This window comes from Lepidochelys kempii, chromosome 1, assembly GCF_965140285.1.
Source record: "Lepidochelys kempii isolate rLepKem1 chromosome 1, rLepKem1.hap1, whole genome shotgun sequence".
NCBI classification, from domain to species: domain Eukaryota; kingdom Metazoa; phylum Chordata; order Testudines; family Cheloniidae; genus Lepidochelys; species Lepidochelys kempii.
Window position 1 is genome coordinate 58,133,220 of NC_136380.1, and position 271,935 is coordinate 58,405,154.

Genomic DNA, 271,935 nt, shown 5'->3' on the forward strand with positions numbered 1-271,935 from the left:
AAACAAAACAAATAGTTCAGAGAAACAATGTGAATTATAGTACTAGGAAAAAGTTGGTTTGGGTGGGGCAGCGTTGGAAATGAATAGATTGTCCTCTAAAGGAAACTGCTTTCAAGTTTTAGTCAATAGTGTAGTTTTTTCTATTGCTGTAAAACAAGAAAGAGTTGTAATTGAACTTAACCCTGGTCTACATTACAAAATTACTTCAGTATAACAGCATCACTTAGGGGTATGAATAATCCACACCCCTAAGCAACATAGTTACACTGGCCTAAGCGCCAGTGTAGACAGCACTATGTTAGCAGGAAGAGCTCTCCCGCCGACATGGCTGCTGCCTCTTGTGGAGGTGGAATTACTAACCTGACAGAAGAGCTTTCTCCCATCAGCTCAGAGAGTCTTCATCAGAAGCACAACAGCACCGCAGCTGAGCCTCTGTACATTTGTAGTGCAGACCTGCCCTGAGCTTCCATTTTATTTAGATCAGTTGTGGCTTTGTCTTAATTTTATTCCATATAGGACAGATGTGCACCCCATTAACAGTTTGGGTCTTTCTTCCCACTCTAGTGGCTGTTCTGCACAGAAAGTTTTAGTGCGTTTCTGCCAAAAATGTGCAAGTTCTTTAGCTAAAGCAATAGAGGTTTATGCTTTTAGAGCTCGTGGGTCCTGGGTTCAAGCCCTACTGACAACCCACCTCTGCGTTTTGTGATCCTCCTATGGATCCATGGGGAAAACCAGTCAGTCTTTGGGGAAGAGGGGTAATTGGCTTGTCTTTCCTGCCACCTGAATAAAGGCAGCCAGTCAGAGCTGCCACATCTTTAGTTTTATTTGCTTTTGGGGGGGCAGCTAGCTTCTAGATTAACAGAATAGATTTTAGTTTTGCATCTAAGATAAAGGCAAAAAGTTCAGGAGAGTTGGTAGTTTTTTAAAGAGACATTTATTACAGGCATGAGCTTTTTTGTTTTGTATTTGTTTTCAAACTTTTTAGCACTAATTGGATGACTGACATAGTGAACATCAATGTAAATGGGGTAGGATATTAGGCTAAAATAGAGGAAATTAGTTAAGAATTACTTGGCCAAGTTAGATGTTTTCAAATCAGCAGGACCTGATGAAATAAATCCTAGAATATTTAAGGAACTGGCTGAAGAGATCTCTGAGCCATTAGTGATTATCTCTGAAAACTCATGGAGGACAGGAGAGATCCCAGAGGACTGGATAAGGACAAATATATCTATCTATTAAAAAAAGGGAATAAGGACAATGCAAGGAATTAGACCAGTCAGCTTAACTGGGGCCTATACTAGTGTAATACTATTGCACAAAAAGTGAACATCATTCTGGGCTGTGTTAGCAGGACAGTTGTAAGCAAGACATAAGTAGCAATTCTTCCACTCTATTCAGCACTGATAAGGCCTCTGGTGCAGTTTTGTGTCCAATTCTTGGCACTACACTTCGAGAAAGATGTGGACAAATTGGAGGAAAGTCCAGAGGAGAGCAACAAAAAATGATTTATGGTCTAGAAAATATAATTTATGAGAAGATTTGAAAAAAACCCTTGGGTTTGTTTAGTCTGGAGAAGAGGAAACTGAGGGGTGACCTAATAGTCTTCAAGTACATGAAAAGTGGTTATAAAGAGGAGGGTGATAAATTCTCCTACAGTCCTGGCTCTGTGTGTCCCTTAAGCAAAATTTATGCCAGTATCATCTTGCTTAAGGCATTGCCATTCATGATAATTCACGTAGGTTGCTGGGAGCTGACTCAGTTCAACACATTCCACTTGCTTGCAGTATTGTACCTTGGGATTCTCTATTCTCCTAAAGAATCTCTAATCTACTAGACCACTGAACAGAAACTGAGCATTAGGATTAGCTATAGAAATGGTAGATGATGCATCATAGACAAAGGAAATGCAAGGACTGTGCAAGATTATCACTAGCTCAAACTAATCTGATCCCATTTCATTGTTCCTTCCTAGCACTTCTGATTGCAAAAAACAATGAATACATTAACATGAAATTGAGCAAAAGGATATTAAGATTAGAATTGTAATACTCCTGTTGGAACAATTTGAGTTTGTTCTCTATAGTCTGAATTGCATCTGTTTGGCTGATAGGGACTCCCTACTCCCATATCCAGTGGATTCTCACCATGCTTTCAAACTTCACTACTTCACTTGATGTAAAGAGCCACAAAGGAGTGTCTTAAAAGTGAATGTAATAACCCCTTTCACGCCATGATCTCAGAAGTGCTTTACAACCCATGAACTACTCTATGTATTACAGCATAAGGGAAGTAAACTAAAAATTATTATTTTTCAGATAGGAAAACTGAGGCACAATGAGGTTTAGTGACTTGTCAACTGCCCAGTCAAAAAGAGAGGAGGCTAGGTTATCTGTGATGTGCTGTAATCACTTGGAAATGCCCCTGCTTAGCCTGTAAAAGAAACAGGAGAAAAGGTGGGTTTCTACACTGAAGTGATGAGACCAAAATTCTGAACTGAAAGGAAACTCTAACCATGAAAGTCAATGTTTGTATGAGGGGTGATTTCAGTTCAATTATTGTGCCCAGGTTTAGGCACCAATAGATGTTTGAGGGTGAAGCGTTGGCAAAGAAGACTTCTCAACCAAATTTTGTATATACTTTGATTAGCTGAAGCTCTCATTAACTTCCTCTTTTCCCTGTGAGGTCAGAGCCCATCTTACTGCCATTGAAGTGTTGCCATCATCTTCAATGGGAGCAGAAACTGCTGAAGCACTAGAAAACCTCTACTCAAGCCAGATGCCACATCACTTGGGATGCCTCCTCTGATCTGTACATGAACACAGAACAAATACATTCTTCTTTGAGGACGTGCTTATGTCCATTCCAATATAGGTGTGTGCTTGCCCCAAGCACGACCACCGGAAAGTTTTCCCCTCACTAGTATCCATTGGGTTGGCTCTGGTGTCCCCTTGAGTGATGCACTCATAGCACTGGTATAAAAGACCCTGCTGACCCCTCAGTTCCTTCTTATCACCCAAGACGGTCACTGGAACTATGACTCGTTCTTGCTGTTGCAAGTACTCCTCAGTCAACTTTTCTCTACTCTTAGCCCTGGTCTACACTAGGAGTTGAGGTCGAATTTAGCAGCGTTAAATCGATTTAACCCTGCACCTGTCCACATGACAAAGCTCTTTTTTTCGACTTAAAGGGCTCTTAAAATTGATTTCCTTACTCCACCCCCGACAAGGGGATTAGCGCTTAAGTTGGCCTTGCCGGGTCGAATTTGGGGTACTGTGGATGCAATTAGATAGTATTGGCCTCCGGGAGCTATCCCAGAGTGCTCTATTGTGACCACTCTGGACAGCACTCTCAACTCAGCTGCACTGGCCCCTGGTTAAAAGAGCACCCAGGACTACGTCGATGATGGCTACCAGTCATACTGCACTGTCTGCTGCCAAAAGGCAATAAACTGCTGCTGTGTAGCAATGCAGTAACAAGTCTGCCAGCACTGAGGAGACATACGGTGACAGTGAGCTGAGCAGGCTTCATGCTTGCCGTGATATGGTGTCTGCACAGGTAACTCAAGAAAAAAGGCGCAAAACGATTGTCTGCCTTTGCTTTCACGGAGGGAGGAAGGGAACGGGGGCCTGACGATATGTACCCAGAACCACCCATGACAATGTTTTAGCTCCATGAAGCACTGGGATTTCTACCCAGAATTCAAATGGGTGGCAGAGACTGCTGGAACTGTGGGATAGCCACCCACAGTGCAACACTCCAGAAGTCGACGGTTGCCTCGGTACTGTGGACGCACTCCGCCGACTACATGCACTTAGAGCATTTGTGTGGGGACACACACAATCAACTGTATAAAAACGCTTTCTACAAAACCGACTTCTATAAATTTGACCTAATTTTGTAGTGTAGACATACCCTTATTGTATGTACAGTAACTCCTCACTTAAAGTCATCCCGGTTAATGTTGTTTCATTGTTATGTTGCTGATCAATTAGGGAACATGCTTGTTTAAAGTTGCACAATGCTCCCTTATAACGTTTGGCAGCCACCTGCTCTGTCCACTGCTTGCAGGAAGAGAAGCCCGATGGAGCTAGCAGGTGGGGGCTTGGAACCAGGGTGGACCGGCAGCCCCCCTATCAGCTCGCCTAAGTTCCCTGTGCCGCAGCCACTCAGCAGGCTATCGACTGCCGGCAGTTCAGCTGTCCCTTCCCCCACTGCCATGTGCTGCTCCTGCCCTCTGCCTTGGAGCTGCTCCCCGAGCCTCCTGTTTGCTGGGGGGTGGAGGTGGGGGGGGGGAGAAAAGGGGGGCTAATGTCAGGGTGTCCCCCACCCCCCTGCTCCTGAACCCCACTCCCACCATCTCTATAGAGCAGGGGGGACATGACAGGGCTCAGGACAGAGGGAGCTTGCTGGCAGCAGCTGCTGTCTCAATTTGCTGGCCTACTTAAAAAGGCAATGTACTTAGAGTGGCGTCAGCGTACATAAAGGGGCAATGTGCAGCGCTCTCTCACGTACACAGGGTGTGTGTCTCTGTCGTGCTGTCTCCCTTCCCTCCATTTGTGCTGCCTTGTACAGTGTAGTGTGAGGCTACATTAACACAATGAGTTAACCCTTGAGGGCTCAGTGGAGTGCTAGTTCATGATTTAGCAGTAAGGCATTCCCTGGGAAATACCCCACCCTCTGACTTCACCACCTCAACCAAGCTTCACAATCCTTGTTGTGTACAGTATTAAATTGTTTGTTTAAAACTTATACTGTCTCTGTGTGTGTGTGTGTGTGTGTATATACATATATATATAATCTCTATCTTTTGTCTGGTGAAAAAAATTTCCCTGGAACCTAACCCCCTTGCCCCATTTACATTAATTCTTATGGGGAAATTGGATTCACTTAACATTGTTTTGCTTAAAGTCGCATTTTTCAGGAACATAACTACAATGTTAAGTGAGGCGTTACTGTAGTTGACTGTATTTAGTAATTAAGTTTCTGTTAAGTTAACGGGGTTCCTAAATAACTAAATGGGGTTAACCTCCAACACAAAGGCATTCCTCACTCTGTGGGTTTCGAGCTTTGGGAATCTTGTCACAAGCCTGTGCATGATCCCCATTCCAGCTGTCTCAAGTATCTGGGGGATCATGTGTAGGAGTGGTGCAAGATCTGTAGGGACCTTAAGCCCTGCACCAAGAAGGATAGAGATGCTAGACTCTGCTCTAGTCTCCTGGAGGCAGCACGCCAACCTCCATCAGAGCCAGGCCACTTCAGGATGCCTGGTGCCATTTCCCATCTCTGGCCCCAAGGTGAGATGCTCCAACCACACCTACAGAACCTCAGTACAGTCAGTCATCCCCAGTGCTAAAGAAGGATGTGCAGGTGACAGAGTTTAGGCACCATTCACCATTGCCAATGCCTAAGAAGAAGCAAAGGAAGATCTACAGAAGCTGATCCCTGTCCCGCCAACTGGTGTAGAGAAACACTGCCAGGGTGTGACCCGTGTCCGGCCACCCTGTGACACTGACAACCCATGCCGCACCATTGACCAGTCCCAGAACAGGAACTATTGAGTCCAGTGCTGATAGACTCTCCGTCATGAGGGAGGCACCAGGCCCTACAACTCTGCCAGTACTTTCAATGCCAGAGGCATTTGCAGCAGCGAGGGATTTGCGCTACTGGGGTCAATGTCTTTGGTCATACAGGAGCTGTCAGTAGCGGTACTGATGGAAAAGACTTCTGCAGGCACAAGGCCTCAGATAGTTTGGTGGTGTAGCAGCTAATGAACGGAAAAGGCAGGGCCAACAGGGACGGACACCTAAGACCAAGGATGCAAAAAAGTTAGACCTCTTTGGGAGGAAGGTCTATTTGACGGGGTCTCCAGCTCAGGATCGCCAATCAGCAGGCACTCCTGAGCAGGTACAGTTTCAACTCCTGGGACTCTATGCTGAAATTTAAGGAGTTGCTGCCTCAGGAGTCAAGATGAGAGTTTGCAGCTCTCGTAGAGGAAGTCAGGTCTGTGGCAAAGGCGTCACTGCAGGCAGCCCTGGATGCGGTGGATTCTGCAGTCTAATCCATGGCTTTGGCTGTGGCTATGCAGAGAAGCTTGGGCTTGCCACATGAGATCCAACAAACTTTGCAGGACCTGCCGTTTGAGGGGATGTCGCTCTTTTCTGATCAGACAGACGCCAAACTTCACAGTTTAAAGGGCCACAGTGAAGTCCTTGGGCCTTCATACACCAGCCCCAATGAGGAAGGCACTCTAGGCCACAATAGACAGCTTGCTTCTTCCCCCGCCTGTTCTACAGGACTATAGCAGGAGGAGGAGAAGGGGCTAGAGGAGGAAGCCTCCCCTCATAACCTTCATTTGTATGTGTGCCTGCACCCCCAGACACTTGGCAAGGTCAAAGCAGGCTTTTTGATGGGAAGTCCAGGGATGATGTACCAGGACAGTTTAAGGATCCAAATTCCCCATTTTTTATAGACCGGTTATCCCACTTCTATGGGCGTGGGCCTGTATTGCCTTGGACCAGTGGGTGCTACGCACAATAGCACTAGGATACATCCTTCAGTTTTGTTGTTCCCTCTCTTTCTCACACCTCTTCAGGGACTCTTTTCATGAGCAACTTCTAGCCCAAGAAGTGCAATTGCTCCTAAGGATGGGAGCAGTGGAAGAGGTTCTGCCATTGTTAAGGGATATTTCCTAATCCGGAAAGCCAACAGTGGTCTGAGACCGATTCTGGACCTGTGAAACCTCAACAAATTCATGAAGAAACTGAAGTTCTGCATGGTCTCCTTGGTCTCTATCATTCCATCCTTGGATCCTGGGGACTGGTACACTGCCCTTGACTTAAAGGATGTCTGTTTCCACATTGCTATCTTTCAGGGACACAAAAGGTTCCTCAGATTTGTCATGAACCATTTGTACTATCAATTTACGGTGCTCCCATTCAGTCTCTCGGCGGCCCCTCAGGTGTTCACAAAATGTAATGTGAACCATTCCAGCCTTCCTGAGGAGACAAGGGGTTCAGATATCCGTACCTCGGCGACTGGCTGATCAAAGGTTAGTCCAGACTTCAGGTAGAGGCAAATGTGAGACTAATACAGTCAACCTTCCAAAACTTCCAACCCCACATAGCAGGCAGGTGTGAGTCCTTACAGACAACACAACAGCCATGTTCTATATCAGCAGATAGGGTGCAGCACGCTCCTCTCACCTGTGCCATGAGGTACTTCGCTTATGGAAATTTTACATAGCCCACACAATTCACCTTGATGCCTCCTATCTGCCGGGTTTTCAGAACAAATTAGCAGATCATCTTAGCAAGGATTTCTCCAACCACCACAAGTGGTCCAGCTGCCCAGAGATCCTACAAGTAATTTTCCCAAATATATCTATTTGTAACAAGGCGAAACAGGAAGTGTCTCCAATTCTACCCTTTCCTGGGCCACAGTCTAGGATCACTGACAGATGCCTTCCTCTTGCTTTGGACGGGTCATCTATTCTATGCATACCCACTGATTTATCTCATACACAAGTTCTTGCCAAGGATCAGATGGGACAGAGCGCAAGTCATCCTGATAGCCCCAGCCTGACCACACAAGCACTGGTTCACAATGCTCTTGAACCTGTCAGTAGAAACATCAATCCGACTACCTCAGGTTCCAGACCTGATATCCCAGGACCATGGTTGCCTCTGTCACCTGAACCTTGAGTCCCTTCATCTCATGGCCTGGAAGCTCCTTGGCTGAACCCCTCTGAGCTAGCATGCTCCAATTCTAGTTCAAGAAGTTCTTTTAGGGAGCAGAAAGCTGTCCATTAGAGCTATATATGTGGAAAGTGGAAAAGGTTCTTGATCTGGCCAGCGCAGAAAGGTGTCTCACCCACACAGTCATCAGTGCCATTCATTCTGGACTACTTGCTACACCTGAAGCAGCAGGGAATATCGGTGTCACCTATTAGGGTCCACCTGGCTGTAGCTTCAGCTTTTCACCCATGGGTGAATGGCCAGTCCATCTTTGCAAACTCTATCTGCAGTCAGTTTCTCAAGGGACTTGACAGGCTGTACCCCCAGGTACGTCAACCAATTCCGCCCTGGGATCTCAAGCTGCCATTGTCAAGGCTCCTGGGTTCCCATTTCAATCCATTGGCAACATGTTCTCTGCTCTACATGTCCTGGAAGGTGGCCTTCCTGGTGGCCATTAATTCAGCCAGAAGGGTCTCAGAGAATTAAGGCCCTTACTTCAGAATCTCCATACATGGTATTCTTCAAGGACAAGGTCCAGCTACATCTTCACCCAGCCTTCCTCCCAAAGGTGGTTTCACGATTCCATAGTAACCAAGACATATTCCTTCCGGTCTTCTATCCAAAACTGCATGCCAACAAACGAGCAGAGGCATCACTCATTAGATGTCAGACGTGCACTGGCCTTCTACGTAGAACTAAATCATTTTGGAAAACGACTCAACTTTTTGTGGTTGTTGCAGACAGATGAAGGGTCTTCCAGTCTCAGCCCACAGAATTTCATTGTAGATCACGTCCTGTATCTGCACATGCTACAACCTGCCGAAGGTTCCTGCTCCAGCCTTGATGGCACACTCCACACCGGCACAAACATCTTCAGCAGCATTCATGGCACAGGTCCCTGTTCAGGACATCTGTAAAGCAGCAGTGTGCTCTTCAGTCCACACTTTCGCGTTTCACTACACCGTCATTCAACAGGCTAGAGACGATATTGGGTTTTGCAGAGCAGTGCTACAATCTGCTTGTCAGTGAACTCTGAACCCTCCAGCTACATCTGCTTGGGAGTTACGTACATGGGAATGGACATGAGCAAGCACTCGAAGAAGAAAAAATGGTTACTAACCTTCCATAACAGTTGTTCTTCGAGATGTGTTGCTCATGTCCATTCCAAACCCCCTCTCCCCTCATCCCTCTGTCAGAGTTAGCTGGCAAGAAGGAACTGAGGGACTGGCAGGCCCTATATACTGGTGTTATGAGAGCATGACTCCAGTGGGCACCAGAGCTGACCTGACGGATACTACTGAGGGAAAAACTTTCCGGCAGTGGTGCTCAGGTTGAGCACATACCTACACTGGAATGGAAAGGAGCAACACATCTTGAGAACAACAATTACCGAAGGTTAGTAACCATTTTTTCTGCCAGTGTTATGAGTCAGTTCCTTTGTATATTACAGCCAGAAACTGGGCTCCAGAATCTCAGCTTTCCTTTAAAGTGCGTCTGTCTGTCTGTCTTATTCTGGCCTTATGGTTGTCCAGTACTCCTACCAGAAAGGAGATTCTGAGCTTGGGTGCCTGGACAATATTGCAGGAGCCAAGGCCTGGGGAACAGGTAGGCCTACCTGGAGAGCATACACACTGAAAAACCTGTTCTTAAAAAAAATCACATATTTACACCTGACTATTCAAGTACGAGCTAGTTGTTTGTGCCAATAAGGAATATTTGATGGTGGTAGAATATTAGGAAGAGACAGGTATTAGTAACGGGTGATTCGATCATTAGAAACATAGATAGCTGAGTTTGCAATGAGCGGGAGAACTGCATGGTGACTTGCCTGCCTGGTGCAAAGGTTGTGGATCTCTCCAGGCATCTAGATAGACTTATCTGAAGTACTGGGGAGAAGCCAGTGGTTGTGGTACATGTAGGTACCAATGACATAAGGAAAAGTAGAAGAGAGGTCCTGGAGGCCAAATTTAGGCTGCTAGGTAAGAGATTGAAGTCCAGCACCTCTATGGTGGCATTCTCTGAAATGCTTCCAGTTCCACGCGCAGGGCCAGTTAGACAGGCAGAACTACAGGGTCTCAAGACGTGGATGAGACGATGCTGTAGAGAGGAGGGGTTTAGATTTATTAGGAACTGGGGAAACTTTTGGGAAAGGGGGAGCCTATACAGGAAGGATGGGCTCCACCTAAACCAAAATGACACGTAAAATTAAAAAGGTCGTAGAGCAGTTTTTAAACTAAGGACTGGAGGAAAGCTGACAAGTGCAGAGGAGCATGTGGTTCGGACAGAGACACCCCTTAGGGGAGGATCTATTAATGGAGATTCTGTATGTCCTAGTAAAGAGGAGAGGATGGAAGATGATAAAATACAGGTAGGATCTGATGAGAAACAGTCAAATGAAAAAAGTCCCATTCAATTAAATCATGTAATGGCAGACAGCTAAAAAGTGACACATTTTTAAAGTGCTTATATGTCATGTCCATGCTAGAAGTCTACATAATAAGATGGGTGTACTAGAGTGCCTCATATTAAATGAGGATATTGATATAATAGGCATAACAGAAACTTGGTGGAATAAGGATAATCAATGGGACACAGTAATACCAGGGTACAAAATATACTGGAAGGACAGAACAGGTCGTGCTCGTGGGGGAGTGGCACTATATGTGAAAGAAAGTGTAGAATCAAATGAAGTAAAAATCTTAAATGAATCAAACTGTACCATAGAATCTCTATGGGTAGTAATTCCATGCTCTAATAATAAAAATATAGCAGTGGGGATATATTACTGACCAGCATGGTAATAGTGACTGTGAAATGATCAGGGAGATTAGAGAGGCTATTAAAATGAAAAACTCTAATAATAATAATATAATCATTAATGGGGGATTTCAACTATCCCTATATTGACTGGGAGATAGGAAGGAAGGATGGCCTGGTATGGTATTGCCACCCTTCCTTCTATTCTGCTGCCTGCAGAACTGGGCCCACAGTCAACAGCTGCCACTCTCCAGCCGCCCATCTTTGAAGGCAGCAGCGCAGAAGTCAGGGTGGCAAGGCGTGGTATTGTCACCCTTACTTCTGCACTGCTGCTGGCTGGGCACTGCCTTCAGAGCTGGCCACCTGGTCAACAGCTGTCGCTCTCCAGCAGCCCAGCTCTGAAGGCAACTCCCTTTTGGGTCAGGACCCCCAATTTGAGAAATCCTGGCCTCTCCCGTGAAATCTGTGTAGTATAGGGTAAAAACACACAAAGGCCAGATTTCAAGGGGGGAGACCAGATTTCACAGTCGGTGAGATGTTTTTCACGGCTGTGAATATGGTAGGGCCCTAGGTATAAATAGCAGTGTAGATAGCGAGGCACAGCTTAGGTGAGTAGAGTGCCCTACACACCTGAACCTTAGGGTATAAACCCTACATGGCTCTCTCTGCCCAGCAGTGCTTCCCCCATCTACAGTGTTACTTTTAGCAGTATAGTGTCTTGCTACTGGAGCCATTCCCACTGCAGCAAAAGGCTCCGGCAGCGGGGTAATTAATTAAGCCTTTGAAAGGCCGCCATTAATCATTGTTCATGGGTTTTCTGCCACCCAAATGGTATTCCTGACCAAAGTTAATAAAGCCAAGCCTTGCCTTGCTGCATACGGACACATGAGGGACACTCAGGGAGAGGCTGAACATACAAGCTGACCCCGTGATAGGGACTGGAAAAGCAAGTCCTAGGGACAGCACAAGGGTGGCTGCTATCTGGACAGCAACTATCACTGACAGGCAGACAGACCAGAATGGTCAGAAATAGGGGTTGTAAAAGTCACATTCCCCCACTCTAAGCTGGGAACAATTTTATTGAGGATATTGATATTCAGCTAAGCGTAAATCTAGATGTTAAGCAAACAGTTTCTTTTGTTTTAATACTACTTTTTAAAATCTTGGCTTTGTTAAAATTTGTTTGTATGGGTAATTTCAGAGGTGTCTCCAAAGAAAATAAAACCCAGGAACCTCTAAGGAGAGGCACTGAAAAGCAGAGTTTCTGGACCATACCATACCGTCTCCTGTGGCCCTCTCTCCTCCACCTGGGTTAAGAGGCCTAGACAAGGCATCCTGTCCCTGTGGACTGAGTTGCTGTTAGGCTGTGGTGAGTGAACACAAGTGGGGAAACTGAGAAGACAAGAGTTGGCCGGGGTGAGAGTCACACTGGATAAAATTCTGTTTTCCACAGTTGCTAAGGAGCCTAAGTTTTCCTGAAGTTCAATAGCCTTATACTCTTAACCACTTGGGCAATTTTGAAAATATTGCTCAGTATCATTACCCAAGTTCTTGCTACTGTGCGTATATCTATACTGGAGCTGGATGTGTCATTTCTAGCTCATGCAAATTTATATGTGCTAGCATTGCCCTAGCTAGCTGCAGCAGCACAGGGAAACTCCTGGAAACAATCCCACCCAAGACCCGGGGTACCTAGGTGATGAGCCTGCCTGCTGCCAGTGTCGCCACGGCTACACTGCTATTTTTTAGCTAATTTGATCAAAGCTAGTGTGCATGTCTGCTCGAGCTGGCAATTACACCTCCAGTGTTGACATAACCGTCGGATATAGATTTGAAAGCCGACCACTGCAACAGGAGAGCAAGACTGCCATTTCTAAAGAAACTTAAGGGCATTAGGTGCCCAACCCACATTTGAAAATTAATGGGATTTGGGATCCCACTCATTAGGAATCTTTGAAAACCCCACCCTAAATTCAAACCTAGCACAAGTAAAATTAGAACTATGAACATGCACAGGGTGTTATGTACATTTGCCTGACATACTAATATTCTAGCGCTTCTCTGTCTAGCAGCTTTTCCACAGAAGGGAGAGATGAAAGACTTGTTGGAATGCTGGTAACTTGCTTTTGTCCTTGGAGGTAACATTTTCAAATATATCCACCTAAATACACTAAATCTATCAATCCTTCAATTCAGGACTCCTGTAGCATATTTTGGCTGTCTACAGGCAACCAGTAGAGCTATGCAATGGAACTATTAATTTACACTAATGACAGAGTGCATTATTAACTTTGTAAAGTAGTAAGTGAAGTGTAAAATGCACTAAAATATACTTAGTTTCTTAAGTGTAGTTTAATTTCATTTATTTCATAGTACAGCTACAAAGGTTCTTTAGGGTATTTAAGAATAATTAAATCTTCATATGAATCTCCTATTGTACTGTCTCTTCCGTTAGAGCTGAGCTATGAAGTATGATGAAACCAGGGGTTTTGTGAGAATCAGCAAGGCTGTGGATTAGCAGTGAGAACCTACAAGGCTGTACCGTATACAACAGTATTTTGGTGCATAAACTGATTTTGTCACTAGTTTTCTTCAATATACAACTTTCTTTACAAAAACATTTTATTGTCAAGTTTTTCATTAACTTGCAATTTTGTAACTAAATGTACTGCTTTTCTGTATTCAAACAATTTTAATATAATAAGACAAAATAACACATGGAAGCCATAAATGTTCTTACTGCAGTATTTGACTCCCTAACTATTTTACACAGAATGATTTTTCAGAGGATGATCACCAGCCAGCCTCAGGTGTTTTGCAAGCAACTAATGGGCACCACCTCTCACCATTGCAGTTAAAACAGAACTACTTAAACATTAACACACCGTAAACTGAGAAAACTTAATTTAAAAAAAAAGTCTGCTTCTTTGAACTCAGAAGGCTTCTTCAAGTGCAAGTCTTGTTAAATTCCTCTTTGGAAAGCCTTAACAATTTTTAATAATGATTTTGTCTGCTATGATAAGCAGACATTGAATCACAGACACATCACGTGATAGGGGGCTGCCGCAACTGAAGTGATTTTAAAAAGTGGCTTGTGGAGTATTTTTAAAAAAGCTTGTATGGAAGGTATTTAAATTTAAGTGTTTATCACTCCTTGAGCCACAGTAAAAATTAAAAAGGAAAAGGACAAATGAAGTTATTGCAAAAGTGAGGTATAAAATAGTAGTAAAACACCCAATTGTTTTTCTGTGCGCCCCTATCTTTGAAAGTCACTTTTATACACTGACCAGATGCAGTTTCTGTCAGTAGAAAATCTTTAATATGGAAGTTGATATCAAGAGAAGTATTAGTTATTCAGACACTGAACTAGATGCACTAGCTATATTTTCCTGGAAAGGAATTACTTTTAAATCTTGCAGGAGCTCAATCTGAGTATCCAGTCTTTTCCGGGTTTCCAGAAGCTCCTGAAGTTTTTCCTCTGTTCCTATAATAAGGAAAAAAAAATATTTTTTTTCACAGTAAAGAACATAAATATATGCACATTCAAATTAGTAAAGCCACAGGTATCACTCTATTGCTAGAGTAAGAGTTGTGACTTCACATTAAACCCCCATACCTTTCTCAACTAAAATTTTTTAGGCTAACTACTACTATGCTTGGTCTCTACTAAAAGGTGAAATTTTACTTCATTTGAGCAAAATTAGTTTAAGCACTGGAGTTCTAGAAGGGGGGGGAAGAATACTTTGTGCATATGTTCCATCAGAAATTATTCTGTCCTATCTGAAATTATAATAACATACTGAGAGACTTAAATCAAGCCAGGTTTAAAAATATTGTGTTTTTTAGGTTTTGAACATTTCAAGTTGCTAACACTGTACATGAGAATAATTGTTCTATTTTCAGGATCCATTTGTTAGGGACTCAACTGCTGAGGTCATACATGCCATCTTTAAATATGTTAAATGCTTAAAACAGCTTCCTTTAAAACTTGGATTGTTTTGTAGATCTGAGGTTTTAAAAAACTGACAGGTTTGAAGAAAGTCAGTTCAGTAACTTTGAATGTTTGAAGTTAGCAAATATATCTGTACCACACAGTACAACTGACACCTCTATTGTATAAAGGCCAATGCATCATTAAAAATACACTTTTTTCAAAGGCACATGTACAAGGTGAAAAGTACAATTGCAAATTCAACTTTTAAAATGTCTGGAATTTAACTTCATTTTTCACGTGACACTGCTGTTATGTTATCTTTTGCATTTACATTTCCTTGACTTTAAAAGGGAAGCAAATAGAGCAATTAAATCACAGTGCACTCAGATTCATATTGATCTTTATTGGTAATAAATGAGTCAAGACTGCATAGTCTTTCATGCATGTAAGGAAATTGTTAAAGAATGAGTCTCTAATGGAAGTGCCCTGCATTAATAATGAACAGAAAAGATCTTATGGAACATGCAAAGTGCCATGGTTAAGTGTTCACAACCTTGAAGTTACTGACCAGATTTTGTTCAGAACTTGAATTGGTTCCCCCCACCCCATCAATGAGATCTACAAAAAGATAAACTTGAAGTTCCTAGCTTCAACCAAGTCACTTATGTCACACACAATAATTTCAATTTTAAGAGAGAGGTAGAGTGTTTTCTTATGCTTTCATACCTCAGAAATGGGGAAGTTATTTAGCTCAATTGGGGAAAAAATGCTTACAGCAGCTGGTTTTGAATGACTGTCTGACCAATTAGTTATGGGTAAAGATACCTGGTTAATTTAAAAGTCCTAAACACTTTTTTTTTTTTAAAGGCACAACATTTGTATTTATATTCAGTGGTAGCCTAATATATATGACACTTCCAGTTTCCATTTACCTCAGTGGGATTTATAGATACTCAGCCCTTCTGCAAATCAGGCCATCAGATTATTTAAGAGCGACTTGGCTGCTGCCCTAGGTCCCAGCTATGACTGAAAAATACTCCTTTTTGTGCAGTCAGATTTAGCTTGTATATTCTCATGACTTCCATGCTGTTTCAGAATGCCATACAGTCAACACTGAAGGAAGAGCGGGGAAAGGGCCAAATTTTCAGAGCAGCCTTCATTTGGATGCACATGCTCCAGCTCTAATTTCCAAAGCATCTATCATCTTGTTATCAAAGCACACTGGTATCCATGCTCAGAAAAGTTTTCAGGTAGGCATTTGCAAAGTTGTGCATGCACAGAGACTGAGCAGAGACTTCTTTGAAAAATTTGGCCCAAAATACGCAATAGTGTATTTTCTCCCTTCTCCTTGATATGCTGTTTTCAAAACTGGTTGTTCCTGTAAACGCATTAACAAATACAGAGCAGAAGGGGAGCATAGTTCTTCCAATACACTTCAGCCACCTTCTCAACTATCTTCCTCTTAATTTCCCCCATTTTCATTCCTTTCCCTCTGCTTTTTAGATATCTTTCAAAGCATCTTATTGTTAGCACGACTTCTAAATAAGTACCATTTAAAGTGGGTGGAGCTCCCTGAATTACCTATTACTATCAGGGAAGGAGAAGGGCCTGTTTAAACTGTCAGCCTGAAAGACATGACTTCCGTCTAAAACGATTGGCTGAGTGGGGGCCTTGGAGACATATAGGAGGAGAAACAATGCATTGGGAAATCCTGTGATATCAGGCAGAGGCAGGGTCCACTGATCAAGAAGTCATATGAGGTTCTTGATACTCAAATAGTTAAAACCAGAGAAAACCCTCTTGTCCTGCTTCAAATCAGACAGACAAACCTGTGCAATATTATGTTTCTAAGGATAGTGATGCCAATGATTTCACCTGGGTGTTTATACAGCATTAAGAAAGCTTTGATTTTAAACTGATACTATACCATAATCATCATAGGAATAACCTTAATTCTAATAACTATTTCTTTGGGGGAGGGTTACTTTATATAGTAGCATATATATTTACATACCTGAATGAACATTTGTAAGTATATTTTCAAACAGGCTACAGTCAAAAAGTGATATTACTGTTTCCTCGTATTCTAGGGGTTGGAAAAAAAAAGTTGATTTACTGTTTCATGTTAACACAGAACTTAAAAATTGCACATGGTAACTACCAATCTGTAAACTTCACCAGTTGTTTTAGTTATGAGGCTTTTAAGATCAGAAAGCTAGAATGCTGGGAAAAATACTAATCTCCCTTCTGCTATTTTATACCAAGGAAGAAGTGTCAATTTCACAATTTTGCTTCCCTAATTTCCTATGGAAAATAAGATATAAATGGGATTCTCATTACATTTAACCTACAGTCTGCACCCCATTTAAATAGGAGCTGTTTGTCTGGTAACCAAGTTCATGTAAATGTATTTAATAAGTTTTAAAATCTAGTTTATTGCAATACCTCTGGGACCATGTGCCAGATGATAGAAGTGGCTGGATGCCAATTTAATTGCTATTTGCAAATCACATGACATGAAAGTGCCCAGTCGAAGAGGCTAATAAATTGTTTACATTTCTAAATGCATGACGTGACTTTGTAGCATCCTTAAATAGTGTTTATTAACATAATATATTTAAATTAAGCTTTAGTGCCAGGTTTTCCATCAGTAAAACACAGATAATGCTTACACACCTCACATGGATGTTCAGAGGATTACTTACTTCATGTTTATAAGGTGCTGTGAGATTCTAAAAATGTGAATAAGTATTTTTTTTATTACTTCTGGCAACTTTTGCTATGCAAAAACTTCTCTTATGAGGGAGATTTAGTTAATTGGGTTATTTCTCTTTCCTTAACGGTGTCGACTACATTAATATTGTTCATTCCCAAAGGATATATCAGTAGACTATTTTGAAAACTGAGAAGGCTAATCCCACAGAGGGAAATTTGAAATTCTCTTTAATGTTGCTTTGTCCATAAGTTTATTAAGGTGAGTTGACTGCTTCAAGAGCAGTGTTTTGTACAAGTACTGTAGCTATATCAGAACCTCCAATATATTTTAAATTAATGTTAATCTAAATAATCTATTACAAGACTTAATGCATTCATATGCAATTTTTTTCATATACTGTAACTATCTTTAACAGAGATTGCTCATCCCTCTGTGATGAAATAAAACACAACCCCAGTCCAGATAAAATCTTCACAACCCTTCAAACACCCTTTTCTTAAAATGCTTGGTACAGCTTGCAGTGTCCCTGGGATCTGGCAGACTAAGCTATGTGTGTATCTTGGGGGAAGGAGCTTGTTTAACAAATTCCAGACTTGAGGCGCTTTCACAGAGAACGACTTGTTGGCAGCTCCTTGCCCCCATGCCACTAACACCCTACTGAAGTAGTATAGCAGAGGAAGCTAACCAAACCGTTTAGGGCTCTAAAACGGTGAACATGATCCTGAGTTAAAGGTACCAAGAATTAAATAAAAAGAACAGGAGGACTTGTGGCACCTTCGAGACTAACAAATTTATTAGAGCATAAGCTTTCGTGGGCTACAGGCCACTTCATCACATGCATAGACTGGAACATATAGTAAGAAGAGATTTTATATATATATATACACACACAGAGAAGGTGGAAGTTCCCATACAAACTGTAAGAGGCTAATTAATTAAGAAGAATTAAATGGCTGAGCTCAGCATCTGTCCAAAGCACAGTTCCTATGTGTTCACAGTACCTGTTTCTGAAGTGTTGTCATCCATCAGTTTTTCCTTTGCAAGGTGAAGTGTGTCTAGCATTTCTTTAAATATACCATCCAGAAGTCCAGCCTGCTTGCACTTCCTAAGAAAGTCTATTCTTGCTGTTAAAATATAGAACACACACTTTTACTGAAATTGTGTCTCAGCACAGTTACTGTAGTTCATTGTATCTCAAAGCCCTCTACCCTAATTGTAGCAGCTCCTATTCGCCCTCTCCTGGATGCAACTGAACATGGCTAAACTAATGGCTATTCAAGCAGATTCTCTTGCTGTTCTAATTCTACCTCCTCAACCCTTTCAGACGAGGCACGAAAGAGTCAAAAGCCAATAGGCGCAGTGCCAGGAATAAAACCCTCTCAATTCCAGGCAGGCAAAGTGTGTCACCACAATCCTTCATTAGATTCATATTCCTCCATGCATCTCTCAGTCTGGTAAATCAGATAGCTTTCACTACACCCTCTCTCAGTGCTGCTGCATGGCTTGATCAGGAAGGGGGAGAAACAGTTCTAATAAGGAACACTTTGAACAGGATTTGGCTGAAGAGTAGCATCCATTCTTGAACATGGATCTTCCAAATGACACAGCAATTAACTTGCCTTATTGCCGGTCCACTTTATATGGCAACTTTGCGGCTGTTGGAAAACTAGGAAAATATATGTACCCGTTTTTTAACTAGTCTGTCTCAGGACTGTCATTAATTATGCTAAAATAAATGGGCTGTTTGAAAGGAGGGACATGTGTACACTTTGTATCAAAGTGTGAACGCCCTTTGTTTTGAAAAAAAGATAAATTGTCTTTATTTGAAGGGTTTGAGTAAAGATCTCAGAAGAACGTATAACAAATCCCATTATTAAAGCATGGGTCCTCAATTAAAAGAGCTGCTGAGCACACATGGGCAACTTTGGGGAACACACCAAAACCAAAAAATTACTATTTGCTCTGTGTTTGTTTCTTTCGCAGGACATTTTCATGAAAGCAGGCTGTTTTACAGGATTAGTTGCGCCTGCAGTTTTTTTTCCCCACTTCATGATCTTAAGTTTTGACATCAGTTACTTATTGTGAAGAGGATTATGAGGATGCAGGTCTAAGGATTAAGACTTCAGGTGAAGAATAAATTACAGGAGCAAGTGTCAGAGTTAAAAAACTAATTTATATATAATTTTGTTATTGGTGGGAGAGTGAGAGAATGAAAGTACAGTTCTGCTTATACCAGATATCCTATAATATACAAATAAAATGTTCCAGCATTTTCTATGAGGGTCTTTTGCTCGTTGAAGTACAGTTGTAGCTGTAACACAGAGTAGTATCATTTTTAAAAAAAATACATGGTAATGTATTTCAAGCACACTGAATTTAGCCACCATACACAGCAGGTAAATGCCACTTTTGCCTCTTTAATACAAACTCTCTCATTATTTGGAAGAGTAATCCCAATGGGTAATTACAACAATGCTTTTTGTGCAGTATAAGACATTGGAAAGGAATGCTATCTACTAAGCAGGCTGCTCGACAACTTGCTTTACTATAAAAAATGCAATTACAACAGCTAAATCTAAATAAAACACACACATTACAATGCATTTTATAATAACTGCATGGTGGCCTAAAACATTTGAGGGGCTGGTTACCAACCAGCAGTAACTGGAAACATCTTTGAATAGTTTTTGTACTGAAATGGGCTTGACATCTTCTCACCTGTACTTTTAACTGGCTACTGGCCTCGTCTCCTCATCTTGCTAGCCACAACTAAGGGGATGTTCATAAATTAGGTAACACATTTTGGTGACTTTCAAGACCCCCCTACCCCTTTGTAACACTCTAACAAATGAAGAATTAAGCATCTAACATCCCCCCCCCATGTGTTATATAACTTATGAACAGCCCCTACAATGGTTACCTCAACTTCTGGCCCCACTAACCCATGTCACACCAGCCTTCTCAATAACTCTGCCGCCTATTCCTCCTTGCCCTTTGAAGGAGGCTAATGTTAGTTTTCCAGCTAAGAGTAATTTTCCTTTTTAAATGTAATCTCATTTCACAGCTGGAGGGACGGGAGGGGGCAGAAGCTGAGGCATCCATGTTTGCTGTGGGCCTATGGCTGAGGAGTTCTGAGACCAGCAGCCATTCAGGGTCAAGGGATTATATAACCACTGGGGAATAATTGACTCTTCTTGGATATATTAATGGCCCTCAGCCAAAGCAGTGGGATTTGCTTCCTGCACAATTATTTTGCAATCACGCAGCTGTTCTGCAAATTGGAACCCCGCTCCCTTTCCAGCGTGCAGAGAATTGGCTAACTGAGGAAAAAAAGGAAACGTATAGTTGTGAGTCAGCTGCTAGGTGGTGACCTGACCTCAGACTGGCCATTTCAGTACAATTTATTATCGCATCGTCATCATAATATTAATTATTTGTCAAACCTTTGTGTTTGTTATGTTTTTTCCTTAAAAGTCGTAAACTATTTTCTGCTGCTGTCTCTTCCGTGCTCTGTTGAAAACAAAACGAAACACTGTACCAACTGCTTAGAGGAAAGAAAAAAACGATTTCTACATTTACTAAGGCTATGTCTACACTACCGGCCTTGCAGTGGCGCAGCTGCGCCGCTGTAAGGTCGTCTCTGTAGCTGCTCTACGCCGGCGGGCGAGCACGTGCCCAAAACCACCCCCAACAAGCAGCGGCAGCCATGCTGGCAGGAGCACCTCCACACCGGCACTTTTGTTGGTGAAACTTACGTTGGTCAGAGGTGGTTTTTTTTTTTTCCACACCCCTGGCCGACAAAAGGTTTGCCAACAAAAGTGCTAGTGTACACAAAGCCTGAGAGAGAAAAACGGCCAGTATTAAAATGGTTATACCCAGTTTTTCCAAAGTCATTTATTCTGTTTGTTTACAGTCAATTAAAAAGTAAACAACTAAAGAAGGACAACAAAAATAATCTGACTAAAAAAAAAAACCCTCTAAATTGAACACCACCCTTTTCTATTTTTAGTGTTCTGTTCTCTGTGAATAACCAAAATAAACCCATACCGATAGGATCTGTAAGTGAATTTATAACGTGCAGTGCTGGTATAATAGAGGTACCATTCTAACATTTAATCCACAAATCCATAGAAGTGGATAAGGTGTTAGAAAGGCATGAAGCTGTTGGAAAAAAATTTACACTTTGGACTATTCCAGATGATGGAGGTGTTTCTGGTTAGTCCTGTGACAAGTTAGTTACGCTGAATTAACTAAATGCATATGGAGCCCTTCTGCGCCTTATCTCCTGTCTGCATTCATTTCTGAAGTACTGTAACACGGGGGAACTGCGGAAGCAGCACTGCATGCATACTGGGCCAAATTCATCCTTGGAGTAATTCCACTGTTTCGTAGTCCAGAGTCCCCTTCATTTCTGAGTGGCTGGACTGCTGCCCTCCTCTGTGCAGCTCATGGCGGTGGATAAAAGTCTTGGTGCGGCGTGCATTGGCCATGCCCCCTCCATTCCTGCTTGCCGCCATATTGTCTGCCTCCACGGCAGTTTGTGGATGGTGCTTCTATTGCTCCTGCCTATTTTCTTCTTTCCAGGGTTCTGTTTGGTTATTTTTAGGGCAGTGGTGAGCACTGTTCTCCCTCTCTAGCCTTTCCCTCCTCCCTGGGCCTGTTCACAGTTGGGTGACATAACCCACCCTGAGCCTCCTCTGTGGTACCTCCCTGCTGGCTCCTTTGCTCCTCTCAGGCATGGTAAAGCAGCCTAAAAAGCACCAAATAAAATCTAAATGATGCTCCATCTGTGAGGCAGCCTTCCTGGGCTTGGCCAATGATGAGTTGTACCCAGCCTTCTGTTCCTAAGTCCATCAAGTCCCCGGGTTATGAGTCAGACAGGTATGCAGGGTACCCCATGCACCGGAGCAGCTGAAATGCCAGTGTGGGGAAAATGGAGCAGGAATCTCTGGGCAGAGCAATGAGAGGCTCTAAAGACGAGGAGGACCCCAGCCAGCCAATTCAGGGGTGAGTCCCAAGGGGCCCCTGAAAACCAGAGAGGAGATTTGTGGGGCCACAAATTCTGCCCCCCCTGCTCACAATTCTTAAAGTGGGTCCTGAGTGCCCAGGGAAAAGAAGCAGGGCTCATAAACAGCAATCCTCTTTCCTAATTCAACTCGTAGGGCTCTGGCATTGTATCCTCTCCTCCCCTCCTTAGGGGAATCGGACCCATCGTGGGAGGACTCAAAGAGAGTTCTCTTGAGAGGGCTTCAGCCCCTTAGGAAGGCTAGCCACAAAAGGATTAGCAAAAGCCTCAAAGAGCTCATATGCTCTCAAAGTGTGCAAAAAAAGTTAAGAAATCAAAGAAAGGAAAAGAGAGGAAGAAAAAGCACAAAAGATCCAGGAGTTACAAACCCTGACTCATCTTCCTCCTTCGCTGAGGATGGTGAATTGTTGGACTCTGACACCAAATGGGACCAGGGAAAGCAAAGATTCCCGCCCCACCCCCCTGCAAAATTTGAGCCCATATGCAGCAAAGTTGTCTCCATTATTCAGATTCAACCCAAACAGACTCCCACAAGTAAGCCTCAGAATACATTTCTCCCCTCAAAATCATTCCTGGAGCTGCAATTCCCCTACACTCCTCCTTTGAGGAAGTGATCAGGGAAGAATGGGATAAGCCCAATGAGGGCATTCACATTAACAAAAATGACCTTGGGTTCTGTACGATTCAGGAACCAAAGACCCTATTCAGAAATACCAAAGGTTGACCCCTCTGTAGCATCCCAAGTAAGAGATATGGTTACCCCCTCAGAAGGGGAGTCTGATCGTAAGAACCCCACAGATAGAAAGATGGAGGCCACTCTCAAAAAAAGTCTTTGAGGCCTCCTCAGCCCCCTCAAGGCTTCCCTACCAGCCACCTGCCTTGCAAGGACATCTCTTTCCTGGTTGGAAGATCTCAGGACCTTTAAGCGTAGAGATCACCCTGACTTTGGCTCTATTTTAAAGAGTTTTCCCAGCAACAGCATTCGTAGATGACGCCTCTATGGATGCAGTGAGATTCTCAGCCAGAGCCATGCTCGGTAACCAGTTGCCACCTATGGCTCTGACCCTGGAAGGTGGATACCCGCTCAAAGCCACGTTTCTATAACCAGCCAAGTTTACAGACTTCCTTCTTTTTTGGGAAAAGCTAGATGAAGTAGTGGCAGACAGCATAGCAAAATCCAAACAGTCTCTTCTGATGCCACATAATGGCTTCAGGAGAGAGTACAGACTGGCCCTCAGACAGAGGTGCTCCTTTTAGCCTTCATCCTCAAAGAAATACCAACAAAGGGAAAGCAGGTTCTCCAAAGGTAAGCCACAGAACCGAGGTTTGAGGTGAAAGTTCAGAAGGAATCCCACCCCTCCCAAAGCTGCTTTATGGTAAAAACTGCATAGGCCTCTGCCCAGAGCTGAAACTAGGGGGTAGAATTTCCCATTTCCTGGAGGAATGGGTTGTATCAATCACAGACAAGTGAGTTAGGGATACACCCTCGAGCTATGGGCTCTACCTCATCTCTTCCCCATCCAGTCCCCCAACTCCAACAACCCTAGAAAGCACAGTCTGATCCAGAATGAGATATCTCATCTTTTAGATATGGGCATGATAGAGAGCATCCCCTCAGAAGAAAGATTCTCAGGGTTCTATTATTCCATCTTCATTGTTCGACAGCGCACAGGGGCAATCCAAGCCATTCTCAACCTCCAAAGGCTCAACAAGTGGATGAAGAAAATGAAGTTTTGGATGGAGACCCTGGCCTCTACTGTGTCATCCCTGTTCCAGAGAGATCTTCTGACTTCAGTGGATCTGGTGGATGCATACCTCCATATTCCTATCAGACTGTGCCACCACAGATTTCTAAGGTTTGCTTACGGCAGGTAGCATTATCAATACTGGCCATTCCCGTTCGGCCTGTCTTCGACCCCCAGGGTCCTTACAAAGATGGTGGTGGCAATTGTAGTCAGACTCAAGTCACAGAGTGTCTACACGTATCCTCTCCTGGACCACATCTTTAGCAAAGCTCCATCCCTGGCAACAGAGCCACATCCCTGATGCTGAATCCCCTGCAAGTACACGGCTTTGTTATCAATGTCAAGAAAAGCTCCTTGACTCTGTCCACCAAAATAAGTCACCTGGGAACGTACATAGAGATTTTAATAACAAAGATCTACCCATCACTAGAAACAGTGCTTTCCACATTGTTCTGGAGCTGCAAGAGGCCCACCAGAGCACTGGGTCTTCAACTGTGAGGCCTCCTAGTGTCATGCACAGAGGTCACTACATGGGAACAATCACACAGCAGGCACCTTCATAGCTTCATCTTAAAGATGTGCGCCCATTCCCCAGAACACTGGAAGGATCAAGTAAAGATCCTGACGCTGGTGCTCAGCTCCTGAAAACTGTGGTCAGCCCAGGGCAATGTCCGCAAAGGTATGCCCATACCCCTTCCAGATCTTCTGGTCCTCACAGCTGACACCAGCCTGGAGTGCTGGGAAGCACACCTTGGAACCCAAACAGCTCAAGGCATCTGGAGCCTGGAGGAAAGAATAAACCTGGTGGATCTAAGAGTAGTAGTAGACTACACAAGAAGATCAGACTCCCTATTCATATCTTCCCATCCGAAATGGGAAGAGCTTCCAATTCAGCCATTGCTAGATGGATTATGCTATGCATTTTGGAGGCTAAAAAGGCATCAGAATTCCGGTCTTGGAAGGGATCAGGGCACACTTCATGAGATTTCTGCGTGGGCAGAAAGAGAAAATACATCCACACTGGCTATTTGCGAGGCAGCCACCTGCTCAACAGCTACTACCTTTATCAAGCCCTATCAGCTGGCCATCCTGACATCTGCAGAGGCTTTCTTTGGCAGGAAGGTTCTGCCAGCAGTGGCCCAGAAATTTAATCCTTTCCGCAAATCTGATGAACAAGGAGGGATACCTTTCTTTCCTTTCTTCTTTCTGACCTTTTCTAGAACCCTCCTGACATCTGTTCACTGCTTGCTGCTTCTCAGACATCCAGAATTGTGGGCTGAAGAGCGGAAAATGTCTTATTGATCCTTCCATTTCTGCGAGCAGTGTCTTTCACAATTCTACCCACCCTGAATGGCTTATGAGCCAAAAGATCAGATGCTGAGTGGGACAGCTTTGGAATAACTCATTTGCCAGCAAGTATGAGCAGAGGGAGTGTGACCAAAGCACATGGTTCCAAAACTTTGATCTGTCTCTGATAGCTACAGAGGAAGGGAGCAGCCCAGGCATCCAGAATTGTGGGAGACTTGCTAGCAGAAGGCAAATTATGGGTAAGGAATTTTCCAGTTTAAGTGGATTTACGGACAGAGATTAATTTGTCCCAGTAGGCTTATCTACCAATCAAAGTAGTACTTGGAAAGCTGTGGATTCTCCCTCTTTTGGTCTGCCTTTAACCTCAAGATCTTGGGGGTTATAGCAACTATTCGTCTGCTGAGGAAAGCTTGATATGGCTTCCTCTGGAAACTGTTAGTAACTCTCCTCCTGTCTGCTAGAGGGGATGTCACCATGCACAGAGCATCCTGCTCTCTAGACGGCCGCCTGCTGCTCTTCGGCTGAGAGCCAGAAGAGGGAGCTATGACTTTGTCCTGAACGCTGCTGATCTGTGTGGCAGCTGCACTGCAGCCAATGAGAGTCCTGTGCCAGCACCGGATTCTTCATGTTTAGCATGTATCAAGACATGAGTCTGCACGGCCTGTCCCTTTAAATATCTTCACAACCTTCGGCGCCACTCGGCGTGCTGGGCGCTCCCTTTAGCCTTTTTTTTTTACCCATAGTCCATCTATAGGTATATTGGTAGTGCACTCAGGTGGAATCTTGGCCCCCCTGAAGTCAATAGGAGTTCTGATGTGGACTTTAATGGAGCCAGAATATCACCTTGAGAGTCTAAATAAACTGGAGTTAGAAGTCTGCTTCACAAGAGGTACAAAAAACGCAGGCATGTTTTGGCCTATGGCCTTCATGAGAGTCCAGAAGCAGTCTTAAGTCCAAGACTGTGAGAGAACCTTCATGTTAAGACTTAAAATCTGCACATATAGTTGTAGTTTCTCAAATGAAGCAGTGCTAGTTGAAATCAATGTGACTTATTACAAATAAAGAGATGTAACTGCGCCCGATGCTGCCATGGTGGTAATGCACTATTCGGCCACGCAAGACCTCTGTGTTTAAGGAAAAATCACTTTTCCCCTATGCCTCAGAATCCTAATGCTCTGGTATGGCCAACTGTCATATCAGCTGATGGTGTGATGGCATCTCGTGTGTTCTCGTGCGTCCTGGTACTTTACAGAAGAAATACAACTCAGGAGAAAAAAAACTTTCTGTATAAGTCAAGATCACAGTCACGGGGCCAAAATCACCCTTGGTTTAAGTGGCCACGATTCCAGTGCAGTTGCACCAGATGACACTGGGAGCCTGTGAATGTGAAATGTATTGCTTCAATGGAATGATAAGACTGAAGTAAGGAATGAGAAGCCGCTGCATAGGAAATGCGGCTGCTCCTGTGCACAAAGCACAAGTCGTTGCCTGACTTCCCATTTTTGGAATATGCTAACACAATCTCTTGCAGAAGTCTAGCTAAACTTGTAACAGCACAAAGTGGACTCCTCCATGTCTTTAGATACAGTGGTGGTTTGGGTTTCAAATAAAACTACTTGGATTCAAATTACCCTTTTTTCCGTGAAGGTGGAAGATTTCATTCCATGCCTGTTCCTCTTATTGTCTGCATCTAGAAATCAAGAGACAATTCTGTAATAATGTAAAATTCTTAGACAAAAGATAGGTCATTTCACACTTAATTTTGGGATCTCTATTTCTGAGGACTATAAAGGCAGACACTTTGGATAATAGTCACAGTATATTTTAGCTTCCCTGACTTTCTGACATTTCAGCTGGATATACATTATTTCCATGAAATCTAAAATATTGCCTAATCACTAGAGCTGCCTTAAAAGACATGTAAATCATTGTACATTTCCTCTAGGATTTCCTTCCTCCTAATTTGATTATAAAGTAAACGTCAGTCTTTTAACTCTGCATTGCAGAGTGAATTACCCCTCCCAAGCTAGGGTTTACAGAAGGAAGTAAAAGGTTTATTTAAAAAAAAAAAAAGAAAAACTTCAAATAAGAGTCATTATAAATAGTTCAGAAAGCAGTGTTAATCTACAAATGAACCCATGTTTATTTTAATACAACTCATGACTAGAACTACTTTGTGCATGTAAATTTACTCTGAGATATTTAGCATATACCAGCTCATATACAGTGGTCTTTCAAACTTTAACCAAGCAACCTCCTGAAAAACTCAGGAAAAAAATCCTATACAGAAACCAATTTACTTGTGTGTCAGATTTTTGTTTTTGTTTGTTTGTAAAGTGTTTAATAACGTTTACATAAAAACAGGATCTTTGGACTAGAAAGTTCACCTGCTCCCACTTTGTATTTGCTGCCAAAATGTGTCAGACTTTCTTAGATATCATGCTCGCTCCCATGGAAGTGATTCCACCATCGAAAACAGAGAATAGTGATTTCTGGCAAGGAATAAGCAGCAAGAACAGGTGAAGTATTGAGAAACAAAGATCCTGTTTTCATGTAAATGTCCCTAGTAACTAAAAAAGGCAAAACAAACAAACCCACGAACTGGAAAGAGAAATGAAAAAGAGGCTATACAGTCCCTCTTTATTTTTAGAATCAATTGTCTCCTGTGTGGTGAAATGTGTGAAGGTATTACTGGTATACACCATTCTTTTGGGAGGAACTAATCAGTCCATTCTTGATACAGTAGGGCCAAATCTTCAAACTTGAGAGCCTAAAGTTAGGTGACCAAATTATTATTTTATATTATATATATATTATATTATTAAGTGACCAAATTTTCATTGGTGCTGAGCACCCACAGCTTCCATTGACTCAAAAGGAGTTGTGGGCACTCAGAACTGTTTTTAAAAATAATTGTATCATTTATTTAGGCACTTAACTTTAGTCACCCAAGTTTGAAAATGTTCTTTCATGCAGGTAAAGTATTGTTCACTAAGAGTGCTCCACTGTCTAAGAGTGCCTCATTGACCGGTAGCCTAACCATCCTGTGGTATGATCCCATCAGATCTCACAAATTAAGCAAGGTTAGTACTTGTTGAGTATTCATTTGGGTTTAGAACGCAATATAAAAGCACCCATGGCATCAATTAAAAACACATTTCATAAAACCAAATGTACACAAATCAGCGGAGACACCCCCAACTAAAAAACAAAAGCACTTCCCCTTTCCCAGAAACATGACTCACTGCATTCTCCAAATGAAAATAGATAGACTTTCAGCATTCTTTGCAGGTCAATTGCTCCAAACCATCTAAGACCAATGTGAAGGAAGAAATATGTTTCAAAGACTCCCTCATGGACAACACTCCACCTCCGTCCCCTTTTAAATTGAGGGCCTCCAGCTTAAGCACCTCTGCTGATATCAGTTGCAGCAGTATTGCATTGGGAAAGAGGCTGTTCTCAGGCAAACAAATGATACAATTGCACTTTTTTGACCCGAGCGGCTAGTAAAATTTTGGGGCCCTGAGGATGTTCCCATTGGAAATAGAAATTGATGGAGTTTGGTATTGTCTTTGATGCAATCTTGTTTAACTGCAAGGAATGTACAAAATCCTTCTCTAAATGCAGGAGGAACCAAGAAAAAAAAAAAGGAGCAGTTCCTTAGGGTTGGTCTACACTCTATGAAGTTAACTTGACCTGAGTCATCTTGCATCAACCTGTTTGTGCATGTGTCTACACTCAAATTTGTGTCCTACCAACATAAGTGCCCCCTTACGGGGATGCAGTAACACCATCTCCACAAACAGCACTGAGTCATGGTTGACCTACTGTGGTCAATGCAGTGCAAGTGTAGACACCACGTAACCTATGTCCACCCTTAACAGCCCTCCAGCAGCTGTCCCACAATGCCTGACACTGACCACTCTGGTCACAGTTGTGAACTCCACTCTCCAGGGCTCACGGAGACCAGAAGTCACTACCCCCTTTAAGACCCTACGTATTTTTTAAATGACTTTTCTTTATTGCCCAGCTTGGTGAGCACACCTTGCAGCTCTTCTTTGTTGTGTGCAGCTGCTCAACTGACCGCGCCGGCTACATGCTCCACATGTGCTCCTGCCTGGAGTAGACAGGAGGTATTGGCTCTCTTGGGCCCATGGGAAGACGAGGCTGTGCAGCCACAGCAATGGAGCAATTGTAAAATATAGACCTCTATGAGCAGATTGCGCGGGGGATGCTGGTGAAGGGGTACGACAGGGCTCAGCAGCAGTGCTGGGTGAAAGGGAAGGATCTGTGGCAGGCATACCAGAAGGCCAGGGAGGCCAACAGTAAATCTGGTGCTGAGCTGCCTTTTTAACGAGTTGTATGCCATATTTGGCAGAGACACCCCCACCCCAGAGCACTTTGGATACCTCCAAGGAGCCCCAGACACAGACCCCTGCTGTGTTTCCCCAGCAAGGAGGATGGGGGACATGCAACCTGGGGGTCCAGCTATGCCACAAGAGAGGATCTTTCTGAGGCTCCACTGCAGTCTAGTCAATCCCAGCAGCTGAGCCCGATGTCGGGGAAGGAACCTCAGGTAAGTATGTGAACGCGTGTCCCAATGCAATGTTCAAATGGGCAGATGCTACCGGACCCCAGCGTAGCAGGACACAGGTATTGACTTTTCAGTAATTTACTTACACTAGAAGAGGTAGCAGTACAACAAACAAGGTAGAGTTGTTATGTGCTTTTCCTTCCCCTGCAGACTTAGTGGGGGGAGGGCGGGAGCATATACAGAGCAGTTTGTGTGTGTACACAGGGATGTCCCTTGAATCCTGCTGAGAGGTCGCAATGAAACTTTCAAGGAAGAACTCTGCAATCCTCTCCCAAAGGCTTCTAGGGATAACTGCCTTATTTCTTCCTCCATAGTAGGACTCTTCCCCATGCCACTCCATAATGACTCTGGCAGGCACCATTGCAGTAAACAGGGCTAGCAGTGTATGGGCCTGGATAGCTTAGGGACACCAGCAGCAGCTGTGCTCTCGGTGTCTTTGTTGCCCTCAGGAGCGAGATATCAGCGAGAATCACCACTGCCTATGGAAAGTAGCATCAGTGCTCGGTGCCATTACCCTGCATCATACTCATAGAAATATGGTCTGAAATTTTATTGTTTCATGCAAGAGAACGATTCCTTCCTCACTGCCAGTCCTGCCCTCACTGGGCGACACAGCACCATCGCTCAGGCTGGAGGGCAGTGCTGTGCAGAGGCGCACTAAGGGTGAAGCGTCAATAAGCATGTCTTGTTCAAAACTTCAGCGGAGCAAGGGAAGAGAGTTCTGAAACTTAACTTTCACTTCCCATTGTGACTCTAAATACAATACCTCTGGGTGTTTCATCTGTAACTGCTGCTGCTGTGGCCAAGAGGGATCCCCCTCCACCCTCACAGAATACCTAACCATAATAAGAAGAAAGGAGAGGACACAGGCAGATATATTCTCATGAGATCCTGCAAGCCAGTGCTGCAGACAGTATGAAGAGAGGTCCTGGAATCGAAGATGTATCAGGATAAAATGATAAAAGATGTATCAGGATAAAATGGCTTCTCTGACAGCAAACACGAATGCTGCAGGCTCTTACTGACCTACAGGTGCAACAGTAACAGTCTCGCCTCCCTTTACAGTCAATGGAGAACTCCATTCTAGCACCTGCTCCACACCCCTTAACATTCCACATGGCATCAAGGGCTTCATCCCTACACCTACCTCTACACACTGGGGGACAATAAGGGGAACGAAAGCTTCATATACGCTCACCGGTGAGAGCTATGATTGCTGATGTGTAGCCAAAATGAATGAAAATGGCCATAAACGTTCATTTCCCCTATTCCGTTCATTTATTTCAGACATTTTTATTTTGTTTGTTTTTTAATTGCACATTGGTTTTTTTGCACCACTTTTGGTATGCAAGAAACATCTATTTTTTGGTAAATAATTCATCTTTATTACTTAACAACACATGCTGCAGAATGTCTATTGCTTCTCAAAGCACCCACTACTTGTTCTCGTACAGAGTGACAGAACTCAGAATCAGTGACAAACAGCATACTAATTATAATTGTACAGTGAGCACTGCAGAATAGGTGCATTAACAGACAGTGTTATATTCATAAATGTACACCAAGCACCACCCAATTCCTAATAGCCACCAAAACTTCAGGGCCAGGTAGAGCACAACAGACCGCCATGCCACATTCCTGTGCCTGACTGTTAAGTGCTCTTTCAAGGCTTCCCTCAGCCGCATAGCTCTGCACTGAGCTCTTCTACTAGCCCTTGTGTCTGGCTATTCCAACTCAGTAGACAGCCACTCCACCACTGCCCTCCTGGCAGCAACTTTTTCCCCTTTGCATCACAGATGTTATGCAGGACACAACAGGCAGTTGGGATATTTTTCTCACTGAGATCCACTCTATTGCATAAACACCACCAGCGTCCCTTCAATCTACCAAAAGCACATTCAACTGTCATTCTGCACCTCTTACGCTGGTAATTGACTCTTTCCTTAGCGTTGTTGAGGTGGCTAGTGTATAGCTTCATGAGCCAGGGGAAAAAGGGATAGGATGGGTCCTCTAGGATCTTTACTGGCATTTCAACATTGCCAGTGGTAATCCACTGGTTGGGAAAAAACATCCCTGCTTGTAGCTTTCTGAACAGTCCTGTGATCTTAAAGATGAGAAGGTCATGCACCTTCCCTGACCAGCCAACACTGATATCGGTGAAGCATCCCTGGTGATCCACCAATGCTTGCGTAACCATAGAAAAGTAGCCATTTCTGTTGATGTACTCTCTGGCAAGGTAGGAGGGTGCCAAAATAGGGATATGTGTGCCACCTATTGCTCCACTGCAGTTCCGGAACCCTATTGCTGCAAATTCATCTGCACATCACCAAGAGTCACAGTCCTATGCAGCATGAGACAGTTAATGGTCCTATACAGTTACATGACACAGTGGCATTTTCCATCTCCAAAATGATTTCCCACTGTATGGTAGCAATCCTGCATGATGAGCTTTCACAGAGCGAACGCCACTTGCTTTTCAACTGTCAGTGCAGCTCTCATTCTGGTGTCCCTGCACTGAAGGGCTGGTGCAAGCTCAGCCCACAGATCCAGAAGTGTGCGCTTTAGCAGCCAAAAGTTCTGCAGCCACTTCTCATCATCCCAGTCCTGCATTACGATGCAATCCCACCAGTCAGTGTTTGTTTCTCAGACCCATAAGCAGCACTGCATCTGCTCCATGAATGTCAACAACAACCTTAAACTGGTTTTCACTATGTCCCAGAGCAATCTGTCTTCCACAAAATTGTCATGTTCCCCCATTGTTGCGGTTCTTCCTGCGGCTCTGCAAATACTGAAGGATTCTTCATCCTGTGTTTGCAATGCTCATGACAATAGTGCAGAGCTGTGAGGGCTCCATGCTTCTGTCAGAGAAGGCGGAAAGTGAGAAGTGCTATGCAGCTTTGGGTTTTTTTTAAAAAAGGTACAAAAATTATGGGATGTGGATGGCATTATGGGATGGAGAAAGTTGCATGATGGGAACTTAATCCCTTGCTTCCAGTTACCTCTGAAGCATTGAGCATCACCGTTTCCCAAAAGACAGCGTGCCAGATAATGGCGAGTTGCCCATTGGAATTTCTATCCCGATGCAACAGAGAGTGCATCCATACAAGAACTCCAGGTGAGTATGCACAGTGCAAGGAGCCATGTATGCACACCTATCAATCTGAATAGGGTTTTAACTCAACCCACCAAGCTCACAACATCTCTTCCCACCTCAGCTTTGTACATCATCCTGATGAGGCCTAAAATGGTGACACTCACCAATCAGCCCAAGGAGAAATCAGTAATTTAACAAATTAAAAATGATACAAGTTAACTATTCACACATGTACAGTGTCTTTCTATCAAGATGTTTTTCACATTACCAGCCCAAAATAATTTTATTCCCACCCAAATCTCTTTGGGGCTTTTCTCTCCCTGGGTTTCTTTTCAGTCAGCCTCTGAGGGACACCTACTGTTTCTGTGGAATTTGCTGGCTGAAGCAGACCCTGCTCATTTTATTCTAATGATGAATTCACTTCTGTAACAACTTTTCAAGACTCAACTTCCACAGCTACATTCTCAGATTCAGAGGGCAGCCAAAGTGAATTCTGTCCCCCTGATATCTTCTCAAATAGTCTTTATGGATAACTTTTGGTTTAGTTCTGGGCCCGAACTGTGTTCTTGTACAGCACTTCATTGATTTGGGTCAGTACTGCATAGGGTCCTTGTCAAGGTTCATCCAATTTAGGGCTCCTACCATTCTTTCTTCTAGGACTGTAGAACCAGAGAGAGTGCCTTCTTTTAAAAATTTCCCCGTATGGCCTTACATCATACAGCCTTTCCATTTCGTCAGAGGCTACCTTCCAAAGGTATGAACTTTTTCACTTTTAGATTGTAGGGTTTCTACGTAGTTTAACACCCTTTGCTACTCTTCAGGAACTCCACACAAGAGGTTTGCTGCGGTCCTTAGTTCATGTCCAAACATGAGGGCTGCAGTACATTTTGTACTCTCTTTGACTGCTGTTCTATAAGCCATGAAAAGAAATGAGATATGCTAGTCCCAGTCCTTTTGGTACTGTTCTACAAATGTAGCCAGCTGAAGCCTCAGATTCCTATTGAACCTTCCCACCATCCCATCAGATTGTGGGTGTGCTTGGGTTGATCCTTGTACCTCCATGCTTTGCCCCTTCATCTTGGTGTCCCCCCATTTCTCCTACTAGGAGAAAGGCTTTCACTAGACACTTATGCCAGTCTGTGCTGGCCCATCTTAAATTTACAACAATCCTTTTTGTGGCCAGTTTTATCACAGTACCAGCATTTAACTGAACTGTTTCCTTTAATTTTTGAATTGTTGCCAGTTTCCTTTGTTTTACAAACCAAATTTATCATTTGTTCTAATTGTTCAATACAGTAATGAACCAGATTAAAATCCCCTCTTTCATCATACATGTTAGATCCAGAGCCATACTTACAGGGTTTATGACAGTGAGTTTCCATCTTCCTCACTAGCAGCTGCTTCCTCTTCTGATGAACTGCTGCAAGAAAAGATTTAGGTTCTGTGGCAAATTCCACAGCCTCTCAGAATGTGTCTTTGGCCTCTTTTCACTGATCTTGATCTGCAAGTCCAAGTCCAGCTGAGCATGTATAAATTGGTCCATTGCTAATCTATGCATCAGTGGCACCAGGATATGCCAGGAACACAAGCCTCTTGCAGGTCCTCTTCCAGTTCAGGTGGGGTCTCTTCTTTCCCCCTCCTTCTAAGTCTTAGCGCTGGGCTATCCAAATTGATTGCTAGTGACCCCCTTTTCTGATCATCTTCCACATAACCTATGTTGTTGGATTGAGCCAAATAAGCCTTCCAGGGAGTTTTCCCCTCAAAAATATAATGGGTTTTTGCATCACTGGAGCTGGGACAGCCCAACCACTCCCTTCTGGGCCTCTGTAGATAGAAAATTGTCACCTTCTAGAGGCTCAATTTCTCATCCAGGTGGCTGTGTTCCATTGTGATCTGTGACTCCTTGATTTCCTTCTGGAGCTTAATTTTCAGATTCTTGAGTCATTGCTGGAGCTCATCTCTGTTATCAAGTTCCAAGCAGGTTAATGCTTGCCTCGTCTCCACTACTTCATGGAAAAAAACTTCTAGTTTGTGGCAGTCAGGTTACTGGTCACCTGTTTGATCTGTCTTCCCATTCCATTCGGGGAACTTTGCAACTGGGCTTCCCAACCTGATGGGCTCTTTGTAGTTGCTGGGCTCTTTGTAGAGACTTGACCTCCGCCTGCATGTCAACCCGCAGTCCTTTCTGGGAATCCTCCAGATGATGGTTTAGTTCCTTTTGTAAAGCCTCCAGCTCTTGTTTTAAATTATTTTGTGGAGCCTCCAACTCATGTTTCAGGACTTGTTTTAAATCCCGCTGGCCAGTTTTGATTTATGCGAGCTAACAACCTCTCTCCTTGGACACTGGATCTTGCTCCTGAAATCAACGTTGCCTCTTCTCAATCTGAGCGGCTAGTCACATCCTTGGGGATGTTCCAGCTGGAAGTAGAAACTGATGGAGTTTGGTATTCTTTTTGATGCATGTACAAAGTCCTTGCTCCCCAAATGCAGGAGGAACCAAGAACAAAAGGATCAATTTCTTATCTTACAACCCCAAGCCTCTTTAGCCAACCAACCCAAAAGCGCTCTCTAGTTTCTTCCAGGGTCACACTGTGTTCAGGCTATTGCTTGGCTTTCTTGTTTTTAGCCTCTGCTTCTCTCTCTGTTCTTGTCTTTTTCAGTCTTTTGTCTCTTCTGCCTTCACACAAACACACATTCTCCCTACCCAAAATAATACTTCACCAAAAGCTTCTGGGTGGGCTCACCCTCCTTTTATTTTAGGTGGGGGTTTATGCTTACAGTTACGTTAATTGAAGGGTTAGTTCACACCTACCATTCTGAATAGGGTTTTAACTCAAACCAAGGTTTAAACAGCATTTTACAGACATTAATTAAGCCTGTCCTAACTCTGAGGTTTATTAAGTCTTCCGTATGGCAGAAATTTGTGTTGCCAACTCAGGGCTTGGCTACACTTACATTTTATAGCACTCTAACTTGCTGGCTCAGGGGTGTGAAAAATCACCCCCTAGTGCGCAGCAAGTCAGAGTGCTTTAAAGCGCTACTGTAAACAGGCTCCGAGTGCTGGGAGCTGATCCCCTCACGGAGGTGGATTACCAGAAGCACTGGGAGAGCTCTCCCCCAGCGCTCGCGCACGACCACACTCGCACTTCAAAGTGCTGCCGCGGGAGCACTCCTGTCACACTGCTTTGAAGTTTCCAGTGTAGCCATGCCCTAGATGACCTGTACTCAGCTGTATGAATGGTCATTATATTATTGTCCTAGAATGATATCAGACGACACTATGGTGCTGAAGAGGCCATTTGGATGACATATTAAATTGGCCCTGCCTTCTTGTGGTCATTACAAAACCCATGGCACTTCTCCCCAGTTTTTATTACAGGTTCTTCACTTTCTATTCTGAATGGCTGTAATGTGTTAGAAAGCTGAGGTGTTTCACGCTCAAACTGGCTGCGTTTCAGTGGTAGATGAAGTGATCCTTATATGTAGTTTATATTTCAGTGTTACATTTATAAAGCTCTTTGGGATCCTGCAGAATGAAAGGCACTACTATAAAGTATTCTGAATCTGAAAAATGCTAATTTGAAAAGGTTTAATATAACTACAGATAAGAATCCCGAGTGACTAGTATTGTAACAGCTCTTTGACAAATCAAGTGTTAACTTGTGCATCTTTAGTACTTTTATCATGTTTTACAAGCCATTTTGCTCAGCCCAGCGATCTGAGAGTGCAAATTGTAAGAAGCACTTGTGAAACTGTGGAATGTATTTTAAAACAAAATATGTAAGTCAAATGTTGGTGCCAGACAACTTTCTAGAAATATGACCCTGTCAGTATAGGAGCTATAGAAAGAAGTTATAATGTTAAATACAGGGCCAGATTCTCAGCTCGTGCAAATCAATGTAGTTCTATTGAGAATCTTGTTCATATTTTTATATATATAAAAATTATTATATTATATATTTAAATATATAAAATATTATATATTTTATAGTTTTAATGTTTATCTGGAAAAGCTCAGGGCAATTCTTAAATACAAAATACTTCTTAAGTAAAATTCTTTGAATTTTCTATGCAAATACCTGGATCTCAGCCGAACCATTACTGCAAGATTAGAAACACGGTTGTAACTTTTTATGAAACATGAAACCTACGATTCTATAGGGGAGTGGAGTGACACTGACTTTGTTCATATGAATTGGTGACCCACTGCAGATAATGGAGAACGCAGATTTAAAAAATAAATGAAATCAACCAAACCATTAAAGAAACTCACCATAATGATTGGTCCTTTTGCCTGGGTCATGTTTTGGACAGAACACTCTAAAACATTGGTTCAATTTTAAAAGAGAGAGAAACAGTATTAATTAATATGTAAACAATGTTATACTAACTTTGATTTTCAAGATATTTTCCCTCTTTTCACCAGCACCTATACTAATGACACAAAAAAATCTGAACACAAAACTGAACCTGTTTAAAACTGAAATTTGAGCATTATCTTCCTCAGCTATGAAATCTGACCATGTAGAGCCTTACCGCAGGCACTTTTATAATACACACTCCTTTTATTTCATTTGTAAAGCTTGACTAGATTCAAATGCTGTTATGGTACAGTTTTGAACTAACTGCTAATCCACCATGTTCTCTTGTGACATACCCCTACCCATTGCTTAGGCAGAGTGGCCAACAGCTGCTTATTCCATTAATTCCTTTTTACCTGATTTAGAGAGTTCAGCAATAGGGGAAAAAATCCCCGCCACCCACAATTGTTGCAGATTTTAGGAGAGAAACATGGATCTATTATAAGAGACCAAGGACAGGTACAGTAAATAATAATCGTGTTTACCAGAAGGTGAAGAATATATTACAGTTGCTTTCCTGAAGAACACAAAACAACTGTCCACCATTTATAGAACACCTTTCTTCCAGAAGGATCCCAATGCACTTTTCAAACTGTATTACAATGCTGGAGTTATGGCTGAGATGGCCTATTTTCAGAAACTAGCACTGAAATGTTTTGAAGAAATTACTGTCAAACACAGAGGTGCAATAATGTACTTTGCATTTTCTAGGGTTTTTTTTAACCCAGCCCTAATTTTAAAGGTCAACATTTTGTTCTTTTATAAAAATGAGGCCTACTTTTGTATGTGCAACTACTGTGACTGTTCATTTTCTCACACAAATACCAGATGTGTGCACACTCAATAATTAAATCCAGAAAGCTAGGTATGGAATTGCACATTAAAAATAATTAGCCCTATTTATACCACAACATTTTTATTTTTTTAATAGCCCACAGCCCTATCTGGTTCTTTCCTAATTAACATGTTTTAAAATAAAATTAACACATTTTAACACATTTTTAATAACCAATTCACATATTTATAATCCCTCCACCCTTTATCATCCTGGTTACCCACTTCTGGAGCATTTCCAACACTCCCGTACTGTTTCTACAAATGAGCGCCCCAAGTTATGCTAAATTCTGCAGCTGTTTTCTTTATATAGTGCCATAATGACCGCTTTTCATTTTTGTTCTATTCCATTTGCTTTCCTAATCACACTAGTCACCATGCTGATGGTTTTAAGTTCTAAATCCCCATCAGAGTCATATCCATTTAAGACATTATCCCTTTTGACACAATACTCTTTACTTTACATTTTTTCCATGCACAGTTGCATGTGTTGCCAATCCATGCCCACAATTTTTCATGTCTCTAATTTCTCCACTCTTGGGCTGACCTTCCTAGGTTTGTGTTAGCTTCAAACTTGTGCACACTGCTGCATGTCCCTTTATGTGCATCACTGATGTATAATTAGGGCCCTGCCAAATTCACAGTCCATTTTGGTCAGTTTCACTGCCAGGGGATTTTAAATTAGTCAAGATGACGTTTTCAGACTTTTACATGGTGTTGTAACCGTGGGTGTCCTGACCCAAAAGGGGGTCTGGGTGGGAGGGTTCCAAAGCTATTGTAGGGGAGTTGTGAGATTGCCTCCCTTCTGCCCTGCTGCTGGCAGGGGCACTGCATTCAGAGCTGGGCAGCCAGAGAGGAAAGCTGCTGGCCAGGTGCCCAGCTCTAAAGCCAGTGCCATGACCAGCAGTGCGGGTCACAGGGTATGGGGTGTATGTGTGTGTTACCATAGCAGTTATGGTTTTCTCAGCAGTCTCCCCTGAGTGGGCTGCTGACAGCTGGAGCTGCAGCCTCTCTGCGCAGGGTCGTGGCAGCTGGGGCCGCAGCCTCTCCATACGGAGTGGTGACAGCTGGAGCTGCCAGCTTCTTGCAGCCGGGGGAGATCCTGGAGGTCAGTCTGACCCACCCCGGGAGTGGCCCTGAAGGGAAAGAGGAAGTCTCGTCCCTCCCCATCCCCAGCCGGGACTAGCAGCTGGAGCCCTGTGCAGGGTAGGCGCTCCAGGCTGCATGCCAGATTTCACGGTGGAGATCAGATTTCATGGTCCGTGATTCATTTTTCCCAGCCATGAATTTGATAGGGCACTATGTATAATGCAAAAAAAAAGTTTGGGTCCAATCCCCACATTTTCCCCCTCACCTTGCTCCTATCTAATCTGTATCAATGTATCATTCTTGGCCTTTCAGCCACCGATTTAGAAATTTGGTACCAATGCTATGCTCCTCAACTTAATGAGTGTTTAATGTGAGAACATACTAAAAGTCTTAAAGTCCTCATCAGTTATGTCTCACGTTTAATAGTTTTCATTGTCACATGTCCTTGCAGAAATTAATCAAATTCTAAGCACAACCACCTCTTGATAAATTTGGAGCTATCTGATTCATTTTTTAACAGCTGTTCAATGATAGGTTTTCAGGATGCAGAAATTGAATCCTGGAGTTTATTTTGGGCCAACATATTTTTTTCACACCTTCTAAAGCCATCCTACATCAGCCATGCTTTGTCTTCTGCTCTCAGAAAGTTTCTCTATTAGGTTTAGGCTACTCTTCTTCGTCAGCTATCACTCAAAGATTCTGAACTGAGGTCTCTAGAATGCTTTATAACGTACTAATGTTTAACAAGTTAAACATCACATCATCTCCATTTTACAGCTGGAGAAATTAAGTCTCACAGAGCTTGTCACTTGTTTAGCATCACATACCAAGCCAGTGGCAGAGACAGTTAAATTGCTACTGGAATCAGTGGGAAAGGACTATTTTTGTGCTTGTGAAACATGCCAGATTGACAGCCCTATCAAATAACCCAATGGTGCATGTATTTTGTCATATGAAGACCCATACTGGTTGTAGTGCCTTGCCTCTTCCTGGAAGAGGTAACAATAATAAAGTCCACACCCTCAATGACAGAGTAAGCGTTAACTGTGACCATTCTTTAGCATAGAAACAGGTGCCGTGGATTCTCAGCACTCCAAACTTTACCAAAATATATTGGCAACCTCCACAGTCAGCTGCAATCCCAACATTTGGAACGATGAGGGAGAACCTCTTTTCTTTGAGCAACCAGCACCATCTCCGGCTGTAATGTTACAAAATTCTAGTATATGCTTATAACACCATTACCGTGGGGTTGGAAGGCATTTAGAAGACTTGCTCAAAGCTAATTCAATTCTGCTGGTATTGGGAACACATATGAAATATGAGAAGTTCTTTTGTATGGGGACACAAAGTTTTCCATGAGCATTCCGGGTGCTGAACCGGAGGGGAAACTACCAAAGCTCTCTAATGTAGATGGTCTTAGAGAGCGCGGCAGTGTCCTTGTACTGAGACTATTCACTAAAGCATGTGAACCAGGAGTAAACCTTAATTTGGGTGAAACCAATATTCCACCTTGTGGGGCAGAAAACTTTGTCTTTACTGACCAGATGGCTAATGAAAACTGCATCTCAAATTTAGCTCCATGGTCTTTTGGGATTCTGTCAGACTCATGGATATTGTCACAGGGTGATTGTCCCTTTAAAGGGAGAAGACCCAGGAAAGAGAAACAGCGGGAATTTCCTCTTTCTGGGAAGGCCCTCCTGGAGGCAGGCTGGAAAGAACCCCAGGGAGCTGGATAGCTCCTGTGGGAGGTCCTGAGATAGGGCCTGAAAGGAGCAGGGAGATCCCTGAGAGAAGCTGCCAGAGTCCCTGGGGAGGGAAGGCAGTGGGGAAGCCTGCTAAGAAAGGCCTCCAGGGAATAAGCCCTGGGAAGCAGTGCTCAGCCTAAGTGCAAAGAAGGAACTCCAGGAGTAAGAGGTGCAGAGCATGGAACTTCAACATAGCGTGAAGGGGCAGAAGGATCATCTGTGTGGAGGTTTATTTGCATTCTTTAGCTGGACTTTTGTTACCCTGGATGGAGACAGAACTTAAATCTGACCTAACCAGAAGGCTGGGCTGTGAAAGATAAGTAGAGACAGAACGTCAACGGCGCCAAAGATGTTATGGTCACTGGGTGCTAGAGACAGTGACTCCTGCAGCACCACAACCTGATACCAGCATGAGCTACTACAGTGAGTGGAACCACCTATAGATTCCTGTCATTAAGTGGAGGGTTTTTTTTCCATTGCTGTGCTAGATAGGAACATTTTTTCTACTGCTCTCAAACACACCAGAGTTTCAAACATGGCTGGATTGCGAAGGACTTTTTTGGGGGACATACCCGTCAATGTTTTCCGCATTTAAAAAAAAAATTAACCTCTTTCCTGACAATACCACCACAACCTACAAAAAATTAGAAAATGGTCTGTTAAATACCGGTAAATTCCTTGCCCTCCATCAGTTTCTAATGCTGCATCATCACACAGTGCACAAAAGTAGTGGTAACTCCTGCGGCAGGTTTTTATCTCGCATCCCACAGTGGCTCCTTTCTTGCGACAGAAGTTGCACATCTACAGCAGAAGGAGTTCAGTCGTTAGCAGATACAGACATTTTATAATTAGTAACTAAAATCTTATACTTGAGAGTAAATGGCTTCATCTTTAACTCTCAGCCTCCCTCTTCCTGTTCGTCATGCAAACTCACTCCTCCAAACCCAAACTCAGCTCATTTTTCAACCAACTTTCTATTATTCTCTCTGCTCTTACACAATTATATTAAAATCAGTTAATATTCTTAGAAGTGACTCAATGATAGTGAGAGTATTGGGCTTCACATCTGTAAATATTTCACATTAAATTTGCTCAGTTTACAAGTATAGAGATGTTGGGAACAGTTTTCAAAAACGCCCAAGTTCCACTTTCAAAAGTGACTTCAAAAGCAAAAGGACTAGAAACTTAGCTCTCATTTTAAAAAAAAAATCCTTTCCTTTTCTAGGTTCCACAGATCAGGAGGTTACTTATGTGTAAGCTTAGCAGGACCCAAAATCTGCCCTCTGCCAAAGAATGCCTTTTCTTAGAAAGGAACCAAAACAGCCTTAACTTCTACTGCCAGACAAAAGTGGCTATACACGTTAGGTTCCACTAAGTGCAGAAGCAGACTAATGTTTCTGACCTTTAATTACTCTGATCTTTGGTAAGTCAAAATGACTGGGTTCTTGTATGCATTTTATTCAAGCTTCTATGTCACAAGGTCATATAAATGTCACAAACAGACTTCACAGTCTAATGTGCTGCTGTTATTACTAAAAATTATAAACAAGAAAATATTTGAAAGAAGCTGCCTTACCAGCCGCTTTCCTCTCCTGATTTCACTCTGAACTGAGGCCACATCAAACCTTGTATCCTGATTCTCTGGGTTATGCTCTTCGGATTCTACAAATCCTGAGGAATATAACTACAAACAAAACAAAAGACAGCAGTAATTAACAGAGTGACTCAGCCAGCGAGAGACTCTGATGTGTATCAGTAAGGAATGATAGAAAGTAGATGGGGCTTCAGTTCAGTGTCAGACATGAGACCTGGGCACTTTAAAAAAAAAAAATCTGCATTTTTCCCCACCCCACAAAACCACCTAGGGGGGCGAATTTTTATTTCTTTGTTTTTAACAAACATTGTCCCATATTGAGTGGGGGAGCACTGCTTAGCTTTTCCATCCTTCTACAAGTCAGGGCCAGTGATACTAGACTCCACCAACTGTTAAAGGAGGTTTCACATGAAGGGAACATGGCATTTTTACAGGGCTCATCAAGGAGGCCATCATCCTAGCCAGGCCCTCTTTTGCCAGTTAGCCCAGCAGGTTTGACAGAGCTCAGGATCTTTCAGAAGAGACTCAGTTGGAAGTGACAACAGAATTAACACTGGCAATGTGATACCAGGCAAAGACTGGCAATGAATTGTTGGCGAAGCAACTTAAATAGGTTGAACAATGGCTGGCAAAATACCGCAGAAATGTATGCATGAATACCTGTTGATGTACTAGACTATGACAACAAATTAGAAGGGATAATTAATTAATTAACAACTATATTTGATTATGAGAAAACAAATGATCATACTTAAACAAAACCTAGCACCAAAACTGTTACTTAAAATACATGATAAATTTATAAGAAGACACAAAGCTTGGTCAGCTAAAGAAATAAGAACATACAGTTAGAGATAAGAAGCCACTTAGCACACATTACTATGGGTTCAGAGAGACTAGTAAAGCTGTAACAATGTTGCTATACCAACAGTGGTTTGCTTTCAAGAATCTGAATGTTTGTTTGAAACATATAACACTGTAAAATGAAAAAAAAAAGTAATCAAATTAATAAAGATACAAACACAATGTAGCAAGAACAATAAGATAGCTGATCTATAAGAGGGAGAAATAAAAGAGGAGCAAAGGATTTGCGACTTATGATATCAAAAAAAGGAAAGCTTCAATTTAATGTAATAGGTATCCTACACACTAAAATATAAAGGTATAGCTGTGGAAAGTGACTGCAAAGATGGCACCTTTTAACTTAAAAGATCTGCTCTCTGTGAGTTTAAAAAAATTTAATGACATTTTTTTCATATTACTTTTCTCCCGATACTACAGCAGAACAAACAAATTTAGGAAGAGGGTTCTCATAAAAGTATACAGAATAGTTAACTAAGTTCCAATGGTGGAGCCAAATTTTTCCCTTAGTTACTCCTAGCTGAGGGGCAGAATATGATGTCCAGAATCTTTATTATTGGTGCTGATGTGAAAGAAGGAAAGATCCCAGGGTAAGATTGCAGGGCTAGCAGATAGAAGACAGATTTTATTTGCAAACTGAGTAAATTTGTTCTAGAACCACACTAAACCTAGAACCTCACAAGGACATTTTTACATAGCCAATTCTTAAATTAAAACCACACTTAATTATTCCTTATATTTAAGACACACACAAGAAGCTGCCATTTTGCCACTTTGATCATGCAAATTATAACCCTGATCCTGCAAAGACTAAGGACATGTTTACCTTTTCGCACTGTAAGGAGTTTGATTCAATTACTTCAATTGAGATTACTCATATTATATCAAATTTAGCACATGCACAAGTCTTTGCAGGATCGGCCCAGGGACTGAAGAACCTGTTTTGCCATTCAAAATCACTGGAAGTCAAAGGGTTTCAAAGTTGTTGCGAAACAAGTTCATTTTTGTTCTGAATTCTTACCTAATGTTAAGGCACTTTCTATAGTTTCTAAATTTAATAATGGCTAACCAAAATACTGAACTTGTTTTGAACTCTGAAATCCTTTGGCTGCCAGGGTTTTGTTTTTTTTAAGTGACAAAACAGATATTTTCAGTCCTGCTTTTTTGTTGTCCTTCCCTCTACTGCCTACCCAGACCCCTTGGGCCCTGTTCAGCATTGTCCTGTAACTTATGTAGCTAGTTATACCAATGAAAATTGGATGTAAAATGCTACTATTCTGATTTAGTAACATTTTACAGTCACTTTGCACTGGTGTAAAGTGACTATACAAAGAGGGAGGCAATGATGAACTGGACTCGTTTTTACTCTTTCTACACTCCATCCCAACTCCTGAATTATTATTCGTATTCCCCTCCACCTCAATGCACCAACCATTTGGACAAGTAAAAAAATATAACTGTCTGAAGTTCTAATCATTGGAACTCCAGAAGACCATGAAATTGTAGATCATTCACTGCCTTCTGAAATAGAGAGGGAAAGAGTTCTCTTTTCTTCTAGAGCAGGCTCTCAACCTTTCCAGACTACTGTACCCCTTGCAGGAGTCTGATTTGTCTTGTGTACCCCAAAGTTCCACCTCACTTAAAAACTACTTGCTTACAAAATCAGATGTAGTGTCACAGCACACTATTACTGAAAAAGTTCTTACTTTCTCATTTTTACCATATAATTATAAAGTAAATCGATCGGACCACAAATGAAATACATTTCAGTGTATAGTATATAGAGCAGTATAAACAAGTCATTGTGTGAAATTGTAGTTTGCACTGACTTCGCTAGTGCTTTTTATGCAGCCTATTGTAAAACTAGGCAAATATCTAGATGAGTTGATGTACCCCCTGAAGACCTCTGCGTATCCCCAGCGTACACATACCCCCAGTTGAGAACCACGGTTCTAGAGTAGACAATTATGTACAATGTCCATATTGTCTTTGAAATTTTTCCTTTTGGTCCTTCTTGATTCCTTTAATAGTACTCATATGTTAAGAAAAACTCTCACCAAACAATTCTGATGAACTGCAAGATTCTGCTTTTCTGCAATGTACATTATAGCACACTCTTCATCTGCTGGACAAAATGCACACTTCCTTTTTACCATCTTCTCCATTGTGTGGAAGTCACCTGGAGAGAGACTGTTGAACAAAACATAAAACTGTTAATGCAACCATCCTATACCAGCTGGGAGGAATACGGAGAGTGTAGCTGGTGAGGGCCCACAGCATTTCCAGATCTAGCTTCTATTTCACTTGCATCCCAGCAGACTTTGTGCCCAGCCATTCTAGCAGTGATTGACTGGCATGAGTAAAACTTGACTTGCTGAGATAAAAACAGAATACAGGTTAGCTGCTAGAGGCTCTAGCAATTGGGATTGGAGGAATGAGAACTAGGATTTTTTTCTTGGAAAGTCACTGGTGGAAGCAGGGACCAATATGAAAACTTCCAAACTTCCTCAACAATACATGGCTCAGTGAAGAACATTTCATGCAGATACCAACAACCTTGCATGGGCTTGTGAGTCACTTCATATAATGTGAAGTACTTTTAGTTTAGAAGATATTAGTCTGCTACCATCAGCACCTCAAGCTTGTTCTTTCACACATCTAACCGCAGCTGCATTAAAGTATCTGTCACAGTTTAAATAAGCAAAGTAGTACCGCCAGCTCCCACAAATATCCTCCCTGAGTTCACAGGAAAGAAGGAGGGAATGTTGTTTCTTTAACATAATGGGATTACAGAAAAGAGATTTGCAAGTAAAAAAGGGAAAGGAAAAGACAGGAAGGTGAAATTAGATGGTTCCTCAATAACAGATGGAAGTTAGAGGTCTAGAACCACGGCCACTGAAACATTGTCAAGGCCAGCACCACCCTGGGTAATACCTATTTTCTATACACCAGAAAAATTTTAAACCCCTTGTTACAGTGAATCTCTACTCTCCTTTCTGTCCTTATCCTTCCAGTGTTTGCCTTCTCATCCTCTTTTGCCTTCCCACATTGTCTCATTTTTCTTATCTGGCAGCTGCAATAATTTTTAAAGGCCATCTGCAAATAAAAGTCATAATTCAAACTCTTTCAGTACAATGTGTCCAGTGTCCCCAAGGACCCAGTAAGATGTTCATTCAACACACCAGTAATATAAACTTCACTTTTTCTGTTGTCATGCAAGTCCCCGACACTCAGATCCTCAGCAACTGCTAGTTCCCACTAGGTGTGATGTTTCAAGATGCTCTCTGCTGGTGATGTCACATCAGAGAGTGCTGGAGCCTATTACCTGGGAGGATAAAGAAAATCTTGTTTAATTTCTCCAGGACTGTAGAGCTTTAAATGTTTATTTTTAATACACGAGTCAGAGAGAGGCAGCATGGTCAAATACAGCACTAAGAACCAGGAACTCCTAAATTCTAATCCCAGCTGTTGACTCACATTCCATTTGTGACCTTGGGCAAGTAAATTAAGCTCAGTCTTCCCATCTGTAAAATGGAACCAGCACTGTCCACTGGATAGAGCAGTGAACTGAACCAGGAGACTGAGGGTCTATTCCCGGCTCTGCCACTGACCAGCTATGTGACCTTGGGCAAGTTACTTCACACCTCTGTGCCTCTGGTTCCCCTCCCACCCATTTCTGACTTGTCTATTTAGATTGTAAACTCTTTGGGGTTTCTCACTATTTGTCTGCACATTGGGGCCTGATCTCAGCTGGGGACTCTAGATGCTACCATAATACAAATAATTAATAAAAAGTAGGAAAGGGTTAAAAAGAGAACTAGGCATAGGTTAAAATACAAAGAGAAGTCACACAAAGGCTAACCACAGTCAAAAAGGCAAAAGGGCCTGGATAAAAACAAATGCCACACACAGAAGGGATAACAGGAAAAAGAGAGAAAAGGGTTTGTGCTGTATCCCTCCTGTTCCTCTACTTAGGGTTAGATCCTGGAAGTGGATCTGTGTGGGTACATGGGTCTACCTGTTTGGATCCAGTTGTAGGATCTAGCTCTTAGACAGTAAGGCAGTGGTAGGCAACCTGTGGCCCTTGGGCCGCAGTAAGGTCTTTGGGGAGGGTTCGTCTTCTTACAGGTCTATGGAGTACACAGAACACTGTTGGGCATTATGTAAATAAAAGCACTACCTCCATCTTGCTAAGTCTTATGAAGATGAAAATTCCTACATAAGTGCTAAATATTATTTGTTATCTACAGACTGAAAAGCACTTTGCTATAATGTAAAATGAAACTGCAGAATAATAATGAGGATGGCTTTCTTGTAATTGTTCATGGGGCACTGGGAGTCAAGAGGTCTGGGTTCTTTTCCTGACTATGACACAGACTTGTGCATGTCACTTAACCTTTCTATGCTTCAGTTCCCCCTGTGTAAGATGGTGATAATTATACTTCACAGGGTCAATTCATTAAGAGACATCATCAAACTGAAACTGGTCATTTTCAGCAAAAGGAAGTAAAGCAGCTTTGTACTATCCCCAAGTTCCTTTGCAAAAATATTTCTTCATTACTTTTTTTAACCAGTTGTTCCTATTTTTGATGTTTTTTTTCTGTTACTATCAAAAAACCCTAAACAGGAGTGTGCATGCAGGTACAGAAGTTGCTTCTTTTACATGGGAGGAACACACATGTAATGGAAACAGCTAGAGGCAAGTGATAATTCTTGGCTCTGGCTGTTTCTCCTCTACCTTGTGGAGGGGAACTCCAGCTGCTGCTCCCCTTGTCTATGGCTTTTGAAGGGTTTCCAGCCTGAACTATCCTTGCTGCTCTATATGTGGGTTAAGGATCTCCAATCCACACAGTCCCAATGAAGGGACTGAGGGTGGAAGTAACAGTCCCTGCTGTTCCTCCAAGCTCCATTCAGGAGTGGAAGACAACTTACATGGCTCAGTACAGGTAGTCTGAAGATAACCTGCTGATCATTCCTCTGCTTGCCTCCCACCTGCTATGAGACTGATATATTTTAAAAGGCAAACCATTACATTTGTATGTAAAAAATGTGTGTGTGTCCTCTGTGCCTGATCCCCAGAGGATATGAGTCTGTTACAGCTCTTAGCTTCAGAACCTGACTCTTTAGCTCAATTGCAAGATATTTAATAGATTCCAAGGCCAGAAAGGACCACTGTGATCATTCTAGTCTGACCTTCTGTAAAACACAGGCCAAAGAGCTTCCGCAAAATAATTCCTAGAGCACATCTTTTAGAAAATTACTATAAAGGCACGTTTTCTAGTCCTTTACTCATTCTCATTGCTCTTTTCTGAACGCTCTCCAATTTATCAACATCCTTCTTGAATTGTGGGCACCAGAACTGGACACAGTATTCTAGCAGTGGTCATACCAATGCCAAATACAGAGGTAAAATAATGTCTTTACTCCTACTCAAGATTCACCTGTTTATACATCCCAGGATTGCATTAGCTCTTTTGGCCACAGTGTTGCATTGAGAGTTCATGTTTAAGGCTATGTTTTAGTCTAGGGTATTTTTAGTAAAAGTAATGGACAGGACACGGGCAGTAACCAAAATTCATGGCCCGTGACCTGTCCATGATTTTTACTATATACCCCTGAGTAAAACTTGTCGGGGGGAGGCAGCTGGGGGGGAGGCAGCTGGGGGCGGCACAGATGCTGGGGGGGCAGCTTGGGGGATGCCATGGGTCCTGGGGAGGGGGGCGCAGCCCGGGGGGGCACCATGGGTACTTGGGAGGGGTAGCCGGGGGGGTGTTTGTGCCTCGAGTACTGGTGGGGAGGGGCTGGGGCACGTTCCCTAGCTGGTTCCTGGGAAGCAACAACCTCCAGCGCCTAGCTCCACATGTTGCCTCGGTTCTGCCCCAAGCCCCGGTCTGCAGCTCCCATTGACAGGGAACCGCGGCCAATGGGAGCTGCGGGGGCGGTGCCTGTGGGCGGAGGCAGCACGTGGAGCTAGGAGCTGAGGGAGGAGAGTTCCTGTTGCCCTTCCAGGGAGCCCCACCCCAGGAACGCACCACCCTGCACCACAACCCTGAGCCCCCCCCATGCCCAAACTCCTGCTGCTGGGGGGCGGGCCCAAGACTGCCCCAGCAGCGGCTGGTGTGCCTGGCTCGGTGGCTGCCCAGGCTGCTCAGGCAGCTCCTGGGCCACCCACGCGGGCTGCTGCAGAAGTCATGGAGGTCACGGAAAGCCCCAGAACCCGGGACGTCTGTGGCCTCCGTGACAAACACAGAGCCTTACTCATCTTCAGCTGATTATCCACCACAACCTCCCAATTCTTTTTCAGAGATGCTGTTTCCCTGGACAGAGTCCCCCAGTCTATAAGTAGGGCCTATGTTCTTTGTAAATGTACATATCGAGGAACATTTAGCCATATTAAACCACAGTTTACTTGCACCCAGCTTAACAAGTGATCCAGATCAGGGGTTCTCAACCTTTTCCTTGCTGAGGCCCCCCTCAACATCCTATAAAAGCTCCAGGTCCCAGCGGGGGGTAGGAGGGACTCAGGGCTCCAGGCCTGGGGGCGCCTTGGGCATAGGCATAGTTTAACTTCTATTTTTGGGTGGGTGGAGGGGGCAAGGGCTGACGGGACTTGAGCCAGCTCCACACAGTGGGGTCCAGAGAGGGAGCACCACCTCCACCCCGACTCACTCAGGAGGTCTCCCAGCCTATCTGGGCTGTGGAGGGACACAACCAAAAAACTTAACTCAAAGGGGGAATTCAGTTCAAAAAGTCTGAAAACCGCTCAGGGTGCAGGGAGCGGGTAGCTAGGGGATGTGTGAAATGAGGAGTGTAGCTCAGGGTGAAGGGAGGGGATAGCTAGGGACTGTGTGCAGGCAATGAGGTAGCTAGGAGCTGTGTAGGGGTGGGGGGCTCCCAGTGAGGCTCCCAGCTTCAGTGGGGGGCAGGGGCTCCTAGCTTCAGCCTCCAGCTGCTCCTGGCTTGCTGGCTTCATTCCCACGCCATTCCTGGCTTTGGGGGTGCCAGTGTATTGGCACAAACTGCTCTGCTACACTGGTGTCAGCCCCACACTGCTCCCAGCTTTGTGGGGGTGAGGGGAGAGGCACCGGCTTCAGCCCCACACCACTCCCGGCTTTGAGGGGGGGTGGCTTCAGCCCTGTGCTGCTTCCAGCTTCAGCGCTAGGGCTTGAGGCTCCGGGTTTCAGCCACAGGGCCCTGCAGCACCCCTGAAAAGGCTCATGGACCCCCCAGTGGGCCACAGACCCTCCGTTGAGAACTGCTGATCCAGATCACTCTGAATCAGTGACCTGTCTTATTCATTATTTAGTGATCCCCTAATTTTTGTGTCATCTGCAAATTTTATGATTTTGTATTTTCTTCCAGGTCATCAATAAAAATGTTAAACAGTATAGGCCCAAGAACTGATCCCTTCAGGACCCCACTGGAAACACACCCACCGTGGGAAGGGATAGCTCAGTGGCCTGCTAAACCCAGGGTGTGAGTTCAATCCTTGAGGGGGCCATTTAGGGATCTGGGGCAAAAAATTGGGGATTGGTCCTGCTTTGAGCAGGGGGTTGGACTAGATGACCTCCTGAGGTGATATTCTATGACTTGGGGATGATTTCCCATTAAATAATTTTGAGATCTATCAGTTACCCAGTTTTTAATCCATTTAATGTGTGCCACGTTAATTTTATATCATTATAGCTTTTTAATCAAAATGTTGTGTGGTGCCAAGTCAAAAGCCTTACAGAAGTCTAAGTGTATTATGTCAGCACTATTACCTTTATCAACCACATGTGTAATCTCATCCTAAAGAGATATCAAGTTAGTTTGACAGGATCTGTTTTCCATATACCCATGTTGATTTGAATTAATTATGTTACCCGCCTTTAATTCTTTATTAATCAAGTCCCGTATCACCCACTCCATTACCGTGCCCAAGATTGATGTCAGGCTACAGATTTATAATACCTTGTTTACCCTTTTTAAAAAATTGTCATATTAGCTTTCTTCCAGTCTTCTGGACCTTCCCCAGTGCCCTAAAACTTACTGAAAATCAACATTAATAGTCCAGTGCGCTCCTCAGTCAGCTCTTTTAAAACTCTTGGGTGCACATTATTCGGACATGCTGATTTCAAAATATCAAATTCTATATAATATTCTACAGAGATACTAGTGGAATGGAAAGAGTGTTATCACAATATGATGAGTCTGTATCATGTTTTTTCCCCCAAATACAGAACAAAAATATTTATTGGACACTTCTTCCTTTTCTGCATTATTATTGAAAACTCTACTATTTCCATCTAATAATGGACCAATACCATTGTCAGGATTCTTTTTGTTCCTAATATATTTTAATAACTGCTTGTTGTTGTCCTTATCTTTGCTGGCCATAGATTTCTCCTTGTGCCCCTTAAGTTCCCATATTGATTTTCTACAATTCCTAACTTCTGATTTATATTCGTAAGTATCAACTTGCTCTGTCTTTTATTTGTTTATATATGTTATAGCTGCCTTCACTTCTCCTCTAAACCAAGTTGTTTTTTTAACCAGCACAACCTTCTTGCTCAGTTGTGGGATTGTGGCTTTTTGGGCATCTAGTAAGGTGTTCTTAAATGATTCCCAACTATCATTCACAGTTTTCTGATTAAATTCCTTCCTCCCGACTAATTTGGCTTCTATTTATTTTAACTTTGTGAAACTGGCCTTATAAAAGCACCAAGTATATATATTACTGGTCTGGACTTTATTCTGCTTGCACAGAATGTGATCAAGTCATGATCACTAGTACCTAAGCTACCATTAATTTTTAGTTCTGTGATCAGTTCCTCTTTAATTGTTAGGACAAGGTCTAATAAAGAATTCCCTTATGTAAGCTCCAGCACTTTTTGTGTTAGGAAATTGTCATATATAATGTTCAGAAATTCTAAGGATACCCCATGATCATGCATTTCCCCCCGTACAAATTATAGATAGGTGCGTAAAGAGGTGATTGTCCTATTCCTTATTGTGACTTAGTGGTCTTTAGCAGACATCAACTAATCCCCATCTTGTGCTTTATGTGTTAGGACATCACTTTCTTCTGAGTTAACAGTGACTCAGAAATAGATAATACCATTTTTTATATAGATTGTCATTCCCCTTCCCCTTTTTCCCACTCAATCCTTCCAAAATAGATTATAAACATTGATTTTAACATTCCAATCATGTGACTCATCCCACCAAGTTTCAGTAGTACCAACTGAATTTATGCTCACAAATGAGCAATTCCAATTCCTCATTTGTTACCCAAGCTCCTAGCATTGGGGGATATGCAATTCAGTAATTTCTTCTCTTTGTGTCCTTTGGTTCTTTGATTAATCTTATTCTCATCATCTAAATTTTTGTGCTGAGAGCTCATATCTTCCCTCTTTTTACTCTCCCCTTTTGCTATTAGTTTAACCCCCACCTGGCTACTCTAGCCAGTCTGTACCTAAGTCTGGTCTCTCTTCTAGCAAGGAGAGGACCAAAAACCTATTCTGTTAGTGCTGAAATTCCTCAGTTCAATACCATGTGTTGGCCAAGATTCTGGTTGTCACACTAACACAGCATCCTCTATTTATTTACTACTTCAAATTTCTGAAATACTGCTATGTAGACATCAAAAACCAGCAGCTCCCTGTTATTGTGGGACTATTAAATGCCATATTTCAGAGCCTGAGGCAAAAGGACGCATATGAACTCCACTCAGAGCATGAGGATAATGCCATCCCTTGCTAGTCAGAGAAAGGAAATGAAACTGATCATCAACAAAAGTGAAACTGTCTCTGCCCCACCTGCTGTTGACTGCACAAAACAAACAAATGGGGAGGGGGGTGACAAAAAAGAGAAAGTTGTTTTTTTCTGATCTCTTCCAGTTCTGGTTAATTTCTGTCATTTGTAATCGCAGTGAGTCAGTATCTTCTAGACTTTGCTGTGGTTTTGAACTAACTGAGTCTCCAGGCTGCAGATGTGAAAATTCCTGATTTGTTTTAAATAGATGTGTAAAATATCAGCCCCATCATCGCAGTAAGAGACTGGGGGAGTGCATTTGATACCTAGGTCCACGGCAGGATTTCCAAGCTGCTGTGTGCCAAGCGCTTTGACACCCCAACGTGGCATGGCATCATGGCACCCAGCGAAGTGCGCGAGGGGTGTTATAGAGCACCGCAGGAGGTGCTAGGGGCGTGTTATGATGCCCAGTGAGTGGGGCGCTTTGTGATGCTCCTCGAGGGGTGGTGTGGAGCATGGCAAGGCGTGCGTTATGGTGCCCAGCGAGGGCTGCAACATGGCACATGGCAGGGGTTGGAGGGGCGTGTTGTGGCGCGGGCACCACCCTGACAAGCTCCCTGCACGCTGAGTCCCACCCAGGCTGGGTGGAGGGGCCGGTGGGAGGAGGCTTGCTTGGCCCAGGGTCCCCTAGGGCAGGTGAGGGTCGGTCAGCACGTCTCCGCCCCGCCTGAGGGCCGGCACGCCCAGCCTGCCCCATGCTAAGGGTCCCTCCCCTGCCAGCCCCACCGCTCACCGGGAGACAGGGGCGGAACGGCCCATTCGCTGCAGCCGTGGGGGGGATGGGAATCAGTCATTACCGAGGGTGCACAAAGCGGGGCGCAGGAGGGCACAGCCCAGACCCCGCCCCCTATCCCAATGGTACTTACCACCGGGGGTGGGGGAGGAGAGAATCATTCGCCGCCTGAGCTGCTGCTTCTGCCTCAACACAGGGCACGATCCTAGAAACTCCCGAAGGGGGGGGGTGGGGGAGGAGGAGGAGGAGGGGCCAGAAAATGGGCGTGCCCGGCTGGGAGAGCCTCGGACCGACCCGGCTCGCTCCCTGGGACTGAGCATGTGCCAGGCATCTGCGCAAGTGCGCATGCTCACTAACCGCCGCCGAAGCCGCTGAACCTGACGGTGCCCTCGCTTCCTGCCTGACGCGATATGGGGCCGCGGAGGGGCGGGGTGAGGCGTGGCGAGGCTGCGCCAGCTTCCTACCTTCGCGGGCTGGGACGGTCCGAAGAGCGGGGTTCGAATCCCGGGTGGCGCCAGCTGCGATGGAGGCAGCCTGGCGGACGCCGCCGCCGCCCGGGCTGTAGGCTGGTGTGTGTCGCGCTGTTGCCGTGCCCCGGCCTGGGGGCTGAGGCGAGCTTGCTCGGGGCCGCTGCCGAGCGGGCGCTGCCTCTGGGGGTGCAGGGGACTCCTCGCCTTAGTGAGGACGCAGGAGGCGGATCTTGCCAATCTCTCGCCTTCACCTTGCCGGTGAAATCCCGCGCTGGGGGGGGGGGGGGGTCCCGGCCCGGCTGATGCGGGAGTCACCTGAGCGCTCTGCTGGGGGCTTTGGGCCACTTTCAACAGCGCAGGCTGGTGGGAGCCGATGTAAAAGGCTCAGACTCAGACAATCATGAGGGGTTTTTTAGATATATATATATGGGTTATTTTGGGTTGCCTTCTGGGCGCTGAGCTGGCAGGCTGCCCTTGTTCACGTTTTCAAGCTCTTCTCTGTAGCCATGAATGACTGAAACATACTTTTTTTGGTTTTTTTTCTAACTGAAAGCAGAGAGTCTCATTCAGTCTCTTGCTCTCAGGACCTGGGGCTTTAAGAAACACCGTGACATGTAATACAATTGTGAGCGAGGCATCCTAGGGTGGTCCGTTGGGGCCAGTGCATAACAGCCTGGCTACAGGAATAAGGAGCATGTGGCTTTTCAGTGGCAGAAGGGCTGGCTGGTGTTTGAGTCTTTGCATTGCAGGCATCCATGGACCCTTCCTGGGGAGGGGCTGGAGCTGCAGAGGTGCAAGAGCTGGAGCTGACGCTGCTTGATGCCCAAGAAAAGCCTGCCCAGCCACCGCCAGCCAAAACTATGGCTTATATTCAGTTATAATCCCGATAAAAAATTAGCAGGAACTTCAAACCAAAATTAGACAAATTAAGGAGTCAGGCCATTAACGCAGTTCAGCCGTGCACACTGGAATGTATGAAGATGACATTGTGACGACTTGGGAACCGCTATACGATCTGTGAATTCTGTGTGAGATGAGGAACTCTCTGTGTGTGTCTGTACCAAGCAGCAAACTCATTTTGAATGTGCTGCCCCTTTGCTGCCTCTGTTGTCTGTTTGCCTCCATGGTAGACTAAGGCCTTGTCTACACGACACAGTTTTGTTAACTTTCATTGACAAAATAGTGGAGGTGTACACACTGAAATGCTCCTCCTACTGATGTAACTACTCTGCTATGCCGACATAATAAAACCTCCTCAGTGAGCGGCATAGAGTTTTTTGCAACTCAGTTAAAGTGACGCAGTGTCAGTGTAGACACCTCACTTGGTTGTGTCACCTAAATTGGCCTTCTGGGGATTTTCCACAATGCCCATCATGACCGCTTTGGTCAGCAGTTTGAACTCTGCTGCCCTGAAGGTACACAGGTACGTGCCCCTCCTCTGTTTAAAGGCCAAGCTGTCTGCTGCCCCCCCCCCCAAGTGCTAGGCTGGCCCCTGTGCCAGGCTGAGTTGCTGCCCCCCCCACAGTAACGCCAGGCTGAGCCGCCAGCCCCCCTGCCCCTGATGGCCTCCCCAGCTGAGGTCTCCCCCCCCCACCCCCCAGTGCTGGGCCAAGCCGCCAATCCCCTCAAGTGCCGGGCTGGCCCCAGCGCCAGGCCGAGCCACCAGCCCCCCAGCTGAGCCACTGGCCTCCCCGAGTGCCAGCCCAGCCCCAGCACTGGGCTGAGCTGACGCCTCCCACCCCGAAAGCCCTCCAGCCAAGCCGCTTGCACCCCAAGAGCCAGGCCAAGCCACTGCGCCCCCCCCGTGCCCCTGAAGGCCCTCCCCTGGCCGAGCTCCTGGTCCCCAGTGCCAGGCTGGCCCCCCCAAGCACTGGGCCCCCTTGCCCCTGAAGGCCCCCCATCCCAGCCAAACCGTCAACCCCAGTGCCCTGTCAAGCCTCTTCACTCCCCCGCCTGCCGCTGGCTCTCCACGTCCCTCCTCATTCCCCCATACCGGAGGAGGAGGGACGCAGTGAGCAGCAGGGACCTCCGGAGGTGGGAGTGGAGTGGAGGAGACACGGTAGGCACAGGCAGCAGCAGCAGGTGTTGGGGGTTTGGGGAAGGGGCAGGGCCACTGCAGCCCAGGTGTCCGGCAGCGGGTCGGCAGCAGCGCCGGGGAAGGCTAAGGCTTCCCTGGCCTATTATACCCGCCACCCATGGGCGTTGGACTGGAACTGTTGTTTTTACTCTTGTTAAAGTCTGATCCCATTTCGTGCCAAGTGGTGTCTGGGGTTCAGCTGGAGCTGATAGAGGTGGCGATATCATCTGGATCCCTCTCTGGCCTAGTCTAGTCAGGACATCTCTCAGGAGTAGAATGACAAAGGCCCTGGGTCCCAGGAGATGGTGAGGCTTCCTTCAGTAGCCTCCGTCGTCTTATTTTCCCTCCCACCCCAAGTCTCTTTCTTTAAGGACCCAAAAAGGGAGTGGTGGGTGATATAGTCCATCCCCTCATTAATTTGTCTACAATTAGGCCTAGTTTCCAACACACCAGTTCATTAATTTCTAGACCCACATTTTGTTTACCAAGGATGATCTCAGCACAGTCCTTGGGTTATAGCAATAGGCTTCTTTGTTTGGACTAATTCGATTTTTCAGTCTAGTTTTCTTGCCCCTGTTCCCATTAACATTTTTATTATAGGTTACTGTGACATCTTATGATCTTATATTCACTTATTACCATTGAACTCACAGTTAGAGTACATTTGTAGACCCAATTAGCAGAACAGGTCAAACAAACAAATTCCTGTCATTCTTCTCCTGTCATCCCATCATTCATCTGGCTTTTGCAAGCCAGTGCCATTTTCAAACTGCTGTCACGCAGTGTGGAGGCAATACTGCTGAGCACCACTATCCTGATGGTTATAAATACACATAGCAGTTGTGCAGCAAGATGGCTTTGGATGACTTGGGAAATAGCTATGGCAGTGCCACAGTGATATGGGATGAGGAAGACAAAATCTAGTAGTTACTTTTTGCATGAACTTTTCCTGGAGGGCTTTACTCAGTGGACTTTTCCTTCTGGCCTTGGTCAGCTAGCACTGATTGTTGGAATAGGATAGTGACGTACAACCGGGATGACAAGCAGTGGCAGCAGAAGTTCAGGCTGACAAAGGCCACTTTCCTTGAAATCTATGCGGCACTCATGCTGGAGCTGCAGGGGTGGTACACCAATATGAAAGCTCCCCATCAGTATGAAGAAGCGCATGATCATTGCTGCCTGGAAGCTCACCGTTCCTGATTACTACTGGTCAGTTGCTAACCAGTTTGGTGTTGGCAGGTCAGCTATCGAGGATGTTGTCATGGAGGTGTGTTCTGCTACCCCCAGTCATAAAGCTTGGCAATGCACAGAAGGATATTGATGGATTTGCATGGCTGGGGTTCCTGAATTGTATTGAGGCCAATGATGAGATCCAAGTGCCTATTCTTTGCCCCTACGACAGGCCTTGGAGTTCATCAACAAAAAGATGTATTTTTCCATGGTGCTACAAGGTCTGGTTGCTAAAAGTTTCAGCAATATTAATGTGGAGTGGTCTGGAAAGGTCCATGTTTCTGGGATCTTTAGAAACTCAGGCTTATTTTCTGCACTGAGAAGTGGAAATTTTGTTCCCATAAGACTGCTATGAACCTAATGGTCTTGTGATTCCTACTGTCATATCTTCAGTGGACATGGAGAAAATTGGTTGCTGTTCTCTTTATAGTAGCCCTTAACATATTTGAAGACTATCTGGTCAGCCCTCAGTCTTTTCTCAAAACTAAACATGCCCAGTTTTTTAAACTTTCCTCACTGGTCAGATTTTCTAAACCTTTCATAATTTTTTGTTGCTCGCCTCTGGATTCTCTCCAATTTGTCCACACCTTTCTTAAAAGTGTGGTGGCAAAACTGGACACAGTACTCCAGTTGAGACTCACCAGTGCTGAATAGAGTAGAATAATTATGTCCCATGTCTTTCATATAACACTCCTGTTATGGTACCACCCAGAAAGATCTTAGCCTTTTTTGCAACTGCATCACATAGTTGGTTCATATATATTCAAGTTGTGATCCACTATAACCCCCAGGTCCCTCAGCACCTAGCCAGTTATTCCCATCTTGTATTTGTGCATTTGATTTTTCTTTCTTAAGTGTAGCACTTTGCACTTGTCTCTATTGAATTTCACCATGTTGATTTCAGACCAATTCTCCAATTGATCAAGGTTCTTTCGAATTCTAACCCTGTCCTCCAACATGCTTGCAACCCCTCCCAGTTGGTTTCACCTGCAAATGTTATAAGTATACATGCTTATCCAAGTCATTAATTAAAATATTGAATAGTACTGGACCCAGGACTGATCCCTATGTGACTCCTCTAGGTACATCTTCACAATTTGATAGTGAACTATTTATATATACTCCTTGGGTATGATTTTTCAACCAGTTTTGTACCCACTTTATATTAATTTATGTAAGGCTTTACATCAGTACCAGGCAAATTAGTTGAAACAATAGTAAAGAATAAAATTGTCAGACACATAGAAGAACATAAATTGTTGGGTGAAAGTAAACATGGTTTCTGTAAAGGGAAATCATGTTTTACTAATCTATTAGAGTTCTTTGAAGGGGTCAACAAACACGTGGATAGGGGGATCTGGTGGACATAGTGTACTTAGATTTCCAGAAAGCCTTTGACAAGGTCCCTCACCAAAGGCTTTTACGTAAATTAAGTGTTCATGGGATAAGAGGGAAGATCCTTTCATGGATTGAGGACTGGTTAAAAGACAGGGAACAAAGGGTGGGAATAAATGGTAAATTTTCAGAATGGAGAGGGGTAACTAGTGGTGTTCCCCAAGGGTCAGTCCTAGGACCAGTCCTATTCAACTTGTTCATAAATGATCTGGAGAAAGGGGTAAACAGTGAGGTGGCAAAGATTGCAGATGATACTAAACTGCTCAAGATAGTTAAGACCAAAGCAGACTGTGAAGAACTTCAAAAAGATCTCACAAAACTAAGTGATTGGGCAACAAAATGGCAAATGAAATTTAATGTGGATAAATGTAAAGTAATGCACATTGGAAAAAAATAATCCCAGCTATACATACAATATGATGTGGGCTAATTTAGCTACAACTAATCAGGAGAAAGATCTTGGAGTCATCATGGATAGTTCTCTGAAGACGTCCACGCCGTGTGCAGCGGCAGTCAAAAAAGTAAAGGGGATGTTAGGAATCATTAAAAAAGGGATAGAGAATAAGATGGATAATATCTTATTGCCCTTATATATACCCCTGGTACGCCCATATCTTGAATACTGTGTACAGATGTGGTCCCCTCATCTCAAAAAAAAAAAAAAAATACACAGGCATTAGAAAAGGTTCAGAAAAGGGCAACTAAAATGATTAGGGGTTTGGAGAGATTAGAGGTTAGGACTTTTCAGCTTGGAAAAGAGGAGACTAAGGGGGGATATGATAGAGGTATATAAAATCATGAGTAGTGAGGAGAAAGTGAATAAGGAAAAGTTATTTACTTGTTCCCATAATATAAGAACTAGGGACCACCAAATGAAATTAATGGGTAGCTGGTTTAAAACAAATAAAAGGAAGTTCTTCTTCACACAACACACAGTCAACCTGTGGAACTCCTTGCCTGAGGAGGTTGTGAAGGCTAGGACTATAACAGGGTTTAAAAGAGAACTGGATAAATTCATGGAGGTTAAGTCCATTAATGGCTATTAGCCAGGATGGGTAAGGAATGGCGTCCCTAGCCTCTGTTTGTCAGAGGATGGAGATGGATGACAGGAGAGAGATCACTTGATCATTACCTGTTAAATTCACTTCCTCTCGGACACCTGGCATTGGCCACTGCCCAAAGACAGGATACTGGGCTGGATGGACCTTTGGTCTGACCCAGTATGGCCATTCTTATGTTCTTATGTATGTTCTTAATTTCATTTAGACCATATTTCACCAGTTTGTTTACAAGAATGTCATGTGGGAGTGGGTCAAAAGCTTTACTAAAATCTAGATACATCATATCTGTTTTCCCTCTATCCACTAGGCCAGTAACTCTGTCAAAAGAAGGAAATTAGATTAGTTTCGCATGATTTGTTCTTGAAAAATCCATGTTGGCTATTATTTATCAGCCTATTATCCTCTAGGTACGTACAAATTGATTATTTAATAATTTGTTCCAGGTATGGAAAGTAGGTTGTGACTGGGTCTATAATTCCCTGGGTCCTCTTTGTTCCCCTGTTTAAATATAGGTACCACGATTGCCCTTCTCCAGTACTCTGGGAAGTCACCTGTCCTCCTTGAGTGCTTTCCTCAGTTATGCTTTGTGCAATGCTTTTATGCAATTTTTCAGCCAAGTTACGAATAAATAATAAACTGAGTTGTAAATAATAAAAAAACCTTCATTGAACATACTGTACTTAAAACCAGTGGAACTGTGGCAAACATGCCTGAGTGCAACCATGTTTTTGCTGATAGGGTCACAAACGTGTAGGTGGGGGGTTGTGGCTGTTCTTAATGTCATGTAGTATGATGAAGGAAGGGCTTGTGTGTAGTAGTTGAGGAAGTGGAGGGGTGCTCCCAGTATGCAATGTTCTCAAAGGGCTGCAGGATGTGGCTAAGTAGGTTGGAATGTTGGCCACAGTGTTCTCCAGCAGAGTTGTCTGTATCATTTCCAGTAGCTATGCCTGCATGTCCTTTCCTTTGTGTATGTGCTTTAGCCTGTTCCTGGTCTGCTTCTCTCTCCTATGTATCATGGTGAAGGAGATCTTCCCTTTCACTCTTCAGTCTTTTCCCTCTGCTGGCATGCAGTTTTTGAGCACAAATTTGTCCTCCTTTGTCCCCTTTCTGCGCCCCCAGAGATTTTCCAGACATTCAGACAATGATAACGTTCCTGTTTGTATAGTGTATTGAATGCTAGGAGAGCAGAGAAAGAGCACAAGTCGTTCTAGTTTATCTGTGCCAACAATGATAAAATGTTGCTTTTTCCTTTATTTCATGATGCCGTTCCCTTGGCCTTTTCCCAGTCTGGGTGAGCTTGGAGATGGTAAGACTTTTCCAATTTAGTTCTCCTTTGTTTGGAATCCCTGTACAGGTGCTGGATTGATGGTGGGCAAGAAGCAGCAGGAGGGGCCTCATTAGTAATTGCATGTGCATCTCTGCAGGCTGTCCTTACAGTGGAGGATGTTATCCTGAGGTATATCCGTAAAAGGCAGAGAAGGAACTTGTTCACAATGGTAAGGGGCAAACCAGGAAGTTATGCTGTGCTGTTATTTACCGGCATGGTTCCCCCACCCAGACCAGATGGTGCAGGAGTGGAAGGGCAGCCCCAAGAAAGCTGCATTGTCTGGCAGTGTGCCTTTCAATATAGAGTACTATTTCTACCTTAAGTTCTCTGTAATAACACTAGCAGATCAGCACAACGTGCATGGCAAAATAAACAAACTTTTGGAATAACTGTTCTGAACCCAAATGGTTAACTATTGCTGAGGCTGTGATTAAAAATACCTGTGAATGCCTTATAATCTCTGCACTTTGAACTGTCTCTAGCCTAATTTGGGCAATTTACCTCCTAAAATGTAAAGGTAGGTAAAAGCACAGGGCATTGATAAACTGTCTGCTAAAGTGCTCCTTCTCTAACTGTTGCTTCAGTAAACATACCTACCATGCAGTAGGGGAAGGGCATTAAGCAGCATAGGAAGGGAGAGGTGTGGGAGGGGGCTGGCACATTTGGCCAATGATTGTGGGATTCAGTATTTCACAGAAATTAATGGATTAGAACTTGAATACTCCAGCCCAGGTACTGTTTGAGCACACTGGGGGGATGGGAACGGGATACAATAAAAGCTGAGTAGGCGGAGGGGGACTCCTAACTTTCATCTGTGTAACATTCCCCACAGCTGAAGAGCTCTGTATAGCTCAAAAGTTTCTCTCTCTCACCAACGGAAGCTGGGTCGCTAAAAGATAATACCTGTCACACACCTTATCAGCATAACATGGCGGTGACCAGATCAAAGCTGTTGTTTAAATCCCCCTATATGGTTGTATTATAGAATAGCACATATTACTTACTGGAAGAGGTTCTCTTCCAAGCACTGTCAGGCTGGGTCTTGGCTTGGGATATGGGAGCCATCTCTGGCCCTGGCCCTGGCCTGGGATTTTGTGTGCTGAAGAAATCCTGGCTGTCCAGGGCAATTTATTTTTGCTTGGGGTCCCATTCAGGGACTATGGTTGGCTGGTGAGTCTTTGTGCTGTCCAACATATGCCAGGGTTTGGTGTGTGGGGGTCTCCTTGACAAAAATGCAATCCAGTGCCTCATAGAAGGCACAGCTAGTGCGACTGTTGCTAGAGGCCTTGTTGATGTGTCTGGCATGTTTATAATCCTACCAGAGCTCTTTTGCTTTGTTGTGGCAATGGGGTGTGTCCAAGGAGTGCCATCTCTCCCTTTGCTAGCTGCTCAGATGTCTTGGCATTCCGATGACTGCTGGAAGATGGGACTGGACATGTTCCCATCCCCACAGGCCAGCAAAGTCCAGTACTTCCCTATAGGTCCTGGTGGAAGCACAGGGCCTGACTACTATAGTATCTGACTCTGAGTGTGTGAACTGATTATGAGCTGGAATCACAAAGAGCCACACCAGGCTGTGTGCCAGTATTTAAACAGGGAGGTGAGGGCTGGTCAAGATGACCCTGGAACAGTCTCTGCCACAAAGGTAAACAGACAGGCCAACCCAGGTGTGCAGTGTGGGATGGCAGTGGGATGATTGCTCAAAGCAGAATAGTTAATTCAAAATGAGGCTGCATCATTCCAATATATATTTAATCTGTTTCTAAAATAGATTAATTTAGAGATACTAGATACTTTGAAAAAAGCACTTGTGTGTGTAGACATAGAGCAGCTTATCCTGAAAATACTTTCCTGCATAGACTAGCCTAATTATTTTGGAATAAAAGTGATTTTATTCTGGAATAGAGGGTCCTCATGGGGAGCTGTTGTGGATTCATTATTCTGGAATAACTGCTGATCAATTTCTCCATGTAGGTAAGCCCTTAGATTGTATTTGAAATTGAGAGCAAGGTGTGGGCAATCTTATTTCCAGATCCTTATATAAGCTCCTAAAAGGTCAGAACTTGATGTAATAAACTTATCTTTCCAGAAATCTAGTTGTAATTTGAGTATCAATGGGGATTTGATGCCTCAGGGCATTGCTAATGAGTTATAGCAGGGGTTCCCAAACTCCCCCCCCCCCCCAAAGACCACTTGGCATTTAAGTGTCCCAGACACACTTCATTTCCAGTACTACTGGAATGCCCCCATCAGCATGAGAACAGTCCAGTCAGCATGACCTTTCATGCACAGTGCAAGAGGTCACACTGTATGGAGGATACAATTTTGAGAACTGGCTTCAATTCTGCCCAGTTTCAGGAGGGATTAAAAAGTTATTTCCATCTAATGAATGTTTGGTAGCTTCTATATGAGTTTGGTTAGTCCCAATTCTAGATCCCAAGTCAAACTGACCACTATGCTTTGCACTAGACTGTAAAACCTTTCAGAGCAAGGACCATCTCTTACTATGCATTTGTACAGCATCTAGCACAATGGGGCCCAGATCTGGGTTGGGCTTCCAGTTGTGAGAGCTCCTTTAGCTGGGGCCAAAATCACCTTACTCACTATAAACCTGGAATATTGGCAACACTTCTCACCTGCACGTTGGTGGTTGGCATGGGAAACTCAAAAATCAAAGAACATTTTAAAAGAAAATCATATTATTTTGGGGCCAATCCTCTGATTTTTTAACTTTTGGAGTTGACAATCCAGTTAGCTCTCCAGCCAGAAAAAGACATTCCTTCCCAAAACCCCCTACAGAGCCAGGCTCCATCTGCCTACCCACACCTGAAACCCATCTAGAAAGGCCTATTCCGTGGCATGGCTACACTACCATTGCCATGAGAGCTTCATATAGTAAATGCCCCCACACCCCAATCCTCATTTCTGAGGGAATATTTGGCAGAAATTCTACAAGGTGAACCACTGAAGTAGCTTTGGCTTAGTCAATATCCATCAGTATTCCTTTTTGCCCCAGCAAAAATAAATAGAAAGCTAGCATTTCTCCTACAAGAATGTTATCATTTGTATTTCCAGGGCCTTATCCTGGAGTTTCACTTGCACACACATTGGTGAACTTTTCAGTCGTGGCAAAGAGACTAATCAGTGATTTGTGTTCTCCTATCTATGTACACAAGACACATAGCTGAAAGTTGTTTGGCATGCTGGAGTTAAGTAGACCATAGTTTAGTCTAACATATGCAGCCTTATGTAAATAGAAAAGGAGGACTTGTGGCACCTTAGAGACTAACAAATTTATTTGAGCATAAGCTTTCGTGAGCTACAGCTCACTTCATCACTGCATCTGATGAAGTGAGCTGTAGCTCACAAAAGCTTATGCGCAAATAAATTTGTTAGTCTCTAAGGTACCACAAGTCCTCCTTTTTTTGTGGATACAGACTAACACAACTGCTACTCTGAAACCTTACGTAAATGAAGCCCCCTCAATGGATTGAGGGAGAGGACAACAAGCTCATCCTCCTTCCTGTATAGCTTGGTGAATATCACAAAAGCACTCACTAAAAAACTGTCCATGACACATACTGTCCAAATATACCCATTCCCAACCATTTTAATTTAAATGACTTCTCTCCACATTCATTAATCTAATATGAGTCTCATAGTCTACTCTTGTGCCAGCCTTCTGCATTCTTCACACCATAGGCAGGAAATCAAACAGCAATTTTTTTTTTATCAGAGGGTAGCTGTGTTAGTCTGTATCCACAAAAACGAGGAGTTCGGTGGCACCTTAAACACTAACAGATTTATTTGGGCATAAGCTTTCGTGGGTAAAAAACCCCACATCTTCAGATGTATCTGAAGACGTGGGTTTTTTACTCCTCGTAGCTTTTTTTTGTATAGTGGACTGGCTAGCAGAAACAGGAGAATCTTTATTCTCCGCTTGTAACTGCCTCGTGATGTTCTAGCTACTTTATTAGTCGCAGCTGTCTTTACCTAAATACAGTCCACTTCGGGTTAGTATTAGCAACATCATGCGACTGGTGTAAAGTTGTCCCTTTCAACTTGAAAGAAGCTTTTTTACAAGTCTATAGGCAAATATCCCTCTTAGGAAGGTTATCTTTGAAGATGCCTTTTTCATTACAGGATTTTCTGTTAGACTTTTCCTCATAGGATAGCTGTAATTAGGGGATTTATTTTTTTCCTCATCTTCAGAAACTATGTAGGTCTTGATACCCCACTGAGTTTTACTTTACGTACTATAGTAAAGTGTCTCACTGCTGTAACTATAACTTTTGAAAAACATTCTATTTCAAATTTAGGGACAATGGTTTCCAACAGAACCTCTCTCCCCTTCTTGAGCACCACAGCCAATGCCCCGGTTGGTCACTGTAGGGTTATGGAATGGCACCTAGCCACACACAATAAGTTAACTTGCAATGGAGTTTCTGTTTACAGCTGCATTTTCAATTTGCTGTAAAATCCAGATGGCATAGGCAGGCTACCTTGAAAAAGTATGTGCAGTATCAGGAGCTGGGGAACAGCGTGTGTTGCAAATTTGGGGTCATTCAGTCAAGGGACTACCGAGATAGAGCAGGTCCCACAAATGACCCGTTTTTAAATCGCCAGATTCTTACGACTTTTTTTGTGCACAGTTTAAGAGCAAACTGTGGCAAGAATTCACACAACACTGAAAACCCTGAACTTCCCCTGGACCAGGAACAGCTTCCTGCAAAAAGAACAGGAGTACTTGTGGCACCTTAGAGACTAACAAATTTATTTGAGCATAAGCTTTCGTGAACTACAGCCCACTTCATCGGATGCATAGAATGGAACATATAGTAAGAAGATATATATATATACACATACATACAGATAAATTGGAAGTTGCCACACAAACTGTGAGAGGCTAATTAATTAAGATGAGCTATTATCAGCAGGAGAAAAAAACTTCTGTAGTCATAATCAAGATGGCCCATTTAGACAGTTGACAAGAAAGTGTGAGGATACAGAAAATAACGGAATGGCACTAGCGGTCACCTTCAGCCCCCAACTAAAACCTCTCCAGTGCATCAAAGATTTACAACCTATCCTGAAAAATGATCCCTCACTCTCACAGATCTTGGGAGACAGACCAGTCCTCGCTTACAGACAGCCCTACAACCTGAAGCAAACACTCTCCAGCAACCACACAACAAAAAACTCTAACCCAGGAACCTATCCTTGCACAAAGCCCGATGCCAACTCTGTCCACATATTTATTCAAGTGACACCATCATAGGACCTATCACATTAGCTACGCCATCAGGGGCTTGTTCACCTGCACATCTACCAATGTGATATATGCCATCATGTGCCAGCAATGCCCCTCTGCCATGTACATTGGCCAAACCGGACAGTCTCAAGGCAAAAGAATAAATGGACACAAATCTGACAACAGGAATCATAACATTCAAAAACCGGTAGGAGAACGCTTCAACCTCTCTGGCCACTCAGTAACAGACTTAAAGGTGGCAATTTTGCAACACAAAGCTTCAAAACCAGACTCCAACGAGAAACTGCTGAGCTTGAATTAATATGCAAACCAGACACCATTAACTTGGGTTTGAATAGAGACGGAGTGGCTGGGTCATTATACATATTGAATCTATTTCCCCATGTTAAGTATCCTCACACCTTTTTGTCAACTGTCTAAATGGGCCATCTTGATTATCACTACAAAAGCTTTTTTCTCCTGCTGATAATAGCTCATCTTAACTAATTAGCCTCTCGCAGTTTGTATGGCAACTTCCAACTTATCTGTATGTGTATATCTATCTTCTAAATATATGTTCCATTCTATGCATCCGATGAAGTGGGCTGTAGCCCACGAAAACTTATGCTCTAATAAATTTGTTAGTCTCTAAGATGCCACAAGTACTCCTGTTCTTTTTGCGGATACAGACTAACACGGCTGCTACTCTAAAGCTTCCTGCAAGTCATTAGTTGAAAATTATTACATATATTGTTGTGCTCTACAGCAACAAGCAATTCTGGCTCAAAGGCATGTGGTGCTGAGAGCTGACTCAGAGCTAAAGTACTCAGACCATAAGTTATTCCCTGATGCCTAAGGGAAGGTGCATAGGCCTGGCTTGTTTCATACTTATGACTCATAATAGACTACAGCTTGTACTAAATAAGCTGTAGAAGATGCTACAAGCAGTCAAACACAGCAGGTCTTTCCATATTTTCTCCAGAAGTCAAGTTCCAATCAATTAAAAATAAAAAAACCCAAAGGACTGAGGCTGCTGTATAAACATTGCTTTACATCTTATTAGCTACAATGCCACTCACTTCCATTTTTGAATGAGAAAAAACAAGCCCAGAGCAAAGAAATAGCCTAGGTACAGTTTTATGCTTTTGCTTATGACAAACACATTTCTTCTGCTACAGACGAAAAAGCAAGCAGTGGCACATTTAAAAATAATCAGATTCACACATCTCATCAGCACCGGCCCCTTACTTGGAAGGGATTAAATTAGTCTAGCGCACAGGCTTGTATGAGTCCACTGGAGAATGGTAATTCTGCTGCACAAAGTATAGTCCTTTGCAAGTGAATTTCAAATTTACATGGACGTGGGGGTAGTTGTAAACATTTTTCTATAATATTTTTTTCCTGCACTTCTGAACCCCACACTGACAGGAGATCTCTGTCTCTGGCATGCTTCCAGCTTCATAACCATAATCCCAGGTGAGTTCGGTTCCAGCTTTCACATGCCTAGGAAACAAAAACACTGTCAGTTAATATGTTTATTAACCGAATCTACCTCTGTACTGTGTTCGCAATTTGCCACCAACTACTTGCAGTGGGTTCCTGAAATAGTGGGATGAAGGGAGGGTGGCACAGAGAGAACTGTGAAGGGTGCAGGTGGGAAATGAAGGAATGCAACCAGGAGCCCCTGCTGTGTGCAATGTGCTCTGCCTCAGAAGCAACAGAGTGTGCAACCCACTTGTGAATGTTCTATTAGAAAAACCTAGGATGTGCTCAGACTTTTATCAGGTCCTGGGATCTGGGTTGCAGAGGTCAAACACAACTCTCTCTGATGGCTACATAAATTCAGCTAAAAATCCATATAAGAGTCTGAATGGCAGTAGAAGTAGTCTAGTCTCACTAACTACAGCGTACCATCAATCAAACCCTGGAATACCATACACTGGATATGGAGAGCGTCATGTCTACATGGCAAAAAAAAAAAAAAATCCGTGGCTGGCCCATGCCAGCTGACTTGGGCTTGCAGGGCTGTTTCATTGCTGTGTAGATTTCCGGGCTTGGGTGGGAACCCGAGCTCTGGGACCCTCCCACTCCACGCCCATTAGTATACACAGCAATGAAATAGCCGCAGAGCCCCAACCCCAGTCGGCTGGCACGGGCCTTCTGTGGATTTTTCTTTGCTGTATAACCACAGCCTTCGTGGCTTGCAAGAATTCCTGGAGGATAGGTTTTAATGGAACCACATTAGCTCTCTAGAATGATTCTGTCTAAGGACTTCAAGACCTAGGGTAATGGCAAGTTCCTCATGCTCTCTCTCTGAGCCAACCCACTAGGAAAATATACTAGAAGGAACAATTATTTTTTGTGCAGTGAATAGAATGCTTATAAATGATTGCCAATGGACAGTTCTGAAGACAAGGCCCATACTTCCACAGAACAGGTATAGCACTGGAAGCCACAAGGCAAGCTTTCCCCACATAACACTAGAGAAAAATCTCTCTGGTGGTGACAACGTAGTTTAGTTCCCTTACCCATTCAGGCCTTGGTCTCTGATGAGATCAATAAGAATGTGTTTTTTGTCATTGGGACACTTGTCTACTGGAAAATAATGTGATACTTTTCTAACAGTTTTGCTTTGAGTGAACATTAAAAAAAAAGATAGTTCCAACCTGTTTGTGAAGAATGCCACCCAAGGGAAATTTCTGTTGTGCGTCTCTACAAAAACACTCTGTACAAAGAGATTTGGGCAGCAGCTATGCTGTGAAACAAAATAATTGATTTAAAATTAATCAGTAGGATGCTCAGTCTCTGGCTGTAGAATGTTTATATGTTTTACCCCCAAACATTTGTAACATACTTAAAAAAAAAAAAAGAGAAAAGACATCCCTCTTGCCACTCTTTCACCACCCACATTTAGCATGCAGCAGTTTTTGCTATAATTAGGTCACTTGGAGTGAAGGACTATCTCCAGCATTTCTAAAATAACAATTTTTTGTCTCGAATAATAAAGTTCTTTTGTCAATCTGCACTTAAATAGTTTATGGTGAGATTTTTCTCTCTTAATTTGACACAGGAACAAAAGTCATCACCATCAATAATAAATTAAAGATGCTACGCTGTCAGATAAGAGAGCAATCTTTGGGAGCACAGGCATGAATAAAACAATTCCAAGTGTGTGGAAATTGCCAGGCAGAGGTGAGGAGTGCTTACAGTTAGGGAGGGTTGGCAGGGTTTGATTTACGTAGTTAGGTACCAGTAAATATTGATTTCACCTAACACACAGAAATGGACGAAAAAACATCCATCAATGGCAGCCTCTCTCAAGATCAGTGCCTGCAGGAATCCAGTGTCACTGGCCCCGTGGCCATGCAGGGAGCCGTTTGCAGCTCTACTGTCACGGCCTGGAGTACAGGGCCATCCTCGGGCAGGAGCCATTCAGCAGCGGGGAAGCCTCCTCGCAGCCCGGGCCAGGGGTTTTTGCTCTGCCCCAGCAGGACCACAGCCTGCACCTGCAAGTATCAAGTGTCACTGGCTCTGCAGCTGTGCTGGGAGTCCTCTGCAGCTTCGCTGTCATGGTCCCATTCACTCACTCATCCTGCTCCTCACAGCCCTGGCCTGGGGCTGGGCCAGGACCACAGCCTCCCTAGCTCCTTGTGCCTTGGCATCTCAGGCCCCTCACCTGCACAGGCAGCCCCCTGCTGCCCTGCTATCAGCGCTGCACTAACTCCAACCCCTCTTAATTTCTCACAGCTGAAAATTAAAATGGTTTAAAATAGGAAAAAATGCTTAAATAAAAATTGATATTAATCATCAAAATTACAAAAAAATAAAGTTCAAATTTTACCAAGCGCAGTTGGACACACACAGGTGTATGCATGTGGACAGTCATGTGACAGGTTATCATTATCTCTGTTCTACATTAAGGAGCATAATGTCAACGTTTGTGCAGATTTTGGCTTGACATACCTATAAATGCCCATGGGAAAAACAAGGCCAGTCTTATGCGTGTGCAGATGAGAGTTTCTAGTACGCATATCGCTAGGAGCATTTTGAAAATTCAATCAATTGAATTAAATCAATTGGCAGATTTATTGAGTATATACATGGATAATGTGGATATCTACACAGCACTGCCTAGAACAGCCAGGTCCCTTCTCAGCATGCGCTAGGTTGAGTGTGAAACCTGGGAAGGATTCTTTAGTAGACAGTTTTTACATGTGTACAGGTCAGGAGTAAGGATGGAAATTTCACCCAGCATTATGTAACATATCCCTGAATTGACACAAACGACAGTTTACAATGGCCTCGGAATATGAATGGGGCTGAAAGGAGACCCGCAATCTAGTCAAGCATCCAGCCCACGCTCTGATCCAGTGTAGCACCCAGTGGCAAGGCCATTCAACATGCAGCAAGGAAACAGAGAATCCTCATAATCTAGGGCTATTTGATTTCCTGCCCCAAAATAAAAACACACACTACTCATCCTGGGAGAAGAGAAGAGTCGAATTTTGAAATACTCATTAATACCTTTTGTTTGTGCAAATAAACAAATTTAAAAAAAAATTAAAGTGATTTAACAGCACACACATTTACCAGTGATTACTTACATTAAGAAATCGGCCCACATTTCCTTCTTTTGTGGCATCCAATAAATAAATATTTTCTTTATTAGAATTCTTCAGATGGGTCTCATCACCTTCTGCCTCCTCATTACAGAGCGGATCTTGTGTGTATCTCCTATTTTTTTCCTCTTTGAAGCCGTCTCTTTGGATTACGCCCATGGACTGTTTCATAGCACGTGTATCATCTAGCCTGGCTGATTTACCACCTCTTGCATCTTCTGGAGATGGCCTTTTTTCTTTAGATTTTGCAGTATCTGTGATGCTTGGCTCAGACTGCATGGCCTCCTCTTGTTCTCCTAGCTTTTCCTGCAGTTTGAGTTCTATCAACAGAAATTTCAAGAGATCAAAAGAACACATTATTTGTTTGCACCAACTGAAAATGACTCAGCAATGATAATAAGGGTAACATTGCAAACTTAAATGTGTTTGGCTTATTTGACCCTAAATGTCCACCCACTCCTGAACTGGCTTATTTCCTCTGGTATGTATGGATCTCAAATGATTCCTTGTCACCTTCAGAAGCATAACAGAAGCTCTGCCCCTATCCATACCTCACCTCTACTGGTTCCGTAAAGCCCCACTAGCACTCTGCACTGATAATTCAGCTCAATTTCTTGCTTCCCATGTCATTATCCATAAATGCCTATGCTTCCCCCTCAGTGCCTGGAATAGCCCCCAAACCTTGTGCATGATCCAGTCTCTCCCCGCACTCCTATTTCAGATCCTTTCTCAGAACTCACTTCTTCCAGCTGGTATTTTAATGTCAATCTCCACCTGCATTCCGCACAGCATCCCAAATTTTAATAAGGTGTTAATAAGATGCATATTCAACAGCATATGTTTCCCAGGATCTTTTACAGCTGTGCCCTTCTTTCTCCCATATCTCCCTGCCCCTCTTTGCTTATTGCAAACCATTGCTGTGTCAGCCTAATAAAATAGCCCAATTCTGCCCTTCGCCTCCCCAAACTTCCACTGGAGACAGCAGAAGTACAGGATGCTTACCACCTTTCCAGGAGTGCTCAGATCTTACAGGATCAGGCCATTACACTGTAGACTACTCAGGGCAGGGAACCTTTATTTCTTTTTAAATTCTGAGTCTTTAAGCACTATCCACACCTATGGTGTAGTAAATAATAATCTGAGTGGCTGCTAAGGTTTGTTGGTAGGACACACTAAGTGCTACACAGATAATGCCACTGTAGTTAGAGATATGGCATTTGAACAGGCTTGCACACATTCAAAGACTGTTTTCTACAGTGCAACTGTATCGCTTGACTGGGCACAAGCGTGCTAACCAGTGTAATATTTATAGCTCTGCAAACCTACTTTCCTTTTCTTTTTTGGTTCCCGTGGTTAGTTTTGTTTTGGTTGACGGCTGGGGCTGAGAACTCTCATCTTCATCTGAGCTGGCATCGTGCACCAGTGTAGCGACTCCCTTAAAAGAAATAAGGTTGTGAGGTACTGTGTTCTATGTATCTCTGCATCAAGAGCCAAAGACAACTGGGCTTAAAGGCCCTGGAGTTCAAGTTTCAAATCTACTGTAATCTGTTGTTTTGACTGAGTGAGTTTTAACAGGCTAAATTCCAAGCCTAGACATCATAATTCAGAATTATCGAGACAAGCCTCCCAGAACACAGGCTCCAATGCAGCAAAATACTTAAGAATGGGTTTCACTTTAACTCCCACTCATATCAATAGGTTTTAAGCACATGCTTAAATACATGCTTAAGTGTTTTGCTGAATCAGGGCGTAAGCTAGCTCTGTATGCAGAGCTAACTGAAATGGACTGGGTCAGCAAGATTCCTCCCCTTTCATTACAAACCAGTGACTAATCATGGAACTTCCAATACTGTCTGTCTGTTTCTGGTATGAAGCTCTCATACATGTTGCGTGAATCACCTGTGAAGCTAATCACTCACTGATACTAGCATGGCCAACTCACGTGCGACCAGCACCTCCTCTTGTGCATGTGTCCTGAGCGAATACTTCCTGCCGCTCCATATCAGACCATGTGGCAGATCAAATTCTCCAGTCTGCGCTGTAGCTGCAGAGCATAAGGCCCTGACCACTAGTGCAGCAAGGGATGCTGCAGCTTTGAGTTTGGCTCCCAAAAGTGTTTATCTTTTCCTCTCCTATTTCATCAGTTAGGCGGGACATGGAAGATGTTGCAGTTGCAGGGAGGAGAGATAGTTGCTTACAATTTGAGGGACTGTTGTTTCCTGGAGACAGTCCTGGGGGCTGCATATATGTACAGGGAAGGGAAGGGAAAGGAAGGGAGGTGAGGAGGCTGTGCTAGTCTCAGAGACAGCTCAAGGAGCACATACTGTGCACATGCTGGCAGGGAGACGGGGGAAGGGATGCCAGCAGCAGGCGGGGCTGTCTCGCAGAAGTCCCATGATAGATTCAAATAAGAAAGGTTGTTTAAAAAAAAATCTTGCCGTGTGTACTGATATAAGGTCATAAATAACTGCCTTCCCACTTCACTGAATATGTAGAATTTTGAATACAATCTGTTATTTGGCATTTTTACCAGTTTTAGCCGGCGAGTCTGAAGCATAGCAGTTCTGGTTTTAGGCCTAATGGCTGGGCTTCTCAGATTCCTTGGATTATATCCATATTTCTGAACCCTGCACAGAGATGGCAAAAGGATTTTATGCAAAACTAAAGACTGATAAAAGAACTCTTGCAACACCTATTTCGCTAATATTTTCCAGTTTGTACAGAACAGACTGCAAAGCCTGCAGTTGATAGTAGAAATCTTGTGGCAGTTTTGCCTCAGCAGAGACTGCAGGATTTGGCCTCACTGATACTCTTAAAAGGCGGTCCATCATACACTGTTCATGCTTTACTGTTAAAGGAGACTGAGAGTTGCTTGTATATCCCACAGACATTTTAAAAACAAACTGAATCAGTTCTTCCTTAATGTTCCTGTCAAGAGCCAAATTCTATCTATTCATCCATCTAGGTTCTTGTACCATGCTCATCACTGAACTAAGAGTATCTACATTCAGGGTTCTGGGTTTTCCGTGCTATAGCTGTTAATACCTCAAACTGGAAGGCACAATTTGCAAGGAGAGAGACTGTAAACATACCACTGAAACAAACAAAATCCTATGAAGACTAAAAGAACCTTAACTCCCTGTAATGCGGTGTTCACCCCACACTTGCCCTGAAAGGGTTACTGCAGACTAAGAAGGGGGCTAATTAACCCAACAGGCCATGACTGAGAGGAGTAAGGTGGCCAAGTAATCCCCTGACAGAGTGAGGGAGCCCAGCTGAGGAGGAAGGAGCTGGGCTGGGGCTATAAAGGCAGGCTGGAAATTGGTAGCAGAAAGGGGCTGCTGGGAAAGTCTGCAGTCACTCTCTGGGAGAAGGAGAGGTGTGTTTGGGCTGGCCAACCCACAGAGGGAGGAGGCCAGGAAGGTAGGACAGGGATCAGGGAAAGGCAGTAAGGTCTAGAAGGGAACAGACCTTGTCTCCTGACTAAAGGGTCCCTTAATTGGAACCCAGAATAGAAGGTGGGCCCAGGTTCCCCTGCCAGCCACTGAGGGAGAAGCACTACAAGGCAGTGAATGGAACGACTGCCTAGGACTGCTGGCAAGGAAAGACTTTCCAACCCAAAAGGGGAACCATTTGGTGACATGGCCGGAGGGCCAAGTCACAAAGAGGCGGCAGTAGTTTGTGGAGCGAGAGAGGGGCTGCAGACTGGCAGAGAGAGACAGAGGGATGGCTAGCAACCGTGGGAAGGGGTGCTGACCTGATCAGTTATTCCCCAGAGTGACCAGGAGGAGGCGCCATCCTAGCAGTGAGTGGAGCACCCTGGCACACCCTCTTAACAGAAGGGAAAGGTAGGATATGACCCTTAGAAATTAAACTTTTTATTCAAAGTCAGCTTTGGTTTAATATTATGAGACATTTACATTGCAGTAGCATCTACAGGCATCAGCCAGGATGGAGCTGTACTGTGCTAGTCACCTGTAGGATCATACAGTAAGTGACTGTCCCTGCTCCAGAAATCTTATCTACAAAATTAATATAACCCTACCCCTCATATAGAGGTCATGATTTTTCCTGTGCTACAGATGGAGTCAAAAAATATTATCCTTTTAGATTTCTTTAAGATTGCGGTACCTATGTTAAGTTCAGAAGCTGAAGTGAAACAACATAAGCAGTGACACGATACTGGTTTGTGGATTACAGTCTAGTTGTCCTGTACAACACAACCTGTATTCATGACCCCATGCCAATCATGTTAACATTCTCTCGTGATCTTTGGTCTGATGGTTTATTTTTTATTTTTGGAACTTTACCAAAAAAAAGTGCTCCCTGCCGGTAGGAATTTAACACAGGAGTTTGAATCTTTCTTCTTCTAAATACTGGAAATAATCAAGTAAAATCTAGCATAATGGTGTAGTAAATATAGCTTAAAAATGGTGTTTCCTGTATCTTATATTATGTATAATATTAGTAAAATTTGGCTAATCACTGATAACTATATAATTTATACAGTGATTCATTCCAAATAGGATTAGGTTTCAGTGGTGCTGAAAAGGCAAGTCTAAATACGGACAATTGGCTTCGTTTATGGAAACGAGCGTGTGTCAGCTTTGCTATCAATTTCATAGTTATAGTTTGTGTATACAAAAAATATGTATCTGAATCACTTGTGATTTGCTCCAGCCTACCTCAGAGACCTCCTCTCTCTACTCCCCTCTCTGACTCTCCACAGTCTTGACCATGTTACTGCAAAAGCCTTCTCTCCTACAGCTCCTGAAATTTGGGACCAGCTGTCCTCCTTCCTGTAGCTTTCCACCACCTTTCATCTCACGATTGAAAATATACACATGCAGTCACTGCCTTGCTCACAACTCCTGATTTACTGTCTGACCCAAGTGTTTTGAGAGACAGTGTGCAGGGAAGATTCCATCCAAAATATTTGTAGCTCTTTTAAAGAGCTGGCTATCTGAGGATCTCAAAGTGCTTTACAGAGCCTCACAATAAACCTCTAGCATGAGGTACTAAAGATTTGCACCCACTATATGGAGGGGTAAACTGAGGGAGAAAGTTTCAGAGGTCGCAGGGAATAGAATTCAGAAGATCTGACTTTTGGCTTTTTCCTGTAAAGACTACATCATGCTGCCTGCCAAACATGGGTGGAGAGTATAACAGGCCCCCTGATACAGCCACCATTGACCCGCTGCCGGACACCTAGGCTATTGTTGCCCTGCCCCTTCCCCTCCCTGTTCCACCCCTTCCTCAAGGGCCGCACCATCTGCTGCTGCCTGGTAAGTCTTCCTCCACTCCACACTCCCCTCTCCAGAGGTCCCCACTGCTCGTAGTGTCTCTCCTCTCTTCCACTCCCCTCCACCTCTGTGGAGGGGCAAGGAGGGACGTGGTGAGGAGGCAAGTGGCGGTTTGTGGGGTTCTCGCAGCGGACGGGTGAGGAGGTGAGCAACAGGAGGAGTGAGGAGGTATGTGGTAGGTGGGTGACCCGGTGAGGGACTGGATGGCGGGGGAAAGGGGGGGTGAGGAGGGACAGGGTTTTTTGGGGGCGTGTGTCTTGTGATCAGACACCGTAAGCGGGGAGAGGACAGGGCCGGGGCAGAGCAGGGGTGGAGTGTGTGTGGGGCGCAGTGGAAGAGGCGGGGCAGGGAGCTAGCCTCCCCCCCTTTCATCTGCCACTCATGCTGCCAGAGTAACAAGTTTACTTTACAGACAAGCCATCATTTGCTTTTGGAAATTCTCATAGGCTGCTAAAGCTCCCGAGATGAGCTCCCCTCACTGAACACACTATTACATCTCCATGAAACTGATTGCAAGATTAGGGCCTTATGCTATGTCTACACTACAAAATTAAGTCAACCTAACTTACATCGTCATTCAGTCACCACAGTAGTGACATCGCTTTTACATGTCTACATGGTGTTCCTTGTGTCGGCGGTGCACATCCTCACCAGGAGCACTTGTATTGATTGTACTGTCAGCACGGGGCATTGTGGGACAGCTCCTGAAAGCCACTAACAGTTGCTGTAAGCAACACAGTGTCTACACTGTGTTATGTTGACCTAACTACACTGACCTGAACTCTACGCTGCTTGTGGGTGTGGAGTTATTGCTTTGGTGGGAGTGAAATTTAAGCACAGACATTTCCATAGTTAGGGCGACGTAAGCTGCCTTGTGCTGAACTAACCCTGTAGTGTAGACCAGACCTTAGTGTCTCTAGCTACAACAGTTCAAAATGCTGAGAAGTGAAGGGTTGGGGGGAAAAGGAGGAGGACAGGACAATTAGTGATTAATTTAAAATACTGCACGGTTGGAGAAAAATATGAAAGTCATTGCTCCCTTTTCAAATAACATAATGAACTATAACCATGAGAGCTCAAGTACAAACATGTATTCATTCAGGAGACTAATGTGATTTCTGGAAAATACCAAGGCAGTTCCAGATGGGTTGGGAATAAAGTTAATTCATAGAAACAACTGTGTCCTGCCTGAAGAAATATAAAAAAATAAGCTTAAAAAAATATGAAAAAGACTGCTTCGTTGAACACACTCAAGCTCCACTGTGGGTATTGCTATGGGATGAGAACATAAGAATGGCCATACTGGGTCAGACCAATTGTCCATCTAGCCCGGTATCTTGTCTTCTGACAGTGGCCAATGCTAGATGCCCCAGAGGAAATGAACAGAATCATCAAGTGATGCATCCCCAGGCGTCCACTCCCAGCTTCTGGCAAACAGAGGCTAAGAACACCATCCCTGCCCATCCTGGCTAATAGCCATTGATGGACCTATCCTCCATGAACTTGTCTAGTTCTTTTTTGAATAGTCTATAATAGTAGCATACAGTCTATCTTTACCTTAAATCTGCTACTACAACTTACACAACTGGTTTATATTCATCATCTGCAGGCTGAGATAAAGTTTCACACCTCCTGTTAATGCTGTCTTTACCAGTCTGGACAAGTTCAATCTCCGAATCTGAACAAGTAGTGTCCAGTTTTCTCTTTACTGAAAGTGAGCTGGGACTTTTTTCATTCACAGCATCCTTCTTTTCAGCCTCACGATCGACATCTCCTATTTCCCGAGGCTCAGCTCTGCTCATTAACCTGCCTAGAAGAAAAGCAGGTTTTTAGTTTAGTCCATGTTCACTCTGACTCACCTTGCACTTATATTTTTAGCAGGGGCAAGACCACTATTTGTGAGTGTGCAATGCAACCACCATTCATTCTGCAAGGGAGCCGTCCTTGTGGAATCTAGCACAGAACAGACAAGCTTGTGGGGTAAGTGATAGTGCCTTTGAGATAGGAGTCACAGAAATCTAGCCTTGGAATGATCCGAGTGCTTGGCTAGCGCCACTTGATTACAGTTGTTTTCTAAGTTTTTTTCTATTCTTTGGTGCACACTCAAAAGCAGATTTTAATGGATGTATCTGGCCTCCCAACCCAGCATATCCTGCTCACTGCTTGGTTCTTAAAATGCTGCAGCTTGCAGACCTCTAGCAAGGGCTCCACAAAGTACAGTTTGAGAATGACAGTGCTAAAATCTTTCAGGCATTGTTTTATGTTACCTGAATAAGTACAAACAAATGTTCCTTTGTCAATATCGTCTAGACAGCGGACGCCCCAGCCCTTCCGGTCTGTGTTGAATACCTGCAACCGAACTTGGATACCATGCTGTGCTACTCTGTTCTGACACCTCATTCTGTCACACTTGCACGATAAGTTGCATTCGTAAATTCTGCCAGAAAAAAAGAAATTAAAAATGAAATATTGCTTGTTCATACCTGGCAAAAGCAAATAAAAGAGCAGCTCACGGAAAAGACAAAGACATCTGGTTAGAAAAGAATGGGCAAGTCACTGCACTTCTGGAGTTTAGCCTTCCCCATTCCTGACTGAACACTTACAAGAGTCCATCAGATTTTCAGGGATGAGTGAGTAATATATACCGTAGTTATATTACCTAAGTAAGCTATGCAACATAGATTCTGCAGTCTTGACAACTGATTGAACGAAGCACTCCCTTCTACTCTTGGAACATATTTAAAAGCATAAAAGAGCAAACAATCAACCTGGATGGACTTTGTCATGGCTGTCAAGGACTCTAGGATTTTTCTGATTTTTACAATATCCCCAGCTTGTGACATTTTGGGGTGGAGTTGATTGTCAAAATGTTGGAACAACTTCAGTGAGGGCTTTCATTCCGTAAGGAGTCATACAAGAGCCAGCTGGGATATGGCAACTCCAGGTTACCACAGTACATGCACTATGGGTATGCCTACACTACAATTAAAAACCTACAGGTAGCCCATGCCAGCTGACTCGGCCTCGTGGGACTCAGGCTAAGAGGCCATCTAACTGCAGTGTACATGCTTGGGTTGGAGCCTAGGCTCTAGGACCCTACCGTGTGGGTGGGTCCCAGAGCCCAGGCTCCAGCCTGAATGTCTACACTGCAATTAAACAGCCCCTTAGCCCGAGTCAGCTGGCACAGGCCAGCCACAGGTGTCTAACTGCAGTTGTAGACATACTCTAAGTGGGGAGTATGCCTTGTGGACAGAGCACTGGACTGGAACCTGAGAGACCTGGGCTCTATTCCTAGCACGGACACTGGTCTGCTGGTGATGTTGGACAAATCACTTCACCTGTCTGTACCTCAGCTTCTCTATCTGTAAGGAGATAGTGATCTCTTTGTAAAGTGCTTTGAGATCTACCATGCTAGCCTTGCAAGCTGAAGTATAAAAAAATAATTCCTGTAATACAAAACCCCATGCTGTGGCTTTCAAAACGAAAGTACTTTTCCCATTTCACCATGATCATTCAATACAATCACTAGAACGCCTCCCCCCATCCCTTCCCAAGATGCTGGCTAACCAAAAGCTGTTTAAGCATGGCCTGAATACTGTAACTGAATGTGGATAAAATACCAGTGTAAACTCTAGGTGTCTTACCCACTGGGGACAGGTCCATCCAGCCTTTTATACCTGTAACCACAAGATGCTTTGTTACTTGGTGAGGCAGAATTTTCATTGCAGCCTTTTGCAGTCAGCCGTAGGCACGCACATTTTGACCTAGAAAGGCAACAGTAAACTATCATGTGAAAATAAGGATGTGGTTAAAGAGACAAAGCTAACTTTAAATATAGTCAATCTGAAACCTATTTTTTTTAAGTAGTTTCAGACCCACCTCCACCAATTTTTTTGGTCCACAGTCACATTTTCCTACTTCTTTAAGAATTTTTCTTTTGCCTGTGCCCTGTAGAAGGTCCAAACAACAAGGGGGAGTGGGGACTAACTACACCAGGGGACTCAGCAAAATTGACTACACAAAATACTGTCTAGTACACAAAATAAACAAACTGAACAAAATCTGTACTATCATGGCATCCGAGCCTGCCACTGCTTCGGCATCTCCCTCCCCCCACCAGAAAATGACTAGAGTTCACAACACAGATTGGGGAGCAACAGAAGATAACACTGACTCTGTCACTATTATCTTACACTCTTATAGCCACAAAGGGTTATTGTGAACACCACCCGGTCTGGCTCTGGCCCCACTCCCTACATAACCGGAGAGTCTCAACTCCTGTGGAAAAAGAGCCTGCAAGGGGATGGGAGGAGCATGCAGTGGATCTGCTGCTCCCCACTATTCTGCACGCACAGCGGAGCTAGAGCTTTTAATTTGGACCATCAAAGGCTTTTTTTACCCTGCGTATTATTAGACAAAGTTACTATATTGCTAAATGCACACAGTAAATTTGACAGTCTCCCTTTATGTTATTCAGGGCACCTATATGACTGGGCTTTAGTTAGAGGTCAACTTTTTCTACTTACCTGTCTGTGCAGCCATCCGTACAGTCGCATGAGTCAAGAAACATGCTAGAGAAGTTGTTCAGATAGTACCCACGTGGCCATGAGGCCTTCCTATATTTAAAATAAGGTAATCTTGTGTTGTCAACTTCGTTACAGAAGGAAATGGGTACAGACTCTGCTCCATTGCTGATATCAAAATCAAATACAAGTGCTTCTCGGTTCAGAGTGTTTCTGCCCAGCTGTACGTATGTGTTGAAAGAAAAGTGATCAACAAATAAGAAGTTGCACTCTGTTTCAAACAGGTAACTCTGCACATCTTGAAAGTTTCTCAGACTCCTCCCACAGGGGGCCTTATAATTCACATCAAGTGACTTTGAAAGCAAGTCTGCTTTTGCATGTCGTCTCTGGAAATGACACAGGATTGGCATTTTAAGAGGGTTTTCTCCCTTGTATGAGTTCAGTGGTCTGTTGGCAAGACATACATTAGAGCAGTCATGATTCTGGTAACATAGTTTTAAAGGTAACTCCCTTGTTTCACTACATATGTCTTCATTCCCTGAGTGTGATTTTTCTTTCGCCTCCATTCTGTTAAGAATCACAAAAAAAGAAAAAAAAAATTGAACCATGCCTTGCATTACCAAAAAAAATTCAGTTTTTTAATTGTTCAACATTCTTCAGTAGGAGAAAATAACTCTTGGTCCCAATCATGAAGTCCAGGGTTTCAATGGATCATTATTTGTATTAAGCTAGTGCCATGAGGTTTCAATGGCAATCAAGGCCTCTTTGTTCTGGGCACTGTATGAGCAATCTGTTACAGCATGCTTCTGCCCCAAAAAGCTTACACTTTAAATAGACAAGATAGACAAAGGAAATATCATAAAACCCCCTTTACAGAACAGCAGCTGAACGTGCCCAAGGTCCTGCACAGTCTGTGGCAGAGCTGGGAACTGAACTCAAATCTCCTGAGTCCCAGCCCAGTACCTTAATTATCCATGGCTTTAACTGCACACCTTCATACACAGCGAAATTTTATCACTCTATCCCTTCTCTAGCTACAGGCAAACACACCCCCTCATGTTGTAACTTGGAGGGCATTCAAGTCTTCCACACAGATCAGTTTATAAACTCCAAGGCTTCGGCCATAACCACGATTCAAAATTGCGTTTAAACATTTAATTTTACAGCGTTAGTGCCAAAGTCTCTTGTGCAAGACAAAGAATATTTAAAAGAATGGACTACAGTAAACTGAAATGTGACCTGTATACTCACAAAGGAGAACCTGTTGTATTTTCATTTGATATAGAAGGCTGTAACCTAGGTTTGCTTCTCTGCATCCCATCTTCAGTAGTTACATCGTTTACTTTAAAAAATAATATACAAAGACTTCACATTACATTTTTACAATTAAACTTAGAAGTCACCACATTATCAGATACCAAATACATTAAAGACACTTCACTTTTGTGAATTACACTAGCCAAAAAGAAAGAAAAAGAGCGTGTGCTAATGAAACAGTTTAATAAAAACAAACTACAATAGAGAACTTAGATAAACCTTACAGACTCTCCAGTGGAACAGAGATCAGTGCGTCACCCACAGCAGTGCTTCTCAAGCTAGCTGATGTGGGGGACCGGCAATTTTTTTTCCCCGATGTGCGCGCAGACCGGCAGCTGATGGCTCGCGGACTGGCACCTCCACTTTGAGTAGCACTGACCTACAGGACTTGGATAAATTTGCAGAGAAATGGGCTACCACCATTTATCTCCTCCTTCCCCCCAACAAGGATCAGAATATTGAACTGCATCTGCCCTAAATCTTCTAAGTTTGATCAAGCTGCAACCCTGGAATTTCATACAGCTACTATACATAAAAAATATACATACATAGTGCGACAGTAGAGATATTGGTTTATTAAAAAAAAACAACAAAACCTAAAATATAACCCAGAGTTTGCATTGTTTGAGCCACATTGTGAACTGACTTGCATATTATGCAACCCCAGTGTAGTGTGTAGAGCAGGGGTTGTCGGCAACCTATGGCACACGTGCCAAAGACAGCACGCAAGCCGATTTTTAATGGCACGCTGCTGCCTGCCGGGGTCCCAGCCGCCGGCCCCGCTCAGGGCCAGCTGCTGAAGCCAGGCCGGGACCCCAGCAGGCAGCAGTGTGCCATTAAAAATCCTGCCTGCCCCAGCCCACTCTTCTCCACCCCCCACCCCCGGATGGGGGCAGGGTGAAGAAGCTTGGCCCCGCCTGCCCCTCCTCCTCTTCCTCCCTGCCCCCGATCAGCTGATGGCCCTTGCGAGGGAGGGGGAGAACCAGAGCTGCTGCTCCGTGGAGGAGGCAGAGAAGAGGTGGGGACAGGGCCGTGGGGAAGAGGGGTGGAATCAGGGCATATCCCCTCCAGCCCCCTGCCGTGAGCCGCTCTGGGTAGGGGGCTGGGAGCACCCCCATGACCCCAGCCCACTGCCCAACCCCTGCACCCTCCTCACACACATCCCAGTCCTCTTCCCTGATCCTGCACCCGCCTCACACACACCCAGCCCTCTGCCCTGATCTGCACCCCTCACGCACTCCAGCCTCCTGCCCTGACCCCTGCACCCCCCCACACACACCCAGCCCTCTGTCCTGACTCCTGCACCCTCCTCACGCACTCCCAGCCCTCTGCCCTGACCCCTGCACCTCCCACAACCCCAGCCTTGACTCCAGCACTTCTCCACATACCCAGCCCCCCCATGCCCTGACTTCTGCACCGTCCTCACACCCCCTCAACCCTCTGCCTTGATTCCTGCACCCCCACACATTCCCAGGCCGCCCACACCCTGTGCCCTGACTCTTGCACCCCCCACATTCTCACCCCCCCCCCGTGAGCACCAGATGGGAGCTCCTGCACCCCCCTCCCACATTTCTACGTGCACCCCTCACACCAAATGGGAGCTGCCCCGGTAAGCACTCCACAGCCAAACCTCCTGCCCCAACCCTGAATCCCCTCCCTCATTCTAGCTCCTGGCCAGACCCTACACCCCATCCCCCAGCCTGCGCCTTCACCCCTAGCCCTGTGCTCAGTGCACTCCCACCCTCAGCTCAGTGCAGACAGAGAGGAAGAGAATGGGCTAGAACCAGGGAGAAGGTAGGTACCCACTCTATGTGGGCAGGGCTGGGATCCCGGGCTGAGCGGGGCCAGCAGCCAGGACCCTGGCTGGTAGGAGCCCGTGGACGGAACCCCAGACCGGCAGTGGGCTGAGCTGCTCAGCCCACTGCTGGTTTGGGGTCCCGGCTGTTGGCCCCACTCAGCCCGCTGCCGGTCTGGGGTTCTGGCTGCCAGCCCCTTGCCAGCCAGGGTCCAGGCCGCAGGCCCAACTCAGCCTGCTGTCGGCCTAGGTGAACAGAACCCCAGGCTGGCAGTGGGCTGAGCAGGCCGGTGGCGTAAGATCAGCATTTTAATTTAATTTTAAATGAACCTTCTTAAACATTTTGAAAACCTTGCTTACTTTACATACGGCAATAGTTTAGTTATATAATATATAGACTTATAGAGAGAGACCTTCCAAAAAACATTAAAATGTATTACTGGCATGCGAAACCTTAAATTAAAGTGAATACATGAAGACTCAGCACACCAGTTCTGAAAGGTTGCCGACCCCTGGTGTAGAGTTTTATGAGGTGCAAATCAGGACACAGTTTGGCCCTTTATTTTTATGTTGGGAGACTGATTGCCTCATCTCAGTAAATGCTTTATTGAAATACTCTACAGAGCATTCATTCACATACAAAAAGCTTCTGGATTTATTGTGTCCTCTACATCACCACATGATGCAATACTATATTTTAAACAGAATTAACTAATGACAGACTAAAAGTATAATGAAATAGATCATCAAATTGAAAGGGATCTTACAAAAGTTTCACTCAAAGGCAAAAACTAACTTCTCTTAACGTGCAGTAATTTTAAGCCCTGCACACCTGCATCGCCCACAATTAATACAATAACGTAAACTCTACAAACCTGCGTCATTGATATTGTCAGCACTGGGAATAGGACTGGTTAACTAATGCTTCCTCTTCTAAGGCAAATCACTACATTTTTCATGAGGCCTTACAGAAAAAGTAAAGTATGGGGCAGAGGGTGGGGAGAGGGAGAAGTCTGATATTTATAATTTCTGTTTGACAAATGGTGGGTTTTAACAGGTTGCAAACAGGAAGAGAGAATATGTTAGTCTCTAAGGTGCCACAAGGACTCCTCATTGTTTTTACAGTGGTTTAGATTCACCAGTTCATGGACATTCCTCCCCCAGATCATTAGACTAAAGAGAATTCACATTGTGGACCTAAACCAGGTGAAAGGCATTCTTTTAATATAGGTGCTAATACAAGACTGAGGCTATGTCTATACTAGCACTTTTGTCGGTAAAACTTTTGTTGGTCAGGAGGGTTTTTTCACACCCCTGACCAACAAAAGTTTCACTGACAAAAGCGCCGGTATGGACAGCGCTATGTTGGCATGAGATGCTCTCCCACGGACATAGTTACCACTGCTCCTTGGCAGTAGTTTAATCATGCTGATGGGAGAACGGCTACAAGGGAGACTTTACAGTGGCTGTGCTGCTGTAAGGTCTGTAGTGTAGACGTAGCCCGAGATTTGATCGTCCTTGCAGTTTAACATCATGATCCTGCAACTCTCACTTAACATCAGTGGGAAACTCGAGCAACTAAGACAACGGTTCTCAAACTGTGGGTCGGGATGCCAGAGTGGGTTGCGACCCTGTTTTAATGGGGTCGCCAGGGCTGGCGTTAGACTTGCTGGGGCCTGGGGCTGAAGCCGAAAGTCCAAGCCCTACCGCCCATAGCTGGGGCTGAAGCCAGAGAACTTCAGCCCTGGGTGCTGGGGCTCAGGTTACAGCCCCCACCCACCTGGGGCTGAAGCCCTTAAGTTTTGGCTTCAACCCCCCCCACCCAAAGGTGATGGGGGTCAGGCTTCAGCTTTGGCCCCCTGCCCAGAGCAGAGGGGCTCGATCTTCAGTCCCCCTTCCTGGGGTCGTGTAATAAATTTTGTGTCAGAAGGGGTAGTGCAATGAAGGTTGAGAAACCACGAACTAGGATCAGACCATGAATGAGCTGCTTGTCAATGCATTAATGTCTGCAGCAAGCTTTTCCTCTTCTCCCTTCCTCTTCTGCTCTTTTAGGAATTACTAAAGTGATAAGCCAAAAAAAAAATTTAGTCATTTCCATTGTGAATTCCCTGCCCCATTTCTAAAACCCTTTGTTTACTTCTAAAAGAAATAAGCTACTCACATTTATCCCCACAGGTTTTATGGCTTGACCAGGAAATACATCAAGAGCTCAGCCTTTCTTCTCTCCCTAATTGCTATACCAGAAAACATGATGCTTCTCATTTTAGGTGTCACATCTTCCCTTGAAGGGAACCGTACATACATACTACAATTGTGAAAACCAAGAAAAAGAAAACACAGTAGGGCCTGATTAGACTAACACTACAGTTGGTCTACATGCAATACTAGTAGGTTTTTCAGGCTTATTTTATTCAACTTTATGCTCCTGTTGATTAAATCAAGATGACAAAATAGTGGAGAGTGTAGAATAAATGGAGTTGAGATGCACACATACCATTTGTCAATGCTAAGAGATTGCTTCCATCAGCTCTATCCACCAGTATCAAAGCTTGGAAGCATTCTGTTTACAAAACAAAACAGATATATTGTTTCTAAATAACAATGTGTAATTAAAAGGAATGATTGACAAATAACAGGAAATTCAGAGCATAAAAGTGTCCCACAGTAACTTCTATTCCTGCTACACTAGAATCTAAGCACTGCAACACATCCCCTGACAGAGGCCTACATTTGCTACAATAATGTTACAGCTGGTCCTGATAGTGGTAACTCAGGACTGAGAATTCCCTGGATTTGGGAAAATTTGTGGAGGTTTTTTTTTCTGATGGGCATTTCAGAAGTCTCCATCCCCATAATACATTTTAGTATAGTTTAATGTCTTTACACCTTCTCTCCTAGCTAACCATCTTCTTGCTGAGAAGGGCTGGATGCTGTTTCTGCCAAAGCCAATTATCGCCATTTTCAAATTAGCTACAATGTTTATTAAAGAGCAAGGAAGCAAGAGAGAAAGTCAGTCTCAAACGCCAGTTTGCCATATAGTAACTTATTGTGCTACCCTATATAAATCCATGGTACACCCACATCTTGAATACTGTGTATGGATGTGGTTCCCTCATCTCATCTGAAAAAAGATACACTGGCATTAGAAAAGATTCAGAAAAGGGTAACTAAAATGATGAGGGGTTTGGAACGGGTCCCATATGAGGAGAGATTAAAGAGGCTAGGACTTTTCAGCTTGGAAAAGAGGAGACTAAGGGGGGATATGATAGAGGTATATAAAATCATGAGTGGTGTGGAGAAAGCGCACAGTCAACCTGTGGAATTCCTTGCCTGAGGAGGTTGTGAAGGCTAGGGCTATAATAGGATTTAAAAGAAAACTGGATAAATTCATGGAGATTAAGTCCATTAATGGCTATTAGCCAGGATGGGTAAGGAATGGTGTCCCTAGCCTCTGGGGTTGTCAGAGGGTGGAGATGGATAGCAGGAGAGAGATCACTAGATCATTACCTGTTAGGTTCACTCCCTCTGGGGAACCTGGTATTGGCCACTGTCAGTAGACAGGATACTGGGCTGGATGGACCTTTGGTCTGACCCAGTATGGCCATTCTTATGTACCACTACACCAGCAGTTAAATGGCAGTAGAAGCTTGCATTGATATTTCATGGTGATACCATAACAGGGACTTTATAGAACAGTGTGAGAGTTAAAGTCTTATCTCACATTTTTATTGCATCAGCACAGGAGTTTAAATTTACTCGTACAACACTGTGCTGCTGTAATGTTGCATAATACCAATACTGAGGGCTTGTATACACAAAAGTTATACCACTTTAGCGATACTAGTTTCATTTAAGCAGAACAGCCCTCCTAGTGTGGAATGCATTATACCAGTATAAAGGCGCTTTCTGTTAGTATAGCTATTCTCATAGAAGGGGAATAAGCTATACTAGTAGCATAACTGCCATCCACACTGGGGGTTGTACTGGTATAACTATTTTGGTAAAAAACTTACACTCCTAACCAAAATATTAAACCCATACGAACACTGTGTGTAGACCAAGCCTAAGGAATCTCTGAAGACTTGCACTGAAATTAGTTTCACCTCTTAATGCCATCAAAGCGATCTTGTAATGGACTCCCCACGTTCTTCCATTATAAAGTTTTTCCTGCTGAAAATCTAAAGTTACAACGGAGACTCCAAAGTTAACAAAGACTCGCAGGAGATCATAATTACAATGTGAACCCATTCAATTAACTGGAGAATTCAGCTTCTAGTGCAAAACATGCTCAAGAGAAATGAACACACAAGGCTCCACAGTTATTTCTCACGCATAAACATCTCCGCTCCGTATACATAAAAAGCCATACTGAGGATTAGCTGTTGGCAAAATTACATTAATAAAAGCAGAAAAATAGGTTTTCAAGTGAGCTTGTCAAAACGCATATTAATCAAACTAAGCACCCCTTTGGAGGCAGCAAGGAATTTTTTGCTGAGCATGCCTCGCTTCCCATTTACTCGTTCAGGCCTGGATTTAGGTCTGGGGCTCCCCACCTAATGGGGATGCTTTTGAACACAGGCTACATCTACACTGGCATGCAGACTTAAGTACTCGACCATGTACATGCTTATGCATGCTCCCCACAAAATGCCAAATATCTACATAATGCTGTGCTGGACATGGTGAAACGCAGTGTAAACGTATACACTCACATCCATGCTGCTGTTAGGCTAGGTTAGCGCTACCAATTCAGGGATGGCGTCCCAGGGTTCTGTGCAGACAGGGAAACACTCTAGGAACCAGTTTGCTGTGTGTTGTTGTTACCATCTCCCACACAGTTGCCAATGGCGGTTCCTGATCACGTCACCCCTCATTGTTATTCTTGCTGAGCTGGGTGGAAGACTTGAAGCAACGGAATGGTGCTCGGTTCTGCTCCTGCTCCTTATTGCGAGACAAACATTTATGCAGTGGAGTAGGTGATTGGTGAAAAGCTCAATGGAATTTGAGCAGAACTTTGACATATTGAAGGTGGCTGACCCGGAGGGTCAAGGACAATTCGTTCAGCTCACATGATACAGATATGGTAAATGCCAATACTGCCGCCGTATGCCCTTGGGTGGACTGTTGCTTCTGGTGAAGAAGGACCGGCAAAGTGTGGTGGGATCACATGGTTTTGGAAAACAAGAGATGGCCAGCAGTGGCTTCAGAATGTCCCAGTGAAGAAACAGACCTTTGAGGAGCCATGCACCAAACCTCTAGCACTAGAACACTTGGTTCAGGGAAGCCATTCTGGTGTAGAAGAGGGTGGATATTACCATGTGGAAGCTGGCAACACCAGATAGCCATAGGTCCATTGCAAATCACATTGTGGTTGGAAAGTCCACTGTCGGGGTTGTGGTTGTGCAGGTCTGTGAGGCAAGTAACACTGTGAGCTACCCAGGGGTGGTTGTCATAAGAAAAGTTCCAGAAGTAACAACAGAATTTCCAAGGATGGGGTTTCCAAACTGTGCAGGGGCCATCAATGATACCCATATCCCAATACTTTGCCCACCACAGGGGGCGAGTATGCAAACCAAAAAGGTTACTATTGACTCATTCTGCAAAGCTTCATGAACCTCAGAGACAGATTCATGAATACACACTTGGGAAACATGGGAAAGGTTCATGACACCAGGGTCCTGAGGAGATCAGGATTGTACTTGAAGGAGGAAGAGGAGATTTTATTCCCCAGAAATGATATTGTTCTGTATGGTCCATCTGTGCCAACTGTTCTTTTGGGGAATCCCGCATACCCATTCCTAACTTGGCTCATGAAACCATATTTTGACATTAATGACCCTGGAAAATGGGAGTGCGGTTACAAACTCAGTAGAGCTGCACAATGGTCATGGAGCATGTGTTTAGTAGACTCAAATCCCATGGGTGTAGCCTATGCACCCGTCTGGATGTCAATGTGGCAAATGCCATTGCATGCCACACACTGTATAGCATTTGTGAGGGTGAAGGGGAGTGCTTCCATCCCGAGTGGGCACAGGACAAGTCTGGTTTAAAAGCTCTGCACAGGCAGCTGGATCCCATGCATATTCACACTGGTCCTGGTTCCCGGCAGCCAAAGGAAATCAGGATGCCATATGTGCACACAACTTGCACAGGGGAAGATGAAGAACTGGCACAGTGTGGTGGAATCACCCAGGGAGGCAGAGGATGACCTCTATTTCTTCTAAAGGACATCCTCACACCCTATGCAGCTGTGGGACAAACACATGAGGTACATACTTTTAGGGCTACATAACTTTGTGAGGGTTTTGTTCTCCTATTTCCTGTCATTCGTTTCTCAAACACGGCACCAGGGGCTTTTCTTGCGGTCACAGACTCCTAGGTGGATGATAGGGGAGAGCAGTAACCCATCCTCTGGAGCCACCAGCAGGAGTTGGGCCCTGCCTTCCTCTGAAGCCACAAATGCCCAAGGAGCAGGCAGGCAGTGTGAGTTCCCTACATTCCTGAGGGTGGTGGGGCTCAGGCTTCTGGCTGGGGTGGCAGGCTTTGGCCACGGGGCTTTGGGCTCCAGCCCCAGCCATGCTGCAGCGGATGTCAGCCCCAGGCTCACCACCCCTCCCTCACTCCTGGCCCTTGCTGCCTTCCTACCCACCTCCCCATCCAGGGCTTAATTTGTCCCCCAGCTAGCAGGGGCTGAGTAAATTTGCTGTGAAAAGTGATATTTATATGTTTATTAATAATCACTTTTCTCTGCCTCCAAGCTAACTAGTATGTCTGTTTCTTTGAAAAGTGATATTAACACATGTACAAATATTACTTTTCACAGCAGCAGACTTACCAGCTAGCAAGTCTTAAAAAAAAAAAAAGAAACCCCAAAAAACCCCAACAACCTAAAAAGCAAAAGACAAGAACATGCAAAGCACCTTATTTGTGTTTCTATTCTGTGTAGGTCCAGTAAAGAACAGAGACAACAACTGTACATTATTTTGAGTTCGCAAAAAAAAGCCTGTATAAATAAATTACAATGATTTGAACACAGATATGTACATATTTATTTGTTTTTCCTAAAGTTAATTACGTTTTTTAGGAAAAATTGTCAGAGTGACGACTGGCAAGGAGTTGGTGGCAGCACTCCGAGGCCACCAAAATATTTGTTGTGAGAACCACATTATAGCCGCTCATTCCTGTGACATTGCACACACTAAAGACAATTATAAACAGGGCACCTCCACTGAGTTCTCACCTTAGGGTTGGGTCTGTGCTGTGCTATGGCCAAGCTGTAATTTAGTCATTGTAAAATGTTTTTCTATTCGCTAGTCACACTTGTTTACAACTTTCTGTTACCCAGAGCACTCAATCTCGGGGCGGGGGGGGAGGGAGGAAGGAAGGGAGTGCGCACGCATCAGCAATTCAGAACCCGACCAGGGGTATTCTATTTGCTACCCAAGATCCATAATCCTGGATGCCCCATCATCTCAGGCATTGGCACCCTAGCAGCAGGATTGTCTGGCTATGTGGACTCTCTCTTTTCAGGCCCTACACTCCCAGCTATCTTCGAGACGCCACTGACTTCCTGAGGAAACTACAATCCATCGGTGATCTTCCTGAAAACACCATCCTGGCCACTATGGATGTAGAAGCCCTCTACACCAACATTCCACACAAAGATGGACTACAAGCCATCAGGAACAGTATTCCTGATAATGTCACGACAAACCTGGTGGCTGACCTTTGACTTTGTCCTCACCCACAACTATTTCACATTTGGGGACAATATATACCTTCAAGTCAGTGGCACTGCTATGGGTACCTGCATGGCCCCACAGTATGCCAACATTTTTATGGCTGACTCAGAACAACACTTCCTTAGCTCTCGTCCCCCAACACCCCTACCCTACTTGCACTACACTGAGGACATCATCATCTGGACCCACGGAAAAGAAAGAAGCCCTTGAGGAATTCCACCATGATTTCAACAATTTCCATCCCACATTCAACTTCAGCCTAGACCAATCCACACAAGCGGTCCATTTCCTGGACACTGAGCTAATAAGCGATGGTCACAACCACCACCCTTTACTGGAAACTTACTGACCGCTATGCCTACCTACATGCCTCCAGCTTCCATCCAGGACACACCACACAATCCATTGTCTACAGCCAAGCTCTAAGATACAACTGCATTTCCTCCAATCCCTCAGACAGAGACAAACACCTACAAGATCTATCAACTATTCTTAAAACTACAATACCCATGTGCTGAAGTGAAAAAACAGATTGACAGAGCCAGAAGAGTACCCAGAAGTCACCTACTACAGGACAGGCCCAACAAAGAAAATAACAGAACGCCACTAGCTGTCACCTTCAGCCCACAACTAAAATCTCTCCAGCACATCATCAAAGATCTACAACCTATCCTGAAAAATGATCCCTCACTCTCAGACCTTGGGAGACAGACTAGTCCTTGCTTACAGACAGCCCCCCAACCTGAAGCAAATACTCTCCAGCAACCACACACCACACCACAAAACCACTAACCCAGGAACCTATCCTTGCAACAAAGCCCGATGCCAACTCTGTCCACATATTTATTCGAGTGACACCATCATAGGACCTAATCACATTAGCCATGCCATCAGGGGCTTGTTTACCTGCACATCTACCAATGTGATATGTGCCAGCAATGCCCCTCTGCCATGTACATTGGCCAAACCGGACAGTCTCAAGGCAAAAGAATAAATGGACACATCTGACAACAGGAATCATAACATTCAAAAACTGGTAGAACACTTCAACCGCTCTGGCCACTCAGTAACAGACTTAAAGGTGGCAATTTTGCAACAGAAAAGCTTCAAAACCAGACTCCAACGAGAAACTGCTGAGCTTGAATGAATATGCAAACTAGATACCATTAACTTGGGTTTGAATAGAGACTGGGAGCGGCTGGGTCATTACACATATTGAATCTATTTCCCCGTGTTAGGTAACCTCACACCTTTTTGTCAACTGTCTAAATGGGCCATCTTGATTATCACTACACAAGTTTTTTTCTCCTGGTGATAATAGCTCATCTTAACTAATTGGTCTCTTACAGTTGGTATGGCTACTTTCACCTTTTCATGTTCTCTGTATGTGTATATATATCTTCTTACTATATGTTACATTCTATGCATCCGATGAAGTGGGCTGTAGCCCACGAAAGCTTACGCTCAAATAAATGTGTTAGTCTCTGAGTCCTCCTGTTCTTTTTGCGGATATAGACTAACACGGCTGCTACTCTGAAACCTTCTTTTAATTGTTTGCTGTCAGTGGTGCTAATTATTGCAACTAGTCAAGGTTTTGGGGGCAAAGAGAGGGGCCGTTTATGGACAGGGTAGTGGCAGATACTGTCACTGCTGTAATGATACTGAAGTTTTGATTTCTGCATGTGAACTAAGCCATAAAGATGTTTATCTTCTGCTTTTCTTGTTGTCGCAGAGTACTACCGTTTTCTGTAAGCACATAACACTAACTGCACTTTCCCCATCCCTCCTGAGTATCCTTGGGACATTTCTGAACCTGGGTAGGTGTGGTTTGGGACAGACAGAAAGCATTTGCAATATCATGGCAACAGAGAGTAATACATCATTCAATTTCATGTTCTATGGATTGTGGGGCCCAATCCCGAACCTGAAAACATCTTTGTTGATTACATTTAAGAGAGAGGGGCCACACACAAGTCAAGGAAATGATAACAGTTATTAAAAAGTACTATGTGGAATGTGTAATTAAAATATTTTTAAAAAGGTCAGCGAACAATTTTTAAAACATTAAAGGAATACATTTATGAGCACTGACCAAACATTGCAATCTCCGCACCCTTACCCTTGCTCTCCTCCTGACAAGAGGGGAAATGATGGAAAAATCTCTCTCGGGGAAAACAGGGAAGATCTCCTGCACGGGCTTTCGGGTGGGCACTGGGTGGGGCTCCAGGACTCCCACAGGCTCACCCTCCAGGAGGAGAATAAGAGGTTCCCCCTAAAAGGGGTTTTGAGTGAGGGTGAGGTCCCAGGAGTCCTGCAGGCTCTCTACCCAATCACTCAGGGGGGGTCCATAAAAAAGAATCCTCCAGCTGCAGCCAGAGGAAGAGGTGGTGGGTGGGGGCGATATCTGGAGGTTCACGGACAGATTCAGTGGCTCCAGCAGCAGGCAGACACTGAACTCATTTGGCCACCAGTTCAAAGAGCCTCTCCATTAGGGAATGCTTCCATTCCCTATGAAGGGCCTCCAGTTGCAAGAACTGGCTCATCAATGTTTCTTCCTGACGAAGAGCCCAATCCTCCTGTGCTCCGAGGAATTCAAACTTCTCCTGGTTCCTCCTGTCCATCTCTATGAGCAACTCTTCCCTGGTCCTTCTCTGTCTGCCTCTACGATCTCTGGGTTGTTGCTCCTACGCTCCTGGTGGAATGGCTTACCTCTTGGGAGCCAAAGGTCCTGCCAATTAGAAGAAAAGGGCAGCATTATACATTTTTTCTTTTTTTGGAAGAAGTCAAGAAATCCCACCCCATGACACAACTTTTCTGTAAAAGGCTACCATTTTGATACTTTTTAGGGTTTCAGAAATGCAACTATTAGACTATACTGGCTTGTCAAATGACTTTTGCAGCCCATGAGGAAGGAACAGAGGCTAACAATGCTAATATAAAATGTTCACACTGACTCAAGGGGCTGGAGGAGTGAGGAGGGGCAGTTCCTTCCAGGGGCTATGTTACCAGTTTGCAATTTCTTCTTTAAAGGATGGCTAACATCTGGAGAACACAGCAGTTTTCAAGGTACCAAAACTGAAAACAGAAATGGCTTTCCAGTCCTCTGGAGGAGGAGATCTTTCTGCTACTGATCCCCCCCACTACATAATGGACGGAGTTGGTCAGCTATGAAGGTGGACCAAGCAGACTTGCACTGCCATTGAATCTCAAGACCCAGCTGGAGTTGCACCAGAAATTTGCTGAAATAAGCTTACAGGACTGGGAAGCAATTCATCTGGGAACTGATGCTATTCTCAGCTATCCTACGGGGTTTCTGTGCAGAGAGGCAAAGCAAAAACATCCCCCACCTGCCTCAGCCTCCCCGGATAATCCTGTCCTGTGTCTGTCAGGAACCAGGGCCTGCAGCAGAGCCAGTCTCCAGGCAACCTAATGAACACAGCTCGCCTATAGTTAGGCTGCCTGATTGGCTACATGGCCTGATTGGTTGGAAGAGTCAGCAGACTGGCTCTTAAGCAGCAGTTTGGCAGCTGCTAAAAGCATTTGCCTAGTGCTGTGATAGTTCCTGTCCCTACTTGTTCCTAGCCCTAATCATGCCTTGGACCCAGCCTTGCCTCACTTCAGATAACCAGATCCTGACCCTCAGCTCCGATTCCTGACCTCTGACCCTTGGGTTTCTGTCTCCAGCTCTGACCCTGGGCTCAAGTTCCTGACCACCAACTCCTGCTCTAACTCCTGTCACACTAGACAGGACCACCCACACCCCAGCCATTAACAGTTTCAGCAGCCCAGCACAAACACTAAGGGAACTAGAACTGATATGGTGAGCATGGATTCTACAAAGGCCAATCTCTCTCCAACACACAGCTGGAGCCCTACAGACCTTGCAAGCCCTGGCAGTCACCATGCAGGTGCAGAATGCAGTCCTGCAAGCCCAAGCTGTACCACAGTCAGCTTCCTCCCCCCGGCAAACCCAAGCTCCTACTTCTGCTACACTCACAGTTGTACCCCACTAACCAAGCCTCAGTGGGTCTGATTGTTAGCCTGCTAACTGGGGGCCACTGCCTTGGGCATCTCTGCTGCTGGAAAAAAAATCAAGCCTGCTTCTGGGACAATTTAAGGACTTCATTCAAGCTATGGCAGTGATCTTCGCTGACGCAAATTCCAAGTGTATGGCCGAAACTGTGCTTCAAGTGCTCTAACAGGGTGCTGGCCAGTTGCTATAGATACACAGCAGAGTTCTAGCACTGAGTAGTAGACCTCAAGTGGAAGAAGGCCACCCTGTGCTACTACCTCTGGGCCTAAACGACAATATTAATGTCGTGTTATCATTTCTGGCTTGGCCTAAAGGATGAACTGGCATATGTAAACCCCCCTTCTGGCCTGGATGCCTATGCATCAAGATCAACAACTGCCTGACAGAACAGCACCAAGAAAAAAAGGTGGTCCTCTTGGCTCCCACTAGCCCTGCCCCATCCCCCGTATCACTAGTCCTCTCTCCACTGGCCTAACCCATGCAAGTCAATCAGGTCTGGCTACAGAAATGATGCCATGCCTCAAGCCTATACTGCAAACTTTGCACCAAGCTGTCCTGCCAAGTCCAGTCTACACCTTGGTTGAGAAACACCAAACCCCAGCCTTGACAGGAAGCTCCAGGCTGGATACGTGCCCTTCTCCTCTCCCAGCAGCGTACACCAACTCTCGTCCACCGGTACCCTGGTGATGGCCAATCCAACTCCCTCTCCAGCTCCAGCACCAGCACCCTGAGATGCCTGGTATCAAACAAGAAGCACTGGTGGACTTGGGTGCCTCAGGCAATTTCACAGTCCTGGAGTTCACCCGACCACACAGTATCCTCACCCAGCACAAAGATTTGAGTTAGTGGAGTTCACAGATGGGTCAGCCCTTTCATCCAAATCAATCACCCACCAGACAGCTCCCTTAGAGGTAACTACCCTTTGAGGCCACCAAGAAATTCTCTGGTTTGGACAGATGTGTACCACATTCATCAGTTGTCCTTGACGTCCCCTGTCTCATCACCCACGACCCTCGTCCACTGGCAGTCAAGCACAGTATGCTTTGATTTTCCATCTTGCCGACAAACTTATTTCATGAGAGACGCTCTGGGACCAGTAACCCTTTGTGGCACACTCGTTCCTCCAAGGAATTCAGAGATGCAAAGAAAGGATTCAAAAGCTACCCCAGCAATGCCCACAACCTCCCAAATAACTCCACGGATTCATGTTAAATATCCACACTCTGCCAACATGTCAGACAAAAAGAAATCTGACATCCTACCCCTCCCTTGGGGCCACGACTGCCCCATTCACCTCCAGCTGGGAGCAGAGGATCCCTTCAGGTGCATTTACATGCACTCCGAACCCAAACTACAGGCACTCTGGGCCTATCTTGAGGAGAACCTGCAGAAGAGGTTCATTTGTATCTCCACATCCCCGCAGCTTCTCTGTGGCAAAGAAAGATGGCTCCCTCCAGTCTTGTGTGAACTGCTGAGCTCTGAACAAGATTACAGTCTGAAACCAGTATCCCTTTACCACTTATTAATGAGCTGCTCAAAAGACTCTGCTTTAGCAAGGGGTCTTCACAAAGTTGGACCTCTGTGGAACTTAGAGCTTGGTGAGGATCCTGGAAGGAGACAAATGGAAGAGCACCTTCTGTACCAGGGATGGCTACTTTGAATATTTGGTCATACCATTTGGGTAGTGCAATGCTCCTGTGACCTTCCACCATTTCATAAATGACATCTTTACGGACCGCTGGACCAATTTATTGTCAATTACTTGAAGGACATCCCCATTTTCTCTGGAAGTCAGGACCTCCACAATGATCATGCACACACTGTCTTAGAGAGATTCTGCCAAAACCACCTCTATACAAAGCTCGAGAAATGTGAGTTTGATAACGATACAGTGGAATTCTTGGGATATATCATCTCACCCAAAGGACTCGCCATGGACCCACAAACCTACATACGGGACAGCAATATCTGACTGGGCTGTGCCCAAGGATATATGCAGGATCCAGTCATCCCTGGGGTTTGCCAATTTCAACAGGCCATCTATTAAAGGATTCTCTAGCCTGGCTGCACCTATAAGAGTGCGCCTACAAGTAGCAGCCTGGTTCACCTGGTCCACGGAGGCTCAGTAAGCCTTTGATTGACAGAAGGCGGCATTCACCTCAGTACCAATCATGATTCACCCAGATCTCACTAAACCATTTAGCACTCAGGCCAACACCATAGATGCAGTATTATCTCAACATGCAGGCCTCTGCAATCTATTTTATCCCTGTGCCTTTTACTTTCAAACTAATGCTGGTGAAAAAAAACATCTTTGGGACATGGAGCTACTGGCTATTAAGTCAGCTTTCAAGGAGCGGCACCACTTCCTAGAAGAAGCCCGATTCCCATGGACCACAAAAACCTAGAGTATCTATGGACTGCTAGATACCTTAACCAACACCAAATCCACTGGTCCCTCTTTTTCACTTCCCTCAACTTTGCTATGATCTATCGCCCAGGGAAGAGAAAAGGGAAGGCTGTTGCCCTATCCCATAAAGATGAATATCTCAAACCTGGTGAAGAGCCCTCTGCCACCATGCTCAAGGTGTCCAACTTTGTTAATAGGACAATCGACAACAGCCCAACGCCCTCCATACGCTTCCTTCTCCTTGATGACCTGTTCGTAATCCAGATCTGCCTGGCTCTGAACAACAGGGATCAGACTACAGAATAGCCTCCTTTGCAAGGGTTGTATCTGTGTTCTGGAGGAACAACCTAGTCATCAGCTATTGACACTATGCCATGATTCCCTGTGGGAGGGTGAATTTTGGCCAGTTCAAGACCTGGAATCTGGTCTTGAGGAGCTTCTGGTGGCCAAGCCTACAAGATTACATCAAGGATTATCTGCGATCTCTGTGCCCATACCAAAAACCCACAATCAACCCCCCTAGGTCTCCTCCAGCCTCTTCCCTTACCTCTACAGCCATGGTCTACTATATATCAATGGACTTCATTGTAGAACTGCCATGCTCCAAGGGATACTCAGTAATCCTGGTTGTTGTCAACCTCCTGGCGGATGTGCTTGCAGAGCCATTGGCCGTTATCTTTGAAAACTCATGGCGATTGGGGGAGGTCCCGGATGCCCGGAAAAAAGCTAACGTCGTGCCCATCTTTAAAAAAGGGAAGAAGGAGGATCCTGGGAATGACAGGCCAGTCAGCCTCACCTCAGTCCCTGGAAAAATCATGGAGCAGGTCCTCAAGGAATCAATTCTGAAGCACTTAGAGGAAAGTGATCAGGAACAGTCAGCATGGATTCACCAAGGACAAGTCATGCCTGACTAATCTAATTGCCTTCTATGATGAGATAACTGGCTCTGTGGATGAGGGGAAAGCAGTGGACGTGTTGCTCCTTGACTTTGGCAAAGCTTTTGACACTGTCTCCCACAGTATTCTTGCCAGCAAGTTAAAGAAGTATGGGCTGGATGAATGGACTTTAAGGTGAATAGAAAGTTGGCTAGATTGTCGGGCTCAACGGGTAGTGATCAATGGCTCCATGTCTAGTTGGCAGCTGGTATCAAGTGGAGTGCCCTAAGGATCGGTCCTTGGGCCGGTTTTGTTCAATATTTTCATTAATGATCTGGAGAATGGTGTGGATTGCACCCTCAGCAAGTTTGCAGATGACACTAAACTGGGAGGAGTGGTAGATACGCTGGAGGGTAGGGATAGGATACAGAGGGATGTAGACAAATTAGAGGATTGGGCCAAAAGAAAGCTGATGAGGTTCAACAAGGATAAGTGCAGAGTCCTGCACTTAGGACAGAAGAATCCCATGCACCGCTACAGACTAGGGACCGAATGGCTAGGCAGCAGTTCTGCAGAAAAGGACCTAGGGGTTACAGTGGACAAGAAGCTGGATATAAGTCAACAGTGTGCTGTTGTTGCCAAGAAGGCCAATGGCATTTTGGAATGTGTAAGTAGGGGCATTGCCAGCAGATCGAGGGACGTGATAGTTCTCCTCTATTCGACATTGATGAGACTTCATCTGGAGTACTGTGTCCAGTTTTGGGCCCCACACTACAAGAAGGATGTGGATAAATTGGAGAGAGTCCAGCGGAGGGCAACAAAAATGATTAGGGACTGGAACACATGACTTATGAGGAGAGGCTGAGGGAACTGGGATTGTTTAGTCTGCGGAAGAGAAGAATGAGAGGGGATTTGATAGCTGCTTTCAACTACCTGAAAGGGGGTTCCAAAGAGGATGGATCTAGATTGTTCTCAGTGGTAGCAGATGACAGAACAAAGAGTAATGGTCTCAAGCTGCAGTGGGGGAGGTTTAGGTTGGATATTAGGAAAAACTTTTTCACTAGGAGGGTGGTGAAACACTGGAATTCGTTACCTAGGGAGGTGGTGGAATCTCCTTCCTTAGAAGTTTTTAAGGTCAGGCTTGACAAAGCCCTGGCTGGGATGATTTAGTTGGGGATTGGGTCCTGCTTTGAGCAGGGGGTTGGACTAGATGACCTCCAGAGGTCCCTTCCAACCCTGATATTCTATGATTCTATGATATTCTAGGATTCTAACAAAGATGGGATGCTTCATCAGCTCTTCCTGGAAAACGGCTTCCGCTATCATGGGTTACTGATGGGCACTGTATTGGGCTGAAGCCTGCAGTTCATTTCCTGATTCTGGTGGGAATTTCTCAGACTTTTTGGCATCAAGCCAGTCACATCTTCCACCTATCACCCGCAGACTAGTGGGCAGAGAGTCAATCAAATCCTGAGCAGTATCTTTGCTGCTTTTGAGTTGTTACCAGGATGTCTGGCTTTCCCTGCTACGTTGTGCCAACTCTGCATATAACAATGCAGTCCACGCCGCAGTCCAAAGTAGTCCACTTTGCAAACTATGGCTTTCACCCTCACTTCCACACAGACTGACCTGTGAGCTCCCCAGTACTAGCTGCTGAAGATTTAGCTTCCCACCTACACCACGTGCATCGGGAGTGCAAGGAATACTTGCAGTCCTCCAAAGAAGTCTATAAACATCATGCACATCAAGACTACCAGGCTGCTCCCCAATTTGGCCACAGGCTCCCATGTGTGGCTCTCTGCTCAGAACCTTAAATTGAGCTGCCCATCCACCAAACTAAACTACCAATACCTGGGCCCCTTCAAGATTACAGAACAGGTAAAGCCAGTGGCTTTCAGGTTACAGGGTCCCAAGTCCTTGAAATCAATCCCATCTTTCGTATCTCACTTTTAAAACCCTGCATTGATGACCCATACCCAAACTTCTCCAACATGCCAGCACCATGCATAACAGTCTGTGGACAGGAGGAATACTTGATTCATGAAATCCTCATCTCTTGGCAAGTTAGGGAAAGGCTCCAGTACCTGGTGGCCTGAGAATGTTACTGTCTGGAGGAGCCATGCTGGGAACTGGTAGAGAACATCCACACTCCAGACCTATTGCAAGAGTTCCATCAGAAGTTTCCCAAGAAACCAGGCCCCAAGGAGGCACCCTCGGGGTGAGGGTCACGGGATACTGTCAGGAAGCAGGGCCTGCAGCAGAGCCAGTTTCTGGATAACTGAATGAGCCCAGTGGGCCTGTAGTCGGCTACCTTATTGGCTACACCACCTGACTGGTGGGAAGAGTCAGCAGACTGGCTCTTAAGCCCAGAACCAGTAGCTCAATGGCTGCTCAAAGTATTCACCCACAGTTGCAACAGCTCCTGTGCCTACCTGTTCCCAGCCTGCTCCTGCCTTGATCCAGCCCTGCTTCAGCCTTTGATGCAGCCTTAGGTCACTCCAGAAAACCTGGTCCTGACTCTCAGCTCCCATTCCTGACTTCAGCGCTGACCCTTGGCTCTGATTTCTGAATACAAACTCCTGCTCTAACCACTAGGCATGGCTGCCAATGTTGAAGTCACTGACGATGCCTGCCTAACAATGATGAAATGAACATGGAAAAAAAGAGCCACACTGCAACTTTGTTTCCCTGTGGTTTCAGGTAACCACCACAAGCTCTCCACTGCAAAGGAACACTGCACCGTGTTTATCCCAACACCAGACTTGATTCTTCTTCCCCCCCATTTCCCCTGGCTTGTGCACCACGGCTCAATGCAGGGAGAGGCCAGACACCAGGAATGGGGGTGGTAAAAATGTTGTAATCTTCCATGGGAAAAAGGACTCCTGTGAGTAACTTTTCCCCAAACAACCAAAGCATTCTATTACTGTGTTAGGTTCCCTTCCCTAGCCCGGACCTAACCCTGCTGCCCCGCAGCATCACTCCCACCATCCCCATTTTGTGCCACTCCCATTTGTAAGGGGATGGTAAGGTCAGGGGGCTGTAATCTTCCAAGCAACGAAACACAGCTGTCACTAACTTTACACAAACACCTATATGTTTTCTACAATTGTCCCATCCCCAATCAGGAGCTTTCTAACTTGCCCCTTCCTTTCCCCCACACCAGACAGCTCTGGGACCATTGCTGCCAGACTGCTGGCTGAGAAATGCACAATGATTTTTCATTAATAATCTGTTTGTAAGACCCTGCTTTAGCTAAATGCATAATAGTTGTTGATTGACTTATAGTAGTGTCTTTCTTGGGGACCATTTCGGGATGGAGCAAAGCAGGGGCTGGATGGAGGTCGGCGGAGTTGAAGGAATCTGGTAAGAGGACAGGGTGTTTGAACAGCACTGCAGTTCAAACTCAGAGACACAGCAATGCATGGCATATTATCCAGGGAGGAAAAAAAAGTCAGTGCACAAGTACTGCAAATGCCCTGAATTTTAAAATCAGGAGTACAGCACCAGAGCAAGAGGGGATATTGGCGAGGAGGGTGTGCATGGGGGTCCACTGTAACTTACCAGCCTTGAGTTCTGGTTCCTGCCACAGCTTGGGGTCCTCCTCAGTTTCATTACAGGAGAGGCCTTCCTTAACCAGCTCCTCTGGGTCGCGGTGGAGAATCACATACTCCTTGTCCTCTGGGTCTTCCAGGCATCCTCTACGGTCCCTGCTGCCTCCTCACCCTGGCCCGCATTAGCTTCCTGTCAGACATTGAGGCTGGCAGACTTGAGGAAGGGAGCGTGAGCCACTTCAAGCTTTGTACTGGGAGCCCTTGACACCACCTCCTTCTGACCATCATAGAAGGAGCATGTACGACGAGCCTTCCCAGAGCGATTGTTGGAGTCTTTTGCTTTTCTGTCCAGGACCCTCAAGTGCTTGATGTGTTCTCAGTATGAGGACAGAGTCCCCTGAACTCCATCCTCTGTGAAATTTCCCGGTACAGATATTTGTTCCTGCACTCCAGGCAAGTAGTAGAGGACATTGTACTCTGAGCACACGTTGACTGGCATGTGAATGTGGCTAGTGGGTTGGGCGGCTGCTCTTGGAGCAAGATTCACATTTACCTATATTGAGCTAAAGAGTGTACGGAAAAGTTGTTTTGATGTAGTCAGTGCAGCTTGCTACTACTGGTGAAAACCGGGGTTGGGGGTGGGGGGAGGAAGGAAGGATGGACGGACGGACAGAGACATTTATAGATTCGGTAAGGAGGGTTAGACAGAAACAAGTTCAGCGCATTGTGGGAATGGGGATGGAGGACTAGTGAAATTCGAGACCTGATACATGCCCCTTTCTGTCCGTCAAAACTGCAAACTGGCATGGGTGTGGGGCCATACATGTATTTGCCCACATTCCTCAGGCGTGTTAGCTTACGTACCCTCTACTAACCTTCAGACATGTGCTTCTGGAGTTTAGGTGTGGACAGTAGGGGGGTTATGGACATGCACCGATGTGTATAGTCGCTAGTGCAGATGTACCAATAGAATGCAAGTTCTCTGGGGCTGGCTCTCTTTTTTTGTTCTATGTTTGTACAGCATCTAGCACAATGGGGTCCTGGTCCATAGACTGGTGTTCCTTGGTGCTATGATAATATGAATAATAAATTATAATACCACCATCCTTGGGCACAGTATTTTTTTTGTACACTTACAGCTAAGGTCTGGCAAATTATCAAACAGCTTCAGGTAAGGTGGCCCAAGATTTGATTCTAGTCATGCATAACTATTACAAGGGTTTCAAACCTTCATTTGTTGCAGTTCCATCCTTGATCTTTTGTTTCAGAGACAGCAATACGTTTTGCACCTGCTCAAATATGAAGTCCACTCTTTCATCTTCCATTTGCCTCCAAAACATCTGTGCATCACCTGAAATGCACATTTCTGTTTACAACAAGAGCATACAGTTCCTAATGCCCAGATTTTAACAAGCATTTAGGTGCCTAAACATGCAGATAGGGACATGGTGAGATTTTCAAAGGCTCCTGGGCACTTTTAAAAATCCCATCAAACCCCTCTTTACATTTTTAGCCACTTAAATCTGGCCCTAAATATAAACTGAAAATGAAAGTGTAATCAAGTGATGTGCTTGAGGGGCTTTCTGGAGACTCAGAGGCATAGGCGCTGACTTTTGGTTTTGCACACTGGCTATCCCCCGCTTCCCCAGGGCCTCACCCCTGCTCCGCTCCCTCCCCTGAACGCCTCCTGCTGACTCCTTTCTGCCCCCTCCTGCCTTAAAAGGGCAGTGGGGGGGCAGGGCAGAGAGGAGTGAGCAGCAGGGCAGCCACCGTTCAACAGCGGACGGGCGGGGCAGCCCCAGGGCCGCCAGAGCAGCAGCCCCAGCCAGTTCCACCCCTTATTTTTTCTCTGTGGGTGCTTGAGTCCCTGAGCACCCGCAGAGTCAGCACCTATGCTCAGAAGTGTCCTTTGTTAAAATTCTGGTACCATCAAACAGGAAGGAAGTTTAAAATCTTCTCTCTCTTTCTGGGTGCTGTTAAGTTATTCCTGCTAGAGATGAATTATAACTGAGGTTCATAAAAATAATTAAGAAGAACAAAATTTTTAGTTGACTGGATTGCATCACACAATAGGTATTTTTACCAAGCTTTTATACTTTCTCACATCTCCACAATTTGATAACTGTGCTATCCTAAGAATATACTCAGTATATTTATCAGAAAAAACCCGTAAATATTTTCAGGCAAGTGCAGCTTAACACATTTGTTTGCCAAGTGGTGTTAGTTTTATTAACTTATACTACACCCAGAAGCATACCTCCCTCCTTGGGAATGGTTATAAAAAGCATTTTTTTTTAAAACGGAAAAACCAATTAATAAGAGTCCCTGGCACCACACTCCTCTCTCTTGCAAGGCACATGAGTCCACAGTCTACAGTCGACATGGGGAACCCTTTTTTGGGAACGCCTAGTGCTGCCAATATTTTAACTGGAAAGGTCTCTAATAAAAAGTGTATTCTTCAATGTGTCACAAAATCAGTCAGGACAAGGAAATGTATTATTAGTATTAAGATGCTCCTTCTTTGCCTATGAAAGAATCCAGGAAGAACTACAGTACATCTGTTTTATCACTTAACTAATTTCTAAATAACTTTATCATACTTAGAGAGGAATCTTTAAGTTCTTGTCTCAGACTGCTAATTTGGATGGGTAAATATCCTCAGACATAAAATGGCTATGCATATTATCTTCTTAGAAGTCACAGGATAACATGTTTAGTACTTGCAAGGACATGAATAAATATTTCCACAGCTGGTATAGTTTCCTTAGGCAGGATGGTTTCTGTTTACCAAATATGACAACTGTTGAGTAATGTAAAGGAAGCTGGTTTCTGGAGGGGGAAGGGGAACACAAAGCTCTCTTATGAGTGCGAGATCAGCAACCATATGGATGGCAGCAATGGGCTCACCTTTAATATTAAGAGGCAAAATTTGGAGAGTGCTTTTTTCCATTAAGCTGATTGGATGGGGAGGGCACTTGCCATCTGCCAATACCTTCTCCCTAACCCTTATATTCACAGAGATAGCTAACACAAGGAAGACCAATGTCCATCCTGAAAACACACAAATTGGTCAGGTGGAATCCCACATCAGAGCTCCAACAGCCAACAAATTCTGAGAGACATCCCTGCACTACTAGAAGTGCTTTTATTCCTTGAGGAATTTTTGTTAAAAAATTGGAAAAAAGGTTATTTAAAAAAAAAAGTTATGTTAAATATTAGCAAATTCAATAGCAGATCTCAGCACAGCAAGATTACAACCCTGTACTGTTGCTTCCATGATTTACCTCTTTTCAGCTTTTTCAACAATTGTTGTGGCTGGATGCTAATGATGAACTAGATACCTCAAAGGATTGGCAATGGTACACAGAGCATTTCATCAGTTCCTCAGGGTCAGCAGTTCAAATCCAGCCCAGGGTCAACAGTGAATAAAAATTACTGTTATTACAGTTAGTGCTTTTTCTCTTCAAAGCACTTCACATATTTTACCTATTTTGCTAACATCCCAGGACAATAAGTTTGGTATAATTCTCTAGAAAGAATCATGGCTACTTGATGCCCCTATGTGAAACAAGTTCACATTCTCAATCCAATTCTCAGTGGACAGGTATCCACGTTACTAACGTCACCTCCACATTTGGCACCTTTTTTGGCAGTCCAAGCAGAGGCCAAGGGCCTGAAAGGCCACGGAGATGTAATCACTCTCTTAGCTTGAGAGCTGAGGGAACTTGCACTGCAGATGCCGGTTATATTTACCGTGTCGTGGACATTATTTCAGGCTTCAGGTTGTCATTCCCACCATAATTTCCACAAGCACTACTCATTTATCACCATGTCCCCTCTGCCACCCATAAATGAAAAAAAATAGACGACATCACCTTCACCTCTCTCGCCACTGACATTGCTAAGGGTCTCCACATCCAGGCATTCAGATGTGACAGGCACAGTATAAACAGCTAGATAAAAAGATCAGAGAGAGATTATATGCTGGCAGCCTCTTGCTTCTTACCAAGTTTCTCCAAACTGCTTTCATTCAGCTAGCTTTACCAACAGTAGACATTTGAGAGAGCACTGCCTGAGAATGTACTTACAGGGGAAAGAGAAAACCATCCCACTGTCAAGGCTACAAACGTTAGGATGTGGCCTTAGCAAGCTGCTACTAAAAGCAGCAAGTTGAAATGGAGTCTGTGAGGTTGCATTCATTTTTATACAAGAATCATCTCCTATCAGCCCAAAAGTGACCAAGTGTTGCCAGACCAGCAATACTTTCTTGTAGTATTCAGTGAGGCATGTGCATTTTCTGCTTTCTTTTAGTGTATGATTCTCTTTTTTCTGTTAAAGTTGCCAAATTTATTGCACTGAAAGTAAACTTCTCCAGAAACAGTGGCAGACCTATAGACTTCAGAAAAAACCCTGAATTTTGACCCCAGGAGATGCATGGCAAAGTAAAGATACTCAAGCAGAGTTAACAGGCTATAGGCACACATAAGATGGCACTCTTTCTCCATAGGAAGGATACAGTATTTTTGGCAAGTGCTATTGTGGACACAGAGAGTGCTGAATAATCTAAAGAATACAAGGTGTGTGCTACAAATATAGAGCCAGAAGTGCCAGAGAAAAGTAAATTGCTTCCAGTCCACTATGATATATAAATTCTTTTTAAAAAAATCAGCACAAACTCGAGGGCTTTAGTCAAACTGTGTCACGTTGGAAGCTTTAATCACTCTAATTTAGTTAGGTTGGGGTCTTGTTTTCAAATGAAGGCTGGCCAATCCTACCCAATTTAGTTATAAAAAGACTCCCTCAAAAGATCTGCCTAATGATTACAAATAATGCTTTATTTTTAATAAACTTACCTTTTTCTTCTTCCATTCTTTGAAGTAGTTGAATGCATGTATGTTATGCTTCAAAAAACAATTAAAACATTAACTGCACTAAATCATGGCTAGAATAGAACATTATGAACTTGCTGTCCTAAAACTGCATTCCCCAATTTATTACATTGCTCTTGGGGGAGTGCCAGATTCCATGCTGAATTAGGGGCACAATTAAATTTCCAATGTCAACCAATATTTAAGAAACATGAAACGAATCTTCAGATGCCAGCAACTCTTTATTGTTACAATGTGATCTCTCCAAAATCCTTAGTACTTCTTTTGGTCTCATAAAACCGCTTTTCATTCTCCTTTGCGCCAAGAAAATTCCATTCCTCTGTAAATTAAAGAAAAAAAATGTTTGAAGTAATTTACAGTGAATGTTTTCAAGATCAGGCATTACTTTCCACCACAGATAGATCAGAAATATGAAAGTAATATGAGTAAACTGCTGCTAAATTGAATAGTTTTACAGTATACTTAAAAGCAATATTATCAAAGATCCGCCTACTTCTTCCTTTTGTACAGGCCACCAAAGAAAGAGGAGGATGGAAAAGCAACAACCCTCTCTCTGCATTGCACAGTCTAGTTGCCCAGAAAAGAACCTTGATGAGGTTATGTAATAATATTAATATAATTGATGACATGTTATGTACTCAATTAAAAAATTCAAGTCAGCATTTAAAAAAGTATTAAAAATAGCTTCAGGAACTACATCTGTCCTGGAGTCCTACATATTTCCCCCTACCAGTCACATTTTTAAAAAAGAATGTTCTTCCCTTGCTTGAAAGAGTCAGACTATACAGGGAAAATAGTGAAGCTTGCTTCTTTCCTCTAAATCTTTTAGCTTTAATGATCTAGGAGTTACTTGTAATAACAGTAGATGCAACACAGAGAAATCTGATTTTTTAAACATTGATTGTGTAAGTTTTTATTTCACTGTATAAATTTTTCAAGGGTACACATTTGCAGATGCATTCTTGCCATCAAACCCCAATATCCATCAACATCTAAGGACCCAATCTTGCAACCAATAGTATACATGCTTAACTGCATACAAGTTGACTTAATTGTATGCCTGTGAGAAGTCTCACTGACAGGTGTGTACCACCGATTGGAGGTCCAGGACCTAAATAGGGACACTGACATGTTGGAGTGGTGGGTTACCATTCATCTGTAAGCTTCCAGGGAAAGGTTCTTTAATAAAAACTGCTCCAAAAGATCTGACAGAGAGAGGTTTGTGCAACCTAGGCAATGAAAAAAAAAGGGAGACGAGAACTTCAAGAATTACGGCTAAATGTGATCCCTCCCCTCAACTGCATTTGCCCGTTGGGGGGTAAGGGGGGTTGGCAACAAATTACATTAGGAAAGCCCAGCAGCTGTGAACTGGGGAGACAGGACTGGCAGGGTCCTGCCTTCCAACTCCAGCCAGACATCAGCAGCCCCTGTTTCCCCGGCCAGGCCAGCCCCCGCTGCCTTGCTAACGATACCCAGCACCCCTCCCTTTTCCGTGGGCGGGGACCTCTGAAACGCAGCAGTTGCCGAACCACACAGGCTCGGCAGGGGCCGGGGAGCTATTGCTAGCGAGGGGACCGGCACGGATGGCCACGGCCCCAGCCGCTGCCAGCGGAGCGAATGCAGCAACCCCGCCGCTGGGCACCGTACCCACTACCGTACCTTTGCGGGCGAGGCCGCGCTGACGGAAGCCGCGCGCGCGCCGGCACTAGCGGGCTCGAGCCGGCCCCGGCGGGAGGAACCTCCCAGGGCAGCAGGGAGACATTAACCCTTCGCTCGCCCAGCAGCTACACAGCCCCTCCTGGGGGCGTGGCCAGGCTCACCCCAGAGCTAGCGGAATTCCTCCGCCTCAGCGTTCGACCCCTTCTTTCCGCTAGGCGCACGTGGCTGCCTGATTAGCGCCACAGCCACCAACCACACCTCGCCAGGCAGGAGGCGAGCTTTGAACCCGGTGTAGTTTCGAAAGCCACGAGCGGATTGGACACAACCAGCTGGATGCGCGTGCGCACAGAAGACAGCGCGCGCGCACGCAACGGGGCGGAGCAAAGTGAGCCAATGGCTACCGGGGAGGGCAGCCGGACGGGTCCAGCCGGTTCGTGCGCCGTCCTCGCCTTTCATTGGCTGCGACTGACCTCGCGGGTTGCCAAACGGTGGCCAATGAAATCGGGCCATCGGGACTAGAGTCGAAGGAGCGGCGGTGGCGAAGGTAGGCTCGTCCGCCATGTTGGGTGAGGTAAAGGGGTGGAGCTAACTCGGGCGGAGTTTGTTCAGGCGGGTGCTGGGGGCTTTTGTTCTGTGGGTAGATGGGCTAACGGGGGGGCAGGATTTGGGGCCGAGGCGGGTTAACCCTGAGGGGGGCTTTTTGAGGGCGAGGCAGGTTAACCCGGGGGGGATTTGGGGCCGAGGCGGGTTAACCCCGGGCACCGGGGGGGGGGGTATTCAAGGGGTTTATTTGTTTTCTTTCAAAAATTCGGATTATTCTGTTCTTAGTTCCCATCGGGTGGCATGGCCGCTTTCGAGGGGGAATATGGGTTTCTGCTCTTCCCGCCATGGCTCTAACATACCCCAAGAGGTGGGGACTGCCCTAAGCCTACCACCCCTGTAGTCTGTTTTTATATAGTTGCTGCCTGGGCTCCTTTTTACGCTGAACTCCCATTCACGTGACGTTGGCCTTTCTGTTGTGTTTGATGCTAATTCTGACACACAAAGATTACAGCAAGAGAAGCTTGAGAGTTGTGGTTTTTTTCCTTTTAATCTGTGTCGTGTTTTCAATTACCCTGGCTTCCAGATCTTAAAGTCCAGATTTCTGTTACTGTAGTAAATAGAGTGAAATAACGCTGGCTTTTTGTAGGCTGGAAACAATGGGAGGAGATGCATCTCCTAAAGAGGTGTAGTGGAGAGAGATGGCGTTGCAGTTGGTGGTTACTGAAAAGAACCATTTCCAGGGTTGGCTGCTGAGCCGTGCTTCAGGCTGAGGTGGAATTCAGATTTCTCCCTCACCTTCTTGTTTCATACTTTAGACCAGTTTTATTTTACAGTTGTGTTTTGGTTTATTTTAGTCTTGCAGTCTACAGGGTAAGATTGCAAGCAGTACTTAATGTGTATTATAATTGCAGATGGAATCTAAATTAACTAACCACTCAAGAAAGATCTTGGAGTCCTTGTGGATAGTTCTCTGAAAACATCCACTTGATGTGCAGTGGGAGTCAAAAAAAAAAAAAGGGGGGGGGCAAACAGAATGTTCAGAGTCATTAAGAAAGGGACAGATAATAAGACAGAAAATACTATATTGCCTCTACATAAATCCATGGTATGTCCACATCTTGAATACTGCATGCCGATGTGGTCGCCCAATCTCAAAAAAGATATATCGGGATTGGAAAAGGTTCAGAAAAGGGCAACAAAAATTATTAAAGTTACGGAACGGCTTCTGTATGAGGAGAGATTAATAAGTCTGGGACTTTTCAGCTTGGAAAAAAGATAACTAGGGGGATATGATAGAGGTCTATAAAATCATGAGTGGTATAGAGAAAGTAAATAAGAAAGTGTTAGTTACTCCTCGTAACACAACAACTTGGGGTCACCAAATGAAATTAATAGGCAGCAGGTTTAAAACAAACAAAAGGAAGTATTTTTTCACACAGTCAACCTGTAGAACTCCTTGCCAGAGGATGTTGTGAAGACAAAGACTATAACAGGGTTGAAAAAAGAACAAGATAAGTTCATGGAGGATAGGTCCATCAATGGCTATTAGCCAGGATGGTCAGGGATGGTGTCCCTAACCTCTGTTTGCCAGAAGCTGGGAATGGGTGACAGGGGATGGATCACTTGATGATTACCTGTTCTATTCAGTCCATCTGGGGCACCTGGCATTGGCCACTGTCGGAAGACAGGATACTGGGCTAGATGGACCTTTGGTCTGACGCAGTATGGCAGTTCTTATGTTCAGATACGGGGAAGCTTTTCCATGTCTGTGATCACTTGGGGTCAGATACCTAGACATGCTACTTAATGCAAGTAGTCTCATTTGCAGAATTGAACCTCTGAAGGCCTAGAAAGTTTCTTAAATTTAACATAATTAAAAATAAACTAAGGTGTCATCCACTGAGAGATTTATTTGTCTGAATGCCTGTTAACTACTAAATGTAAATAAGCAGCAGGCACTTATAAATATTAGCTGTCAGACATTTACATGAACACAGGAAATGAATTACTTCAGTTCTCATCTCAGGCTGTCACCTGTGACTTCTCTTTAGTACCACTTAACAGTTAGAGATTGCAGTTGTGTGCAAATACGAATTCTTACAATAACTTACTTTATTTTTTTGAATAATCTATTGTTACTATAGATTTTATACCAGCTTTAAAATCTGACATTTAAAAAAAAATCTTTAAAAAAGCATATACGTGCAAAGTTTACAAGATATTTTTTTCAAAAAATATCTATACACTCACAAATAGATTTTTTTTTTCAGCACCTATATCATACTTTAATGGAACATAACAGTTCATGTGTTGTTTCAGAACCATTTTATATTATAGAGAGAAATCTAACATAAATAATAGCCTGGGTCCTTCCAGTCTTGGGAATATTAAGAGAGTATTAACTTTTTTTGAGCGGGAGGGAGAGAGGGAAATAGCAATTTAATTCATACTCAAGAAAACATGACATCATTCTGTTGAACACCTATCAAAACCAGAATACTCTGGAAGAATTTGATGTCATGTATCTGCCACTTCATATTGTTTAAAATTTATTTATATATTTTGTTTGAAGTTCACTGGTTAGTTCATGAGTAGTGTGGATGGTTTTAAGTAATTGACGTGTACAGGGAGAATTGGGGCTATTAATATTGATGTTATCAGAAGCAGGACTGGGTCAAATATTGTGATGACAAATCTCTAAGTTAAAAACAGTACCTTACATTTAAAAAAAAAACCTCTTTCATCACAGTATAGATTATTTTTCTCCGAGAATATAATGATAGTGAAATGAGACAAAGTATTTCCTTTTAACATAAACCACTGTATATACAAACAAATACAAATTCTAAGGAACAGTTCCTTCCTATGAAACGCATTTGCAGTTGTGTCACTAACTCCACCAAAGTCTAATGTCAAAGGACTATGTTAATGCTAGGTTTTGGGTGTTTATTAAACATGACTTCTTTGTAAAACAGCTTTGGCTTGCATTCTAGAAAGGTCTTCCTAAATTTTATTTATTTTTATAAATTGTATGTGCACTTGGAAGCTAAGTAATCAATCATCACTACCAGGCTTGAGTGTTTTAACAAGGTATAAAACTAACCACATAACTATGTTCGTTGCTTATACTTTTTATATCATGCTGTGCCATAAAAAATCTGCATGCTGGGAATGTGGTTATTTCATGAAAATCCAAGCATTGTGTAAACATTTTCTTATTTTTGATTTTAATTACTTTTGTATTTGTTCTGTATGATGCTACCTAGAATATTTGTTTTGTTATAAGAAAAAAGATTGAGAAATAAATAAAAATTCTCATGTTCCTACGTACCAGCATGGTATTTTCATTGTCTGCTCACCTGATTAGGTTAAGAAGAGTTTGTGTCTGTATGACGGTGTAGTGGCTGTTATATATTTCATGGCTGTAAACAGCAAAATGGGCCAGAGCTTCTCTTCAACAATGCAAAGTTTTCTGAAACGTTTTAGGAATCCAAATGTGATTCATCGATTCCAAGGCCAGATGAGACCATTGTTATAGTCTAATCTGACGTCCTGTATAACAGGCCATAGAACTTCCCCAATATAATTCCTAGAGCATATCTTTTAGAAAAATATCAATCTTGATTTTAAAATTGTTAGTGATGGAGAATCCATCTCCATCTTGGGTAAGTTTCAGTGGCTGATTACTCTATCAAAAATTTATGCCTTATTTCCAGTCTGAATTTGTCTGCTTTCTTCAACTTCCAGCTATTGAATTGTGCGATACTTTTCTCTAATAATGGTTTCTTCAATCCAGCAAATACTTGTTCCCCATGTAGGTACTTATAGACTGTAATCAAGTCACTCCTTAACTGTCTTTGTTAAACTAAATAGTTTGATCTCCTTGAGTCTGTCACTATAAGGCATGATTTCTGATATTCCAAATATTCTCGTGTTTCTTCTCTGAACCCTCTGCAATTTATCAACATCTTTGTTGAATTTTGGGCACCAGAATTGGACACAGTATTCCAGCAGCAGTTACACCAGTGCCAAATACAGAAATAAAGGATTGCATTAGCCCTTTTGGCCACAGCATTGTGATGGAAGCTCATCTGTAGTTGATTATCCGCCACAAACTCCAAATTTTTTTCAGAATCATTGCTTCCCAGGGTAGAATCCCTCATCATTTAAGTACGGCCTTCATTCTTAGTTCCTAGTTGTATACGTTTACATGTAGCCATATTAGAACACATTCACTTGCTTCCAGCTTATCAGGCAATCCAGATTGCTTTGTATCAGTGAGCTGCTTGTTCATTATTTACCACTCTCACAATTTTTGTCATCTGCGAACTTTTAGTGGTGATTTTATGTTTTCTTCCAGGTCATGAATAAAAATGTTAAATACTATAGGGCTAAGAACATCCCTGCAGGACCCCATTAGAAACACACGTGTTCAATGATGATTCCCCATTTACAATTATATTTTGAGACCTATCAGACAGCTTTTAATCTGTTTAATGTACAATGTTAATTTTATATATTTCAAGTTTTTAATCAAAAAGTCATATGTTACCAAGTCTAATGCCTTACAGAAGTCTATTGTATCAATTTTGTTGCCTTTATCAACCACACTTGTAATCGCATTTGAAAATACAAGTTAGTTTGACACGATCTGTTTTCCGTAAACCTATGTTGATATGCATTAATTCTTTATTAAGTGAGTCCCGTATCAGTGCTCCATTATCTTGTCCAGGATCAGTGTCAGACAGACCTATAATTACCTGGGTCATCCCCATTTACCCTTTTAAAATAGTTTCACAAAATTGGCTTTCTTCTAGTCACTTGAAAATTTCCCAGTATTCTAAGACTTATTGAAAATTCCATCCAATGAGTTTCTCAACCAGCTCTCTTAAAACTCTTAGATGCAAGTTATTTAAACCTGATTTTAAAATGTCTCACTTCAGTAGCTGCTATTTAACATCCTCCTGAAATACGAGTGGAATGGAAGGAGAGTTGTTATATGCTATGACATCATTTTTTCCTAGATACAGAACAGAAATTTCTATTGAACATGTCTTCCTTTTCTGCATTATAATTAATCATTCTACCATTTCCATCTAGTAATGGCAAATATTTATTAGGATGCTTTTTGTTCCTAATATATTTTAAAAACTGCTCCTTGTTATCCTTAACTCTGCAGGCCATAGATTTCTCTCTTGTCTCTCTTTGCTTCCCTTATCAATTTTCTACAATTTCTAGTGTCTGATTTATGTTCATTGCTATCAACTTCCTCCTTCCATTTGGCATATTTTATTTTTTATAGCTGCCTTCAGTTTCTCTCTAAATCAGGTCAGATTTTTAACAAATATGGCTTTCTTCCTCAATTCTACAATTGGGCATTTTGGGCTTCCAGTTAAAAGTTCTTCAACAAGTCCCAATTAACATCCACATTTTTCTGATGATCACTTCATGTAAGGGGAGTTAATGGAGTTTTCATACAACAATGAGTACAGTGTTCCATTTGCTCATCAGTGCCTGAGCCAGCCACCCTGAGCTTGTTCCATCTGCCAAAACTGTCTGGTCTGCTTTGTCTAACACAGTAACCCTGATTTGGTTAATTTGTTGTGGAGTATAAATATACTGCATGAGTAGTCACATTGATTCAGACACGTGGGAGTTGATTACAAAAAGCAACACTAACTGGTTACCTCACTAGGTAAATCAGCATTACTGGATGTAACATCTGATAATCACAGTCAGCACGAGCCCCAAAAGAGGGAATAGGGAGGTGAATAGGCTAGTAGGAGTGGCAACAGCAACAACTTCATTAAAAAGACTTAATTATGTTAAAAGTCATCTTAAAGTTGTCACTGAGAAAACTGCCAGTTTATGGAGGACTTTGAACCAACTTCTACTCTTACAGCAGTGTAAAAGCTGGATTATGCCTATCTAATTGAGAACAGACTAGTTCTTGGTATTTTAAAAATGAGGATGGGATACAGGAATTATACACAGCTGTGACACTGCAGTATTCTGTGCCAGGTACATTGTAAGGCATAACGCCCTAGAGCTTTTGTCAGCAAGACAATGGAAGTAAATGGTTGAAGACGCATGACTGGGTTGGTAATAAGATTTGGCTCTCATTTTGAAATGGAGGGCAAAAACTTTTCTAAAAAAAGAAATGAAGATTAGAGCAGAGGAGGAGGAAATGTGGGAATATATAGGAACTTCTGTCTTACATAGTACCAAGATAAGTACGTGCTACATCAGCATTTTTACTTCAGATCATAAACAAATTTTCTTTTAAAATTTGTGATTAATGCTTATGATAGATGTTGGACAGACATCCCAGGGCAAGTCTACGCTCAAGTGTTACATCGGCGCCACTGTAGCACGTGTGGTGAAGATGCACTACGCCAATGGGAGAGTGTGTCTAGCTAACATAGCGCCGGCATAGACAGCACTTAGGTCAATGTAACTTAAGTCGCTCATGGGTGTGTCTTTTTCACATCCCTGAGCAATGTAAGTTCTATCGGTTTAAGTGGTAATGTAGACTAGCCCCCAGTAAACTGAATTCCTCTATTGACAGAACTAAGCTAGCAGCAAAGCAAGCTTCCTAGCAGTGGGACCACCAATGTCCCACCACCCTTACAGGGAGGAACCAATTCTAGAGTAGAATGAACTATCCTTGCACCTGTACATTCTTTAGCACCTCTGCTGAGAGTGCTGAGGAAAGGGCTGGTTGTGGTGATGGATTTTCTTATTCAAGCATCTGTTCACTGAAACCTAGGCTGAATTCTTCTATTCTTTTCTGTAGTAGAAATGTAAAAAAAAATCATATGTTAAGGAGTCTGCAAAGTCCATTCTTATAGTACTGACTGAGTAGACACCCCTAGGCTCTCAAGGGCAACTCTATTATTTTGTTTAGATTTTGGACGTTCATTTTGCTAGTTGTTTAATACAAGAAAGGGGGAGGGGAAGACTAATTTAGACTCCTAATACTTCTGCGAAGATACTCTTAGACTATAAAATGCTACTGTATACCGATAACCTCAGAATGTGTGTGTTCTCTGTAAATACTTGTCAAACAGCTTGCCTTTCTTTTTTGAGAAGTGGAGTCTCTGATAATTGTGGGATTTCAAGATTCTTAGAAGAACTTTAAAGCAAAAAAACCTAAACCTTTTTATCCAAAGGAAAAGAACAATTTGTGTCACTGTGTAAACAACAAACTTCTCTCATGTGGAGGACCTAGATATCTGTTAATTGCCAACTATCTTGGATGCCAAATGTGCTGGAACTCTGTTAACCCTCCAGTAGCCAAAATATCTTTCTAGCTGTGAAATTTTGCAATTGATGATACGGGGTTTTCACACACATGCTTTCCTTGCAGATTCCCTTTTTAGTCCTCTTTCTGTCATAAAGCCTAAGTAACCCTTCATCCACCATTGTTTCTAAATTGTATAATCCCAAGGTGAAAGGACGATCACATTAGGTTGTCTAGGACTGAGTCAGGAGACCCGAGGTAAGATACTGAGTGACTGGAACTGAAGAGCGCATGTCTGGAAATTATCCATTGAGAGACAGCAATTAAGCAGCAGAGTGTGTATGAGAAGAACTAAGGGCTGCAGATGTAGGTCCGTTCATATGTGAGAAGTCCGACTGGTTTTCCAGAAGGGTTCTGGTCACTTGCATTGATTTCAGGTAAAACTGACATAAAAGATCAAAGACCTTTACCTGTTTTACAAAAAAAGATACATATGTTACTTAATATGTCTAATTACAAAGTGTGCTAAAAATTTTAGCAGAATTTAAATTAGTCTAAATGTGATTGGGTAGGATTGGGTGGTGCTAATCTGAGATGACAGATTTATGGTTCTCTGGCTTAAATCAGTATTATTTGGATATCTTTTGTCTGCTGTGCAGATGGATTATCAACCTTACAATCAAGCAACTGAACTCCAGTAAGATGTTTGAGCAACAATTTGTGATATAAACTTTAATACATTTTCCATTCAGAGCTTACATTTCTGGGGGAGCACATGAGAAACAAATCTTATAAGAAACATCAAACAAGCCAGGAAAAAGTTTCTTGAACAAGAAGGCTTTAATATTGCTTTGAAGTATAGAAGAATTTCTTCTTCTAGTCATCAGCTGTCCTATGAGGTTTGAGTGAGCCTTCTTTTGTACTTAACATCTATAGATAATGAATTCATAGAAACCCTCCTATCCTGAACATAGTAGCGAGCCTAAAGCATTAAGCCTGGTGTGAGACGTGAAGCCTAACCCAAAGGCTGTAAACCAAATACAGGCCATGTATTAAAGCAAATGCCTGTGTGTTCAGTGTCCAGCACGTAAACTTGGCATGGGTACCACTAGCATTAATAAAACACAGTGAATATGTAAACACATTCCAGCAGGCTAGCACAAGTACATCCTAACCTAGCACAAAATAAAATAATTTAACAAAAATAATAAATGTCTGTACTGATGTTTTAGACCAAACAAGTGGTAAATAAAAATGTTTTATCTAAAACATCAAAAAAGGTTCAAAAACGCAATAAGCGTCATAAAACAAGTAAGGTAGTACATAAATTATTTACCCCAAATTGTTTGTCTGTCTATAAATGTTAAAATACCTCGCCGTAACCCTCTGTCTGTCCTAGAGGGCAGGAAAAAGTCCCATTGCTGACTAAGCTGCTCCATTGTAATTGGCGTTCATGTACCTGTAACCATTGAACTGGGGCACTAGCCCTGTGTTTCGTCAACAGTAAACCTGGCTGAGCTCCTTCACCACCAAGTTGAGTCTGTGGTCTTTCCAGGTGGTTCTATCAAGGTCTGCTAACCTAGCTACTGCACAGAGCTGAAACAGTACACAAAAAGAACACACACACACACCCCTTCAACTGACAACACAGCAAGATTTCTTTCAGAAGTCCCAAAGAAACCAAATAAATGATGTGGCTCTAATTGAAATGACTGACAACAAATTAAAGTAGTGATACTATAAATATGTTAGCTTTAAGGAATTTAAGTAGTAGTACAATTCTTGATACTATTTTCAGTTGTACTGTACAAAAATTAATTTCAAAAGCCCTATGTGATATTAAACAATAGACCTGGTAGATTCTGGCAAAACAGCTTCTAACACATTTGGCAAAAAGCTAAGTTTAATGTTAAATATGTTGCAAGTCATTTACTTTTGAGTTGTTCTTACTGGCTTTTCCCTAAATTAGACTCTACAAGAAAGCTTTTATTTCGTATCAATTTAATAATTTTTTTTCAACTTTCTTGAAGAGATGGTTTCAATGACTTTTAAACTCATTTTAAAAAAATTACATTTTCTGATTTGCTTCTCAACTCCCAACCTTTGCAGATCTTTTTTTTTCTTTCTGCTATCGAAGTCCCACTTCTTGTAAGAACTGTTTTCATAGCTCCTGTCTGAAAGTTGTATTTTTGTAGTTTTCTGACAGTAATTCTTGCTATAGTGCTATTCTGTAGTAATGGTAAGAATGTAGAAGTTTGCAGATGCAAGAAAATTGTTGTTATAATTAAGTATGAATCAATAGTGGTCGATGATCTGGAAGTTTTTCTGGTACTAGGAAAACAGTATGCTCTCTAGCTGTCTCAGAAGCAGAACTTAATAAATATATAGGTATACGTAGAGAAAATTCATCCAACACGTGGTTCTGGATACGCTGGTAACTGGAATAAATTTTTAGACTTTTTTCAGGGTTTTGATTGAAAAATGATATTTCAGATAAATTTGTCTCTTGGTCTTCCAGTTTCTAGAGATAACGAATTAGAATGAGGAAAAGTAGTGGATGAGTAGGAGTGTTACATTAAGGGATAAGACATTGCATTTCTCAAACTACAGCTAAGACACAATGCTTCCTAACTGGAATTTGGAGTGTCAAGGTTGGTGTGTGAAATACCCTTCTTGATAGACATCATCAAAGACAAATTTTGAAGACCCTGACACCCCCCCCCCCACGCACACAGTTGCTATTGTACTAAACTGGCATATGTGGAGAAAGAGGTTCACTCCATCATTAGGGTTGCCAGAGGTCCAGTTTTCGATTGGAACACCCGGTTGAAAAGGGACCGTGGTGGTTCTGGTTGGCGGGAGCCCGGGTCTAAGGCAGGCTCCCTACCTGCCCTGGTTCCACGCAGCTCCTGGAAGTGGCTGCCCGGTCCCTGCAGCCCCTAGGCACACGGGCAGCCAGCGAGGCTCAGTGCACGGCCCCCACTTGAGTGATGGCTCTGTAGGTCCCATTAGCCAGAAACTGCGACTAATGGGAGTTGCAGGGGCAGTGCCTGCCGCTTCTTGGGAGCCACAGTAAGCGCCGCTGGGACCCCAAACCCCATCCAACTCCCTGCCACGTCCTGGAGTCCCCTCCTGCACCCAAACTCCCTCCTGGAGCCTGCACCAGCCTGGAGTCCCCTCCCACAGCCCAAACCCATCATTCTTGGCCCCACCCCAGAGCCCGCACCTCCAGCCGGAGCTCTTACCCCCTCTCGTACTTCAAACACCTGCCCCAGCCGGGTGAAAGTGAGTGAGGGTGGGGGAGGGAGAATGGAGCGAGGAGGGGCGAGGCCTTGGTGAAGGGGTGGGGTAGGACTGTTCAGTTTTGTGCGATTAGAAAGTTGGCAACCCTATCCATCATGCAACATTTAAAAACAATTCAGTACCCTTAGTGTGGAGGCTCTAAGTCTTTTTAACAGATTAAAAAAATTTTTTTTACACTTTTAAGTTCAAGATTATTGAAGACAGAAAGATTACGGATGGAGAGTTCACTATTTTTTCAGCAGGTCCAGTATCCGTAATGACATGTAACATGCTATTTTCTAGCCCCTACTTCTGAATTGTTCTTATTATCTTTTGGCAGTAAGCATAGCTGTACTGCTTTGATCTGCTGCCACACACCTAATCATCACATACTTTCCTTTTCTATAGTTCTGGTGTCAAAGTCAAGCTTCTGTTGCCATTCTCTTCAAGTAAGAAAAAGCAAGATGGTAGCCAACAATTTCAGTCATTAACTGGGTGATTATTATTGTTTTGGGGTGCAGGGGAGGCCCTCTGGGATATCTGGTGTTTTGTAGTGGTAACTAAGCACTAAATTGTATTTAGTGCGTGATGGTTGTGGTCATGTATAAAGATTATTTTGATGTTCAAATAACGAATGGTAGATGTGCACTTCATATATTGTGTAATAGCTTTCTCTGGTCAGTGTCAACTTTCTAGCAAATGAGTTAAGTAAGATTCAGGTCTGTGAATGGAAATCTATCACACAAATGGTGTGTTTAAATTATATGATCTCTGTCCCCCTCCCTCCCAGCCATTAAAAATAGGTCATGACTCTAAAAGCAATTGCTGATGTGGCAATCTGTGACCAACTGAGAGACTTGCACTCTTCTAGGACAAATTAACTCACACAGCCCAGGGTAAAATGTGTGAGAGAAGATAATGGATTTTGGTCAAAGGGATTAGGCTACAGAATGATTTCCTAGAAGTCGGACTAACCCAGAATGAGATCACTTTTAGGGCATGCTCTTTGAAAAGCTTTCCTTCTAAAACTAGAATGATTGGTGATGGAGAGAAGAGATGATTAATAGAACCTCCTTTACCAGGGCAGGGAGAAGAGCAGAAAACTCTATGAAGTCCTTTGGGAATATCTGTGGGCAGATCTAATTTACCTGGTAAGCAGTTAAACACTATGAGGTTATATGAAGAGTCTCTTAGATGGTGATAGATTCTCTCATTTTTACTTATTCTATTGCCCCTTATTGGGGTTGGTTGTCCTCTAAGATAAATAGGGCTGGTTATGGTACCCTCCAGAGCCCATTGGAAAAGATTTAATGAGCGTGATGTGGTGTTTCCTTCTTCTGGTGGCCAAAAGCATGAAGAACTGAATAAATCCTTAACTTCTGCACAACACATTGTCATATTACCACTAGACTTTTGGTGGAACTCATCCGTGCCTGATGTTTTTTAAAGGAATAAATGACTGCATAAAACAGCATGAAGCTGAATACTACCAAAAGCTTCTTAAGGAAAACAAAATAATTCCATTCTGATTAAGAAGGGACTTGAAAGTAGCCATCAATATATGGAAATGAATATACATCAGAAGCTTTTAAAAAAAAAAAAGCATACAATTGATAAGGAAGGATAAAGGTACCAATGAAATTTTAGTTTCAGTAGGAGTAAGGCCAATAACGAATTTTAAAATCTCAAGAACAAAAGAAACCCTACCGATAGCATAGATTCATTACTAGATGAAGACACTAAAATTGTCAATGATGCACTAAAGGCAGAGTGTTTTATTAAATATTTCCATCAAAGAATTAAGGGATGGAAATATAACCTGTCATTCAACGTGATTTCATAGACTATAGGTCTCATCAGATGAATTTGATTGTCTTTGAGATCACAAGTTTGGTTAATAAAGCGAACTGTGATGTAACATACTTAGACTACTGTAAAGGTTCTGACTTAGTAGTGTAGGGCATTGTGATTAAAAAATAAAAACTAATTAAATGAATGAAAAACTTGCTGATAGTTCTGAAAATGTAATTGTCAATGGAGAACCATCAATGAGTGGATTCTGCAGAGATTGGTTCTTAGCCCAATAATGTTGTCACTGGATGTGTAAACTGCAATATCTAGTAGAAGCAGGGAGGGTTACTGTCTTTGTTTAAAATGTTGGTGAGACTACTACTGGAACACGGTGTCTTGTTTTGGTGGACATGCTTGAAAAATTGAAGCGGTTTCTGATTTGAGATCTGGAAAATGCATCTGGCAATGAGAGATTTAAGGAAGTTGATATATTTAGCTTCTTGAAGAGATGATTGAGGTGACTTGATCATGATCTAGAAATATCTAGACAAGGAAGATGTCTGATATTTTAGGGCTGTCCAATTTAGCTGGCAAAGGCATAGTAAGATCCAATGTCTGGAAGTTGAAGCTAGAAAAATTCAAACCGGAAGTAAGGCACAAATGTCTAATAGTGAGGGTAATAAACTATTCCAACAGTTAATCAAGGGATAATGTAGCTTCTTCATCACATGAAGTCTTTTAAGTCTGGATTGGATGTCTTTTTAAAAGAGGTGCTCTAGTTCAAGTTGTTGGGCTTGATGCATGAATTTTTGGCTGAATTGCTTGTGATCTGCATGAGTGAGACTAGAGAATTATAATTTTTTTCTGGCCTTCTATTAATTAATTATACTAATGGTAATTTTTTCTGTGTAGGAAAAACTTAATCATTGGTTTTGAACCTACCTATTTATTTTACCTCTATTTTCAGATAAGATATGGCCGAACACTGATATTTCATTCAAATTATGCATAGGTGCCCTATGGGTCAAGTTATGCCATTGTTCCTTTCAGGGTGGAATTGATTTAAATCACTAGTCAGGAAGACTTGATTTAATCATGGATTTCTACGTAAAAGTGCGTTCTTGTTGGTTGTTATAACCTTAATACATCACAATTCAGAGATAGATGTAAGTTTCATTTTTAGATGGTACACCCTATACGTTTTTAAAGTGATTTATTTTGAAAACTTTTCAGAGTAGTTTTACAGCTATTTCAGAAAATGAATGATTGGTTATTTCATTTACCAAAGATTTATGAAGTCATTGGAAGGTGAACGATCTCCAACAGGTTAATCATTAATATTTGGAGAATTTTCTTGCCATGCTGTCTTAGGAGGAGAACATCACCAGACAGACATTTAAATTTTTATTTAACTAAAACAACAACGTTGCGTATTCTGGATTTTTGTTCTTCAACAGCAAACATATACCATTTTAACAAAACAAGCATATGAATTTTTGAATTTAAACATTCAAGTTTTTTAAAATCAGGTTTGTTTTTGTTAAAATTGTTTAACAAAAAACCCTATTTTAAATATTTCATTTATGTCAGCCAGGTCAACATGAGAAACTTAAAATATTGGCTTCTGCAGCTAGCTCAGTTATCTTCACCTTCATTTTCCTGTTTGTTCATAATTTGGAAAAGGAAAAACAAGCTTTCCTGCTTTTTCAAGTCCCAAACGATTTCTCAATTTGGAATGAATTAGTCCAAAGGAAGAAAATATTCTTTCTACACCGGCAGAAGAAGGTACTGCTGCTAAAAGTGAGATTATCACTTCAACAGCCTCTGAATCCAAGTGCCTAAGTGACTTTCAAGAAATATATGTTTGCTGATGATGTTTTAAAGAATGGTTCTCCCTTAGCTCTGAAGTTTATTATGGTAGGCATTATGGAGGGATGATTGCTGGATGTCCATGTCATAGCTAACTCCTCTTCTTCAGCAGTTAAGGTTTGACCCTGGTACCAAGTATTGAGAATATCTGCAAGAAAATGAGCTGCAGATAGTGCTTGTCCCATTTTTTTTTATGCTTGTAATTTAACTGTCTTATATTTCTCAGTTCCTTCCAAGTTTCAACACCATCAGCAATAAAATAGCTATTTCCCTGCATTTTGTTCAAGGCTACAGAAATAGGCTTCAGGGTACTCAGCATGTGTTCAACATTTCTCTTAAGCCCAATGTTGAGAACTTGGCTGTGACAATTTTTTTCACAATTTTGTTGACAAACTGTCATCAGATTAGGCCAGTTCTTGATATAGTGCTCAAAACAGTCTACTACCGAGTTCCATCGCCCGTCTTGTGGGAGAGTTAGGTTGGTTCCTCCCACTTTTTCAGAGCAGCTGCTGCAAGGTGGTTGTTTTGGAAGTATTTTGCAGTTTCAACAAAGTTAGCCTTTATTTCTGGAATACTGAAGTATATGGCTAGGAGGTGCATCAAATGAGCACTGCAACCGTATGTTGTTAGCTTGGGACTCTCTTCTAAATTTCTTCTAATCTTGGATAGGTCTGCAGCATTGTCTGTGACCAAGCTGCGTGCTAGACATTTGAATTTTTCAGTTTCTTTTTTATAGCCCTTACTGCTGCTACTTGTAAGCATTCCGCTGTGTGTGGATTTCCTGATGTATCAAATGTTTCTGTAAGGAAGACATTCCCTTCTTCTGTTGTCACACAAGCACATACAACAGGATCATTGTGGATATTGCTCCACCCATCAAGACTCAGGTTAACAATTTCACCCTCTAGACCTTTTGCACGCTGCTCAATTTCTTTCATACACTTTATCCAGCAATTTGCCTGCGACATCTGCTCCGTTGGGTGGACTGTATCCTGGTCTTAATGACTGAACCGTGTTAATTAAGTATGGATTCTCAATCATATGGAAAGGAGAGTTTTTTGCATAAACAAACTGGGCAATTTTTTCATCAATTACCTCTTTTTGTAATCTGGTGGGTCTCATCACAAACTTATCTATGGTTGTTTCTGGATGACGGAGATTTTTTTCTTTTTGCTATAGGTGCTATACTGTGACTATGTGACATACATGATGTGACTGAAACACTATAATTGGCAGATAACTCTGAAACTATAGAAGATGATGATGATCTTGAAGGTGGATAGTCTTCAGAATCCTGTATATTGAGTATCGATTCTCCTAAACAAAATAAGTCAGTGCAGTTATTTAATTATTATTACCATACTGCACATTTAGTATTACTCATTGCATTCACTGACACTCAGTACTACTTTAAAGGTGAAATTGTAAAAGGAAGATCTGCCTATTTCAGCTATTTATTTTTTATCACAACTGCATCTAAAATGATTTTTCTCAAACATGAGAATTCAAGAATAGTCCAGAAGGAAGGCAGCCAGTCCTTAAGGAAAAGGTATGAAATAAAAAAGTTTACCAACCTGAAGATCCTGCATGTCAGACATGTTCCTTTCATCATCTTTGTCAAGGTTCCTTCCCCACTCTGAACTCTAAGGTACAGATGTGGGGACCTGCATGAAAGACCCCCCCCAAGCTTATTCTTACCAGCTTAGGTTAAAAACTTCCCCAAGGTACAAACTTTGCATTGTCCTTGAACCCTATGTTGCCACCACCAAGCGCGGTAAACAAAGAACAGGGAAAGAGCCCGCTTGGAGACGTCTTCCCCCACAAAATACCCCCCCCCCAAGCCCTACAACCCCTTTCCTGGAGAAGAGTTGATAAAAATCCTTACCAAATTTGTAAAGGTGAACACAGACCCAAACCCTTGAATCTTAAGAACAATGAAAAACCAATCAGGTTCTTAAAAGAAGAAGTTTAATTAAAGAAAAGATAAAAGAATCACCTCTGTAAAATCAGGATGGTAAGTACCTTACAAGGTAATCAGATTCAAAACATTAGAGGAAACCTTAAGTTACAAAAAGACACAAAAACAGGAATATACATTACATTCAGCGTATTTTACCAGCCATTAAACAAAAGGAAATCTAATGCATTTCTAGCTAGGCTACTTACTAATTTAACAGAGTTTCTGAGACTGCATTCCTGATCTGTTCCCAGCAAAAGCATCACACAGACAGACAGACCCTTTGTTCTCTCTTTCCCCCAGCTTTGAAAGTATCTTGTCTCCTCATTGGTCATTTTGGTCAGGTGCCAGCGAGGTTATCTTAGCTTCTTAACCCGTTACTTGTTCTCATACTGTAGAATTAGAATTTATAATTGCTATTCCATGATGAGATATCTTTGAGCTATAATGTATCTTAATTAAAACTATCTTTAGATAGGTTTTTTCCTCAAAAAGCATTTTATCAAAAAAAATCCCATTTTAAATATCTGATTTTTTTTTTTTTTTTAAATCCACCCTGGTTCCTTTCTGCATCCCTGTCTTTCTGTTTTGTTTTGGTAAGTTACAAGGAGTGGTGTCTGGCAGTAGTCTTGCTCGCATGTTGTCATCTAGCCAGATTCTGCCAGCTTCCAAACTACTGTTCTTCTGTCAGAAGTTGTGTTGCCTATGTTTGTGATATCACATCTACAAAAATGTTTTGATTATAATTACCAGGACACACACACACACAACACCAATTGACACCAGGGAGGGGACTGGATGTTTTGGAGGCTTGATGATGGAATACAAATCTTTTTGCCTTAAGGTCCCAAATTCAATCTGAATTAATTTAGTAGCGATTTCCAGTAGTTTTTAGTAGTAGAGATTTACTAGTTGTTTCCATCTGATGGCTGTTCAGTGGCCTATGTGAAATGGATTGATGATCTTAGTCTAGCTCCTAATGCCAAATGTCCACATCAATAAAAACACTGTGTAAGTGGTGGGACTGTAAGCAGAGAGGTGAATCTTCTGAAATGATCCTCTCATAACAAGACCGAGGCACACAGGTAAGCTTGTATTGCCACTACCTGTACTGTAAATAAGTCACTGTACTCTGTGACTAAATCAAGAATTATGTAGTCTCTTATGAAAGTAAATCCAAATATACAAAAGTGGGGGTTAATGTTTATTAGCAGAGCTCTTGCACTGTGCTCCACACAACAGATTATGCACCATGCTCACTTCCAGCAGAAATGGAGGTGTAAGATTACAATGTAATGGCTTGCCATTCCTTCTGGCATTTCTAATTAATTGTCTATAAGAACCACGATCCATGCTGGGAAGTTGCTGGTAAAATGATTCGACATCACCGTTGAAAAGCACTGGTAGGTACCATGCTGCTTTCTCATCAGTCCATTCATTCGTAGAGAGCAATAGCTTAAAGTCTGTCAAGTTCTTACAGAATTCCAGTCTCATCTGCATGACCAGTAAATTCCTTCTCAGGCAAAAGTGCTTTTACTACCTTTAAGCTGCTGCCACCCATTGTAATACTCTTGTAGAATCATGGGATTTGTTGGGACACTGCAAGTACCAACTCCAGCACACACAGTCAGGACTGAACTTCCTGCTAACCCCCCTTCCCCAAGTCAGATCCAACAATGTAACATATCAGATGAGAACAACTTAGCACTGAAATAAACTTACAATATCATCTGTTGGTCAAGGTCCTATCTTCACTAATCATTACAATAAGATCATGTTCCTGGGGAAATTGACACTACTTGCAAGTTTTGAGGTTCTTTGAACACTATACAGATTACAGAGCTTAATTTAGTCCTTTGTGATCACAAGACTCTAGTGAGTAAAGAACAGGGCTCAGAATCAGCAGATATAGGTTCTGTTTTGTCACAGGTTTTCTGTTTGACTTTCAGCAAGTAAGTTTAAAACAATGCTTTAAAAAATGGCCACTGTTTTTAGGTGGGCAACTTGAGATACTAGGGCTTCATTTTTACGGATACTGAAGTACCTGTATTTCCTGTTGTCATCTGACAATCAGGCCTTTGTGGGAGGGAGGGTGTGTGTGTGTGTTGCTCTCTCTGGCTCAGTTTCCTTGTAAAATGGGTGTAATAATATTTATCACACAGGAGTTTTGGGAGACTTAATTTTGTTCTGTTTGTAAAATATCTTGATGATGTGATGGAAGGCACAATAGAAACACAAAGTATTATTCTCTGTGAAAGTCTGATTCTTTTTTTTTTTTAAAGCATTGTGTAAAGACTCTTAAAATGGAAACTACTCAGAGAGAATATTGCATTTGGGGCTCAAAACAGTCATAACTGGGTGAAAACAAATATTCATATACTTCTGGTGATATAATTTTTGGCTTCAAGAATTCTCAGGAGTATGTGGGTCCTATTCAATTATGCTTTGTTGCAGTTCCGTCTTCTATATGGTTTTTCAAGAATAATAAAATATTATACTTTTCAAATATTAGATGAAAGGAGAAATAGTCACCTGTAGTAGCCCAAAGCACTTTACTGTTGTGTCTGATATTAATAAAAGAATCATCAATGTTTTGCTGAAACTAGGGACAAACAGGTTTCAGAGTAACAGCCGTGTTAGTCTGTATTCTCAAAAAGAAAAGGAGTACTTGTGGCACCTTAGAGACTAACCAATTTATTTGAGCATAAGCTTTCATGAGCTACATCGAGCTTCATCGATGAAGTGAGCTGTAGCTCATGAAAGCTTATGCTCAAATAAATTGGTTAGTCTCTAAGGTGCCACAAGTACTCCTTTTCTTTTTAGGGACAAACAACTAATCTTGAAGAAACCAGACACCGTTTACATTCTTTGCTTGTTTCCAAATATGGGATATTGGAGAACAATGGCACTATGCACTGTATAGTCGTCATTGTTAATACTGTTACCTAGGATTATCTTTCAGCACACTGGGCAATGCGTTTCTCTTTATATTTTTTTTTTCATTGTTGAAATACAGTCAGATGGCATCTGTCAAGATAGCTTACATTTTAGATCTTCAACAGAGCCCCTTTTAAACTGCTCTTTTCACTTTTTGGCCTCCCTCTTCACATATTCTTCTAAATTTCTTTTTGGATGTTCTGAGTAGTATGGTAAGATATTTTTAGGAAACTAGTGTGAAACTAGGTTTGAAGAATGGATTTGGGTCAGGTGCAGTTTGAACAGGTTGGGATGCTGAAATGTAAAAATATACCTATTCATCTCTTTGGCATGTTGCTGATTTTACCATTATTCTTTTTAAATAAGTCTCCAGATAAAAGTTCACATTGTAGAATTGTGTTTGTGTATCCCTCAATCTAATCTCTTTCTCTCCACTCATAAAATGGGAAGCAGAGTTATGATTATAATGGTATTGAGAAGCCAAGTAGAAGTCATTACACTGGGACACAGAGAGAGAATGTATCTTGTAAGTGAATTTTTTCAGAACAGACATGATTAAGTTAAGTTTTTAATCCTGTATTTCTATTTCACGTGCTGAACTTAGTTCTGAAGTACAAGATATTATTATTAAAATATTTTTATTAGAGAAAAAGTTCTGCTTGCTTTACCTCTGATTTTTACTGTGGGGGTGGCAGAGGTGTGGAAGGAGTTGTTTAGTTGAATTTTTTTAGAAGTTTTTCTCATTTTGTATACAGTATGATAGTACTACACTTATGTGGTGAAAAGGCCCAGGGCAGATGAGTGAGTGTTGGGAGTGAAGTCAGTATGGATGATGTGCTCCAAGAAGACTACTGGTGGTTGGGGACAGGACTCCATATCATCTCTGGCCCCTTCCCCAACACTGATTAAAGCCGTGAGACAAGGCTGTTGATCATGTCTCCAGCTACTGCTGCCTAGGCCAGACTCTGTTGTATTCTATATGGCTTCTTACACCATATTAATCTCTGTAGTATCTGAGCGCCTTCTGGTAATGCATTAAGCAACACGACTAACATCTGTCGTGTGTGTTCTCTCCAGGGGGAGAGATGTGCGCAACGAATGTCTTGTTTTGGTACAATGTTCCTGATTGTGGGGTTTTTTTAGTTTTCTGTGAGCCAATGGTGCTCTCATTGCTCTTGTAAGTATGGGTCTGCTGCAGAAATGAAGAGGAACCTAACTGGTGGAGTGGGCTCTGGATTCATACCAGGAATTGGAATTCTCTAGAAAGATCGTCGTTGCCTTTCTTGTCCTCTGCAGTTATATTTAATGCAAACTGAATAGAACAGGAAAGAATGTAGTCCATGCTTGGGAACGCTAGAGGGAGCTGAGGGGAGGAAGAAGGAATAACATGATCATCATGATCTGTTTACATTTTTTGAAATAGTTTATATGAAGAATCTATTTCAATCCTGCTCTCAGTTTTAGCCAAAATACAATAGCAGCAACTCAGCTACAGCAATCAGAGAGGCAACATCACTGACTTCAGTTCTGGGAGCCAGTAAAGATGGATACCAGTTTTCTGTTCTTCAGAGGGATGGGAAGCTCTGCTCCTTCCTCTTTTCATTCCAGTTGGGTGCAGGCGAGGATGGAGCCCCTCTCTGTACAAAAACAGCGAGGAGACTAACTGATACAGACTAACACAGCTACCACTCTGAAATCTCTCTCTACAGAAACCCACAGTGCCTAGTCTGAGAGGCTTGGTTAATTGACTCGGGCTTGCAAGACTTGTGCTGTCGGGCTAAAAATAGCAGTCTTGATGTTCCCTCTCAGGCTGGAGCTTGGGCTCTGAGACCCCTAGATTTCAGAACCCGGGCTCCAACCCAAGTGTGAATGTCTACACTGCTATTTTTAGCCTCGCAGCATGAGGCCAAGGCAGTTGACCTGGGCTCTGAATCTTAGTGCGGTGGGTTATTCTTTGCTGCATAGATCTATCCGTAGGGTCCCTCTTCACACTGTTGTTCTGTACCTTCGTGAGCAGCAGACCACTAGATTGGCTTTCAATCTAGGTTGTGTTTTCACAGGATTTGTGTGTGTTTACATAATGTACATATCCACACTCCCCCTTGGGGGTTATATATAAAAATAGAAATTATAGGGTCAGAAAGAATATGTGATGAGGGGGTAGAAAAGTTTTATTGACATGAATTTGGGTTGGCCATATTGAGTGAGTGAGTTATTTATTGAAGGCCATCCCTAATAATGCTGATTAAAACCTTATATCTAGAGTTGAAAGGATTAGATTTTTATTGGTAAATGTTGGTAAACATCAGTTTCACCGTAAACACACGAATGGATGAAAAAATATTTCTATAAATGATTATCAAAATTTACGGATAGACAAAGTAAGAAATACTGTTTGAGATCTTAATTTAGTTTAAGTATACTTTAAGGATACTTTTAGGTTACTTTGTATATTTTGACATGGTATAGACAGTTGTGTTTTAATGGTTATAAAGCTTTAACTCTTTGAAGCTCAGCATCTGCTGTCATTCTATAACTGTCTGACTGCAGCCATAATTTTTCACATTCTGAAAATCTAAATCAATAAAAATAAAAATTCTTAACAATAAGCATTGATATTATCCATCAAAATTATAAAAAATAATCAGATTCTGCCAAGTCTACTTATACCACATCATGCTGTGTTCTGTCTACCCCACACATTTTAACAAAGAAATAATTTTAGAAATAGTTTCAAGATATATTTTATTGGAACTACTTTGTATGCGGATGATTAGATGTTGAACATGAATGTAATTTAGATTTATAAATTGCAGAGTCAGGAAATAAATTTATCAGTACCACATGTGGTTCAAAGCTTTTTACCTTTCCTTTTATCATTGTAGAAAATAAAGAGCAAATGTAGTAATGCCTGTTTTATTTCTTTGCTCTAATAGATGGAGGGATTTTTAAGTTAAGAAAATAAGGTCATTTCTTTCAAAAAAGAACTTTACCCATACCTTCAGCCTGAGATCTGCATTCATAAAGAAGGAAAAAATACAATGGGACTCAAATATATAGAAGTCCGAGTTCTCTAGCATGTGCAAACAAGTTGTTCAGTATATTTTGAAAGGACTTTAAAAATTGTTGGCTATTCATTATTAACTAATTTAGGAGTTGAGATGAGCACAAATTATATACTGAAACAAAACTAAATTATCGAAGGAAGCCCTTGTCAAAGGAAATAGTTAACTACTTAGCAGCTGGATAAATATGCCATGTTGGGGTACGTTAACTCGGGGCCTTAGTTGTTATCTGAAGATCAACTACTGTAAAGGCCTCAACTCTCTACACAAGCCATTCCAGACAAAATTCCACATTAGAAAGGTGGCACATAAAGTGTGAAAAGAAAAAGAAGAAAAAATCTGCAATATTTCTCGTCACCGAGTGTACTAATCAAGGATGAGGATTGAGCAACTTCATGCAGCCCTTCAGAATAAAGACTCATTTCTGCATGACGTATATGCACAGAATTCCTGTTAAAGGGAATTTCTCTAGGCAGAAGACTTGCAGTAGGGTGTCCTACTTGAGAGCACGCAAAATCACAGCCTGTAGTGCCTATAATTACAAGTCCCCAAAATATATCTAAATTCTGAATGAAAATAACCAGACCATATAGTTAAACAGAGCTCAATATATCACTCAGACCCTAAATATATCTTTTTAACTACAAGGGTAGTTAAGATCTCTAATAGGCTTTCAATGGAGGTTGTGGAATCCCTATCATAGATGATTTTTAAGAACAGGTTGGACGAATCCCTGTCAGAAGTGGTCTAGGTTTACTTGGTCCTGTCTCAGCACAGGGGACTGGACTAGATGATTCTATGATAATCTTATGTTTATATAGCATTTCTTATTCTGTCTATACCACAAATGCTTCTACAAATGTAATGATATACAAACCATCCAGTGGGCTTACTTAACCTCCGCTGAAATGCGGCTTTTTCTCTGTGGTGAAACTCAGCAAGCATTCCATGGTGCACGCCACTGTTGTATTTCAGTTTAGGAAAGGAATGAAGGAGTACCTTTTTCCATCTGAAACATCAATAGAAGTGATGTGGGGAGGATGTAATTATGCCAAGTGGAGTTTGACTGGGAAATAACAGTTAATGCCTCTACCCTTACAAAAAAGTGCAAATGCATCTTTTATTACATGTTAGATTTGTTTTAGGTCTCATTCAAAAGATGGCACCTCCAGCAGCACAGCTAAACATGTGCTGGGGGACTGCGTCAGAACTGACTTGGAGCTAAGAATGCCACCTTCTGAATGACCAGTGCCTCTTCCTGCAGCTCTTTTTGGGTGCGGGTGAACCAGTACTAAATGCATTTCACTTCAGAAGCAGCTTTAACCATGGTTTCAGCGCCATCTCAACATATGGTTGTAAAACCCTAGGTGCCTCAGTGATGCTTTATTATTTTGAGCATAAATGTGTGTGCTGCTTTACACGCAAGTAAAAGAAGATCTTTCTGAGGACAAGGTAGTGTCTCCTGTGTGGATGCATAAGGATGGGAGAGAGTGCCAGGAGCAGGGTCATATATATATATATATATTTTAGTCCTTTGAGTACAAAGATTAAAGATTGCTGATTCTAGGCTCTTTCAAAGTGAGTCTCTCTCTCCCAACGCTGCCTCTGCCCTGGCCAGCTGAGCTTGGTGACCGCAAACAGAAGCGGCACCCTTTGAAAGGGTGGTGTTGCACCTGCATTGCTCAGATCTCTAGGCTTGGTGCCTCCGAGAGTTCCCGGTGGGGTGGTACACCTCTGCACTGCCTCCACTATAAGGTTAACTACCACAACTGAGTTCTAAATTGAGACATGACAGGACAAGGGAAGGTAGCACTAACATATGGTGGACACAGAGAGAGGTTTCTAAAATAAATCCGCTAATGCGCGCGCACACACTTTTTAAATAATGTGAGGTGATAATGAACTTGACAAAACGCTGAGATACAGAATTCAGCCCCAAGCTTCGCCCTGAACTGTTGATTTCAGCACAGGTATATATTCATCACTCATCATGCAAAGGCTCATTATAATGCTAAAACAGAGCAGAAATAAGATGAGGAAGGAATTTAAAACACTGCATTGGTAGCAATAGTTAGTAAAACAATTTTCTTTCCATGGTCTTTAATGTATATTAGACATTAGCTGTAGGGGAAAAAGCATATGTAATTCCCTCTGGACATATGCAAAACAGCCTGAAGAATCACTGCTGTTAAAGAAAAATGAAGCTTTAAAAGAACACACAGGCACACGCATACACATTCTCTTCCTATTTCCCCTACCTATCCAAGAGGATCCTTTAAGTTAAATGCAGTTTGCTATATTTTCCCATGATCGATAATAGTTGGTAATATATGTTGTTTCAGTAGATTTGAATTTCTCCTTCCTGTCTTATGCTGACATTGTCATAAAATTTAAAATACACTTAGATTGAGAAACACCTTTTATGTCATTGGATTTAATTTTTCTCAGAATAAACTGTGAGTTTTGCACTGAAATAATAATATTGAGTAAAGTAAATATTTTTTTTCAAGCAGGAAACGGCAGCCTATGGGTAGATCCTCTCTGCCCAAAGAGCTCCTGTGTAGCATGTTGACTTTATTATCTTGTAACCATAAACCATTCACTGTTAGAAGCCCTTATTTACATTCTAAACAGAAGGGTAAGGTGAATAATGTAATTATAGCAACCTCTACCACACTGTGGGTGTGAAAGAGGCATCTGTGGTGGGCTTCTATACTAAAAGACTGAAGAGGGAAAACTTATGTGAGTGATGTAGGTTTGTTGTATTTGTGATTTTAACCCTAGAAAATTCTGTTGGCAGAGACATTACTTTGTCTTTTGCTTTACACACATTCCTCTGACGTGGAGCTCAGTTTACAGAGGGAGGGTGTATGTGAGAGAGAAAGCTGGGAGGGGAGGGAAGACTCACATACACAGAGCTAGTCTGACTAGAAACAGAACTGCCCCTGGCAGATTAGAGAGACAAATGAGGTTTGGAATCTGAATCCAGGAAAAGGAGAGTGGAAATTTACAGCTGCTCTAAGAGAGTGTGCGTGTTTTAGTCATCAACCTTGTTAACATTTTTCCCAAAAGGTAACAGTTACTCTTCAGCAAGCAAGTTGAGACTGAATTCTGGAATTTGTTTTCTCTGCCACGTGTCAATAATAAGGAAGAACTTATATTAAATTGAAGATAAGTAAAGGGTCCTCCAACTGGACTGCTGATTTGGGTCTGGCAGAGAGCTGTCTTCAGCACCTCATCATGTATCTGCTTTTTGTTGTTTAGACAAGCCTGGACATTTCTGTACACAGTGAGTATCAGCTAAGATTATCCAGTCTGAATTAAATAAAATTAGGTAATGAATTTAAAACTTCCTTTTTTGCTTTATCAATATCTTTTTTGGTAATGAAATTCTCACTTACTACTTGTTACCTTTTTGTAGCATTGTAAACTAATGTGGTATATTTGTTTTTTATGTTAAAAGCAGTCCTAAACGGTACTACTTCTGTTACGTAAGCATTGGCTCTGTTAACAAATATTCTGTATCCATAGCATATCTTTGGAAATGGGTTTTATTTACAATGGGGATTCAAAAAATAAAATAGCTGCAATATATCACTTCTCTTGCTTCTCTCTAGTGAGGTACTTGCAGATGCAGCTTTGCTCTTGAGATACAGAGAAATGAGAACATAGTCACTTGCGTAAGAAATTCAGAAACTATTGTTAAGTATATGAAATTTGAGTATATATTCAAATTGTCACATGTAACTGCATACATAATTATAAATAAAGAGATTGAGGATGATCTAATAGGTCTCTTACATGTCTAGCTTCTAGGATTCTGTGAGGTAATGGGCCAGTCTGAAAGTCCTTAATCAGGCAAAATGTTCATTTAAGTCTCTGGGGAGTTTTGCCTGAGTAAGGACTTTAGAACTTGGCCCATTTGTAGTAGAAGCAAACCCATTGCAGTGCCAAATTATTTAATGTGTCATGGAGTTACAGGAAGTGATATAACTCTTTCTTTTCAAAGATACGACCAAGTGAATGAAGGTGGTATGGGTCACTTTCCATTAATGGCTAATATAAAGCAAAGAAGAATAAATACTGGTATTAATGTTTGAACTGCTGGATCAAGAGTGTTATTTTTCCCTCTTGGCTGCTGTTTCAAGATTTTTGTTTTGTTTTGTTTTAATTATTTGGGTTCTATTACCAGTTTCTCTTGCTTCCATAATTATTACTACTACTCTAAATGGAAATTAGGCTAAAATTCCCCTTCCATATAAGTAAATAATAATAGCCCCTAAATAATGGCTTTAATCTCACACACTTTAATTAGTTAAGGGACCTGATCCTGCATGATTAGAGACTTTGAATTTTCAATGGGCAGGATTGGGCTCTGCTTATGTTTCACAAATATCCCTGTTGCCATGCTATAGGTAGAGATTCCAAAGACTCCTGAGTATTACCCTTCTTCTGCTGTTCGCAGATATCTGCAAAACCTACTTCCAAGTTGTGTGTCTCATCACCTTCTAGCACTACTAGTCTATGTGGTGGACCTAAAGTTTCCAGTCCTGCTGATGATCTATGTAAGTTGGGATAGTTCCATGTGATAGAATTTTTCTCAGTTTTCTTTTTTTAAAAGCCTAGGAAATTGCAACAAAAAAACTACATTAAAAGAGCATTGTTAAGGTTGCAAATTCAAGCACTCAAAAGTTAAGAAATACCAGAATTAAGTTGCCTGTGCAAGCTTAATTCACTCCCCCTTCCGATTTGCGTGTTTGCATTATGAGATAGTACATAGTTACATAATTAAAGTCTATTTTTTCTGCAGGACCCCCTGCCTCATTAAGTGAATGGGAATTATTCTCTGTTTCTATTTTATTCTCCTCATTGCTCACAGGCCTTATTTAATGCACACAATCCATAGCCTACATTGAATACAAAATTATTAATTTCTTCCTTTGTGTCTCTATAGTGTTCTCGCCATAGTATCTGGGTGCTTCACAAACATTAATGCATTTATCTTCAGAACATTCCTGTGAGATTAAGCAATATTATTATCTTCATTTTCCAGGTGGGGAATTGAGACACAGAGAGATCAAGGTCAAAAGTGCCCATTAATTCTGTGTGCCCTATTTGAGATGCCTGGAGCCTGATTGATTGATTTATTAATTAAAAGAGCGCTTAGCATTTTTTATAGCACTTTATATGTTTAAAGAACAGTTCCAGTCAACCTCAGTTGCCATCGTGAGTGCTCCAGCACACCTGCATAACTGATGCCAAGTATCTCACATTGAGTACCCATAAAATTAGAACACACAATTAGTAAACAAATGTGAAAATTTTGGTTTATGTGGTTTGTCCAACATAATATAGACAGAGGCAGGATAGAATCCAGTTCTCCAGAACTGCTTTAACTATAGGACTGCTTTAACTGCTTTAACTATAGGACAATCCTTTGTTTTCCTGTAATCCCCTTCCTCATTCACTACATAACTTCCCAATTCTGCAACAAATGAGGCAGGGATCCAGATAACAGCCTCATTTGGTGCACAACCCCAATTCATCTCTAGAACACTGTCCATTCCGTGCATTTTCCTCTGTAAAAATAGTATGTAATCATGTACGTAAAGAGTATAAATGTAACGCATATACACAAAAAGGCTGAATTTAACATTGCACGGGCAGCCTGAATTCTGGCATTTCCTAATCTGAGTGATTAAGTTTATAACCTTAATGTCCTTTTAACACTTTTTTTTTTTTTGGGAGGGGGGTGCAATAATACATAATTAGACTGCAAAATGATAGTGACAATTTACAAATCCCAGCACACAATCTACACCCCATCAGTGCTTTTTAGCACATTGATGGGGTGGGGAGAAATGAAGATATTTTATTTACCTATTAAAAAATAACTCCTCCCAGGGTGAATATGTTAATAGAGTGTTGTGATTCTGGTACACAGGCAGATACTGTACACCTAAAAGGACAAGAAAACATATAAAGTTTTCTTGCCTGAATTTGTGTAAAATTTTATACAATCATTTCACTTTCAGTACCAAACTGCTTGTCTCAAGTGACATGTAAGAAGAATGGATTGAATGAATCACATGCTGTCATTCTTGTGTTTGTGGGAAGGAGGAGGAAGTATTTGTTCCTGAACTGCTTAACTGAGTTACTGTATAATGATGGGATCTGCTGCTGACTGAAGTAATATTGCTGTCTGCATGCCTCCTGCTTTGTTTGCAGTGTTCTTGTAGCCATGTTGGTCCCAAGATATTAGAGAGACTAGGTGTGTGAGGTAATATCTTTTATTGGACCAACTTGTATTGATAGTCAAGCTTTCAAGATAAATGGAGCTCTTCTTCAAGCTTGTCACTTTCACCAGTAGAAGTTGGTCCACTAAAAGATATTACCTCACTCACGTTGCTTCTCCCTTCTTTACTGTCTTTATAAACTCTGATATACTGGGGTCTTTTAAGGAAGACTGTGATCAAGAAATAAAGGAGGGCTCAGGGAAGGAGCCTATAATGTGTATGAAAAGAAATCTGATTAAGTTTATATTTGTATTAAAGAGTTCTGATCACACTAAACATATCCGTATGTCATGCTGGTGAACATGTAGGCTGGCTGAACCGGTTTCTGTACTTGCCAGTCTATTCACAGGAAACTCAGCTGGGCTGAGTGAGTTTGTTTGGCCCATTATAGTAGTATCTTCAAGAGCTAAAAAGGGGTGGTGGCCTATTAACGTTCTTTCTTTACCTCATTTTAGCATTCCCACCTGACAAGCTGACTCCAAACTTCCCATTGAAGCTGTTGGGCTTTGTTGTTTGGTGGATGTGGCTTGGTTGTTTTTTATTAAATGATATATTGGATTAATTGGATTAGCAATGACATATCCTCTATTCTGAGCTGTAGGAACATAAACTCAGATCTCTGTAAATAGTCAGATCTTCTCCACTCCCCGCCCTTTCAGATTCACATGAAAATCAGTCTGTTAAACTTTATCCCACTGATTTGCTGAGACGAAAAACAGATTTTACCTTCTGCAAACACCATCTTGCATATTCCCAAAATTAACAGAGGTCTAGTTGCCTGGGTGTCAGAATTCTGGATGGGGCGGAGGGGAGAGGGGAAGAGGAACCTTTAGTTTAGGCTTTTGTTCCTATTGGATGGCATTCTACATCACCCCCAAGTCTTAGTTGATAAATGTTTGCTGATAGGCCTGTGGTAGTCTACAAAACTAATAGATTTGGTTTGGTGATTAATAAAGCACTGAATCTGAACCCAAGAAATCTTGGTTTTATTCCTGACTTTCCCATTAGATTCTTATGTGACCTTTGACAAATCATTTAATCTTTCTGTGCCTCGGTTCCCACATTGTAAAAGTGGAGATAGTTGTACTTACTTGCCTCAGTGGTATGATGTCAGGCTTCATTAATGTTTGTAAAAGTTTTTGAGATCTCAGGGAAGGCATGCACTGTGAGTGCAAAGTGATGATATGCAATCTCATCCATTCCTTTGACTATTCCTAGTACCTGCACATTGCTGATCTTATTAGTCTCTGGACTTCATGAATGCTTGAGCTTGCGTATTAAGTTTTTGCTTTTTGTGCATGTATGATCATGAGGATGTTGAGGGAATGACAAAATAACCTGGTAAAATATAAGAGAGAAGAAGAATTTCTCACAGAGAATGAAACACACATGCCCACGCCTACTGCCCATCATAAAAAAGCTCTTCTTTCAAATTTTAACAGGCCTAGCCAAACATCTGGGAAAGGTTGCTTTAAAAACTGCTTTTCACTATTTTTTTCACTTTTTTTTCCCTAAAATAAAACAAAAGAAAACATGTTCTTTAAACAAACCCTAGCTGAACACTGCCAGAACTGACACTTGTCACTGAAATATTTTTGTGAATTTAGAGTGCATGAAAGGTGTTGGACTTTCTAGCTGTGGAGGCTGAGATGTTCTGTTTGTCTACAGGTTTCAACCTCAGGCAGTGGAAGTGCATTATTTCCCACAACCCTGCAATGTGTCTCATTCCTATACTGGGGAAACCACCTCCAAAGCTGAAAGTTATTTGGTTTAAAGATCTGTTTTTCCCCCTCATCTCATAGACTGCTAGTAAGTCTGAGACTTACTGACAAATTAGTGTCAGCTGTCGTGGTGCTGTTTATGAAGTTAACCCCTCCTCATAAGGAACTTGCGGGAGACCACCAAACCATGGTCACCAAAGAGCCCTCCGATAGTGGTAGTTTTCAGTCGCTACCAGCCTTTTCTACATTGAAAGTTTGCCACAATTTGCTTCCTTTATCTTGTGTGACTGAGAGTAGTTCATGTCCAAAGAAAATCACTGAATAGTGGAGGCAAAGGAGACCATAGGTCTGACAGGAACATGTCTGCCAAAAAGACTGGTGTTGGGAACAAACGGTACCAAGAAAGAGAGTCCAACAGAGATTTTTAAAATGCATAAATTGCACTCTACCCATGGCTTGCTTTTTGTGTGGAGGATATAGTACAGGTGTGGGTAAACTACGGCCCAGGGGCCACATCCAGCCTTTCAGATGTTTTAATCCAGCCCTTGAGCTCCAGCCGGGGAGCGGGGTCGGGGGCTTGCCCCGCTCTGCACATGCCATGGCTCCGCGTGGCTGCCGGAAGCAGCAGCATGTCCTTCCTATGCATAGGGTCAGCCAGGGGGCTCCGCATGCTGCCCTTGCCCCAAGAGCCACCCCCACAGTTCCCTTTGGCCTGGAACCACAGCTAATAGGAGCTGCTGGGGCGGCATCTGCGGACAGGGCAGCACACAGAGCTGCCTGGCTGCCCCTCTGTGTAGTAGCTGGACAGGGGGACATACCGCTGCTTCCAGGAGCCGCTTGACGTAAGCACCACCCGGAGCCTGCACCCCTGGCCTCCTCCTGCACCCCAACCCCCTGCCCCAGCCCTGATCCCCCTCCCACCCTCGGTCCCAGCCCAGAGCACCGTTCTGCATCCCCAACCCCAGAGCCCCCTCCCACACTCTGAACACCTAATTTTTGGCCCTACCTCAGAGCCCACACCCCCAGCCAGAGCCCTCACCCCCTCCCACACCCCAACCCCCTATTTTGTGAGTATATAGCGAGCCATGAATGATTTCCATACTCTGATGTGGCCCTCAGGCCAAAAAGTTTGTCCACCCTGATATAGTAGGTGAAGGCAGGAGCAGAGAAGAGAATGAATTTGTTGCCCTGCTACAGTCAACAGTAGGGAGTGAAGTGAAGAGTAATGGCTCTCCCCTTGTCACTGGGAAGTTCCTTTGTGCCATTAAGGTGCTGTAGTGGTAAGCTTGTGTGTAATAGCTCTACAAAGAAATTCCCTAAGGTTCCTCATCTACTCTGGAAGTACTAGTATTTCACTTCCTTCAGTTTTTACAAGTAGCCCTAAATTAAAGACAGACCCTCATCAAAGGTGTAGTTGATACAGAAAAAAGTTGGCTCCAGATTTTCAAAAGTTCCAGTAATTTGGGGTACCTCAGATTGGGCATTTGGAAATCAAGGTAACCAAAATACCGCCCACTGTTGTAAATATTGGCCTTTTAGAATTCACTGGACTCCATCTAGGATGTGGGGGGGGAGAAAACTTACCTGTCTAGTGATACAAAATCCTGTTTGGAATTGTAGTGAAAATAGCGACTATTTAGTAAAGAGACTATGTTCAGAAGATGTATATAGGTTAATTCCTTTTGGGAAACAGTAGATAATAAGCCTTGTGATCCTTGAAGCTAACATATAAAAAAAAATTACTTCCTTTTCCCCTTCACCCCCCCCCCCCAAAAGAGGAAATCTAATAGTCAAAAGTGGTAAATTTATTTAAAAATCAGAATTATCAAAGTTACCTTGACACAGCTGAATGTGATGTTTGTTTTTTAAAATGTCCTGGTTTTTGTTGTTTTGCTTTTTAATAGTATTCAAAGGCTGACAACCCAACTCCCACCCCGCATGTCTTGTCTTCAGGGGTTAATAAGCTTGCAGATCCTCACCCTTTTCTATTTCCAGTGTTTTAATTTTTAAAAATGTTCTTTTCCCTGTAATATCAAGTCGTTAACCATGTGGTTGTGAAGTCCCGAGTGCTTATTAGCAGCATGCATGCAGACATGTTATTGCATTACTCTTTAAATTCAGCAAAATTGTGGGGATGATGCAAGTCAGACAGTGAGAGGCCCCTTCTTTCCCAGTATGTGAATATTGCTGAACATTCCTAGATGAGTTACAGTATACCCCCATCTTCAGTGTAGTGTATTGGCAAATTGACAGGTGTGACTCTGCTCTGTGCTAGTCAGAGGGTCTTGCCAAAAACTGTGTCCTGAGTTCTATGTGAGCAGCGCTGAGCACCATTTTTGGCTTCCTAGTCGAGAACTGAGCCAAGTATTCAGGTTTACACAGCCAAAACCGCAGAAATAAAAATGTAGTTTGAACAGTGCCCTAAGGAGCTTGAATATTGAAGAGAGACAGTGTCTTGGAATTTCCAGAATTTGAATGTGAAAATATTTCTGTAGAACCAGCCTAGCAACAAATGGTTAATGAAAAACTATATACAGATTTAATCTTTTTGATATTCTTTCCTGCTCTAGGAACTTTTAACTGAAATATGACATTCTTCAAATAATCTTTCCTTTATGTCACCAATAAATTACACAACCTCTCTCTCTAAGTGCTTTAAGAGTTTCAGCTTTGTAGCATAGGATCTGTCTTATTTTATAAAACACCACATAAATTTCAAATAATTCTCTCAAATGTCTATAAGGGTGTATGAGTAAAAACTGTAGCTATTATTTTTATTAATCATATAAGATATGTAATGACTAGTATCATATGTGTACATGGAGAAAAGTGTGTTCTTGGATTTTGAAGTAAGGGTGAGTGTTATGCAAAGTATTTTACATATGTATATTTTAATCTGTTTTCATTCTTCCTCTCTCAATCTCTGTTATAACATTTCTTATTTGTATGAGACCATAGTGAATATGAAAATTGGAGTGATTTTCTTCCACCCCCCAGATCTAATTTACTTCTTACTGGTGTGTTTTTACTGTTTGCATGTTCTTCAGCTTGGGGACCTAGTGCTGCAAAGTGCTGTGCACCCTCTTTAAAGTGACATGGGCTAGATCCAAAGTCCAAAAAGTCAATGAGAGTCTTTCCATTGACTTCATCAGGCTTTGTATTGGGTCCTAAGAGTCTTCAACTCCCATTAAAGCCAATGGGAGTTGAGGACACGCAGCACCTTCCAGGCTCAGGTCCTGCTGACACCTTAAAACTAAACTGGTCGCTTTCTCTTTCTGGTTCTCATGCACTAGTACACTGATGGGTATTTGGGTTTCCAACAGAATAGGGAGGAATGTATAAGTTAAAGTATTTTTTGTTTAAATGTTTTAATTTAATGTAAGCATTTGTATTTATATTAGGCCTCATTTTATATTTCTTGCTCATCTAAACTCCCCCAGACTTAAACAAGTCAGAAGTGAGTTGTGAGTCACAAGGAATGCAGGCCTCTCAAGGTTTGGCAAGCTCCCTTTTTGGGGAGGTTTAAACTATTCAATATTGACATCCTCTTAACTAAAAAGTTAGATAAAGAGAAACAAAATAAAATGTAAGCAATGACTGAAAAGTTGAGGCCCAATCCTGCAATGATCCAAGCAACAGATATGTTTGTCTGTCTGTTCTTGGAGCTACTGGTTTTCCAGTCAAAACTTAAAAGGCCTCTAGAAACCAACCTAGACTAGTTGAAGGATCTAGTGGAGTCTACTGGAATTTTCAGTGGATGTGAGCAACTGGAGCTCAGAGTGCTCTTACAGTCTGAGCTTGCAGTATACTTTATACATAGAGCATACTGTATTGGACTCGTAGCTGCAAACAAAACCTTAAAAGCTAATTTTTGCTCTTTTTGTCCTTTTTGATTTAAAGCAGTCTTCAGCTATATCAGAAGAAGAAATTCAGGTGAAGAAAATCATGCCTTTGTTCAGTAAATCGCACAAAAATCCTGCTGAGATTGTAAAAACTCTGAAAGAAAACATGGCCATATTGGAAAAGCAAGATAAAAAAACAGACAAGGTATGAGATCATGTTTTTAAAAGACGAGTGATAAGGCATTTATTTGTACTCAGGGGAACAACAATTTGAAGAGATTGAAATTACTGTGTTCACCGAGGCTGTGATCTTGCAAGCACTTATGCATGCGAGTTACTTTTATGTACAATGAGTAGTCAATGAGACAGGCTAATCCAAAAAATAACTGATTTGTATTATTTTTTTTTAATTACCCAAGCATGTAACAAAATAAGACGAGACCATTTTAAAGGTACTCTAGGGTTTACTATTTTTGTAGGCTGACAAACTACAAGTGTGTGTGTGTTTACACATGCAACAACATTATATAAAAATACAGCAATGTTCATATGTACTATATACACCCTATATATAATTTTTATATGTATTTGTATCTATTACCGTATTAGAGTGAGTGTCTGTGTGTGCACCAGAGACTTTCAAATTCTCTAAAAGAATTGTCATGGGTACAGTTCAATAATAGAAATGTGGATGAGACTAAAAATAAAATTAAAACAAATAATTGTTAGGTAATATTAAAACACTTCTTATGCAATTCTGTCATTTGACTACAAATGTACTTTTCCTGGGTACGATTACATATTAGAAGTGAACCAAAAATAAAAAGGTAAGCATATTTTCCTTCTCTGTGGAATCCTCTTGGTACTTTGGGTTCACAGACAGTACCTCAGAATGTGTTATTTCTGTAACGTGGAACTCAGTGAGACTTCTGGTATTTGATGTCTCACTTTGGGATACCTTCTGTTAATTGTGAAGGATCAAGATAATTTCAGGAAGGGGAAAGAGAATATATAAAAGACTAATTTTGTGCTAAATGTGCCCCATAGCCTAATTAATGGGGATATTCAATGCAGAAAATTTTGTTTTTGCTTTGCAGTTCAACTTTAAATTCTCCACTAGTTGAGCTGTGCTTTTGGGGTGGGGTGGGGTGTACCCCAGAGATGGAGAATTAAGAGGAATTTTGATGTTTTATGAGAACTTTGAATTGACAGTTTTTCTACTTTTTAGAAAGTCTGAACTGTTGGTATACTTTTTTCTCACAAGATAAAAGGGTGTTAGAAGTAGAAGACTTCATCCAGTTTATCAGTACGGAAATTTACAGATTTGAAAATGACATTTTAACTGAATATTAAATCATTTAGCTATCTGATATTTAATATCTATGATCCCAACCCTGCAGACTGTTACTCACATGTCTAGTTCCGATTAAGCCACTGTACAAGAGAAAGTGGTTTGTTCCTAGTTCTGTTCTTTCAGGCACAATTCAAGAAGGCATTGCTATTCAGGACAGTACTTAAGCACATGACTAAGTGCTTTGTTGAACAGGGGCCTAACTCTATGATCTGGATTGCCGAGCAGGCAGAGTCCTCATCCCCTTGGGGTCAGAGGAAAATGTCCCCTTCAGACAAGAGTTGCACTGAACTGCTCTGAAGACAGTCCCTCCCAGTAAGGAAAATGTCCTGAATAGTCGATGTTAGGGGAGTAAATCCTAATAGGAAGATTCTTAGGGCTAAGACACAGCTATATAGGAAATCTGGAGGGAAAGTTTCTCTCAAAAAATAATAATTAAAAAAAAATACCCTGATGTCGTCTTCTGCACATTCAAAACTTTGGGATCCTCGTCGATCTGCATTTGTTTGGTATCTTTGCCATTCATGTGTTTTTGAGCATTCATTGGGGGGGGGAAAAGGAGATCTGTGTGCCACTTTCAGCTGTTCTGCTGGGCTGAGAGAGTTTTCAAAAACTAATTATTACTCTAGTGAGAGATTCAGTGCAAAAACACCACATCTTTCACTTTCATGCAGCTAGTTAAAACATTGTCTTGTCATAACTTTCACTTTCAATACCCATTTTTCATGTGGCTAAAAGCCCTTTCTTTTCATGGCTAAACATACAGTATTGCTTGCTAGCAAAATAGATTCCAGCTAGAACTAACTTCAAAGTCAAAAGCCCTAAAGGTTTATCCTGCAGTTATTTAGACACCTACAACTGTAGTGTGAATATGTAGATGGAAATGCAAGTTTGGGACAATTGAAAGTGGCTGATATAGCCCCAGTGCCTAGAGCAGGGGTGGGGAGCCTTCTTTCTAATGGGGGCCACTGACCCACAGAAAGTCAGTCACAGGCCCCACACAGCCCCGCGGGGAGGGTGCAGGGGCTCGGGGCTTCCCCTAGGCTCCGGGGTGGGGCCAGAAATGAGGGTTTCAGGGAGCAGGGCTGGGGCAGGGGGTTGGGGTGGAGGTGTGGGGTCTGGGAGGGGATTCTGACCATGGGCAGAGGGTTCAGGGTGGGGGTAGGAGCTCTGGGAGGGTGGTCTGGGCTGGGGCAGGGGGTTCAGTTGCGGGAGGGGGTGAGAGGTGCGGGATCCTCAGGTGGCTCCTGGTTAGCGGCGGGGCTAAGGCAAGCTCGCCCTGGCCCTGGCCCTGGCCCTGCACCGCTCCCGGAAGCGGCCACAGCTCCTATTGGTTGTGGTTCCTGGCCAATGGGAGCTGTGGGGGCAGTGCCTGAGGTTGGGGGTAGGCACACATGGACTCAGAGCTTTCTTGATCACCACTGTGCCTAGGGTCAGCTGACCGACCTGCCTGGCACTGTAGCTTCCCCCCCCCGGCAGTGGGGCGAGCCAATGCTTGCGGCTCCAGCCCGCGGGGGGGGGGCACCGAGGCTCATGGCTTTTGTTCCGCAGCGTGGAGACTTGCCGCGGGCAGGATGAAATTAAGCAGGGGGCTGGATCTGGCACACGGGCCAGAGGTTCCACACCCCAGGCCTAGAGACTACCATCCCAGAGAGGGAATTTCTTTTCCAGCTCTGTAGCAGTTCTGAAAGATACAAAACTACAAGAAAGTGGTGTTAAGCAGCCCTGAAATTATAAGAGATCAGATGGAAAAGAATTTGAAAAACAGGAAATTTTATTAGCACACGTGAAGTGCATGATCTGTATTGCATGCGTGCTATTGTTAAATGCAACAATTATTAGTACTACAGAGCTATCGTACCCCTATAGCATTTCTAGATTCCAAGGCCAGAAAGGAACACTGTGATCATCTCGTCCGAACTCCTGTATAACAGAGGCCATGGAATTTCCCCAAAATAATCCCTAGAGCAGATCTTTTAGGAAAATATCCATTCTTGATTTAAAAGTTGCCGGTCATGGAGAATGCATCTCAACCCTTGGTAAACTGTTCCAATGGTTAACTCTTCCTACTGTTAAAAATGTACACCTTATGTCCAGGCTGAATTTGTCTAGCTTCAACTTCCAGCTATTGGATCATGTTATAGTTATACCTTTCTTGGCTAGATTGATGAGCCCATTATTAAAGATTTGTTCCCCATGTAGATACTTAGACTATAATCAAGACATCCTTTTAACCTTTTCTTTGTTAAGGTAAATGGATTGAACTCCTTGAGTCTTTCTAATATTTTCTAATCCTTTAATCGTTCTTGTGGCTCTTCTCTGAACCCTTTCCAATTTATAAACATCCTTTTTGAATTATGGACGCCAGAGCTAGACACAGTATTCCAGCAGCAGTTGTGTCAATGCCAAATACAGTGGTTTTTTTTTAAAAAAAATCTCTACTATTACTTGAGATTCCCCTGTTTATGCATTCAAAGATTACTTTAGCTCTTTTGGCCACAGTGTCACTCTGGGAGCTCATTTTCAACTGATTATCCACCATGACCCCCAAATCTTTTTCAAAGTCACTGCTTACCAGAATAAAGCCCTCCTCACTCCCATCCTGTAAGGATGGCCTACATCACTTAGACCATTTTTTGTGAAAATGATAATAGAAATTAGAAATGCTGATTGTAAATTTAAAAAGCAGTTGCAAGTCTTTTCAAGAAGAGTGTGTCTGTGGAATACACACACAAATATGTATACATCCTCTCTCACTTAGTGTTAATGATCATTGTTATTCATATAATGTGTTACATTGACACTCTTGTTAGTGAGCACAGGTGCATTGACTTTAATGTTGTTGCATTCACTTACATAAAATTTGGTCCAATTAATCCATATACCTTAACCAGTTCCTACTGTTCTAAAGTCCTCTTTCCTTTTCTTATTTTTCACATCTGATTAATTCAAAGAAGATTCTGTAATAATGGGAAGATTAGCATAACATTAAGAGGATTAAGAAGAGTAATTCTCCAGATCTGGAAAAGTTGAATAAAGCCTCTCTTATACCTCATCCATTTCTTACGCAACGTTTGAATTGAACAGGGGCTCCTTAGAAAGTGTGCATTTGTCCTGATGGGTTCCTGTTCATGGATCTTTATATTGTGAGGAGCCAGTGCATACCTGCATGTGTAATATAATCCCAGTTATATGGGACCAAATTCATCCCTGATTTAACTCCAGCATTGGCACTCCCCATTAAACTGGAGTGATAAGCAGGCAATCAAACAAATCATTAAGAATTGTACTTGATGTAATTATACATCAGGTAAAATTGGACTAGCTTATTTTTTCAAGATGCCTGTGGATGGATACATCAGATAGTTTGGAATTCTGTAGACTTGGCACTTACCTTGTGGTTTTGGGGTTTGGGTTTGTTTTTTGTGTGGTTTCAGACCACTTGAGTTTTGCTTTGAATTTTACTCTCAACCCAAAAACTCAATGCAAAATTAAGCCAAAACTACCAGTTTTTGCCTGGGTTAGGGGTAAAACCCAACCAGTCTAGAGCCTCCTGCAAAACCATTTGCCTGGACCAGCTCACTGGAAGACCCCAAATCACTGCATGTTCTCATATTCCCACCCCCACCCACCACAAGTTCCTGTGCCAGGTAGGGTGAGTTCAGTTCCATAGTGGTGATACCGTATGTCTTTGGAAGAAGTTAGAGGAATAGCAGGTGGGAGGTTTGTTAAACAAAATGAACAGGAACTTCTCAATCCAGCCCACAATAAAAAGGGTGACCTCCTGACTCCCTAAAGGTCTCAAGATCACAACCACAAAGCACTATCCAGAGGATATATTGCATGTCATACAGCACTGAAGCATGAACAGTAAACATCCCACTGGTATTTTTCACCTATCCTTGGTGGGGTTGGGCTCTGATGACTCAGGCTCCCTGCAGCTACAGGTTTGGCAACATTTCTGAACCAGCCCTGCAAGCAAATCCATCAAGTTTTATGAGGTTTTCATCCAAAATTATAAACTGATCCATAATAATTTGAAAGTTGGCCCAAGTTCCCTCTGCATTTGGCTTGGGTGTGTAAAGTTGACCAAAATTTTAGATTTGTAATGGAATCTGAAATCAGGCAAGTTGTAAATAAGTGGTTTTATTATGAATAGTTATGGTTCTGCCAGCCAGCAAGACAAACTTGAGATTACAGTAAACTCACCCTTTTTGTTTTCCCCTCAGGGATCCATTCACTGTTCAAAAACACCCTATCAGCTAGGTAAAAATTCATTTTGAAACTTTTTTTCTCTCTCCTTCCCCTTTACGTTTAAACATACTTAATTAGGCAAATTCATTTAGGTAAGTCAGTGTGGCATGTCTTCGCATTCGACTTCCATGTGCTGTCCTAGAGGTTCACAACTGTTCATAAGAATCTGGAGTGCTAGATTTTTAGCAGCATTTCGATTGTAGTCTTAGGGATTTTTCCTGATCAGGCATTTATATTTAAAAAAACAAAACCCAATTCTGCTGTGATGGGGTTTACGAATCCTACACTAAGGCTGAGGCAGGGGAAGCAGTACTGGGTTCCATCCCTTAGCCATTGCTAAGCATGATGCTGGGGCAAAGATCAATATAAAGGGAGCTCAGTTCAGCAACTCTAAGCAAAGGGTGAAAGAGAGGACATTTTATGAAGGAGCACTACTCAGCGGCAGCAGCAGGAGAAGAAGCGTCTACTCAGGGGATCCAGCTGTGAGTCCCTACCCCGTCCCTGACACCCCAAAAGAGAGGGAGAACCACAAGCTAGGGGCACAAGAGGGCTGCAGGCATCGGCCCTTGGCTGAAGTAAAAACGTTGTCAAATATGGCCATATCTGAAACTGTCTAGCCAGTCTAGCTGAGACCACATCCAGAGACCTACGGTGCCCTGAGACCACATCCAGAGAGCTACGGGTGACAGAAAGATTGGATTCAGAGGCCCAGGCCACTAAGCCTAATGACTGACCAAACCACCCAGCTACACCTGCTCTTTTATGCAGTGCTAAAGAAACTGTGCCTAAATCCTGTTCATCTCACTCTCACATCTGGTCCTAATAAAGTCAGAGGGACTCCCTATGTAAGTAAGATGAGCAATGTGTGAAGAATGAAACATACACTTGCATATTGGAATCGTTATGAGATTATCATTGACTCTAATAGGACTGTCTGTGGCCACGATCCTGCAACAATTGAGGTCAGTTGCAAAATTCCCTTTGACTTCAGTGGTGTATAATCTGGTCCTGTGTACGTAAGGTAAGGACCTGGCCTCTTGTCATGTCTGCTGCTGCACAAAGCTCTCGGGTGTACTGGATTTTGTGGGAAGTTTCATATTTCAGTCTCTTCTGCTTTAGTGCCAAGTGAGGCAGTTGCTCTGGAGGTGAGTGAGACTTCAAGTATCCTTTAGTGTAGGGGGTTGTAACTGAGTTGGAAGCCAGGAGACCAGGAGTTCTAGTCTCCCCTCTTCTGACTGCTTTTTTATATTTCTGTGTGCTTCACAATTCTTATTATTGATCAAGGCATCACACGCCTAGGAGACAGTTAAGTATAATTCCCTTCATTTTACAAGTAAGTTCCCTAGCAGGTTGCACAAGAACACTTGGGGTAGAAATGGGAATCAAATTCAGGTCTTTGTATGGTAGACCCAAGTCTCTTCCACTTAGTCACACTGCCTTTTAGAATGGGTGTTCGAAATCTGTGTGCTTGGCTATCCTGTTGCCAACTATTGCTCTAAGAACTAGGCCACATTCTTCTCCCAAAGCCAGGAACAGAACTCATGAATCCTGATCTTAAACATTCTACTGCTGTCTAGCAAAGAGTTGTGTAACCTACTGGCAGAGTATGTATCACTTCCCTCCCACCAGGGATTGATTCACATACTCCTTCACGAGTACAGGGCTGTGCTAGTCTTCTGAAAATCCTGCGTTCAAACCTTGCTGGTGGCTTGTGGAGGTCCTTGTGGCTGCACATGATGGAATATGTTTTTCCAGTTTTCTTCTTGGAAAAAAAATTGGTTGATTTAACTCCCGCAGTTAAAGAGAATGCCCTTAAAAATAGGTTCTATAGTTAAAATAATTATACTCCATCAGTTCTTCCATGATGTGCAGCAAACTCTAGTGTTCCATATTTTGGTCACTGGCCACATTTCAATGGTTTGTGTCAAGCAATGGGTAGGTTTCAAGGTTGAGAAGCAGTAACTTAAAAAACCCCATATTTATATAGACCATACTGGAAATATTCCCGAGGTTCAGATTGAAACTGGCTATCAAATCCTCTTCTCCAGATTTTTGTGCACAGTTGAGAATGTCTAGTTTGCTGGATAGATCATGATTTCACAGACTGCATGGAAATCATAACATTAGCCCAGTACCGTGAAGCTGCGGTTGCTTGTGGGAGGTTAGCGAGCTGGTCCCATCCCAGAGAGGAGTGGGGAGGTGGCAGGCCAGTTCTATCCTGGGGAGGGAGTGTGACCACATGGTGCCGGCCATAGTGCTGGCTTGCTCCAGCCCATGCACTGCTGTTGCTTCCTGTCCAGCTGGTGAGGATTGGGGGTGGAGCTAACAATGCAATGATTTAGAGCCCGGGCCTGCTCCATGGTGGCTCCTGGCAGGCCTGGGGGGAGATAGAGATTAGGATTGGTATCTGTCCCCCACTCTAGTCAGTACAGTAGCCTGTGTCACTGCTGCTGATTAGAACACAAGCTGGTGCATGAGGGAGCCCTGTCCCAGGGGAGTATCGGGGTGTGAAGGGGCCCTGCCCCAGTGGAGGGATTGGGTGGGGGAATGGATCCTGGTCTCAGTTCCTTACCAGCTGGCACTGTGGTATCTCCTGCGGCCTGTTGGGGGGTAATGAGAGCCGATCCTCCCAACCTTTAGTATAATTATGTCTTCCTGCTAGTGATGCTGTCGGCTGGGACAGAGGTAAGCTGGAGTCAACTCGTTGAAGAGCTAGGAAAGTTGAAGTTTAGGCCTAGGAGTTCTCATGGGCAATGTTCCCTCTAATTTTTAACAGGCTGTGTGCGCAAAAAATTTCTTCTGTGCTGCTGCTGAAGCCAGAGTGCGCGTGGGGTTTAAGATCTGTGTGTGCATGCACACACGCACAGTTTAGAGGGAACAGTGCTCATGGGTGTTTCTCAAGGTCTGATATTTTGTCCTAATGATTTTGTATGTTTATAGAAAACATCAAAAAGGAAAATCCAGATGCACCTGAAGTAGTGGAGATCCATTTGCTTGTACTGTATCTACTATCAGCAGTATGAGGGTGATGATGGGTCCTTGTCGTCACTATCTGAGATTGCACATAAGGATCATTGTGAAATTAGCACAAGGCTGCTGAAGCCAGGAACTCCATTTACACCTTTTCACTGATTGTAATAAACACATCACTGATATTCCATGGCACGCTGCAAAAGCCGTCTGTACTTGGTTATGCTTCTGAATCAGAAAGGCTGCTTTGGTTGTGGGTGGGTTTTTTCCCCTACCACAGACAAGCAGGTGATGTTGCAGAGGAGGCGGCTTGGCTTCTGTGGGTGTGCAAAAGTGTATCTAGTGTATTTATGGAAAAAAATCAGTCTAATATGTTGTTCACTTGGACAGGTGTGTCGTTTTAACCTTTTACGTGTTGGTTCCTGAAATGTCTCCATATGAAATGAGAATACATTTACAAGAACAGAAAACTTCCCTTTAATTTAGTTCATAGGATCATGGTAGTTAATGATCAGAAGACCTGTTGGATCAGTGAGTTCATTTCCCTACAAGTGCAAGATACATTCTATATCAAGGGACTGTATCTAATATTAAGTATCAGAGGGGTAGCCATGTTAGTCTCTATCTACAAAAACAACGAGGAGTCCAGTGGCACCTTAAAGACTAACAGATTTATTTGGGCATAAGCTTTCATGGGTAAAAAAACCCACTTCACGATAATACTTCTAACATTAAACTGATCTTGGCCAAAAGGCCAAGATGATGTAAAAATAACCTGATTTTGGCCATGTCTATAGTGTGTTTTTTTTTTTTTTTTTTAAGCCAACATGCCCTGACAAAGTTATAAGCGTGGTCTACACTAGGAATTTACATCAGTATAGCTACATCTCTCAAGGGTGTGAAAAATCCACATACCTGAGAGACTATTCTACCAACCTAACCCCCGGTGTACACAGTGCTAGGTCAATGGAATAATTGTTCTCTTAACCTAGCTAGCACCTCTTAGGGAGGTGGATTATCTGCCCCACTAGGAGAAGCCCTCCCATTGGCATAGGTAGTGTATACACTGAAGTGGTGCAGCTGCGCTGTTGTAGCATTTTAAGCGGAGGCAATGTGTGTGTGGGGGGCATGTGGGACTAAGTGCCCCCCACAGATTTCTGTGAATGCCGAGCTGCCCTTGAAGGGCTTGCTCTGCTTGACCTGCCGGCATGAGAAGGAGGCTTTGTCTTTCTGCTTTGCCTCTCCCACGGCACTTCCTGCTCTCTCGGTCCCTATCCCCATCAGCCAGGCCTGGGTGGAGAGCAGAGGGGTCGGGCTGCTGCGGCCTCCCCAGCTGGGCTCAAAGAGCTGCTGAACTGCCCAGAGGCAGGGATGCGCAGAAGCCACCCTCAGGCAATGTGAGAAGTGGCTCTCTCCTGCTCCCTGCCAGGAACAGAGGCCAAGCCAGCTGGAAATTCTGGCGGGCACAATGTGGTGCCCCTGGGTGCAGGGTGTGTGTAGGGCGTCGCTGGGGAAGGCTCTGGGAGCAGGGAAGTAGGGGCACTGCCCTCACCTCTCCCCCGTGCTGAGGTGTCCGTGAGGGCGCAGGGGAGATATTGGTGCTGTGTGTCTCCCCAGCCTGGCCGAGAGGCACGTGCTCCTCACTAGGAGCCAACGGGATTGGCTGCCTTGGCCCAGGGAGGTGGGGCCGGAAGGTTCCTCCCAGAGGCGATGCATGGGGCAGACATGTGGCCCCCCTTTACATTGTGTCATCCCCCTTCCTCCCTGTCAGCAGGCACGAGTCATCTCTGCTTTTAAGTGTAGACACGTCGGTAGTGCTCACCCATTGCCTGATTAGTGCCCCAACAATGTTAAAGCACACCTTTTTGTTGTCTGTACAGACAGGACCAAGCCATATTATCATGCCCTAGTGTGAGCAGAACACTCTGGTCTTGAGCATCATTTGTTAGAATTGATGTACCAGTTTGTCTCATGCCACAGGCATGACCAAACAATGTTTTATAACACAGTAGGGGCACCAATACATTTATGAAGCATGCTTAAACACAGTCAAATCTATAATATGGACAGGGCCTTTGTTTTTCAGCAACCAGGTCTGCAATTATAAATATGTTCCTGTGTGGGTCGGGGGCAAGGCTAGGACTGGATCCTGAGGCATTTCAGCAAAGAGCTTCTTCAAATAGCTGGTTGTCAGAAGCGAAGGAGACTATTTTTAAAACTCTGCCCCACCTCTCTTAGCAATACAAGGTCATAAGCATTCCAAGCCACTTCTAAGCAGAATAAAGGGATACTAGGAGGAGAACAGAAACATAGTGCATATTTCCCAACCATAGAGTTAATTCCCCCATCCCAAGACTGATAAATTCTTATTTATTATTTGTTAAATATAAACAGTGTGCTGCTTGTCCATGAACAAAACTCGGAAGAAGTCTCTTCTTCGTATTGCTTTGTGTCTAAATGGCCTTTTAATATTATTTGTATTGCAGTAGCACTTAAAGGCCTCAATCAAAGATTGTGGCCCAATTGTACTGCACTCTGCAAACACACAATAATAATAATAATTAATAATTTAATAAAAAATCCTTGTCTCAAAGAGTTTACAGTCTAGCTAAGATCAAGTATGATATCAATTTTGTGTCTAATGCATCCTCTGATGACTATATTTTGCATTTGCAGAGACATTATAATCTAAAAGGTCTTTCCTGTTTCTGTTATGATCCTATCAAGTAAATTACAATAATTTGATTTTTACTTGTGAGAGCGCCAAATCTGGGTATTTTTTTTTATAAGTTACACAAAGTATTAGTCTCAACTTGCACTGTTTAATTTGTCAAAATATGAAGACATGTTACTACCCAGAAAACAACTTTTTCCTAAGCAGAGGCGTCACAGTGTATGCATAATTTTCCTTAAATCAGAGGACTTATGCCACTTTATTCACAGGGGACATAATAGACCTGTGTACATGCTACAACCACAAAGGGATATCTTGCACTAGTCAGGTGATCTAGTCAGTTTGGTAGCTTGCTTCAAAAATTGCTGTAATTCTGCATTTGCAGCAAGGAATTTAGTACTCTATAATCAGCAGAAGTGAAGCTGCTATACATGCTGCTCATGAATTAGGAATTACACTTTGTGGACCAACAGGTGTTGTTTGTCATGTCAGAACAATGCAGAAAATAAACCCCTGAAGTTATGATAAAAATACCTTATTTAGTTTTCATTTGAGACTATACTATAGTAATTTAGTAATGTAATGTAGTTTATGTAATGTAATGTAGGCTAATGTAGTGCCAATCTTTAAAAAAGGGAAGAAGGAGGATCCTGGGAACTACTGGCCAGTCAGTCTCACCTCAGTCCCTGGAAAAATCATGGAGCAGGTCCTCAAGGAATCAATCCTGAAGCACTTACACGAGAGGAAAGTGATCAGGAACAGTCAGCATAGATTCACCAAGGGAAGGTCATGCCTGACTAATCTAATCGCCTTTTATGATGAGATTACTGGTTCTGTGGATGAAGGGAAAGCAGTGGATGTATTGTTTCTTGACTTTAGCAAAGCTTTTGACACTGTCTCCCACAGTATTCTTGTCAGCAAGTTAAAGAAGTATGGGCTGGATGAATGCACTATAAAGTGGGTAGAAAGTTGGCTAGATTGTCGGGCTCAACGGGTAGTGATCAATGGCTCCATGTCTAGTTGGCAGCCGGTATCAAGTGGAGTGCCCCAAGGGTCGGTCCTAGGGCTGGTTTTGTTCAATATCTTCATAAATGATCTGGAGGATGGTGTGGATTGCACTCTCAGCAAATTTGCGGATGATACTAAACTAGGAGGAGTGGTAGATACGCTGGAGGGCAGGGATAGGATACAGAGGGACCTAGACAAATTGGAGGATTGGGCCAAAAGAAATCTGATGAGGTTCAACAAGGATAAGTGCAGAGTCCTGCACTTAGGACGGAAGAACCCAATGCACCAGTACAGACTAGGGACCGAATGGCTAGGCAGCAGTTCTGCGGAAAAGGACCTAGGGGTTACAGTGGACGAGAAGCTGGATATGAGTCAACAGTGTGCCGTTGTTGCCAAGAAGGCCAATGGCATTTTGGGATGTATAAGTAGGGGCATAGCAAGCAGATCGAGGGACGTGATCGTTCCCTTCTATTCGACATTGATGAGGCCTCATCTGGAGTACTGTGTCCAGTTTTGGGCCCCACGCTACAAGAAGGATGTGGATAAATTGGAGAGAGTCCAGCGAAGGGCAACAAAAATGATTAGGGGTCTGGAACACGAGACTTATGAGGAGGGGCTGAGGGAACTGGGATTGTTTAGTCTGCAGAAGAGAAGAATGAGGGGGATTTGATAGCTGCTTTCAACTACCTGAGAGCTGGTTCCAAAGAAGATGGTTCTAGACTATTCTCAGTGGTAGAAAAGGACAGGACAAGGAGTAATGGTCTCAAGTTGCATTGGGGGAGGTTTAGGTTGGATATTAGGAAAAACTTTTTCACTAGGAGGGTGGTGAAACACTGGAATGCGTTACCTAGGGAGGTGGTGGAATCTCCTTCCTTAGAAGTTTTTAAGGTCAGGCTTGACAAAGTCCTGGCTGGGATGATTTAATTGGGGACTGGTCCTGCTTTGAGCAGGGGGTTGGACTAGATGACCTCCTGAGGTCCCTTCCAACCCTGATATTCTATGAATTTCTGGTGACTAAATTGTGTGCAGTAAAATTGCAGAGGAGGTAAAGAAGCTGATGTAAAGACTGTAAAAGGGAGGAGTTAAAATTAGGGTTGTTGATTAATTGCAGTTAACTCTTGATTGACTTAAAAAAAAATTAACTGATTAATCACACTGTTAATAGAATACCAGTTGAAATGTATTAAATATTTTTGGATGTTTTTCTACATTTTCAAATATATTGATTTCTATTACAACACAGAATACAAAGTGTACAGTACTCACTTTATATTATTAGTTTTATTACCAATATTTGCACTGTAAAAATGATTTAAAAATTTTATTTTTCAATTCACCTCATGCAAGTACTGTAGTGCAATCTCTTTATCGTGAAAATGTAACTTACAAATGTAGATTTTTTTGTTACATAACTGCACTCAAAAACAAAACAATGTAAAACTTTAGAGCCTACAAGTCCACTCAGTTCTACTACTTGTTCAGACAAACAAGTTTGTTTACATTTACGGGAGATACTGCTGACTGCTTCTTATTTGCAGTGTCACCTGAAAGTGAAAACAGGCGTTCGCATGTCATTTTTGTAGCCAGTGTTGCAAGGTATTTACATGCCAGATATGCTAAACATTCATATACCCCCTTCATGCTTCGGCCACCATTCCAGAGGACATGCTTTCATTCTGATGATGCTCGTTAAAAAAAAATGTTAATTAAATTTGTGAATGAACTCCTTGGGGGAGAATTGTATGTCTCCTGCTCTGTTTTACCTGGATTCTGCTATATATTTCATGTTATAGCAGTCTCAGATGATGACCCAGCACATGTTCGTTTTAAGAACACTTGATTTGACAAAATGCAAAGAAAGTACCAATGTGAGATTTCTAAGGATAGATATAGCACTCAACCCAGGGTTTAAGAATCTGAAGTGCCTTCCAAAATCTGAGAGGGACAAGCTGTGGAGAATGCTTTCAGATGTCTTAAAAGAGCAACACTCTGATGCAGAAACTACAGAACCCGAACCACCAAAAAAGAAAATCAGCCTTCTGATGGTGGCATCTGACTCAGATGATGAAAATGAATATGCATCGGTCCGCTCTGCTTTGGATCGTTATCGAGCAGATCCCATCATCAGCATGAATGCATGTCTTCTGGAATGGTGGTTGAAGCATGAAGAGACATATGACTCTTTAGTGCATCAGGAACATAAATATCTTGTGATGCCAGCTACAATAGTGCCATGTGAACACCTGTTCTCACTTTCAGGTGACATTGTAAACAAGACGTGGGCAGCATTATCTCCTGCAAATTGTAACCAAACTTGTTTGTCTGAGCGGTTGGCTGAAGTAGGACTGAGTGGACTTGTAGGTTCTAAAGTTTTACATTGTTTTATTTTTGAATGCAGTTATTTTTTGTACATAATTCTATATTTGTAAGTTAAACTTTCATTATAAAAAGATTGCACTACAGTACTTGTATTGGGTGAATTTCTTTTGTTTTTTACAGTGCAAATATGTATTTTATTACAAAAAGTGAGCACTGTACACTTTGTATTCTGTGTTGTAATTTAAATCAATATATTCAAAAATGTAAAAAACATTCAAATATATTTAAATATGTGGTATTCTATTATTAACAGTGCGATTAATCACGCCATTAATTTTTTTAATTGCTTGACAGCTCTAGTTAAAATCAACATAACTCAGCTCTGAATATACCCATGCATCAATATTGAGTTATACCTGATCTTCAATGGCAAAGGCTGCATCCTCTCAAGTTCATACTTGTGTTCAGCAATTTGAGATGAGTGTTTAGAGCATATGTGGGGGAAATGAACACAGCATTGAGAGGTGCTTTATCATGTCAAGAGTCTGAAATGTGACTAATAGTAGCGAATACATGCATTAAATTGATGGCTATCCTGGCTATCCTTTTTCGTATATTGTTAATGCCATCACTTGTAAATAATTTAGGCTGATTTTCTTAGGATTCTGTACCATTCACTTATTGCATCCTCTTGTAAATATAGTGGGACACATTCATTGATGGTGTAATTTCATTATCCCCAATGGAGTTAAACCAGAAATGAGTTTGGCCGAATAATACTGAAAATGGAAGAATTGTGTTTGAGGAAACTGTGTAGGTGACGGGGACAGTTTAGGTATGTGGACTTGTGATATGATCTTTTGTTTTGAGCTATTATTTTTTTACTGTAGTGGTGGTGATAAAGTTCTCACTTTCAGTTTTATTACTCCTTGGGGAATTCTGCGCCACTGCGTATGCGCAGAATTTAAGCCCTCCACAGATTTCTTTGCTTCCCCGCAGAAAAATGACTTTCTTAATGGGAAGCAAAGGGAAGCCACAAGAGCAATCATACAACCCTCCCCAGCAGTATGTTTTGGGTGCCCAGGGCAGCCAGCAGAGAGGCAAATCAGTGTGGGACGGGGGCGGGACTGGAGAAGACCCGGCTGGTGGCTCCTACCTTGCACTGGGCTCAGCTGCTAGTCCCGGCTGGGCTGGGAAGGATGGGAATTCCTCTTCCCCGGCACGGCATCTGGGGCTCTATCAGACCCACCCCCAGATTTCTCCCCCAGCTGCAGGAAGGTCTGCAGACTCCTCCGACCTGCGCTTCCTGCACATATCACTCCTCAGCTGCAGTGGGAGGGGTCACCTGTACAGGGAGCTGCTCCTCCATTTGTCCAACCCCTATGCATCCAGACTCCCCATACCCAGACCCTCCCGACGAGCCCCACTGCCCCTGCATCTGGACCACCCCAACAAGCCACCCGGATCCCCACCCTACTGAGCCCAACCAGCTGCACATGGATCCCCACCCCACTGAACTCCACTCTCCCAGCATCTGGACCCCCCCCACACACACACACACTGAGCCCCAACCACTTTCACCTGGACCCCCCTGCAGAGTCCCATTACCATTGCACCCAACACCCCGAAGAAGCCCCTGTGCATCTAGATCTTCCCCCCCGCACCCAGATTCCCGCCCCCCCAGCTGCCCGCACCCAGATTGTCCCACACAGAGCCGTCTTAACTCACACCTGGATTTCCCCCCACCCTCACTAAGCCCCTCCACACTTGGATCCTGCTTTGCTGAGCCTGTCCACACCTGGTGCACCTGGCATGGAGGGGCAGGGCCCTGAGGTGTTTCTGGGGCAGGCCCGGTCCTTGCGCTGTGTCAGGGTTGGGTGCAGCCTCACCGCTGAGTCCGTGTCGTGGGGGAGAGCTGCACAGCTCTGTACAGTCAGTGGCCTGTGCTCCCCATTGCCATGCTGGCATCGCCACATTTATTTGACAAATAAAATTTGCAGAATTTTAAAATATTGTGCGCAGAACTTTTAATTTTTTGGTGCAGAATTTGTAGTTTTAAGCACAGAATGCCCTCAGGAGTAAAGTTTTATACTACCATCTAGCACCATATATCTGGGCACATTGCACATAAAATCAACAGCAATAGCAAAATCCCTAGTGGACTTCCTGGGGTCTCTGGTTTTGCTTTGAAAATTAGGACCACAACCTTATATTGGCTTTGGAAGTTGACTAGGAGCCAGTGATCTGATTTGAACACAGGCCTGATGGGCAGCCTCAGGCATGGTGAAGTTGGGCAGCCACATTCTGTACCAACTAGAGCCTGTGCATAATCTTCAGATACAATGAGTAACAGTAATCCAGCCTGGGTGCTGACAAACTCAGGGATTACTGTGTCCAGGTTGTTGTCCAGGAGGAAAGGACAAAGTTTCCGAATAAGCTGGAAGTGAAAGAAAGCATTGTTGGAAACTGATTCTGTCTTGTTATCCAAGCTTAGTAAGGGGTCAAACAGGACCCAGAGGCTTTTCACAACTTTGACAAAGGGTGGCTGTGTGCCTTTAATGGAAGGTGGTGGAGACATCATCTTGGCCATCTTTTCAAAGCGTTTCCCCTTTCTGATCAGCACCACTTCAGTCTGATTTGGATTTAGTTTGAGCCCGCTGCTCTTTAACCAGGGCTAATTTCCTGTAAACATTCTGATGTGATGGTGCTGGTTGCATCTGTAGAGAATGAGATATATGTTTGAGTGTTAAAGGTGTTCTGTTGGCCGCACACCTTATGGCGTCTCACTGTCTCTCCTGGGTGTCTCATCTAGATATTTAAGAGAAGTAGGTATAGTGTGGATTCCTGTGGGACCTCACATGTGAGGCCTTTGAAGAGGAGGAGCAGTTACCCATCACCACTCACTGAGTTCTGCTGGAGAGAAACAAGTGAAACCACTGTAGTTCTGGGCCATGTACTCCTGTTATGTCCTGTAGGTGGAGTAGAGCTGGGCAAATAATTGTGGGGGGGGGCGAGGGGGGGTTGGTTTGGTAGCCAAAGCAAAAAAATAGTTAAAAAAATTAGTTTTGAACCAAAACTGATTGGTTTTATTTTTATTTTATTTTTATTTTTTGGTTTGGTTTGGGTTTTTTTCCCTTGCTGAAATGAAAAACCCAAACTTGTTTTCCCCGAGTTGAACAAAATGTTTTGAACATCTTTTTGAAATGACATTTAAACAAAATGGTTCATTTTGACTTTTTTTGAAAAATTTCCCCTTCATATTTTATTCAGCCAAAATTTACCAAATTTCGTAAATTAATTCTGGTCATTCTGAAATCGTATTTTTTAGCAAATTTGCTATTTGACTGAAAAATTTTGCCCAGCTTTAGTGAGCAAGGCCCAGGGCTGCCAAGGGCTGCTCTTGCCCCCACCCCAGCAGGTGGAGGGTCTGTGGCTCCCAGTCTCCTCTGGCTCTGGGGGCGGGGTCTTGGTCAGAAGGGGCGGGGCCTTGTTTTCCACTGTGGTAAAGGCTGCAGAGAAGTTTCCATGCTCACACTGCTGGATCTTACCTGTGTCTCTGGCCATAAAATGTTGGCACATTTAGTGCCATTAGAGCTGTTTTTGTGCTGTGCTGTAGTCTGAATCCTGATTGTGAAGCATCCCCAGTGTTGGCTGATGTCATTTTGAAGCTTGATGGCTATTTCTTTCTCAGTTATTTCCTCCAGGAACCGGAAGTTGAGATCTTCAGGGTCAAGTGTTGACTTTTTGAGGATTTGGCAACACAATTGCATTTTTCAAGGAGTTTGGTAGGTGTGCTTCTCTAAAGAACAAGGTGTTGATTATTTCCATTATTAGTGGCTATAGTTTTTTCTTTTGTTGGCTTTTACCAGCCAGGTGGGGCCTGGGTCCGTTTTACAGATTGTGACTCTAATTTTTTCATGGCTTCGGCATGTGTGTTGGGGCCAAATACATATATAATCTGGTCAGGAATGGAATTTTCTTTCCCATTTAGCTCCATACATATTCGGTTGATCTAATCAGTGAAATTTGCTGACATCTCTTCTCAAGGGCTGATTCTTGGGTCTGGTGTCTGGGTTATGCAGCCTGGGTTGATTGTCCAGTTCACGATGCGTAGGGCCCTTCCAAATTCATGACCATGAAGAATGTGTCATGGACTGTGAAATCTGATCTCCCCCATGAAATCTGGTCTTTGTGAAATCTGTATGGTATAAGGTAAAAATACACAAATGTCCCTGCCCCGTGGGCCCCCGCCCAGGGCAGGAGGGTTTGTGGCTCCCCACAGGTATCCGCGCAGCTCTTTCCCCGACCTGGCTCTGGCCAGGGGATGGGGCCTTGGAGCCGTAGCCCAGCCATGGTAAGAGCCGTACGGCCAGGCAGCTGAGGGAGCTATGGATCCTTCACCTGCCCAGGGGGCTGGGACACAAGCCAAGGGCTGCTCTTGCCACCCCCCCCCCCAGCAGGTGGAGGGTCTGTGGCTCCCAGCTGGCTCTGGGGGCAGGGCCTTGGTCAGAAGGGGCAGGGCCTCAGGCGGAAGGGGTGGGGAGGGGGAGGGACCCTGGCCCCCCTACTTTTGAGAGGGCTCTGCTGCCCCTGCATTCCATGCCACCCTTACTTCTGTGCTGCTGTCTTCAGAGCTGGACTCCTGGCTAGCAACCTCTGCTCTCCGGCCACCCAGTTCTGAGGGCAGAGCCGCAGCCAGCAGCAGAGCAGAAGTAAGGACAGCAATACCACAACCACCCTACAATAACCTTGCGACCCCTCCCTCCATCCTGTTTTTGGATCAGGACCCCTACAGTTACAACACTGAAATTTCAGTTTTAAATATCTGAAATCGTGAAATCTATTATTTTAAAAATCCTATGACCGTGAAATTGACCAAAATGGACTGTGAATTTGGTAGGGGCCCTAACAACGCGAAAGAGCTCTGCTGGCTGCGGGTCTGTGCATTGATTGTGCAGGAATAGATGTCTCCTTTCCTGCAGTGGTGCAGTTCTGACTGTTGTATGTGCTGCTGACAGATACATTCAGTGCATCACTGGCACTATACCTACCTACCTGTGCGCTTTATCTGCTATAGCTCATCTATGAATCATGGTGATCTTTTTGGTCACTGGTGGCAGTGGGTAGCTTAAGAATAAGGCATCAATGGTGGGCGTCTGTTTGGAAAACAAAACCACTTACAGATTCAATTCCCAATACCATCATCATATCCCAGCCAAAACTTAATAAGAGGAATATTTAACAGCATTTCTGTAACACACAATTCCAAGTACTTGTAACCAACCTACTAACTACATTTACTAACAACTTTCAGTTAATCTCTGAGGTGCCTTACTCTGTTGCTTTGATTTAGGGTCTCCCTTGAAATACCAGTACTGCGGTTATCAGGAGGCAATAACTTTATTTGTTCTCACAGTGTTATGTCCTGGGCCTCAGTTATCTTGACCTGTTGCAGTTGTTGCCTGTCTGAGACCTTCTCAGGCAAAATGGCAAACTCAGTGTCCTTCATCTCCCTCCCTTCTGGAAGTTGGAGAAGGTGTCATCAATTCATCCTTGGCATATGTCTGTCTGGGACGGCAATTTCATAATACCACAGGGCAACCTCATATGCCACCTCCGCTGCTTGCAACTATTTATTCCCAACATAGATGCATCTTGCATAAGTTTCATGAAGTGATGGCAGCTCTCAGGGCCACAAATCTTATTGCTTTTTTTTGTTTAGCTTTATCTGTCTTTTACTTCTGCAAATCTCCAGTGAATCTGACATCAGCTTCTCCCATTTTTGTTCTCAGTTTTCTGTTAAACAAAAGGCCTGCAGGGGACAAACCATGTTTCACTGGTGCTATTATGTAATTTAGCGGTGCTAAATACAGATCAGACTCTGACTCCGCAAACTTTTTCCTTGGGTCCTTTTATTTTAACACCATTTTCCATCAACCCATTGGACTGGAGATAATGGAGACAAGTGGTTAGAAGTCTAAACCCAAACTTCACTACAAACTGCTTAAATTTATACACACTAAACTGTGGCTCATTGTCTGGCATTACTATGTCAGATATACCATGTCTAGCAAAAGATTTGATATTCTGTGATGAAATGGGAATTCTGTCTGTACCATTTCTTAATTGTGGGTGACTTTATGAAATTGTATACATCATATATGAAATTACTATGTCATGGAAAGCTTATATGTATGTGGATCCCCCTGTGAGTTAGCCGGATTGTGTGATATCTCTGCTAGGCCAGAGACAATGGTCAATGATCAACGATTAAAAATAAAACACCTTTGGACAATGGGTTTGCTCTACTGGGAGAAGACACTTCCTCCTCTTGTCTGAAGGGGAGTGGGGAGAGTTTGGGAGTAATGGAAAATTACCACAAGGCAGAACAAAAGAAGCAGGTAACCCCACCAGAAGTCTATAGAGGGACTTATGGGGGAGGGAACTGTGTGCTGGGGGAGAGGGGAAGGAGCTATTTGGCACCAGATTAAGCTGAGGGAGGCTGGTGCAGTGGCAGAGTAGTCAAGGGGGCGGAGGACCCTGCCTGACAGAACACAGATGGTATCCCCAGGGAAGGGTGAGCTAGTGAGGGGCATTGTGTTTAAGATACTTTATTGCTTTGTGTGATCTGTTGATAGATTGAACAAAGTGTGTGCATATGGGTTGACTGCTTCGCAGCTACTCCATGTTTCTGAGAGAGTTAAACTGTAAACCAGAAACTTCACTCCTTTGGCGTGAAACTCTGGGACAGGTGTATGTTTGAGTACTAGAGAGCTTGGAGGGTCAGTGCTGCACCCAAAAGGGCTAGACTGTTGGACAGTGGGTTCCAGCATTTGGAGGTGCAGGGGTTGTGTCCCAGAAAGAAGGTCTGTGCCTTGAGAGTGTGCGCAGGGATGCTGAGATTGGAGCGGTGGCTGGATTCTGTTCAGGCTTCAGGAGCTTGGAACACCCCTAGGAATCCAGAGCATCGAGGCTTGGATTCCCCTCAGAGCGGTCCTAGTGGGTGGCGAGGAAGGGGCGCATGCTAGGATCTGTGATACATGCACAATCTCTTGTTTAATGGTAGTATCTACTAGTAAAGCTATCTTGGGGTAGTGACAATAATAGTGTAGAACGAGCCCAGACTTTTTTCAATATAAATATAAACAAATGTATGCTTACTTTGCTCCAGGGGGATAATTTGCCTGTACCAACAAGGTAGGCTCTTTTGCTTGATGTGACCTGTATTTTTGGCATATGTGACAAGTCCTGCCGGCTTCCTCAATGTTGCCACTTATTTGAGGCTAGTATAAAACATTTCTAGCCCTTCTCTTAGGTTTTTCAAACCCTACATTAACTTCATGTATCCTTTTTAACATATTTTTGTGTAACACCTTAGGGATCACCATCCTCCTTTCTTTAAACAAAATCTCATCTAAGACTGAGGTGAACCAGTTCCCGAGGTACCCACAATGACAGGAAAATGATTTGAGATATACCCAGATAATCCGGGTCAGTAACTTGCACCAACACACTGCAGAGGAAGGTGAAAAACCTCCAATCTCACCTGGGGGGGAAAAATCCCTTTCCAACCCTATATTTTGAGTATGTGAGCAAGAAGCAGCCATCAAAACATGAGAGAGAATGCTCGGTGCCATCTCAGAGCCTTGGTGCACATGGTCCGGTGTCCCATCTCCAACCATGGCCATCCCTGATGCTTCAGAGAAAGGAAGTTTAAAAAGCAAAGCGAAAACACTGGGGGAGGAGGGACTCATCCCTTCCTGACCTCTGCAGGTGTCCGGTTGAAATCCTGAAGCGTGAGATTTTAGGAACATAAGCCCGAAGGGAGCCCAGGGCTGTTGAACCTTGCCCTCTACCATCACCAACAATAAGATGATATCACAGAAGTCACAAATTCCATGACCTTTTCCACTTCAGCCCAGGGACGATGGTGCCAGAGCTCCTAGTCACCATGGATGCCATGGGGGCTACAGAGCTCTCAGCCGCCACAGGGCTCCAGCTTTCTTCCTCCCCACCCTCTGGCTTCAGTCGTTCCCCCATCAATCCACCCCCTTAATTTTAGTAAAAGTCAGACAGGTCAGATGGCTTCCATGAATTTTTGTTTGTTGCTCGCGACCTGTCTGACTTTTTTTACTAAAAATAACCCTGACAAAATCTTAACCTTAACCATCACAAGCAACCCTTTCATAAAATTGCCCTCCTAAATTTGTTCAGTTGCAAAATTGGTTCTTCAGCTTTAGATCAGTCACAAATTCTTCTATAGTTTTTCTTTTCTTCCCTCAAGTTAAAAACATAACTCTCAGATGTACGTAGAATGTAGAACTCAAATTTTTGTAATACAGTTTCATTGTTAGCCACCTGTCCGAGTTAACTGAAAACTGTAAAACATCAAACGAATCAGAACCTGCTGTTGTCAGAAATAAGGTTGTCTTCTGACTGTCTTCCTTTTCACTGGCACCCATTGATTGTAATTAATTAAGGGCTGTTTACATTTCTTCCAAGATGTCTTCCATATTTCTGTAAAGCTTCAGGTCTGATGGAGCTTTTATCTGCTCATTCTTCCACTCAGATTATTTTCTTTCATTTCTATTTACTTCTGATACAACACAGAATCATAAAAACGTACGGCTGGAAGGGACTTAGAGAAGTCATTGAGTCCAGCCCCCTGTGCTGTGGCAGGACCAAATAAACCTAGACCATCCCTGACAGGCGATTGTCCAACTTGTTTTTAAAAGCTTCCAATAATGGGGACTCCATAGTCTCCTTTGGAAGCCTATTCCAGAGCTTAACTACCCTTACAGTTAGAAAATTTTTCCTAATATCTAACTTAAATCTCCCTTGCTGCATATTAAGCCTGTTAGTGGCTTAAGTGGACATGGAGAACAACTGATCGCCGTCCTCTTTATAACAGCCCTTCACATATTGGAAAACTATTGTCAGGTGTCCCCTTCCCCACAAGTCGTCTTCTCTCAAGACTAAACATGCCCAGTTTTTTTTAACCTTTCCTCATAGATCAGGTTTTCTAAAAACCTTTTATCATTTTTGTTGCTCTCCTCTCAACTCTTTCCACTTGTCCACATCTTTCCTAAATTGTGGTCCCCAGAACTGGACACAGTACTCCAGCTGGGGCCTCACCAGCGCTGTGTCCAATGGCACAATTGCCTTCTGTGTCTTTCTTACAACCCTCCTGTTAATACACCCCAGAATCATATCAGCTTTCTGTGCAGCTGCATTACATTGACGACTCATATTCAGTTTGTGGTCAACTATAGCCACCAGATCCTTTTCAGCACTACTACCACATTTTGTAGTTATACATTTGATTTATCCTTCCTAAGTGAAGTACTTTTCACTTGTCTTTATTGAATTTCATCTTGATATTTAATAATCAATTTAGGCCCAAGATGCTTGAAAGAGAACCTCTTTGTTCAGTGATACAGTTCCCCAACTGTCTCTGCATCACAGAACATGGGTATCTGCTGCACCCCTACCCCGGACTTCCAGTTTGGGAAGCTAAGCAATTTAAAGTCACAGTTCCAAAATCCACAGTCTGTAGCTACTAGGTGGTGTAGGTTTCTCTTGTCCTTTGCTTCTTGGATCATATGGATGTACTCAGATACTTTTGTTCCTGGAACAGAATGTCTTCTGCATATAAGGCTGGAGTGGCATTCCCTCCAAGGAACAAAGTGCTTGTGTACTTCAGCAATGGGAGCTATTATAAAGAACTGTGAAGCTTAAATACAAGTGGCAAAATAGAGGCTAGAAATGATCTTTAAATTAAGGACCTGCATTTGAGGCTTCGGGGTCTCCCTGCACATAGATTATGAGGCTTCAGTCTGGAGAAGAGGCCCTTAAACTTGGCTAGGAATAGGCTATTGTAGGGTGACCAGATGTCCCTATTTTATAGGGACAGTCGCAATATTTGGAACTTTTTCTTATATAGGCGCCTATTACACACTCCCTGTCCTGATTTTTCACACTTTCTGTCTGGTCACCCTAGGCCATGATAAGAGCACTTATCCTTTTGCTGGAGGATAGTATGTGAAAGCCAAATTGCAGTGTATCCAAGAGGGAATAAAAGATGTTGAATTAATCAGTGTAGATCTCATGTGCAAGGAGTTTAGAGGTGAAGGAGAGGAGGGATATGAGACAGATGAAGAAAGAATTGGAGTCAAGATGCTGTGTAACTCCCAGGTTTTTTTAATTTGTTTGTTTTTCCTTTAAATTTATTTACTTTCCTATCTATAGCTCTACAATTAAAGTCTGAATCTTGCAGAGATTTTCTGTCTGGCAGAAAGGACTATTTATGTTTAGAGAGAAAAGCGAGGTGGTGATTCATTTTTTTTGTTTTGTTTTGTGTTTTACTGCAAAATGCCAGAAATTTTCACACCCAGCTAAGCAGAACTGGTGAAAAGCCAAAAATGTACAGGTTTTGCTTCGGATATGAAAATATTTGCACAGCTTTCATAAAGACTTAGATTTTCAATTCACAAAATGACATCCCTGTTTCTAAGCCCTTTTGTACTCTGTGTGATAGCTCTAGTGATGTACCATTAACCTTTGATGGTTAGAAATAGGCATGTTTTTAGAGTGAGCTCTCTTAATCAAAGATGGTGACCTTGAGAAATGTTTAGAAAAGAAAGCCTTCTATTGTGGCTAAATAAAACTTTAATTGGGAAGGGAATGTAGATTAATCTCATCACACATTGACCTGCAACCAGGGCAACTGCAAACCTGGTACAGTTAGGACGTAAATAGTATTTGTTGTTTTATATAGTGCGAGTGCATGCTGGAAGCTTTCCAGTTCGGTATGAAATCCGGGGGGGGGAGGGGCGGCTGATTCCAGTCTCTCTCTCCTGTAAACTTGGATTAATTCCATTGGAGTTAATAGAGTTGTATAAGTGTAATGGTGGTGTGACGTCAGCCCCAACTCAAAGTCTCTACCTTGAAGTGCTTACAATCTATATATCGTGTGGTTTTCTACAGCGTGTGGTGGGGATTATTTATGTAGCTTTATCATCTTGTTCTTTCAAACATTGAAAGACTTTTCATTCAGTAGAAACTATACTCCTGGGGGAAATCTGTTCTACTGCGCATGTGCAGAATTTATGTCCCCCGCAGACATCTTTGCTTCCACACAGAACAACAACTTTCTGATAGGGAAGCAAAGGGAAGCCACAAGAGCAGTCATGTGACCCTCCCCAGCAGTATGTTTTGGGTGCCCAGGGCAGTCAGCAGAGAGGTAAATCACTATGGGGCAGAGGGCAGGACTGGGGACCCCCCCCCCCAGGCTCCCATGCTTCCTGCACCCATCACTCCTCAGCTGCAGAGGGATCCTTGTACAGGGAGCTGCTCCCCCATCTGCCCAACACCTGTGTATCCAGACCCCCTCCAATGAGCCCCACTCCCCCTGCACCTGAATCACCCCAATGAGCCACCCACACCTGAATCCACACACTACCAAGCCCCAACCAGCTGCACATGGATCCCCACCTCACTGAGCTCCCCACACCCAGATCCCCCTGCTGAGCTGTATCACCCCCACATCCAGACCTCTCCTTGCTGAGCCACAGCTACCTTCGCCTGGACTCCTTGCAGAGTCCCATTAATGTTTCACCCAGAACTCCACAACAAGTCCCTATGCATTCAGATTCCCCCAGCCCACACACGGATTTCCCCACTGAGCTGCCCACACCCAGATTGCCCGACACAGAACCCTCTCAACCCACACCTATGTCCCCTCTCACGAAGCCCCTCCACATTTGAATTCTGTCTTGCTGAGCCTGCCTGCCCACACCTGGTGCATCTGGCATGGAGGAGCAGGGCCCTGCGGTGTTGCGTTGGGGTGTTTCATTGCAGAGCAGCCAGTGGTCTCTGCTCCCCAATGCCATGCTCGAGCCTCCACATTTATTTGACAAATAAATAAAATTTGCAGAATTTTAAAATATCGTGCGCAGAATTTTAATTTTTTTGGCACAGAATGCCCTCAGGAATAAAACTAGAGATGGGCTCAGACCAGAAGTCTGGCTCTGAATATTTGAAGACTGGATGTTCTTCTAAAAGATGTGCTCTAGGAATTATTTTGGGGAAGTTCTATGGCCTGTGTTATACAGGAGGTCAGACTAGATGATCACAGTGGTCCCTTCTGGCCTTGGATTCTGCGAATAGCCACCAAAATTTGGAATGTTCAAAATCTTAACCTGTTTTTTAATCAGACTTTACAGATGGCTCCTGTCTCTCTTCTTGGCCAAACCAAAGCCCTGGATTCAAATACCTTCTAGTTTAGGAGTGGATCTGAAGCAACATCCAGATTTTGTATCTTGCACTTATGGTTGATGCACCTGAAAAGTTGTTCTCATCAAAAGTGTTTTAAAGTAAACTGTGAAGGAGTGGAGGAGGAAGGATATTTGGCTTTGGTTTTGCTTAGTGACAATTGTTTTGTTTTAGTGGAAGCAGGTTAGGTTGTTTACCTGCAATCTAGATATCTGTACACTCCATCGATAAGTTCCTAGTTAAAGGTAATGGGCCAGGCTTGCTGGTTGGTTTAGGGTCTAAGTGGCTAAAACAATGTCATGGGAAGAATAGGTTGCAGTGATGCAAACCTGACACTGTCTGTAAGGAGTTACTTGGCCAACTGTAGTGGGGCCAGTGCAGCCCCAAAAGTAGGGGGCTTTGGACGGAAAAGGAATATATCCAAGGCAGCTGGGAAGTGTGCTGATTCAGTGTGTCCTCCACACCTTCCACTTGCGAAGTTCTTGTGGAGTCCTTTGCTGGAAACTGGACGGAGGGTGGCAGCTGAAACATCCCCTGCCTTCATTTGGAGTGGATGCCTCCTGAAATGTAAAGGGGCCTTGCTACCACAGAGAAGTGTATCTTACACCTTTACCCCATTTTATACGTATTACACATATGAATATATGGTATGTTGCATTTAAGTTCACCAGCAGCTGAATTAGTCCATGGTTTTGCCTGAATAAGGGCTGCAGGATCCAGCGTGAATGTCCAGCCCCAGTTTATGCAAAAAATCTAGTAAACCATTTAATAACATTAACCATTTTTTTTGTACTGGAATCTGTTTGAAGCTTTGTTTGAACAGTTTTTCTTTACCAATTTTATTTACACTGTGGTTTGTTCATTCTTTAACTGTTAATGTCCTGTTTGATTACCAGGCATCAGAAGAAGTGTCAAAATCACTGCAAGCAATGAAGGAAATTCTGTGTGGTACTAGTGACAAGGAGCCACCTACGGAAACAGTGGCTCAGCTGGCACAAGAATTATACAACAGTGGCCTGCTAGTGACACTTATAGCCAACTTGCAGCTGATAGATTTTGAGGTAGGTCAATATTAGTTCTCTGAAAGGAAGAATTCCATCTTTTGATCCTGATAGTGTCATTTAGCTTAGTTGTAGTTTCCTAAAGTTTAACTGATTTGTGTAGCTAGGTCTTCCCAACACTCACTTTCACTATAAACTTTTAGACTTGCTGAAAGATGGGGGCTTTTTTCAACAGAATATTCCTTTGTTGTTGTGTAGTGATCAATATGCTGATACACAGGTGCCCTCTCTGTCTTAATTACACATGATGCATTAGATTCTTTCCCGGCAGAAGTCTATAGAGTGTCAGAATAACCAAGGGATGGACTGTTCAGATGCATAAGGCAATGGGATGCAAAATACTATTGAAAATATTATAATGCTGTTATCTACTTCAGTGGTGTACCCTCACCCTGAGCGGGTTAAATTCTTGGTCACACTATCTCTGAAAAGATACAGAATGAAAATAACCAGAGCCATAGAAACATTTCTTTATGAAAAGAGACTGAAGGGATTGAGACAGCTTAGTTGATAAAGGTATACAAAATAATGAATGGCTTGATAGATTGGATCAATCCTGTTTTCATTTCTCAGAGTAAAAGAATAAGGGGACATTAAATAAAATGGCAAGGCAGCAAACTGAATATTGGTAAAATAAGAGAATACGCAACTCGTAATTAGCCTTGGAAATTCATTGCCACGGTAGTATAACATTAAGGCAAAGAACTGCGAATAATTTAGAAAAGGATTAGACATTCATATGGACAATGAGAATATCTCCATTTACATTAGAAATTTATTAAAAATAATTTAGGATGGATATAAACCCTCGTAATCAATCTCTGACTAATGCAGGTTGGGAAGAAGCTTCCCTGTAGGGAGGTTATTCTAGAACTTCACTATAGCATTTCTTGCACTACCTATGAAGATGCTGTCAAAGACAAGATCCTGGACTAGAAAGGCTACTGTTCAGATCCCATATGGAAATTCCTGTGTTCCCACTTGCTCTGATGAATCATCACAAATAATTCAGCATGTTGGTGCAGGGTTAGAACTCAGGAATTCCGTACTTCCAGTCCTACAGGATGCTGACACAATGCTTCCCATTAGGCACAGTTTGAAGTAGGGGCACTAACTGAATTTGTTGTATGGGGAGCCTCAGAAATTAAAACCAGTTTCCAGGGAGCATCATCCTTTTATCTTGTTTCCCGGGGTGACTCTGTGCAATCCTATGGGAGTCGCCTTTTGTGTGAGTTCCTGTGCCCCATTTAATGGAAAGAACCATTTGTTGTGCTGTTACTTTCCGCCTCCTTTGAAAATGAATCAAGAGGAGGAACATTTTCCTCTGTGTGAAACTTGAAGTCCTTTAGAGCTGTAACGATGGCTTTCGCTGAATGCTGTAAGAAAAAAGTACTTGTGGTATTTCACTGGAAAATATGAAAAATATGCTCCCTCTCATGGCATTTCAGTGAGACTTAATGTTCATTTTGCAGTATTAAATGGCATGGCCTTGGGAGATTTATGTTCTAGGGATAGATTATTTTCATTTACTTTTTAACATAAAAATTCCATTGTCAACACAAGTTCCTTCCTCTCCCTCTATTTTTGAACTGATAGAGGTTTTTTTGATCATAGAATTTCTTAAGTTATTTCTCTTGCAGTTGCTAAATGTGTCAGTTGCTAAATGTTTTCTTTAAAATCAGAAAAATAATTCAGTAGTTTACAAACTGTAAAAAAAAATAAGACACCATCAGCATACAACTTCTCAAATCATGGGATAACTACTACTTCAAAAGCGTGGCATTCTGTATAGTTTATATCAAATGGGAAATATTCCTTGGCTTATTTCTCCAGAGTACAGTCTTCCAAGCCAGGACTGTCTGATGTGTCTACTATGCACCAGCAACTATGTGGTATTTATTATTACTTGTGAACAGAACTCTAAATACTTCACTTGTGAAATTAGCCTCATCCATGACAAAGTTATATAATCACACAGCAAAACTCTCTGCTTTGCCACAGGCGTTATTGTTACATTTCATCTGCTTGATTTGTCTATAACGCATCAGTAAAATGTAATTGAAAAGGAGTTTAGTAACCGTATATGCCCACTGTGTCTTCAGGTTTCCATAATTTTTTGAGTTTCTAAACTTTCCTAACCACATTTGAGCCTTATTTTGCTGTCTTCCAATTGTTACCCACGTATAACTGATTGAGTGTCTGTGCAATTCATTACTTGTTAGCATGCAAATGTGTTTTTTGTGTTTAATCCCCATTTGTACCGTTATAAATCATGTTAAAATCTGGGGTTGTTTTTTTTTTGAGGATTGATGCTCTTATAAAACAGGTTTCAGAGTAGCAGCCGTGTTAGTCTGTATTCGCAAAAAGAAAAGGAGTACTTGTGGCACCTTAGAAATTAACAAATTTATTTGAGCATAAGCTTTCGTGAGCTACAACTCACTTCATCGGATGCATCATGAAAGCTTATGCTCAAATAAATTTGTTAATTTCTAAGGTGCCACAAGTACTCCTTTTCTTATAAAACAGTGGAGATGGCCCTGAGCAGGAATCATGAACCCAAACACTACTGATCTTTGGGGAGTTCTCATTCGAATTCAGATCTGAACTTTATAACTTGGGCCAATAGCTACAAAAAGCTCTATTAGTTGGCTAATAAAGGGGGTGAGAAATAGCCAGTAGCAGAGGACAAGTGATAACATAAAACTGTTGCATTACAGAGATCCTACATTCATTTTCTTGTCTGCGATTCCTTTAAAATATCATATTGGCTTGAGTTGTTTTATGGCATAGGAATCTGGTAAATTATTATCCACATGATGAGTTTATTGTCCCTTGCTCATATCTAGTCGCTGTGCTTTGGCTTCAGTTTTGTCCCTCCTCTACTCTGCCTCTATTGTACCTTTCATTTTTCATTGTAAAGAGAATTTACATTGCAAATTCCACATAAAGGAAGCATTGCAAAATCACCTAATTCTTGCATACATTTTTGATGGGTGCCTGCCTTTAGCCTCTAGGAGATGTGCCATTTTAAAACACATCATTGTAGTACACTTAGTGTTTAAAACTTAATATAATGTTTTTGGCACTCCTCCTACTTTCGTGGCCAGAGATGGTGGTGATTCCAAAATTTAAAATGAGAGTATGGTGAGCTATGTGGCTGATATTTGTAAAGCCCTTAATGATTTAGACCTGAGGAACCTGATTGATTAATCCTCTGCTGTGAGCCCGTAAAGCAGTTGTGATTGCTGACTTTCCTGAAGTTCAGACTGGATAGTGCAAGGTCTTTGTCTGTTCAGGGCCCCCTATTCTATGAAAATTCTTCGCTAAATGAGTCTTCCAGAGTCCCTCTGAGGCTGACTTCAGGACTTTGTATAAGGCCTTTTTGTTTGGGCACTTACCTACCTACAATGGGAAATTTAAAAGTATGAGGTTTTTCTTTCAGAAGACCTCCCCCACTACCATCAACGTACCTGGGTTTCTGTCTAACATTTGAACATAATACATCAAGAAAATAATATCCTCCACTTAGCAGGAATCTGGATGTGGTGGGGCTCAGGATCTGTCCTCTTTGGGACAAGCCTCATCTCTTTTCTTTAGTCTATTCAGTGTTCCTTTCATGTCTGTACCCGCTGGCATGATGTTGCTGGAAGTCCAGACACTCAAGAGGCAGTCCCAAAGGTCTGAGAAATCTCTCCTCAAATCCTGTGCTTATGCAGCTAGGATCATTTAAATTTCTGGCCAGTGTTGTCTCCCCTTTTCAACAGCTCTTCTTTTCTGGATTATTTTCATTGTGTACTAACTTTTGGAACTCCTGGGAACACGTCTCATGACTTACTGATTTAAATTGTGCAGTACTCCAGATTTATGTGGAGAGTGTTACAGTTTAAAAGGGAACATTTTAAAAAAGAAGCTGGCTTAATTACAGGAATGTCCAAGTGTCGTCAATATCTCAAACAGCAGCAGATGGGCCATCCTATTGATTTGATTCCCTTTCTTAGTCTCTTAGTCTCCAGGCCAGCTGGGCTGGAACAACTAGGAAGGCAGAATATTCAGCCCTTCTCAAGAGTGGTTTTATTTGCAAGGATGAAGCTAGGAAAATTCTCCTCTATGTGAAACTATCTGCCCTTTGCCTTGAGACCTTCATTAATTTCCCAGCCAAGGAATGTGTTTGTCTTCTTGTAATGCATCTATGAATATTATACAGATTATAAATAACACTTTCCTATGGTTTGCATTGTCCATTATGACCCAATATTTATCCGCTACAAGACCTTTAATGTGGCTCTCTCCACTTTTGCAACAGCAACCTCTCTGGGTGATTATAGAATGGCTCACACGGGCCTTCTCAGAAGTCTTTAACTGGAGCGATGATGACTAATGCAGTACAAGATTCAGAAGACGTGTGTGTATATGGGGAGTAATAGCAGGAGAAAATGGGAGGGTTCCTCGGGGCTTCAGCGAAGTTATGGACCAATCTCATCCAGTTTTGAGGGAATAAAGTAGAGTCAACAACAACAAAAAACCATAGCAGATAGACAAATGTTATTGTCGTTTACTTAAGGTAAACATAAAGAGTATCGGAGAAATGCTAGTCCTGTCCTTCAGTACACCAGGCACGTTGCTGTATCCTAGGGGTTGGAATTAAGCTCTAAAAATAGGTTTTTTTAAGAGTAAGAGTTAGCTAAGTTTGAGCTATCCTTTTGATAGTAAAAAAAGGAAAAAGGTCTAGTCTGACCAAGTGGGTCAAACCATGTGTTGCACTGCCCCATTGGGAGCTCAGTTTGAGTGCTGCTGTGAGGACTCAAAATCTGGGGGCTAAAGGAGCAGTTGTGCATCACTGGGGAGACATGTTTGCTAATTAATAGAATAAAGGATTTGTTTTTTGTCTGCACTTTTGGCAAAAGAAAAATGCAAATGGTGGAATTGATATTGTCCAGAACAAATAGATGGGGGAACTAAAGGATCCTGTTGCGCCATTGAAGATGCACCCATCTTCTGAGGAATAAGATATTTGGGGGGGGTCAACAGCAAAAGACAGCTAGAGCAAACTAGTGTTGGCTTGTTCTGTTTTGGTCTCTTTTCCTATTGTAAATAAAGACTCTAATGAATAATCAAATTCTTGCATGTTTTCACACTTGCAACTATGTTTTATTTCTTTAACAGGGCAAAAAGGATGTGTCCCAGATATTTAACAACATCTTGAGAAGACAAATTGGCACCCGAAGCCCTACTGTGGAATACATTAGTGCCCATCCACATATCCTATTTATGCTTCTAAAAGGGTGGGTGTTCATTTTAATTGGAGTTTGATTTCCATTAAGCAGGATTGTCTGGAGCATGCTTGTATTGTGTTTGATCTACCTTATACCATGGTGTGTGGAGGGGGGGGAAAAAAAGGTGGATGAAATTTCAGCCTTAATTTCCGATTTCTTGGCTTCTGTTGACTTGCTACTACTTAAGTGGACACTTGTACACATTTCAGTACCTGCATTATTTATTTGGCCATGATTTCTTGGCCAAACTCCATATTGGCGTAATTACATTCTGACTGCTTTCCACCTCTGTTTTCCATATGATACTCTCTTCCATTCCTGCCCTAAACTGTTGTGTAGGATCGATGGATGCAGCTACACAACTGCTGAGTTCCCTTCACAGCTTGCTGCATTTTGGTAGTGAGCAAAATGATTTCTATGATGATTGGCCAAATTCTGGACTATTGCGTGTTGTGTAGAGAAACAAAAGACTACATGAAAGGTAGCGGTGTCTGAAAGGCATACTCTACAACCCTTCGTGACCACCTGGAAGTTCCTCCTTGTGAACTTTGCATGGTTGGGGCTCTGTGAGTTTTGGACTTGCATCAGAGAGGGGGATGGAATCAGGGAACATGTTCCCCTCAACAACCAGCAGATTTCCAAGTGCAGATCAATGTAGAAGTTAATGCTGCTCTTTTCAGCATTAATTCTCGCTCTGCTTTCTGTCTCACAGAAGGATTTAGTGCTCAGCTCACTGGCCTCCAAGGTGAGCTATGCTGCCATGAAAGGGGACTAGGCAGCAGCGCAGAGGGGATGTTAACTGCATTGATGCATGTGAATGTGTGAGAGTGGGACCAAACTTCTCTGAGGCTTCTTTTCTCTCTCCTTGGCCACAAATCTCCCCGCCCTTATGTTGCGAATCTTACCTTTTCCATGGTTTGAAAGCTGCTATTTTCTGATTTACCCTTTCATTTTTTTTCCTGGGGGAGGGTGAATATAGGCCATTGTTTATAAAGAGCTTTAGGATTGTTTTGGATGAAAGTTACTTTGTGTAAAAATAAAATGTTATATTGGTCAGTTAATAAATATAACCAGTATAATCTCTTGGTTAACCATGTAATAGCAGTACTGTTAAACCCAGGCATTTAAAAATCACGAGATGGGCTCCCAAAATTGAGATTTAAAGACCCCCAAATGTATTTTTTTAATTACCTTTTTTGAGCCTTTAGGGTTTTAATTTTCAAGCTTTTCTCTGCAACCATGGATAGCCACTTGCTGTTTACAAAAATGCACTTGGGATTTTGATATAACATCGCTCCATGAGCTGGAACTTTAAGAAAAATCCCAAATATTCTAAGACTCACAGTGAAATCGCAAGAGCTGGCAACATGCTCACAGCTCTGGTAATGATTTAAAAAAAGAAAAAAGAATTGGACTTTGACTGTATTACTAGTGGGGATTTTTTTTTTCCAGATTAGGAGTCTGCTCCCGTTGAAATTGGTGGCAAAATTCTGGTTGACTACAACGGGAGCAGGATTGGGCCCACTATTTTGATAAAATGATGGGGTGATAAATACAGAAACTGGGCCACTCATTGGTCTTAACATATAACTGGATTTAATAGTTTAACTTTCACTTTAACCTTGAAACTCAGATTTATTTTATATCTGTTAATCTGAGTCACTGAGGCAGCAGATTTCTCAAAAGGATGACAGCCAGCCAGCTATGTGGATTTTTGTTGTTGCTGAATTTTAATTAATTAATTAATGTCAAGCTACAGATTATGTATTGGGTGAATACTATATTTCAGAAAACTAGTCTTTATGATTATGCCAATTTGTTTCTCTCTAAAATATTGGCATTTTGTTAAATTTAATAGTATTAAAATATATATAGCAAATTTTCATAAAGCAAGGCATGAGGTCCATTCACTTGTATCAATAATGCATTTGTCTGCACAAATTTGGCATTTGCATGTGACTTTCATGTCCTGTTGTAATGACTGCATATACAAAAGAAGGTGTGCAAAAATCATACAGATTTTGGGCATCAACTACGAAGTGAGTTGGTTGATCATAAGTAAAACAAAATTCCCACAGGAAATACTTTACAGCTCACTTATATAGTTCCTTCATTTTGATACATTCAAAGTACTGCCTATTGTTTATGTGGTCAGATCCTGAAGTACCCTGCCTGTGAACACATTGCTCAAATGAAAAGCCACATTTTTGTTGCATTGAGACTAGTCTGCAGAGATTTGTGTAAGGGATTTCTGCTGTTCTCTGCTGGCTGTAGATATGACTTTTCTGGCAGGTCTCCACAGGAGAATATAGGCAGTGAGAAAGTGAGTATCTCCTACAAATGTTGTTTGTGCTCAGCGTGCATCTGCATGGGTCAAATCCTACAGAAAGGGGCATTTGAAGACCCTCTCTGCTGCTCCCCAATCCCAAATACTTCAGGCTGGTCTACACTGAAAAGGTACGTTGGCATAGGTACGTCTCAAGAGACATAGCTATGCTGACCTAACCACTGGTGTAAACAGCACTAAGTTAATGGGAGTATTCTTCCATCAACTTAGCTACCTCCTCTCAGGGAGATGTATTAATTACCGCAATAAGTGAACCCCGCCTGTAGCTGTAGTGAATGTCTACACTGAAGTGCTATAGCAACACAGCTGCAGCAGTGTTTTTAAGTGTAGATATAGCATCAGTAACAGTTGTCTGCAAACAGCTTCTGGAACTAAGGATTTCTTCAATCTACCGTTTTGCAGCCCAACTTCAAATGGCTATGAAGATATGTACGCTGTTCCTTTAAATTTCTATCAGGAATCCAGGTAGGAGAGGCTAGGCAAGGTTCCATGCAGAAACTTGACAGTGAAGTAGAGAAGGGCAGAATAGCTGAAGAAATAATGTTTTTCTCATGCTGATTAAGTTTCTTGTTCAGAGTTAGAGGAAAGCAACTCTCTGTGACCCTTTTGCCTTTGTCACATGACAGTGATAATAGTTCCTTTAATCATTGCTTAGGTAAAAATTTCATAAAATTTTCTGTTAAGTGAAAAATAAATATTTGTCTAATATTTAAGTCAGTTTTTTTAACCATTTTTTTCACCCCTTTTTGCTAGCTTTCTTCTTTGGATTCTTCTCTCCTTTCCCCTCCCATTTTCTTTGGCACATTTCCTGGTTTTATACGATGTGGCGCAATTCTGTAAAATATTTTTGGATTGTGTCCCAAGTAGTCTTTGGACTCTATGGAAATAAATTGGGGGAAAAAAAAAGATAATATGGAAGCTTATAATGTATATTGTAGCATCAATGGGAATAGCACTATTAACTGTGCCAAAATATTAATGTATGCCGGTCCTGGAGAACCTTATAAGAAAGAACTAAAAAATTCTACTGGAGTGGTTCAAAACTCTCACTTTTACAAAATTACAGCAATATTTGGGGATTGCTGCTGAATGCTGTAACTTTTATATACTCATCATCATTGTGGCAAATCCCAAAGGTACATGGCATCCTTGTAAATCAAGCACCACCTGAATTGATCTCTGTCAAAGTGCTTAATGTTGTCTAGCTGCACATTCAGCTTATGGCCCTCACTAGCAGTCATCTTGCACCACTGAAGTTTGTGGCACCTATGTGATCACTGGCCATGTTGTGACATTCCTTAGTATACATGCTTTGGAATTCATTGGTCTTCAATTCTTATAACATATCCATACCAAGAATGCAGCTGAAACGGAACCATTGCTGTTGGAGGTGGCTGCTGGGTTTATTAGCTTTGAAGATCCTCATTTGTGATCTTGTCCTGCCACTTGATATGGAACAACTGACAAAGATGATGACCGTTGAAAACATCAATCTTATGTTCTTCAGCCTTCCTCAGCACCACGTCCATACGATGGAGTTGATATAACCATGGATCCATAGATCCACAGCTTCATAGCAAGCTTGATGTCACAACGTCCCCTCAGAGGCTGCTGAAAGGCATGAAATGTGGCAGCAGCTGCTGCCATACAAGCATCCACAGGTGCTGGCTTCTAATCTTCCCCCGGGGTGCTCAACCCCCCACTCAGCCCCAGGCCCCAACCCCAGTCTACCCCGCCTCTTCCTGCCCCCACTCCACACCTGGTCATGCCCCCATTCCACCTCTTCCCCCAAGGCCTCACCCCGCCTGCCTCTTCCCCCCTCTTTCCGCCCCCTCCCCTGACCGTGCAAGCCACGGCGTGCAAGAGGTGCTGGGAGGGGGGGGAGTTGATCGGCGGGGACCACGGGCGGGAGTGGAGTAGGGGGAACTTGGCTGCCACTGGGTGCTAAGCACCTGCTAATTTTTCTCCATGGATGCTCCAGCACCTGTCCAAGCATCTACATCTTTTGAGCATTCTCCAGTGCTGTCTGACACTGCCCAAGTATTTGACAGTTGCTACCTGGATAGATTTTTACTGAGCTGGTTGTAATCTGGATCTGGGGGCTGCTTGATGGCAATGGCCAGGGGCTTAGTTTTATCCAGATTAATTACCAGATCAACATGCACTGCTTTTTTTCCCGACCAGATTGGCCGTCAGTTGCTGCAATTCACCCCACTGAGCCAACAAGACAATGTTATTGGTGTATTCAAAAACTTGAAGCAGAATGGTGTTCAGTTCAGTGCCACCGATGGCTGCCTCCTGAAGATTATCTATCAACCAGTCAATAGCAGTATTGAACAAAGATGGTGACAGAATGCAGCCTTGCTGAACTCCCATGGAGATAGGAAACCATGCCATGTATCTGCCTTTGACCTGAACACAGCTTTTTGTTTCTTTATAGATCTTTTTGTGCTCTCTTGGTTGATAGAACTTTTTTATACAAGGGATCTTAATAAGGTGCCTTGAGCCTGTAATACATTTGAGCGAACACAGGGGCACCTATCGGCATGGATCCAACTTCGGGGTTGAGTTCCAGATTCCACAATGTATAGTAAGTACCTAACGTAGGGGTAGGGCCCCAAGCCTGCAATTTGTTGCACATGAACAGTCTTCTGTGCTCATGTGCCATGAATTGCAAGATTGGGTCTATGTGCTTAACTTAGCCCTGTCATTTCTTTATTGATTATGTATTTTCTTATGAATATAATATAATATTTCATTACAAAATTAATTTTAAAAAGGAAGGAAAACTGAAAGAAACCCAAAGTAATTCCACAAGTATTCTCTCCCTATTATCTCCCTGAATTTGGCCATCTCTGTTATAAAATTATAGCATGCTCTCTCTGACATACATCCTCACTGATTTATTTATTAAATAAAATGTATCTTTTACACACAATCGTAGGAAAAAACAGCACAGAACTATCAGGAAGGCAAGTCATTGTTTGCATAGTATTGAATGAAAAATTTCCATTGCCACCTGACCGTCAGTTCCCAGCAGCAGCAACAACAAAAGGTCACTTTTTTTCACTGCATAATGTGAGCTCTGTTGTTAAGTGGGAAGATTCCTGAATAAAGATTTTCTTCCCAGTATTTCCTGTGTAATACTGCAGTGGCACTGCCATATTGTCAGCGTCACAAAAAGATTCTGCAAACGGTTGGTCGGTGTGTGTGTGTGTGTGTGTGTAATATAAAAATAATAGGACAATTGACTTACTTGCTGCCAAGGGGACTAACTTTAATGATCTTGTATTTTCCCTTTATGGAGGCTCAGTATGATTTGCGGAGTGCAAATAGGACTTCAAAGGAATGTAGCTTTTGGTTTATAAATGAGCAAATGTCCTTGGGCCAAATTAATCCCTGATGTCCATCGGGATCCATTGCATTCAGTGGTGTTAGACCAAGGATGAATTCAGTCCCCTGTGATGTAAAATAATGTATAACTTTGTACCAGAGAAAATTACAGCAGATTTCAGTTCAGCCGCTAGGATGGCATTCTGTACATGAAAGAAATCAGAGTTCAAAATCTCTATGGGCTGCCTTGCCAGGTTGTGTTTCTGTGCTGTACTCCATTGCTGCTTCCTTTCTGAATAGGGATAATATCTGTACTATTACAGCATCACTAAAGGCTTGATCCTGTGCTCATTAAAGTCGATAGCAAAACTCTCATTGACTTCAGTGGTGTAGGATCAGGCCTAAGAAGCTGAGGGGCATGTGGCAATTTGTCAAGAAGTCTCTCTTTGTGCCCTCCAGTCTTGATGCCCTATTTGTCTCCTCCTTCCACCCTTATCTCTGTGCTTTCTTCTATCCTGCCCCCACTGTGCTGAGTGACTTCTGTTCTCATTCAAGTCTCTCTTTGACTTGCTGATTTCACGGTGTCCACAAAAATGAGTTGTAAATATTTAAAAAGTGATTTCTTCTTCTGGGTTTCCCAGTGCATCCTGTGTTCAGAGTGTCTAATTTTTAGGTTTTAAATTCTTCAGAGCAGGTAGGATCTTCATTTTGTGTTTTTACACTATTGAGCACATTGTCAGCTAATAACTAATAATCATCACTAACAATGCTGTATTAGCGTCTGGTAATGAATTACTTTCCCTCCTGGTTCTCTGTTAAATTCCACAGGGGCTCTGAATGGAACTGCTGGTGCAGACAAAGTGCTAATTGTGGCCAGATATCTGGTAATCTTCTTTCAGGTATATTCCAGGAGCCAAGTACAACTTGCCTTACTTACGTAGCCCCAGTGACATACCAAATTCTGGATAATGAAGTGTTTGACTTAAGGGTTTTACTGCATTTACTTACAATGATACTTGTGTTTTTGGAAGTGTCTTGTGTTGGCAAAAATATAATTTATTTATATTCCTCTTAAAATGTTCCCAGCCCAGCCGTTAAACATTTCCTGGCCACACTCCTAGAAGTGACTCTGCCCCTTCTGTTTGAAAATGTGTGTTTGTACTAATGTGACCTGATGCAGTAGAGAAGAGGAAACTCTTAACAGAAAACATCTGTGGACATTTACTATATAAAGAGTCATATGTTTAGGGTGCAAATGGCTCCCAAAATGATAGAGATATGCTTGATTGTCATCAGCTGCTTGGGATTTATTTTAGTTTGAGGCAAGAGGGGTTTCATTTGACTTTTGAATCAGTGTTTCATTTTTCACTAGGCCAGCTATTGTAGTCATCACATGAAAATATGCAGTCTTAGTATGCTCTGGAAACACTACTATTCTTTTTAACGTGGAAGCTGGTGGTGAATTTGAAAGGCCCACTCACTCACAGCACAGATGGCAGTCTGTCTTATTTTTTAAGCCTGACAGTAGAAAGTAATTGTGCAGAGAAACAATAAGGTAGATAAGCTTTGGCTAACAGGCAGTTTTGATATGCTGTAGTCAACCTATTGAAGCAGAGTTTCCTCCCTGTTCATTTGAGTCCTGTCACTTTCAGCTAAATGAACATTGTTAAAGCATGTTCATTGTGTAGTAATTTAAATTTTGTTGTAGGGGGAGGAGTTTTGGGGGTTTTTTGGTTGGCTAAATCACATCCATTTTTTTTCTTGAAACCTTGCATGCTTTATTTCAATATGCACTTTGACTTAAAGGAGATGCAATGTGTTACACAGGAATTAGAGAGAGATGACTTATAAAACCTGGTGGGGGTGGGGGAAAGTGTGCTTGCTGCTGTACAATACAGTGTCTTTGCCATACGGTGGTTACAACCAGAGGGCCAAATGCTGGTCTTCTGAACAAAGCTCCACAGAGACTGAGGTGAACAAAATTCTCCCCAAACTCCCAGGCTACAGAATAGGTCATCAGAACTGCAGAGAGACAGACACTGAAGAGGCTCTATGGATAAACTCTTCTTCTCTTGCTTGTTAGAGATTAGTGCTCCAGTCGAGTCTTATTGCAGAGTGGAGAGGAGAAAAACATGGTCTACGAGGCAGCAGATAGTTTACTTATAAAAGTTAAGGGTCTTAGAATTATTTAAAAAGGGGGTTGGAATATACTGTATTTGGTTTACTCTCTCAATTCCAAAATGGTGAAGGAATTCTGTTCAAAATTTTCAAACACACCCCAAAATCACCTTTCAGCAGAGGCCAAGCATAAAAATTTCAATAGAAATGTAAGTATTTCAAAAAATTGAGTTTTCATTCCAACCCCCTGTTTTTTTTTGTGCTATTAGCAACCTTAATTATATAGCTGATGTTTCTTAAGTATGGGTCTAAGCCATGAAGGTTGGATTTAGTGTTCTGTATTAGGGTCTTCTAGTATGTGTTTCTGTTGGTAGATGCTTCTTATATATGGTAGGCAATTGTCCATTTATGCTTAAAATAACCCTCTTTGTCTGGTGCTTTTTCATACTCTAGATACGAAGCACCACATATTGCCTTACGCTGTGGAATTATGCTGAGAGAATGTATCCGGCATGAGCCACTTGCCAAAATCATCCTTTTCTCAGATCAGTTCAGAGACTTTTTCAAATATGTGGAAATGTCAACGTTTGACATCGCTTCTGATGCCTTTGCTACATTTAAGGTAAATTATTTGATGTCTATGGGAACTTTACAATGCTGGGTTTAAAACAGCACTCCTCCCTCACTTGCTTTAGACTGTTGGATGTGGTATAGTACACAGAGATGGAGTTTTTCTTGCTAGTAGACTGCTTTCTTTACTGTAAGATAGAGAGGACTAAATTCATCCCTGGTCTGATTGTGACTGGATTTACACCAGGGATAGAGTCAGTCCAGAGTCTTTAATTTAATCCAGATTTCTATTTCTTTGATGTCCTTCATCCTGACATCCCAAGGCATTTTGTATAACTGTTTAAAATTAGCCATGTGTCACATATAATCCCTTAAAAATATATATATGGGATGAATCATTTTAAAGTCATTCACAATGTTTCTTACTTCATATTACTGCTCTGAGTTTGGTCCTTACACACCACGCTGCTTAGCCATAGTTAGTAGATAGAACAAGCTTTTTTCATAGATTCATTTTAAAATATTGGCAATTATACAATCCAGTCATACATGGTACTCATTGCCTTATCCATGGGGATCTGTGGGCTTGGAGCACCAAGCAGCTTCAGATTTTAAGGCCTTGATCACTGCAATTTCTTGCATGCAGACAGGCTACTACACCCACACAGAACCCTAAGGCCTGGTGTACACTTTGAGGTTAGATCAAATTTAGCCACATTAGGTCAATTTTAAAATTAATGCACATTAATAAACACAACCAACTCCATTCCGTCGACTTCAAGGGCTCTTAAAATCGACTTCTGTACACCTCCCTGACGAGGGGAGTAGTGCTAAAATCGACCTTGCTGGGTTGAATTTGGGGTAGTGTGGACGCAAATTGACGGTATTGGCCTCTGGGAGCTATCGCAGCGTGCTCCATTGTGACCGCTCTGGACAACACTTTGAACGCCAATGCGCTAGCCAGGTACACAGGAAAAGCCCTGGGAACTTTTGAATTTCATTTCCTGTTTGGTCAGCGAACTCAGCAGCACAGGTGACCATGCAGTCCCCCCAGAATCACAAACAAGCTCCAGCATGGACTGAAAGGGAGACACTGGATCTGATTGCTGTATGAGGAGAAGCATCTGTGCAGGCAGAACTCCAATCAAAAAGAAGAAATGCAAATATATTTGCCAAAATCTCACAGGGCATGTTGGAGAGAGGCTATAACAGGGACACACAGCAGTGCCGTGTGAAAGTTAAGGAGCTGAGGCAAGCCTACGAAAAGACAAAGGAGGCAAATGGTCGCTCCGGGTCAGAGTCCCATACATGCTGCTTCTATGATCAGCTGCATGCCATTCTAGGAGGGGACCTACCACTGTCCGTGGACACCTGCAAGGGGGGAGTCTCATGCAACAGGGAAGAGGATTTTGTGGATGAGAAGGAGGAGAATGCACAGCAGGCAACCGGTGAATCCATTCTCCCCGGCAGCCAAGACATTTTCATCACCCTGGAGCCAATACCCTCCGAAGGTGGGATCCCCGACCCTGAAGCTGGAGAAGGCAGTTCTGGTGAGTGCACATTTGTAACTACAGTACAGGGTTTAAAAGCAATAGTGTTTAATGTTTGATTTTCCCTGAAGAATTGGGATGCATTTGCGGCCAGTACAACTACTGGAAAAGTCTGTTCACGTGTCTGGGGATGGAGCGGGAATCCTCCAGGGACATCTCCATGAAACTCTCCTGGAGGTACTCTGAAAGTATTCTGGAATCACTGCAGCACAAAGCATGGCAGCGAATGGTCCTGGGTTTTGGTCACATTCAAGCAACATTCGGTCTGTATCTTTCTGTGTAGCCTCAGGAGAGTGATATCATTCATGGTCACCCGGTTGAAATAGGGGAATTTTTGTAAGGGAACAGTAAAAGGACACCATTCATGCTGGGCTGTTTGTGCTTGGCTAAAAGGGATCATCCCGGAGAATAGCCACGTGGTGGGGTTGGGGGAGGTGTGTGCTGCACATCCACCTGTAAAAGGAGGGGCTGCAGTTTTCATGTGAAACCCAACCCATTGCTTGCTATGGGAAAGGATGGTGCTGCTCTTTGAAACCATTCCCACATGTCATGCATAAGAAGCCAACCCCGCGTACCCTTTGCCTTACCATGGCTGCATGGAAACCGAATTCTGTTGCCCAGCTGTGTGTGATGTGTCACCATACCGGCAGGCGCTCAATATAAAAGGCAGAATGCAATCTTGTACCTAAAGCACATGTGCTGTCTGCTGTGAATTGCTTGATTCACTGTGAAAGAGTCTCCCTTTTGTTTTCAGAAACGTGTCATCTTAAATTTTACTCTCCCTTTTTATCTCCCATTCCCCCCCCCCCACAGGTGCAAATGTTTCTAGGCTCCCCCTATATCATCTCCATCCCTGAGGTTATCACAGATTAGAAGGTGAAAAAACTCACTCGCGATGACACGTTTTCCGAGCTCATGCAGTCCTCCCACACTGATAGGGCATAGCTGAATGCATGGAGGCATTCACTGTTAGAGGTTAGGAAAGCATTAAGTGAGTATGAAGACCAGAGGCAGGAGCACGAAGAGCAGAGGCAGGAGGCAATGCTAAGGCTAATGGGGGCGCAAACAGACATGATGAAGCATCTGATGCAACTGCAGGAAAGTCAACAAGAGCACAGACCCCCGCTACATCCATTGTACAACCGCTTGACCTCCTCCCCAAGTTCCATATCCTCCTCACCCAGATGCCCAAGAACGTGGAGGGGAGGCTGCAGGCATCTAGCCACTCCACTCCAGAGGATGACCTAAGCAACAGAAGGCTGTCATTCAAACAGTTTGATTTGTAGTGTGGCTACAATGAGCAGTGTGGCCTTGTCCTTCCCCCCCACCCCACCCAGGCTACCTTGTCAGTTATCTCCCTTTTTTTTTTAATTAATAAAGAAAGAATGCATGGTTTCAAAACCATTACTTTTTCGAAGGAGGGAGGGTGGTTGGCTTACAGGGAATTTAAAATCAACAAAGGGAGCGGGTTTGCATCAAGGAGAAATAAACGCAACTGTCGCACCGAAGCCTGGCCAGTCATGAAACTGTTTTTCAAAGCCTCTCTGATGCGCAGCGCGCCTTGCTGTGCTCTTCTAATTGCCCTGGTGTCTGGCTGCTCAAAATCAGATGTCAGGCAATTTGCCTCAATCTCCCACCCTGCCATAAATGTCTCCCCTTACTCTCACAGATACTATGGCGCACACAGCAAGTAGCAATAATAATGGGAATGTTGGTTGTCCTGAGGTCTGACCTAGTCAGCAAACAGCGCCTGCGAGCTTTTAAACATCCAAAGGCACATTCTACCACCATTCTGCACTTGCTCAGCCTACAGTTGAACTGCTCCTTACTACTGTCCAGGCTGCCTGTGTTACAGCTTCATGAGCCATGGGAGCAAGGGGTAGGCTGGGTCCCCAAGTATAACTATTGGCATTTCGACATCCCGAACAGTAATTTTCTGGTCTGGGAAGTAAGTCCCTTCTTGCAGCTGCTCGAACAACCAGGAGTTCCTAAAGATGCAAGCGTCCTGCACCTTTCCCAGCCATCCCTCGCTGATGTCGGTGAAACATCCCTTGGGATCCACCATTGCTTGCAGCACCATTGAGAGGTACCCCTTGCAGTTTACATACCTGTCAGCAAGGTGGTGTGGTGCCAAGATAGGGATATGTGTTCCGTCTATCGCCCCACCACAGTTAGGGAAACCCATTGCAGCAAAGGCATCCAGTATGACCTGCACATTTCCCAGAGTCACTACCCTTGATAACAGAACGTCAATGATTGTACTGGCTACTTGGATCACATCTACTGAGGGGGCTGCTTTGCGCACTCCAAATTGATTCCCGACTGACCGGTAGCAGTCAGGCGTAGCAAGCTTCCACAGGGCTATCGCCACTCTCTTCTCAACTGTCAGGACAGCTCACATCTTGGTATTCCTGCGCTTCAGGGTGGGGGAAAGCAACTCTCAGAGTTCCAGGAAAGTGGCCTTACACATGTGAAAGTTTCTCAGCCACTGTGAATCATCCCATACCTGCAACACTATGTGGTCCCACCAGTCTGTGCTTGTTTGCCGGGCCCAGAATCAGCATTCCACTGTATCAACCAGCCCCACTGCTGCCATGAAGTCCCAATTGCCACAGCGCGTGCTTTCAGGAACATCTGTGTCCGTAGCCTCATAAAAATCCTCCTCATGCTGGCGTCTCTTAGCCTGGTTCTGCTTATACTCCAGGATAAAGTGCGAGATGTTTACAATGTTCACAACAGCAGCGGTGAGCTGAGCGGGCTCCATGCTTGCTGTGGTATGGAGTCTGCAGGAGAGCAGAGTTGCAGCGGAAGTGGTGGATGATGACAGATGCCACGAGAATAAATATTATACAGAACAACGAGAGGACCTGCGAGGTGGATTCATGGCACCAGGAGAGCAGAGTTGCAGCAGAAGCGGTGGGTGACAACAACAGGGAGAAATTTGCTATTGAGACTGAGCTCATTTACAAGAGCAGGAGAGCAGAGTTGCAGCGGAAGAGGTGGATGATGATGGTTAGCAGTCCTACTGCACCGTCTGCTGACAGCAGCACCCAGGACACAACAGCAGCGGTGACGCTGAGCGGGCTCCATGCTTGCCGTGGTATGGCGTCTGCACGGAAAAAAGGTGCGAAACGATTGTCTGCCGTTGCTTTCGTGGAGGGAGGGGCAACTGACCACATGTACCCAAAACCACCCGCAACAATGGTTTTGCCCCGTCAGGCATTGGGAGCTTAACCCAGAATTCCAATGGGCGGCAGAGACTGCGGGAACTGTGGGATAGCTACCCACAGTGCAGCACTCCGTAAGTCAATGCTACCCACAGTAATGAGGACACACTCCACTGACTTAATGCGCTTAGTGTGGACATACATAATCGACTGTATAAAATCTATTTCTAAAAATCTACTTTTATAAAATCGACCTAATTTCGTAGTGTAAACATACCCTAATGAAGTCACTGGGACTTTGCATGGGTGCAGCAGTCTGCAACATACAATGAATTTCAGGATTATGGCCTGAGAGAGTAATCGCTATGCAGACTCGGGTGACTTGTTCTTAGATAATTTAAAACAGAGAGAATGATTTCTTTAAAGTTCGGGAACCTGAGGCTGCAGCAGCCTTTAGCTTTTTATTCTTCAGAAGCACAGTTAGGCAAATATTTAAAATAAATTCCATGAATATTTGCGTGAATAGTTAAATGAACTACCTTTTGCAGTATTCACAATCCTTTATTTTGTTTATGTATCCAGATTTAAGTACAACTTAAAAAAAATCCTGTCTGGGCTCTAGGTGTCCTTATTGCTAAATTTAAAATAAGTACAAAGTCAAAACATCAGCATGTTTTTTGGAGTACATTTGCAAATTGGTTGTTACATTGATCCGATCACAACGCAGATGTAAATCATATGACTGATGTGACCAATTACAATGCAACAACACAATTCAAATAGCAGGCTACGGAGTCAACAAAATTAATGAAAGTTTTGTTGAATAATTTTGATGAATGAATAAAATATGTGACTGACTTAGTCTGTGCACAGACATTCTACAAACTGAGAAGGGGCAAGGACCTTCCCTACCTTGGGAGGCCCATGTAAGGGCCAGGTGTAACTGCTGTATCTGCCCTGCTTCCATGTCCTGCATTCTTGAAGCAGGGAGGTGGAATCAAGACTCTGTTCCCCTCCTCTGCACCATTCCACGGAGTAGGCCTGGCACACCAAGAAGAGAAAGCTGGCAAGACACATCACCGAAAGGAGTGTAGTAGTGGTTTTGAGTCCCTTATGTATGGCATCGTTCAAGGAGGAATTCTGCCTCCGTGACACAGCATATCTCCCAATGGTCTCCATGGGGAGGTGTGGCCTGTAGCGAAGTAGAGAATCACTGCCACGGCATCTCCTGCTTTTTGTCTGGGAATTAGCTCTTTTCCAGCTCCGGAGCGCCCTCTGCTGGCTGGTGGCTCGCGTGCCTCAGGCCCCGTGTCCCTCCCGGACCCTGGTGCTCTTTACCTCAGGGTTCTGCCCCTTCAGTACCTCCACATCTGAGTCTCCCCTTCCAGGAGAACACCCAACACTCTATCCCCACCATGCCTCAGTAGCTACTGCCAGTCATCATCTTGCCCCCTTTCACTGGGGCAAACTGCAGTCTGTAATGGCCACTCATTATTGGCAAGGGGGGTTTGGACCAGCTGTCTCTGCCTAACCCCGGACTGCACCTCTGAAGCCCCAATACCTTCTTTAGGCCTTGCACAAGGCCTGCAGCCTGGGGAGTTGCCAGGCTGGAGCTCCCCAGTTCCTTTTGCCTTTCCCCAGCACTACTCTACCTCTGGTACACTTCTCTCCCAGGCAGCTAGGTCTTTCTCTCTCCACCACTAGAGAGATGCTCCCTCAGCTCCTAGCCCCCAGCCCTCTTATAAGGGCCAGCTGGGCCCTGACTGAGCTGGCCTCAGCTGTGGCTGCTTCCCCAATCAGCCTAGCATGGCTGCTTTTAACCGCTGTTATCCAGGAGTGTGGCAGCTGCCCCACTACAGGCCACACACCCCTTTTTACCATAGGCTGTGTTTAAATGGTACAATTTAGTTCATTATTGTTTTAGGGAACTAAATGCTGACATTGTATGTGGAAGTTTATCCTCACTAAGCCCTTGTGGGCTCATGCTTCTGCTCAGATGAATAATGTAAATCTTAACCAATAGAAAAGACATCACGACATATTTGAAACAGCAGTAAAAACAGACTGAAAGAATGACTGCCAGACACCTTCAAACCCGGCTCTGTGACTGCAACAGGATAATAGACGCTTGTGCAGAAAAATAATACCAATCCCATAATAAAGCAGATTTTGCCAGTTTCAACCCAAACAAAATGCACTCGTTCCTGGCCTGAAGTGAGTGACATGCTAAACACATAATTAAAAAAAAAGAAAGCACTCTTATTTTGCTTAACCATCCTGGACAAAAGGCTGACATGATTATTTATACCACTTCCAAAGACATGCTAGGAGATTGGTAGCATGGGTAATTGAACAAGGTCCATGTCCTAAGGACTTTAAAATGTCGATTTTAGACACTTCACAACTGAGAATAAGAACAAACGAGAGGGAGGACTTGAAACATCTCCCCTCTGATTGACATCTCTGCCACTTGTCTTAATATCAGCTTTTCATCAGATCAGTATGGTACCATGTACTAATAATTTCCAATCAGTCAGCTGTTTCGTCCAACCAACTTTGCCTAAGTCTTTCTTCTAAGCAATTCTGGGGTCTTGCCTCCCACAGCTTGTCTTGGTTTTGCAGTGTCAGTTGTGAACTCTGATAGCAGCATTAGGAAGACTCACTGGAAAGCAATGCCTTCTCCACTAGGTATTTTTTGGGACCTTCCTAAACAAGGCTGACAGGCCTGGCATCTGGGACCTCCATGTCTATGGAATGGTTGTGAAGTAGAAAATGCTGTGTTATTTTGCCTGTTACTCAGTTTAGAGAGACAAAACATGTGAGGTAATGTCTTTTTATTGGACCAACTTCTGTTGGTGAGCGGGACAAACTTTCAAGCTACACAGAGCTCTTCTTCCAGACTGGCTTTGTACTGTCCACTAATAGATAATGTAAGAATTTTGGCTGACAGGTAATTCAGAGATTAATCCTTATGTATGTTGCCCTCTCAAAAGGATAGCGAACTTGCATAAATTGCTATAATTTGCACTATGGACAAGAGAGTACTCGGGTCAGTGTAGTCCTTTTTAAACAAAAATCAAATAAAAAAAAAACAGGTAGATCCAGCAATACCATGTAGGAGTCTGACAACTTATAGCTAATGCCCATTTAGTATATTGTTAGAAGAAATATAAGAATCCCTGAAGAGGGCACCAGCTTCTTCAATCACATGTCTCCCACCCCGTAATAGAGGGTTCCATATGCTCATTTCCTCCACTGCTTTGTCCACAAAAGGTTCCCTTTGTTCCTACCTCTTCAATAGTAGTCCAATCATTTAAAAAGAAGAAGAAAAGAAGAATGACTAATTGCATGACTGCTGTTCCCAGCCCAAGCACTGTGGTCATGGAAGTTGGTGCCAGGCTATGCAACAAAGCACCTTTTGAGCTGTATTAGGGACTGCAGCCTGCTTTGCCTCCAGTGTGTAACCAGCAGATCCACGTAACTTGAAAACATTTCCAATCCATCCTGACTGGATCAGAGGTGCCACGTGCACCTGTACTGGTCACACGGTCCTAGGACCGCAGTACAGCGATGCGGCAAATTTTAATTGATGGCTCTGTAAACTTGTAGTTCATGAGACTGGTTTAGAATAGAGAAATAAGCTGGTGAAAATAATTAATTACCCTGAACAGTTTGGTTATTCTCTGTAAAAACCACTTAAGAAAGCTGTGGCAAAATCTTTGCAATGAGAGATTCTTCTAAATTTAGATATGGCTCTTTTTTTCCTTCTTCTATCAGTAGGTTTTTGCTGTCATAGAAACAAGTTATTTCTTTCCTCGAAAAGCTAATTAGAAACATGATGAGAGAAACCTTGGATATAATTAAAAGAAAGTCTCTAATAGAGAATTCAACTCACCAATGCAAGGCACATCCCGAAACCCAGTCTTAATTTTTACTGTCATCATTGAAGTATTGAGTGGAGTAAAGATTTGCTCAATGGGAGTAACCTCTTGTTCCTAAGTGGTCAGTGAGGCCCGATTTCTAGAACAAATCAGCTCTGTTAAGCAATAAAGAAGACTTGAAGTTGCTATACATCTTTGTTATCTCCAGCTAAACGTCCTGATACTTGAACTAGTACATAAATATAGAGAATTCCAAGTTAAAATATGGAGAGCAGCATTATTTTACAAAGATGTACACATGACTCAAGTTTTTGATGGTCCATGACCCTTTCTGTGTTGTGTTGTCTTTTGGTCAGGCCTGGGGATGGGAGTAAGATTTCCTGGATTCTATTTCCAGCTCTGCCATTAATTTACTGTGGAAGAAATTCATATCCTTTGCACAAGATCAGAGTAATCAGGCTTTAAGCAAGAGAAAAATATGGGTGGGGTGGGTAACAGAATCTCCTTTTCCCCCAGCCACAAAGCAGGGCATGTGATAAAGCACTTTTGAGCTGTATTAAGGACTGCAGACTGCTGGACCCTGCCTTTTATAACCAATAGACCTATATAGTCATGGATCCACCAGCTGAGAGCATGGCAGGATTTAAAAATAGAATTCTATGTCTGTATGAATAGTAATGTCCATAGATACATTAAATAGATGAAAAAATTATAAAGAACATAAATCCTCATGGCTCAAGGCATAAGTCAGCTACTAGCTGCCTGAAGTTAGGAGAAACTCTTCCTCTGTGAGCAGGTTACTCCATAATGATCCATTATGGGTTGTTGGGGTGTTTGTGGTGGTTTTTTTTTTTTTTTTTTTTTTTTTTTTGGCCCCTTCTTCTGAAGCATCTGGTATTGGGTAGTGTCAGAGACATGGCACTGATCTAGATAAACATTGGTTGATCCTGGTATCACTGTTATGTTGGAATAGCAATAAGTGATGTGAAAGCAACAGGAATTGTAAAACATATAGCTATATCTTGATTACTAAGACTGCAAAAACAAGCATTACAGTTTTTCATTTGGTGGATTACTGCACCTGTTGATCAGGGTTTTGCAACCCCCTTGCTGGGTTGTATAATGCAATCACATGGGTGTTCGGTGCAGAGAAGAAAGACTCGTCTGTTGCAGGGGCCAGAGAAGGACTTAATTAAATTTGCATTAATATCTAAGGATATTTATAGGAGGGAAATATTGGAATTTCTGATGATATTAAGATATACTTTTTAATTAAATTCAGCCAGATGCATGGCAGAGGGTGATTGAGCTGCCGAGCAATGCCAGGGGAACAGGGAAAATGGACTTGTATTTAGAGATATAATCTACTATGGAAGTAACAGGGGGAGGTGGGAAGAATGCTGGTCAAATGTTGCTGCACCAGTCTGTCTTGTGATTTTCTATGAATAAAAACAAAACTAATTTTTGGACTATGTGAAATTCGTTGGACACAATGAAAAATGCTGTGCTTCGTTGCTAAGTGCCCTGCATATGAAGCAGGCTGAAGTCCACTCAGCTAATTTAACCTGAATTCATCACATCCCTGCTGAATAAAAGAATATACTAACTATATAGTATACTAGTTTTTATAGCAACCATGTTTATGAGGCCCTCTTCTTCCCCCTTCTCAATAGCTGATAAATACAAATCCTTTCACTATAATTCATTGTAAATCAAATTAAAAAGGGAAGAATCATCAGATTAAATATATATTTTTGGAGCTATTGAGGACACCACTGTGTAAAGACAATTGCATTGCGTCAACTTCTGACAGTGAGTAATAAAGCTGTTAAAAGAAAAGACAGATCTTTTAAAGAAAAAGATACAGGCCCTGATTCAAAGCCCTTTCTGTTCAAGTCAACAGAAAGACTCTCATTGTCTTGAATGGGCTTTAGATCTAGGCTTTTATTGCATTTCAGTGCAATTTATTGAAGAGAGCAGTAGGCCAAAAATTTTCAAATTTGGATGCCTCAAATTAGCCACATAAATCCATATTTAGACTCCTAAATAAGTGGCCTGATTTTCAGAGGTGCCAAGTACCTGCAGCTCCCATAGACTTCAATAGGGAAGGTGGTTGCTCAGGCCATTTTAATTTTTTTCTTTAGGTATCTAAATATGGATTTAGGTGGCTAACTTTTAGGCACCCAAATATGAAAAAATTGGCTTAGGTCAACTTACTAGATGAGGAGCTTGATTCTCTTCTCACTCCTATTCTACTCCTTTGGAAAGTAACTCTTTTGAAGGTAATGGAGTTACACTATTTAAAATGGCCTGAGAGGAGAGTCCGGTCCAAGGGGGCCCAAACTCTGTGATGCCAACGGCCACACTGGCATTTGGCAAGAGCCAGAGGGCTACTCTTGAGCCAAAGAGATGTTTAGCAACATACACTCTCAGTGAAATCTATGGTGCTGGTCTTTTCTTAACTCCGAATAGGAATTGTGGTGCTTAAAACCTCTCAGGTTCAAACTCCGTCTTCGTATAGAAATTTATTTTTAAATAAATAAATGTAGACAACCCCAATATTTATTAGAACATAACATAAGAACAGTCATACTGGGTCAGACTAAAGGTCCATCTATCCCAGTCCCAGGTGCCCCTGAGGTAATGAACAGAACAGGTAATCATCAAGTGATCCACTCCCTGTCACTCATATCCATCCCCTGTCGCCCAGCTTCTGGCAAACAGAGGCTAGGGACACCATTCCTGTCCATCCTGGCTAATAGCCATTGAGGGAGCTATCCTCCATGAATTTATCTAGGTCTTTTTTGAACTCTGTTAGGGTCTTGGCCTTCACAGCATCCTCTAGCAAGGAGTTCCACAGCTTGACTGTGTGTTGTGTGAAAAAATAGTTCCTTTTGTTTGTTTTAAACCTGCTGCCTATTAATTTCATTTGGTGACCCCTAGTTCTTGTGTTATGAGAAGTAGTAAACAACACTTCCCTATCGACTTTCTCTACACCAGTCATGATTTTATAGACCTCAATCATATCTCCCCTTAGCCATCTCTTTTCCAAGCTGAAAAGTCCTAGTCTTATTAATCTCTCCTCATACAGAAGCCATTCCATACGCCTAATCATTTTTGTTGCCCTTTTCTGAACCTTTTCCAATTCCAATATATCTTTTTGAAACTGGGTGATTGGTAATTGTTTTTGCTGTGATCAATTAATTTAAATTGCCTATTTGCATCCATAATCCATAAAAATCTGGAATTGATTAGCTTTGTCATCACTTTGCAGCTACAGAAGGAGAGTGACAGTGAGCATATGGTGAATGTTTTAGGTTTCATGGGTCACATTTGGACTTCAGGTCACAGTCTGGCTGTCCCTGAGCTATACACTGTATTCTGAAAGGTAGTTTCTATAAAGGTAAAATAGCTCCAATTTACAGTTGACATTTTAAAAATTAATATATGCACATGTGCCCACAGACCATATAAGAAGTGCAAAAATCTATAAATATACATATCGGAGTATTTTCTAAATATAGTATTTGTTTTGTTTTTATTCACTGAACTAGTAAATGTGAATCAGCAATTGATATTAAATGGTGCACTGTCTCTCTTTTACCTATTCTTTCATTAAGATAATGCTGGAAATTATTGTAAAGGAGAAGAGCTGCTTTAAAATGTTCCCCTAGCCATTACAACTGAAGATTAAAATGATGATCAAAGTAGTGGGGAAAAAAAGCTGGTAGTGATTTTTTTCCCCTGGTTCTTTCTTTTCCAGGACCTGCTAACGAGACACAAATTATTGGTAGCAGATTTCCTAGAACAAAATTATGATACAGTAAGTACAAATAATTTCCAGCCTTAATGGTTTCATATATGTTTCTGCAAATGTTACTGTGAGGAGTCCACCCTCACTTGGATCTGAACTGGAAACCTTTTGTAGGGGCATTTCTGCTCCACTCAGGAAAAAAAATAAGTGGATCTTCTTGATTCTTTGTGTCGACCAAAGCTGTTTGTTCAACAGCACAGTTCCTCCATTTCCCAGGCGAGGGATCCAATCGGGACAGCACCAGCTGGTCTTCAGGGTAGATGCCTGTACTTTAGCAGCTATTTGAATCATACTTTCTCATCTGCTTATAAACAGAGCATATGCAGCTGAGGGCTACATGCCCCACCTAAAATTTTTACTTAGAACCAAACATCGCACCCTGTAAGCCAAAATAATTAGTTTTACCAAGGGAGAATCCTCCTTAGCCATCTGTAGAAATAATACTTATATCCTGTTTCCAGGCTTCCTGATTTCTAGTACAACTCCATGTCAAAAGCAAATCTTGTTTAGGATGTGGAACAGTAGAGGGGAGGAGTCTATTCTCGCCTTATTGCACACAATATAACTACATTAACACTAATGGGAGCTACACGTGTGTACAGATATTAGACCAATTTTAGTTTAAATATTTACCTTTTGCTACAGTTTGGCGCCACCAGGTCAGTGCTAGGGAATAGCTAGTGGTTATTCATGTCCCAGTAATACTTCAGGATAGAGGATACTAGAACTTATTTTAGTGTTACTAGACATTATGTCTGTGTAAATCCTAAGGGATTTTGAGATGTGAATATACCTGTTATCCTAAGTAAATTAGTCTGTTGTTATATTGCCATTTCTTTTTGCTTTAAAAAAATATCTCTGAAAATCCAGTGTAGGTCAGAAAAATTCTGTTGGAATCAACTGAAATTGGGCTGACATGGGTGGTGGAATTCGACAGAAGATTAAGTTGTCGTGTTACCTTCAAGCTTGCATGCTGCTGAGTCACAAATGCAGTGTGACTCAGGCAATTTGAATATCTTCACTTATTCTCTTTATCGCTGTACTAAAGTACTGTGATAAAATGAGTGTCTGTCTTGAGTTTGTGTAGCATTGATGCTCAAAGTACACATAGTGAAGAATAATGTTCTTCAAAGGACTCCCAGTCAACAAACAGAAATCTGTTTTATCAGCTAGACAGAGTAATACATGTTCAAAACTATCACTAGTACCTCTTTGAATCATAGAAGATTAAGGTTGGAAGAGAACCTCAGGAGGTCATCTAGTCCAACCCCCTGCTCAAAGCAGGACCAACCCCAACTAAATCATCCTAGCCAGGGCTTTGTCAAGCCAGGCCTTAAAAACCTCTAGGGATGGAGATTCCACCACCTCCCAGGTAACCCATTCCAGTGCTTCACCACCCTTCTAGACCTCCCCTAATATCCAACCTAGACCTCCCCTACTGCAACTTGAGACCATTGCTTCTTGTTCTGTCATGTGCCACCACTGAGAACAGCCTAGCTCCATCCTCTTCGGAAACCCCCTTCAGGTAGTTGAAGGCTGCTATCAGATCCCTCTCACTCTTCTCTGCTGCAGACTAAATAAGCCCAGTTCCCTCAGCCTCTCCTCATAAGTCATGTGCCCCAGCCCCCTAATAATTTTCATTGCCCTCCACTGGACTCTCTCCAATTTGCCCATGTCCTTTCTGTAGTGGGGGGACCCAAAACTGGACTCCACCATATTCCAGATGTGGCCTCACCAGTGCCGAATAGAGGGGAATAATCATTTCCCTTGATCTGCTGGCAGTGCTCCTACTAATGCAGCCCAGTATGCCGTTTGCCTTCTTGGCAACAAGAGAACACTGTTGACTCATATCCAGCTTCTCGTTGACTGTAATCCCCAGATCCTTTTCTGCAGAACTGCCGCTTAGCCATTTGGTCCCCAGCCTGTAGCGGTGCATGGGATTCTTCTGTCCTAAGTGCAGAACTCTGCACTTGTCCTTGTTGAGCCTTATCAGATTTCTTTTGGCCCAATCTTCCAATTTGTCTAGGTCACTCTGGACCCTATCTCTACCCTCAAGCATAACTACTTCTCCCCTCAGCTAGTGTCATCCATGAACTTGCTGAGGGTGCAATCCATCCCATCGTCCAGGTGATTGATGATGATGATGAACAAAACTGGCCCCAGGGCTGACCCCTGGGCCACTCCGCTTGATACCAGCTGCCAGCTAGACATTGAGCCGTTGATCACTAGCCGTTGAGCCCGATGATCTAGCCAGCTTTCTATCCATCTTAGAGTCCATTCATCCAATCCATACTTTTTAAACTTGCTGGCAAGAATACTGTGAGAGATGGTATCAAAAACTTTGCTGAAGTCAAGATATATCATGTCCACTGCTTTCCCCATATCCACAGAGCCAGTTATCTCATCATAGAAGGCAATCAGGTTAGTCAGGCATGACTTGCCCTTGGTGAATCCATGTTGACTATTCCTGATCACCTTCCTCTCCTCCAAGTGCTTCAAAATGGATTCCTTGAGGACCTACTTCATGATTTTTCCAGGGACTGAGTTGAAGCTAACTGGTCTCTACTTCCCCAGATTCTCCTCCTTCCCTTTTTTTTAAAGATGGGCACTATATTTGCCTTTTTCCAATCATCCAGGACCTCCCCCAATCACCATGAGTTTTCAAAGATAATGGCTTATGGCTTTGCAATTACATCAGCCAACTCCCTCAGATGCATTAGATCCGGACCCATGGACTTGTACATGTCCTGCTTTACTAAAGAGTCCTTAACCTGTTCTTTCACCTCTGAGGGCTGCTCATCTCCTCCCCATACTGTGCTGACCAGTGCAGTATCTGGGAACAGACCTTGTCTGTGAAGACGAGGCAAAAAAAGCATTGAATGCTTCAGCTTTTTCCACATCATCGGTCACTAGGTTGCCTCTCCCATTCAGTAAGACTCCCACACTTTCCCTGACCTTCTTGTTGCTAACATACCTGTAAAAACCCTTCTTGTTCCCCTTCACATCCCTTGCTAGCTGCAACTCCAGTTATGCTTTGGCCTTTCTGATTACACCCCTGCATGCGTGAGCACTATTTTACACTCCTCCCTAGTCATCTGTCCAAGTTTCCACTTCTTGTAAGCTTCCTTGTTGTGTTTAAGCTCTCCGAAGATTTCTCTGTTAAGCCAAGCTGGTCACCTGCCATATTTGCTGCTATTTCTGCATATCAGGATGGTTTGTTCCAGCGCCCTCAATAAGGCTTCTTTAAAATACAGCCAAATCTCCTGGACAAATTTCCCCCTTATATTAGCCTCCAAGGGTATCGCGCCCATCAGTTCCCTGCAGGAGTCAAAGTCTGCTTTTCTGCAGTGCAGGGTCTGTATCCTGCTGCTCTCCTTTCTTCCTTTTGTCAGGATCCTGAACTCGATCATCTCATGGTCACTGCTGTCCAGGTTGCCATCGCTTCTACTTCCCCTACCAATTTTTCCCTGTTTGTGAGCAGCAGGTTAAGAGGAGCACGGCCCCTAGTTGGTTCCTCCAGCACTTCCCCAGCAAGTTGTCCCCAACACTCTCTCCAAAAACTTCCTGGATTGTCTGTGCACTGCTGTATTGCTCTCCTAGCAGATGGCAGGGTGATTGAAGTCCCCCATGAAAATAAGATACCTGGAGACTCAAAGCATAATCTGTTCCTGTTGGGCCTGAGCCTGTGAGATGTGTTGAAGCTAGTGAGCTGAGGGCAGGCAGCACCTTGCAGGAGGCAACTACACCACCTCGCAAGATTGTGCTCACTCTTTGCAACAAATGGAGACATTGGGTAAGCCTACATCACAAGGTGAAAAAAACCCTCGCAGCAGTGAGTCTCAGAGCCTGGGTCAACTGACTCAGGCTTGCTGTGGCTAAAAATAGCAGTGTAGATGTTCTGGCTTGTACTGGAGCCTTGGCTCTGTTACCCTTCCCGGGTTTCAGAGCCCAGGATCCAGCCCAAGCCGGAACATCTATATTTACTCCTGGGGGAATTCTGAGCAACTGCACATGTGCAGAATTTATTTCCCCCGCAGATTTCTTTGCTTCCCTGCAGAAAAATGACTCTGACAGGGAAGCTGCAAGAGCAGTCAGACACCACTCCCTAGCTGCGCAGGTACATCATTTCAGGCACCCGGAACAGCTGGCGGAGAGGTAAATCACCTCAGGGCTGGAAACACCCCAGCCAGGGGCTCCTACCCTGAGCTGGGATCAGCTGCTAGTCCTGGCTGGGCTGGAGGCAGGAGAGAACGGGATTTCCTCTTCCCCTACAAGGAGTGGCTGGGGCTGTGTCAGACCCACCCCCAGAAACCTCTGCCAGCTGCAGGAAGCTCAGCATCCTCCCCTGCTTCCTGTCCCCATCACTTCTCAGCTGCAGGGGAGGGGTCACTGTACAGGGAGCTGCTCCCCCATCCGTCCAACCCCCGTACATCTGGACTTCCCATACCCAGAAACCCCCACCCTCACCCCCTGCCTCTGGACTCCCCACCTCTGCACCCAGACCACCCTCCACTGAGCTCCTTGCACTCTGGACCTCCGCCCCACCCCCCTGAGTCCCCACATCCAGACCCCCATGCCACTGGCCCCCATCTAGCTGCATCCAGACTCCCACCCCACCAGGCCCCATTCTCCCAGCACCCAGACCCCCCAGCTGAGACCCCTTCTCTGAGCCCCAACCACTTTTACCTGGAAGCCCCTGCAGAGTCCCATTACCCTTACACCTGGAACCCCCACAATGCGCCTCTGTGCATCCAGATCCCCCCCACATCTAGGACGCCTCCACTGAGCTGCCTGCACCCAGATTGTCCCACGCAGAATCCTCTCACCCCATACCTGGATCTCCCCACACTGAGCCCCTCCACACTTGGCTCCTGCCTAGTTGAGCCTGCCTGCCCCACACCTGGCGCCCTTGGCGTAAAGGGGCAAGGCCCTAGGGTATTTCTGGGGCAGGGCCAGGCCTTGTGCTGGGTCAGGGTCAGCTCACCACTGAGTCCACGTCCCAGGGTTGGGGAGTGGGGAGGCTGCAGGGTGATCTCTCACCTTTGTGCAGCCAGTGGCCCACTGCCATGCTGGAGCCTCTGCATTTATTTATTGACAAACAAAACGTGCAGAATTTGCAATTTTTTGGCACAGAATACCTCAGGAGTGTATACTGCCATTTTTAGCCCTATAACACAAGCCCAAGTCAGTTGACCTGGATTCTGAGACTCAATGCCGCAGGGTTTTCTTTGCAGTATAGACGTTCCCATTATATCCTAAACAATAAAGGACAAATTGCGCCCTGAGATACAAATGAACAACTCCCACTGAAATCAGGGTGTGTTGAACACATACATCTGACTGCAGATTTGGCTCTGAATGAAGTTTGTGGCAATGCTGACAAATGCCCACCGTTGGCATGTAGTGAGATGGGAGGTAAGTATCATTCCATGTTCACTCTTTGAGTGATGAGACAGCCAGGGACTGGGTTCTTTGACACAGCACCCTTTCATTTTAACAAACATCTTTTTGCTTATTTTTTTTTTTAATTGCAACAGCATGAAGAAGCTAAAGTTAGCTTCAGATAAGACATATATGAAATTTGTTTGCATATATAACCTCATTGTTCACATACACAGCCATACCAACCAGGCAAAAACAGTGAATGATATTTCAACATGAGAAAGATCAATCAGGCCAAGAGGAAATTGTGACCATCCAACTGTCACCATCACCATTTAAGTCTGGTTAACAATAATAAACATTTTGTTAACCAAATTTTCCAAGGTGCTGTTCATTTTATCTGCACATTACAGTTTGGCCATTAAGGCATTTGAGTGCCACGTTGAACTTGCATCACATGCTGTGATCTAGTGGTTAAAGCTGCAGGTCATCTCTCTTGTATATTATTTTCTTAACTGCTGTTAATGCTGGATGAACTTGGACAAGTCACTTAAAACCTCTGCATTGAGAATCATGTGATTCAATGCATGTGAGCCGATCCCTGCATGGAGCCCTGACTCCCCTAGGGCTCTGTGCAAACACAAGGCTCCACCCATCTGGTACTCACTGCAGGATTGGAGTCTTAGGGTACATCTGCATTGCAGCTGAGCGGCTGCTTCTCACCACAGGCAGGCTTACACATGCTAGCTCTATGTGAGCTAGTTTGCTAAAAATAGCAGCGGGGCAGTCTAGCCACCTGAGTGAGTGGCTCTTGCTTCCCACAGTCATTAATTAAAACCCTTGGCCTGAGGTTTCGTGGCCCTGAGTCTTGCCCCATTTTTAGTAGATCTTTGGGTCATATTCATCAGTGTACCTCCATTGGCATAAACAGAGCTACGTTGATTTTAGTTTCAGAGTGACAGCCGTGTTAGTCTGTATTCGCAAAAAGAAAAGGAGCACTTGTGGCACCTTAGAGACTAACCAATTTATTGGAGCATGAGCTTTGCTCACGAAAGCTTATGCTCTAATAAATTGGTTAGTCTCTACGTTGATTTTAGTGTTCATTAAGATTTGGCTTATTACATTTTTTATAAAATAAAATGAAACTCTGCAAGCACTACACAAAGTAGTAGTCTCATTACCTCTCCCTCCCACTCCAACCACTTAGTATAACACATTGAGTCTCTCTCCAAATTCATAGATTTTTTTCAGTGCTGATTATCTGTTTGTAAATCACCATGCCCATCTATGGCTCTGTCTACATTTAATGAACAAGAACTGCAAAATGTCTTAGCACAAGAGATCTGATTGTGGATGGTGCTGAACAACCCTCAACTCTCACTAACTCAGTGGGACTTTGAAAGTCCTCAGAACCTCGTGAGGCCCAGAAACTGTAACATTAAGAGGAGGCATTATAAATGTTGCATGACTCCATTACATTTCTGTGTCTCAGTTACGCTGCCCCATGCTGTGTTTGCAGTGCCTTCATTTTGATCTTTAAGCCTCCAAGGTATAGGGAATAGTAATGACAATGAGGACAACTGAAGTGAAGCAAAAAGGAAAATTGGCAAGTTAGATGTGTGCATAGAAACCCACTAAAATAGCAATGTCACTCTAACAAGCCAGACTTCCACCATCCTTCTCTGTCTGTCTTTCTAGGGACATAGATGGCACTTTACTTATATAACCCTGTGTTGGTATAGCAGTTACCTCAGATGGTCTCTGGTTACTAATGTTATATTTGCGTGTTCTATTTTGGCAGCAAATTCATAATCTTTTATAAGATCATGGCATAAGGTGTGAATCACAAGCGCACTAAGTTCTTGATTCTTTGGTGGATTCACATGTGCAAGCAAACACTGATTGGACGTTGCTAATCAGTGGCCATTATGGGTTGGGCTCTGGCATCATAAAGAAGTGCCAGAGCTGTGCTGCTCCCATCGCAAAGCTTAGTGCAGGAAGGACCAGTATAGGGGAATGGGGGGCAGGAAGAATGTGGCTATCCTGGTTTTTTTTCTTGTTTCCTTAGATCTTTGAGGACTATGAAAAACTGCTTCATTCTGAGAATTATGTCACAAAGAGACAATCTTTAAAGGTAATGTAAAATTCCTGAACGCTTTTTTTTTTAATAGCCATAACATGCTCAGACTATTTCACAGAGTGGCCCTATATACTGTTTTTTTGTTACAAAAGAAATTCTTTTAAATTAATCTAGTGCTTGTGAAAATCAGGAGATATTTTTGTCACTGCATTGGGGTTAGCATTGAAAAGTCCTAGTTCCTGAACTCATATGGCAAAGCCTGGAGTCCTTTCTCTGAAATGAGGGTGTCATCCTCTTTTCTCACTGTCACCTGAGTTCACAGCGTGGTTCAGAACACAGGTGGGAGTGAGTTTGGTAGGTTCGTTATAGTCCCCATTTGTCCATGCACCAAGCAATTTGGTAAAATCTGCAGTCTCCTCATGACTAGAACAGGAAAGTGTGGGGCATGTAAGTATTGAGGTGAATTAGCAAAACAATGTGGGATGGTTGTACTTGCTTTTATTTTATCTGGCTCAATCCAGTTGTTTCTCTATGCATTAATATGGTATCTATCTCTCCAATATTTGGTTGATCAGTGCTATTGGACAGTTATATCACTTTTATGAACAGCAAATTCACCTCAATTTTTAAAAGGCCCTCCATTTTTGAAGCCACTATGGCCTAAGATAAAACTCCGTTGAAACCCCTGGGGGTGAAGATAAAAATGTCATGCTTTCATCTGAATCATAATCAGTTTTGTGCGGAGTCACAAAGCCTTTGTTTTTGTAAATGTTCCCATAGCTGCTGGGTGAACTGATTCTGGACCGACACAACTTTGCCATTATGACAAAATACATCAGCAAACCAGAGAACCTGAAGCTAATGATGAACCTGCTGCGAGATAAAAGCCCAAACATTCAGTTTGAGGCATTCCATGTGTTCAAGGTAACTCAGCGTGGCCTTCCGAGAGGAAGGAACATCTCTTTCACTGTGGGAGGGAGGAGAAGCCAGAAAAATGTGGGGTTTTACAAACCATTTCAAACATTTGAAAATGTTTTAATAGGAAATTTCTCCCTGACAGGCAGTTCTCTCTCGCTTGCTTGCCCTCTCTAGGTGATGTCTAAGGCAGGGTCATTTGGATCTGGGCCTAGTGATCTGAGGGGTCCCTTGTTACAGCAATGCATTATTAGCAAGAGGTGACAAATTGCCTGGCTGATTGCTGCAAGCTAACCACTTGCTGGAGTCGATGGTGGTCTCCTCAACCTTCTTAGGTCATGTCACAGTGACTCTGGGTAAGAATTGGGGGAATCATGTGATTCCAAAATATTTGATATATTTGGCACCCAGCAATCAGATATTAAATGCTGTCTAAGAACCTAGACAGACAGTGTTGGCTTTCTGGGTGAGGCAGAAGCAAGTGGAAATTTTTTTTAATATTTCAAGAGATTTGCCTTTGATAAGTTTGAGCCCAACATATGCTTAATCTTCCTCGTTCTCACTCTGTTTTGCACTGATCACTAATGCAGCCTTACAAAATTGCAATAAAAATATTATTAGCCCAGGCACATACACTACTTTCTTTTATCATCATCATTTGGTTAATTTTTTTAAATTTTATTTACCCATCAAAAAAGTTTTTTGTGCTGAGCAAGAAGATGAGTAGAATTATTATGATGCAGAGCTACTATAATGCAAAATTAACTCATAAATATGTCTGGATGTATTTTCATAGTTTGAACAGATTAATTTTCAGAGAAGAGGGATAAACCCATAGGAGTGGGGAGAATGTCCTTCTTGGGAGATGTTTATAAAATAGACCACATTGCACCAAATGGCAAGTATTTTCAAAAATTACATCACCCTCAGAATGTTCAGAAAGGCTTTTGGAGGTCTTTGATTTTGTCATTTCTGTTGTGCAAAAGATCTTTCAGAAGGCATTCACGTCTCCAGCATGTGGCTTGAAGGATGGTATGGCTGCTCCGTATAATCTTTCATCTATGTAAAGTAATCACAGGGATTCCCAACATATTTCAATATTTTGCTTCCTGCATAATAAGCCTCAGTGATGCACGTAATTACTTGTGTAAGCCTTTGACTTGTTCTTGACAACCAAACTACTGTGAGTAGCTTCTGCTCTTACCCCTTATCAGGACGTATGCAGCTCAAAGATAAGTTGGGGAGAGCAAATCCCAAAATACTTGCAGTCTTTAAGTGCTCAAATGCCGGGGGGGGGGGGGGGGGGGGGGGGGGGGGGGGGGGGAGAGAGAGAGAGAGAGAGAACTGGTTTCTGTTAGCTACTTTTTCGTATTTACTAATGGTCACATTCTTATGCATGCAACTTCTATGCATGAAGTGCAGTCCCTGAATTAATCCATTAGGCCACTACCATCTGTTGTTTCAGATTGCCCTTAAGCACCCAGTTCTGCTGAGCTGTTTCAATAAATCAGACAGTGATGAATAGGGGCGTGGCAGTTGAGAATAGTTGATTTTATTTTGTTTAAAATAGAAATTTGAGGATTTGGAGTGATCTGTAATCATAGCTATCTATGTAATGGTATGATATCATTACTGTCACCCTCATCCTCCCTCCCAGTGTCCACCATCCTTTTGTTTCTCATGCTCAGAGCATCCAGTTTGTAGGCTCTTCAGTGTAGGGACTGTGCCTACCCATGTATTTTGTGCAGTGCCTAACACAATGAGGCCCTAATCCTGACTGGGCCTTTTGGCACTATGTGAAACAAATAGTAAATGATGATGCAACCCTCATTGATGTCAGTGGGTCAAAGTCTTCCCTCAGCTCCATGAATCCAACTTCCATGAGACTCTATTATTTTTACAATAATATCTGATGGCAGCAGTTAGAGATGAATGTAATACGCACAGTATTCATCTTACAGTTTTCTATGTAATTCAGAGCAGAATCTCATCCAGTGGAAGTTGCACATTTCTACCTGAATGTAACCCATTCAGCAAAATCCCCCTCTCCAGTCTGCAGCATAGCTCTCTTGTATATTCAACTTTTGTTCCACATGTGCAGAACAGGTATAGAATACACACGAGAGAAGGACACTGAGTGTTTTGTCCTTAGTTTTCCTTTATTAATAAATTCTATGCTGATGATGGGAACCAATCCAGGAAATCCTTAAATATGAAAGAGAACATACACTTCATGGAAAAACTACTGCCTTGTCCCGATGCCCTTTCTGGCAGGTGAAAGGCAGCGATGTTCCTTGTTGCTCTGGGGTGCAGAGTCCTTGGGCCTGATTCTCTCCCTGGTTACTCTAGCTGTATGCTGGTGTAACTGAGGGTGTGGGAGGAAGTCGGGCTCTGTGTCTTTATTTTCACATATTTCAGGCATAGTTTTAATTTATCTGGTTAGTCCTGTTTCAAATGACCACAGACTGCCAATACTGAGATGAAATCAAAAATTTGCCAAGCGGCTGATGCTTGCTACTTACTGCGAGGTGCCAAAAGATTTGGGTTTAAATTACCTGATTTGGATGTTTTTGCAGCTAGGCACATTTGAAATGAAAAAAGTGCTTGTTTTGTAAGTATCCGAATTCCAGCTCTCCCATGCCCCAGTTGACCCTGAAAAAGGCATATGACTCTCAGCTCCTTGAGGCAGTATCTGATTATTGAGGATTTGAAGCTGCAATATTTTAACTAGAGCCATGAGCATCTAGCATTCTAAATATTTTACCGTTAAGTTTGATGGCAATTAAAAATGCAATTAACTCTTCAAGCACTGAGGACAGTTGTATTCATCCAGGAGCGCTCTGCCCAGAGGTACAGAAGATAAGTAATGAGGTCTCATTTTCAGTACTTCCTCCCATCTAACTGTTCCTTCACCAGCAAGACCTCTACCTCCTTCATCATTCCTGCTCCCTCCCTTACCCTTGCTCAAACAAAATGAGACCTCTTCAACCCTTAGCCTCCACCCCACACAACCAGTCACCAACTCATGGCCACCTAAAATCCTTGGGAATATAGGTAGACCCCAAGTAACAAAACCAAGGGGATTAGTGAGTATTTTAAGTGTTAATAAAACCTTCCCCACGAACACACACCTTTTCTCCTTCTTTATTCCACCAGGGGAATCAATATCTGGTTTGAAGGTTGAACAATAAAAGGGTCTTTCTGAATACTCATGTGTTTTCTTTTGACAAATATATTTGTTACCATTATTGGTCAATCTGAGTATGTGATTTTTGCTTCTTTGTTCTCTTGCAGACAATCAAAAATAAAGCACACTGCAATATATTGCACACAATGCACATACAAATCTAGTATCAGCCTCTCTTGGCAGTCGTGTTAAACAATTCAATTATTTTGTGAACTCACCCCACAGTGGTGGTTCAGGATAATATAACATTTTTCTTAAGCAGAGATGTAGCAAGAGAGGTTTTAGTGTTTAAATCTAAAAATAGATTGTTTGACCTTAGCTTCATTTTTCCATTCTCTTTCATGCACATCACAAAGCTACCTCCTGTTGCTCACTCTGCAAACGGTTCTGCATAACTTGACAATACTGACCATTTCCACTCAGCATGGGGCGGAAGCTGAGTTTGTGTTGTTTCTGAGCTATAGACTTGATAATACTTTGGTCTGTGGGGGAAGTTGTCGGTTCAGCTACGTGAGCTTTCATGTACTTCCAGCGAGGTGGTAATCCCCCTGCGACGCATATGAGAAAATCATGGCACAGTTTCAGCCCTGGTGGGTCGATTGGCCTGTCGGTGTACAGAGTGATACATGCTGGTTTTGGACCATAATTGCTAACCATTTGAAAGTAGATCAGAGGTTGCAGTGAACTATTCTCATCAAGATCCTGTGACATTCAGTAGCCTTGGCCTCTGTGTTTAAAAAAACAAAGATTATCAGTGACCACACAGTGACTCATCGAGCATCAGACCATTTTAGTATCTTTATCCCTGTTGTGTTCCCTTGAGGAGATGATGATGACAACGCATTGTCATTAATTGTGAGAACCAAGGTCAGACTCCAGAACTCTCTGATCAAATACTTTATGGAGTGGATGTGGAGTGTACAGTTTATCAATTTTGATGGACAATACTGATTTAAGGCCAGCTAGAGGACAACAGTTCTATTTCATGGCAACTTTTGAGTTTTGACATTTGTTTTCATTCCGTGTTAGAATGAAAAGAAAAACCTTTCAAACATTTTCACAAAGTGAAGTTGTGTCGAAACTCCTCTGAAGTGACCAGAGAACTCTCAATCACAAAACCCTTCCCGACAGATATGTTGTTGAAACCAATACATCCCCACAAAATTATTTTTTCAAAAATATTCCAACTAGCTGTAATCCTGATGTTGTTTCCAGGATATCTCTTATCTTTTTTTATTGTCTTCAAGTGAGGCATTAGCAGGAGACTTTAAAAAATAAAACCTCATACTGGATCTAGCCTCAAAGTATAAAGATTCTTTGTTGTAGATGTGTGTAAAATTTCTTTGTTTCAATACTGTGACATTGTGGTACTATAGTTGCTTGAGGGAGCCAGTCATTCAGTTTTATAATCCTTTTATGATCCCAGGGTTTGAAAACAGTATTTGAGAGTTGAAATTGAGTCCTGCAGTAGGTCTAGTAGTCAAAAGATGATTTACATTTGAGTTTTCTATCTTTTATGCCAGTTTTTCAGGGGGAGGATTATAACCTATAAGCAATCAGACAAGAAACTAAAGAATTCAGCCTAATAGGAGACATCAGCTCACGTTTAATCATTTGCCATGCTAATACATATTTTAGGCTAGAACCAGTTTTAAAATTAAATCCTTTCAAGAATGTTTGCAGGCTGTTCCTTTCACACTGTGTAGATACAGTGTGGTCTAAATGTTCAAATTGACTAATCATTTTCTGTGCTTTAATTTTTGGGTGGCCTACTTGAGACCTCTTAAAGGGGCCTGATTTTCTGTGGGTGGGTGCTCAGCACTTTTTGCATGTCAGGCATCCGATGAAGTGAGCCGTAGCTCACGAAAGCTTATGCTCAAATAAATTTGTTAGTCTCGAAGGTGCCACAAGTATTCCTTTTCTTTTAGGCTCCTTTAAGGTGTCTCAGATTGGGCACCCAAATCACTAGATATTTCTGAAAATGCAAGGCATTGCAAATATATTTGCATTGTGCTCTCGCAAACCATTCTTTTATTTATCTGAACTGAGGGAAACAACATGCAATTTCTATAATAGGGTTATTTCTAATGGAAGGAATGTTTTTAAATGGCCAAAGCAGAGGCTGAACAAACCGCTATCTGTACCTCTCAGTACACCCAAGGGGGCCATGAGCTGGCTACCTTGAGATCAAGGAACATGCCTCTAATAACAGACAATACTTTTTGAGAACTTGAAGCATCTGGCAAGGAGGTTGCTCTAAAGGGGTTGTGGTGAAGTCTTGCACTGTTGAGTCGGTTGTCATTGCTTGTGAGCATCTAGAGGTCACCAGGAATTTAAAAGTCCATGACTTTAAAAGTTCAGAACAAAGGGTTGGATTGTTGAAAAGAGGCCTCTTCTGGGTGCGGATTTGCACTTTGTGGTATGGTGGGGGAGCTGCTTCAGTGGCCTTGTCCTTCCTGGGATGTGGGAATCTGCACAGGGGCTGGGATCTAGGCTGGGGAGACATATGCTCAGGCATCAGTACAGACTACAGCTTCTTGCTGTGGAACCTCCCTTTGAAGGAGGCTGCAGATGTAAGCAGGAGAAGCCCTCGGAGCCAGTCTAACAAGGAGCCAGAAGAGAGTTACAAAGCGGACAAGAGGCAAGTGCCTCTGAAGTGAGGGATTGCTACAAAAGGGAAGATCCCAGCCTCTCATCTGAGTGACCCACAAATAGCAATTCCAAGACACTGGGCTGCCAGTGAGCTGCGTATGGAAGCGTGTTACATTGTCCTTCTGCTCTGCCTCACTGCTGTGTCCTTGTGAGCTTAGCAAACAGATTGAAATGTACGTGGATCCTGCTCTTGTAAATTTCCATTCACAGACTGCTGGCTAGAATGGACTAGGGAGGGCAAAGTGAAGGATGTGACCTAAGTTCACAAACCGAAACAAAGCTGCTTGGTCTAATTTTAGGCCATTTCAATTTAATATGGAAATTCTATCACCAACACAAGACTCGCCTGTTCTCCCAGTAATTATGGTTCTAAGACATTTCATGTTGGAGGGCCGTAAATGTGGAAGTGATCAGGGATTTATAGCCAACTTTCAACAGCTGGCTTTACAATCAAACCATTTGTCAATAAAGGGAACAGAATAAGGGAGAGTGATAGCAAGGTCAAGTGTAACTTCACTTCCAGCTGCTAATGAGCAAGATCATGGGAAACTTTAACGTGTGTTTAAAATACAAGGATAGATTTTCTTTCCTATTTTGGCTGATTTGGGGTCAAGAAATCTGTTGGATCTCCCCAGCTAATATGTGGCTAGCACAGTCTGTTCCTGTGCCCTCCCTGCAGCTCCAGAGGCATAGGTGCTTGTTAGAAATGGAAGGGTCATGGTCAGAGTGCAACTGCATTAATCCCCAGCTGGCAAACAACCTCTTGAGAGCCATAGCCAGCTGTCATACTTAAGACTAAAAGATCTTAGGGGCTACTATAAAGTATGCTGGGCCTGAGGTCAGTGTAGAACTGGTCACAGGGAACAGATAGCTGCAACCAACAAATATGCAGTCCCTTCCCTCTCCCCTCTCACTGGGTACTGCACTCAGTGGATACAGGGTAGGCACCAGAGAATCTGGCCTCCAGCATTCAGTTGACTCAACAGAGAATGATGTAGGGCAGTGTCATGATTCTGATTGTTCATCCCTCTCTTTCTGTCTCTGTCTGTGTGTGTGTGTGTGGTTTTGTTTGCATGTTAGGTATTTGTGGCCAGTCCAAACAAAACGCAGCCTATCGTGGAGATTCTATTGAAAAACCAACCCAAGCTAATTGAGTTTCTGAGCAATTTCCAGAAAGAGAGGACGGATGATGAACAGTTCACCGATGAGAAGAACTACTTGATTAAACAGATCCGAGACTTGAAAAAGCCAACGCCATGAAGAGCTCCCCTAATTTCCCATCGTAGGCATTAAATCATATTTGTTCAGTTCCTCCCATGTGTCATTTAACAACACAATAGCGCTTGAGAAGTGCCTGTTTTAGTTTGATTCTTTGTTCACATAGATGTCAAGAGTATAAAGGTCTTACATGAAAACTAAAAAAAAAAAAAAAAAGTCTGGAATAATATATTCTAATCAAGTCTGTGATTATTTATGTCAGTTTAGACACCCTCTGTATTAGAAGCTGGTAAGGCAGATTTTCATCTGTGCGCTCCAGAAGAATGAACCTCTTTGCTCTTGCTTTTATCAGAAAACTTGAGCTCTCCGTAAATGCACAAGGTAGGAGGTCTGAAGATTGTAACTATCTTTTTCTTTGCACTTGTAGTTGTGAATTTATTTTAGTTCTGCATGCACATGAGGACTGTGAAAGAGGGTGTTGGGCGATTGACTTATCTGCACTGATGTAGTGGATTTGTTAGCTAAAGCAGTGGGAGATAGATTTGAAAAAGTAAGGTTCACATTTTCACTTTATTTTTATGTTCACTCATTCCTTCAGTCTTTTTGATTTCACTCAAGCTCAGAGCTTTCCCACCAGTTTGGCCAACTGAACCTAGGAACTAGGCTAATACTTCGGGTGGGGCAGCCAGTGCCCACTGCCTCCCATCCCTCCGTATCTGATCTAACCCTACAATGCAGTCTAGGCTGCCCCCAAACCCCAGTCTTGTAATAAGACTGATCAGGAGAAGTCCTAGCTCCACTGGGAATTAGAACATGCACTTTAAATGGGAGCCAGGTAATACATCAAGGCTAAGGGCAGAGGTGCATCGCTAAGGACCTGCTCCTGCTCCCATTGAAATAAGTGAAAATTTGATCATTGACTTAATGGAAACAGAATTGGGCCGTATTCAGCACTTCCTATTCTGGGCACAGTCCTGAAGCATGCATCTCCCATTGGCTTCAGCGTCAGTGGGGCACTCAGCACTTCGCAGGAGTGAACCCTAAGCTGAGACCTAAGGGAAGCCCAGGCACAGTATCAGTGATACAAGCCTGAAGTACTAATACCTGTGCCATGATTGGGAACCCTCTGATGTGGACTCTGTAGTGGTTCAGGTTCTGCTCCTTCATACGTACCTGTGCTGGGAACATCATGCCCAAAACATTCAAACCTGGGGACCTAAATCAGACTCTGAATTTCTTATTTAGGCATCTAAATAAAAACGGCCTAACTCTGAGCAGCCGAGCAACCCCGGTTCCCATGGAGTCAATGGAAGCTGCAGAGGCTCAGCCCCTCTGAAAATCAAGCCACTTCTTTAGAAGCTTGAACATGGTTCTAGGAGTGTCACTTTGGGCTCACAGGGTTGCCCTATGTGGTTAGCATGTTCCCTTTGATTTGTTCAGACGTGAATTCAGTTTCTTTGCTAGAGGCTGAACATTGTGGAAGGGGAAATCATTGCACTGTGATGTTTAAGATAAATAAAGCCTTGGGTCCAAAAAAAGTTGCCTAGATATTCTTGCCATTTTTTCTTCTTCTTCTTCTTCTTCTTCTTCAAGGAATTAAGCACTGTGATCCTGGGTATTTTGTTTGGTGGAGGAGTTTGAGAGTGGGGAGGGAATATCTTGAAGTATTTCTTCTATTAGCTTAAATCTGGGTTTTTCTGTTTGTTGAATGAAACATTACGTTCTCCAGCTATAATTGCATAGCAAACACTTCAGTGAAAGGATAGAAATCAGGTGAGATTTTTGTCCATAAAACTGTTGTATATTAAGGTGATTGATAATTTAATTTGTATGCTTTAGAAAAGGGGGGGAACCAAACAAATAGGTCATCAACACATGGTTTACTTTTAAGATGTCAGGCATAAACAAAAATGTATATCTTAGTTGCTTGAAATTTTAAAATTATATTTACAAGTTATTAAAGGCATGGTTACTAATCTACGCTTTTTAATCACTGTTTATTTCCTTCCCTCACTCCCCCCCCCCGCCACCTTCTCAAAAAATGCTTTCGCTTAGAATCTTTTCATTGCTAAATTCTCTCTCTCTCCTCCACCAGCCACAACTTCCACAGATGGAGGAGGACAGATGATCACTTTCTTCAGAGCCAATGTGCTTTGCAGAAATCACATTTGCAGCCTTCACTGTCATGGGGCCTGACGGTCCCAGGCTGCAAAATCCAGTTTGGCCTTCCTGCAACCTTCAGTGCCATGCCACATGGCACTGACGCACTCTGTGCTGCACTCACTGCATCTCTAGAGTAGGGAGGGGGCTTTTGGTGTGGAAAAGCTGCAGAGCTATTCGCTAAATGGTCTGATCCTCTGAGATGTGGAGAGTCTCCTGTAAGGTGCTGAAACCAATGGGAGTTGGGGTATTCAGTGTCTCAGGACCTCCTAGGAGGGGCCCATTTCAGGGACTGCATGAACACATTGGACCTCAGCCCCTAGAGTTACGTGATAACATCAGAATCTCAGCTTTCATCTACAAAAAATGTTCTAGCTTTCATGTTTGTGAAGCGAGCCAGGTGTATCCGATTCAGTGATGCCTGCCTCAGGCTGCAGGCAGCCTGAATCAGTAGCTCTGAAATGTGTGAACGGCCTCATCCATATTAGTGGGTTGTTAACTCTGAAACTCACTGCTTTGAGAGGCCCCAGCAGAGGACTCTATGTGGGCAGATGGTCTAGCTATTCTCCCCTATTGTGGCTCCATTAGGGGAAGAGGGGCCCCTACAGAGAGTCCCATGCCTACAGCGGGGTAAGTGGAGCTGAGTCATCAGTCCTCCTGAACAAACCCCAGCCTGCCCACAATGATCCAAAGAGTGGAGAGGCCCCAGTCTGCCCCAGAAAGTGATGTTGGGCACTCCAGAAGCCAGCGCTGGGCCACTACCACCACAAGTAGAAGTGGGACCACAGCGTCCCATGGGATAGGGGCTAAGGGGGCCCATGAACTGGTGTGCCAAGAATTCCAGATTCTTTACATGGCCCTGTACAGAGCCATACCTATCCACTTCCTTCCAGTTTATTGCACATAGGGCTGGCTCAGTGTTTTCAGTCTAGTATGAAGTTATTTCCAGCATACTGAGGGCAATTCAAAATCATTCCCAAACTCAACTTGTTTAACATTTGTAAAAGGGGAAAGCACTAGAAATGATGGTGATTACATTAAGCTTGAGGAGCCCATTAGGCTCCATAATAATATTTCACAGCAGGCTGGGACACACATTTCTAATTAGTTGAAAGATGAGGTCTTCTCTGATTCATCTTGGAGTAAAGATAGACTTTTCAATTTCCTTTTGTGTTTCAATCAGGGCTCCTGTTTTGTCTCGGAACCAGCTCCTGACAGGAATATCACAGTTTCTCCCAGGGACTAAAATTAATATGAGTGGGAACTGTGTGATTCCAAGACCATGATTTATCAATGAGAAAGGTGAAAAAGAACACTTGTAGGCAGGAGGAAAAAATAAACCAGAGAGAGGCTTGAGCTGCGGAATCCAGATTCCAAACCCCACCCAAAGGTCAAGGGATGTTTGGATCTGGAGATTTGGTTTGTGGCAACTTGCAGAATTCTGTTAGATCTGTACATAGAAACCTACTCTGATACAGAAGAGTGTCCAGAATATACAAACCAACCCATTTAACTGAGTTTTTAGACAGTTAATTAAAATAGGAGGAATTTGACTAAAACAGTCATCACAGTCCTTCCTCTGTAATGAAAAATGATAAGTTATCCATCCTCAATCCATTTCAACAGATGAGGAAAGAGTTGTCTGATGGGGAACTTGGGCCTTCACTCATTATGGAATTTGCACTCTGTTTCCATCTGAGTGTTACAGTAAATAGTTCATTTTAGTTGTTTTTGCCCTACACCCATCTAGTATATTTGGAAAGCACTCATCTCTATAGCATCTAGATGCCTCATACAGTAATTAAAACTAACTATATGAGAGAGAGAGACTGGCACCATGATTCCACATGCTTTAAGTAATTTCAACAGTAAGCCACAAGTCTTCACTACCCCTCAGAATAACATTCGTCTAGGGTGACATCCTGGCTCCATTGAAGTAAATGGCAAAACTCACATAGAATTAGTGGGGCCAGGATTTCACCTCTAATCTATTGTTGATGGCACTTACATGATAGATGAATATTTATTACTGAACATTTATATTACAGTAGCACCTACTGACACCAGTTGAGCTCCAGGCCACATACTCTGTACAAACACATGATGACAGCCCTTCCCCCATAGACTCACAAGATGGACAAAGCAGGAGAGGACACTGATAGAGAAAGGTGAAGTGACTTGTTCACAGTCACACAGCAGACCAGTAGAACCTAGGATCTAGAACCCAGAGCCCCTGATTTGCAGTCAAGGGCCCTGTCTGTACTGCCTCCAAAATATTCAGGCTGGCAATTGAACCCAAGCCAAACTGTTTGGAAGGCTGCTGTGTGCACCACTGACTTAGCCACTCTGCCTTGGAGTCAGTGATGAGTCGCTAGTAGGGGTGTATTTTCAAAGAGCTGATGACTTAGCCCTGGTCTACACTGGGGGCGAGGGGGATTGATCTAAGTTACGCAACTGAAGTCGACATAGTTAGATCGACTTACCATGGTGTCTTCACCGCGGTGAGTCGACTGCTGCCGCTCCCCCGTCGACTCCGCCTGCGCTTCTCGCGGCGCTGGAGTACAGGAGTCGACGGGAGAGCGCTTGGGAGTCTATTTATCGCATCTAGAGTAGACACAATAAATTGATCCCCACTGGATCGATCACTGCCCGCCGATCCGGCGAGTAGTGAAGACAGACAAGCTTGTGTATCTGTTTTTTATATACAAGGGAATGTTACTGGCCCATTACTTGTCATACACATCTGAATACGCTTCAGTGAGTCAGGATTTCAAATCTCTGCCTTCCTTTTGGAGTTGAAAGGGGGTGTGGGTGAGTCACCCCAGACTAACCCTTCCCACTTCTCAAATCATGTAGGGAGGAATGGTTCAGCATGGACTTAAAGGATAGCGTGCTGGCTCCTGAATCTCCGGTATCCTGAACTCTGCTTTGTCAAGAACAAGGCAGTCTCCATCAGCACAGCGGCTCTGAAGCTGTTTCTATTAGAGTCAGTGAGGGGTTTGCAACTGAGGTCACTGGGAGCATGACCAGACCTCTAGTGCCCAGATGTGGTTACAGTAGACCCTCAGATTCCAGACACCAGAGTTATGAACTGACCAGCCAACCATATGCCTCATTTGGAACCAGAAGTATATGAATAGGCAGCAGCAGAGACAAAATAAAGCAAATACAGCACAGTCCTGTGTTTAATGTAAACTACTAAAAAATAAAGGGAGAGCAGCATTTTTCTTCTGCATAGTGAAGTTTCAAAGCTGTATTAAGTCTGTTCCGTTGTAAACTTTTGAAAGAACAACCATAGCGTTTCGTTACTATCATTTCAGAGTTACGAACAACCTGCGTTCCTGAGGTGTTCTTGACTCTCAGGTTCTACTGTAGTTCTGAAGCGCTGTCCCAGGGACAGCATGCCTCTGTGATGCCATATATATAGGTAAGGGATGAAAATTTCTGAGTAGCAAATGTGAGATCAACTTAAGAAAGGGAGACACGTCAAATATTTTCATGTGAACAGGCTACAGTGCACAAAATGACAAGACACATCCTGCGTATTCTAAGGATTTCTCCTTTAGATTCATCCATGATCGGGAAAGCTGGGCACTTTCCTGTCTCCCTTTCTCACATTACCACAGCTCCCCTTGAAAGCAATGAATGGCATGTGCCTGCACCTTCAGGAAGAATGCGGTCTACACTTTCTCTGTGGAAATGTCTACAAAGCATGGGGGAATGAGTCTCTTAGCCCAGGTCCCCAGACTCACGCTAGCAGGGATCATAGTGCGCTCTAAACAGTTGTGTAGACAGTGCTTTTATGGTATGCCTTGGAGCTTGGGCTGTCAGTCCTAGGGAGCAGGGTTGGTGTGTGACCCTGTGGCCCCAGGCTGGGAGCCTTGCTCCCAGATGCTGTGTAGACATACACTATATTACCCAAAAGACAATGTGTTACTAAATGTTCAAGAGTCATTGGCAGGAGTCTGTCATGCTCATCGTTATGCTACACAGCTCCCAGGGAAATGACTTGCCCAAGATCACACAGATTTCCTGACCAGCAGTCCTGTGCCTTAACTACATCCCCCTCCTTCCTGCTGGGCTTCTTCCAGGGATGCGAATGGGAAGAATTTCCTGTGGTCATGAGTCAGGGTTGATTTAAACAAAGCAGAACCAAACAACCAAGAGTAGAACCGGAGCAGTCTCAGCAGCCAAGAGAGTAGAGAGCAAAGACGTACCAGCCCATCTCCTCCAGGGGACCATGCTGCCGCTTATTTTAATCACACCGAGATGACACTTCAGTGGACGCTTGCACATTTAATACATAAATAACTGGCCAGGGCCAAGCCCTTGAATCCTAAGGTGGTGGGCACTATAGAAACCCTTCAGCTAGATATTCTCCCGTGTGTAGCATTGTCTGTTCAGTGCCACAGTCATGGACTTTATGCAATCTCTGCTTTGTGTAATTAAAAAAACTCATTCCGGTGAGGAAAGAGGCTACTCAATTAATGAATATGCTCTTCCTTCTAGGAAAGAAGACAGATCGGCACAGTTGCATGCTGGAGACTGTGCCATTTACACGGAACTGACCTTTACACCATTTATGACGAAGGCCTGTTCTTTCTAAACTAGGCGGGACCTTATCTATGTTCATATAGTTCTGACAACTATAACAGTGTCCTTGAACTCACTTTGAGAACAGCTGCCTTGAGAAGGCTTTGAACTTGCTTAAAAAAATACTTATCAGACCCTAGCACTTTGAAGTTATTCAAAGCTTTGGGCAAACAGGAACTAATTGGTGCCAGTCTTTTACCATGAGACACGCTTAGCTGCATTGCTGCATGCACCTGGTTGCCATATGCAAATATCCAGTGGACCAACACACACCAGCCATTTGCTGGTGCACATGGCAGAAGGGCGAACTGGCCACATATACACATAAGCATATGCCAGCCAGCGTGCATGGCAAAGGCAAAATGCTGTGTGTATGTTCTCGCACTTCCTTCACAAAGATAGGTAAAGTCGTGGAATCAACTGTCTTCCCATTTTAAAGTTGAGCACAGGGAAACTTACAGAGAGAAGATGGGTGATTTGCCTAAGGCCACTGTCAGAGCTAGAATTAGAATAGGACTGTGTGTAGCAGAGCCTTGGGGTGACCCCTCTGATGCGCACTGAATGCATCCGATGAAGTGAGCTGTAGCTCACGAAAGCTTATGCTCAAATAAATTCATTAGGCTCTAAGGTGCCACAAGTCCTCCTGTTCTTTGTCTCACACAGTTGAAATAATAAGAGGTTTGTGGGTCGAGCACAGTAATGCAACATTGCACAGGGAGAGCCAAGAACAAGAAAAATCCCTGCTGAGAAAGGGACCAGTACAAATCCTGGCACATTCATTAAAGGCAAAAATGAAAGCAACAGAGCTTTTTCTAGGCATAATATAAATAGTTAATCAGGTAAGCAGCCTAGGAGTAGCTCAGAAGCTACTGGAGTGACCCGACCAGCCTGTCTGAGACTCAGGACTCCACATTATAATGCCGCTTCTCTCTCATCCTGCTGTACGTTCCCAGGGGCTCACACATTGCCAGAAGGGTCTACGTTGCCCATTTCGGTATGGGCTGTGGTGCCAAGTACAGGCTCCACAAACACGCATGGGCAAGGGTGTCTGCCTATCGCTCTTGACAGCATGTTGAAAATCAATGCAGCATTGAAGCTGGCGACTTAGCCGTGGTGCCTGATGAGCTTCTTTAAAGCCTCAGGCCTGGCCTACAGTTCAGCTCAGTTCAGGGAGGAGGAAGTGGCCGAGTCCTGAGTCACCAACTGGGGGATTTTTTCTCTGAGACTTTGCTGGGGTTGTGCTGGCTGGAAAAGGAACTGCTGCAGCACTGTGATTACACTCATCAGTGAGCCAAAGGGAGGGTTTGTCTAGCCCCCGGCAGCTGCGCTCCAACCACTCGGGCCCAGAGCAGGGTCACTAGGTCTGGCCAAACGCCACACACAGAGCCACAGGGATGCCAAGTTTTAACTCCAAGCCCTTAGTGTCTCCCCTTCTTTTTCAGTGCCTCTCCCTCCCCCACCCGAGGAACTGGCTGCTTCTCTGACAAGATCCAGCGCCACATCAGTCTACTCTGCCAAAGCTATAGGCAGTGCTCCCTTCTGTAGGCCAGCCTGCCCCATCCCAAAGCACCTAGTGACCCAACTGGCCACGCCCTGTCCCAAGAGGCAGGAGCGAGCTAAGCCACTGAGGTGGAAGGAGGTGTAGTTAGCCAGCATAAAGTTTTCGTTTGTTACAAGCTGTTTAACGTCGCTGCCTGACAGTCTGCAGCCAGCCTGGCTTCACCAGCCCCTGCCCCTTCAGTGACGATGGAAGAGTTTTCAATACTCAGCCCAAAGTAGCGGGCCACACCCTGCCAGCAAAACTAGACGTTAGGCTTCTGACTGAGCTGGCTGGAAAAAAGTGGCACATGGTTCACAAACACACTGTAGACAAATGAGCCCCCGCCCCCCTCTCCCCGCGCTTTTAAAATTAAAATGGCAAATGTACAGTCCTGCTATCTGAGGCCAAAAAGAAAGGCAGTGAGTCCTCTTTCTGTTGTTCTTATTAGGGAAGGTTTGGGGGGGGGGGCTGTCACATGTCTCAGGGCACCTTTAAACTTCAGCAAGAAAAGCGGGGCATAATTCCTTCCACCCTTTAAAAAAATTCCTTTCAAGTTAGTCACCCAGCTCCGCTGACAATTCACCAAATTCAGTTCAGAAATTGTTAGTTAAGCATCATAATTAAGGCTACGGTTTAGTCAAAGTCATGGACAGGTCACAGGCAATAAACAAAAATTCACGGCCCTGTGACCTGTCCATGACTTGTACTATATACTCCTGACTAAATGATGGGGGTTCTGCTGGGTTCTGGGCGGCGCAGCTGCTGCTCTTGCTGGGGGGGGGGGGGGGGGGCAGGGACTCCAGGGCACCTGCTGGTGGGTGGGGGAGGGCTCCTGGGTGCCCACTGGTGCTCAGGATGTGGAGGGGTGGCCCAGGGCTGCCGCTGCTGGAAAGGGGCAGCCTGGGCCCCTGCCCCCGCTGCTGGGACTGGGGTGGGACCACCGCTGCTGCTGCTGGGGGAGGAGGGGCCTGGGACTGCTGCTGGCGGGTGTGGGTCTGCTGCCTGCCACTGCTGCTGGGGGGGGGGGGGGGGCGGGGGTGCAGCCCCAGGACCGCTGTTGTTGCTGCTGGGGGGGAAGGGAGGGCTGCCCGGGACTGCTGCTGCCGCTGCTGGGGGGCTGCAGGGGGTGACCCAGGACCACCACTCCTGCAGCTGGCAGATGGGGGTGGTGCGGCTGGCCCCGGGCCACCCTAGCTGCTCCGGTGGCCCTGGAGTCTGTCACACCTGCTGGCTGCAGAAGTCATGGAGGCCCTGGCAAGTCATGACAGCCGTGACCTCTGTGACAGCCTCACTGGGTTAATCATAATCCATGGTTTTTAGACGATTCTGCCGGCTTCAGGGGTAACTGCTGGAAAATGCGGCCTTTTCAGTAGCAAGGGCTTTGTAGTAGTACCACACGCCAGCAAAGGTGAGCCCGACAATGCATCAGCTGTAAAAGGGGCCAGGGCAGGAAGGCCAGGGTTTGCCCAAGTTAAATGGATTTTAAGAGGGGCAGAGTAAAGCAAACACAATTTTATACTAAAAAGTAACTCGCACTCAGAAGCCTGCCACTCAGCACCCAGACACAACGCTGGCTGTGCTTTGGGATTCAAGCAGTGCCTGGCCCCTACGTTACATTCAGGCTAGGGTCATCCATTACCCTCCACGTTTATTAGGTTTGTGCTGGCTCAACTGTTCTGCCATTTATCAGCCAACGCCCCGGCCTTCGCAGTCTGCCGCGGGGGAATTGTCTGACTCGCTGCCATATTACGAGAGTCCTGCTGCTGCAACACAGACCTTGGCCGGGTGTGCACAGAAACCACACAGGGAACCCCACAGCCACAGGGGTTGGGGAAAATGCTTCACCAGACTGGCTTGCTGTGTGGCCATCGAGTGAGTGAAGTTTAGCAACCAGCCACTTCATGAGCTGGGAACACTGCCCTCTAGTGGCTTTGCGAAATATCAGCCTGCAGCTTTGCATTGCACCTTTTGGTGAGTCGGCTCAGTGCGTCCTTTTGTGCCTGCTATGACACGAAGGCGTCAGTTCACAGTAAAGATCCCTAAAGTTGATTAACCAGCCATGTAGCTAGTACAGCAATAAGCATCTCTCTCTCTCTGCCCCCTTGTACAGCATCAAATCTGTGCATTTACATACCTAATAATCCTGCGCCCCCCCCCCCCGCGGATGATACACTGACTGCCTGCAAGCTAAACCCAGCCACGACTGGGCAAGCTAGGGTCAGACTTTTGCACTTCAGTCACGTGGCTACTTGCTTGTGGGCCTCTCAGTCAGGCCTGACTCAGGCATAGCACTGCCTATGTTATTACTGTTGCCTACATCTGTATTAAAGCAGCAGGGATCTAGTTCCCCATCACATGGCAGCGAGCCAGACAAGATTACTGGAAGCTTTTAGGCTTTTGCCAACTTGAGGCTAGTCCTGTACAAAAAAAAGAAAAAAAGAAAATCACACTTGCAACCCCATTATCAAACTGCAGCATTTTACTTTTCAGGATTGTCTTCCTTAGTACACCTAGGTTTTGTGCTCCCAACTACTAACACCCCCCCCCCCACCCCCCACCCCACACACACCCGTTAAACCAGAAGACAGTTAAACAATTTTCAGTGAACAGAATTTGTTGACACACTGGCTGTTACGGCCACCATCTGGAATGCATAATACATGCACATCTGGAATTAAGCAGGTTTGGGGAAACAGAGGAATCCCAAGAAGCTCAGTTAAGTCTGTCAGCCAACAGAGCAAAGTATGTGCAGCCAAGTAAGTTATGTGGTTATGTGACTACACAGACATCACGAAAGGAGTATAGCAGTATTTTCAATAGGCCAAAAAACATCATCCAGGTTATTAACCTCTTATAATTTCAGGGAGTCGCTCTCTCTCTTTTTGGAACTCAACATCCATTCCAGTGTTATAAGAACCAGAATCTCCCTTACATGGGTTAAAAACAATCTGTTTCGGGGACAAGATGGAGTGTCTTAAGGCAGTCTTCTGTTTATGTGTTCTGTCAGTGAGGTGTGTCCTCAGTTATATGCATCATAGGACTGGAAGGAACCGCGGAAGGTCTTCTAGGCCAGTCCCCCTCACTCAAGGCAGGACTAAGCATTATCTAGACGATCCCTGACAGGTGTTTGATCTTAAAAATCCCCAGTGATGGAGATTCCACAACCTCCCTAGGCAATTTATTCTAGTGCGTAACCACCCTGACAGGAAGTTTTTTTCCAAATGTCCAACCTAAACAGCTCTTGCTGCAATTTAAGCCCATTGTTTCTTGTCCTATCATCAGAAGCTAAAGAGAATGCTTTTTTCCCTCCTCCTTGTAATAACCTGTTATGTACTTGAACACTATTGTCATGTGCCCTCTCAGTCTTCTCTTCTCCAGACTAAACAAACCTAATCTTTTCAATCTTCCCTCATAGGTCAGGTTTTCTAGACCGTTAATCATTTTTGTTGCTCTTCTCTGGACTTTCTCCAATTTGTCCACATCTTTCCTGAAATGTGGCACCTAGAACTGGATACAAAACTCCAGCTGAAGCCTAATCAGTGCGGAGTAGAGTGGAAAAATTACTTCATGCATCTTGCCTACAACACTCCTGCTAATACATCCCAGAATGATGTTTGCTTTTTTCGCAACAATGTTACATTCTTGACTCATATTTAGCTTGTGATCCACTATGACCCCCAGATCCCTTTTCACAGTACTCCTTCCTAGGCAGTCATTTCCCATTTTCTATGTGTGCAACTGATTGGGAAACCATTCCCAGAGAGTAGTTATCAGTGGTTCACAGTCAATCAGTTATGCACCCATCTTATCATAGCTCCATCTAGGTTGCATTTCCCTGCTTTGTTTATGAGAAGGTCACGCAACACAGTATCAAAAGCCTTACTCAAGTCAAGCTATACCACATCTACAGCTTTCCCCCCCATCCACAAAGCTTGTTACCTTGTCAAAGAAAGCTATCAGGTTGGTTTGACATAATTTGTTCTTGACAAATCCATGCTGATGGTTAATTATTTCCTTATTATCTTCTACATGTTTGAAAATTGATTGCTTAATTATTTGCTAAATTTTCTTTGCAGGTACTGAAATTAAGCTGACTCATCTGTAATTCCCTGGGTTGTCCTTATTTCCCTTTTTATAGAAGGGCAATATATTTGCCCTTCTCCAGTCTTCTGGAAGCTCACTCATCATTCATGACTTTTCAAGGATAATCACTAAAGGCTCAGATATCTCCTCAGTCAGTATTCTAGGATGTATTACATCAGGTCCTGGTCACTTGAAGACATCTAACTTGTCTAAGTAATTTTTAACTTGTTCTTTTCCCATTTTAGCCTCTGATCCTACCTCATTTTCACTGGCATTCATTAAGATAGCTGTTCAATTGCTACTAAACTTTTTGGTGAAAACTGAAGCAAAAACATCATTTAGCACTTCTGCCATTTCCACATTTTCGGTTATTGTAACCCCCCCCCCCCATTGAGTAACAGGTCTAACCTGTCCTTGATCTTCCTCTTGCTTCTAATATATTTGTAGAATGCTTTCTTGTTACCCTTTAATGTCGACAGCTGGTTTAATCCTGGCCTCGTGCCTTGGCCTTTCTACATACTCGTTTTATTTGTTTATATTCATCCTTCATAATTTGACCAAGTTTCCACTTTTTGTAGAACTCTTTTTTGAGTTTCAGATCATTGAAGATCTCCTGGTTAAGCCCTAATGGTCTCTTGCCATAATTCCTATCTTTCCTACACAGGGGGATAGTTTTCTCTTGTGCCATTAATAGTGACTCTGAAAAACTGTCAACTCGCTTGAACTATTTTCCCCCTTAGACTTGCTTCCCAAGAGCTCTTACCTACCGACTCCCTGAGAGTTTGCTAAAGTCTGCCTTCTTAAAATCAATTTTCTTTGTTGTGCTGTTTTACCTCCTACCATTCCTTAGAATCATGAACTCTTCCATTTCATGATCACTTTCACCCAAGCTGCCTTCCACTTTCAAATCTCAACCAGTTTCCCCTAGTTGTCAAAATCAAATCTAGAACAACCTCTCCCCCGTGGCTTTTTCCACCTTCTGAAATAAAAAATTGTCTCCAATATATTCCCAGAATTTTTTGGACAATGTGTGCTGCTGTATTATTTTCCCAACAGATGTCTGGGTAGTTGCAGTGCCCCATCACCACTGAGTCTTGTGCTTCGGATGATTTTGTTAGTTGTTTATAAAAGCCTCATCCACTTCTTCATCTTCCTGGTTAGGTTCTTGCATAGAGAAGAGTTCATATCCCATAAGACATTTCAATACCCACAGAAGCCAGTACTGCCAAGTCCCCACTGTTCTGAAAGAATCTAGACTGCCATTGGCTGCCTCCTGCGTGGTGCACAATTAGGGTTGCCAACTTTCTAATTGCACAAAATCAAACATCCTGGCCCTGCTCCTGCCCACCAGTGACTCCATCACCCCTCCCTCCATCGCTCACCCTCCCCCACCCTCATTCACTTTCACTGGGCTGGGGCTTGGGAGGGAATGAGGGCACTGGCTGAGGGAGAGAGCTCTGGGGTGGGGCAAGAAATGTGGCATTTAGGCTGCAGGATGGGGATCTGGGCTGTGTGCAGGACGGGGTGCGGACTCTGCAAGGGAGTTAGGGTGTGGGAGGGGATTCCGACCTGGGGCAGGGGGTTCGGGCACAGGAGGGGGTTTGGGCTCTAGGTGGCGCTTACATCATGCAGCTCCCAGAAGCAGCCAACATGGCTGGCTCCTAGCTCAGCACACTACCCTCCCTGGCAGGCACCCCCCCCCCACAGCTCCCACTGGCCACAGTTCCCAGCCAATGGGAGCTGCGGAGCTGGCACTTGGGGCAGGGGCAGCATGAGGAGCCCCCTGGCCCCTATGCCTAGGAGCCAGAGAGGGGACATGCTACCACAGTTCCCAGCCAACGGGAGCCTGCCTTAGCCCTGCTGCACCCGACTGGACTTTTAGCAGCCCGGTCAGCGGTGCTGTCCGGAACCGCCAGGGTCCCTTTTTCAACCAGGCATTCTGGTAAAAAAAATGGATGCCTGGCAACCCTATGCACAACAGCAGCTGAAGAGATGCAGCAGAACTCTTGCTTGAAGGAAAAGAGGGCAGCTGCTTCCTAGGTGCACCACCTTTACCCCTTCCTTCCAAACCACACGGAAGGGATTTCTGTGGAATTCTGAGGGACAGGGATGGAACAGATTGCAGAGCCTGTGCTCCCCCCACATTTGTATCCCCCTGTGAGATCTCACACATTTGGTTTTCTCAGCTTATATGTGAAAAGGGCAGAATATAGACTTCCTTGGTGACCAGATTCTTTTTGCGCATCTGTGCGTCTCCACTGATTTCACTGCTTTTAGACTCTTGAGTTACACCCAGGTAAGTAAGAGCAGCATCAGAACCTGTATTTTAAAAAAAGTTAGTGTAAACGAGACTCCGACTCTAAGTCCCCTTTACACCACTCTGGTATTTACATGCACCTCAAGGCCTCTTTATGTTGCCAAAATGGTGCAAATGAACCTTAGTGTGAGAATCAATCAAGTGAGCTGTAGCTCACAAAAGCTTATGCTCGAATAAATTTGTTAGTGTCTAAGGTGCCACAAGTACTCCTTTTCTTTTTGCGGATACAGACTAACACGGCTGTTACTCTGAAACCTTTTACTAACAGTCTCCCTGACTATATCAATATGTTCATTTAAAAATAAAATTCTCAAACTCTGAAAGAAGATTTAACTTTGAAAGATATAAGTCTAGGGTATTTGTCTCTTGGTTTGTCCTTTCTGCCTTTTGTTATACAAGTGTATTTTTTAAAATTAAAATTTCATTAGACTGGGATTAAATCACACTTTTGCAATCAAGCCAGTGCTGCTTCTATTATTTTACTCTTCCTCATCACAGCTGTGGACTTCACATGCTGAACGAGGGAGGTCACCCAACTTGGTCAGGAAGGAGGGAACAGATGCAGAACAGAGGAAAGAATTTTGACTCTCTGGTGTGATGTCTAGAATGAAATGGAGAATTTTAACATCTCGGGAGGTGGAAGCATCAGTGTATAAAATATGCCCGCACACGCACACAGACACACGTGCGCAGAGCCGAACCACTAAGTTGTGCCAGCATCCGATGTCATTATGATGCCATAAATGCCTCACTCAAACCCAAAATGGCCATAGAACCAGGTTTTGTGGATGAATATTTCACCAAATGTAGCTTTATATTTAGCAAATAAAGAAGTGCATGTATTTCAAAGCATTAATACTGTTCTTAATAAGCCAAAGCCACCTGAAAACACTTCAATCCTTATCTTTAGAGTAATTTATTAGCAAAAAAAACCATGTATTGCTATAAGACAGACACCAAGAATGATAATTTCTGTAATTCTCATCACATCGTAGAGACAAGTTACTGATATTTAACATTTTCAATATATTTGTTCTCACATGAACTGAAAGGACCAAACAAACCCCACATATGTAGAAGTTTCACACTTTAATATAAAATGTAAAACAACACTTTTTAATTTAAAGAGCGGATGTGCTAAAGTTATATCTTTACATAGGACAACAGAGAAAATTATTTGCATACATGCTCAAGTAAATGCTGTAGGAAACATCACAGTGTTCCTTGCATCTTTCAACAGATAAAGCACACAGCAGCATCTAAATGGGCCATGATTTGAGAGGCAAAGTGAGTTGGGGACACACTGTAGCTAAAAGCCAAGGTAAGGGTCCAGTCCTATGTGCAGAACTTTAATGGAGTTACATGTGCAAGACCAGACTCTTCAAAATATTGAGAGCTTCAGGTGAGTCTGGGCGGTAGCAATAATCGGATAGAACACTGTAGAAATTCAGGCCCCCCCCACACACTGTGTTGAAAGCAATTATAAAATGTCACCATCAACCTTTTCGCAACAAAATCTGTACAAATAATCCAGAATAATTCCCCTTTTTAAAAGCAATTTTTACAAAAATAAAGGTTTAAAATTTAAAAGAACTGATGAAGTATAAACCTCCACCATGATTCAGACAAGTCTTCGTTTGAAGTTTTATTTTAAAAGAACTGTCAAAGAATGCATCTTTTGATGCGTTTTCTCTTTGCCTATATTGTGATAACCATCAGACCCTTGTTCCTTACAGTTTATAACAGCCGCTTCAATGGTAGACACAAAATCTATTTACTTACAAAAATATATGAGTCATCCCATGAACATACTAGTTTATTATTGTAGGGTTACTAACAAATCCTCAGCTACTTGTGAAGTCTGTATAAAACCTGAAGGAACATCAGACCATTAGCTACAGAAAAAAATGCATGTAAAGAATTACATGAAGTTTGCAAATAGATTAGGGAAAAGGGAAGTTCAAATTTCTTTGTTTACTGTACTAACCTGGAGAGTGTCCCTTTAATACAAAGGAATACTTCAGATTAATTTAAACATGTCAAAAGGGTAAAGAATGTCCCAAGACTAATTTAAAATGGACTACCCATGGTTTAAAAGAGAATCTGTTTTCACTGGAATACTGGCTACTGTTTTCAGAATATTTTAGTACAACATCGTATGCTGAAAAGATGGGTTAAGAGTTTGGGTCAAATTTTGCTCACCTAATTTAGCTCCAGTGCTGCAACTGGATCTGTGCAGGCCCCCTGAAGCCACAGGGGCTAGATGCAGGCACAGAGATTCATCTGTGCAGATCCAGGCACAAGAGCAAGGCCTCTGGTTTATCCTAGTGCATGGAAGTGCACACAGTGAGTGGCACAATGACAGGCAAGTCATTTCAGGTCATGGACTTCCTTCTGCGTAACTGTCGCACTCGCTCGTTAGCATGGTTTCAAAGTTCTCATTAAGACCTAGATTCTGCTACCATTATTTACAATGAAGTTGGCTTCAATGGGATCACTCGCCAAGAGTCTGGCAACGAAGCTGTAAACATCTTAAACCTGAAATGCACTAACGCTTGCAGCAGCACACGGACGTTACTCAACACACAGACGTTAGGGGCAGAATGTTCTCCACCCAAAACACACTGACGTCATCTAGCATCAGACAGCTTCCAGAGTATTTTTTTTAAAAGAAATTTAAACAGGCTGAAGGGAAACAGCAGCTCCTGCTATTCCACTGAGGGCTAGACTGTGACTCAAACTACATATCCATGTAAAGGATCCCTAAAGGCTCTGCACCAGCTCCCCAGACCATAGGTCCCAGGCATTTAGCAGTAAGCAGGCACCGCAAGCCCATAAGGAATCACAGCAACATGTTGCACCTCGGGATTCACAGGCAGCAACTCTGCGCATCTAGAATCAGATCCTAGAGACTTTAACCATCAGCCATGAAGATTAAGACTTGGGACCCTCTGCCAAACCGTGTAACAATGACACAAAAGCCTCTCAATAAAAGATGCGTTACATGACAGACGTCTGCTAAACCACCTACTGTCTGGTCAGCCCTGTCTACCAGCACGCTAACTTTTTAGAAAGACCAAGAATTTATGAGACTCTATATACGGCTGCCACTGTAGGCAAAATGATAGCTGAAGGGTCCTGGGTATTTTACACTTCACCAGGGAAGCTGGAAAGCAGTAACAGAGAAGAGCAGATGCAGACAGTATTGAAATCACTGGCGTGCATGGCTTTGCTTTGCCGTTTCACTGCTATTTGAGAGCGTACCAAGGTTTTTATCCGGCGTCATGTGCGTAGTTATAGTGGAGATCATAGTGCTACTGCTGGACAAGAAAGTAGTCTCTGAACAAAGACATAGGTTTCCAGTACTGCACTTGTTCTAAAAGCCTTGGCTGCCCCCAGAGTCTAGTCACGATCAGCAGAGAGACACTTGAGTTTGCATTTCCAGCCTGGGAACCTGCCCTCCTGCTGGGTTTGCACGGAAATGAGGAGCCACTACTTAGTGAACTGCGGTTACATTTTGGTGGAAGCCACTTGTGTACCCTGCTAGCAATAGGAGGGAGAGGTTTTAGGAGTTTACACTTGGGAGCCTGTCAGGAGGGAGTGAAGGGAGAGGGATTCCTGGGACATCTGGACCAACTGTCAGTCAAGTCATGTTCAAAACCAGCAAATGTAGCTTGGATGGGGGGTGGGGTTAACCTCTGACCAAAAAATTGAGGATGCCCTTGTATTCTGACAGAGTGCAAACACCTATCCCTTGGTAACTGTACACAGTGCCACCTCAGAGCCATTAGTGAGATGAGCTTGTAAATTCAGTCTGGTTTCTAATACACTTTCCATTCTCCAGTTTTAATCATCAATATAGTATTGGTCTCTACGAGAAATCATTCCTGTCTAACAAGGGACAGAAGGAAATCTGGTAATTTAGCCAGTGAGTTTCCTATAGGACAATGACTGTTCTAAGATATTGTTAATGACATCTTAAAAAATTCTTCCTGTGTGGCCTAAGAGCCAAGCATCCCTATGTATTGTACACAAGGTACAGAGTGTCACATATGAGATCAACTAGCTCCAGTTTTTAAACGGTGACAAACTGATCTCCGTACAGGAGTATTCAACTGAAGTCCATTTTTAAAAGCATCCATAACAAAAAAAGTCAATGCAAGAGAACGCTGCCACAGAATAGCAACTCCTGCTGCTATTGTAGAGAGAAGTTTATCAAAAACACTTTAAGGTTTATCTGGGAGTCATTTATCTAATGAGGACATTCAATGACTTTATAGCCCTTATACCAGAGGATAGAAAATCAAAATGAAACCTACTTTAGTGCAACAGAATTACAGTTACTGTCTACAAATCCTGTCTGCTGTGGTATTTCCACAAGCAGAACATGTGGACAATCAGTTTCTGAAAAGCTGTGTTCTGATTGCCTGAAGAACGGCAATCCATTCCTGCAAGCCAAGTGGATTTCATTTTGGTATTTTTCCCCAAAATTCTTCTGTCCTATGAGCAATGAGCTAGTTTCCAGTCCACTGATCTGAATTTTTATTAACAATGACCAGCCAGCAAAGCAATCTTAGTGGTGGCCAACAAATTCGTTTGTATATGATAATAAGCAGCATTTTTCTAGGAATTCTTTTCATAAACATCTAAATTAAAACTTCTATAAAACATTTAAGACATCATAAATAAACTTATTCTAAAAATCTCTTTTTAAGCAATTAATAAATAAACCCCATCCTTATTTGTTAGTACAAACATAAAAGTGCTATGGAGAATCTGCAGAGATCTCGCTTGTTTTGTGCTTAGTTACTCAATGGTTTCCAAGGCAGAGCTTCTTGCTCTGGTGCTGCTGTTCATTTAGTGATTTTGTTTTCTGTACGCCATCTAAAACACAAGATGTTATAAGAGAATGTTAAATATACATTAAACACTCAAATGTATCATGTGACCATATCAGTGCTGTTGTAGCCATGCTGGTCCCAGTATATCAGAGAGACAAGATGGTGAAGTGGGTCCAACAACAGATATTAGTTCACCCCCTTGTCTCTGGGGATAGTTAAGCAGACTCAAACCCTAAGAGATACCTATATAAAGTATCAGGCAACTGAGAATTACACAGCTATTAGTCCACTGAAAGAATGCTGGTGACATGCCAGCACATGCTGTTTGTACAGTAACTCCTCACGTAAAGTCATCCTGGTTAACGTCGTTTCATTGTTATGTTGTGATCAATTAGGGAACATGCTCATTTAAAGTTGCGCAATGCTCCCTTTATAACGTCGTTTGGCAGCCGCCTGCTTTGTCCACTGCTTGCAGGAAGAGCAGCCCTGTGGAGCTAGCTGGTGGGGGCTTGGAACCGGGGTGGACCGGCAGCCCCCCATCAGCTCCCCGCTCCCCTAAGTTCCCTGTGCAGCAGCCGCCCAGCAGGCTATTGACTGCCAGCAGTTCAGCTGTCCCTTCCCCCACTGCCATGTGTTGCTCCTACCCTCTGCCTTGGAGCTACTCCCCGAGCCTCCTGCTTGCTGTGGCGGAGGGGGGGGGGAGAAGATGGGGGCTAATGTCAGGGTGTCCCTCTCTCCCCTGCTCCTGCATCCTGCTTACCCCATCTCCATAGAGCAGGGGAGACATACGACAGGGCTCAGAATGGAGGGAGCTTCCCGGCAGTAGCAGCGGTCTCAGCTTGCTGATTGACTTAACAAGGCAGTGTACTTAAGAATGGGGTCAGCGTACCTAAAGTGGAAACTCACACACACACGGTGTATGTCTCTGTCTGCCATAGTGTTTCCCGTCCCTCCATTCATGCTGCCTTATAGCGTGTGAGGCTACATTAACGAGTTAACCCTTGAGGGCTCAGCTAACTGCTAGTTTATCGTTTAGCAGTAAGGCATTCCCTGGGAAATATTCCACCCTCTGACTCCTCCACCTCAACCAAGCTTCACAATCATCATGGCTGTGTACAGTATTAAATTGTCTGTTTAAAACTTATAGTGTGTGTGGGGGGTCGGGTCTTTTGTCTGGCCAAAAAAAAAAAAATTTCCCTGGAACCTAACCCCTCCTATTTACATTAATTCTTATGGGGAAATTGGATTCACTTAACATTGTTTCGCTTAAAGTTGCATTTTTCAGGATAGGCATTAGCACCCAGTGATGGGAGTTGAGAGCTCTAAATCAAAGTCTATCCTTTTTTATTTGCTGTAACACATGGGTCTGAGTCTGGATCCAGGGCCTACCCAGGTCTTCCTCTTTTATATGTACTCCAACTTCCCAGGGAAGGCACAGGTCAACCCCCTTGCCACATTCCCAGCTGCGAATACTTGTTCGGAGATTACAGGGAGTTTAAAACTACAATCAATTAATTAAAATATTTATTCTACTTTAGGACAGACAGCGTTGTGTGTGCACACAGCAGGTTAGGATTCTCGTACCTTGGGCTGAAAACAGAGGCAGTGCATTCAGTTTCAGCAAGGATAAGGGAGCACCTTTCCCAGATGGAGGAGCATACTCCACTTAAGCACAGCCATTGTGAGGTAAGTATACTGAGTGGCCCAGAATGGAGACGGTTAAAAACTCAAGGGCACCACATTAAAGGAATAAACATTTGGAAAATGACCTGTTGACAACAGCCATCAAGCACTGGGACCTTATGCACCTCTCCTCAGCTAGGGTTGAAAATAGTTTAGTTATTAGTATTCTGCAGTGATTAGTGAACACCCATGTAATATCTGATGAAATACCCTCAGAATTCCTGACCAAACAACCAAAGGAGAGAGTGCCCTGACAATTGATCCCAAATTTCACACGGACCTCACTGCATGCTGAAGTTTAGCCAGTGCTCTGTGGCCTCTCACAGACCAGAAACAATCAGTGAAACTCCTTGCTGTGTATTTCGTATGCAGACTCAGTACTTTGGGTCAAGATGTTCCCAGTTACCCACTGGAACAATTACTACAAATACAGCAGGCAAACTGACTGTTGGACTGATTGTTATAAAATATATAGTGTTGTACTGAATTCAGTCTCAAATTGTGCTAAATGCTCATCCTCAGTATGGCACATTTTGGTCCATGATGGGGGGTTTTAGGCCAAGATAGATCCCAGTTTGTTAGAGAAATGTGTAAATTATTGTTGCTTTTTTAAAATGCCAAGTGTACTTCCTCCTACAAAGGGCGGTGTGAGGAGATGTTTATAGAAAGTAGTCTGGAGTACGACGGGTAATGTGAGGCCCTCCACGACGAGGTGCAGGGTCAAATTGAAGGAAGGAATATTTTAAAGTGTCATCTAGTTCCATGATAGCAGCGTGGTTCCCACAATGATAACAGTAATTGGGTGGAATAAGGTATCTAGCATGCCTTCTGCATTGGGTGTTACAAATATTTTGGCTCTGTTTACACCATTTCCAAATCTGATTCAGAGGCATTCCAAGGCCTAACAGCTGATGCTAGTTTGTTGCAGTGGATCATTTCCCCTAGTGCAGAAAGGGCTTAGCATGACACTGTGACTTAATTCCTGTCTTCGGAAAGTGGCTGCTCGCTTGGCAGATACACTTGCTTGGGGTTGAAGCAGTGGGAAACAGCTCATATTCAGTGATCTGGGGACCAAATGCCATTAAATGAAATGAAAATGAGAGGTTTCAGAGTTAACAGCCGTGTTAGTCTGTATTCGCAAAAAGAAAAGGAGTACTTGTGGCACCTTAGAAACTAACCAATTTATTTGAGCATAAGCTTTCGTGAGCTACAGGCTTATGCTCTAATAAATTGGTTAGTCTCTAAGGTGCCACAAGTACTCCTTTTCTTTGTGGGGTGGGAGGAGGTATTGTTTCATATTCTCTGTGTATATATAAAGTCTGCTGCAGTTTCCACAATATGCATCTGATGAAGTGAGCTGTAGCTCACGAAAGCTTATGCTCTAATAAATTGGTTAGTCTCTAAGGTGCCACAAGTACTCCTTTTCTTTTTGCGAATACAGACTAACACGGCTGTTACTCTGAAACCTGAAAGCATTAAGTGACTTCAGAGCCCACACCTCATTGAAAGTCACTGGCACTTGTGCTCCAAGTCACTTGAAGGCTTTTCAAAAACCCTTCCAATAGGATGGATTCTTCAGCGCTACAACTAGGATACTATGGATAACTTACGTACCTGTATAAAGCACTACTGGATATTTATGTGGTGTGGAGGGTGCCAGCTTTGGTAATTTTTTTAGTGAATACTGAAGTTTTATACTCACCACTAGTATCTGGTTGAAAGTTTAAATAAGCATGTTGTCTCTGTCAGAATTTAAAAAGTGAGCTATAACCTTGCAAGAATTCAGGGTTTGTTTTCGAAGTCTGTTGTATTTATTGCATGTAATTACCTACAACCTGTAACTGCAAATACTTACTTTCTCTGGCTGTGGGCTCATGAACACCAGTGTGGGATGGGCTTAATTGCCACTGTGAAAAAGAAAAAAAGTTTCATTTATTCTAGAGGACAAAAACAAACAATGGGGAGGAAGAGGATGTTTGGGACATCACTTCATTTTAAGGGTGTGAGCTCCTCTGACACTATAAAACTACTAACAAGGTTTGCTTTCTTTTCACACGTCACCTTTTGAAGGAAAAAACTATTGCTCTGTTAAAGCTGTGTGGCCACAACTTCCACTTGTGAGGCGGAATTGCCTGCATGGAAGAGTTGCACCAACATCCATGATCTTGAACACCTACAAGGCTCAGTGCCTCAGAACAGGCCCTTAGATCCATCTTCCACCCTATGCACAGTGACTTCTCCAAGAGCTATGTTCTTGAATGGGCCCTTCCAGTGGATACCTCCAACCCCACCCCAGTATATGAAGGGGAGGGTTTGGAGGAGGTCACTTCATACAAAAATACCAACGGAGTTAGCAAATCTTATTTCAGGGAAAACTTTGTCGGGAGATACCCCCAGCTCTGTGTTTGGCCTGCCCCTTTCACTTTGCAGAGTATATACCATATATCGTCCCTTTAGACAGGCTTTCAAAGGATCAGGGGAGCATGCCACAGAGCCCTTCTCTTTCTTCTGTACATCTACTCCATGTGCACATGCCCTGGCCTCCCCACATGGTAGCAGAGGGGACAACTGCACTCGTAACGAAATACTGAAGATTAGAATCTTGAGCAGAGTGTGTCATATAGGATATTTTCCTCAGCTCCCAGCCTGTTACAGAAAACCCAGATTTTGTGGGGAGGGTTGAAGAAGGGACCTTATATACTTAAGAATGTCCCATTTTAATCTCCCAGACACACCTAAAAGCATTTACATTGCAAACTGATCTTCCAAGCTACCGAAGGCAGGAGAGGATTCTGTCGGAGCTTGTGGAATCTGGTCAAGTGGCAAGAGGGTTTTTAAAAATGGGCTATTAACTGCAAAATGCTCCAATTGCAAAAACTGTAGCGGAAGCTTTGTCTACACTAGCACTTTTCCAATCATGGTTCTCACACTAGCACAGCAATGTAGACCAGTGTAGACAGAGTGCAGGAATTTTTCCTACCATCTCTTTGAACCTTGCTCCAAGCAGGATTAGGCAACATGATGGTAGAACTTCTACATCCCACCTCCACAGCTCTCCTACCATTGCAGTACACGTAAACGATTTTTTAAAAAAATTCTGTAAGTTCTATCACTTACTGTAAATTTGCTTATGCCTTCAAGTTCACGAAACTTCATGTATGATATGTCTGCTTTCTTCTTTCCAACATCTCCATCTCCTGCATAGATTTGTTTGATGCCAGCACCTTTGATTAAAGGCACACATTCATCACAAGGACATTTTGTCACAAAAATCATGCTTCTTTCTTCTGGTTTTATTTCTTGACACCTACAAGTTGTCAGAAAAAGATTCTGAAATTAAAAACCTCGACAATTCTGAATGGTGGTAATTTAGGCTCATGTGAGTGAGCAAAGAAATTATGTTAATCATATTATAATCTGCTCTTTGGAGCAGGATTGTTATTCCTACTAAAGCACATGGGAACAAGAGGACACATTTGGTTAGGATTTGCTATCTGAATGACACACACCCCATTGTTAAAGACTCAGTATTTGCCATTCTGCAGTGTTTCATTTCAGGACAATAATGTGGTTATTACAGGTACCAGAGATGGTGACTGTTGAGTTTTATTGCTACCCATCACACACACAAGAATGAATAATGTAAGTCAAGTCATTCACAGTTTTCAAGAATTCGCAGTACCTACTTTACCTGTGAATGTTCAAATTTTACATCACGTTTAAATGAGTAGTTTGATTGTACATAGCACCTTTCATAATCATGTCATGCTCTGCATTTATCAGTTGTTCATTTCTGAACTGCCTTTTTCCTTTCTGATATTAAAATAATAGATTCATATACCTGAATGTCAAGGCGTTCTGCTCAGCATGTATGATGTATCTGAACTTTCTGATTTCTCTGTCTTTTTGTTTATCATCCATGTGTGGAAAATCAGCATATTCGGATCCAACAGGAAAGGCATTATAACCACAGCCTACAAAATACATGGCTCCTGTTCCATCACAGCTCTGCAAAAGTGAACCATCAAGTTTGATTTAATATTCAGTCTATTTAAACATCTGCAGGGCGCTGCCCAATATACCTATATTTAATTCAGTGTTCAAGTTCTGAGTTGTAGAAACTATGAATTAAAGGTTTCAGAGTAACAGCCGTGTTAGTCTGTATTCGCAAAAAGAAAAGGAGTACTTGTGGCACCTTAGAGACTAACCAATTTATTTGAGCATGAGCTTTCATGAGCTACAGCTCACTTCGCTCACGAAAGCTCATGCTCAAATAAATTGGTTAGTCTCTAAGGTGCCACAAGTACTCCTTTTCTTTTTATGAATTAAAGCTGGGCTTTCACTAGCGGTATATTGTGTGTGTGTGACGGTGGGGGTTCTATATATATTTATTTTGTTCGTGTTATAATGTGACCATCCAGTGCCATCCCTCTTCCTCCATCCATGGCACTGGACGGTCACATTATAACACGAACGAAATAAATAATGTAAGTTGTTCTCATTGGCTACTTCTCCTTGTAAGCAGTACTGATGGGGCAACAAAAAGTATGAATGACTAAGTCATTAAGCCACATTGCAATGTGTGAGAGCAGGAAAGAGCAGCTACAGGGTGAGCTCGAGATGCAAAAGCCTGTATTTTGCCATTGCATGGAGATCTATCAGATGGCAGACATGTTGATATATTAAAGAAGTTAGTGGCTGAAGCTAGAAAAGTTTGTGGTACAACTGTAAGTATCTGATGACCAGAATGAAATAATCCAAACCGAGTGCTAGACAATACATCATAGAATAATCTTGTACTTGCAGGAGGACTCACTACCTCTCTTAATAGAGTAAGAATAATCAAAAATGGAAAAGACCTACGAAATGAACTCTAGCATAAAGAAGTTTATGCCTGGGCATGAAAAGAAAAGGAGAGTAATAACACTTTACATTTATCTTTCTAGTGCCATGTGAGGAACCAAGGCATAAAATCTGAGGCTAAAGTTCTGTGGCTCAAATTCAGGTTCCAGTCCTTATTTTGCTCAGCAGATTAATTAATTAATTAGTCACTAAAATAGATGTGGTTCTCAAAAAGTACTGCTCCCCTAAAGAGCAGCTAGAACCAAGAAAGCAAGTTGAAGCAGGAGAAATAGCAGAGAGACAGGTCTACAATTAGTTAAGATCCTTGTCCTTTTCCACAGAAGTAAAATAACCTGTCATTCTGCTACATCCAGCACTGCATCCAGTTGTTACATCACAACAGTATAGTTCAGTATATGAATGCATTTTGTTTAGGTTTACCATTTATAAGTCAATGCTGCACATTAGGATATGCCTTGTTTTAGCATTTTTCTATTCCCTCAAAGCCCACTCTGAGCCAAAGAAGGTATGGTCAAACAACATTTGCTGCAAAATGTTCAATCAACTACAGTTACAACAAACAAGGATTTGTCAGGTAAACTGTTGCCCTTTGACTTCTCTAGGGGCAAAGAACTGAATAGTGACACTGTTGAACAGCACATGTTGCTGGATTAGTAGTACTGGCAAAGTTTTGTAGCTAGGACACCTGGAATGACCGTAATTCTGTTACTATGGAGTCTAAAAGATGAGAAGCTAGGCACAAACATTGTGGTATTTACCAACTCAATCATACTAATCCATCTTGACAGCCTAATTATCAACCAAAAGTTAATTTAGGGTTACCGAGAATAAAAAATGCAATTTTTAATAACATAATGCACAAACACCTTTCTTTTACAAAGTAATATAGCCAATGTTGAGCAAAATTAAAGTGTACAAACTGCAGGGCGAGACAAAGTGACAATTTTTCCATACTCACAGATTTTCCTTCTGCCCAAATAACAGCTCCAACACCCGTTTTGTGATCCTCTAAAATATAGAATGTATAAGTAGTAATAAGTAATAGAAAACTTTGTAGAAAACTTCCATTTGGAAATCTGAAAGCATTACCTAACAATTAAGGAATGACACCTCATGGCACATGTGAGAGGTATTAGCTCCACTTTGCTGATAGGGAAAATGAGGCACAGAAAGATTAAGAAACTTACCAAAGGTTTGCAAGTCTATGACAAAGACTGGAACAGAATGCAGTCCTCCTGATTCAGGCCTGTGTCTTTTCCCCGACACCTTAGCTGACTAAATAATTTAATTACTTTACAATGTGGAGAAATATAAGCATTGGGTCTCTTTTGACAGCTATTAGATACTACTAAGGCAATGTGTTCTAAGAAGATAGCTATCTAGAAATACTAGTGGCTTTGTGATTGGCTTTGGCCACCCTACGCAAAGCAAAGGACTTTGTGTTGGGAATCTAGCCCATAGCACCAAGGAGTTTAATGGATGGCAGAAGATCACTTGGAAACTTAAAAAAGAAAAAAAACCTAAATAAATTAATCAAAAATTTATTTAAAGACAAACTTTTTAATAGCCACATACAGAATCAAGCTCTAGTACAATAGAATTTGGTGGGCTCTCTCTTGCACACTATGCAGGAGTATGAACAGAACGTTCATTTAAGTTATTTTAACTGGTTAAAAATGGGGTGTTCTACGGTGGTAAAGAATATTATGGCTTTCAGTACAGAACACTTCAACCAGTGCTGTTCCAATTAACCATCTCCCAGCATTCTTTGTGCCATGCAGAATTCAGAAATCATTTACAGGGGGACTTTCCTGCCAAGGAAATGTTTTTACCAGGTCTTACAAATTATTTACATGTTTTTCTTAGTTATTTCTATATATTAGCCAGCATGAATTGTTCTCCTTCCTTGTATCCCTTCTTTACCACATGGTATAACTCATGCTTCAGCTTTATTTCAATATCAGTTAACATAGGATTAGGATGTCACTGCAGGCCTAAACAGGACAAGCTGGACTGGACATAATAAACACTTATCCAGACAAATATCTTCAGTTAATAAAGGTAAAACAGAAGAACAATTTGTGGCTGTAAACCTTCTTCCTCAAGTTTTATCCCCCCCTTACCTGAACCAATCAGTGCTCTTTGTTTAGATAACTTGGATGATTCTCTCTGTTTTAGGTGGTGGTCATCATACTGTGGTCTAAAACGGAGTCTAAAGGGTTAGGCAGCCCAGGCTTGAGTCATCACCAGGTTAACAGGGAGTTGCCTCAACTTATCCTGGCATGCGCTACTTTGATCCTTTTCTCTCTCTATTCTGTGCCAACCCTGCCTCCTAACTTTCCAAAATGAGCATTCCTTCAAAGGGCACGATAAGCAAAAAGCATAAAGCCAGACTTCAAAACCTTTGTTAAGACATCTAAAGAAATGGTCCGGTTTTCAAAGTGCTTAGCACCCAGCAAATCCCCTTGACTTAAAGTTGCAACTGTAACTGAGGGCAGAATTGGAACTTTAAGGAAATACAATTTTTCAGAGGGAGGCAAGAGAGCTAGAGTGGGAGCTTTAAAAATATGTAATTTAAAGAAAATTCTTCATTACGGCTCCAGAGCAGGTTGAAAGGATATAAGACGCATGGATGCCACGTTTGCTGTGGGCATAGGGATGAAGAGTTCCTGTTAGCTAGTTCCTATCATGCTCAGAGATTTCCCAATTTTATGGTTATTGAGAAACATGCAGACAGATGGCCAGACCCCGAACAGCATCCCAAGCCCACACCGCTATATGCACATCACTCATCAATTCAAAAATTGGTGCTGGAAGTGTAGGAAGAGTTGATCACCAGCTGACAATTTTTGTTTATCGATCTGAGTTGAATGAAATTCCTTTGCTTTTGCAGAAGTGCCACCAGTCACTTGTAAGAAAGGACAGATTTCTGGAAGGAATTCCTCCTGCTGTTCTGGAGGCACAAAAGCCTCTTTGAGGATAATCAGGAACTAGACAAAAGAGGAACTTTCTAAACCTTTCTGGGCCCAATTACATGCAAATACCAGAAATCTGCCTCAGATTCCCTAGAAGAAAGGCTGGAATAATTAACTAAATTTTGCCCAGCTGTACATGGTTGGAGTGCCCATTAACTTAGACAGAAGTTACACTTGCTTATGTCAGTGCTGCATTTGGTCTTGGGGAGCAGTGGTTTACCTGCAGAAGGAAGTATGGGAAATACCGTTTGTATAAAAATTATATAGTGCCAGCCAGGGCATCTATGTCCTCCTCCACTGATCTTCCTGTGGTTTGCATGTCATTTATTTAATATAACACTTTAATTATGACCACATTATCAAGACCTCTGACAGTTGCCCAATTTTCCAGGACTTTCACAAATACGTTAATGCATACACTGTATGTTTTGTGGCTCTCAACTGTGCAGGTGACAGATTGTAGAGGATTTAGGGGCTTATGGTGTATGATGCCAGGAAGAATGAATAGCTTGTGCTTCTTGAAGCCAATCCTATGTACAAAACCCAAGACTTATGCTGAGGTCTCTTGCATGCTAAGGAAACCTAGAAATAGCAAGGAACAGGAGGCTGGATGAAAGATCCACAGGTTAAAGGTGGTATGACTTAAGATTTCCTCCACCCTTTGTCCTCAGTCCTAGGAGCCATTTAGGCTGTCTAGTACCAATGCATACACACTGTGAAATAACCCTAAAGCGTGACATACTTTGCTCCAGAAAACCAAACATCTGAGTCAGTACCCATTTTCACCTTAATCACATCAGTGACTCATGGGGACTAATGATGTGATAGATGTCACAGGGGGAAAGAGAAAGGATTCTAAATGTGATGAGCTCTCTTAACAAAATACAGGATGTAAAAGTTTCTTATTGCTAGGTATGTCCTAGGGAATGTGATGCATACAATACTTCAAAACTTTAAATGTGCAGGCCAAGGAAAAGGATATATTAATATAAGGGATATACTTACATCCCTTTTCAATAGAACAAACAATCTGTTATATTTGACCTATTTTAAAGTATTTGAAAAAAAATCTAACCAATTTTGGATGGATTTTTCAAACAAATGCTTCACTATTTATTAATGGAAAAATAAAAACAACACTGGCAAACATAGTAACTAACCAACATGAAGGAAGCAAAAAAAATGAGTAAGGAAAGTATTGTCAATTTTAAGCTTCCTAAGGGGTATCATGTAGAGTATATATCTTTTCTCAGAGTCCTGCATAATAGCTCAAAGAATTTTAGTTTCTAATAGGGGAATTTGCACAAGTCTGCCATTATTTAATTAACTAGAGAATAAGTGGATTAGAAATCATTGGTATCAAAAGTAGGCCGAAGTCAATTCATAGCCTGTCCTCTACCAAAAAAAAAAAGTATTCTGTTCTTCAAAACACCAGAATCTTTGCAAGTAGGAAACGGTCAGGTGTCAAGCATGTAATGACTATCACTACTAAACAATGGGAACAGGAAAATGCTGTGACAAAACTAACTAGTATTCTGCTGCTGGGTAATGAACAGATATGGAAGAGCATCTCTATTTCTGTTTACTATTATTTTCTATTTAAGTGTATATACCATGCTTACCAAAATGCCAACCGATCACCTTTTTGTCAACAGGTGACACCTAGTGTTTGTATATAAAAGATCTTGCAGGGGCTCCAATAAATTAAATAATGTCATAATCTTTGAGATAGGGGTGCACGAGCTGGCTGAGGCTTTGCCAGTGTTGGATAATAATTGCACTGTGAGAGCTCCTTCCATCTGAAGAGCTCAAAGCTCCTTACAAACATTAATGAAGGCCCCTTGTGAGGCACTCTAAGTGGTATCTCCACTTTACAGATGTAGGAACTGAGGCACAGAGCAGGTAAGTACCTTGCCCAAGGTCAGATGGGAAGTGTTTGGCACAGCCAGGAATTTAACCAGGGATCCTGACTTCTAGTCCCATGATCACCACAACTGGTTTTTCTCCCATTCAAATAGAAACTCACCAGTTCGGTACGCCAGTAACCTGGCTTGTACCATACAGTGCCTTGCAATTTCTTGGGGAAAGCTTTGATGGTGCATTTCATTTGTCTGCTGTGATCCATTACAATAAAATCCAAAGTGGCCAAAAGTAGGGACACTGGCAGCTACTGTGGCCAAAAGCAGGATAAGATCTTTCATATTTTGCCTAAGATTGCTAAAATACGGATTTTCACAGAGGTTCTCCAGACCCATAGTCATCAATATTTGCTTGTGCATTTCTTCATTTGAAATTAGGAATAAACTTTCATACTCCTTTATTCTTTCTTGTCTACACTCAGTATAAAAGTCAGTGTTACACCCAGAGAGAGTTTTTGCAATTTTTTGAATGAAATCACACTTGTAGGAGGTTTCCTCTACAAACTGCACCATATCACACACTAAAGGCTGAAGCAAGAGACACACACGAGCTCGACTATTTGACTTCAATCTTTCTACTGCTTTGGCATCTAGCTTTGCATCTTCAGTACTGGCAGGGTTGGAGGCTTCATTCTGCAAACTTATTTCAGGATCTGCAGGCCAATAAGAAATTCTGTTCACTCCAGCTGGAACAGAAGATACACATGGTTAACAGGAAGTGTGCAAACACTGGTGTTAAAAATATTTTTCATAACCTTAACTCTAAAATATTACCATAGAATGCTGCGTTTTGACCCCTTTAACAACAAGGAGTGGGCATTCTTCAAACTGTATTTGAGCATCATATGTGCTGGCAAACATCAGCATCAAGGGGTTAATTGTGTCTGAGATTAGCTAATTTTGCTTCTATTATGCTTTTACAGTTCTGGCAGCCAAAAGGCCAAGATGCACCATCTCCAATAGATTGAAGCTGATTGTTTTCTAGACTGTAAGCTCCTCAGGGCAGGGCAGGGCAGCTCCTCAGGCAGCTCTCTACTTCTATGTCTTGTACCACCTGACGAAGTAATGAACACCACAGTGCCACTTAACAGTACCTGAGACACTGAGTGGCTACTGGCTCAGTGGAAAGAGTCCCACTTCCTGAATCACCAACTGCAGAATAGACACATTTAATACTGGTTTTCCCTAATGAAAATATCAAGGCTTACTATGCAAACCAATGAGGTAAACATTTACATACAGTGCTGGGGCAATCCCCAGGGAGTATGAGCTTTCCGTATACAATCAGTCTAAGTAGCAAAACATCTAAATTAACATGTTTACCTTTTCCATACTACAGTCTGTAACTTACCATTTACAATCATTTTTAAACAAGTTGAACATGGTTTTCTGGAAAAATAAAGATCACAGTTTTTAAGCCTTGATCCATGCTTAATCAGAGCAATTTGACCAGCATGTAAGTCTGCACTGGAGCAATGCAGACCAACCATTTTTATATTTTTCACTACGACCAGGCCAGTCTTCTTTACCTATATAAAAAAAGTACATTATTAATTTGTTACAAATTAAAAATTCATAATGATGCCATAGCTCACTCTTTGTTCCACAAAGCAAGGACTTATCTACATGCAGCATTGGACTTCTTTGCATTTTGGGCTATGGTAATGAAGTGATGGTCATAACATGTTTCATGATCCCAGGATATTAGAGAGAGAAGGTGGATTTATCGGACCAAAATTCCACTGGTGAAAGAGACAAGCTTTCGAGCTGCACAGAGCTCTTCTTCAGGTCTAGGAAAGGTATGCAGAGTGTCACAGCTAAATACAAGGAGGATTACTTATGCTAAACAATCTGTTCCACCTTGTATTTAGCTGCGACGCTGTGTAGCTTGAAAGCTTGTCTCTTTCACCAACAGAAGTTGGTCCAATAAAAGGTATTACCTCACCCACCTTATCTCTCTGAGATTAATAGGCAGATACATCTCTTGGTTACATTTCCTATAGGCAGTGCCATTCATGATAGGTCTTGGAAGTAAATGTTAATTTTTTTTAGTCATTCTACTCATTTAACAGATCAAACTTCCAGTCAAAACATGTTGAATTTTACTGTCTTTTTTTCTGGGGCAGACTATCCCCTGAAAATCCACATGGAGGATGAGACATCCTACAAATTTCCAGCCAGTATCTTTTGAATGATTCCATCTGAGTGAGAGTCATCTCCCTCCCTTCTAGCCACAGAAGCTGAAACCACGGCTCAAGGGACCTGTGTGGAAAGGCCAGGGTACAGCCTCCAATCCTAGTCACTCCCTACATTCTTGAATCCTCTCTGTTGCACAGTGAACCCTCCATGTAAGAATGCTGATGAGTTCAGCACTCTTATGCATTCTCCCAGGACTGAGGATGAAGTTATGCTGGAGAACATCTGAGCTTCCAACACTAGTTCTGCCTCTCCTCATCTGCAGAGGCTAATCTCCATAGAGGTTGCATGGGGAATCAGGAAGACAAATCTGCCCTTTGTACATTGCAGGCAACATTTGCTACATCTGGATCATCTGTGTTTGTGGAAAAATAGGAGACAGCCTAGATTTTTCTAATAATGGCCATCATGGTGTTACAGCTACTAAGAGTGAGAACTGAAAGACTACATTTGCTTAAGATTTATGAAGAAATTCTATTGTTAGTGATAGTTATGTATCTGGGATTTTTGTACAGCCCCATGTAGCTGTCTACCACCTGCCCTCTTCTAGTAACTTTGTCTAAGTTTGAATTTGGGTTCAAACTTCATAAGAAGCCCATATCTCTATCAAAAGCAGAATCAGAGAGTAGGTTTGAATACCCTAGAACAGCAAGTTAGTTAAACTGGGAGGCTTGGGTCAGATTTCTAATTATTACCAATTTTTATTTTACCCTCCTTTTCCTGTTCTAGTTTATACATGAGCTGTATTTTACTGTATTCTTTTCTATTTTCAGATTGTGCAAAATGCCGTTTCCCCTTCAAGCAGTTTTACATAAGTGTAAATGTTGTTTCTTCATTTAAAGTATTGGCACTAGACTAGAGGAGTACATTAAGATTTATCTTAGATTCCATCAGTTGGCATATAGGTATGCATCGTATAAAAAGTTAATTATTTTTAAAGAAGAGCAACAAAATCCTTGATCCCAAAGGGATTGCTTAGAGAGAACCCTGTAACAAGGTGCTTACAAAAGACACCTCGAATTGGAAGCATCACTGTCTTTTAGTTATCCAGGAGACCAGTTGATCCTTTTCACTAACACCCAGATATTCTAGCCTTAAAAACGGACATTTCAAATGGCTCCATTCAATCAAGAGTTTGGTTTTAAAATGACAGTTTCCTATAACTATACAAGAAGGTGTGTGTTTTAAAAAGAGAGTCTGCTCTGTCCATGGGATCCATGTTTTTAAGGCCAGCTTGGAGGACTACAGGAAAATCCATGGATGTAGACTCCAAACAACATCATAATGTTTTTCTAATGTTTGCCATAACACTACATCAGCATACACCCCATACCATCTTACCATCTGAGTAAGGTATAGACAGTTCAAGAAATCATCACATGGCAACACATCGTAACATTCGCTGAAAAATACAGGGGGCCACCAGTCTCAAGAGGTTCTTTAGCGTTTCGGCCCCATTTTTTATTCTGGACATCATATGACCAAAGTTAATATTGCTGATTGGATTTACTCATCTATTGTAGAACATAAGACATTTCAACTGTTTTCTGCTATAGCATCATTAGTACCTTAGACAGAAGAGCCTTTACAATAATCCTATTGTTTGAACAAAGTTCGGATAGAAACAAAACAAAAATATATAATTACATTTAAGTTTAGATGGTGAATAGATAGCAGTTTTAAATTTTTGCTTTCAGGTTCTGCTTTTATTCCTCCTGCCATTTACTACAGAAGAAAAACTGGTCAGAAATATGATCAATTAAATTTTTGTACTTTTTAAAAGTACCTGGAAAGTATTTATTATGTGTGTAAATGATAACACACAACAGTCTGGTTAAGTGTATTCACAGCCTAAATGTTAGCATCTGTTCAGGAAGAACAACAAAACTACAAGCAATATTTTTTACCTGTGATTTCTTTTGCTGCTCAATTGGGGGAAATAGTTCCATCCAGAGACTGAACAAAGTAAAAAGGTTGACTTTGGAAAGCCTTGGTGTTTGACCTGTCATCAGAAAAAAGATGAAAGATAAATATTAACGGATAAAAATCTTTTATTGTTTTAATGACTAAGACTCATAACTGGTGTTCTATAGCGTAGGTAGAAAAGTTGGAATACTTTGCTTAATACACACAGGAGGGTAGTTTAGCTTGAATGTCATCTTCAACTTAAATTTGGCCCCCAAATTAAATTTTGTAAAAACAAGCATTTATAAAGCCAATGACTAATATTGATGTTTCCTCTATAGAAAATGTAGTAAGCTGTTTTACACTGGCATGTACTTAATATATGTTTCTAAATTTACACACATGTAAATTGAAATACCATAGTGAGTATTTCTATAAAGTGTAATAAATACTAAGAAATGGTTCCATTAATATACAAGCAAAAACAGTAAAATATGCAGAATTTAAAATTCAAAACATTGCAACAGTATGATCTTGAAAGTGAAAAACAACAAAGTGAGCAATTTCACCTAATATTAAAAACTGAAAAGCAAAAAACAAGCAAAAACTGACTTAAAAAAAAAAAAAAGAATTCCTTCAGACTTTTAATGACCTAAACATTACCATAAAAACTTTCCCTAGTCCTATAGGCCAAGCAATGGAAGAGCTGGTGAGGCATTATAACCACACGGTGGCCACTAGCAATACTAGTGCCTAAATTCACCTCTCCCCAACACCAGCCCCACAGACCACTATACTTTTCTGATATTTCCATCAAATGAAGCAAAAAGGAAATTAAACAAATTTTGGCAGAAAAGACGATTAGATGCAAATAAACTAAAAAGATTTCCTAGAAATTCTACACCAGCCAGTGTAGAGCCTAGTGGATCTTTTCCTTCTACTATTGCTGTGGCTAAATTCCACTACACAGAACTTTTCTGGAACATAAATTGCTTTGTCTACCCAGCTCTGTATAACGTGAGGAACTGGTAACATACTTTTCACAGAAGTCATCCCACTTGTGGGTGGAGAGCAGCAACCATACACTGAGTCCCACTGAATTCGGCACATTCATGGAGAAAGGCACATTAAACACGCTGAAAGAAATAACTTCCTGAGAGTCAGACACATGCCTTTAACAAGTGGTGAAAGATTGCAGAGTTGCTAGGTGCTCCTGGGTAACAGACCGTTACCACCACTGAAACTAGTCAAATGTACCGGGCAGTTTGGTCAATTCTCAAGAAACCATTTTTGGATCCAGCAGATCTTACAAACTATAGCCTGGTGTGAAATATTCAATTTCTGATCAAGATAACCATGAAATTAGGAAAGAGCCACCTCCAAACACACCTATCCACCACCAATACCTGGGACTCCTTCTATTCAATATCCAGGCCTGGTCTTGGAACATACAGTATTGGTAGTGCTGATGGATGACCTCCCCCTATACGTAGATAGGAGGATGTCTTGGGACTGTCTGTAGCATTTACACAGTTGGCACAGCACACTACTATTTTGCCTCAGACAACAGCTCTGATATGCCTCCATTCCCGCCTTTAGGGATGCTTGGAGAGCTGTGATGAGTAAATGCTCATCTACACTTCAGAGCAGTCACCTGTGACGTCCCACAAGGCTCAATCCTTTCCCCCATCGTTTTTAACACCTACAGCAAGGAAGGTGAAAAAAGTGAAAGCAAGAAGGGACAGAAGAGAGAATTTTTATTTATTTATTTTTAAAACAGCCCTAACTATCTCAGGGAAAGTAGGAAGAACAATTAGACCAGTGGCCTATTTTCATGTTGATTATCTCCGGGGGGGGGAGGGGGGAAGGAGGAGTTATTTGCATACTGTAGCAATAGGTGCTGTTATGTGAACCAAGATAGAGAGACAATTAGTAAATTAGGTAAAGAAATGCATTTGCATACAACACAATAAAATGACCTTTTAAAGCAACAGTTTGTTTTTAGAGTTCTCTCCACAGAAGAATCATAAATAGCATCAGAGCTAATTAGAGTCAATGCAAATACAAGTAATATGTGCACATTACAGCAACAATCATAGACTCATAGGACTAGAAGGGATCTCGAGAGGTCATCTAATCCAGTCCCCTGCACTCATGGCAGGACTAAGTATTATCTAGACCATCCCTGACAGGTGTTTGTCTAACAGCATCTTAAAAATCTCCTAATGATCGAGATTCCACAACCTCCCTAGGCAATTTATTCCAGTGCTTAACCACCCTGACAGTTAGGAAGTTTTTCCTAATGTCCAACCTAAACCTCCTGTGCTGCAATTTAAGCCCATTGCTTCTTGTTCTATCCTCAGAGGTTAAGAAGAACAATTTTTCCTCCTCCTTGTAATAACCTTTTATGTACTTGTTATGTCCCCTCTCAGTCTTCTCTTTTCCAGACTAAACAAACCCCATTTTTTCAATCTCATAAGTCATGTTTTGTAGACCTTTAACCATTTTTGTTGCTCTTCTCTGGACTCTCTCCAATTTGTCCACATCTTTCCTGAAATGTGGCACCCAGAGCTGGACACAATACTTCAGTTGAGGCCTAATCAGCACAGAGTAGAGCGGAAGAATTACTTCTCGCGTCTTGCTTACGACACTCCTGCTACTACATCCCAGAATGATGTTTGCTTTTTTTGCAACAGCGTTACACTATTGACTCATATTTAGCCTGTGCTCCACTATAAACCCCCGATCCCTTTCCACAGTACTCCATCCTAGGTAGTCATTTCCCATTTTGTATGTGTGCAACTGATTGTTCCTTCCTAAGTGGAGTACTTTGCATTTGTCCTTATTGAATTTTATCCTATGTACTTCAGACCATTTCTGCAGATCATTTTGAATTTTAATCCTATCCTCCAAAGTACTTGCAACCCCTCACAGCTTGGTATCGTCCGCAAACTTTATAAGTGTACTCTCTATACCATTATCTAAATCATGGATGAAGATACTGAACAGAATCCGACCTAGAACTGATCCCTGCGGGCCCCCACTAGTTATGCAATATATAACAAGTGTGAGGAAATTCCTGTTCTCACATTCTCTAAAGAAAAACAGTAAAATAGGTCTACTCTTCATGTAATTTTGGCTTGTACAGTTTATCCCATTAATCTATATTTCTATTGCATTTATGAATTTCAGAGCCCTCCTGTAGCCAGTACATATTCCTTATAGATGGTAAACAAAAACATGTATCACAATGGATAGCTTGTATTATATGTTTGAAAGGCAACCCCAAATATCTGTTAAGGTGGACCTTAAACAAACATATTGTGACCTGATTTTCAGAGGTGCTGAACACGTGCAACCCACTGAAGTTAATGTCAGTTGCAAGAGTTCAGAACCTTTGAAAAATCAAGCCACTTTTCTTTTTTAACTGCTGCCAATGTATATTTATTAAAAGAGAACTTTGCAGGTGTATCAAAGCACCATCGTCCTCCCAAATAATCCTGGGGATGTTGATCTCATCCCCACTACAAGACTCGGCAAAAGCAGTGTCAAAGGGCAGTTCTTGGCTAGAGTATTAGTCTCGGGAATGGATAGGAGCCAAGCTTTGAGTCATCATAAAATGTCATCCAGGAAGTAACACTATCCTCCATTTCAGTATTACTCAACAGCAAGGAAAACAGAAGCTTGTTATTAAACTCCCAGAGTTTACACCAGCAGAAAGAACCAAGGCTGGATAGAGGGTTTTCTTCCCATCTGTACCCACCATAAGGACTGGGTTTCTGGGAGGAATTCAAGCAGAAGGGAGAATGGTTCTCTTCTCAAGCAGAGCTTTAGCAGCACCATCTTTATTTCCCATGGTGCTCAGGCAACATAAGTGTGGTATTCATGGGCAGTCTGCACATATACCTTATTCCCCCTGCTACATTTGGGTCACAAACACTGTGAGGGAAAATTTGAAGCTAATCAAAGTTAGTTTCAGTTAGAATTTCATACCACTCTTGCAAGATTATTTTGCAAAACCTCTATTTGGGCCCTGAGACAGTCGGTCTGGGTGCCGGGGGGAGACAGAGAAGGGGCCCCCACCTGAGACGCTGTCGGTCTGGGTGCCGGAGGGGGGGGGAAAAGGGACGCCCACCTGAGACGCTGTCGGTCTGGGTGCAGTTGGGGGGGGAGGGGGAGAAGGGGCGCCCACCTGAGACGCTGTCGGTCTGGGTGCCGGGGAGGGGGGGGGGGAGAAGGGGCGCCCACCAGAGACGCTGTCGGTCTGGGTGCCGGGGGGGGGGGGGGGGAGGAGGAGAAGGGGCGCCCACCAGAGACGCTGTCGGTCTGGGTGCCGGGGGGGGGGGGGGGGGAGGAGGAGAAGGGGCGCCCACCAGAGACGCTGTCGGTCTGGGTGCCGGGGGGGGGGGGGGGAGGAGGAGAAGGGACCTCCACCTGAGACGCTGTCGGTCTGGGTGCCGGGGAGGGGGGGGGGAAGAAGGGGCGCCCACCTCAGTCGCTGTCGGTCTGGGTGCCGGGGAGGGGGGGGGAAGAAGGGGCGCCCACCTGAGTCGCTGTCGGTCTGGGTGCCGGGGGGGGGAGGGGGGAGAAGGGGCCCCCACCTGAGACGCTGTCGGTCTGGGTGCCGGGGGGGGGAGGGGGGAGAAGGGGCCCCCACCTGAGACGCTGTCGGTCTGGGTGCCGGGGGGGAAGGAGGGGCGCCCACCTGAGACGCTGTCGGTCTGGGTGCCGGGGGGGGGGGAAGGGGCGCCCACCAGAGACGCTGTCGGTCTGGGTGCCGGGGGGGGGGGGGGAAGGAGCGCCCACCAGAGACGCTGTCGGTCTGGGTGCCGGGGGGGGGGGGAAGGGGCGCCCACCAGAGACGCTGTCGGTCTGGGTGCCGGGGGGGGGGGGAAGGGGCGCCCACCAGAGACGCTGTCGGTCTGGGTGCCGGGGGAAAAGAAGGGGCGCCCACCAGAGACGCTGTCGGTCTGGGTGCCGGGGGAAAAGAAGGGGCGCCCACCAGAGACGCTGTCGGTCTGGGTGCCGGGGGAGAAGAAGGGGCGCCCACCAGAGACGCTGTCGGTCTGGGTGCCGGGGGAGAAGAAGGGGCGCCCACCAGAGACGCTGTCGGTCTGGGTGCCGGGGGAGAAGAAGGGGCGCCCACCAGAGACGCTGTCGGTCTGGGTGCCGGGGGAAAAGAAGGGGCGCCCACCAGAGACGCTGTCGGTCTGGGTGCCGGGGGAGAAGAAGGGGCGCCCACCAGAGACGCTGTCGGTCTGGGTGCCGGGGAGGGGGGGGGAAGAAGGGGCGCCCACCTGAGTCGCTGTCGGTCTGGGTGCCGGGGGGGGGGAGGGGGGAGAAGGGGCCCCCACCTGAGACGCTGTCGGTCTGGGTGCCGGGGGGGAAGGAGGGGCGCCCACCTGAGACGCTGTCGGTCTGGGTGCCGGGGGGGGGGGGAAGGGGCGCCCACCAGAGACGCTGTCGGTCTGGGTGCCGGGGGGGGGGGGGGAAGGGGCGCCCACCAGAGACGCTGTCGGTCTGGGTGCGGGGGCGGGGGGGGGGGGGAAGGAGCGCCCACCAGAGACGCTGTCGGTCTGGGTGCCGGGGGGGGGGGGGGGGAAGGGGCGCCCACCAGAGACGCTGTCGGTCTGGGTGCCGGGGGAAAAGAAGGGGCGCCCACCAGAGACGCTGTCGGTCTGGGTGCCGGGGGAGAAGAAGGGGCGCCCACCGGAGACGCTGTCGGTCTGGGTGCCGGGGGAGAAGAAGGGGCGCCCACCTGAGACGCTGTCGGTCTGGGTGCCGGGGGAGAAGAAGGGGCGCCCACCTGAGACGCTGTCGGTCTGGGTGCCGGGGGAGAAGAAGGGGCGCCCCACCTGAGACGCTGTCGGTCTGGGTGCCGGGGGAGAAGAAGGGGCCCCGACCTGAGACGCTGTCGGTCTGGGTGCCGGGGGAGAAGAAGGGGCCCCGACCTGAGACGCTGTCGGTCTGGGTGCCGGGGGAGAAGAAGGGGCCCCGACCTGAGACGCTGTCGGTCTGGGTGCCGGGGGAGAAGAAGGGGCCCCGACCTGAGACGCTGTCGGTCTGGGTGCCGGGGGAGAAGAAGGGGCCCCGACCTGAGACGCTGTCGGTCTGGGTGCCGGGGGAGAAGAAGGGGCCCCGACCTGAGACGCTGTCGGTCTGGGTGCCGGGGGAGAAGAAGGGGCCCCGACCTGAGACGCTGTCGGTCTGGGTGCCGGGGGAGAAGAAGGGGCCCCGACCTGAGACGCTGTCGGTCTGGGTGCCGGGGGAGAAGAAGGGGCCCCGACCTGAGACGCTGTCGGTCTGGGTGCCGGGGGGGGGGGGGGGAAGGGGCCCCGACCTGAGACGCTGTCGGTCTGGGTGCCGGGGGGGGGGGGGGGAAGGGGCCCCGACCTGAGACGCTGTCGGTCTGGGTGCCGGGGGGGGGGGGGGAAGGGGCCCCGACCTGAGACGCTGTCGGTCTGGGTGCCGGGGGGGGGGGGGGAAGGGGCCCCGACCTGAGACGCTGTCGGTCTGGGTGCCGGGGGGGGGGGGGAAGGGGCGCCCACCAGAGACGCTGTCGGTCTGGGTGCCGGGGGGGGGGGGGGGGGGAAGGGGCGCCCACCAGAGACGCTGTCGGTCTGGGTGCCGGGGGGGGGGGGGGGGGGAAGGGGCGCCCACCAGAGACGCTGTCGGTCTGGGTGCCGGGGGGGGGGGGGGAAGGGGCGCCCAGCACAGACGCTGTCGGTCTGGGTGCCGGGGGGGGGGGGGAAGGGGCGCCCACCAGAGACGCTGTCGGTCCTGGGTGCCGGGGGGGGGGGGGGGAAGCGGCGCCCACCAGAGACGCTGTCGGTCTGGGTGCCGGGGGGGGGGGGGGGAAGGGGCGCCCACCAGAGACGCTGTCGGTCTGGGTGCCGGGGGGGGGGGGAGAGAAGGGGCGCCCACCAGAGACCGCTGTCGGTCTGGGTGCCGGGGGAGAAGAAGGGGCGCCCACCAGAGACGCTGTCGGTCCTGGGTGCCGGGGGAGAAGAAGGGGCGCCCACCAGAGACGCTGTCGGTCTGGGTGCCGGGGGAGAAGAAGGGGCCCCCACCTGAGACGCTGTCGGTCTGGGTGCCGGGGGAGAAGAAGGGGCCCCCACCTGAGACGCTGTCGGTCTGGGTGCCGGGGGAGAAGAAGGGGCCCCCACCTGAGACGCTGTCGGTCTGGGTGCCGGGGGGGGGGGGGGGAAGGGGCGCCCAGCACAGACGCTGTCGGTCTGGGTGCCGGGGGGGGGGGGAAGGGGCGCCCACCAGAGACGCTGTCGGTCTGGGTGCCGGGGGGGGGGGGGGGGGGGAAGCGGCGCCCACCAGAGACGCTGTCGGTCTGGGTGCCGGGGGGGGGGGGGGGGAAGGGGCGCCCACCAGAGACGCTGTCGGTCTGGGTGCCGGGGGGGGGGGGGAGAGAAGGGGCGCCCACCAGAGACGCTGTCGGTCTGGGTGCCGGGGGAGAAGAAGGGGCGCCCACCAGAGACCGCTGTCGGTCTGGGTGCCGGGGGAGAAGAAGGGGCGCCCACCAGAGACGCTGTCGGTCTGGGTGCCGGGGGAGAAGAAGGGGCCCCCACCTGAGACGCTGTCGGTCTGGGTGCCGGGGGAGAAGAAGGGGCCCCCACCTGAGACGCTGTCGGTCTGGGTGCCGGGGGAGAAGAAGGGGCCCCCACCTGAGACGCTGTCGGTCTGGGTGCCGGGGGGGGGGGGGGGGGAAGGGGCCCCGACCTGAGACGCTGTCGGTCTGGGGTGCCGGGGGGGGGGGGCAAGGGGCCCCGACCTGAGACGCTGTTCGGTCTGGGTGCCGGGGGGGGGGGGGGAAGGGGCGCCCACCAGAGACGCTGTCGGTCTGGGTGCCGGGGGGGGGGGGGGGAAGGGGCGCCCACCAGAGACGCTGTCGGTCTGGGTGCCGGGGGGGGGGGGGGGGAAGGGGCGCCCACCAGAGACGCTGTCGGTCTGGGTGCCGGGGGGGGGGGGGAAGGGCGCGCCCAGCACAGACGCTGTCGGTCTGGGTGCCGGGGGGGGGGGGGGGGAAGGGGCGCCCACCAGAGACGCTGTCGGTCTGGGTGCCGGGGGGGGGGGGGGGAAGCGGCGCCCACCAGAGACGCTGTCGGTCTGGGTGCCGGGGGGGGGGGGGGGAAGGGGCGCCCACAGAGACGCTGTCGGTCTGGGTGCCGGGGGGGGGGGGAGAGAAGGGGCGCCCACCAGAGACGCTGTCGGTCTGGGTGCCGGGGGAGAAGAAGGGGCGCCCACCAGAGACGCTGTCGGTCTGGGTGCCGGGGGAGAAGAAGGGGCGCCCACCAGAGACGCTGTCGGTCTGGGTGCCGGGGGAGAAGAAGGGGCCCCCACCTGAGACGATGTCGGTCTGGGTGCCGGGGAGAAGAAGGGGCCCCCACCTGAGACGCTGTCGGTCTGGGTGCCGGGGGAGAAGAAAGGGGCCCCCACCTGAGACGCTGTCGGTCTGGGTGCCGGGGGAGAAGAAGGGGCCCCCACCAGAGACGCTGTCGGTCTGGGTGCCGGGGGGGGGGGGAAGGGGCGCCCACCAGAGACGCTGTCGGTCTGGGTGCCGGGGGGGGGGGGAAGGAGCGCCCACCAGAGACGCTGTCGGTCTGGGTGCCGGGGGGGAGGAGGGGCCCCCACCAGAGACGCTGTCGGTCTGGGTGCCGGGGGGGAGGAGGGGCCCCCACCTGAGACGCTGTCGGTCTGGGTGCCGGGGGGAGGAGGGGGCCCCCACCTGAGACGCTGTCGGTCTGGGTGCCGGGGGGAGGAGGGGCCCCCACCTGAGACGCTGTCGGTCTGGGTGCCGGGGGGGGAGGAGGGGCCCCCACCTGAGACGCTGTCGGTCTGGGTGCCGGGGGGGGAGGAGGGGCCCCCACCTGAGACGCTGTCGGTCTGGGTGCCGGGGGGGGAGGAGGGGCCCCCACCTGAGACGCTGTCGGTCTGGGTGCCGGGGGGGAGGAGGGGCCCCCCACCTGAGACGCTGTCGGTCTGGGTGCCGGGGGGGAGGAGGGGCCCCCACCTGAGACGCTGTCGGTCTGGGTGCCGGGGGGGAGGAGGGGCCCCCACCTGAGACGCTGTCGGTCTGGGTGCCGGAGGGGAGGAGGGGAAAGGGGCCCCCACCTGAGACGCTGTCGGTCTGGGTGCCGGAGGGGAGGAGGGGAAAGGGGCCCCCCACCTGAGACGCTGTCGGTCTGGGTGCCGGAGGGAGGAGGGGAAAGGGGCCCCCACCTGAGACGCTGTCGGTCTGGGTGCCGGAGGGGAGGAGGGGAAAGGGGCCCCCACCTGAGACGCTGTCGGTCTGGGTGCCGGAGGGGGGGGGGAAAGGGGCCCCCACCTGAGACGCTGTCGGTCTGGGTGCCGGAGGGGGGGAGGGGGGAGAAGGGGCGCCCACCTGAGACGCTGTCGGTCTGGGTGCCGGGGGGGGGAGGGGGGAGAAGGGGCGCCCACCTGAGACGCTGTCGGTCTGGGTGCCGGATGGGGGGGAGGGGGGAGAAGGGGCGCCCACCTGAGACGCTGTCGGTCTGGGTGCCGGATGGGGGGGGAGGGGGGAGAAGGGGCGCCCACCTGAGACGCTGTCGGTCTGGGTGCTGGATGGGGGGGGAGAAGGGGCGCCCACCTGAGACGCTGTCGGTCTGGGTGCCGGGGGGGGGGAAGGGGGAAGAAGGGGCGCCCACCTGAGACGCTGTCGGTCCTGGGTGCCGGGGGGGGGAGGGGGGAGAAGGGGCGCCCACCTGAGACGCTGTCGGTCTGGTGGTGCCGGGGGGGGGGAGGGGGGAGAAGGGGCCCCCACCTGAGACGCTGTCGGCTGGGTGCCGGGAGAGGGGGGGGCGAGGGGGGAGAAGAAGGGGCGCCCACCTGAGACGCTGTCGGTCTGGGTGCCGGGGGGGGGGGTAGGGGGGAGAAGGGGCCCCCACCTGAGACGCTGTCGGTCTGGGTGCCGGGGGGGGGAGGGGGGAGAAGGGGCGCCCACCTGAGACGCTGTCGGTCTGGGTGCCGGGAGAGGGGGGCGAGGGGGAGAATAAGGGGCGCCCACCTGAGACGCTGTCGGTCTGGGTGCCGGATGGGGGGGGGAGGGGGGAGAAGGGGCGCCCACCTGAGACGCTGTCGGTCTGGGTGCCGGATGGGGGGGGAGGGGGAGAAGGGGCGCCCACCTGAGACGCTGTCGGTCTGGGTGCCGGATGGGGGGGGAGGGGGGGAGAAGGGGCGCCCACCTGAGACGCTGTCGGTCTGGGTGCCGGATGGGGGGGGAGGGGGGAGAAGGGGGCGCCCACCTGAGACGCCTGTCGGTCTGGGTGCCGGATGGGGGGGGAGGGGGGAGAAGGGGCGCCCACCTGAGACGCTGTCGGTCTGGGTGCCGGATGGGGGGGGGAGGGGGGAGAAGGGGCGCCCACCTGAGACGCTGTCGGTCTGGGTGCCGGATGGGGGGGGAGGGGGAAGAAGGGGCGCCCACCTGAGACGCTGTCCGTCTGGGTGCCGGGGGGGGGGAGGGGGGGAGAAGGGGCCCCCACCTGAGACGCTGTCGGTCTGGGTGCCGGGAGAGGGGGGCGAGGGGGAGAGAAGAAGGGGCGCCCCACCTGAGACGCTGTCGGTCTGGGTGCCGGGGGGGGGGAAGGGGCCCCCACCTGAGACGCTGTCGGTCTGGGTGCCGGGGGGGGGGGAAGGGGCCCCCACCTGAGACGCTGTCGGTCTGGGTGCCGGGGGGGGGGGAAGGGGCCCCCACCTGAGACGCTGTCGGTCTGGGTGCCGGGGGGGGGAGGAGGGGGGAGAAGGGGCGCCCACCTGAGGACGCTGTCGGTCTGGGTGCCGGGGGGGGGGAGGAGGGGGGAGAAGGGGCGCCCACCTGAGACGCTGTCGGTCTGGGTGCCGGATGGGGGGGGAGGGGGGAGAAGGGGCGCCCACCTGAGACGCTGTCGTCTGGGTGCCGGATGGGGGGGGAGGGGGGAGAAGGGGCGCCCACCTGAGACGCTGTCGGTCTGGGTGCCGGGGGGGGGAGGGGGGAGAAGGGGCCCCCACCTGAGACGCTGTCGGTCTGGGTGCCGGGGGGGGGAGGAGGGGGGAGAAGGGGCGCCCACCTGAGACGCTGTCGGTCTGGGTGCCGGGGGGGGGGGGGGGGGAAGGGGCGCCCACCTGAGACGCTGTCGGTCTGGGTGCCGGATGGGGGGGGAGGGGGGAGAAGGGCGCCCACCTGAGACGCTGTCGGTCTGGGTGCCGGGGGGGGGGAGGGGGGGAGAAGGGGCGCCCACCTGAGACGCTGTCGGTCTGGGTGCCGGGGGGGGGGGGGGAGGGGGAGAAGGGGCGCCCACCTGAGACGCTGTCGGTCTGGGTGCCGGGGGGGGGGGGGAGGGGGGAGAAGGGGCGCCCACCTGAGACGCTGTCGGTCTGGGTGCCGGGGGGGGAGGAGGGGGGAAGGGGCCCCCACCTGAGACGCTGTCGGTCTGGGTGCCGGGGGGGAGGAGGGGGGAGGAGGGGCCCCCACCTGAGACGCTGTCGGTCTGGGTGCCCGCGGTGCGCGATCTCCGCCCGGCCGCCACTTGTCCATCGCCGGGACCCCCCGCACTTTGCATCGGTCCCGCTGGCGTCACCCACCCACTAGCGGCTCGCCGGGCTCCGGCGACTCGGCTCCGCCCCACATCGCTGCTGTGGCCGCAAACCCCCGCCAACGAGCTAGCGCGGCGCGAGCTCTTGCGTCAGCAGCTCCAGCGGGCGCCCCGCGTGACGCCATGACGCAGCCAGGGCCTTCTCCGCGAAGGGGCGGGGCCGGCTGGGTCGCGGGGGCGGGGGGGTGATGTCACTCCACTGAGCCTCCTTTGCTGGGCTTGGCTGGGCGGGGGCGGGGCCTGGCGGAGCAGGCGGGCTGGGGGCGCTGTGGGAATCGGGTGGTTGATGGTTTCTGGCGGCTCCCCTCAGCCGCGCGTGGCCCCAGGCTGGCGAGCTGCGGGCAATACCTAGCCCTGCAAACGGCGCAGCTCTGTGCCCGCCCTTCCGTGCAGCCGCTGTCACCAAACTCTCCCCATGTGCTGCCCCCCGACACCGCCCACAGGCTCTTCCCCACCGCCTGGCTCTCGGCTGTACCCCGGCACTCCAGTGCTGCCCTGTCACAGTTCAGCCATTGCACACAACACCCACCCTTCTGGGGTATGGCACGGCTTCCGCATGAGGAGAGATTAATAAGACTGGACCTTTTCAGCCTGGAAAGAGATGACTAAGGAGGGATATGATAGCGGTCTATAAAGTCATGATTGGGGTGGAGAAAGTAAATAGGGACGTGTTATTTACTCCTTCCATAACACAGGAACTAGGGGCCACGAATGAAATTAATAGGCAGCAGGTTTTAAAACAAAAGGAAGAAATTTTTCACACAACTCACAGTCAACCTGTGGAACTCTTTGCCAGAGGATGTTGTGGAAGCCAAGACTATAAACAGGGTTCAAAAAAGAACTAGATAATTTCATGGAGGATAGGTCCATCAATGGCTGTTAACCAGGATGAGCAGGGATGGTGGCCCAAGTCTTTCTTTGCCAGAACCTGGGAATGGGTGGCAGGGGATGGATCACTTGATGATTACCTGTTCTGTTCATTTCCTCTGGGGCACCTGGCATTGGCCACTGTTAGAAGACAAGATACTGGGATAGATGGAGCTTTGGTCTGACCCAGTATGACTGTTCTTATGGTCTACAGCCCCTCTCTCACTCCAGGAACCACAGTGTCCTCTTCGTGACTCATGAAGCCTGTTATGTGTTTCCCCCTTCTGGGGTTCAGGTCCCTCAAATCCTCTGTCACTCCCATGGTGACTTAGACAGTCTCTTTTGTTCACTGCCCTGCTGGTGCCACTTCCCCAGTGGTGGGTAGGGGAACCTGGGCCTGCTCTCTACTCTGGGTTCCAGTCCAGGGTGTCAACCCAACAGCCAAAGGCTGCTCAGTCCCCAACCTTGCTACTTACTCTATGAGCTGCTTCCTATCCCATCACTCCACTCACTCTCTGGGGTTTGCCAGCCTCTCTGCTCCCTCATCCCAGGGAGTAACCATGGGCCAAATCTCTTTATAGGCCCCAACACACTTCCCTTCTTCCAAAAAGTGAGTGCCCTTTCCCAGCAGCAACCCCCATTTGTTACCAGCTTCCTGGCTTAATAGGAGCTCATCTATTCCTGCACAGCTGAACCTGCTGGTAATGAATCCTTGTTCCCTGGCTTTCCCTCCAGGTGCAGTCTGTGGAGTTAATAGCATGCCTGCCCACATTAACCCCTTCCAGTCCTCTGTGGGGGTGGACACCCCATCACATAATCCAAAGAATACATTAGCCCTTTTGGCCACAACATCTCACTGCGAGCGGTCATGGTCAGCTGATTCCCACCATGACACCAAAATCTTTTTCAGAGTCTCTTCTTCCTAGACAGGAGTCCTCCCTTGTGTAAGGTTGGCCTATGTTCCTTTTTCCTATGTGTATGTTTAGCCATATTAAAATACATACTGTTTTCTTGAGCTCAGTTCACCAAGCAATCCCGATTGCTCTGAATCAGTGACCTGTCCTCTTCCTTATTTAGCACTCCCCTAATTTTTGTCAGGTGCATACAATGATTTTATGTTTTCTCCCAGGTCACTGATAAAAATGTGAAATAGCGTAGAGCCAAGAACTCACCCTACAGGTTCCCACTAGAAACACACCCATTCAATGAGAATTCCCCCCATTTACAGTTATATTTTGAGACCTATCTGTTAACCAGCTTTTAATCCATTTAATGTGTGCCCTGTTAATTTTATATCTTTCTAGTTTACTTAAAATGTTATGTGGTACCCAGGCAAATGCCTTAGAGAAATCTATGCATATTACATCAACACTATTACCTTTATCAACCAAACTTGTAATTGAATCAAAAAGAGATATTAAGTTAGTTTGACAGGGTCTATTTTCCATCTTCATTGGCATTATTTATATTACCCTCCTTTTAATTCTTTATTAATCAAATACTGTATCAGCAGCTCCATTATCTCGCCCAGCCAGAATCAGCATCAGACTGACAGGCCTATAATTACCTGGGTTATCGAACTTCCCCATTGTTCAAAGACTTATTGAAAATGAGAGTTAATGGTCCAGTAAGCTCATCGGCCAGCTCTTTAAAAACCGTTGGATGTCAATTATCTGGACCTGCTGATTTAAAATGTTTAACTTTAGTAGCTGCTATTAAATATCCTCCTGAGGTACGAGTGGAATGGAAAGTGTGTTCTCATATGGTATGACTGCATCATCTGTTTTTTCCCCAAATACAAAACAAAAATATCTATTGAACACTTTTGCTTTTTGTGCGTCAGTACTGGTAATTCTACCATCTCCCTCTAGTAATCAACTAATACCATTGTTAGGGGTCTTTTTGTTGCTAATATACTTAAAAAAACTCCTCCTTACCTCTACTGGCCAAAGTTTTCACCTTGTGTCCCTTTGTTTTCCTTAGCATATTTATGCAAGTCCTAGCTTCTGATTTATATTCAGTGCTATCAACTTCCCCTTTCTTTCATTTGTTATATTTTTAAAAATTTGTTATAGTTACCTTCACTTCCACCTGAAACCAGATTTTTTTTAACGAGTATGGCCTATAGAACATTAAATGGACAGTCTAAAAAAAGAAATATTTTTACTATATGTGCCTAGTAATCCACTTTAATTTTGGGGAACAACAGTACATGCTGAGTTTTCTTATTTCTTTGCTTATGGTTCTCACATTTCTGCAGCTTACTTCATGCTGGCACAAAAAACCTCCTCCCAGTCCCTTTTAAAGTGTTTTCTGTAGTGATGGGAAGGACCACCAGGAAGAACTATAAGTTAAGTACTAAATTATAAGAAACAATTGGCTATTGTTTTGAGAGTTAATAATGAATAAAGGGCCGATCATGCAGTCCTCTCCCTCCCATACTGCACTCTGATTGACTTCAGTAGTATGGATGATTTAGGACTCTCCAGGTGAGGACTAGCTATGCCAAATGGCCAAGCCTGCTGGTTTAGGGCAGGAGAGTCCAGGTCGGGGGTTTTGTTTATAGATGTTGTCTCTCCGGGCAGATAATTTTAAATTCAGTCTTCTCTGTACAAACCTATCAGCTGCCATTATGTGACCTACTTAATAAAAGTACAACAACAGTACTTAGTTGAGAATATGGTCTTAAAATAAACCAAACTTTCACACTTCACAGTAAACTACTGAAGTAATATCATGAGTAACAGACAGAGCCCAAATCAGAGAAATAAATGTAAGTTAATTTCCTAAGACAAATGTGACAGCACTTGGGAAATGTGCAGCAAAAAATGATGGTTAGTGCTAACAAACCATCTGACCTTATTGCTGCATCTGTTCTTTATCAATAATTGATCCAATTCAAAGTGAGACAAGATCTGCGCCTGCTCCTATTGAAGTCCAGGGGAGCAGTCAGTGAAACTATTATTTCACTCTCTACCTTGAAAAAGAAAATTCAATTTAATCCCCAGAGTATTACTGAAAATCTGCACCCCTATATTAATAATAGAAACTGTTTTGATCCCTCCAGGCAACTCAGAGCTAGTAAGCAGTTGAGTGTAGAAAGTGAAGTATAACGTGTCAAATTAAACTATCCACTATTTATCACACCAATTAAATAGATCTTAAACTTTTTAATTGTCTCTTCTTAAAAGAGGCGCTTGCCACCTGATGATGAATGCTACAGACGTGGTTCTAAACTCTTATGTATTATATGTGGCTTATTGGAATGTTACACTGTTAGGTTCTTTCAGAGCACTTTAAATGTGCTATGTTCCATAAGTGAGCACTGACATCTCCCCACAGCTAATAAACTGCTTAGAATCCTAGCTCAAGGTGACATGCTGGAGGCCCAGAAACAGGATTCTCAGATTAGGCAGGGGAATACTTATTTTACCAGTGATGCCTGATTCCATAGATGTGCTCTGAGTACAACCAATACCTGTTACCTGCCAGCACCCACAGGCCACCGTGCAGTAGGTGGCAGCAGAGGGCTTGTGCAAGAGACAGCCTCGCACAGGGAGATGCAGGGAAAGCATGAGAGGTATCACGCTGGAATAGGAGACAGAAAGAAAGAGACATTTTTGATTGCTAGGACGTGCGCTACCTAAGCGGCTGATCTCTGTTAGGGGCCTGACTCCAGGAGAGGATTCACAACTGAGGTTCCTGAATGGTGGGATGCTAATAAGAGAGGTGCACCAAGTCAGTCACTTAGGGTCCTAAACCCCTCTCCTCTTCCCATTCCCCTCTTCCCCTGCATTGTATGGGGAGCCTGGACACCTACCCTGGGGTTGAAAACTCTAGTGCTTAGGAGTCCACCTCCTAGGGGCTAGGCATTGTAACACTGAGTGGAGCAAGGATCTGGGACTCTTGGATTAAATTTCCTACTTCCACCTGCCAGAGGTTGTCAAGCCCTTTCGGTGTCTAAATACAAAGACCACTGTCATATATGGAAAGAACTGGATCATTTGGCTCTATGGCTTTAAAGTTGTATATTTAAGGTATCACATCTGAACCCCTTGAAAGACTAGAATTTGCTGCAGAATAAGCAAAGATCTCTCTGGTGATATGATCAAAGTAGTTATTTCTGCAAAACCTTTTAGGAATTTCAGATAAAAATCTATTTCAGTGTAGGAACTTGCTGCGTTCCTGCAGTTCTGCATTGCACTTATATTTCTTCTCTTTAGAGCTCTAATCCTTCTTCACTAACAGTATTACCGAAAACCTCTTTCTCTACCATGCAAAGCAGCACTTACTATCAAATCTTTTAAGATTAACTCCTCTGCATACGTAAAAATTACATTCTAAACATTTCTGAAAGCTCTGGCTACTCTTTATGGATGCAAATAAAATCATTCAGGTTAACAAATACAGCTTCAGCATCCCCCTGAGTTGTTTACTCTCTGAAAGGTGTAGTGTTAAGACCAAATGGGAGATACTATATATTAAAAACAGGCATAGGGTAAACCAAATATGCCTTGTCCATCTTCTGGTGATATCTTGTAACCACATCAACACTCATGAAAAATGTTGCTCTATTAAGTTCATCCAGTGTTTCAGCTATGCTGAGGAACGGATACCTATTACTAGTTGTTTGTTGATCCAAATCAAAATATTCCAACCTGGGTCCTCACAGTTATGGTCCTAAATTCATCATTAGGCACAGGATTGGATTGTCAAAAGTGCGTACGTGACTTGAACCAAGATGACTCACTAGCTGCTTCTCCATTGTGCCCCACAGCAAAAACTGATTTAAAAGGTGCATTCCAGCTGCTGGTTCCCTGGCTGAACCTTTTAGAGGCATGAATAGGTATTCTTGGAAGAGAGCGGTGGAATTCTCGAACACTAGGGATCAGGATACGCCTGAATATTGTCATCTCTAATATATAAAGCTAAACACTCATTTGCACAAGGCCTGTCCCTGTAATGGAGCTGCAGAATGGTATGGCAACATCTTTCTGGAAGATGGCTATCAAAAATAAGCTTGCAGAAAACAACCAAGTCAAGGGAGCGGAGGAGGGCATTGTTCTTTTGGCAGAATGTATCTGAGTCTTATGTAAATTCTACTTTGATTGGCACTGTGGAAATACATAGATTCATACCTTAGCTATTATTCCTTTTACTTACAGCACACTGCTTCTACATTTGACCAACAAAGCTTCTAGTTGTCAAACAGCTGAAACAGCAGCTTAAAGGCAAGCTAAGTCCATTCCCAGATCTTGACCCCAGATGTGCTTCAGTGCAGGAGTCCTAGAGAAAGCTTACTACTCTCTTCAGGGCTGCAGTTTGTCCCTGGGTGACCACTCTAACAGATGGATCACCAAACCCTACATTCTCCACTGGAACCTGTTTTACTTAGCAGAACCCCTACAGTGAATTCTGTTTCAGAGAGTCTTGGAAAGCTGGAACTTCTCTTGCTTGTGAAGTAGTCCAGATTCCACTCCATCTCTTTTGCAGCAGCTGTGAGTGCCGAGCAGAACAGATAACCAAAGATCCCAGATGTCAGTCCCATATCTTGCACTTTTCCCCCTTTTAAAAACAACCACTGGTACACTCAACCCAGCTGAAGCAAGGTGATGGTCTCCAGTTTTTGATCTGATGGATTACAGAAAGTGTGTTTCTAAAACTTCCTGTGTTGAAATGTACTAGGAAAACCCATTTTGAATTCAGCCTAATTCATCAGGTGAGCTGCATTTCTCTTAGATCTCTCCATTGATGTTTTTGGTTGCAAAGTAGCCATCTATGACTTAGTTTCTTCCAAAACCGTGCAGTTTACCTGGCTCTCAAATCTCTCTGATACAAAATGCAGGAGTACGTTATAGGTTGACAACATATTAACCTTTTGATACAGTAATTATTTACTTAGGTTATTCTGCTGGACCATTTTGATGGTAGCTGGCTATATGAATCAGCACCATCTAGTTTTCCTGACAGTCTATTTTTTGCAGTTCCCCTTTCTACTGTATTTCCTGAAGATATCCATGGACTGATCGTTACTGAGGGCTCAAAATGGCAGATCAAACTCAATGTTCATAAATTCAAAGTAATGCACATTGGAAAACAAAATCCCAACTATACGTAAAAAATGATGAGGTCTAAATTAGCTGTTACCATTCAAGAAAGAGATTTGGAGTCATGGTGGATAGTTCTCTGAAAACATCCACTCAATGTGCAGTGGCAGTCAAAAAAGCTAACAGAATGTTGAGAATCATGAAGAAAGGGATAGATAAGACAGAAAATATCATATTGCCTCTATATAAATCCATAGTACGCCCACATCTTGAATACTGCATGCAGATGTGGTTGCCCCATCTCAAAAAATATATGTTGGAATTGGAAAAGGTACAGAAAAGGGTAACAAGATTATTAGGAGTCTGGAACAGCTTCCATATGAGGAGAGATTCATATGGCTGGGACTTTTCAGCTTGGAAAAGAGAAGACTAAGGTGGGATATGATAGAGGTCTATAAACTCATGACTGGCGTGGAGAAAGTAAATAAGGAAGTGTTATTTATTCCTTCTTATAATACAAGAACTAGGGGGTCACCAAATGAAATGAATAGGCAACAAGTTTAAAACAAACAAAAGGAAGTATTTCTTCACACAACTGTGGAACTCCTTGCCAGAGGATGTTGTGAAGGCTAAGACGATAACAGAGTTCAAAAAAGAACTAGATAAATTCATGGAGAATAGGTCCATCAATGGCTATTAGCCAGGATGGACAGGAATGGTGTCCCGAGCCTCTGTTTGCCAGGGACTGGGAATGAGCGACAGGGGATGGATCACTTGATTACCTTTCTGTTCACAGTGGCGTAGCCAGGTGGAGAAAACAGGGGGAGCGGAGATAAAAAAAAGGCACCACCCGCTAGTACTTACCCGGCAGCGCTCCAGGTCTTGGGTGGCGGGTCAGGCGGTGCTCCGGGTCTTCAGCAGCGCTTCGGTGTCGGGTCCTTCACTCGCTCCGGTCTTCGGTGGCACTGAAGGACCGACCTCCCCCCCACCCCCACCCCCGCCACCGCAATGCCGCTGAAGATCGGAGTGACTGAAAGACCCGATGCCAAAGTGCTGCTGAAGACCCGGCGTGCCACCTGACCTGCCGCCCAAGACCCGGAGCACCGCCGGGTGACTAAAAATTTAAAAGTCGCCTAAGAATTAAAAAGGCGCCACTTCTGCTCGGTGCGGGAGCGGCCGCTGCCCTGCTCCCCCCTAGCTATGCTACTGTCTGTTCATTCCCTCTGAAGCACCGGGCATTGGCCACTGTTGGAAGACAGAATATTGGGCTAGATGGACCTTTGGTCTGACACAGTGTGGCCGTTCTTACGTTATGTTCTCACACTTAGTCACCACCCTGAGCCCTCTTTTCAGGCTGGTTTGCTTAGAACACCTGTACCTGTGTAATCTTTAGGTGGGCTAGAGTTCAATTGCCCTTCTTCAATGCCTAAAACCCCCATCTTTCATCACTTTCTTTAGCAGGTAGGTCATATGTGTAACAAAACGTCTGTGTTGTAAATCTCTTACATATTTCCTATGAGTCACTTCTGGTCATCCTCTAGCTTTAATCCCCAAAACACAAATCAATAGGTAATATAGGTTGCCTCCCAAACATCAAAAAGTATCATTTCTGGTACAGTTTAGGCATGAACTAATGGCTTAACATAACCAACTGGAGGAAGTTTCTTGTGCTCTTCCAGAGTGCCTAATATATTCAGTAGAGTACGATTAAACCTCTCCACTGGATTTCCTCTGGGAGGATAAGGAGTTGTGCATGATTTTACTCCAGCAATCTTACTTAAAACTCAATAATCAATTCTGATTCAAAGTTGGCACCTTGATCACTATGGATCCATCGGGGAAAACCATAGTGAAGGATAAAATTTTCCCGTAGCACACTTGCTACAGTTCCGGCTGTCTCATCCTTAGTTGGATAAGCCTGAGCATACTTAGTGAAATGATCAGTCACCACAAGAATATTCTTAGTCCTGGAAGCATCTGGCTCTACGGTTATAAAAAAAAAAAAAAAAAATCTATGCAAACCAGTTCCATGGTGTTAGAGAGCTTATTCCTTCACTCTCCCACTTCCCTGGTCCTTCTCACATGAACAGAGAGCAACAATACCCGAAGTCCGAAGGTGCAAACAATTCGATGTTTATTGGGGTAAACTTCCAGCAAGCTTAAATACAAGTTCCTTTTCCTTATTTCCGAATCCCAACTTACTTCCTGTTTGCCCCTAATTTATATAGTAATATTCTTAGCTATACCTTAACCAATCATTCTACTAAAATTTAACTAACCAATCCTAACATATTGTAACATGATTATGTAACCAATTATATCCCACCACCTTAATTAGTTTACACCCAGCAAAATTAATTATACAGCAGACAGGAACAATCACAGAACCAGACAGAGATTATACAGACAAAAAATAGCAAAGTGGGAACTATAATGGCAAGACAATACAGAAGTGAGGATTTCACATCCCAGTATTGATAAGTGAGTTCTTGCCAGACAGGGAAGTGCCTAGAAAATGTAAAAGGAAACTTAGTTTGATAGCATCCTTTCTCTGGAGCTGATAGGCATACAATCCTGTCCTGATAGTGCCTAACAGCCCAATAGCACCTTATTTCAATATGACTAGTTTGGAATGTGAGGATGTGACCGTTCGCTTCCCAGCTTATGCCTCTGCTGCTTATGCCAAAGGCCTTAGCCTAAGAACAGGGCCCCAGACTGTCACAGTAAGAGAAGGACCTTACATTGGCAGACAGTGATTTTGATTCTCTCTTTTATACCTCTAACTAGCCAAGTGATAAGAATACACCTAAATTCTTAAAGTACAGGCCTTTACAGGCAGGCCTGAATATCTATATCCTAACACATGGGAGCATATACTTTAATGTTCACAAGCTCAGCAGATTTTTCCACTTGAGCTTTTCTTTCACTACAGCGCTCACAGTTTTGGCATTTTCTTTTTATTGGCCTAGAATGACTAAAGCAGTAGAATCAGTCTCTAGCTAATTCCAAAGTTCTCTCAGTCCTAAGATGACCCATTTCATCATGGATGCCTTCTAGTGCTCTATCCCGATGTGTATACGGGATTACCAGTTGGCCTATATCCTCTCCATTGTGCTTTTTGTTACAAGACCCCATTTGAAAGGAAAAGCTTGGGCCACTCCCGTAAATATAGCCGAGTCTCATATTCTTCCTTCTTTTCCTCTTCCGGCTTTGGTCTATAACCGGCTTCCAGGAAGTGAATCACATGGGCTATATATTTGTCACATCATTGTAAGACTTTCCAGTCAATAGGAACTGAGACTGGAGCACTGGGTCTTCCTGGCCAAGGATTTGGATCCTGAAACTCTCGTGGTTTGCTTTCTTCATTACTAGGCAAGGTCTCTACAAAACCTGTAGTGACAAGTATTAATCTTTCTTCTTCAGTATCCAAATCTTCCTTTTGAGATTTACAGAGTATTCTGTGAACTTTCATAACTGCTTTGCAGACTTCCTTATCCCACTCATCTGAACTGGAATGAATTTGAGAAAACATTTTAACAATTGTTTCCGTCCACTCCATGTCATCTTAATCTATCCCTGGAATCCCATGCGGTCACTGAGGAAGAGATTCAGAATTGGCTTTGCCAGACTTATAAAGGATATCAAAGTTATATAATGACAAGGCTGCCACCCATCTGTGGCCAGCCACATCCAACTTTGCAGTCTTCCGGATGCAAGTAAGAGGGCTGTTATCAGTCATTACCTTAAATTGGGCTCCATACAAGAAATCATGGAACTTATCACAAACTGCCCACTTCAAGGCTAGAAATTCTAACTCGTGAACCGGATAATTATGTTCACTATTGCTCAATCTTCTACCAGCATAGGCAATAACTTATGACTTCCCATCCTGTATTTGATACAAAGCTGCACCTAATGCAGTAGTACTGGCATCAGTATGAAGAATATATGGTAGCCTCCAATTAGCAAACCCAAGAACTGGTGCAATAGCCAGCTTTTGTTTCAAGGTTTCAAAGGCCTCTTGGCAAGCCGCATCCCATCTACTCTCAAGTGGCTGTTTTCTGTTCCATCTACTTCCTTTAGGAGCACAAGCAAGAAGAGAATTTAAAGGTTTTGCAATAATAGAGTACCTCTACAAATCTTCGGTAATAATCAGCAAATCCTAAGAATCTATGAAGTTCTCAGAAGTAGTTGGAACTGGCCAAGTGATGATAGCATGAGTTCTGTTTATCTGGACAGATCCATCTTGTGAAATGATATGCCCAAGATATTTCACTGAAGTTTGAAATAATTTACACTTTGATGGTGCAAGTTTTAAACCATATTCCTGAAGTCTTTTCAAAACTTTTAGGAGATGTTCATTTTCTTCCAAAGTGGCTGAAAATATGATTAAATCATCCAAGAATGCTACAACTTCTGTGAGATTCATACCAGACATAATACATTCCATCATTCATTGGAAGGTAGCTGGAGCATTAGTCAGACCTCGAGGCACCATTTTGAATTGCCAATTACCAACTGGTGTAGTGAGGCCATCTTTGAACAGTCAGTCAGTCAACTCTCCTGGAACTTGATAGTATCCACTCTTTAGATCCAATACAGAAAACCATTTAGATTCTGCCAGTAAGGCAAAAGTTTCTTATATCCTCGGTAATGGATAGGCATCCTTTCTGGTAATGCCGTTCAGTTTTCTATAATCCACCACCATCCTAAGAGCATCTGTCTTCTTATGCACTAGCACCACAGGTGATACATATGGACTACATGTTTCCTCTATCACTCCAAAGGCCATTAACTCACATTGATGCTGATGTAGATCTTCAAAAATCTGAGGGTGAAACCCTTCTAGTTCTTTCTTTAAAAGGCACATTGTAACGCCGACAAACCCTGGTCGCCAGCGGGCGGGATTGATCTTGGGGCCTCTGGAGCTTAGTGTATGAGCCTCTACAGC

The 271,935-nt window shown here is 43.8% G+C and overlaps 3 protein-coding genes and 1 long non-coding RNA gene across 13 annotated transcripts; 1 reads left to right on the forward strand and 3 right to left on the reverse strand.

Annotated features, from left to right (window-relative positions):
- Nucleotides 1–12,839: 12,839 nt before the first annotated feature.
- On the reverse strand, nt 12,840–109,597 carry SETDB2 (SET domain bifurcated histone lysine methyltransferase 2). The gene is made up of 26 exons (XM_078852591.1): nt 109,453–109,597; nt 107,758–108,112; nt 106,780–106,857; nt 104,133–104,255; nt 104,036–104,043; nt 103,780–103,972; nt 86,788–86,853; nt 82,433–82,523; nt 81,185–81,748; nt 80,303–80,422; nt 78,926–79,095; nt 78,240–78,468; nt 73,886–73,982; nt 72,682–72,790; nt 71,341–71,675; nt 69,403–69,491; nt 68,126–68,239; nt 45,455–45,587; nt 42,519–42,626; nt 41,610–41,743; nt 37,184–37,230; nt 26,854–26,912; nt 20,587–20,794; nt 18,145–18,267; nt 16,442–16,513; nt 12,840–13,977 (listed from the first exon to the last, which is right to left on the reverse strand). Exons 2-26 carry the CDS (start codon nt 107,771–107,773, stop codon nt 13,844–13,846), a joined length of 3,420 nt encoding a protein of 1,139 aa, XP_078708717.1. The 5' UTR covers nt 107,774–108,112; nt 109,453–109,597; the 3' UTR covers nt 12,840–13,843.
- On the reverse strand, nt 45,785–54,173 carry LOC140911215 (uncharacterized). Its single transcript, XR_012158867.1, has 3 exons — nt 54,059–54,173; nt 46,598–46,722; nt 45,785–46,493 (listed from the first exon to the last, which is right to left on the reverse strand). It is a non-coding gene; the product is annotated as an uncharacterized LOC140911215 (long non-coding RNA).
- On the forward strand, nt 109,538–215,375 carry CAB39L (calcium binding protein 39 like). 8 transcript variants are annotated; one of them, XM_073343720.2, is made up of 11 exons: nt 109,538–109,996; nt 135,212–135,428; nt 136,555–136,704; nt 144,057–144,203; nt 171,744–171,908; nt 177,072–177,190; nt 185,433–185,601; nt 197,911–197,970; nt 205,412–205,477; nt 206,204–206,347; nt 213,258–215,375. In XM_073343720.2, the coding sequence occupies exons 3-11, from the start codon at nt 136,696–136,698 to the stop codon at nt 213,435–213,437; spliced, it is 1,059 nt and encodes a 352-aa protein (XP_073199821.1). In that variant the 5' UTR covers nt 109,538–109,996; nt 135,212–135,428; nt 136,555–136,695; the 3' UTR covers nt 213,438–215,375. The 8 variants fall into 8 exon arrangements, with proteins under 8 accessions (XP_073199821.1, XP_073199811.1, XP_073199851.1 ...); XM_073343710.2 differs by having other exon boundaries at nt 136,605–136,704; XM_073343750.2 differs by having other exon boundaries at nt 136,605–136,704; nt 144,060–144,203.
- A 13,613-nt stretch (nt 215,376–228,988) lies between these two features.
- CDADC1 (cytidine and dCMP deaminase domain containing 1) lies at nt 228,989–260,186 on the reverse strand. 3 transcript variants are annotated; one of them, XM_073343595.2, is made up of 10 exons: nt 259,950–260,186; nt 249,508–249,565; nt 248,473–248,567; nt 245,721–245,898; nt 244,477–245,055; nt 240,434–240,483; nt 238,454–238,620; nt 237,730–237,919; nt 236,468–236,519; nt 228,989–232,972 (listed from the first exon to the last, which is right to left on the reverse strand). In XM_073343595.2, the coding sequence occupies exons 1-10, from the start codon at nt 260,010–260,012 to the stop codon at nt 232,899–232,901; spliced, it is 1,506 nt and encodes a 501-aa protein (XP_073199696.1). In that variant the 5' UTR covers nt 260,013–260,186; the 3' UTR covers nt 228,989–232,898. The 3 variants fall into 3 exon arrangements, with proteins under 3 accessions (XP_073199696.1, XP_073199716.1, XP_073199706.1); XM_073343615.2 differs by having other exon boundaries at nt 249,508–249,606; nt 259,950–260,037; XM_073343605.2 differs by lacking the exon at nt 249,508–249,565 and having other exon boundaries at nt 259,950–260,184.
- Nucleotides 260,187–271,935: the final 11,749 nt, after the last annotated feature.

Excerpts from the sequence above, each read along its gene's own strand:
- CDADC1 (XM_073343595.2), bottom strand. The coding sequence starts at position 260,012 with ATGGACAAGTGGCGGCCGGGCGGAGATCGCGCACCGCGGGCACCCAGA. Across the intron at positions 236,520-237,729 it reads AAGGCATAAGCAAATTTACA|TGGCAATTAAGCCCATCCCA; the intron begins GTAAGTGATAGA and ends TCTTTTTCACAG. Across the intron at positions 232,973-236,467 it reads TGAGCCCACAGCCAGAGAAA|ATGGCGTACAGAAAACAAAA; the intron begins GTAAGTATTTGC and ends CTTGTGTTTTAG.
- SETDB2 (XM_078852591.1), bottom strand. Across the intron at positions 81,749-82,432 it reads AATACAACAGGTTCTCCTTT|AATGGAGGCGAAAGAAAAAT; the intron begins GTGAGTATACAG and ends GATTCTTAACAG. Across the intron at positions 78,469-78,925 it reads ATTTGTTTGTACTTATTCAG|GCAGGTTAATGAGCAGAGCT; the intron begins GTAACATAAAAC and ends CTTTTCTTCTAG.
- CAB39L (XM_073343720.2), top strand. Across the intron at positions 144,204-171,743 it reads AAGATAAAAAAACAGACAAG|GCATCAGAAGAAGTGTCAAA; the intron begins GTATGAGATCAT and ends TTTGATTACCAG. Across the intron at positions 171,909-177,071 it reads TGCAGCTGATAGATTTTGAG|GGCAAAAAGGATGTGTCCCA; the intron begins GTAGGTCAATAT and ends TTTCTTTAACAG.